At 43.8% G+C, this 237,112-nt stretch overlaps 3 protein-coding genes across 4 annotated transcripts; 1 reads left to right on the forward strand and 2 right to left on the reverse strand.

Moving 5' to 3' along the window:
- Positions 1-76,336: 76,336 nt before the first annotated feature.
- On the reverse strand, positions 76,337-89,469 carry TSEN15 (tRNA splicing endonuclease subunit 15). Of its 2 annotated transcripts, none has more exons than XM_049808851.1 (4): positions 89,377-89,469; positions 88,451-88,532; positions 87,072-87,207; positions 76,337-76,831 (listed from the first exon to the last, which is right to left on the reverse strand). In XM_049808851.1, the coding sequence occupies exons 1-4, from the start codon at positions 89,392-89,394 to the stop codon at positions 76,627-76,629; spliced, it is 441 nt and encodes a 146-aa protein (XP_049664808.1). In that variant the 5' UTR covers positions 89,395-89,469; the 3' UTR covers positions 76,337-76,626. The 2 variants fall into 2 exon arrangements, with proteins under 2 accessions (XP_049664808.1, XP_049664809.1); XM_049808852.1 differs by lacking the exon at positions 89,377-89,469 and adding an exon at positions 88,828-89,241.
- A 4,322-nt stretch (positions 89,470-93,791) lies between these two features.
- COLGALT2 (collagen beta(1-O)galactosyltransferase 2) lies at positions 93,792-151,086 on the forward strand. The gene is made up of 12 exons (XM_049808924.1): positions 93,792-94,169; positions 130,844-130,954; positions 132,450-132,567; positions 133,317-133,451; positions 137,922-138,126; positions 143,021-143,140; positions 143,619-143,695; positions 145,640-145,746; positions 146,571-146,703; positions 148,052-148,179; positions 148,697-148,903; positions 149,360-151,086. The coding sequence occupies exons 1-12, from the start codon at positions 93,886-93,888 to the stop codon at positions 149,634-149,636; spliced, it is 1,902 nt and encodes a 633-aa protein (XP_049664881.1). The 5' UTR covers positions 93,792-93,885; the 3' UTR covers positions 149,637-151,086.
- Positions 151,087-153,868: 2,782 nt separating this feature from the next.
- Positions 153,869-235,377, reverse strand: RGL1 (ral guanine nucleotide dissociation stimulator like 1). The gene is made up of 18 exons (XM_049808532.1): positions 235,276-235,377; positions 234,175-234,285; positions 209,152-209,360; positions 198,235-198,312; positions 180,580-180,764; positions 177,155-177,279; positions 176,269-176,484; positions 172,273-172,376; positions 171,015-171,099; positions 168,446-168,535; positions 166,503-166,589; positions 165,303-165,335; positions 163,683-163,804; positions 162,724-162,813; positions 160,503-160,689; positions 158,271-158,525; positions 156,872-156,986; positions 153,869-156,217 (listed from the first exon to the last, which is right to left on the reverse strand). The coding sequence occupies exons 1-18, from the start codon at positions 235,300-235,302 to the stop codon at positions 156,030-156,032; spliced, it is 2,307 nt and encodes a 768-aa protein (XP_049664489.1). The 5' UTR covers positions 235,303-235,377; the 3' UTR covers positions 153,869-156,029.
- Positions 235,378-237,112: the final 1,735 nt, after the last annotated feature.

Below are 237,112 nucleotides of genomic sequence, written 5' to 3' on the forward strand. Positions count from 1 at the left end.
GTGTCAGGCTCGCATGGACCAGATAGCTGGTGCTGCTGGATAATGAAGAGAGGACACAGAAAGGCACAAGCTCTGCAAATTCAGTTTCCTCCCATGGATTTTCCATGTCCCGTAAAATTGGAAGATGTCACGTACCAAGAATTTTTACAAGATGGCAAACTTGCTGAAGTGGGTTTGATGCTATAAATCAACAAGCTGCTCTTTGAGCTGTTCTGCTGCTTGACAAGCAATACAGGAACAGACGTGTGAACTTCCCGGCTCCTTTTTAATGGTGCATTAACATCAAAGTCTAGCTTTACATATTAAATTATTACAAATTAGTGGATGTTTGTTTTGCACAGTCTGGCCCTGCTTGTTTCATTCGCTATCGTTATTAAAATGGAAATGGTGTTAATCTGCAATAAAGAAAAAGATGGATCACAAATACTTGGCATATTAGAGAATGCATTTTAACAAATAAATTATTATCTTAGAATAAATAATGCCCTTAGAAACATGAACTGCTCTTATTCACCTCACTGAGCAGTACACCTGTTCAGGGAGCAAAAAGGAGTCTGAAATTTTTAAAAAGTGTCTAAGATTAATCTGCATTACTTAAAGCTGCATAATTCTCCTGAATTTCCTTTTTCACATTTTCATCATCACAGGATAGGGCCCACATTAAAAACCTGGGATAGAAAGCAAGCCCAGCTGTAGGAGAAACCTATAGGTACCCCTGGGGAATTTTCAGACAATCTTTACTGATCCCAGTTCTATATGCAATGTTTGTTTATTTACTCTTCAGATTCAATTATTTTCTTTATACTTGAGCTTGCAATTAGGCAAGATAAGACAAAGTAGGTAGACAAGGCCTCTGATAAGCCATGAACATTTTGGATGCTGTATAAAGAAGAATAAAAGATCCGTGTCAAAGCATCCAATTCTGAGGTCCTAATTCCAGATTAATGACTTAGCAAAGCTGTCTATTAATTTCAGGCAAAGGCAGAGAGAGTAAAGAATAAGCAGGAACTTTAGTTTTTAGTTGTTCAACATTTAGATGCAGCACAGATACTTCTAAAGTTAATACGTTGAGTTTCTTAGCCTAAAATATGTTTTGCACTGGGAATGGAGTTGGAGGCCATGTGCCTGTGCTATAGTAAGATAAACCAACCATGATCGACTTGATTTGCGTGCCTGGAGGCACAGTTTGTCAGAAACCCCCACTGTTTGCTATACTACTTCTCTAACAAGGCAACGTATGATCTGAAAACACAGGAAATTAGTGACAAGCGAGGACTGGGTACTATGGTCCTGTCTGGGTCACCAGCAAAAGATTCCTTTGACTTTCTTGGTGCCGAATTGAATCCAAAGCACATGCTGCATTACACTCCTTACTGTTAGCATCAAAAAGCCAAGAACATTTTCTTCTAGTCTACACTCGTTTCTCAGTACCGGTTAGGCTAGCATGACTTTCTGTTTAAGCCTCTTAAGCTTTAACACAGCTCATTTTGACACTAAATTATATAGAGAGCACTTAAGTACCTCCTCATCTGGAAAGGTGGCCATCTCCTGTTGGGAGCATTGAGGGACACTGGTCACCAGTGATTTCTTCTTCCGGCACAGGTGTTTGCAAAGCACAGATCCACTCCCACTCCTCACCTCCATCAGGTATACACACAGTTTTAAGTTAGAGTTTTAAGTTAGAATAAGGGAGATATTGTCCCACACAGAGACCCCCCTGTACACCGAAACTTTGGGGCCTGCACTACCAGCTCATACAGGCTCCTGATGACTACAGACCACATCCATTTGGACATGCTATTGTGGCAAATGCCTCAAAGGATGCTGCCAAGACCTTGGCTCAAATGGGAAGGGTTATGGGGAAGCCATCCTTCATACAGGGTACTTCATATTGAATTTTGCTGTCTGGATATTTGGGAAAGAGTTGGGTTGGTGTGATGGGAGATAAGAGTTGCTATCTAATGGTTCCTTGGCAGGATGGCCATAATACAATAACAGCAGCTTACTTGCTATGATAAGATCTTAACTGCTGGTGTTGAATATTGAGACAACTACATTAGGAGATAAGCATTGTTAAATTTTAAATAAATCAGTCTTTCAGGGGCCCATAAAAATACTGTTTGCAAGAACATAAAGCAAAAACTGGTGGCTATAACAGTAATGGAGAATTAGGGGATTTTTCATGTATTTTAATGCACCAGAAAAAAAAATATTCAGAGTTCATAACTAGTTGAAGGATTGCTTTGAACAGTAAAACCTGGCATGGGTGAAGTCATCATTTGTGTTCTACCCAAGCCATTTATCAGCATTGCAGCAAGGGACTGTGCACCATGTGCAAAGTTAAACCTGAACACAGCTTTTGTTAGATCAAGGTCTCAGATCTCAACATCGCAGATGGCCAAACAATGATTCAGTAAGTAGCCTAAAGCACAGAGTGGGCCTGAGAGTCAAAGCTAAAAGCCATGGCTAAGAGGTCATGTTTTAACTGCTAGCACAACTTCCTTCTTTTAATGCACTGGAAGTGGGCATTAAAAAGAAAGATATAAATGGATTTGGCTGCATCAGTTTTCATACCAGAAAGGAGAATACACTGACTTGAGAATACTGCTGTCCGTATAGGATTGAAGGTCTATTTCATTGTGCAACATGGTGTATTATTCCCTTTTAATTTCCGAGCTGAGGAAAAAAAGGAAAAATATTATTTGTCATTATGCTGCTATTATGGCAGAAAATTTAATTGCATTCAAATCAAGGCAAAGTTATGATTCCCTTAGAAATTTTAACTTGGTCCAAAACACTGAGCTCTTTTGGAGCAATTGCTGTTACGCACCTTTACAGAAAACATTAAACTGACAGAAAGTGTGCATTATAGTTGATAAGGGAACTATTACATTGAATTTCACAACTTGCATGGATATGTGATTAACCACAAATGCATTTTTATTGTAATTTTTATATATAGGTTATGATACAGAGCTGTACAGTAGGATTTGTCTGCCTTATCCTAGGCATCTCAGAGTTAGATGTCCATGCTACATCTAGTCATCCATGGCTCCTTTTAAAGTCAGTGGAGAGAAATAAGGACCTCCAAAGGCTGATTTATCTTAAGATGAAATGAATGAGCTCCCAGAGGCTTGTGTTTTGCTGGGATAACTAGCAGGGGCACAGGCACCTAAGTTCTGATGTCTAAACCATGTGAGGTGAATCCATCCTCAGGGGGCAATTCAATGGTCTTTAGGAAGGCAATAATTCCATCATCATTTTGGGGAGTTTTCCCTCAATACACATTTTAAAAGTTTTGCCCTTCTTGCTTGCTTACTTTGTTTTTGTCTATTTGTCCATCCTCCTCCAGAACTGTCATTGTTCAACCTGGAGATATGTGGAAATGCTACCACTTCAGCAGTAATTACTCAAAAAAGTCTTTTCAGTTCTTTGTCAAAACAAACTTGCTTGCTCCCTAGGCTACTCAAAAGTTTCTCTCTTGGAGGAAGAAGAAAAATAGTTAGTAAAAAGAAGGATGTTCCTTCCAAAAAGGCAGGGAGGGTATTGCCATCAGTCTTGTCTTAATCATCTCTGTAGCTTAGAGGCTGAGAGAGGAATTGGGATAGCAACAGGAGGAATTAAAAGGCAGGTGTCTGAGACCACACTTTGAAAAAAAAAATCTACAAGAAAGTCGTAATGGATACTCAGGGTGACTAAAAATTGAAAATCGCTTAGGAGTTCACTCTAGGTAAGTTTAGTTTGGTTTGAGGCTAAATCAGAATTAGTGTTTCCATTGTACTGTGTTAAAATATGACACATAGTTTGGGTTTTATTTACATGTGTTTAAGCAGAATGAAAAAATGGGCTTTCCATCATTTTGAGCTGATGCCCAAACAATAGGAACTACTTTGGATCTAGAAATTCAGATTCAATGTCCAGCTCAAAAATTTATACATCTCAGTGAGAGGTCATGGTGGAGCTCATCTTTGGTTAAAAATAGCATGAAAGCATTCTGGCCACTCTCAAACCAGTGAAGGGAAGTACCAAAAAGTAGCTCTGTGTTATTTGTTTCCACAAAATTCAATTATATTCCTTTTTTTGAAGTCCAAAGACCTCTGTGTAGTGGGGTGGTGCTCAGTCTTCTCACCAGCTTCTTCTGTTGCTGATCAAGAAGGGCAGGTGAGTGGAAAGCCAAGTTAGGTCCATGGGATGATGTGGGGAAGATTGAAAGTCTTGCCCAGCCTTCCCTGACGCTGTTTTGGTATAACCTGTCTCTGAAGGACTACGCAGAAGATCTACTGGTGTCCCTCATTCTCTTGCAGGATGCCAAATGGATTGAGTGGGGTGCCCATCTCCTGCCCTCCCCATCACAAAAAAGTCCAAATTTGGACATCTGCAAGGAGGAGAGATGCAAGTCTGCGTGTGGGTGAACTTGTCCTTTTTGTGACAAAAAGACAGTGTATACCCAGAATAATGTCTGTCACCAGTGGCCATGGGGAATGGAAGGGAATCTGACCTTAGGAAAAAAAAAAAAAAAAGAAAAAAAAAAGAGAGAGATGGGCAGTTTTTTCCACAGTCTCAGCCTGTGACAGTAGATGTTATTGTAAATTTGCAAAAATTTTGCAAAACCAGCTGAGGATCACTAACAGCTTCCTTAAATTGCTGCACCACAGCAGAGGCAGGAGTCAGGCACATGACTACGTGAAGTGTGTGGTATTAATACCCACCCAGGTGATCAAGCTAAATATAGAGATAATGGAGCCTTTTGTGGGCCGGGGGGGTAAGAAATGAAAGTCTTACCGACAGCAATACAAGGGAAGAAAGGAAAGCTGCAACCTTTCTGCATCAGCTCCAACAACATCTGCAGCCTGCTGCTGGTGGGATGGGGTGCTCCAGGCTTCAAAAAACATGGAGGCATCTCCCCTAAGGTGAGTACTGCCCTGGGAGTCTGAAGAAACTATAAGCCAAACTAAATATTAACCTACCTCCAAGCATCGCAGCAATGCAATTTTTTACAATGTACTACGCCTGAGATGGTGCAAACATCTGTTACTGGGTTTGTTGTTTGTTTTGTGTCTGTGCTCTTCAGAGAAGGGAGAGGGAAAGAATTGCCAGCCTCTGAAGTTCATCATGACTCAGAGGTCCAGGTGTGATGCTAAAGAAAAGTTTGATTGAGCCAGATTGAAAGAAAACACTTTAAAGATACTTGAACAAGCCTCTGTTAATGTTCAGAGGTGGAGCACTTCATCTGGAGTTTAAAAAAACCTTGCTTTTCATCATCTGTGCAACAGTAAAGGGAGATTTCCCAACTTTGCACAGCTACAATAAAGAAATACAAAGTGTTATTTCCTCCCTCGGTTGCTGTGGGGCTGTGCTCTCTCCCATGATCTGCTGTTGGCAGTTCAAAGGCATGGAGCAAACCCGAAGCTCCAGCTTGCACTATTTGCGACTTCTACTGTTGACAAAAAAGGGGAAGGCAGTTCTCAGTACCTGTTTTCCATCTGGCAAAGCCTTTAAAAAATGAAAGAACATAGTACCATCAATGTTGTTCAAAGCCTTTCTCATGGTCCCTGCACATCTCCAACTCCTTTCCCCAAATATGTTTGAGTGGTCTGGAAAATCTGATTAAATCTGAAATTTAAAGATTGGCTGAAAACAGCATGTCTGAAGGTATCTGTCAGCAGCGGGCCTTGATGATCGCTCAGCCATGGTGTTGTGTGCTCTGGTTGTCTTCTTTATGCTCATCTACTCCACAGCAGGCTTTGAGGTGCCTGGATGAGCAGGAGAAGGTATTTTATTAGCTTATTTAATGTGATGAAGGTGGGGCAAAAAGGCTGACCTATTTGTACTCTTTAGCAGATGCCAACACTTGTGACTTTAGCTGCAGGTGGAGTAGTTAAGTGAACAAAAAACCAGAGTAACTAAGAGACTGAGCAGATCCCAGTTATCAGGAAGCAGAAGATGAGTGTTTTCTGTGTTCTGTTTCAGTGAGGACCAAATCAGGCTCCTAAATGTCCTAACACACATCCCAATATCAGGGGATCGAGACTACTCAACTCATCTCTGCAGCCACCTGTGCTCCTCTACTTCCTTTCAGAAAATAGCTACCTCCATTAATCTTATTCCATTTAACTGGATTGTTATCTAAGTGTTATCTATATTTTCTATACTGTGACCAGAAGGGAGAAAACGCCATACATAAACTCATTATATATTTGTGTGTACAACTAAAGAAGTACTGGAGAAGGCTCATGCTTGCCCAACTCCATGGTGTTGGACAGGGAGAAATTTAGGCCAATAACTTGTGTGACTGCGTGGGAAGATCCCCCTCCCTGCCATGCACCAAAGGTTGTGTTTCTATGTTTCAAAATAAGATTAGGGCTTCTCTGAATGAGGCTAACTATTTGCAAAATACAAGGAGCCTGCTCTTCGCTTGGTGTGGTGGGGACTGCGAGGTGAGGATCAGTTTGGGATCCCACCCGGGCTGCATGCTGGGCTTGTTTGGGCACAGCATCAACTTCAGCCACTCAGTTTCTCAGTCTCCAGTGAAACAGCAATAAATACTTCTTAGTTCCTCACCCAAATGGTGCAAAGTTTTATTTTGCTGAATTTGAACAACACTTTGAAGATACAAATCCCTAGCGTTATGATTTGTTTCAACAAATCCCTAGCGTTACGATTTGTTTCAACATGCATGTCCTGCTAGTAAAGTGCCACGTAAAAGCCCAGCTCTCATCTCAGCCACAATGGTATTAAGAATAATGCTAATGATTCAGAAGTGTGAGTGGTTCAGAGCCCATAAAAGATAGCAGATGTAAGCAAAGCCCACAAAAAAAAGTCTGTGTACTACAAAGCTGTATTACAAAAGACTCTCATAACTATGTATGCAGAATATTATTTGTATTGTAGGAGAAGTGCTCAGTATTCTCTCCGGCAGAAAATTGTATGTAAATCAAAAAATCTTTTCCAAGATGTTCTATAAATACATAAACCTTGTGGGCTAGGAGATGAGTTGGAGACTGTTACCCAATCTGCCCTGGAGCAGGCAAGGAAAGAAGATCTGCTGCTGAAAGAGAAATAATTTTCCAAGATTTATAGACTGTAAATATTTTATTTACCCTCCAAAGAAGGAATCCATACTCGTAGCAAAGAATGTGTACAAAGTGTATGCAGGGTTGGATCCTCTTTGGCTTCTGTGACTGTGAAAATAAATTAAAGCATCCCTGAAAGCCAAGAGAGTTCAGGTGTCTTTCGGTCCCGTCCCATTCATCACAGGGAGGTGTGGTGCTGTTTCTCAGGCACATCTGTCCTGGGAGCACTGCAGTGTTCTCACACACCTGTGACTGCACAGAGAGCTTTTCAGACCTTAACTCTGAGCTGAGAAAATACACATGAACCATGAATGCAGCACATTTTGATACCATTTTCAATTCACAAGCTAGTGTCCAGCATAAACTGCAAGCTGTTTCTGCTTTTAGCTTTCTTATAATTGCGTCTAATCTAGCTGAGATATAGCACATCATTTCCAAATGCTCTGTACGCTCTAAGCAATGCGTAAGGGTAATGAACAGGGGGTTTTTGGTATGTGCATTCTCAAAGTCTCATTAGAGGTAGCACTAATATTTACTTGTTTGCATTTCAAACGAAAGGGAGTCTATTTAATAACACCAGCGATTTGGTCAATATTGGCACAGTCCAAGTGCCAAGTGGAGAGCTAGATGATGTTTTCATTAACCTCAGCACTCTATAACGCTGCAGTTTTTCTCGGGGGGCTGTGCTTTCTGTCACTGTAGTGTAACCAGGGCTGCAGAGAAAGAGCAGTTAGTAGGGCTGTCTGCTAAAATCTCAGGCTGGTTCCTGAATGAGGGGCTAAAAGTGCCTCCAAGATTTACTCTTTTTCATCATTACCTCTGTCCCAGAAACCAGCTTGCCTGTGCTTGGTCCATTAAGCATCTTCTCTTCTTCCTTCTGCTCTACCTGCTCAGGTTGAGTCCCCAAAATCCTCAACTGCATGTGGGAGACCTCAATTTTTGCTCCTTACCTGCCACACCACCCTGTCTGTGGAGCAGCTGATACTTCTTCATCAGCATCTGCTTGATGTGACTATAACTTTCTGTTCTTAGGATGTGATTAGCTGGGAAAAGAAATGCAATACACTTATTTGTTCATTGATATCCTTGTGAAAGCACACTGTGGATTATGTTGCTTACCCAGTTTTCTGTGAGAGTCATCACAGTATTTTGCCGATGGAAGTGGATTTGTTCTTAAAATTGATCCGAGGAAGGGAAGTGTACTGATTCCCATGTTAGAGATGGAAAAGTTGAGGCAGGGAAGGAGGATGACTTGTTCAAGGAGCTGTGGAGGAAGTGTGGGAGGGGAAATCCCATCTGCCAAAGAAGGAATTAATCCAGACTACAGGAAGCATGGGAGATGACTCAGTTGCAGATGATAAGAAGGTTGGAAGGCAAGTGAAAGCTGGCCTGAAATCTGGATGGATGCAAGAGAGAGAGAGGAGCTATATTTTCTGAAATTACTCCCAAGAAAGTACCTGTACATATGCACCAAAAGGAAAACCAGTGCCTGGGTTGGGCTAGGGCTTATCTGTCAGAAAATAAAGAGACTATGAATTACAAGGTCATCTCTGCTTGGCTCGAGTGCACTGCTGGGCAGCACGGTTGGAGTAGAGCTGCCTGCTTACGGGCAGTCTGAGTTCAAGCCTCTGAGCAAAACATCCTCTCTTGGATCAATAGTTCTGTTCACAGCTGAGGTTGCAAGATGGGGTCATGAGAAAGAAGTTGTTATTTTGCTACTGAAAATTCTCAGTTTCTAGCTAGTAACCATTGCTGGTTTCTGCCTGTTGTATGTCACTGCGCTTAAGCTTGTGTTACTTTACATATTTTATTATTTTTTATCTTTAAAAGTGATGGCAAAATAGTCTTCTGGCATGCTCCTAAGAGTTTTTATCATTCAGGTTTTTTGCATAGTGACGTGATGGCAGAGATTTAGGTTCTGAGCACTACGGAAGCAATTAGACTGTTCATATGAATTTAGTAAAGTTAATCTACACTGGGCCAAGTCTGTAATTCATCTAAGATATTTTTTCACTTGTCAGGTAATTTCCAAGTAAATAATTCCTAAGAAGAGGATTTCAACTCTTAACTCCAAATTTTGTATTCAGCCACCAAAACACACTTCTACCTCTGCATCATCTAGTGGTCTCATTCAGTTCTTTAGATAATATGCATATTGGTGTCAGTAATGAAAAAACTATGTCCAAAACCAAGAATAAATTGTGTCTTAGTGAAAGGAAGAAAATTCCCTGTCAGCAATGACTTAACTCAGCAGCTGTTATCTCACTGGTATCGGGTTTTCATGGTGCTCTTAATAAAAAATATTGCACTGTATGAGTAAAAGTCCAGGCTTATATCTTCCAACATCAGAGGAAGTTACCTCTGTCTTCCTTTTAGCTGCTGACAGAGTGAATACATCGGTGCAGAGAAGTACCCCAAAGTACAGTGACTCTACAGGAACGAGTAAAGCCCAGTGAAATGTGAGCCAGTATGTATTCCCTGGGGACACTTCACATAGCTCCTTTTTCTATGTGGGCTACAGATTGCGAGCAGATAGCTTCTCAGTAGCTTTTCTGAATCACAGAGGGCAAAGCAGAAGGCAAGTGTAAATCATCAGGACAAGGGAACTCAGTCATCTGAGCTTGGAAAGCATCTATGGCTCATTTTCAGGTCGAGGTTTGCGAGGAAGGTTGTTTGATAGACTCAAAGAACTTCTTTGTCAACCTTGCAATAGATCTAAACTAGGTTATTTCTGCACCCTAAGGTGGCTGCATGTGTTTCTAGAGCTCATATTTGTACACATCTTGGTGCTGCAATGTGCTGATGTTACTTCATCTTCAGCTAAAAGTGAAAAGGAGGAACATTTGCCTCCCTTGTCTTCATGATGCTGTACCTCTTCTGGGCCAGCCCAGACGTTTCTGGCGTGCTCTCAGTTATTGTCCCCTGTGTGCCCTGGCATCTCTCGTGATCACTGCTCAGAATGTGGATTGAAATGTGCTGTTTAAATAAATGCAGTATTTCTACTTGATGTGAAGCAACTGTCCTTCCTGGTATTCACAGCTTCCTGACAGTCATTTACTGATTTTATTAACAAAAATAACCCTCCCCTTTTGGTGTCAGTTTTAATTTACCTCAGCCCTGCCACAAAATTTCCTTTGGATGCCAGTGGGAGGTGAAAGAAACTTCTAGAAATAAAGACTCAATAAAATATAGGTAATATATAGCTCTAAAGGATATAATATTTGAGATGAAAGACATCCTTCAAAGGAGTCCAGCGTATAGCAAACATGATGCCTTTGAAGCTGGCAAAGTGCCCAAACCAGCTTCAGCATTTAGATAACTGAACATTCCTCTTTGAAACCTGATGGCGGGAGAAATTGATGCCAAGATTAAAAAAAAAAAACTATTTGCAAAGGAAAGATGGACTGGCAGACATACACATTTTAAAGAAAGAATCTCTTCATAGAGTTACATATTGTATTAACTTTATCACTTCAATGTGCAAAATGAGTCTTGAATGATGTTATAAATGTCCTGGTGTGTTTACAGTCCCTCACTAAACTACCTGTTGGGTTAATCGCAAGTCTGTCACCAAAATTAAATGTTCTAATACAGTTTAGTTCCTTTAGTCCTTAGGGCCACAATGCCACTTTCATCCCGACGCATTGTTAGCAGCACCCTGACCTTGGTTTACAAGCAGTTAAAATAAAATTTTGACCTGAGCATGACAAAATCCTGTGCTTTCCGACATCTAGGTGAGCTGTAATTCCCACCTCCTTGCAGTGACCTTCATGCCCAAGAGGAATGGCAAACTTGGGCTGACCGCTGGGCAGGCGATGGACGTTCATTAGAGTGGTGGTGCAGGCAGTAATCTTATTGCCTAATTTAAATGCCTGCATTAGAAAGCTGGTTTGTATTGGTTCTACTTGCAGTCAGTGGAGCCTAATTCACATGTGGTTCAGTCCAGCCAAGCTATGCTCTCTGGTGAAGACTTTTTTTTTTTTGAGCATGTCCTGAGGCACCAAAGCTGGATGCATGAAATCAGGCAGCGTGAATAACCTCCCCGAGGGAGATAGGTGCCTTGCATCAAGAAAAAAGCTTACGACAGGAGCCTCCCATGAAAGGACAAGGGACAGGAGCTCTGCTTTTCAGATGGGTACAGTTTCACAGGAGCAAGGCATGAGAAGATGGAGAAGTCAGTGAAAACAGAGGAGGAGGTTTCAGAACACAACACGTGGCCAGGAAGGGGGAGATAAGAACTAGCTTAATAACTGGGAATTTATTAGTTTTCAAAATAAAAAGTCCTGTGGATTCACTCCTCGGCCCCCACTGAGTGTCCCACTGCTCTTCCACACAGGACGGAGGGTTTCTCTTGTGACAGGCTGGCAGAGCCTGTGTGGTACCGCACAAATGCAGTGAGGTGGGCTCCAAACACACCTGTCAGCTATCGCTTTTTAATCCAATGCTGCAGCAATTCCTTACTGGGAAGAAGAGAAAGTGGGTGAGTGAAAATGCCCTTTTGCTGGTAATTTTACGTTCTGAATCTCAGCTTATGGGTAGAACGATCATCTGGGGGTAGGTAGAAGAGAAAATGCAACTGGTGGTAGTTTGGCCTTTTATTGAATATAGTGGAGACGTGATATGGGATGTGGTATTTTAGAAGAGCAAAACAACACATTAGGCATCAAAGAAAATGGCACTGAAAGTGCCTCTGATGCACCTAGGATGCAACTCTGGGTGAGTTTAATGCACAAATGGGGAAGAAGGGGTCGCAGTCTGCTTGGGGAGAGGCAGCAAATACACAACACGGGCAGCCGGTGTAAGCTGTCATAGATAGCCACAAACTCTAACCGTGGAGAGAGCAGTACCATGACTAAGCTTCCCACCGTTTTGTAGGTGATGGCCCTGCTCTGAGCTCTCCCTGTGCCCGGAGGAAGCAAGGCTGGCTGGCTGAGAAGTCTGCAATGGCAACTGCACCTCCTCTGAAACCCCAGGTGGGATTTTTGCTCTCAGAGAGCAAAACCACACTGGAGTTAAGACCTCATATGAAGTCAAGTGAAAATAGACCCAGTCATCAACAAGAAAATCAGATCTGGGAAGGGAGTGTGGTAAAGGTCAAAGCAGAAGAATGCTAGATAAATTCAAAATACACATAGTCTAAGTAGAAAGGTGTAAAGGAGTAAACTCCTTTGGACCAAATGAGGGGAGATTTATAAATCTCTTGATACACAGAAAAAAAAATGGTGTATTGAGAATATATTTGAAGCAGCTTTATGTTACTTAAGGCTGTGCCAGCTTAATCATATTCATTAACAATTCTTTGTAGCAGGCAAAGTCACATAGATAGAGAACCAGGAAAGAGACCAGATTTTATGCTCAGCCCTGAAAAAAAGCAAAGAATAATAAACACACTGTGGAAAGAGAAGGAATGATTTGCCACTTTGGACATAAGCAGATCCTTGTACCGGGTACACAGGATCTTCATCTTTGGTCTGGTTTGTGTGTATTTCATTGTTTCATTTTCAAACTTCCTATCTGATAACATGTAGGTAGACAACTACCTCATTAGAGCACAGATTTGTTTTGTAAAAAGCCGGATGTTTTCGATGACATGTAAGCATGCCGTAGCTAAAAAGCATTAAAATAGCTACAGCTTGCGGCGCATGCTAAAACAGAGGGAGCCTACATGAGTACACTGTGCAAATAGCTGCACTTCTTTCCAGTGGGCTGGAAATTATTGCTTGGTTTTCTTTGTTAAATGAAAAATGTGGTATCTTAAAGATATGTTTTCACATCTTATACAACTTTATTCTCACCATTGATAAACTGGAGAATAAACTTTTCCATTTTCAATAACATTTTCAGACATTTTCTGAAATCTGAATCCTCCTCATTGCCCTCCCTCCATATCAGTTTGGAAGGTGGCCATTGGGGCTTGGGGCATGGAAGGGATTGCTCAAAGCTCTTCCACAATATCATGAGTAGTTTAAAAAATGCCTTTAAAAAATCTCTTAGAAATAGTAGGTATTTCTGATTTAACTCTCAAATATGAAATAACTGTTCATTTACAAAGTTCTGGGAGTCTCCCACTGTAGAAATGTGGGAGCAGCAGCTCTCTAACATCATGGAGCACCATTTCAGAAGTGTTTAATTTTGTTAAAGGAGGAATCTCTCAAATTATAGCTGCCAAGGATAGTAATTTTCTGATTTATACTGTATAGATAGATATGTATCACTCAAGTATGAGAACAGGGAAGAGCTGAAGAATCCCCTATGTAAGGCAAAGTTACAACTAACTTGCATTATTTTCTGTTCTCTAAGGGTATCAAAGAAGACAATATTGTGGCAAAGAGCAGCTCGTTGAATGTATGTGACAATCAGAAGCTTGCCAAAAGCCTCTTGGAGACATGTTTAGTATTGCTAATTCTTGTGATCACATCAAGTTATTCATCTTTTATCAATTCAGATGGCTCTCCTTCTGGGGACAGCCTGTCTCTCAGCTGACATTTGATGTGTACTGTGTTAGCACTGCCGCATCTCCAACAACGAAGGAAGGGTACAGTACATGAGATGAAGCATCAGAAAGATGTTGCTGCGGTGCCACTTGTCAGCAGCAAGGGCCAGTCTGGTGACCGCAATTGAAAAAAAAAATCAAAGACTTGGGAGAGAACGAGAGCTGCAAGCTGAGAGCATCAGTCTGAGCTGTAACTCCCTTTCATTCTGCAGTACAGTGCTGGCATGTTGCACCAGCAAGACTCCCAGTGCCTTTAAAAAAAAAGGAGATCTGCGTCTCCAGATTAAAGATACATAGATGATGAAATGTGCCACGACGTGAGGAGTGTGCTCTGTCGTTCCTAGCTAACAGGGGCATTAACTGAACTCATTTCCTCCTCCCTTTCACAGGAGATCAGCAAAAGGGAAACAGCAGCGACTTGCTGGGGCGAGGGAGAGGATGCATCCCCAGGAGGGGAGTGCTTTTTGGGGTGTGGTGTCGGGCTGGCATAGGATCCTGCTGGGGATGTTTACATCCCTTGCATCAACTTACCTTACTTTCTTGCTATACACATTGACCCTTGAAAAGACAACCCTGCTGATTGCAACTGCTCTGGCTGCAGTCATTTAACTCTTTCATACTGAAGCCAAAGAAGCTGTCTGGAAGTCTTCTGTAACTGTATAATTTTCTGTAATTGATTTTTTAAATATACTGGACTTCCATACAATGACAGCAGGCCTTTGAGCAAGGCCATCAAGAAATTAAAATGAGACACAGCCTTGGCAGCTTCTAGGACACAAAAGGGGTATACAGACAGTTGAGGAGATTAGAGAGAAATGTCATTTTGTTTGCAGTGGAAAAATGCTAAGGAGGAAGCAGAAATTTTGAGGGCTGAGCAAACCATGCCAGAAATAAGTGTAGCTTCTACATCCAGATAGAGCTGAATTTTTTTCCTTTTGTTGTACGTGTCTTAGATAAAAATTCCAGCTCTATAGAAGAAAAGAATTTTCTACCATGAGGGTAGAGAAATACTGGCATAGGTTGCCCAGAGAGGTTGTAAAACCTCCATTTTGGAGATATCCAAAACTTGACTGGACATGGTCCCAAGCAACCTGCTGTAACCGGACCTGCCTTGATGAGGAGGTTGGAGTAGAGGACCTCCAGAGATCATTTCCAACCTACGTGACTCTATGCCAACAGTAATGTGGTCTTTTTTCGTTTGCACATGAAATATGAGTAGAGGTGGATCTGTACAATGTTTAGTTATATTACCTGTTAATTTAACACTTTAAAAGGTCTCAGCAACATCCCGTTCCATATTATCTTTAATACAGTCTTAGAATAAGAGAAAATATGGCTATTCTGGTTCAGTACCAGCTAGGTGAGTAGATACATAGGCAGGTACATGCCATAGTTGGAAGCCTTGGTCAGGGCAGTTGCATGTACAACCATGGCCCAAGGAGCAGTAACTAGAGCAGTAACAGTGACTCTGATTCCAGCCCCCAGTTAAATTCTGAAACACAGACCTGCCAGGAGATGACATTAATTTGTTTAGGGAGATGTCATTAAATCACATAGAGCAAACACGTGGATGCGCCGTGTCAGAGGGGCCCCATAGGGCATCGTGGATGACATGTACCTATAGCATGTGGATGGCTTCACACTGGAGGAGGGCAAGGTGAGAGCATTTAACCCTGCTCAGCATTGCCATGCAGAACAGGATGTGAAGAAGGGTATGTTCCTCACTCAAAACAATGGGAAGCTTTTTTTTTTATCTAGTCAAAATATAATTATAGAGATTGGAATTTGGCTGCAAAACCTGCACTAGCCTGTCTACAAAGGCAAAGTGAGCCAAGTTATTGAACCTTGGTCCTTGGAAGTATCTTTGGGTTTTTACACCGTGAAGTTCTGAGGTTGCCCAGTCTCTTTTTGAAGGATGCCCTTATGATTAAGCTGAAAAGTTATGTTAATTTTTTAAAACTTAATCTACTTATGCTTACATTCCTGTTAAGCCTTAAGTCAAACTGCTTCTACGGGAGTGACAGCTCAGATGTGAGTGAAGGGCCAAATGAAAATCATGTAGAGATCTCATTTGACAAGGCCACTTCAGACAAAAGAAATGTTAAACAAATAGCCTTACACAATGGGAAATGGTGAACTTCTGCTGAACCTTGCTATGGCTGGGTGCCAAAGGAAAGTTTGAAGCTACCAGCATGTTCTCTTTTGGAAATCTCTCTGGTTTTAATGTCCAGCGGTTGTATACCATTTTAAATGGAAAATGAAGAGTGTTTAATTATCTTTCCAGGGTATGACAGCTGACAGAAATTAAAATGTCTGCCCTGAACTTCTGTGCTTCACAGAGTGAAAATCCTGCATACTGGAAATTGCTCAGACGATATAAGCTGTAAATGATAAATAGGTGAGACCAGATGATTTTGCAACATAACAATAGTATCAAAGAAAATTGAAACATTCAGGTGTATCACCCTGGAGGAGTGTTGCTTTTGGACTGCAATCTGCTGCCACAAGCAGTAAAAGCAGTCATGGTCTGGGTAGCTTTTCAGAATTGTCTATTTGGCGAGGCAATGCGAAACGAAGGCTGTGGGTAGAAACAATGTTTTTTCTTAGAGTAGATGGAGATAGAAGAAGCTTTCCAGCTTTCAGGATCACAAGTCCTTCACATTTTAAAATAAAACTGCAATTTCTCTGCCTAATATAAACCAAATCCTGAGCAGGAATAGGAACTCTGCCTGTCACAAAAAGGCTCTAACATCCAACCATCTTGTCATTACCTTCTGATATTCCATATTTATTTTTTTTGGCCATTACAGAAAAGCTGCAGTCTAATATTTTAAATATTCTGATCATTGCTAGCTGCAGTAACTGCAAAGAACAAATTACTAAACTGATCGATCTCATAAAGTAACATTAACTATTTGAAATGGAAAGCTGCCATCACAATCTGATGACACCAATTAAAGTTGCAGAAAATGCAGCTCACTGAGGCAAAAGAAAGACAGAGCCTGGGCCAAGTTGTTTTAAGGTGTGTGCTGCTCATTATCCTTTTAACTCAAGATGGGTTTGAGCTTTAAATCTGAGATTCAAAGGCAAGTGTCCTGAGAGTCTGGAAGGTGCTTAGGTGCAGGTTTGCATCCCACCCCAGCCACCAATTTTAGTGAGAACATTTCATTCTCCTGGTAGAATAAGGAGGGATACCTCAAAAGGCTCAGAGCTTTGAGTCAAAGATGCTTCTAGACATAGTTGGCTGGAGATGTACACAGATTTTGTGGAATTACAACCTGTTTCTCCCCATCACTCATCTATGATGCCTACAAAATGGTGGGCCATAACTAGAGCTCAGGGCCCTCAAGCCATGGCTTAGTGTTCTAGTGAAGACAGACTAATTCTACCTGCATGCTTCCCAGTCCTCCCAGGCTTTTAGATGATCAGGCCTTCAGAGTGAGTTTTCTGGTTGAGATCCTGAGGACTGCCACAAACCCAGCTACAGGTAAAAATTTCCCTGGTGGACTTGCTGGGTTTGACCTGTTCTGATCAGAGAAGTGTTTCTGTTCTCCTCGCCTGGCACAAGTTCCTGAAGTGAAGAAGGGTGGCTGATGACTTTGTTGCACCAGTGGCTTCAGAGGATGCCAGTACATATGGGACAGGGCTTGCTAGTCAGGGTACACAAGTGCCAGTGCAAATCCTTCTATGTGAAATGCCTTTGAAATCCCCAGGGGATACAATGGAAATCTAATAGAAATACTGATTATACGAAATCAGCCTGACCAGTAGTTTGTCTTCTGAGGAGATGCTGGTTAAAATTTCATCGTCAAATAGCAAGAGGGGCAGGATTGGTCAGTCCTTCTCATTAAATCCTCCTTCACAAGCATGATTTGACCCCAAAGAGTTGTAAAAATAAATCTCAAAGCAGCTCAGCCTTTCACATGGGCCAGACTGCAGCAAGTGGTGGGTATTTTAATACAAGATATACCTGAATCTGCAGACTCATTGCAAGTTAATTGCCCACCTCCCATGTTACAGCTGACACCAGCTGAACAATTTCCAGTGTGATGACATACTCAGGGCTGTTTTCAGGAACAAATTATAAACATTTCTAGCTACAGGCTAAATACAACTTGGTTTGCCAAGTGCAGTCTCCTCCCTTGGTTTGCCAAGTGCAGCTGAATGTGAGATGTATTTATGCTGAAGCAGGAAGACCCATGAACAAGTCACCCAGCTTCCTGTCCCTTTTCTCTGCAAAAACACTAATCCATGGCACAAAAATTACTGCAGGAGCTAAGCTAAACACTATTTTTCTGCGTGAGAGCCTGTTACTTAGGTGCTGTCCTAGTGTGATTAATGAGCATGTGTTCTTCCACTCTCTGGCCTCTCTGCCATTTAAGGTGCTAAGCATGCTCAGCTAAAAGAAAAAAAGCTTTGAGGCTGTTTTCTAGCTGCTAACTTTAAATGTAGTCAAATTAACATACTGCCTCCTGGGCACCCTCTCCTTTATAAAGATTGTGTCTGCCACATCAGTCCTACCTGCCTTTACAAAGATTGTGTCTGCCACAACAGTCCTACCTGCTCCAGCCCATTAGCTTCAGCACTTGAGAAGGTTCAGGGTAGGAGAATATCCAGCCTGAGGTCTCCTGGCTGCCAACTGTTGCTGCTGAGTGTGCTGGGACAAGAAGGGAAAGCCGTGAAAGTCTCTGTTCTCTTCTCTTCAGGCAGAAAACCACTGTAAATTCACATGGATCACACCTGCTAAACGATAAGGTGGCCTTCAGCAGTGAAACCACACGGGGAGCCAGGGCCAGGATGTGGCCCTTCCCCACACTGTGGTCATGGCAAAGTCATAAATGGACCAGATCATTACTGAGCCCAACGCACTGGGACCATCAGTTGCAACTGAGGTTGTAGCAGGGGCACGGGAAGAACAGTACTGGCTCTGAAGTTTTGGTAAAGTCATATTTGCTGTCACTGTCCAAAGGTTTCCACCTGACCTCTGAACAAGCAAGTAAGCAACATCCGCTATGCAGAAGTGTTTGTAACAAAGCTGAGTCCTAACACAACCCTCCTGAGAAAAAAAAGTGCTTCTTGAAGTATAGACTATAGTAGGAAGGTTTTTTGCTTTGGAATATGTTGGATAGGGAAAAAAATGTGTTACCATGCCTGAAATGGATTTTCTACCTGGATTTCTGTAGCTGGTTTTTTATGGCTTTGTACAGTATGGTTTTAGGTGTCAGTGTGAGAACTAGAGCAGTGTGGGGATCCAGTTTGGCTCTCAGTGCCAGTAGGCTTATTCTCTGGCTTCAGAATGATCCAACAGTCTGTGTGAGGTGGGCAAGAAATCTCTGAGCATATTATTTTTCTTCTGTTTAATAATCAGAGAGCCCAACATTATATCAGAATCACTTAAAACACAGATTTAAACCAGCCAATTTTCTAATTCTCTCCCAACAAGGGAGGAAAAACAAACAAAAAAAAACCCTTAAAATTTAAAGAAGGACTAATGAATTCCTACCAAAATAATTGAAAGACCCATGGAGCCTGTTTCCTAAAGCCTGGTTTCCTGCAGGTTGCCTTACATTACTACAACTCTTGCATTGCCATAGCCCATAGTCCAGCAAACCTCTTACAATACACAATTGGGGGGCCTTCAGAGGCTAAGCTCTCTGCAAAGAGCTTCAGCTCTCCTTTCTTCATCTCCTGGACCTTTTCTTTCACTGGTTCCTCTCTCTTGTCATCTGTGGACACCACAGCAACTGCGTCTCTCTTCTTTTCCATTAGTGTCACCCAGCGACGAGACAGCATGAACTGTTCCCTGGAGCTTCGTTCCTGTGGATTAGTTGGTGAGTACATCCATGGCCAGCAGCATCTGCTGAAAGCAATATCTAGGAGGCACGTTGTCCCTGCCTTTCCCTCTGTGGCAGCATCAATAACATCACTTTTCTCTATGTGCTTTTCTATTTTTATGAAATGTAGAGGACTTTAACTTTTTAAATATCTTTCCTGCAGCTTCCTAGCTAGTTTGGGTTAAAGCCGATCACAGTCTGATGGTAACAGCCTCGTTTCCACAGGAAACCCGGTAAAAGGCTTCTCCTTGCCTGCACTTGGAAGCCGCCAGTTTGACAAGCCGCCAGAGCCTGCCTGACAAAAGCAGACCTCTCCACGCTTCCTCCTACAATTACTTTCCCATGGAGCCTAAAGGTGAACTGCCAGGCTGTTGATCTCACTGCAAACAAGGTATTGGCAGCAGTGGCAGGAGATCTCCGTGGGGATGAAGTGTCTGGGAATGACACACACTGGTGGCTTGTTACATCAGTCTGGTACTAACTGGTCCCTAAATGAAGAGGAGTTACCAGAAGTGAGCCACAGGCCATTTGACTTATTTTCATTAGTAGCTCTGAAAAAGTCGCCCATGCAAAATTTAGGCAAGGCATGGCATATCACAACTTTATTTCAGCTTCAGCTCCCTTGCAAGTTCCTCCAGCTTTTGAACAGAACCCTTGCTTTAATCTTTAGAGGAGAACTTAATGCCAAGTCAACACAATAGCCTGCTTCTTCCTTGTTATTCGGTGACTGATCTCATTTCTTTGTTTTCGGCACAGGACTGAAAGGCTGATGGGAGACAGAGCTATTCATTCCTGCACGTGCTGGTGAGTGGCATGGCTCCTGTCTGCTGCCTCGTGCTGCTCCAGCCTTAGCCTTCACCACCCCTGCCAAGCTGGGGACTGGCACTGTGACCATCCTGTGGACAGGGAACTAAAGCCCCTAAAGTTAAAGCCACAGCTCTTTTGGTTTTAAGTATCCATCTGCCTGAGCTCTGGCTCTCTGGAGAGACCCCACACCCCTTGCAGCCACAGCGGCAGAGCTCTCAGTGACTCGGGTTGCAGCTATGAACGATGAGCATTTCTGTAAATCAGACAAACAGGATCTGAAGCCAGTCAGCAGAAATTGGGGAATCATTAGCCAGCAGCTGTCTCTAAGAAACATGTTGTACAAAACCCAAGTAACAGTGGCAGTGGTGGTGGCCGTGGACTTTCCATTGCCTGGCCCATAAGGTCACCCCTTGTCTTCCTGGGGGCTCTGTGTCACTCCGCGGCAAAGGGGGAAGGGTTCCACAGGACAGAGTTTCCATCCTTACAGAGACCTTTTCACCCCCAGGCTAACACAGATCACATCCATCCCATGCCCTGCCTAAAATGCCGCGTGTGGGGGCAAAGCCATTCATTTTTAAACGAGGTAATGTCCATAATTGAGCTGACAGCCTGGCCCCACAAAGAGGTGTCCTGGCACCACTTTGTGACAAAAAACTGTGGCATAGAAGAAGTCCTTGACTAGCTGGTGATAGCAGGATCACCCATTTTTGCAACTGAAGCCAGTGTCATGTCAAACCACACATTAACCACACACTCCTGAGGTCTGTCTGCTCAGGGGAAAAATGTGTGTGAGCCAGTGATCAACAGCTGAGAGAACTGATTGGAAGCTGGATATGAAAATTCAATGCTGGCACTTCTGAAGTGCTTGAATTTGTGAATCTAACAGCACCAGTTTAACACCGAAGTTTGTAAGTGTTCAGGCTTTTTAAAAGGAAGCTGAGCTCCCCACCATACCCTGAAATCCCACCCTGTGCTCATCAGAACCTACCTGGACCATCAACAAGGCTGAAATCCTTCCATGTGCTGCTCAGACCTTGTGTGCTTGCAGAATAGCTGGTCGTGGTGGGTGTCTCTTGGAGGAGACAGATGAGACACTTCAACACTGGCCCTCACAGCTGCTCGCTGGCAGAAAAACGATGAGGAGATGTGGTGAGAGGAACATGCTCATAGAGGCATGGACACAGCACAGGAACCCACAGGAGGAATGGGAGGTCTGCGTGAATTGTAGAGCTACGTCATTGGGATGATGGGGGCAAGATGGGATAGCTCGCTCAGCTGGAGGGTGTTGGGAAAGACAGCTCAGGAGAGGGAGTTTCTCTGTGTGAGAGGGCGGAGGGAATGGATGGAGATATGCCCACGGATGGGTGATGAGCCAGCTGAGACCTTGTGGGTCAGGGTCACTGAACAGACCAGCATGAGTGATTTTGTCATGGGTATCAAAGGATTGTGATCAGTGGCACAAATTCCACCTGGAGGCCAGTCACTGGTGGTGTACCCCAGAGGTCAATACTGGGGCCAATCCTGTTTAACACCTTCCTTTTAATGACCAGCAAGTTAACAGATGACACAAAGCTGGAGAAGTGGCTGATGGACTGGATGGGAGTGCTGCCATGCAGAGGGACCTCAACAGGCTGGAGAAATCAGCCAGCAGCAACCTCATGTAGTTCAGCAAGAAGTGCAAAGCCCTGCCCCTGGGGAGGAACAACCTCAGGCACCAGTACGTGCTGGGGGTCAACCGTCTGGAAAGCAGCTTGGCAGAAATCCTGTGGCTCCCACATCCTGGCTGGGGTGTCCTCATTGTGCCCTGAGAAGGGGAGCAAATGAGTGACCTGCCTGCCCTGTGTCCCCGCCAGAAGCACCGTGGCAGGTCTAACTGCATGGGTATGTGCAGGTAACCGTGTAGATAGCTTAGATGATACAACAGTCATTTCAAGAACTTGGCATGAATTTGTTGCACTGTGGAAGGGACTCGGTCTTTGGCAACTAAAGGCATGACTTCTGTTCAAGGGGTGCAAATGGAAACTAAAAGGAACTTCTGCATGATCTGATTCACAGCCTTCTGCTCTTACCTTGTATCTCCAAGTCATTTGCCTGTTTTAATCCATCAAGACGTGGGATTGGGGCTGGTCACCATTTTTTCCATGACGCCTGTCTCCAGCAGTGAAGTCACACCAATGTTTTTTAACATTAGAAACAGAACAAGTTAAGAACTGTGTTCAGAACCCCAGGGAGATCCATTTCTCAATGTCTACAGAAGTCTGCAAAATGCAGAGGTTTCAACATTTTTGTGCCGAGAGCTGGGACAATGTGTGAGAGCACAATGGAAATGGCTGGAGAACCTGACTATTGTCAAACCCCAGTACAAAATGTGACTGAAGATCTTTCAGTACATGTCAGTATGCTCTGGCAACTCTGTTTGCAGGAAACTTGTACAGAAGAGGTGCTCAAGGGGCAGGATGGAGCAGAAGAGTGTCCCACTATTGATTTGCATCTGCCCAAATGCACAGATTTCTATAATTGTTCTTGTTAACCAAAACCTCACTCAGTAGGAGAGATTTTTAACTGCAGCAACTGATTTATTGAAGCTACGTATTGCGTTAACGAACAGGATTTATTCCTAGCATGATGAAGGATGTATGTGCAGAGCTGACTTCTACCTTCTTCCTTTATCACATGGAAGTGCCTAACCAACATGGAAGACAGAAATCTCATTTTTACCTGAGGGGCTGGTGGTGCTGGGAACTGTCTGCAGCAGTAATTGGCAGAGACTTTCAGCTTAATTATTTAGAGCTGTCAACTAGAAGCCAGTCTGGGGTGAGATGAGACCACAGCATTCATTTCGGTTTAGTTTAGACTGAGGCCAAATTAGTGGTAAGTTAATTTCACTGCCCATACACAAACACAGCTCCTCTGGTATGTTGAGACTTTCAACTTTATCATCTGCTGATACCCTCTTATAAAAAAAAACCCTCAACAATTTAGTTGCCAAAGGTCTCATCATACCATAATACGGATTATTACTAGTCGCCAAAGTCTGCATGCACAAAAACGCTTCGCAATTCACATCCTATTCTTTCCTGCTTCATTAGTTTTTGAGTCTGTTCAGGGAGGACAAATCACATGGTCAGAAATTACACTTGGTGGGTTTCATGGCTTACCCAGAAAAGTCTGCGCTCAAAACATGGCACTTAGTCCATGCGGCTGTCCTGGTGAGCGATAATCATAAAAAAGCTCTGGGGGAAGCAGCTGGCTTGATTTTTATCTTGGTTTTCAAAATTATGTGTCTAAGTTGTGTTTCTAAGTTTACCCTCCACAGAGAAAGGCAGAAGTTTAACTGGCTTTTCCCTCTCTCACTGCTTCAGCCACAAAAGTTTCCACTGGCGGAACAAATTCCTTCCAAATGCCAGTAAGCAGCCTCAAACTCAACAGCCTCGTCTGCAGTCCCACAGGGGAACCTTGCCCCACAGTGGGACCTTCGGCTGCTGCCTTTTAACCCGGTGGTGGGGGAAGGAGTATTTATTTCCCCTGTTCACCTGGGAGCTTCAGAGTCATCACTGCTATTTACAGGCTGATGAAGCTCGGCATGATGAGGGTATGTACTTTGGGGTTTTTTCCACTTGCTCTGGGTGCCTGAGGCACTGCAGTTATGTTGTACATCTGCCCACCACAGCAAGCATTTCTTCATGAGAAAAAAAAAAGGGGAATAAAAGAACCGTCCTCAAGTTTCATACTCCTTGGGACAGATTTGAGTTGCACGACTGTAACTTTAGCAATTAAAGTTATGCCATGGAAGTCAGTCTGGAGATGATCAAAGAATATAGTTGATGTTTCTTGTTCGTTAGATAATACGATCCCTTTTGCTGGATGAAAACTGGAAACAAAGCCCAGCTGTTCCTAGGGATGATGGCCAGTGGTTGGGCTGCAAGAGGTGTTGGTCAGCAGAGGCGCTTGCTGGACTCAGCTGGAGGAGAAAGTGGACGGGGCATCCTTAGTCTTCTCAGCTTCCCCCTTGCAGTGCTGCTGCTGAGCTCAGCCAGGTGAGAAGACCCGAGTGCTGGCTTACCGCGGGGTTTTCCAGGCTGCTCAAGCACAGACGCAGGCAGGAGCAGGATGCCCATGGGCTCCTGTGGGCAGGAGGACAGACTAACCAGGGGTGCTTCTGAAAACCCCACCGTGTGGCTTGCCGGCAAGGAGTGCAAGGCTTGTGTTCAGGGTCTCTGCTACTCCCTGGGTCCTCTCAAGGATGAGATTGTCAAAGTCACTGCTTTCCATTTTTGCCTTCGCTTGCACTTATAACTGGTGTCAGAGACCCCTCAGACCATGTCTCAATACTATCTCTTTCCCTTGACTGTTTTCCCAGTGACTCTCATGATCTGCTGCTTTGGGTTTGCAACTGAGGTCACGTTCAGTCAAGGTTTACAGGTGGAGTGGGATTATAACACCAGAAACAGGTTTACCAAATGTCCTGGCTTCAGCTGAGATGGAGTTAATTTTCTCTCTAGTAGCTGGTATAGTGCTATGTCTTGGATTTAGGATGAAAATAATGTTGGTAACACACTGAAGTTTTCAGTTGTTGCTAAGTAGTGCTTAGACTAAAGTCAAGGGGTTTTCAGCTTCTCATGCCCAGCCAGCGAGAAGGCTGGAGGGGCACAACAAGTTGGCACAGGACACAGCCAGGGCAGCTGACCCCAACTGGCCAAAGGGATATACCATACCACGGGACGTCACATCTAGTATAGGAACTGGGGGGATTTGGCCAGGGGGAGTAGATTGCTGCTCAGGAACTGACTGGACATCAATCAGTGAGCGGTGAGCAAATGCATTGTGCATCACTTGTTTTGTACATTCAAATCCTATTATTATTATTGTCATATAATATTATTATTATTATTACTATTATTAATTTTCTTACTTTCTGTCCTATTAAACTGTTCTTATCTCAACCCACAATTCTTACTTTTTTTCCTGATTCTCTCCCCATCCCACTGGGTGGGGGGGATGCGAGCAAGCAGTTGCGTGGTGCTTAGTTGCTAGCTGGGATTAAACCACAACACTGAAACAGGAGCCACTTTCTAACAATTTCATTGTCAGTTGCTCTAGCGTTCAGGACACTTTAGTGTCCAAACATGTCCAATTAGAGAGACAAAAATAGTCTTTTGTGGAGCGTTGGCTTGGGGTGGCATCTGAGCCACTACTCTTCCAGCTCACAGTAACCTCGGCTCAGCATCTGTTTGTTTCGGTGGGCTTCATGCCAGTTTCGCTACAGAGGTGGTCCAGCCTCAGCCTGGCTAGAGCCAAGCAGGGCCAAAAGGAGAGCAGAGAAGAGCAGGAACACCAAAAGAGCGTGAGGTCTATTTTCCCTTCAGCACAAAGACGGCTCCCATCATGTCTACCATAGCAGTTGTTACTGCAAAGAGAGGTCAAAATCGACCCTGCCACAAGTGAAGGGCTAAAGTGACGGCTCGACCCTTTACCAGCAGCAGCTTCCTGGATCAGCGGAATATCTGGACGTATGACAAGTGCCATTTTCTAGGAGAGCCTCTGAGTCACTCCCAGATCTCACATCTCCGCTCCCCAGGGCTTCTGGAAACAAATAGCGAGTATTTTTCTCCTGATGTTTTTAGCATTCACATGCCAGGAGCTGACATAAAAGACTGAGCACACTATTTTTATTTATTTATTTATTTATTTATTTTACATCTCATGGAGACTTTGTCTACAGCAGGGCGATGACTCAGGTCATGAGAGGAATATAATTTTCCAGCCCACTGGACACAGCGTATCGGAGCCCAGGGCGGTGCCAGCATGTTGATGGTGCTGACTTGAGCTGCGAGGAGCCTCAGACGCGGCCAGAATCCCACTGCCCTGCCAACGCCACTTGTCATCCTGACCTTATGTTCCAGTTTGAGGGCAAAAGGGCCTATTTTTTCCTTTCTGTTAATTTTAAAGAGATAAATATAGTCAGTGAAGTGACCTCCTACTCCTGTGGAAATCTTTAAGTTTCAAGCTGAACATGTGAAATTTAGCAGTAGCTCCTTTTTATTTATAGGCTGCTCGTTGTTTTGCTTAGCATGAGGTTAGGTTGTGTGCCTTCAAACGCAGCTAATTAGCACAAGGTCAGCTAGCTTTGCAAAACAGTGACATGAGTCTTCATTTTGCTAAAAAACTATTTCCTAAGGAAAAAAAATGTTACCAGCAGCAAATAAAGAGTGTCCAATGTTGAAACATGATTGAATGTAGTTTTGAATAAGGTTTCCCAAATACATACTTTTCTTTGAACAGACATCTAGGTAATTCCAGCCCCGTTGAACTCGCTGGGGCTTGGGTCTGGATTCCACCCTGACTCTGATATAACTCCCAGGCCTGCACTTTTATCACCCAGAATATGAGCTGCAGGCAACAACAAGAGATGGTCATCCATAAGGAAGAAATTATGTTTCCCATAACAGTAGCTCTGAAGACCCGAACAAGCAGGGCTGATCAAAAATAGGCTGTGATATAAAATTGGCTTGAAATTGAGACCCTTCCTAAAACTGTCCAAAGCTTTTTATTTTCTCCATGGTGACTGCAGGACTAATAGGACACGTGTTCATTGCTCTGCAGGAGTTTATTGTAATGAATAATAATGGATGTGACAGAAACCCTGAGGTAACTCGGTGGCTCTGAAGCTGCTTGCTGGTTCTCCCATGTTCGGCTTTCATCCTCTCTGATTTCTGCCTTCTGCCACACACAGAAGAATGAAAATAAAAAATGATTGGGACATTACTTTATGAAAAAAAAAAAGAAAATTATACTATAAACGAGACTGCTGTTTAGGAAAGACTTTACTTAAGGGTCAGGGAAAGGACCATGGTTATGGTACCTCTTTGGAGACACAAGCTTTTTCCCAAACCTTGGCCAAAAAGGCTGTGAAAGCATGTCCACGTGCTGTGGAAAGGTGTTGGCAACTCCTCTCAAGAAAGTTACAACAATATTTTCAGATGAAATGACCGGCTAACAGAACAGTTGAGGTTGGAGATCTCTCTGCGTGGCTCTGAAGGTGTTTAATCCAACCCTCCTGCTCGAAGCAGGACCAGCTGGATTACGTCCCAATAGCGCTTGAATTTCTCCAGGGATAGAAACTCCACAACCTCTCCTGGCACCCTGTTGCCTTGTTCATCCACCTTCACAGCTAACAAGTTTTTCTTATGTTTAGGTGGAATTTCATGTATTTCAGTTTTTGCCTGTTGCCTCTTGTCCTGACACCACTGAGAAGAACCTGGCTCCATCTTTACCCTTTTCCATCTACTTTTAGGACAGATGGAGACGGGTGAAGTGTCCTCACTGAAGATGAACCTGAACGTTGGACCTGAGGAGCATTTCTGTGGAGAACCAAAGTTTAGTTTGCTAAAATGGGAATGTAACTGTCCCTCGTTGCACTGAAGCACACGGCTTTTGCTTTTGATAAACAATTGCCGCTAGTTCACATAAGCGAAAAGGCAGCTTTGCTACCGAAGGGCTTCTTGCTGCTTTCCTGGGTCACTCCTGCAAACCACATGGGAAGCTCATCAGGCTGCACCTCGGAGCTGCTGGTGCTGGAGAGCACAGTGATATCCCGAAGCTTTAGATCTCATCTGTGACTCCACAGGAGCCCTGCTCATCACCTTTGATGTCAGAGGGAAGCGCAAAAGCCTGTTTGCCAGATCATCTGAAATAATTGTACCGGTGAGCCGAAATCTGCTCCTGTTTCCCCTGGGAAAAGCAAGAGCAGCTTTACCTGAGTTTGGATTTACCCCAAAGCTGCTGCAGGCAGAGGCAATCCTGGGCTGCGGCTGGAGACAGCAGGTCCCTGCCCCCCCTCCAAGGGCTGGTGCCTCCTCTTTCCCTCTTCAGCCAGAAGAAGGTGATCTGGGAGAGCAGGAGCTCTCAGCACCCCACAGAGCTGTCAGCACAGCCTCTGCATGCCTTGGGCAGGCACAGAGATGTGCGAGGAGAGACAGCAGAAACCAGAGCTATGCAGGGACTCCTGCCAGAGATTGGATGAAAGCAATAGGGGCTGCTGGCTCTTCCCAGGCTGAGCCCACGAAGGGGCTGCACAGCTTAGTAAATGCCTGCAGAGACAGCGCCAAGCGTGGGCATCAACGTGGGAGGGGAACGAGAGTCTTTTTGAGGGTATCAGATAGCGGACTGATGCTATGCTGCAAATACCTGGTCATGCAAAGCTCAAAGAAAATGCCCGCTTGCCTACAGTGTCCTGCTGAGACGTGGCTGTGCAGGATGAAGGGATGTTCCTGGTGAAGGAGGATGGACCAGCTGGGTGCTGCTTGCTTTGCTTTGGTGCTTTCACACAGGGCACCTGGGTGAGAAAGACGAAAGGGACCCAGGGAGCTCAGTTTGTATGAATTTTGCATGGATCCCCATATTCAGGGTAGCAGTCCTATTTATTCTGGACTTTTGTTTCTCTGGGAAGAAAACCATTCGGTTCTGAGATAGCTTTGAGTAGTACTTTATCTCCTGGGTGGTTGTTTTTTCTTTGACATGGGAGGCAGTTCTGTACTCGTAAGTGACATGCATTGTTACACACATAGATTGAAGATCCATATGTTATAGAAAATGTTCCCTCAGCTACGATACACAGAGAGCATTGAGTACAGTTCCTGCTCAACCACTAGTAGAAATGCTCATTTGAGTCGTCACAACATCAAGCTTTGAGCAAAGGCTGGAGGGTTTGGTTCCCAAGCTGAAGCACTGAGACCCTATCTTCCAGCTGGGTGTAACGAGGTACACCTTCCCGGAGCTGATTAGCAGTCTTGTGTCTTGCAGATCCAGCTTCTTAGTAGGCTTATCTTTGAAACAGGCTCCACAATGAACCTTCATTACTAAACAGCCAACGAAAACATGAACGGATGGACGCTTGTGGTGAAACAGGGTGTAAGAGAGTCAATATGATGCAGCCTTTTCAGAAGGGCTCTTTGGTAAGAAGTTCAAAGCCATAATCTCCTTGGAGGTCGTTCTGCCTGTGAAATTAAGGACTAAGCCAAGTGGTTGCAGACTGAAATCCTAGGTAGGATAGATAGGTAAATGTGCTCTGCTTACCCTGATGGAGTAGGCCCTAGATGGATGCCAGCTAAAGCATGACTCAAGATTAGGTACTTGGTTTCAATTGCCCAGCTTTGAATTCTGTTTTTGTGGGATCACTGTGTGCTATAAGTACGAGCAAACTGGTTACAGAGCCTGGGGATTAAACAGAATCACATCATCACTTTGATTTCCAGGAGGGGGAAAGATTTTGGGGCGGCACCCAGTTTTACGTAGTTTTTGAACCTTCAATGAAAAAAAAAAAAATCCAAGCATGGAGTTGGGCTTCTTCAGCTTTTTCATTTGAGTCAAATTCCAGGTCAGTCATACTCTTGAAAAGTCTTTTTCCCCCATCTACATTAAAGGCTGAACGTATAAAAAATTTCTAAAAGTACTTGGTATTTTCAAATAAATTAATTGTTTAATTTTTGCATTAACAGTCAAAAACCGTTGAGCAGCATCATTGTCTGGTACAACCACCCACTCCCTGCAATTTGAATCTGTTGACTCTAGATGGATACCACAGGTCCTTTTAAAATACACAGCATGCTATGATATCCTAAAAGTTCAGATAGGTTTGAAATTGCTGTTCTTGTCCTCTGGAGACAGAAACTAAGCACAAAATGTACCAGCCTGGGATGTACCAAAGTAGATCTGTATCAGAAAAATATGTTACTTGCTTCTATGACAACATTGGAGACATACAAGAAATAAGACACTATGCATCCCACACATTAAAGAGATGAAACTGCCTGCTATCCTGAAGTGACCATAAAGCTTTCTCGTCGGCTCCAGTACTTAAAGGCTTAATGTTCCTTATCTGCATGTTTGCATGACTAAGATGTCTTGGTGCAGAGCACCATCAAGTCTGCCGTAACTTCTGCTGCAGACTGACATCTCCCACCACAACCCTCAACAGGGAGTCTGGAGTTGACTGCAGCTGTGGTGCCTCTGATCTAAATTTTAAGAGCCTTCAAGCATAGGGAGGCTGGGAGGAATGATCTGATGGCTGAGGAAAGCTGTTGGCAGCCCTGTCTTCTGCTGTCCTAGTTATATGTGGAATAAGACAACCTCCCACTCTGCAAACAAGAACATCATCCATCAATGGCCTGATGCTCCAAAGTTTAAATACTATCTCTGCCAAAGGTGGTCCTAAAAGCAAGGTCCAACTGCTTGACTTCACCATCTGGAATACAGGGTCAAGAGTTTTGGGTTTTTTCTTTTTTCCTCATCAGGGTACTTTGAAGATAAACTGGCTTGCTTGAACCTTGCTTGTGTACTGTGAAAACAGCACGAAGGTGAGAAGAACACGACATAGGACTTCTGTGCCCATGGAAAGCTTTGATTTGAGTCTGGCTTTGTGAAAAAACTGTCTGCAGTTTTTCTGATCTCAACAGGTGATCCCAGTATCAGGTCAGAGAGGAAAAAGATGACTTTTGCCTTAACAGCATGGACCCCGGGGCCCCCAGATCCACCAGCCAGCTTGGGGTTTCCCACCGTGAGGGCCTCGTAGAAGACACGACTAGCTGAAACAGCAGGAGACGAGGCTCCCCTGGTGCGAGCCAGGAGCTGAGGGTACCCACACTGACCACCTGTACCCAAGCAAGGGGACAGGGCAGGTTGACCACAGCAACAGATTCCCAACAGCCCCATGATCATGCAAAGCAGCAGGTCCAGGCTGAGGTCAATGCAGGAAGGACAGACAGCAGGGACCAGGCATAACCCATGGCATAGCTCAGCCATGGCCTGGGGGCTCCTGGGCAGACAGTTGCATGGCCCAGGTGAGAGTGGTCAAGGCCCATTTAATATCCTCGGTCCCACCTGCAGAGGAGTGGCAGTGTGACTGCAGGTGTGACTCGAGGTGTGACTGGACCCCCAACCTACACACCCACACACAGAAAGTGTCAGTAGGAATTAAGGATGTAGTCGCACAAGTAAGAAACACAGCGCTTTCCTGACTGGGACCTGTCTCATTAGTTCAAAGGACTAGAAGCTGTCTGCTGCCCTGAAGGTGACTGCAGGTGAGTGGCTTCGTTGTGCCCGCCTCGTTATCCTCTGCTGCAGCCCTCCAGGAGCTCTCGAGATGGGGAGGTTTGAAGGTAATGTGCTTAATCAGTCTTCTGCTTAGTGGGTGTAGTGAAGTGGAGGGTTAGCTTTCTGTCACTGTGTATCTTCTCCTTAGTTGTCTTCTTCCAACAATCCCGCTTGAGCTAGTGGGAGAAGCTTCCTTATTAATGGCAGCTCATAATTGTGAGCTTGGCATCTGGTGGATCAGAGAAGATGAAATCATTTGTGTTCCTGTCTGCACAAGGCTAGAAGCAATGAAGAGGAGGCAGCTTTAATTAAAAGCAGCCACCATAGATCATAAAGCAGCCTTATCAACTTGCAGGCGCAGCACACTGTGCTCCAGAGAGCGCCGGGCTGTAGGAAATGGAGATGGCCCACAGCGTGAATTGTAATAATGAAGCGTAGGCAAGGAGCAGTGGTATCTACTGCAAAGTAAACCTATTGACCCTGCTTCTTGCTTTCCCTCCTAAAAGAGAGACCCCTAAACCCAGCCTACTCCATGATGTGGATGTCAGCACTGTGCTGCACGGATGAGTTCATGCTTCTGGGACCACGCTGTGAGGCTCATCTGTTTGGCCTGTGATCATCGTGCGTGGTTAAGGCTTTGGCTATCAGAAGTCCTGGAGGCTCAGCCACTCAGCCCAGTGGGTACGTAGGTCTGAAACTCCTCTAGACTCCTGTTGCTTTAGTACTGAATAATCTTGGGTATTTGAAGTGGTGCCGCAGTGTTACATACAAAAAATACTATGCTATGATAGTGCTGAAAAATAGTATCCAATAGTGTAAGCCAATATATATAAATCACTCTTTCAAAAAGTGAAGTAACCAATGAAAGCAAAGCTTTTGGCTTTCTATGTGCTTCAGGCTAAGCCAGGCTGAAGGTCTACATTCTGTTCCTGACCGTGGATTTGCATTGCTGGGATCTGACCTGATGCTCAGTGGAGCTCAAACTGGGAATATGCCTTTGCTTTTCATTAGAGATTTGAATTTACTGAAAACAGCTAGATGTATTATTCATGAGTATCTCCTGTAGAAGTCACAGACCAGCTTTTCCTGGACTGCATTCAATGAAACAGATTTCCGTGTAGTACGGCTATGGGGTTGAAAGGCTTGTGTGAAACTTCTGTTAGCTACGTGGAAAGAAAATCATGAAAGTCCCAATCCACGAGAGACTGCAGAATTACAAAGTTTGCCAGCTCCAAGAATTTGAAAATCATGAGTCAGGCCCCAGTCATAACTTTTTTCTTTTTTTTTTTTTTAAATACAAAGAAACCTCAGGGTCTTTATTTGCTTACTGGCTTGTGAACATTGAGTTCTTGTTCTCAAACACTCAGGCCCTCATAGTTCGGGAAATAAATCTATTTCTAAATGAAAAGCCAGTTTCTCTTGCAATAGCAGCCCTAGAAAAGCTGATCTTTAACTGCAAGTTTCATAACTTTTGGGGGGTGAACTGAACGCTCCTACAATCTAATGCTACCACCGAAGGTGGACCTTCTCCATGTGAACTTGCGTGTAGTACAGGTTATCACTACTGATGTTAGGAACTGGTAGCTGGTTTTAAAAACCTCCCAAACTGAGCTTTCCAAACCGAGCAAAGCACATCTGAGGGAAGAGCTGCATGAACGTCTCCAAACAATGGCTGTGAAAAAGGATGTTTCTTGCCTCCTGCTTGTTCAGGAGGAGCCAGACCTGGCACAGTCTGCCAGCAGCAGGGGCAGAGCAGCTGGCAAAGCATAGAGGTGCCCTCTGCTCTTGCCTTGGGATGACACAAAGCGGTTATTTTAATCCTAGGTCTGAACTGCTGCCAGGCTTTATTTAAAAATATATATATATAAAGGAAGGCAAGCATGCAAGTCATGGGAAACTTCCAGGTACATTTTAGCCATGTGAATAATTGCTGCATATGTTTCCATTTACCCTTCACTCCTCCAGTCCCCAAACCTGATACTTTGGACTGATCTCTTCACTCTGCCAGAAGCACAGTGGTAAGCACATCGAGTGCAAGTGCCCGGGGACTGTGCTTTGCTGGGGTGTTGAGGTGCTGGATCAGCTGTAGCAGGGAAAAGCCAGCACACACAGAGGACACAAAACTTCAAATGTAGTGAAGTTTCTTAACAGAAATTAACAGCTACCTGGCTTGTGTCCTTCCCTTCACCCTGGAAGGCAACATAAGCAAAAGACATTTTTCAAAATTCATCTGTTTCTGTGAAATGCTGCCCTTAAATGTCCTTAATTGTGAAAAAATTTGGGTTGCAAAGTGCCTTCTGGAGAAGGTACGTTGCACTTACCTGGACCTGATGTTGGATCAAGTTCATCAACTGCCACAGTTGCATTTAACCATCCAACACTTCACCTGTCTTAATGTGAATCTCACTTGCTATTAAGCATTTTGTTTCAAAGTTGATCTCTTGAAACCAGCCCCATTTGTGAGGAAATGGTGCATCTCCAAACCAACATGACCTGTGCTTCCTCCTGTGCTCACCTGGGTTTGGAGGTCAGTGTCTGAGTCTCAAGTTTCACTGAAAATACCCAGCACAGCTTTGCTGACAACCTTTTCACCTTAACAGTTAATCTCTCCTGCTGGCAACCATTACTGTTTATCCATCCAAATTTCATGTCCCTTCCTGGAGCGTGTCCCTTCTAGGAGAACCTGGTGGGATTGGGACAGTTGACTCTGAAAAACTGAATTAGAGCTAAATTTCTGCACCAAAAGCTCATTGGGTTAAACCACCCAATGCAAGCAGTCATGTTGTCAAAGACCAGGAGCTGCATTTACCTTCTCCCAGAAGGAAAGGACCCCAACATTCAGCTTCAGTGTTCTTCAGTGCTGAAATAGCTTTAGGAAGAGGATCGGGGTGTGATGAGGATCAGGGGTGCCACCTCTTTCAGAGCTGGCCTGGGTGTTGCAACTCAGGGCTTGTAAAAACTCACTGTGGCAGCAGGTTGCCTGCTCTTAAAGGTTCATGCAGCTTTCAGGAAGGATTAAGTGAAGGTGATGCGTGACAACAGCAGCATTGCTTGGCTGTGGGGTTGTGAGCAGCTGGGCCAAGAGGAGCAGAATTAGTTCCTGCGGGAAGCTTTCGTCTGGAAAACCAAGCACTGACTCAAGCAACCGTAACGACTTTGTGCACTGACCTCCTGTTGTTGCTGACTGTAGGCGTTCAGTGTGGCTAGAGACGCTCCCTCAAATGGGAGATGTTCCCATCCTGCTCAGGGTGAGCATGAGGAGAGATGGAGAAAGGACAAGGAGGGGAGGAAAAAGAAGGGATGCTCTGTTAGTCTGTCTGTCCTGGTTTCAGCTGGGATAGAGCTAATTGTCTTCCTAGTAGCTGGTACAGTGCTATGTTATTGAGTTAGGTATGAGAAGAATGTTGATAACACTGATGTTTTCAGTTGTTGCCAAGTAGTGTTTAGTCTAAAGTCAAGGATTTTTCAGCTTCTTCTGCCCAGCCAGCGAGAAAGCTGGAGGGGCACAAGAAGTTGGGAGGGGACACAGCCAGGGCAGCTGACCCAAAGTGGCCAAAGGGATATTCCACACCATGGGACGTCACATCTAGTATATAAACTGGGGGTGGTGGGGGCGGGGGGATCACTGCTCGGGGACTAACTGGGCGTCAGTCAGCGGGTGGTGAGGAATTGCATTGTGCATCACTTATCTATTCTAATCCTTTTATTATTACTGTTGTCATTTTATTAGTGCTATCATTATTAGTTTCTTCTTTTCTGTTCTATTAAACTGTTCTTATCTCAACCCATGAGTTTTACTTTCTTTTTTTTTTTCCGATTCCCTGCCCCATCCCAGTGGGTGGGGGGCAAGTGAGTGAGTGGCTGCATGGTGCTTAGTCGCTGGCTGGGGTTAAACCATGACACTGTCCTAAAGTGCTAAAAAGTTTAAAATAAAATTGTATGAGCTTCTTGAGGACTTGGGAGATTCAGGCAGGGCACATCTGGGCACATCATCTGGGATGAAAGCTTTCCCATCTCTCATTTGGTGCGGTGGAGGTTGGACTGTTGGATATCTGAGCTTTTGAGCTGCTGCCGTCTGACAGCAGGCTGAGTCATTGGCTGTTGAATCTTAAAAGTGCTCTGCCTTTCCTTCATCACCTCTGTTCATGTGCCTGAATGCTTCACAGGCCTCTTCAGGTACTGTCCTTCAAAGTGAGCAGGAATGTTTATATTGCTTGGGTTCTCTCCAGAGTGTAGTTACAATTGATTTCTGATTCAAAGGTAGAGTCTGGGCTTTGTTTTCTGGGTTTTGGAGAGGTTTTGCTTGTTTGTTTGTTTTTCCTCAGCAAAGGAGCCAAACTTCTCATTTCTTTAAGAAAACAAATTCTTCAAGAAGATGATAATCATTAAGGTGGTCTCAGAGGCACTGAGGTTCCTTGCTCACTTTTAATGGCTTATCTGGCCAATGTTTGACCTGTGGTGCTTGAGACTCCGTGATCAAGCATCAACAGGAGTTGCTTTTATGCAACTTATCATAAAGAATAGTTTTGATACTACTCAAGAGGTGGGTGGGTTTTTTCCTCTCATCTTTTGTACACCACCAAATGTTCTGGGGACATCTAAAATGGCATGGATTTGTGTATGCAGTCTTAAAACATGATCACTTTGAGCTTGTTTGGAGAGAAAGAAAATGTGTCTGTTAGTTACCTCTTAGGGTGATGAACACTGAAGTTGTCCTGTGGTTTTACCTCTGGAAAGAAGGTGAAGAACTGGCAGGGAGAATCTGACAGAGGCGTGGCACTGGAGGAGCTGGAGACTGGGAAGTTGTAAGGGCTGGTGTTCATAAAGATGTTTTCCAGTACCTTTTTACCCAATGTAGACAACTGTTGCATGCTTCAGCACTGAAATCATCCATACTTGAGGTTAGGGGTACAAATACATGTATATACAAAATGGCTGCGTGCAGACAAGTCTAAAGAAACCACACAGTAATGGACACAAGGTTAACAGAGCAAATTGGAATCCAAAATTGAGTTGCAGTGATCAATTCTACTTCTCTAAATGAAAAATGTTGATTCCTCAGTGGGAAGGTAGTACTTTTCCATAGATGAGTATGAGTGAGAAAGAAACAAAATCATGTGTTCTCCTGCAACATTACCCTGCTGACATTAAGAAAATTAATCTTATGTTTTTACCATCTGCTCAGGATTTTATTTCAAAGACCACCCCACTTCCAATGCTGAAACACCCTAACTTCTAGCTTAAAATAATAACCATAGTTTATGACAACCCTGTTCACTTGAGCGATGTACCAAAACAACTCCTATCTCATCCCAGCTGGTGAGAAAAATGGCTGGTAGTCTTACCTAACGCAAGGCACGATCCCAGTAAAGCTCTAAAGCTCCTAATGCTCAAGTTGCGAGGCAGATGGTAGCGGTGCTACGCTACCAGAAATCGCAGTTAGAGGAGGGTCTGATGGAGGGAGATTGGAAATCTGTTGGGGTCATGGTCCATGATCCATCAGGCTTGGTCCATCAGCTTGGGATTTGGAGACAGGGGAGTCTGGTGCTACTTCCCTCCGTGGAGTCACAGTTTGTTACTCAGTTTCTGATGGTCAACAAGTGATACTGCTTTCATTCAGGCTTTTTAAATGCCTATGTATCTCTAGGTTTGGTGTGCAGTGTTCTGTGTACATATATTTTTATTTTCTCTTCGCAACCTCTTTGTGGCTTTGACCTTTGAAGGACTGTAAAATGAATCTATGTTTGTAAGAGTGCTGAGCCAATGTGGAGACACCTGGGGTTTGTTACTTTTATTTTAAGGGACCTTCAGCAAGTAGCTTAGTTTCTTTTGACCTTCCTTTCTTCCTTGACTGAAACACTTGGTGAACTTAAAAAAAAAAATATGCTGTAAGACACTCAATAGTTCTGTAGATTGTGAATGAAAAATGGGAATTACTTAGTGATAATAGATTATTAGCATAGCGGGAATGTCTCGTGGAAACTTAATGCAGGATATCAAACATATAATAGATTTAAAATGTACATAAAATTGTTTTTTTATTCTTGCAGAACTTTTAAATAGCTCCTAAGATTAATAAATGCTGGCTGGCTGCCTATGGGGGGCCATGGAGACTTGCTTGGAATTTCTCTAAATTTCCTTGGAAATTGTGCGATGTTCATGAGGCATGAAGTCCTGAATCAAATATTTCTAGTGATAAACAGCACGTTTGTCTCAATGTGTTTGCAGTTTGTGACTGATGCAATCATGCTATTCTTCTGCGAAGATAAATGTAGAGTAGGGCAAAGCAATGATATCATACTCTGATTAAGGACCTGGATAACAAGCTGAGAAGGACAGAGGACAGCCTGTTCTGCCGAGCAGGACAGGACTTGCTGCGCCCCTGCTCTTGGACAGTGCTTGCATAGCCTGGTGACGCAGATTATAAATGTCCGCAACAGGTCTGCCTAGGCTGCTGGGTTTACTAGTTGTAAACAAGTCTCCAAATTCATGTGACGCAAGCTTGGATATCACTTAAGCACTTCTTTCAGATTGGGAAATATAATGTGTCCTATGAACCATGGTGGCTCACCTCTGCTTGCAGGAGGACGCTGAGCCAACCTGGGAACAAGGACCGCCAGTCCTGATGTGGCCTGTCTGAAGCTAGCTTTTAAGAAAAAATAGCAAGGGCTTTCAGATCCAGTCAGAAAAGCAGTTGTTTCCCATGTTTGCTCTGAGCAGAGCTAGGAGGATGCCATCAGATGCTGGGTATTCATTACTGAAGCTTTGCTTTGCAGGCATGGAAGTTTGAGATGCCTGAGAACAATCTCAGATTTATTTCTACCTGCTGGGCACAAATTATTTCAGAAAGAGCTCAGACCCACGTCTGTGTAATGAAACACCACGCTGCCCTCATTTGGTGTGAGAACAATGTTGGATGTCCCAGCTGCATGGCCCAGGCAACAGTGCCATTCTGGAGGGACTGCAAAACACAAGCCACCTCAGCCTCCAAAATTCGGGCTGAAGAGATTGTTGCAAGTACTAAAGATGCCAATTAGGCTTCCAGATAAATTGTCTTATGCAGATGGTGAACAGCCCCACTAATTACTAATACATGGAAAGCTGTATGGGTGTCAATATCGACTTCAAAGAGCCGTATGTGGCAATGTTTTATTCCTGGTGGACTTATTTCCCCTGTAGACACTTGGTGTAAGGACTCGCTTGTTCAGAGGTTCCCAGTGAGGTTTTTAACGTCAATATTGATTATTAGGGACATAGAAAGTGTATTTGATGTATGCATGAAGAGGTGCTCTATTTGTGATATCCTCTGAAGGGTCAAACAATTATTTCCTACCTGTGGTCAAACAAAACATTAGAGCAACACAATACTGAAATCTTAATATGACCCCGGTGCTTAATTACATTTTCTTCAAATGGACACTAAATTACAAAGACATCTACCTTCTCATGGACCAGAAGCCATAACTATTCCATTATTTTATTCTAACTTATCTATACCTGCCTTGTGGTCTGTTACTTCGTGTGCAAAAATGGTCCCATCTGGTGCAAAATTCTCACTTGTAAGCAAATAAATGAAAGGACCGTTAACGGCAAACCATCCTATGGGTATTTAGTTAAAGAATATTTGCAATATTCAACAAAAAAAGCAAATGGGTTGGAAAATCCTCTGAAGACTGGATGACTTTATCTTTACTGGCATCAGTCAGCTCTTGAGTTAATAAATCAAACTCTTGCCAGCTAAAGTATCTCAACAGGAGTGTCAGTAGCTAAGGTACGAGGTTGTTCTTTGTCAGAGGCTTGATGCATGTGCATGGTGGGAATGAACGGATGACTTTGGACTCATTAGGCATCAGAAGTCCCCTTTGGAGAGCCAGATCCATCTGTTTTCCCAGTCTCAGCCTCATTTTTGTATTTGGTTACATGACTTCCCCTTGAGAACATTTCCTCTGAATATTGTTCATAAATATTTCCAAGAAACCAACAAAATGTTGTTTGGCTTCTGTCTTTTTTTTTTTGTCTTTAGTTTTTTCTGGATAGTTTTTTAGCAGGGAACATTACTGCTGTTGCTCTTTTCAGCAGGTTGGGAGGGAGGGAGTTATTCTTTCTGGGTATGGGCAGTTTGTTTGGATGGCTCTTGACTTTGTTGTTGTTGTCTTTCCCCTCCATTTTTGGCAGTCTGGGGAAGTGGGTGGTTCCCTGTTTTGTTTTTTTGACCGTTTGTGAATTATTTATATGTGCAGGCTTTTGTGGGGGTGAGGTTTTCTTTGGGTTTTGGCGTTTGTAGGGTTTGTTATATCTTGAGGCATTTTTTTTGTTTTGTTCAGCTTTTGTTATTCTGAAGTTCAGCTTGCTCTTGGTAGCTTCCAAGTGGCTTCTGTGGCTGGTAGCTTCTGTAGCTGTTTCTTGACAGTCTGATTTACAACCTAAAAGCGCTTTGCCCTTTGGTCCCAGGCTGCCAACTGCTCAGGGAGAACGGGGCTCAGACTTGCTTTGCTCCGTGAGAAAATCATGGAGCAAGTCCACATTTCTGGGCAGTGGAAGAAGAATGTGGTGACTGGTAATAGCCAGCATGCACTTGCAAAGGGTTAATTATGCATGACCAATCTGATTGCCTTCTGAGAAGAGATGGCTGCATCTGTGGGTGAGGGAAAGCAATGGATGTCACTTACCTTGACTTTGGCCAGGCTTTCAATGCAGTCTCCCGCAGCTTTCTTGTATCCAAGCTGGGATGTCATGGTCTGGATAGGTGGGCTACTAGATGTGTGGGAAAACTGGCCAGATCATGTAGTGGTGAGTGGTTTATACTTCACCTGAAGATTGGTTACAAGTGGGGTTACTTGGGAATCCCTCGTGGGACCTGTCCTGCTCCTGCTTTGGGAAGATGGTTGACTAGAGACCTCCCAAGGTCCCTTTTGACCTGAATCATTGTGTTATTCAAACAAGCTGGTGTCAACTAGATGACAATGTCAAAAGCACACAGTGCAGACTGCCTAATAAAATTAGTTTTGTGTAGAGGTCTAGTTGTTTTTGAGCTGAAGGGATGGAGATAGTCTTTGATTCTGTAACCAGCTCTGTCGTCGCAAGGAGGATTGCAATGATGGAAAATGCACTGATGGACCATTTGTGTACTAGCATCCTCGTTCATTCCTAAAATAAATACAGTGCATACAAACTACATGCACACTTCACAGCACTTTTTTACTGAGCTGTAAGAGCAGAGTTTTGCAGCCATGTCTAGAGCCTGAGTAGGAGCAATAACCCTCTCAACAGATTTGCTCCCCTTAGTCACAGTTAAAGACCGAGAAGCTTCTGCTTTGGTATGCACAGGAGGGATGAAGGGAGAGCAGCCTTCAGCTGGTTTCTAAGTGCTCATGGCCCATTGAGAAAAGCTTGGGGAGAGTTTGGATCAGCTCTGAAGTGGAATTGCTGCTTTGAAGCAAGCAGTTTGGAAGGGATAAGTACTGACCCCACAGCCAGGTCATCTAAGACTTGCATTAGCACTATTCCTTGGTTTTTAGGATCTACATAAATTTTTTGCATAGCTCCATGATACCCAAATAGTACCTCTGAGGTTTATTTCCTGAAGTGCCGATCCTATAAGGCATTAAAAAAATCCAAAACAAAACAAGAAAAATCAAACACATTTCTCCGTTTGCTCTACAGCTCTATAGGTACCTGGTGGTCACAGCAGATATTTTGTCCACCTGCCTGAGCCAATTCCCAAAAAAAGCCACCCCCAGAAAGTATTTTATCCCTAAAACATCCCTTCAGGTAGGTTTTTTCCTTTATTCTCCCCCTGCCCTCCCAAATGTAATGGGGGTCTCCAGTGTAATAAGCCAACTTAAAAAGATCGAACAACGTTTACAACTTTGGCTGAAAAAATGGTAGACACTTGAGTTTTCTGGATTTTTAGTTGAACAAAATTTAAATTTGGAAGCTAAAGTATTAGCGTAGGGTTTTTTCCTCATTCTTTTTCATTACTGCCTCATTCACTAAGGATTATGAGATGGAGGGTACTTCCTCCTGCCTTGCTTTCTTCCCCCTTCTCTTCCGAAATCCACCCTGAAGATTTGGAAGGTGAAGACATGGACTAAAAGAGTACAGCTCCTGCAAGTCTGAAAGAAGCAGGACCACCTGTCTTGCTGCACCTTCATCCTTGAACTTCCAAGTACAGGAAAACTGGTCCTAGCCTTCTCAGCAAAAACCCTTACCTGGAAGTACCAGGCTTACTTAAACCTGAGCTGCTCTGAAGCTGGTTTATCAACTCTGTCAAAGGCCACAGTTCCCCATTGAACTATCCTGCTAGGTGGAGCCAGTTTTGAGTTTCCCAACAGCTCCATACGTGTAGACTCCTAAAGTCAATACTACAGCCAGTCACAGGCTCTAACAGGCAACTTCTGGGCAATAAAGGATATTTTTTTCTGCAGCAGTGATACCTTATTGATAAAACCACTTCTATTCATGTTTATCAGTCAAAAAATATGACATGGTGGGGGTCTGCTGGGCTTAGGTAAATCAAGGTTTCAGTCTATCAGTGCTTCACTTTTGATTCTTTACAGCTTTCAGCTCACTTAGTTGAAAGCCTAAACTTAGCCTTAGATGGTTTATCTTCTGACTGCTTAATTTAAGATGTCTGAAGGCTGACAAACCCCGTTTGGGTTCTCTGTGCTGGCAGCAGGGAGAATTTAAACCTTAACATCTGGCTCAGTTCTTCATCTGAATGAAGCCTTCCTCACTCCCAGCCCTTGGGAAGATGGTGAAGCTTTACTTAACTGCAGTCGACTGAAACCTGCCAGTGAAAGATACTGAGCGAAAGAAAGTGCTTGTGCTCAGGGTTTTTTTTTTTACTATTGAAATAGCTTTTTTGGTTATAAAGGTAAAAAAGAAAGAATAATGTTTCATTCATATCCTTCTGGACCAACTGCCAAAGCAAACGGAGAGTCTCCTCCCATCAGAACTGTTCAGCAGTTCTTGCTGAACAGAAGATTAATTACATTTTCATTTGATTGCATTTGTATCTGCACCTCTGATATCATATGGTACAAAGGGATTTCTAACCTAATGCTCTCTTAATGGACCTTCACGAAAGCCAAAAAAGAGGTCGGATTCACTGTTGTCTTAAACATGGAGAGGTGGTCTGTGTCTCCATGGATCGGAAGGGGACATGTGCTTCAAGTAACCCCAAGGGATGAACCTCCATGTACTCACTCCAGGACCACTGACGTTGTAGCATGAAGGATTGCAATGAGCAACTCAATTCTTCTGCCGTGTGGTGCAAGGAAGGACCGAGGTAGCAAACGTTTCTTCCGAGGGTGGCTTTGCCTGCCCTGGCTGGCTGTGGCAGACCTGGAAGCTCAGGGATTTTGTTAATTGAAGAAGCTGCTCAGTAGCACCATGGCACTAAAACTTGCCTAAATTTAAAATTTAGCACTAGCAAGAATCTCTTTATTTCTAAAGGGGGCAGGGAGAAGCTTGGGGTGATGTTGGAGAGTAGAGGAGGCAGCACTGTTACATTAAAGCTGTTTTTTCTTGCATTATATGTATGTTGAAGGCTTTACATTAAACCCATACATTAAACGTAAACACTTTGCAGGTACATGTTCTTGTATATAACTTTAATAAATCCAAGTATGATGCCAGCATGACTTGGAAGAGTCCCCAGAACTTGGACCAAAGCAGAATTTGAAAACAAATCTATCAAGGATTGAAAAGAAGAGACTATGGGCTTGCGTGGGTCAGGACCTTGAACCCTGTTCCTGCCTTGCAAGCTGGGCTCCTTCCCTTACCCAGACTGAGATCTCCCAGCTGGGAAGAGATGCTGACTTTTCATTTCTCTGGTATTTATCAAGTCCTTAGGCTGCCCTGAAATAAATTTTAGAAAAGTGAAAATGAACAGGCAGTTACTTCAACACCTTCATGAAAAGATATAGAAATATTTATAAGCTGAATTCACTCCTGTCTCTTTAAAGGGCAAGAAATAATCTATGGTATAAATATGCAATTAAAAATAGTAGCAATTAGAGAGTCTCAAGGAAGAAAATAGGACTTTGCTGTGAGGTAGTGCTGGTTTCCCTTTTGTCTGTGCTTCTAATTTGAAACTCTTTGACGGTGGGATCTGATCTTAACAGTTGATGCTCAACATCTGGTTTTGTCACGCAAGTTAAATGTCATGGCCCAGACTCCGGTGTAAACTCAAGTCTGCTTAAGACCTTCACTGCGTGTCGATAGTGCAAGGATATCCACATCTGTAAACCCTGGTATGCACGCAGCAGTGAATGCTTTTGCATAAATTGGCTTAATTTGTTCATGAACGAAGGATAAAGATGCCTCTTATGCCTACGGGTGCCTGTGTACATGCAAAGAAGAGACATATAGCTCCCTACAACTACCTGAAGAGGCGTTGTAGTGAGGTGGGTGCTGGTCTCTTCTGTCAGGTGGCTGCAGTAGGACGAGAGGAAATGGCCTCAAGTTGCAGCAGGGGAGATTTAGGTTGGATATTAGGAAAAATTTCTTTACTGAGAGTGTTGTCAGACATTGGAATAGGCTGCCCAGGGAAGTGTTTGAGTCACCATCCCTGGAGGTATTCAAAAAGCGCGTAGACGGGGTACTCCAGAACATGGTTTAGTGGGCATGGTTGATGGTTGGACTCAATGATCCTGAAGGTCTTTTCCAACCTAAGTGATTCTATGATTCTATGATTAGGAAGGTGCTTTCAAGCCCTCCTGTTCCAGTTGCAGGCATTTCAGTATTGCAGGACATAGTGGAGAGTCTGAGCACCCATCTGCCCAGTGTGAACCGGCAGGTTGATGGCGGTGCTGTTGGTGCGGCTCAGGATGGGGGGAAGAAACTGAAGTGATGGAAGATGCCTAGTGCAGCTCTCTGGAGAGCGAATTGTACACAGGGAGGACTGCGTCTTTGACACTAATCTCTGCTCTGCCCATCTCCGGCTCAGCAACGGGCTGTCGGGCTTGTTTGGAGGCATGTAGTAGCCTTTTCCCAGCGCTGTAACCTGGAGTGGCAGAGCTTGGGAAAGTTTATACGAAAGTGTAAAAATGAGTACTGTCTTACATAGCCACAATAGCTCTTTTTGAAAATGGAGCCAATTGCTGGGAAGCAGAGATTTTTCTCATTTTATTGGAAAGATTTTTATTGAGTAGAGCTGGTGCTAGGCTGCATCTTGGCCAAGCCTGACCTACTCAGTTGTGTGCCTGCAGAGACCCGTTCTACAGCCTTTGGGGGGGTCTGCAGTTTCTCTGGCTACACCTGCGCTGCTCAGCAACACAGGTCAGGGCCTGGTGGCCAATCCTGAACACAAGTGGCCTTGTGCAGGCTGCATCCATGGGACTACACTTTCCTTCCCTGCGCCATTTCATGTCTTTCTCGCCAAAAACAGGGGGCTTTGTTCTTGCTGCCTTCTGGGGTTAGCCCAGGGCTCGTGCTCTCCCGGTAACCAGGTGCTGCCTGGAAAAGTGACATTTGGTGAAAGCTGAGACCTCACCATTGCTAAAGATCAAACAACCCCTGTCATGGCCCTGTTTCATTAGAGCTATTTGATCTAGTACAGAACAGGAGCCTCTGGAGCTGCAGCTCCAATTCTTCAGCATCCCTAAGGCTGTTTTGAACTCTAAGGTATTTCAGTGAATGCAGATGCTTTTAAAATTAACTCCCCCATCCAGATGCCCAGCTGCACCCCAGTTGATCAATGTTGGCACTCGTGGCTGACCCAGTGTTTGCCTGCCACTGCCTCTATGCCCTGCTTTTCTAGCTGATGTTTCAGAGCATGCCAATGCAGAGGTCACAACAAAGTATGTATTTCCATTCATTCTTCCCATGCCATGCTTTTGGAGCCAGCTGCTCCTTCTGCACCAGTCTGTGTCCTGAGGTGCAGCTGTTTGGGATGGACAGAAGCAACAGGCAATGGAGGTTTCAAGCCCCCGTGTTCCTCAACTAGGTCGGCAGACATCCAATTCCTTATGCCCACAGATGACTTCAGTCACAAGACTGGAGTGCTTTAAAAACAGTACGTTTTCCCCCTGCTCTCCATTATTTTTGACGTATCCTAGTCATATTTCTAATCTATTGTAGGCATATTGTTAGTAAAACCAGAAGGTTAAGGGCTGCTAGAGAGGCAGGAGCAGCAAGGCTCTGTCCTGAGGAGTGCTTTCTATTCAGGGATCAAAGCTCGGTGCAAAGCATGAAGGTGCCCAGACATTTTAAGCATTCTCTCCCATCTGTACTAAGCAATTATATTGGGCACAAAGCAGGATCTTGTGCCTCCGACAGGCGCTTCCCCTCTGTAGCAGAGTCTTAAGCGTGACTAAAGAATTGCTGTTATCAGACTTATGTCTAGACACTATTGGCTTTTTCATGTTAGTCGTTGTACACTCAGGGCCTTTCTAACAATAATAACATTCAATGTGTGCTCCAGGTACTTGGCTGTATACGTATGACCCTGGGCATGTGTATAACTTTGCACACAAGTGGTTGGATGAATAGGAACAGGACAGCCTGGATCCCTCTTTACCTGGGAAAACTCTGCATGAATGTTACTTACCTCCAAGCAGTGCAAGTTGAGTTTAAAAGGGATTAGGCGTTAGAGAGCATTTGGCTTCTCAAACAGCTATTTCAGTGTACCCATCCCCTATGCTGCAGGTAAATGAATGCTGACTCAACCCTCTGAGGAACCCATGTGTCCGTGCCTGTTATCATCATCATCTTTCCTTAACTTTTGCTGTAACATCTGTGCTTGTCCCCCGATGAGATGGCAATCTCCTCAGGGCAGGGAGCACAATTCACCCAGAAGAGTTTAGTTACCCCAAACACCCTCTTCATTGCTCTCAAAGGGATTTTGGCTTCCACTACTCATGTTGGATGAAGCTGTGGCTCAGGGGAACGGCTCTACCACCAGATATCATGTGTCTGGGTTGAATACCGTACCTGCAGCAGTGCAGAGCTCTGGTGCTGCTCCTCACCGGTGATAGGACTGCAGATACTGTCCTGCACCCTGTTGGAAAGAAGAAAAGGGTCAGAGATGCTGTGGTGAATGGAGAGGATACAGCAGAGCAAGCCAACAGCAAATGGGTCACCGTGGTGCTCCTGGCTGCCAACAGAACCAAGGTAGGCTGCCAATGCTCTCTGGTCTGCAAGTCTTTTTGAGTATTGACAATGCAATGCTGAAGCCCCTTCTGTGCACGCAGAGTAGACACGGGAACAAAGCAACCTTACACGTGCATGCAGAGTAGACATGGGAACAAAGCAACCTTACACGTGCTTGTTTTCTCTGGTTGTCCTTATTTCTACTTGTAGGGTGGCCAGTCTTTACAAACAAATGTAGGAGGCAGGCCCCCCAAGCTGGGTCATGCAGGGTGAGCCCGAGCCCAGATAATGACCCTGTGAAGAGACGGCTGTCCTCAGCTCCTGCCGGGAGCTGGGAACAAGCTCGTTCCCAGCGCTGCAGTCTGGGTGGGGGTGACAGAAGACAGTGCAAACCCTCTGCCCCGAGCAAACCCCAAGGCAGCATGCTGACTAATCTTGCCGGTGCACAGGGACAGACCCAGTTAAACCAGGACATCTGGGCACATCAGTGATTCCTCCAGTCGTGCTATACTGGAGTCCTGCCCCTTCTCCAGCACTGATGGGGACTTTGCTTATAGCCTTGGAGAAATTATGATCCAGGCCTCTTGTTTAAAAGCTTAGAAGAATTATATATATCTCCTGTGGTCTTGCTCTCTAAAGGGTTACGTTTAACTGGCCATGCAGTGGGCTGGAAAGCTTGGGAGGTTTTTCCTACTGTAGGTCAAAAGGCAATTGAGAAGAATGGAATTTTTATTTAAAGCAGTGACCTGCCTTCTGCCTGGCATCAGACCAGCATGTATGAAAAAGCAACACAGTCTGAGGCATGAGAGATATCTAGAAATGGGGGCCCAATCCTTGACGCTACCACCTGTTTGCTTTTTGCTTAGAGGCCTCATGCATCTCCGCTTCGCAGCCTGTAAAGTGCAGAACTGCCTCAAAAACTGCTTCTACTCATACTCACACACTCTCTAACACTACTTGCTCCAAGAACACTTAGAATTTTTTCCCTAACTCTGCAATTCCCATACTCCGTGTACATCTCCTCCAGGCCTTTAGCTGAAAGCACAGCAACATCTCCTGGAACTGGGTGGCTATTGCAAGCTCAGTTGTCAAAGTGCCATCCTTAAATCCCGATCAATTCAGTCAGTTTGAGAGATGCTGGATTCATTCCCATTGCACAGGTACCGGGGATGGCGCAGGGGTAGTGTGTGGAGGAGTGAGGAGGAAGGGACCAGCTTTTGGAAACTGCCTGTTCATTATTCAGATGTCCCTCAGGAAGGTTTATCACACCTACTGAGGCAGACCACCATCTTAGGTGATGCATTTAGAGGGAAACCAGGGAGAGAGAACCAGACTGCTGATACCACACCAAAGGAGATGGAAGGGATTCACCCCACCAACAAGTGCGTGAGCTGGCAAATGTCTGGATTTAATTACCAATGAGCTGGTCTCTTGTAAAGAAAAGCAAGTGGGGATGTGAACCACGGGTGTCCTTGGAATTGGAACAAGAAGCACCAAAAGAGGTTCTCTGCTCAGAAACAAGGCAAACTGCTGTCCTTGCTGACCTCCATTATAAGAGCAGACAGCGCTGGAGAAAGAGGCAAATGCAGAAGGGCAACGATTACCACCACTGACGAAACATAAGAGACAGCAGCAGCGAGGCTGGGTAGGAGTTGTCTCTCGACTGCATCTTCACTATTTCCAGTGGCTGCATGTCATGGTACACCACGTCAGTACACACAAGCTCCTGGGGCAGAGCAGAGCTGGAGAGCAGCCCAAGCCCACCTGCAGGTTCCCTCCCTTCTTCTTCTTACAGAAAAATGTGTAAAATACTGGAAGGGAACCATTGTTTACATGGCTTAGAGGAAACTGGAAGTCCTGGTTGTCATGAGACCCACATATTAAAGTGGAGGACGGTGGGTGAGAAAAGTGGGGCACTGTGAGGTGGACTCTGTCTTAGGAAGAAGGATTTTTCCACTTGTGTAGTGCATCTGTCTTTTTGCAATGTATCCTGTTGTCATGGAAAACATCTTTTTTCCCTGGCATGGCTGGTCAGTGCCTGACACAAGCTAAAGACTTTGTTTGCTTGCTTCATGGTATGGCTTCGTTCATCATACGTTGGTCACTGGTGATTTTATGTGTGCTAAATGGTCCAGCTAACCCACTGACAATCCTCACTTTTTCCCCACCCTGACCTTATCAGAGAAGCTGTGTTGGCCATGACAGCTCTTGTTGAAGATGTATCTATCAAAAAAAAACCAACTCACCAGAAACTGGACTTTTCCACCACTACATTAGACCAGCAGTCCTCCTGCTCTAATATCCTTTCAGCTGCAATGACTAGGACGAGGTATCTCAAAAATAAAGGTGTCCAGCAGCAGCATCTGTGGGCAATGCATACAGAAGTTCCCACCAATTGCCAATTAACTGGGGGATGAGCAAATTCCTGAAGCAGGAGGTGCCAAGTCTTCACACCACCTTTGCCATTTAGGGTTTTGTTGGACAGCCTGGCCAACCCAGGCATGAGAGGGGCAGCAGGTGGCCTTTTGTGAGACCACAGGCCATTCCAATGGGGGGGGGGGGGGGGGGGGCGGTGTGTGAACTGGTGGCAAAGTTGGTATTCAGGTTGTGATGCTCTGATGACCGGATTCACCATGCTGTGAACGAGCAAATCTTTCTTCCTATGTTGCACCTGAAGGGTGGGGAATATCATAATTGCTTTCTACCTTTCTGGAGTCGTCTCCTTTTTTTTTCTCCTTCAAATAGAAAGAAAGGCAACAAAACCAAAATGTTACTAGTGGAAACTTTTATCTTGCTATTCTGCTGAAATTCCAAGAAATACATGTCATCATAAAGGGATCAACCCAGCCCAGGTTGGGCAGCTCAAAGCTCCTTGCCCAAGATTTCACAGCTTGAGTTTCTTGCTGCTTCTGTGCCCATTGTGCTCTGGGCAGAGGAAAGGAAGGGCTATGTCTTATTTAAACATAGCTGTGCTTTTTTTGGAGAGAGTCATCTTTTCCCTTGTTCTAACAATTAACCTACAGGATCACAATGCAGAAAAATCTAAGAACTGGGAAAGGGAGAGTGAGGATGAATGTGAATGTAGATTTCTTATCTGGTACCATACAAAGGTGCTGCTTGTACTACAGCAAGCCCAGCAACATTAGCAGCCAAATTATTTGTTTAATTTTAACTGTTGTCCTCATTGCATGTTGACTTGCTAATTAGTATTTTACGTGCTTGTAAAATAGTTTGGACATATTCCTTCAGCTTTCACGCATGTCTCTATTGCTATTGCTATCGCTCTTCCTTCCTTCTACCCTGTGCCATCACCTAAGTAACATCTTTTCTGCTTCCAGATGGGTTGAATTCTCTAAAGTGGGAAGAAAACACAATCTTCTATGCTTATTCATGCACAGAGTGCTCTTATTTGCATGAGAAGAGATCAGGCTGTGGAGCAGCAATCCCTAAAGGCTGGGGAGAAGGGAACCTATGCTCACAGGCAGGCAATAATGAGGCACAAATGTAGATAAGCTGAATTTTTTTGTTCTGCAGCTACTCTGGGTATTTATACCCCATTTACAGCATTCAGACTGCTCTGCGCGGCTGATACGTGGAAATTGTGGGCTGGGAACACCACTGGCAATCTCAGTTGGATTTCACCAGGCAATTGCCTTGGAGACGTACACTGCAATTGGTACGATGCAGAGGAGGACGTCCTAAATGACTGGATTCAAAAAAATAGGCATGGATTTCTGAATGAACACAGTGACTGGTGTGTTGTCATGTGGCAGGCTGCTAAATCTGGTACAGCAGTAACACTGGAAGGCATGGACAAAGGTACAACGATGGCGGGGGTAGGGAGATGGACCTGTTGGACCTGAACATTAGCCAAGGAATTTGTTGAATTGCTCCGCTCCACCCGCCCACCCCTCCCCAAGCAGATGAACTTTGAATTACACTGACAGCAAACCTTAAACGATGCTTTTTTTGCGAGTAGTATCTGGCCGTTGGACAAAGGACCAACACCACTAACCCCCAACCCTTATTTCACACATCTCCTCTTAGTTTTTTGAATGTACCTTTCCGTAAGTATGCAGATAGTAACTATTAAAAACCATTTTCAGTGGTGGAAGTTTTCAAAGCACACAGTCACCCCAGTTGCTATTTATGAATTACGTTTGGGAGGTTCTGCAAATGGAAGAACAAATACAGTTTTGTATGTGCACAATTCTGGATATTTAGTACACAGAGGCACTTCCCCAACATTCTGTGAGAACAAAAAGCCCTTTCCCTGGCTGTTTACAGATGACTTGCAAAGAATAAGTAAGAGCTTCGAGCATGGCTGAACCAAGCAGCTGCTGAGAATTCAAATAAATGGTCTCAGACCCTGCTTTTTCCACAAGCTCCGCTTTGGAAGATGCAGAAACGAGACATGTTGTAGGCTAATGCTGTCCATCAAAGCAGTGGTGAGAAGGAAACCTTGTCTCATTTCCATTCTCCTAACTTGCTCTTTGGAAGTTGATTCTTTAAGCGTTATCACTGCTGAAAGCTTTTTAGTGTTTAGGTTCCAGCCGTGATCTCATGGGCTTTGATGAGCTTTTTTGTGCTGAAAGGAGCTTGTATGAACAATGAAATGAAGATGATCGCTCGCATCTGTATGGCGTGTGCACTGGGATGTGTCAATCCGTATGATGAATAATGCACGTATCAGCACCTTTGATTTTCCCAAAATTGATTTTCATCTCTTGCGTATACTCAGTGAGGCTAAGTCTGACTTTCCAAATTTTCAGACCTCTCCAAATGTATCTTCTGTAGTGATAAAGTGCTGCGATGAAGAACACAGGATTTCTTCCAAAGCCAGCCTGGCCCCAAAGCCCTGCGTTGCCAATGTCTACATCCAGAAATGCTGAAAACAAAGTCAGTTGATAGGTGTCCTGTACATCCCCCATCATCACAGCTAATAAGATAATGTCCCCATTAGGCCATTCAAGGCCATAAAAAGAGATTTTAAATCACAGAAACATTATGCTTCAATATAAGCAGTGGTTTTTTGTAAGCTTGTTTTACTTTTCCTTCTTTGTTGATGAACTGGGAATCTCTCATGTCCTATTCAGAAGCTGTTTGGGACTTCTTTGCAGGTGGGGTTACTGAGCCTGCAGGAATACTTGGCTCAGACTTTACAGCAGGCAAGGTGAGTACTCAAATACTATTTAAAACAGAACACAATCAAAGTAAAAATGCACCCTGCTTACAGAGGTGTTTCTATACGGCTGGTGTAGTGTATGCGGAAGCCCTCAGTGATGCTACAAATCTTTTACAGGGCTCGTTAAACTTGACCTACCTCTCTGTTGTGTTTTCAACTTGTGGAGAGAAGCTTCTTCAAACTCACACTAACACTGGCATGGTAGAGATGTCTTCCCGCTTCTGAAATACAGCTTTGGCCTGCTCCAGGCTTCAGCTTTGCTATAATGGCAATGGCATCCTGAAGCGGGGGTGAATCAACAGTGTCTGCTTTCTCTAACACATAGTTGTGCATTAGTCTCTAATGTAAAATAAATATCTTCGCTGTCAGATGTAAGACATCATTTAATTTTTTTTACTGTAGCTTGCTTCAGGTTGCCAGAGTTGTCACTGAAATGTCCACTACGGAAAAAAGAGAGGACAAGTGGTGGTTGCACTCTAATGCCATGACATAACAAGGGAGTAGAATAACAAAAATCTTAAATTTGCATCCTTACTGTAAGAGGCATTTTTAAAAACAACTTGATTCACTCTACATCAGCTTCGAGCTTCACCCATTAATTTCTTAGGATACAGAAGTTGACTAAATTTGGCCCAACCTGATGTACGCTTGTGTGGGAATGGGTGCCACATCAATCTGTCCTGCACAGAACAGGGACATCTTAGGACCAGATCCAAAGCAGGAGTTGCTCTGCCTTTTGTGGACAGCTCTGGGGATGTGTCTCTTTTTTTGGTCCCCAGGCACAGTAAATAACCAAGTAGATTGTTATGAAAACCCTCAGAAGCTTGAGACAAGGTAAGCACCTTTCTAGACTGAAAGCTCAAGTGGTGGTGAAATAACCCTGGGGGCAGGCTCGACAGGCCAACTTCAGCTTGCTTGTGGGTAGAATTAACTGGGCTGTGGGTAGACAAAAGCTTTGTCATTGGTTGCATTTAGTTTGTGGGCTTTTCTGTAATTTGGTACCAGCAAAAGGAGGATTTCTGACCTGAAAACCTGCTAGGGCTCCTGTCCATTTTCTTGGAGCAAAACCAGTTTGTCCTATTGCCTCCAGGGAGTCTGTGCTCCCATGCACAACAGTTTGTGACTACTGCCTACACATGGTCATGATGGTAATCAGACTTCTTCAGGAGGGAGTGCACATATTCAGTGTGTAATTTTTGAGCTGACAGAGGATAGCAGGGCCAGACTGAACTAAAACCGGCTCTCGTGGTGTACGCTCATGTCATCCCTTCTTTGGATGAAAAGACTGATGGCAAAAGTGCATAATAATGAATTAATAGAGACATAGGGGGACACAGAAGTCAACTCTTTGACATCAGTGGTCTGCTGTTTCCCTGTCAGGCCTTATTACAGTCACTTCCAAGTCTGAGGGATGACAAAATGGATTAGCATATCCAAGCTAGACAACATTGAAAACAAACAACTTTCATCTGCTAAGTATCCCCTTTTGGAGCCATTCCCATCCTGATGGCTGCAAGGGCCTGTTGGAGGCCACATGCTTTCTGCTGCTTCCTTCTGCTAAAGGACCAACACCCAGTAATGGCACCCCAGAGCTGAGACAGGTACGTGCCAGTTTGAGCTCTTATCCTGGGATTGTCCTCTCAGCTGGGTTTCTGCTCATGACCCTGCAGCCCACAATCTGTACAGCTGGAGATAAGCAGCTTGGAAGTGCTCTAGGGCTCACGTGCTCCCAACCATGAAGACATGAATAACTCATAATGGACTACAGTGCATGCATCAGCAAAGGTTGTAGAGGCTGTTGGAGTCAGAGGGAAGGTGCTCTGTGGGCTTGAAATACAGTCGGATTGCATCCTCGCTCCCTCTGAAGTCAATAGGAGCTGGCTTGTTATACTATTAGATTTTTCTTATATTTGCCTTGGGTGAATGCTAAAAAAATTGGGTTTAGATATCCATGCTGAGAACATCAATTTTAACATGCAAAAACTTAGTCTTAGATAACAGTCAGGTTCAGTGGCAGCGCTGTGGATTTATAATAAGATCTGAGCAGATCCACTGCATGTATCAGTAGCATCTCCCAGACCTGCCGTTTTTATGGGTTTTGGGGTAAAATCTTGCAAGGCTCCACAGGGGCAGCCAGGTTTAAGGAGGAGAATATTGAGGAGTATTGGAAACTATATATTCACTATGAATATCAAGGAATTCCTGTCTTGCACAGCTGTGCAAGCCCACCTGGCTGACCTAGCCTGTTTTACTGTAACCTTATCTCCATGCTGAACCCATCTTTCCTTCTCACCTTTGTGAGGCTTCAAGAGGATGGCATGATCTGCAAGGACTTTCTTGCCATTGCCCCATCCACAACGTTGGCTGCGATGCTGTTGGTGCCCAGCAGCCTCTCTTGCTGGCCAGTACTGTCTTGGTTTTTTAGTCTTTTGCATTTGTGTGTGCTTTTCAGCTGGGATTACCATTTCTTCTGTTCAGACAGGTTGGGCTTAGGACCTTGATTGAGCACCAAAGAGGTATATGTCAATAGAAAGAGTAGCTCTGCAAGCATTCATGTTTACTCCCTGTAAAAAAGCAGTTTGAAGATTCATGTCTGGTCCATAGCATCTCAGCATGCAAACCAAGTAATGGCACATCTGCCAATGAGCTTCACCTTCAGTGAGATGTTGTCTTTCCCAGCCCAGTCCCGGTTTGCAGACCAGTCTTCCCCAAGATTTATATTCCAGGGGTCGCAAACAAAGAGCCAGGACCCTCGTCCTGTTCTCTCTGTGCAGGTGGTGTTTTGAAGTGATCCAGACTTAAACAAGGAAGCCTGCAGGCTGCTGGAGAGCACGTTTGCCCAAAGGGTTGCATCAGCACAACTGAGCTGTGAGTGAGGGAAGGACCAGCACGACCTACATCCGTCAATGGTTCATCAGGTAGAGGTTTCCCCATCCCAAGCTGGTATAATGCCTAAAGTAGTCATGTTGGACCTTGAATTAGTTCATTGCCAATCAAATTCTATTAATAAATACAACTGTAAATGCAGATGAAGACCCAAACCCACCTACAGAGTCCAAAGATGAGCCACCAGTTAGAAGACAAGTTTGTCTAAAATGAGATCGATGGTCAGTTCAGGTGCCATCTCTGTGTTTGCTGGCCATTCCTTGCTGACAAGTGGACTAAATTAGCTCTTTCACAACAGTTTACATCTGCACTAATGCCAGGGGCATGCTTTCCATCCTCCGCTTAGTACTCCGAGCAAATGAAGCTTAGACCCTTGCCCACGATAATTCAGTGTAGGTCAGCAAGAGGTCAGCACCCGCAGATCTATGAATAGAGGTTGGGGGCATGAGGCCATAAGTGCATTCATGTTTGTTAACACAATCTCTACTGACCATCACCATGTCTCATGTTTCTGCTGTGACCTGACATGTATTTGCAGACTCGTGAGTTACGACACAAGTAATTCACTGCAGGGTGCTCGGGACGTTTCCGATACCCAGCTCTGTATGTGTGATGCTGGAGTATCCCTGTGCACTAGCAGCTGTCGGAGTGGAAATGCCATGCTTGTGAAAGGGATGGAATTGACTCTTCTATCAAGGTCTCACGTCCTGCCCCACCACCAGCGCACATATGCTGATACCATGTTGTAAAGACAAAGTCATCCAGACGATGTCTAACACTTGCCTGTGATAATGCTTCTTGATACCGCTATCCACAGTGCCTCAGCTGGGATCAAACATCGTGGAAGATGCATTTCCACCCTCTTGAACAATCAGGCTTGTTCCAGTACCAACAGCAATAGTCATTTTTCTAGAGAGAATTGACATTATAAATGAGTTGTTGGTTGATTTGCTGCTTTCTTAACATCATTGATCCTACAGCTATGTCCTTAAGCAGCAGTGCCTGAATTTAAACTACCCAGCAGTAAAATTATAACTCCATTTGGATGCAGAGCACAGCCCTCTTATCGCCAGACTTTCAATCCTGTAAAGAGTTTCAGGGTTACTCATGCAAAAATAGCTTGTCTGCTTGAGTGAGCGTACGAGGGCTGTTCATCAGCATCATACGCAGAAGTGTAAGTGCTTGCCGTCATGAGCTGGGGAGCAGGTTAGGAAAATCTGTCTTTTCAGAGCCGTACCAACCCATCTCACAGGGATCTCCTCGTGGAGCTCAGATCAATGCAAATGAGCCCAAGCATTAGCCCCATCTCCATCAGCAATGCTGGCTCAGCTTGGTCAGACCCTCACCCTGCTCCAAGGAGACAGAGCCAAAAGGCATCCAGAGTTGCTGCTTTTGATAAAGTCAACCAGCACATTTATGGCTAGTTTAGCATTTTGAGGAGGACATTAAAGTAGCGCAAGTTTTAACGCTCATAGTAGTAGTACCATGCAGGTAAGCCATGAAGATGCTGGTCGTCAGCTCAATGGGTTTCAGCCTCTCTTTAAAAGGCTCTCCTCCAAAATCTGGGCAGCTATATTTGATTATACCTGCTGCCTTGCCCATCCCAGCCTTATGGAAATGCGAGCTGTCCCTGTGCAGGCATTGTAGGGAGCTACTCTTGGCAAAATTTCTGGGTGAAAAATTAAGGAAAGTGGGTAAAAAGTGCAGGAATATCCCTCACAGGGGGAGCAGCCATGCAAAAAACAGGGAGCATGAATAGTAAAACTGAACAGTGAGAAACAAGACAAGAGCCCGTTTCATGAAGCTGCTGAAGCAGATAGCAGAGCTATAACATAGCAATGATTTTTTTCCTTAAAGAGTTTGCCTTGCTCTCCAGTGGAGAGCATAAAGACCTTTTCTCACCTTACTATGACAAGTTACAAATGGAGGTTAAGAAGAAGATTATTAAACTTGGCCATTCATGTCCACTTGAGGAGTAAAAAAACACTTTAAAAACAAATTATTTCATGTAAGTAGGACAGTCCAACTTTTATTCTTTCCCAAGGGCTTGGTTAAATAAATGCTTTTCTCTGGGTGAAAAAATGAACTTTTACAGTAAAATCTGTCAGCCAGAAATGACTTCCAGTGGGCAAGCCAGTGAGTGGCCATAGTGAAACGTCCCCAGATACTCAGGTATACTTTTTTTTTTGCTTCTTAAAAGTCTGCTTTTGATATAAATAACCCCCTCTCTCATCTATACCTGTGTGTTTTTATGCACACCCACACACAGATATATATATATAAATATAGGCCTATTTATTCCTAAAACTTAAAGAAGCTTTTAAACCACGTGATGAGATGTAAATACTCATCTCACAGGCTCATACGCATGGCTGAAATATTAGGTCCTCTCCCACCAGCGTGGCTGTGAATACTGAAATGCACCTGGTTTGGAGCTGGCTCTGGATCTATCAGATGGGAAGTGAGGGATGTATAGATCTTGGTCCTATATGTTTCCAAGTCACTCTAGCTAAGCCATGTTTCCTTGGGAGCTGAGAAGTGGGAGAATAAGATTTCTACTCCAAAGGTACGTGCCCAGAGCACCAGGCCTCTAATTATGCAAAGAACTGGAGCCAGCTTCCTCCTGCCTTTTCAGATAAGTGGTTTCAGCAAGAGATTACAGCGAGCAGAATTTGGCACCTGGCTCCATTGGCACGAAGGGGGTTTTTTTTTTGCCCACGCAGACTCCTGCCATGGAAATTTGTGCTTATCCGAGGATCCACCCAAGTGGATCCAGTTGCCATGTCAGCAGATTAGTGCCTACAAAAGACCAGCAACCCTGGGCAGAAATTTAGCATCTCCCAAAGCCTGTGAGCTGAATCATAAAGATGCTTATTTGTCCTCTTCATGCCACGTGGGAAAGGTTGGCTCAAGCCCCATTTTGCTCCAGTCCCTCCGGCTTCAGGAGCTGGAAAGGCAGCAAGCGAGCCCTCCTCCTCCTGAGCTGGATGTTGGTGGAGGCTGTTTTACTGAAGAACAAACCGGTTGTGTGCGCGCGAGTGATACCTGGGCTATGGCAAATTGCGGAAACCATCAGAAATTCAGCGGGTTCTCTAATACCGACTTGGCAGCCTCAGGATAGCTTTCACTGTCTGATAATTAGACAAAAATACAGGCTTGTTTTCTGCCTTTGCAGTCTTGTAGTGGCTGATTGTAGCAGGGCAGCTGGTAATCAAGGCAAGGGGACCTTACCCAGGGGGAAGCAAGACAGGGCTGCCTCCAGACACAGGCAGATCCTGCTCTTAAACAGTTTTGTATCCAGAGGGCTGAATTTAGCTGAAACCAGATCTATAAAAAGCGTCTTTTAAGTTCCTATGGATACAGTGAATCACTGCACTTGCATGAAATGTGCAGAATATATCTTTGGAGACTTTGGGAGAAGCAAACCATAGTAGTAGAAACTTGGGTGGAGGCTTTGGAAATTGCCTCTGTGTTGGGTTAATGCTGCTAATTGAAGTGAATGCTAAAGCTAATACAGACTTCAAGGGGAGTGGTTACCTCAAGGGTAAATCTTGAAGATAGCTAGGATGCTTTCTCTATATTTCAATGTTTACATGGAGGGAAGACTTCACAGCTGCATATTTACTGTGACTGTACGGGAGGGAGAGTGACATCTGAAGAAAAATGTGCAGGCTTTCTTCCCCAAAAAGAAAATTGGATCAAGACAAAAATGACCTAAATAAACATTGGAAGATCATAGGAAACTATTCCTTGGAGGCAGAGAGGAGGAACATATACACGTAGATAAGGGTTGTGTGTGAAAGTTGAGTATTGTTCTTTGGGGAATTTCAGTGCATCAAAGGAGCCTGATATCAGTCCTGGAATAACATCAGAAGAAACGACTGAGGAGATGAAGTAGAGAGGGTGAAAGAAATTTATCTGGGCAAGGGAAGGTACAATGGACTCTCCAGTGTTAAATACTGAGGTGGTTTCTGGCTTTTCCCTGTTCTGCTTGCTGGGCTTAGGAGAGCACGACTTCTTTCTGCTCAGATGCTTGTGAGTGACGGAGAGAAGGACGAGTAGACTTTGTGGTGGGGCCAGGAAATTTGACAATAATTTATTGGGTCTGTAGGGGCTCAATTTTCTATTACAAGCATAGACTAAGGTAACTACGCTTATATCTATCTGCTCTGTCTCCATATTGGAACAGTCCACTGTCATCAGCCCACTGTGTCAGCTCTCAGGCGCAATGACAGACGCCTTTGCACAAAACACCAGCACTGGGGAGAAATGAGGGTATCGAAGGTGTTTCTCCAGCTGGAATAACCTGCTAATTCTCTGGGAAAGAGGTGCAGGAGTGGGGCAGTGAATGAGTACTCAGTAACTTTAGCTGTGTAAATACACATTGCAGATCGGGATGCATTCCACCTTTATGCACCCAGGAGGGTGTATGGTCTATTTTAAGTTTCTAAATTAATATTTTAGCTGCTTTGCAGCTGAAACGTTGGGCTTTGTGGACATCTTTAACCATTAAGATACCAGGTGGTTTCTGCGGACTCTGTGTCGTTTGCTTGAGATCCCAGATGGGAGAGCAGCCCTGAGCCTGAGCACAGAAATCCCAAAGGGAGCTACACTGCATGGGAGAGTTGGTTGTCTGCCACACGCAAGCTGGTTGTGGGGATACTGGAAAACACTGGACCCACGGGGTGTTCACCCTATGGTCGGTCTATGTGTGTACCCTAGGCCCTGCAAGGAATGGGAGACAACAGATATGTTCCGAAATCCAAAAGAAAATTTAGGAAGGATAAAGCCACTGAAGCAAATAAGTGATGGAATTTAGGAATACTTAAAGAGTATGTACACCGTGCACCACTGATCTCAGAGTGTAACTGAAATGGGTTTCATAACACATCAGTTTGGGGGCAGAATTTAGGGTTTATTGAAAAAAAAAAAAAAAAAAAGAAAGAAAAACCCAAGGTAGAATTTGCTTGCTCCTCCCTGCCTCCATTTTTTACTGCAGGTAAGCCAGATTGCAAGAGGGAACATGCAGCTTCTGAAATTATTGCAAATCATCAATGAACCGTTGGAAGCTGGTGATCCACTTATGGCTGAATTGCAGCAGAAAGAGGATGGCATCCTGAGCCAACTGCTGGTCCTCATGACCATGTTCCCGTGTGAAAACAGTGTAAGAACTAAATACGGCTTCCAGACAGTGCTGGGTTAAATGCGTCATCCTCAGAGGCACCACTGTGCTTTCTATGTGAATGATTTTATGCTGCAGGTTACAAAGAGCGAATTAGCTTTTAAAAATAGACTGGTGCGCCTGAATTCAGCTCGGTTGCTTCTCCCCTTCGGCTTGGCTGGATGCTAATGGCACATCAGGCGGTGGCTTGTTGATGTGTGCGGGCCCCATCAGTCCAAAAGGGCTTGGAGTAATCGCTGAGCTGTATTTTTAGCTTCAGGTTCCTCCGGTTCTCATGCCCGAGCCTGACAGCAGCACCGCTCTGTTCACATACCTTGGGTGAGTCACTTGGTCGTACAAGCTGAATTATCCTGCTGTGGGCCAGCAGTTTGGCTTCCAAAAAAAGGAGGCAGAGAGCAATATTTGCCCCACATGGAATTTTCTTTCTTCATGGCAATTAATCCCCCCCTAAATTCTGTCCCCACATTGATATGCTGTGATAACCTTTTCAGTCACAGTCTGAGGTCAGCTCTTACTGGCATACATCCTCTTCAGGAAGATATTCAGAAAAAACCAAAGTGTTTGGGTGGCCCAAAGTGTTTGGATGGCCTTTTTTTTGTGCAACTGAAGCTTCTGCTTGGCCAACCCAAGTCACTGAGCGTCTCCATCTCTTTCTTCAATTCCATCACTTATGCTGGCATAGCTAATATTTAGTAATATTTAGGAATACCTCTGACTGTGGGGGAAAGCTGTCGCAGCCTGGAAGACCAGGTTCAGCCCTGAGATGCTCTTTCAGGTAGCTGCTGCCTGTTGAACCCTGAGAAAGGGAAAAACAGGCTTACCTTGAGCACAAAGTACTAATGAGAAGCTCTCTAGGATATTCTAATTATCTGGCCAGAGCCTGTTGACCACAAGTTTAAAGAGATACAAGGTAATTCTTGGGCCAAGGAGCTGCTGCGCTAGAAAGAAACCCTGCAAGGATCATGTTGGACCCCAGAAGGTGTTTGTGTTTTGAACACTGCTTTTCTCCTTTTTCCTCTCTTGGCTTTGTTTGCTGCAGCTACTTGTGGAAGTCCCACAGGGTCTGGGTCTGCCGGGCATTTCCCAATACATCTCACAGCAAAGCTTTCAAAAGGCTTTGCACAAAAGACATGGAGAGAAATGGGACATTTAGGTACCTTTTACAGCTTGAAAGACCAGCCAAGCATGTTGCGATGCTCTGCGTTTCAGGGCTGTACTAGGCTGATACATCACAGTGTCATAAAAGGGCTCTTCATGCTAAGGAAAACACAGCATAAGTCTGCTGCTGGAGTTACTACCTGGGGAGAAAGCTGCAAAACTGCCTTTGCTGCAAGGTAGGAAGGTGCCCAGAGGGAGGCAGGTGCCTCTGCACTTCCCTGGGGGAAATTGTCCCCATCCCTCTTCATCTCATGGTGATGGTCCCAGGGCTCTGGTAACCAGTCATCATCTTTCCAGGGGACACTGCTGCCAGTTCATGGTTTTTAAAGTGTCTAAGAAATAACCCTGTGCAGCTTAAAACTCTCAGTGTGCCAAGAAAAAACTCAAACAGCCATCTGAATGATTTTTGTACGGATATTCTCATGCTGGATTTATTTGCTGTTGTCTCCCCATTGCCTTATTGTGCTTTTTATATACTATCTCCATGTTTATGTGCTACCTCCATGCAATCCCACGTGGACAGAAAACGACTGCCACAACAGAGTGCAACCCAACCTCGAGCCCTATAGTGCCCATGCCCACGCAGATGGTGTCAGGCTGGGCAGCTGGAGCAGGGATGGCATCGGGGAGGATGCCAAGGAGGAGGAAAACCTTTCCATAAGTGATTGCAATGGGGAGATGTAGGCAAGGAGGAAGACAACCTCTCCAGGTGCTATAGGGGAAGGAGGAATAGCTGTGGGATGTGCTACAGTAAGGGAAGGGGAATGGCTTGTGCATCAGCAACCCACTGGCAGAGCTGCGGGCACCAGCCAGACCAGCACCGGCACGGGTGCAATCATCCAAGTGCACAGCAAAAATACAGCTCCTTCCTCCTGGTGCTCGCACAGATCGGAGGCGGCTCAGCCTCTTTCCCGGGGAACGGCATTTACAAAAATAGAAAGCTGGAAATGCCACCACAGCAGCTAAATATAGCCCTACCAACGGATGAGCCACAGTGCTCACTCCAAAAGCAAAGGCAGGGAAAGGGGATGCCCGGCTCCCCACCGAGGTGATGTGGGATGGAGGAAGAGATGGCAGAGCTGCTGGCCACGGTGGGAGGCTTTGCTGGGAGGATGCTAGCTGCAAGCATGAGAGGCACAAGCAGGGGAGTTTCTCGGAAATGAAACCGTGGTTCAGTGTGAAAAAATGAACTACAAAATGTCTCATCTTTCCATTAAAATCATGTTTTCTTCCTTAATGCTTATGTGAATGTCGTGGTTTAACCTCAGCCAGCAACTAAGCACCACGCAGCTGCTCTATCACTCCCTTCCTCAGCTGGACAGGGGAGAGAAAATATAACGAAAGGCTTGTGTGTCAAGATAAGGACAGGAGAGATCACTCACCAATTACCGTCATGGGCAAAACAGACTCGACTTGGGGAAAATTAATTTAATTTATTGCCAATCAAACCTGAGTAGGACAATGAGAAATAGAAACAAATCTTAAAACACCTTCCTTCCACCCTCCCTTCTTCCCGGGCGCAACTCCACTCCTGAATTCTCTCCCTCTTCCCCCCCAGCAGCACAGGGAGATGGGGAATGGGGGTTGGGGCCAGTTCATCACACGTTGTCTCTGCTGCTCCTTCCTCCTCAGGGGCAGGACTCATCACACTCTTCCCCTGCTCCAGCGTGGGGTCCCTCCCGCAGGAGACAGTCCTCCATGAACTTCTCCAATGTGGGTCCTTCCCACGGGCTGCAGTTCTTTACAAACTGCTCCAGCGTGGGTCCCCCATGGGGTCACAAGTCCTGCCAGCAAAACTGCTCCAGCGTGGGCTCCTCTCTCCACGGGCCCACAGGTCCTGCCAGGAGCCTGCTCCAGTGTGGCCTTCCCACGGGGTCACAGCCTCCTTTGGGCATCCCCCTGCTCCGGCGTGGGGTCCTCCACGGGCTGCAGGTGGAGATCTGCTCCACCGTGGACCTCCCTGGGCTGCAGGGACACAGCCTGCCTCACCAGGGTCTTCCCCACGGGCCGCAGGGGAACCTCTGCTCCGGCGCCTGGAGCATCTCCTGCCCCTCCTTCTTCCCTGACCTTGGTGTCCGCGGGGTTGTTTCTCTTGCATGTTCTCACTCCTCTCTCCGGCTGCCGTTTCTGTGCCCCAGCAACTTTTTTTCCCCTTAAATCTGTTCTCCCAGAGGCGCTGCCACCGTCACTGGTGGGCTCGGCCTTGGCCAGCGGCAGGTCTGACTTGGAGCCGGCTGGCCTTGGCCCTGTCGGACATGGGGGAAGCTTCTGGCAGCTTCTCACAGAAGCTGCCCCTGTAGCCCCTCCGCTACCAAAACCTTGCTGCACAAACCCAATACAATCATGTGATTAGAAGCACTAGGTTTTTTCCCCAAGACTGACGTCTGTAGTAAAATATGAACCTTTCACTGAGTTAGACTTTTTGGTTTTGCCAGCCCTGATGCGGAGAAGCAACACTGCGTTGCGGAGGAAGGGTTTCTCTGGCTTCATGCAGTAAATGCTGGTTGATGCTAGTGGCTGGGAGCATACCAGGATTTGCCGGGGCCAGGATGCTGCCACAGCCAGGTCTGCTTACCAGGAAAACAGAACATATGCATGGCCATGGTTGGGCTGCTCTTCCATAGGGCTGATAATTTTGCCATCCTTGGAGATGCTTGGCATTTCCTCCTCCCAAAATAACTTTACAGTTGTATGTTTGCCAAATGCTGATTTGGGGTGCTAATTCCCCAAAGGCACAGAAGCACAGGAAGGTGGATGCAGTGTGACCCCCCCCAAAGATCCCAATGGTGGAGCTGGGGCTCATCATGTTTGCTGGCCATCAGCTGTGGTGGCTGTAAGAGCAGTGACATCTCCTTGAGCAAAGTCCACCTCGGGATTGGTATCACAGCGCAAGAGGGAATTTGGGTCTGTTACAGGAACTTTTAGGGTTGCAAAGTCTGGCACTAGGAGATCCCAGAATTCAGGCTGCCTGTGCGTCCTGAACTTGATCTTCTTATCATCCTGGGCTTGATCTTCTTGTGGATAAGTGTTTAAAAAGTCTTTTATTATAGGTTTCAATGCTATTTTTTTCCATTTAGTAAATGGGAAGTCACTCAATAGTCCTTCTTATCCTTCTCATGGGCATGTTACTTTATATGTTATTAATCAAAGAGCATACAGATGCAGCACTGAACACAAAACTCCTGCCTTTGGGGTGTTTCACCAAAATATCAAAATGATGCACAAACATTAGTGAGCTGTAAGCATTGTAATCCTATATAATTAGATGAGGATATTAGACAGGAGTGATGTTGCTCCCTTTTGCAGCTAGAGATCTGAGGAACAGAGATTAAGGCCGTAAGCGTCTATTAATTTCCAGTGCTCAGTTTCAGATAATGAGAGCTTAACTTTTTAATTTAATTTAATGTAATTGCTCATGCCTAGCAATTCAACTGCACTTCACTGGTTCAACCTGCTGTGGAAGCAATAGCTAAACCAAAGACTCTCTACACCTTGAAATAAACCTCATTTTAGGGGGCTGAACTGGGATCTAAAGAGGAGAAGGGACCTGTTCACGACTTGTACATGCTCCCACCACTTTGGGATGCAATGTGGATCTTCTGAAGACTCGAGAGTCCTTAAGTCCACCTTGAAATAAATTCATCACAACAATAAAGCCCTGCACCTCCTTATTATTTTTTTTTTTTTAATCTCAGAGACAAATCATGTTCATTAAACAATGTAAAGATAGCTACAAGTCAAGGTCTCCTGGTCAGGGCTTGGCACAGCTCCCCGATACTTGGTGTTTCTGGGACAGGGAGTTGGGCTCTGGTTGAGCATTGCCACTCTCAGCACTTGGCACCTCAGCCCAGCAAACTGGCAAAAACATCTGTGTTTTTTTTCATGGGATTGTTTTTCTGCCAATATATTCAGATCTTGTTGGGTTTTTCAACACCTTTCCAGCTCTGGTGGTTTTTCTGTTGGATTTTCTATACCCTTCTCAGATGGTGGCTGCTCTGGGATTTGCATGCACAGTTTTGCTTGGGTCTGTTATTGCTTCTGGTCCAAAAGAACACCCATCCATGCCAAATCACCTTATAATGTCCCAGTGGGGTAAATAAATGCTGCTTTTTTCCCCCTTTCTGTCCATCAAACTTGCCCAATGTAATGACTGCGTGAGGGCATGGGACACAGGCAACATGCGAGGCGAGCAGCAAGTAGCTTTTTGCAGTAAGCTGGAGTGGAAGTAAAACCTAATAACTCAAAGCCCAGCCTCCATCCAAATAAACTGTAACTTCAGACATCTCCGATTGGATTTGACTTCTGAGCCTTGGACTCACCTCTGTTGGTGATGTGCATTGCTTTGATATACATCTATACGTGTATATATAAACCCTGTTCTTTAATACCTCCTACAGCAGCAAGCTGTTTCTCTTTTCCCAGTGTCTCCAGATGGTGCTGCAATCTTCAGAGCTTTGGGGGTTTATTTGTTTGTTTATTTTTAGATAACTTCCCACACTGGGGCCCTAATCAGGATGCCTCAGCCTTTCTACTTACCAAACAATCCCCCTTTTAGCTTGTTTTTTGTCTTCGCTGCCGGCCCCCTTCCCAAGCAGGTCTGCAATGAATCGTCATGGTTTATTATTAGTGTTGGTGCTGAAGTTCATTTTCTAAATCTCTGTTGTTCTTCCACTTCTCAAAATAATTTGCAATTTCCTCTCTGTTGCGATCTCAGTTATTTGCTTACCTCCACACTAGATCAAGACTGAGTTTTCTGAGGAGGCTCAGCTATGAAAAAATAAAAGAGAACCACTGATCTCATGTGCTGCTGGAAGAGCACTGCATAAATACATATACTTCTCATTCTTTTTAGGCTCCTTCTTTTTGGTTTGTTCGTTTGTGTATTTTCTAAAAAAAACCCCATAACCGCATATTGTTGATTCTCATTTTGGGTCTCTAGAAATAAGTTGATCCCACCTCTGAGCCTGGGGCAAGCTGGGGTGGGTTTGCATCCCAACCCAGATCCTGGCTGCCTTGCAGCTCCTCCAAATGCAGCTGAGAAACAGTTTTCCTCAAAACTTCCTTTTAGTTCAGATGCCCTTTGGGTTCACAATGGGTCTTCCTTTTTCTTATTGAGTTGTTAAAAAGAAGTAAGAAGTCACAAGCCCTCATCTTTTAGTATGCTGGTTTGCCTTGCTGAAGCTATATTCCCAATTTTTTTCACACACCCCATTAAATATTTTGCCATGCTTTCAGTCACATCACCTCCTTTGAGATATAGCAATAATAATATATAACAATAAATAACTTTGTAGCATGTCATCCCCCAAATTTTCTCAAAGGTTGTTTCTGCAGAGGCAGCCTAATAACCAGTCCCTCCTATTAGCCTTGTTTTTCCTTGTACAATTTTCGTCTTGTGAGCTGACCTTCTGTTTATACCTGCCCTACTTTAATTTTATTCTTACTGGTGCTGCTAATTTGAGGGGAAGCTAGCCACCTACAAACAGTAAGCTGATTTTTACTCACCATTTGCAATGCTCACGGTTCACAGTCCAAACCACCACACCATGCTGATGAGAATCGGATGATGATGGGATGTCTGTCCCTCTGGGAGGTCTCCAGGGATGAAAACCAGCGCTTCAAGGCTGCTCCGGCTGTACCGAACCCTCCTTGGGGCCCTGGCACCCAGAGGACCCTGGCTCTGGGCTCAGTGATGCTGGGTGACTGAGGACAGTCCAGCTGTGTCACAGGCTGCCCAGCGAGGTTGTGCCATCTCCGTCCCTAGAGGTTTTCGAGACCCAACTGGTTCAAGCCCTGAGCAACCTGATCTGAGCCCAGAGCTGACCTGCTTTGAGCAGGAGGTTGGACAGGCACCGCCTGAGGTCACCTCCAGCCTGAATGGTTGTGTTATGCTATAGATCTATTACCTGGCCAATCTGACAGGTGATGGACAGAATTTAAAGCCCTCATATTGAAAGGATTCAGAGGAAGTTTGATTTTTAGAGCTCGTGGGACAGATCCTACAAGAGCTGCAAACTTCCCCACAATCTCCAGCAACATTCTCCTGTGCAAGCTGCAGAGCCCAGCTGTCCTCAGTGCTGGCTTTCTCCCAAGTGGGACAAAAACCCTACAGAGTTAGTGAGGGTTTTTTCCCCAGTTTTTGTTCTTTAATAAGCATTCATGGAGAGAGAATTGGATGGGTGCTGCAGACAAAGAGGGGCAGTAGCAGGAAAGGACTCCGTCCATTGCTCTGCTCTGTTTTTCTGTTGGATTTGCTCAAAGTTTCAGGTCTTCTCCCCAGCACTTTTCCTAGGGTGCCCAAGCTGCCCTACATTAGCATCAGGATTTTCTTCTCATATTCCTAAAAGCTGTGATTTTGTGGAACAAGAGAGAGAACTTTTTGACATGTGCCAACAAAATTCATCTCCCTGAAGGCAGCAATAGAAGCTGCAATGCCTGCATAGCACAATGCAAACACCCTTCCTCCATCCCAGTTCTTCCTTCTATCAACCCACTAGAACAAAGTGATTTAACCAAATAATAAATGTTGAAAAGGCCAGTCCCTGCAGATTCACAACAATGGCAAGAAAAATGCTAAGCTAATTATTATCTTCCTTTCCTTGCACAGGCCTTTCTGAGAGACTCTAGCAATTAAACACAATGCTGGGGAACAAGCTAGATGAGAATTAGTCTGACTTGGGGAAATTACCACCCAGAGGTTTTGGGGTTTTTTGTGCTGTTATGTAAATTCCCTTTGCTCAGCTTAAACTCTTAACCGAATGCATTACTTTGACAACATATTTTAGTAGCTGGTTTTTAAAAAATACACTTTAAAATTGTTTCCTGTTAGCTCTGATTCTAGCCTGTATTTCTCCTTGTGGTCTTGAAACCAAATTCCTGGACACAGAGACTCTCCTGACCCTCTTTCTCAGCTCACCCAGCAAACCTTCCTTGCCAGTCACGTAGAGCTCCAACCGAGACATACAAGCCAAGAGGGTAAATTGCTTGCCTGATTATTCATATACTCCAGTGGTTTCCCTTCCTGTGAAAATAAACCCATAATCCCAACATAACAACCATGCTGTATGAAGCAGCCTGCACGTGGGAACTGTATTCTCTTGCTCCCACCACGGTGGAAAAGGTCTGTGTGCGTGTAGTCCTCCAAGTAACTGTCTCCTCCTCCGGCAGCAGGAAGGGCCAGACGAGCACTGGGTGACCTGATGTTCCTCACTATGGCATTATCTGACACCTGTGCTTCCATTTCCACAAGAACTGGGTTTGATCAGATGGTGAAGAAGCCTTTGAGCACATGCAGCCAGTCATCTAAGGACCCGTTTTGCTCCCTCTGATCCCCATAGCAACTCCTTCACACCTCTCTTCTAGGAGGGATCCACCACTAGCCGGCCTAGTGGCTAATGGAACCTGGATGCCCAAGGTGGCATGGGGTACCCTAGAGATAGGGCAGGCACCTTATTCAGTGCTGGTACCTACTGGATTGCGTCTCTCTACTGCATATCTTTTGCCTGAGAGGTCCTAGAAATTGCATTTGTCTTTTCACAGCCATGTTATTTGGTGGCATTTGACTGAGAGTGGCTGATATGGTCAAATCCTGGTTTCCATCACACCTAACCAGTAAAGGCAAAGTTCACAGTACAAAATTTGTACCTGGATGTGCAATGCTGCAGGATGGACAGAGATATTTCCCCCTGGCTCCCACTGTCATTTGCGCCTTCTCGCATGATATGCTGTTCATATTTTTTGCTGCCTTGACACTTAATTGGCTTTGTGCTTGTGTTCACTCTAGCACCGTGATTTAAAATAGGGAACAGTACTAGACCCAAGATCAACCCTGGAACAAATCCATGAGTAACCTCCTTCCACCCTGATACTTCCCTTAATATGTACAACTCATGATTTCTTTCCTAAACAGTTTCTCATCTATCATACTATCTCGTCTCCAAACCCATTTTGCCAGTAATTACAATCACTCTCTCTTTTGATAATTTTGCTTTAGCAATAGGTTGGTCAGAGTATCAGCCGAGCCCATCCCTTCTTAGGACAGTGGTGGTTGTAAATGCCTAACTAGAAGCATGCTGGTTCTCAGGAAAATAAGCAATACATTTTAAATGCTGGAGTTCAAGTGATTTAATACTCTCCTTCTACTTTCAATTTTTTTTTTCCAGTAAATTAAATTTTCCTGGGAGAATGACTGCTTTTGCTCTTGCTCTACTATTTTCTGCAGAATGTAACATTTTTTTAAGCACAGCAAGTATTTCTTGTCTCTCTCGGCCACTTCTTCTGTATGATACTATATTATTTATGTCATCTTACGTTCTTTTATAGTAAATATGAACTTTTATGGCTAGTCTGAAGCTGGATTTTCCTTCTAGATATTTATTCCAAGCTTTCAAAAAATGCACTTATGAATCTAGAGGGTAGACTGCAAGGTTCTGTGCAGGAGGTGGGCAGCTGGGATTACCATCATGCTGGGGTCAACTCTCTAACACAGTGGATATAATTTTATATCTTAGGAGGGGGAATTAAATGGGAAAGAGTGAGGACTGGGGCAGGTTTTGAGAAACCTGCCATGCTGGCTGTTTAGTAAGAAGCTACCACAGTATCTAATACATGCGGACAGCAGAAGTGAAGCACGCTAGCTGGCTAAAAGGCTCTTTTGTGGTGTTTTGCTGTAACGCTTGGCAAGGCTGCTGTTGCTTCACACCCTGCCTCCCTTACTGAGGCACCGGGGTGGAAAAATCAGCTGCGGAGGATCCAGACAGTAGGGAGGGATTTAAACACGCCAAAGTCTTGTTCTCGTGTTTTCTAATAGATGGAGAAATGGGCAACAGTCGGTGTCCTGAACTCTCTACCGTTCAGTCTAATTAAGTCATGTAATGCTATTAATAAGCAGGGAGGCTTAGCTGAGCCTCTGCAGAATGCCAAAATCATGTTCTCTTTCACTCCTTTATTTAAAAATCTGTCATGATGGAAAAATCTTGCCCACCAACTTAATGGTGGTATCATCAAACAGTCATATCAGACCAGGTTGTAGAAGAGATGCTCACCTGTCACAAAGAAGGGGACACCACAGTAAACATCTCTGGAGCTGTCTGTCTTTCTGAGGCTGGGCTGGGCTGGCTGGGAGCATGCTAGCAAGGGAGGATGGGGAGGGCAGGGGTCCCTCGGGTCCACAGAAGGATTCGGTAACCCCTGCCTGTGGAAATCAGTGGCACGGTCAGACAAACACCTTCAGGTGCATTTAGTGTCCTTGATTTTCAATGCATGTGTCTATGAGAATACAAAATTACTACAGCAAAGTCAGTTGCAGACCTCTAAATTAATGAGAATAACTGAGTTATTGTGGCCTGTATAGCTCAGGGCACAGAATTTCACCTCGCGAGACAGCATCGCACTGGAGAAGGGCCATAAACCCAGTCCCCCACCAAGGACATTATGTGTGTGTGTGTGTACGTGTCCCAGCTTCCAGACAGGAGGGTGAGGGCGGCCCCGGCCTCCACAGCCCTTTGGCCAGTTATTTCGGGAGACCCAGGACTGAACTTGCCAGCATCCGTAAGCCCAAGCCTGGTTTTCAGACTGAACCACCGTTTCTTCAGCCTCAACCCAGGCTAGCATTTTTGTAGTATCATTTCAGCATTTGCAAAGGGAGGATTGCCATCGCAGGGGTTGCTACTTACGGGGTTTTTTTCCCTCCTTTTGATTTTGATTTTTTTTTTTTTTTTTTTTTTTTTTTTTTTTTTTTTTTTGCTGAGAACCAGGCAGCAGAAAGCAGCAAAGCTCTGGCTTTCCCAGGAGAGGAAGGCTCCCGCTCGGCAGTCTGTAAGCGCCCTCTGGTGCAAATGCAGCCGGCTGGCTTCAGCCAGCTCTGCCCTGCAGATTTATCCACCAAACATCCACCACGGGTGTTAATTTGGGTGTTTCAGATGGTGGAAAGGCAGGGTGACAGCCACCCTGCACCACGAAGGCAGCACTTTTCAAGAGGGAGCCTCCTCTGCAGGTTGGGCATCGGCACGGAGCTCGTGAGACCTTGCTTCAGCTTGTACCAAGGTTTTTGGTAGTAAATGGGATTGGTCTGGTGGCATTGAGAACCTGGATTAGGACAGAGAAAGGCATAGATGGCTCTTTGGAGACCATCTAGGCATCCCAGCAGAAGACAGGGTGGTAGCAGGAAGGTTGGAAAGAAAGGGGACCTTCCAGATAGCATGAAAAGATAAATTTGAGGGTAATTAAGGGATGGGGTGCAACGGATGAAACACAGGCCAGGAGGGCAGCAAATGAAAGTAAAAAAAATTGCTGGCAAGATGACTAGAGCAGAGAGAAAGGAAAAAAAACCCCAACAAAACAGAGCATGAAAAGGATAAGCACAGCCATTCGGGTTTGGCAAACTGAGCTTGATGACCAGATGAGAAACATGGGGAGAAGCTTGTAGCTAGGTGGGGATGCAAAGAATGATTAACGAGATGATACACCATCAGGGCAATAAATTATGTCAGTTAGGTGCTGAGAACACAACACACAGCACGTAGCTAATCATGAGTTGGAGCGCTTATTAATTCACCCCAGCAAATGGGCTGTCAGTCAGGTTTGCCGAAGGTAGTGGCTGAGTCCAGGGTTACCTCGGGCTCATGGTGCCACCGAAGTGGGAGCATCTGCGAAACGAGGGAAAGAAAATGGAAAAGCGACTGACTCCCTGGGATACTCTGAAATATGAGGTGCAGCTGCAGCTGTTTTTGAAGTTAGGAAACCTTAGCTGCTCGTAATTATCTTCATTTCTGTATAGGAGTTACTTGCCAGCATGGCAATTTGCTGTTTGTTGAAATAATGTGGGATCCTGTGCAATCCCGGCCAGTGTTGCCTCGCCTGCTGGGTATCTGCTGTAGCCGGGGGTGCCGAGGCAGGATCCACACCAGGGGTGCACCAAATTCCTCTCAGTCCTGCAAAATCAGCGCGTGCCGAGGTGTGACGCAGCAATATGAAAGGCAGTAAGAAAACCATTGAAAAAGCAAAACAGGAGGGAGATGAAGAAAAGCACACATCTCTTAACAGAAGGGATAGAAGGGGCTGAAGGGTTCAACGCTATTGCCTCAGCCTTGCAAAGTGCGATTTATCAACAGGATGATTAAAATGAAAGCAGAATAGGAATAAGGAAGGTAGAGGTGAAAGGCCAGTCAGTTTGAGAAAGTTCAGTTAGTAGGGCCTGAATTTATCTCGGTTTATTTGCTTTGGCTAATGACTTAAGGAAGTTTTAAACTATTGGGTTATAATGGAGGACTGAGACAGCCCTGGAGGACTAGAGGAGATTAACAGTAAGCCCATTTATATAAAGCAGGACTTACAGGGTAGTTGATGGAGTTCAGATTCCTGAAAACTGCTGGGACAATCTATTAAACATCTAATTCCTATGGAGCTGCAGTACTAGTAGGATGATTAATAAATTCATACAGACCATTTATTAGAAAAGAATTGGTTTCAATTAAACAAAAAAGCTTTGTCGGGTTGCGGACCCAGAAAAGAGAAAGATTAAGATCGCTTGGCTTTAGTAACATTATTGACATTTCAATGTTGTGTCCAAGCAAAAGATGCTGTGGAAAAGCTTGCCCAGCTTGAGAACGGGTTACAAGAGGAGACCATGTCTTTCTCCTAGTGATTTCCGAAAAACAGAACTGTTTTGTAGGGATGCTGAGACCCATTTTGTAGGGGACAGGATCCTGCTCAGGGTGTGGCTTGGAAGAAACACATCTTCGTCTGCTCACGGTTTGCTGGGCAGTGCTGCCAGGGACCGCATGGCTGCCACGCAGGCGTGCCCCGGCAAGCAGGGACGGGTCGCGAGCCGACGCTTTCACGTCCTTCACTCGCCCAGCTGGTCCACGCTGAGCTCACACACGGCCACGAAGGCGTGGGTGACTCCGACGGGAGGAGCCTGCTGCCCAAACGTCCACACGTGCTTCTGCTTATTCCGCGTGGCGAAGGGGAAAGTCGCAGTGGTAGCCGCTCGCTTTCGGCAGCTGTCTGCTGCAGCGCGCGTTTCTCGGCCACTTCTTGCAACCACAGCTCCTCTTTATGCATCTGACAAGGCTTCCTGCTTCTTGACCGGTGCTTTTTCGCATAAAATGTTCTGTCTGCATTGCAAACAGTCAGGCTGAATACAGGACAGTTCGGGTGACAGTGCCAGTAATGCCTCGAGGAAACAGAGTTTGCATAAACCAAAGCGGACGCTTACTTATGTAACTGGGCATCGAGTCTCACTGTCAAATCCATGCCAAAACATCACTTTGCTTTTCTGTCATTCTTTACTCGGTGGGGAAGCTTCAATGCAAATATCTCTCCGAAGAGAGAAAAGACTTGAAACAATAATCTACTGTAAAAATGATACTCTTAAGATTTTAAAATTTACCTTTTGTTGGTCAAGGGTGATCAGTAAAACAAATCAAACTGTGCATGGCAAAAAAAAAAAAAAACAACCTGAAAAAAAAATTAAAAGATGGCAAGAGGTAGCCTGTAAAGTCTTCTGGACTGAAATAAGAGATAAATTTGCAAAGCCATCAAGGCCAGATGTCACGGCTCACGCTTCCACAGATGTCTCACGAACACTTAAAGCAGAGTAATGTTTGAGTACTTTAGGCACAGCACCAAGAGACTATGGATTTAGGAATGTTAATGTGCTACTGCTCTGAACTGATACACTTCCAAAGGAAGTCTCTTCCCATCTTTATTCAGTGCCTGGAACACCGGAGGCTCTAGTCTGCGTGCTGTTCACTTGAAACAGAGAAATGCTTCAGTGGAATGTAAAGGAACAGCACAGCTGGCTCTGAACTTTTTTAACATCCCCTTGTTTACATGGTAATACATATGGGACAAACAGTGCAGTGATATTATTTATTCTTCTGTTGATTTTTTTTCTCAGAAATAAAGAACCACCACAACCTAAGGAGGCTGGAAAAGGGCCTGTATAATCATTTCTCAGTGGGACACATGGCAGAAATCAAAGCCCCTGGACAGTTTCTTCAACTCAGCTTCTGAAGACTGGGTAGGCAGTTTTTGGTGTATAGAAAAGGAGGCTTAAGTTATGCTCCTCTTTCTGTTCATAGAAATAATAAAATTAAGGATAAAGCCAAGCATCAGTCATGCACCAAACTGCAAAATGGCAGTATTTCCCAGAAATTGAAGCAAATGCAAAAGAATTTGCTTTTGGGGTTAAGTGCGTGTCACTTAAATATAAATTCTGCAATGTGTAGCATCTGCTGCGTTCTTCTTCGCACAAAACCAGCTCTTTTCCAGCACACGCTCACACTGGGGCTGAAGTATTTAACAGCTTATAACAAGGACAATTTACCTGGTGGTATGTAGCCTACCAAAGTGTAAGATTTACTTTATGGAATAAGCAGTAGAGTACATGAAATATCGATGTTAAGGTCAAACACAGCATGTCAGGAGTCAGCACACAGGTACCCTTTTAAGGCAGTATGGCATCAGACCAAAATAAAATTACATTTTTCCTCCATGAAAGGAGCAAGAGTGAGAAAGAGAGAATTCTTCTTTGCCTTTGTCCATGACTGAAGCCCACAGACCCACTGTCTCCCCTTGCTGTACAGGAAAAAAGCAACCATTTTGTTTCTGACTGCATCAGAACATACACAGCCTCATGTATGGCTTGTCCAATTACTCTTAACAAATCAGGGTACACATCCATACAGTAGTAACCCATCCAAGCTCAGCCTATGCAGCATCAGGTTAATAGCTGAAAACAAAAACTGTCAGAAGGAAACCTTTCTGAGCTGGTATCAGCTGCCAAAGCTCTCACCTTAGTGAACCACAGCACACATGTGAGCATCTTATTTTAAGAAACGGTACTGTCATAATGTACAGCAGAGAGAAATACTACCAATAAAAAGATGAAAAAAATAGCACCATTGCTAGTGACAATATCAGAGAGTTGCTTATGTGCTCTGAGTAGCTTCCTGGATTAGTGAGACTAGGAGGGGCTCAGCAAAGCACCTGGGCACGCACAGCAGCCTATTCCCCACAGATTAACAAATTCACCAAATCAGCTTGGTCGCCCCAGGCGATGCTAAGTGGGGAAGCTGGTGATAAATGCTTTCCCCTTTGCTCGAAGGTGCCATACAGAACCCTGTGCTAACAGTGCACCCTTCTCCAAGTTCCTTGTCAAAGCTGGGAGGGGCGAGTGTGTGCTGCAAGCCCAGGAACACCCCGAGAGGGCTGAAGCCTGAACAAGCCAGAAGAGCAGTTGCCTCCCTTGCCCAGACTAGGCACCTGCAAAACGCCTGCAGGACCAGCACCCAAACACAACGCCTGACGTCACACAGGGCGCAAGGGCCTGACTGCCCTGGGCTCTCCCTGCTAGATCATTCTGCCTCCCAGTGCATTTGGCCAAACTAGGTTCAAACTCTGCAACCATAAAAACATCCACTCTAGTCATAGGGATAGTAAAGTTTAAATGGTCTTTCATTTTCAGCTTGGTTTTTTGGATTCTCTCCCATTCTTATCCCCATGCAAAAAAAGAGCTCTCGTGCTTCAAATTTTGAACCTGTGGTCCTTGGCCACACAAATGTCATATGGACATTTTTGTACTCAAGAAGCTGCTTCTGGGATGCTACTTGATTGCCAAGAAACTCTTGAGCTTAACCTGAAGAAGACTTCTATGTGAAAGACATGGAAAATTCCTGTAGAAGAAACTGAAAGTCATGTTTTTTTACTCTTAACTTACTCCTAGCTGAAGCACCTCTTGGGCAGCCAGTTTAATGAGCAGAAGCCATGTCCAAAAAAAAAAGAAAAAATCCTAGAAATCACAATGGGTTTAGAAACCTGCTTGCTGCACAAAGCAGATAACTAGTGTCCACTCATAGCATAGAAGGTGACATACTTTGGTGACAGATAAAAACATGCCCTGTTGTCATGCTCCAATTCAGCACTAACATCACAGTGAAGCACTAAAAGCATATTGAAGCTACTTCAGACAGGAAGCCCAAGGAGAGGGCAGGTCACCATTTAGACAATTTCATCGCACTGGAATGTGAACACAAGGTACCTTCGATTCTTAGACAGTTGTGCAACACTGTACATGGAACGAGCACCAGGTGTTGTTTCTGGATCGTGACCTTTAGCATTGTGTGTGTTCAGCTACGTGGGTAACACTACCCCAGGTCAACACTTCCAGGTGTTGATCCAGTCATAACCTACCTCCACGTGAAGGGCTGGCCTCTGTTCATAGGTTCTTCAGGCAGACCCAGAGAGCCATCTTTTCTGGTCTACGCTTTTTTCTAGTAGCTTCTGGTATTGCAATAGTCACTTTTCTCTCCACAGAGAAAAATTTAAAATAAGGTATTTCTGTGGAAAAGTCTTTTCTCCAAAAGGAGTAGGAAAAAAGTAAGTGTTCAGAAATGTAACCTGGGAAGTAGCACGAGTGCTTGTGACAGTGTTAAGATAAAGACACTGTAAACTACAAACCCCTTAACTTAGTACTCCTGCCAGAAACCCGTAAGATTTACCTTTAACCAATATTTACAATATGGGTAAAGATGTGTTTATTCTGTTATGTACCTGAACAGAGATATAAAGGAGAGACTAGCTTTGGAAACATCTCACAAGTGTATTTATTAGTCAGGAGCAATCGCTCTCAAAGCGTGACCCATTTCATACTTTAAATGGCGTTTCATTACACTGCAGCTGCACAAGCCTCTGTTCTCCCTGAACAGATGCTTGATATGCAGGAGGCAGCCTTTAGCACACTACTTATTTACATACATAAGTTCCTGGATTTGCTTAGGTTTGAGGGCAGTAGTTCAAGAAAAGTCTGTTTGTCTTAATCATTTGAAAAGCTTCTTTCTTTTCTTTCTCCACTGTTTATCGTCCACATCTTCAGTATCATCAGGAGGATCTGGTATTACAAAGCCATCAGTCATTTTATAGTACACTACTGTGGAATCTGACTCAACTATGGCCAAGGTAACTGACAGCGGGGTGTCGGGATCATCTTGTGGGAGAGATGCTTTCTTCATAATTTCTCTTATCCTAGAAGAGGAAACAAGCGGTTAGAAAGGAGTCCACAACCACCTAACGATGGCACAAAGGTAGAAGTGCACCATTGCTATTTTTATTCACCCTGGTTTTATTCTCCAAATTTGTCCTTACTAAAGAAAGTGCAGTATCTGTTCTAATAAAAATCCAAAGTCGTATAATCAAGCAACAAAATCAAGTAACAAAGAATCTTATAAAAATACACTCAGTTACATACATCTCTGCTGGAAATGGCTCAACACATGCTTCTAAGCTTTGCTTAAGTGTACTACTGTGCACATGCCTCAACCATCCTTCAACGACCACAATCATAACATGGCAATCTCTAATGGCCTTGTTTTCATGAGATTTTAAAAAATATATCCAATTGAATAACACATGGTGTTCAATTAGAAAACAAAATAATTAAGACTTGTTCCATTTGTAGAGATTAGTCTTCCAGTCTCTGTGCTACAGTTCTCTGCCAGACCGTGGAAGATGCAGGAACCCAAGACAGGTTTCTCTACCTCCCCGTCTAGACTAGAAGCCACAATCAAGACTAATGTTCTTCTTCAAGACAGTACAAATGTCTTCCTTAAAAATTCAAGACAAAGTTATGCAATTTTTCCTGTTCAGCTTATTTTAAGAATAACATGCCAGTTACTGTTCAGTTCAGAGCTGAGGACAACACTGATTCCTGGAGTCCTTATATTACTCTTCTGACTGGGGAGCAAGTACTGAAGGAGTGCAGTGCCCAGGGGCAAAACAGTAACACTCCTCACAGCAAGTATTTCCACAGGGAGCCTTCTCCTTCACCTAAAGGTCAGGTGCAAGAGGGCTCATCTGGGATTGCCAGGACAGGTTACACTCTTGGGAGAGGGCAGCTACGCAGTGAGAAAAATTGCCCCTTGCTTCATGTGCCCCCGAGACCTCATTCACCAGAAAACATGCATTTCTGAAGCTGGGCACTGTAGTTGAAAAGAAGGCTCTTTCTAAATGCATCAGCTTTCAAACTTTAATCATCATCTTCCTTCCAAACCTCTTTGATCCCTTAATAAAAGCCAAATGGAAAGTGGCAGAGAATAAGCAGCAGCCTGGAAAGGCTATGCTATTAAGCCCGTGACCCTCTTAAGTATCCATCTGTGTTCTGAACTGTTCATAATCCAACTTGGCTAAATTCAGTAGTGCCTTTTCTTTTGATTTCACTACTGGCCCATATATAATGCAAGGCAAGGCAATATAATATAGTTAGTCATTTCATGCAACAGAGATACTTAGGCTGTGAAAAGCCATATTCTGGTCCTCCTACAATCAGCACACTTCATAACAAGAGAACAAACTAGCAAAGAGATACTGTATTGGCCATTGGTAGAAGAGAGACACCTGCAAAAAAGTCATATTTCAAGCAATGTGACATTAACTTCTCTGCTCCCGCCACCTCACCACTGCTTTGTCTGCACATTTTCTTGGCAGGTGCCTTAGGCTCAGGGCCTTGCTGTGGGAACACTAACCGCACCGTGGGTATTAAGGAGAGCGTAAACACAACCCTGCCTTCCAAAGCTGTAGCCAATTCATGGATGGAGGTGCTCTGCAACAAAAAAGAAATGCATCCCACTATGAGCAATGCCTCAAATACAGCACAGCCTTCCAGTGAAAGCACTACCTACTGAGGGGGGTCACATGCCTGCTGGAGTTGCACCAGTAAGTACCGAGTGAATTGCAGGTGTACAAGCAGGCACCAGGACTGCAGTAAGCAAGGACAAACAAGCTGAATGTCTAAGGCACAGCAGTGAAGCACTGTACCTCTGCGCTGATGCTGTGCACCTTCTGCTCTTGTCACTGTTTCCAGCCCTCGTTTAGGGGTACCTCCACCACCACAATGTCTTGCCATAGCTCTGGCAGATGACAAGGGCCTGGGAAAGGATTCCAGATGTCCTTCCAGACATGCTACACATGCACAGAGCAAGAATCCCCTTGTCACATGCCAGTAGCTCGTGTCTGGAGGAAGCTCTGAATAAGTTGTCAATGGTGAGTCCAGGCTACTGGCAGAGACCCAGTGAGGAAAGAACTACCCATGGCTTTTATGAAGCAGTGGATATTAATCTCTTTCTCTCCTGGGAAAGTGAAATAGAAATAGCAATAAAAAGCCAAATAAAAGGGTACAGCTACCCAGGAGAGCTATTTTGGGACCCAAAGCAACCAAACTTGTGTTGAGTGTGGACAGTCCCATATCTGGATGCAGATTCAGGCAGTGGCCTATAGTCACCTGTCAGCCAGGGAAGAAGCTCCTTCATATTTTCTTCAGTAACTGTCACCATTTCTCTTCCTAGTCTATTAGGGGGATGGATGTAACAGTGAAGCATTAGATCTAGATTTCCCATCACTCATGATTTCTTCTTATACTGTCAAGCACAGACATCTGAACCTTTATTTCCCCTCATTTAGCACTTAGACTTAGAAGATGCACCATGATCCCAAAAATGGTCAGGTCCTGACAACAGATTAATGACATATCTTCATGTCCCTGTCTTACTTTCAGGAGACTGAGTTTCAGGCTTTATGTAAAGAGCACAAAGACATGCCATTGCCTCCGGATTATCTGCTGACACTGCTGTCCTCAGAGCATAATGCCTTCCACTGCATATGGGGAATCAGCCTCTATCACCATAAAAAATTACGACTGCAAATGCAAGATTCTCATCTTCCCAGTGTTCTCAACACAGGCAGCCCCAAAACAAGAGCTCTCATTCATGCATACCATGACTAGCCATAATGCAATGCAGCACATCTGCAGATTAGTGAGAAGGTATCTTTTAAAAGAATAAGCTTCGGAATTCAGGAAGTCTGTATCAGACGCCTGTGTTTCCTCTCATCCCCTGAAGGCATCACTGTTAGCCTCTGCATCCAGCATGTTCACAAAGTTTCTCTGCAGCAGCGGACATTTCAAAGAAGGGAGTCAGATAACATCTGGGTTTGTGCTGATTCCACTGCACTTGCTACGTGCCATGAACAGAAAGATGAAATATTGCAGGAAGTGTATAGGTTTTTTTAATCCTTTTGATGTTTCTAACACTGTCTATGGAAAAAAAAAACAAGCAAGAAGTGTTCTTGGCCTTCTGAAATTCTTAGAAATACGTGTTTGACCTCCTAAACAAGGCAAGAAGCCTTTATTTCAAGAGATACAGCTCTCTAGGTTGCCCATATCACACAACAGCTGCATTCAATGACTAAAACAAAGTCTTAAACAAGAAAACTGTATGTTAACACCTTCCCCCAACAGAGCTAGCTGACTTCATTTACTAAGTTAATGGTTACAGATAAGCTCCTTAATGACCATCTGCTCCACCATACCAGCGATGTCATTTATAAAAGCTGGCTTTTGCTTAAGTAAAAGTGGATTTAATGTTTCTGAAAGTGTCAAACGTTAGAAGCCTCTGGGACAGAGAATTTCAATACATCCAGTACTTTGGCATGCTCCACCAACAGTCTTGATAACCTTTATTCACCAGCATCCTGACCAGCCTTTTCCTCATGAATCACAACTGTGTTAGGACACATCCTGCAAACATTGTTCCCATTGATACCAAAGGGTCCACAATGACTCTGGTTTTGGTTCCACAGCCTTTACACATTATGGTCCAACAGCATGAAGTTCACAGAAGCTGTGGTGTCAAGCATCTGGCATAGACTGGCTCTACCTGGATCCTCCTTTTCAACAGGCGTTCAGGTATGCCCACTCCACTGGCTAGACATGAAGTTTTAAGCAGAATGTAGAGACTTAACATGAGAAAAGGTGCAGCTGAGAAACAGTTAACACTGTTTTCCAGTGTCTGAATAAAAGCTTAGCATGTTTTCACTACAGTCTCAAGTAAAGCCTATGTTGGAAGAATGCACCATTTCACTTTGTCATCTCCTGAAGGACACTATACAACACAACACTCAGTCACCTTAGTAGATGTTCATCCACAGGCTCTGCCTTGTTCGTCGCCTTAGACTTGTTCTTCCACAGGCTCGGCCTGCCTAAGAAGACTGGGGACAATGCACCCTACACATGCAGCCTTCTCAGGATTTATGCCAATGCCTACCTGGTAACAAATAAAAGGCATCTAGAGCCCCAAGAAAGCACAGAGAACAATCAAGTGTGCGTGCTGCTGCATGCACAGTGATAAGTCTATGAGTTAAAACATCCTGCAACCACTCCTTTCCCTTCTCTCCTCCCCCCCATGAAGAAAAGCCATTGAATGTTAGGCAACACTGAAGCTTTAGGTTTTCCCACACAAAAAAAGGTACATATCAAACAAAGGCACTGTGAAAGAAAAATAACATACATAAGCTAGGGGAACACAGATACCACAAGAAACACTAGAAAGTTTTATTTAAATCCCATAAATAGAATATGACCAAATATTTTTTTTAGTAAGAATTCTCCTCTGTTGCAGATCATACAGGCCAAAGTTTTCAGAAGAGCTTGAAAACCCATCTCTAAAAACTGATGGCATCTGAACATTTGCTGCAAGCTAGGAGCTGCTCCCACCAAGACAAATGCAAGCAGGACAAAGCCCTCAGTGTCCACCTAGGAAGGAAGGTCACATTCACCTCACATTGCAGGAGATGAAAAAGATTTCGTCTCAAACACTGAAGAAGACACTCTTATACAAAAGCAAATACCTGCTATTTCTAAAGCCCTTTGCATCAGAAAAAGGGCTTTAGAAAAGGCTTTCTAGATACCTACAAACCACAGTCAGCAGAGGTTGCTTTTTTCTACAAAGAATTAGTCATAAGAGCAGGTCTAACTTACTTAACATCATGCAAGGACCACTGCAGCTAAGGTAACAGCACTATGAGTGTCATCCTACATTTGCCTTTACTGCTGCCTTCAAACTAAATGGCAACAGTGAACTTACCTGGTCTTCTATTGCTGTTGCAATTAATAGCTTAAAAACAAAACAAAAAAATCCATACAAAAGAAAAGAGGGAAATTTTCCATCTTTCCCCCATCTTGATTTTTTATTAACAAAAGACTTTTCATACTAGGTAGGCCTTCAACACACATCAGAAATCTGTACCATCTTTCCTAATGGTCTGCTCCTAACAAAATAACATTGCCCTTTTGGCTTCACAGAAAAAGGCAAATGACTGGTGAACTTCAGGCAACTGTGGCTTGAGGTTTTAACTGACTGTCCAAAAACTAAAAGAGAACAGAATCATAAAGGAAAGATAACATGGACGGACAGTTTTGTGTTGAACAAAAGAGTATTTCAGTGATATAATCCCATGCAAGTACCTCTGAGAAGCAGCGGAAACACTGAGAGCTCAGAGTAGTTTTATGGAGGTTGCATAGTACTCCATTGAGCTGAAATGGAACTACTGCCTTCCCTACCATAAAAGCCAAGGGCTTTCAATCTGCCCTTTATACTTGGATGAATAATTCATTGCAGGCTTGGCCAGCCCAAACAGCTCCCTCGCCTCCATGCAAGGCAGGGCTGGAGAGTCAACACAAGTTGGTCTCTGTACCGCTACACAGAGATCGTTACTCTGTGCATTGGAGTGCACCATTGTACCAGACTTGTTCAGATAGGCCCCATGACAAGAGAACCAAGGCAGAGGAAAACTCCTGTAATGCACAATACCTTGAATTTAGCCAGCACTACAAAAACAGGGCAGCATGGCTCACCATCAGGAATGCTGCTCCAGACATTGCTGCCTGCCCTGCAGCTAGATTAACCTAGTGCCTTGAAATATATGTGAAGAAGCATGTGGTGGTGGTGGGAGAAGGTGTAAATGGACACTGCTATTTCTTGGGATTTGTTTCCAAACTACAGGAACATGGGATGCTAGAAGAAACTCATGGTTTTGTAATGGAAAAAAACCCAACAAACCAAAACCAAAAAACCGAAACAACCAAACCACAAAGAAAGCACCACATGGCTTACTGGTCAGGAAAAGGAATTGAAACCCCAAGGAATATAAAGTCATTTTTTCCATGGAAGTTGAAAAAGGAAACAAGACAAATCACGCAAGAGGAAGGAATCAGAATTCAGCAAAGTTCTACAAGATACACCAACTATAAGACATTCAATCATAGTACTGCATAACCAACTCAGCCGTATGAGCCAGATCAATCACTTTTAAACTACAAATAAAGAGTTTGCGTCTAGAAGCCACTAGTTACATTTTCAATGTGTGATTTACTGTATGACTAAACTGAAATAATGCTTATAGCAGAAGAGCTACTGACAAAACTGTGAAGAGGATGCAAGATAAGGAGCATGTCACACTTCCAGTGCATTTAAAATAGCAGTGCTTCTTATAAGCAAAACCACTTCAGATTAGAGGAAGATCTATTTCACAAACTACAGATTTAGAAGAGGATAAATTGCTTCCAGTCCTCAGATTTGCTTCTAAGGATGCTTATCAGCTTTAAAATGAAACATTTATGTATTCTTTTTCCAAAATTAAGTTACCATTTTAACAAAATAACCCTTCCCCTCTTAGCCTAAACCAAACTTTGCAGTCTCCATAACCTCATGCAACTGACTTCATCCTTCATTTCCAACACTTGCACACAAAAAACAAATAGGGCAGTGACATATCATTAATCTGACAGTCTATTAGTAACATTTTGCTTAGACAATGTTATTTGTCTAGGACAGACAGCATGTAATTCCATTAGATCCAGCATCTAACTCCCTGGTCCTTGGAAGTATCAAGGCTTTCAACGCTATCTAGAAAATCCAGCTGTCAACACTGTGAGCTCTCCTACACTTGCTGAGCTTGGTTTATGCTAGTCATTTCTGCCAGCTCTGAAGCATGATTACCTGTATTTAACTGCTTCACCCTCTCTGGGGAGCCACAATTCTGGAATGTGCTGACAATTAGGTACTTGGTGTGCACAAAGGTGTTGTCTGCAGTAGTGAACGGCAAACATGTCCCAGCCAATGGACCTATGAATTCCTTCTGCAAGCATGAACCACTGCTAAGTTCAAAGGCATACAAACACAAGGTTCTCCAAACCTCAGCCAGCTGTGTGTGGTTGAGAGAGTGGTCCAAGACAGACAGAAGTTGCATCTTAATTCTCCAGGTCTTCACTCTCAGAAGATCCAGCAATCTTCATTTTAAGAGCATGCATGCACAGCATAAAGCCACTTCTCAGGTTGTATGAGACTACCATTTGCATTGGTAGTCGCTTTGCTCCAGACCCTGTAATTTTGCAATTCAGCAAGTTACTGTGCAGCCTTACACTGGCAGGGCAGGATGATCAGCTTCCATCAAGCTGTTTGTAGAAGTGGACAGTAAGCTTAGCAAGCAGAACTGCGTTTGCCTTAAGCAGTTAACTGTCACGCATAAACTAGACATGATGAAATCTTATAATAGGCTAAAAAACATTGAGTGGATTTTTTTTTTGTAGGGCACTCAGATTTATCATTTGCTTAGGTGTCTTTCTGGTAATTTCCACAGCAACTTTACTACAGCCTTTTAAGGACAGTCCTCCCAGTGTCAGCCAAGCAGGAATCTTCATGAGACACCTGGGAAGTCAGAGCTTCGCTGAAGTGGCTTTGAGAGGAAAACCACCCCTGCAGCCCCTACCCAGGCCTTACTGGTTAAGCAAGGAAATGCTGCCCATAAATGCTGCCATTTGCTAGTTGCTTTTGCAGTTAGCACATTTCCAGGCCCATCAACGAGGACAGAACTTTTTCACCTTCCCAACCCCCTCCAATGGCTTACTTTCAACATTGAACTGCATTTACTTGCACTCATACCTCTTCCTCTACCTTTGGAAGGTAACGCAAAAACCCAAAGCATTGCTTTGAACAAAACAGCAAAGTAGCTAAGTACAAAAGCCTTCCTGTCTACCTACAGCTTGGTAAGTCAAGTGAGAAAAACATCATTTAAGAGATCACATACCTAACAAGCCTCTTACTACCAACAATCGCAACAAAATATTCATGACTGTCAGAACAAAGAGGCAGTAGTACTGCAATACATTTTCCAACTCCTTCTGTAGGATGCCTTTTTAATGGCCTCCCTCTGTGCTACGTAACTTTGAGCTACAGTTATTGTCTATACCCCCTGTTTTTTGCCTACTGTTCCAACAAGAAGCCAAGGAGTTGATGCTGTCCTTTACAAAGACTGACCAGGCCCCTCCGATCAGTGCTGACTTGCCAATGAAACACCAAGCATGTATATGCACATACACATTCAATAACAAAATACAAGCATATACAATGTTCCTGCCTGACAACATCTATGGGTATCAAGCGCGTACAGGCTTTAATGGACTCATCCAGCATTACACCCCAGTATTCAGCTCATTTTAGTGACAATACGCTCTATGTAGTTACTCTGTAGCAAAACCCAGTCACAAACTGTACTTTTAATCAATGTGATGCATTCACTCTTTGCTTCTCTAACACACACCCTTCCAGTAATGGATTCCATCCACACTGGTGCCAGAAGCAGAGCAAACAGTATCACCACAGTACAAACAAGTTCAGAGGCTCCAAATGAAAAGCTCCAATGAAACAGTAAAAGATAGGACATACATGCAGTGCAATATCTCACCGTCATTAAAAGCCAATTAGAACATACTTGCTGGCATTGATCCAATGTCAGGAACCAAAGTTTCCCACATAGGTGGAAACCTACTACATTAAACAAGCACAACTCCTCAACACATAGGCATAATTTCTTAAAGATCCCATATCCTAATTTGCTGCCTTCTTTCCCCACCTAAAATCTATTTGAACCTGTGAATAGCAGTGTGTCCCTTTCACACACATACAGCGATCTGCTTCTTGCAGAGAGGCTGGATGACACTCAGCATTTCATCCTGCAAGACCTCTCTGCAGCTTTCCTCTGTTGTGGAGATCACACCCTATTTCTCTGTATGACCAAGCCCACAAGAGTGATTGACCAATATCTGCAAATGGAAGATCTTTTCAGCATGTAGATAATACTCAAATCCATCAATATCTAGTAAGCCATTTTCTTCCCCCTCACAAATATGCTCTTAGGAAAACACATAGCAGAATCAAGATGGAAGTCTGTTTGCAAAAGACTGATCTGTCACTTCTAAAACCTAAACAAAACAAAACAAACAAACAAAAGGCAAAACCCCTAGCATGTCTAAAACATCATTCCTAGATTGCGTGCACACACACACGTCTGCTAAGTGCAATTCATTAGCTACCTGCTACTGTGTCAGGCTGCTGCCCGCAGAGCAAGAGGAAACAGCAAACACCAGCAAGATCTGTAAAGCTAGCCCTAAGCACACACTCCTAGCAAGAGTAGGAACAGAAGAAACTGAAAAAATGTACTACCATATGATGCAGCTGAAATAGTTCAGGTCTTCAGATACATCACAGGAAAGAATGGCAAATACCAGCAAGAGAAGGCAGCCATCATCAGAGAGTAAATAATACTGTGTGTTTGAGGCTGCTCTAAGGGCCAGTTAAAATATACTGTAAAATCACTGAAGTGGAATTTCTCCAGGCTGCAAATATCTGTAGTATCACCAAGTCATAGCTGTGTTGTTCTCCGCTTGAGAATTACTTAGTCTTGCATGCGTAAGGCAAGTAAGTCAAAAAAATCACAGCTCAAGGGACAGTTAGACATTAGACTCCACATAAGCAAGAGGGATTTCTGGTTGAAAGTAGCCAAATTATACTTTCAAAACAAAGAGGAAATGAAACAAAACACACCAGGCTTATCCATAGAGTCGACAATGAAAAAAAAAAAGTTTATTCTTAGACAGGTCTGAGGGGCTTTCTTTCCCCTTAGGTTCTTTAAAGCCCAGTGACACAAATCTACTGCTAGATTTCCCAGACTACAAAAAAGCAGCACAAGAATGTTCAAAACATGAGCTGTGAAGGTCTTGTATTCTAAACTTGTCTCTCAAACATATACTTTGATAACAATTGTTACCTCCTAGAGCATAAGCAACTTCTAAACAATATGAAGAGTTTATCAGCAGGAGGCATCAGTTGTTGTGGGAAGCTGACAAAGGCCTACCACTCTCAGAGAGGCAGAAGCAGAGGCTGATGCAGCTTAGAAAATTAAAGGAATCTCAACTTTGCACGTACGTTTGCAGCACCCAAAATAACTCTGCTCACAGGCTGAGGTATTGCTTTCCTCTGATACTCCTTTGTCTCCTCCCCCTTCCCCTCTTGACCAAGGCATCAGCAGCCTGTTAAATATATCTGTTCTTCATTCTATCTTATTGGTCACACGGGCCAAACACTGACCACATCCTCACCTCTCGTGGCTTAAAGATATGTGCACAGGTACCGGCACCATCACTTGGAGACTGTCCTGTTCTCTTTCACGGGCATGTAAACATACAAGTTGCAGTTCTGCTACTCCGACGTGCTTCACTTCATGCCAGTTTCTCCCTAGAAAGATTCATCATCAATGATAAGGACCAGAACACAAAACAGAAATTTTAATCACTCAGATATCAAATTTGGTATGTAAGTTAACATCTAAGGTTCTGTTTTTTCTCCCTCTCCTCACAGGACATTTCCCATGAGAGACAACTACCCCATTCAACTGTCAAGTTTCCCTTCTGAGAAACAATCCTGTCAAAGGAACCCACAGGAACAGTCCTAGGCTGCTGACTCCAGCGCTACACTGATTGATGGTGAATAGGGATCTGCCTGACAAAGTTTTGTTTCAAAAAGGCAAAAAGGATGACAAAAACCATCTCTGTCACCGCCAACATAAAAGGGTAATCCAAACTTGAACTTTATCAGCACCCTAAACTGTGAAGAAGCAGGTGCTAAAACCTTGATTATTGATAACATACAGTTCTTCCCTTCTGCTTGAAGGGATAAGGCTAAAAGTTTCTGCTGCAGAACTACAGGGGCCTTGTCTTAAAGCCTATCAAGGCATTTTCTTCAGAGGTGTAACAATAACAGACACAGTGCTTTCTGGCCTGTAAAATCCCTCCCTTCCCTGATCTTGAGAACCACCAGCCTCCAAGAGAAACTGAAGTATTTTTATTAGGCTGGCTGCCTGCCTACACACAGTCCCTTTTCAACAAAGCCAACGTGGGAGAACTGCAGGCAGAAGTTTATATATCACATAACTCTGCTCCACTCTTACAAGACAGCGAAAGACTACACTGCATTTGTCATAATTATTGCCACCAGACCTACAAATTATCTTCTTTCCTACAGCAATCCTGCCCTTGACAAAGAACAGCATCCTAATCAGGCCAGCACACATCAGCCATTTGCTAAATGGTAATCAGTAACTTTGACATTAATTTACAAATGAGGACTCTATTACCAGCACAACCAACTGAACTTGTAACTTCACCTTTCTGTGCTCCTCTTCATTCCCCTACTCCTCTTTTGCTTTTTTTCCATGCCAAGTGTCTTTGCCCTGGAACACCTGCACCCGTAACCGCTGGACAAAATGGGCCCTCATCTTCATAAAGGCGCCAGCTAGGCACAGGATAGAAATCTTCAGCACCAAAATGCCATCTGTTTCTTAGGTAACCGTCACTGCATTATGTTTCAAAAAAGAACGCCAAGGACTTTTGTAGGAAATGTCTTGCTAGTGCAAACTTTAATAGCACCTAAAGGCAAATACATTTGCTGGGATGTCTACCCAGTCACTTCATTGAATTACCTTCTAAGAGGTCCAGGTATACCACAAAAGCAGCATAGATTTGAGCACTGTCAGATATATCAAGAGACATCATTTCTGTGAACTGAAACCCAAAAAGTAACGTTGGTGAAGGAAAGCAGAAGTTATATTAAGAATACACAGACCAAACCCAGAATCTGTACCCAGCTATCTAAACCACTGAAGTCTGAAACCAGTTTTAAGGACCAGCTGGCAATTAAAAAGCAGGACTTGTTTTCTGACTGTATCTTAAGACCTCTCTTTTCCACATTCCCCCCATTTCGGCGCTTAAGAAAGCAAGCCAAATAAACAAATAAATGAGGAATCACAACTATTTCTGGAACAGATCTAGCTTTGTGGAGAAGGGCTATGAATTTTACCTATTTTTGCTGCAGTACATCAACATAAGATGACGGCCAAACTAAATACCTCCACGTTTTCAGTACGCTAAAAATTAAGATGGAGTCAAAGTTTAAGACGCTTGCGTTTTCCAGCTGTGATTTCGGCATTTACTACCTCGTCCCCGACTAAAGCCGCCATTCCCCAACAACCCCACCGGCTCTCCTCACGGGACGGCAGGCGAGCCCCCGCAACAGACCCAACATAACGAAACCCGTTGTATTAAAATCTCCTCCTCCAGCCTCCCTTCGGGAGAGGGGGGAACCCGCCTGACCGGCCTCTCGGCCTCGGGGTGCCCCTGGTCACCTACGTGCGCCCCCGACCCGAGATGCTCCTCAAAGCCGCGGCGGGGGGAGAAATCCTGTCAGGGGCCGGGGCACGGGGCACGGGCGGGAAAGCGAGACCCACCCCCCGCCCCGAGCGACCGACGGCTCCCCGCCTCACTCAGCGGGGTGGGCTCTAACAGTCGCCCCCCTCCCCGCCCCTCAGCGCCCGAGCGCCGCGCTCCCCCGCCCCGCGCACAGGCCTACCGTGGGGTGAGTCGCCATCCAGTTGCCGCCAGCCCCCCCCGCCCAGTCCCCCTGGCCCCCCGACTCCCGCCCGCCGGCGGAGGTCCCCCCCGCCGGGCCGCAGCCCCCCTCCGCCGGGCCGGCCGCCGGCTCCATGCGCTCGCCGGTGCAACGCGACTTCGCTCCGGGCGGCGCCACACAGCCGAGCGCTCCCCGGCAACTTGCGGCGCCGGTCCCGTTCCGCCTCCGTCCCGTTCCGCCCCCCCCCCCCCCCCCCCCCCTCCCCGAGCCAAGACTCTGCCTCCACCGCCAGAGGTGCTGCGTTAAACCCTATTTACGGCCAGGGTGGTGTAGATACACCTCATCACAGTGGGTCCCTTGGCCGTCCCTTTTTCTAATTGCAAGGTCTTGTTTGTCGAGGAGGCTTGGGGGTTGCCGATAACTACCTCAAGCAGGTAGCCCAGAAAGCAGGGCCAGAAACCGCCCTGTCCGGTGCGGAGACCCGGCGGGAGAGACGAGGCCGTGAAAGGGACGTGGAGCTTGGGGAAGAGACGTTTTAGGGGAACAAGGCAGGGTTTATAACCCACGCACACATTTAAGCCTGTTTGCGTTTAGAATATGTTCTGTGGGCTGTGGGGAGCATCTCAGAAATACGTCACGTGTAGGTTTCTGTAGAGCCCCTCCGCACTTGACTCTTTTCATCACGACTCACAGGTGCCATTCAGACACCACAGGACTGTCCGGAGTTCCCTGGAGCCGCACCCGGGTCCAGGGGCCTTGCCACCCGTGCTGTCGGCATGGGGCCAGCGGAGCCGCCTGCGAGGCCTGCCTGAGAGAGGTGGGCCTGTGGGGCCTGGGGTGGGTGGGAGGGAAACCTGGGGAGCTGGAGTAAAGGGGCCAGCAAGGGAAAGGAGCCATGTAGGCATCAGTGTAAGAGATGGAAGATTTCCATGTCGAGGGAAAGAGGGGAAAATAATCCTGGGGAGAGTAAACTGTAGGTGAACATAACATAAACCTAATCTGAGCGGAAGTCCACTTGGAAAGAGAGAAATGCCTGGAGAGAAAGTATGAAGGAAGAAGAAGAAGCAAAAGCAAATAATGTGCTATTAATGTATGGTGTCCAAAGCTTTTATAGGCTGGTTAAGAGATTCAGGTTCAAGGTATTGTTATTAAAAGCATCTTGGACTGCTTGACTTAGAAATATCTCCGACTTCCGGCACTATATGGTTTGCCTAATGCAAAGTGTCCCAGGTCTGGCTTACCAGCTCCATCTGTCTTGGCACCTCTTTTGATAAATTTCAAACACTGGGTTAAATGAAGTCAGGCCTGTCTCTTACAGCATTTTGAATAGCTTCAAGCTGGTGTCCATGCACAAAAAAAGCTGCATGCTGTTTTTAGCAGATATACAGAGCATATTGTAACATCAGATGAGAGACTGCAAAGCCCTTGCTTGTGTACTGTGCTTGTTCTTCATCAGGCTACACCAAGAAAAATCTGGCTGACGTTGGAAACTGACAAACAGCTACACGGATTAGAGGAAATACGATGTATGATCTTGAGATGATCAGATTGATGCAGGGCCTAGTGAAAATGAACAATGTTGTCTTTAACCCATCTTGTTTATGGGCTTAATGATTATTATATAATAAAGCATCGATGAAAATTAACCTATATGTATTGAGTACATAAATTGGTGTGTGGTTTGTAGCCACAGGATGTCATATTGGGGCCAATCTTATTCAAGCAATTTTGAGGAGGTTGGCTCAGAAGTGAAGAAGCAAATGAAATGGACTCGTCTGTAGATTCTTGTAGGTCTGAATATATGATACGCTTTACCAGAAGGATGGATCCTCTGTTTTCTACTGTGTGGGAAATGAATCTAAATTAGAAGAAAGCTGCGTCTCAGAGAATTTGTTACCCGCCAATCCAAGGGAGTATGCCACTGCCAGAGACAATTCTTAGAGCTGGACTGTTCTTTGTTTGGTGTGGATGTTTAGAGGAGGCTGAAACAAATGGTCTATATTTTATTTCTGTGGGACTTAGGTCTGCAAAAAGCTGTTTCTTCCCCAAAGCTAGAATATTTACATCAGGGTGGTTAATTGTCCTGGGCAGCAGGATTGGGTCTTAGCTTAAAAAAACCCCAGGATATAATTTTGGCTACTAATAAAGAAGTAAAAAATGTGTACAGATTTCTTTGTATATGCACATAAAGATATATGCATTTATAGATGTAAGAAAGACATGAATTGTAAGGGTACCTGTTGACCTGGACTTTCCAAACTTTCACCTGTGCTGTGTGGCTGGGAGTAAGAAATGAAGCTGAGTTGACTCCTTTCTCTTACACATGAAGAAACATCCCATCATGTTTCAGGCATCTACCCCACTCCGCGGTAAGGACAGACTTCTTCTTTTGTGTACCAACATGAGGCAGCCAGCAAAGTGAGTTGTGTGAGTGAGGGGAAAGTAATTTTGAAGAGAAAATTACTGTTTGTGGGGTGCTTCTGGAGGCAGCATCACATTTGCCCCCAGCAAATCATTACGGTTCTGATGCTGTTCACAAAACAAAAAAACGGGAGTAGTCTGAAAAGAGCTGGAGCCACTTTAGATTTCACTGAAGACACCAAGAGCTGCACGGGCTAAAAAGCACACTCAGCCTTCTGCAAACGTGCTGACTGCAGTATCGTGTAACCGGATCACACCTTTACGCTTTGCTTTACGCTTTGCTTTGCACGTAGGACAAAGCGGTGGCTTTGCAGTCTCTGCCTCCCAGGTCTTCCTTTGTTTCTGGGGGGAAACTGTTGTTGCACCTGCACCCGCGGAGGAAGCATGGCAAAGAGGAGTTACAGGAGGTGCATATTTCTCCTGAAGCTGCCACATAGCCTCCTAAAAATGGGATTGTGACCCAGCTTGAGTATCCAGTGGATGGAAAAAGCCAGCTGCCAGCCCTCCACGTCAAGCATAGTTCAGTAGCGTTAGTCCCCATCCTCCAAGTGTGAGTGGTCCCATGGGCGATAGCTGCATTATGCGCATATGCGTTCAGCTGGCTCCTGCAAAACCCTAATCACTTCATACAGACTACAAAGCTGTTCCTTCTATTTGGTTAATGAATCCAAGCATAAAAGCAACATGTGCCAAACTAACCATGAAGAAAAGCCTCATTAATGTATCATTCTAGAAGGACAATTATAAAGGTGTCCTGAAGGGCGAACCGGAGGAATATATTTTCATTAATTGTTCAGGAATATGCTTACAAATTGCAGCAGGTTCTCAAATTTTAGTGCGGATGACTCAATCTCTGGAGATTCTTTATGGAAGTTTACTGTTTTCCTAGGATGTTCCTTTTTGTGCTAGTTTTTGGGGGAGTCATCTGATCAGGAAACTGAGACAATATAATTTGGCGTGGGTGATAAATTACGTTCTATAAACAAAGAACACTGCAGACAGGAACTCTCTATATATGCACTACCTGGGCTGGAAACAATTTACAATGAGAAATTGTAATGAGATAATTAATAAACAAATCTTCGGTTGCAAAATGTTTTCTCCTATCAGAGTCTTGCAAGAGCATGGAGAACAGCGCTGCCTGCTTAAAGTGGATCTGTTCATGTTGGGAGGAACTACTTACCCACAGTAAAAAACAGATACGCCGTGATGGGGCCCTTAGAGTTAATCAGAGATTTCATCTTGAAAAGGGTTTAACATGCCCAAATCCTATTAACTTCTAAGAGAGCTGTGATTACTATGCCCCTTTTAAGATCAAGACCCAATAATTTTAATTGCTGTAACAAGTTTTCTTTATTTGGTTGTTAAATTGCTGTCGGTCCATTCATGGGAACGTTTCCGTGGCGGGCGAGTCAATGAAATACAGGGAATATCTTCATCTTCCACCTGTGGCAACTACTACACCCTGCGCGTCCCTCCTGCAGCGTGGGGTGGGTGCTGTGTGCGAGGCTGCTTCGGACCGCCATCCCGGGGATGTCCGCAAAACGCTTTTTGACGTACACGCGCGAAGTAACCTTAATTCCCTAACGGGTGGGAAGGACGAGGGCGAGACCTTCACGTAAGCAGCGAACTAAGAGATAGATCTCTTTGCGTTAGCACCGGCACTCGGAGGGTTCGCTGTGAGGGGAACTGCCGAACGGCTCTTTCAAACCTAACACTCGGTCGATAAATGTAGGTTCGGCAACTTTTACCGGGACCAGACTCGGGCAGGTGCTTACAGGCTGTGCTAACCGCGCCGTTGCGGGGGTCGAGAGGATCCCACCGGGCTCGCCCCACCCAGCGCCCCGGGGGCGGCGGCGGGCAGCACGGCGGGGGCGCTGAGGGGGCCGGCCGGGCCGGGCCGGGCCGTGGCGGAGGGGGGGCGGCGAGCCGCGCTGCCCACAAAGGCCGGGTTTGGGGGCGCTGGGCCAGCCGGGCAGGCGGCGGCGCTGCTCCTCCTCCTCCTCCCGCCTCCCCGCGGCGCCGGGCGCGCTGCAGCGGCCGCCCCGCACTGCCGGCGCGGCTCCCCGCGGCCGCCCCGCGCCCATCATGGCTGCGTGCGCCGGGCCCCGCGCCCCTCGTCCCCCCTTCCTCCTCCTCCTCCTGCTGCTGCTGCTGCTACTGCTGGGCGGCTGCGAGGCCAGCCTGCCCCCGGAGCCGCCGCCGCCGCCGCCACCACCGCCGAGCCCCGAGCCCCAGCCCCTGCCCGAGTCGGCTCTGCAGAAGCCCACCGTGCTCCTGGCCATCATCGCCCGCAACGCCGCGCACACGCTGCCCCACTTCCTCGGCTGCATCGAGAGGCTGCACTACCCCAAGAGCAGGATCGCCCTCTGGTAAGGGGAGGGAGGCGGGGAGGGGGGGGGGGACCCCGGCGCAGGGGCCGTGGCCTGGCCGGCGGGGTCGTGCGGCCCCTCCGCCCGCAGGGTGCGAGCAGAGCCCCGGCTGCCCCAGCTCTCGGTTTCCAGCCTGCTTGTGCCTGGCGGGGGCGGGAGGGGGGGGCACTCCCGCTGCCGGCGGGGAGAGGGGGGCTTTGGGGGGGAGCTGACAGCGTGGCCGTGCCCGGGAAGGGGGATGTCTCCGCTCCTCCGGCCGCCCCTTCCCGCTCCCCGGCGGGAGCGGGGGCCGCCCTGCCTCCCCCTGCAGCACAGGTAGCCGGGGCTCGGGCACCTCTGCCCGGCCGCGCCGGGGGAGAGGCGCGGGGGGGAAAGCAGCTCCCGCCGTTGGAGCCGAAGGGCCGGCGTTTGGTTTTGGCACGCTGGGGAAGAGCTCGCCCACCCGGCCGCGGGGCGAGGGACGCGGGGTCCCCACGACCCGCGTGTTCGGGGAGCGCGGTCCCACGGCCCCCGGAGGAGCGAGGGGGCTTTGCGGTAGCGGTAGGCGGCGGGGTGGGGAGACGAGGTTTTCGAGCGAAGCTGGCCTGAAGCCTGGGCAATATTCACCGCCTTAGCATTTGTCCCAATCCACAGACACGAAGGACTCGTGGCGCGGTATGGAGAGCCGGGGTGGGAGTCTGGTGTTTCGCTCCCTGGCTGGTAAATACCGGGTTTGGGGGGCGGGGGAGATGGTCAGGGTTTGGCAGGGCTGGAGGGCCGGCATGCTGTGTAGGTGCCGATGGGCATTGAAAAGGAGCATTGTTGCATGGCTGTAGTCTGAAAGATGGATTCAAAGATGTATTCAGAAATCGCAGCATGGGGGCAGCTGTGGCAATCAAATGTGTGTCGGGGTGGAGGAATTCGACCAATTTGGGAACGGGTCAATTTGCCTTTATTTTAAGGGGGAAGAAAAATATCTTTCTCTCTCAACCTGACATAAATGTTGGGAGGAACAGGAATTGCATGGAAGGATCCAAAAGAGATTTTAAGTGTGGTAATCGTGTGGAATAAGAAATGGTGCCATAGGGCCTGATCCAAAGTTCATTGAAGTCAGCGGGGACACTCCTGTTCACTTAAAAGTCAACACAGTAAAGCTTTACTTTGTATAAAGGGATGTGGGGAGGACCCCTCCCCCCCCCCCCCCCCCCGTCACATCGCTGGTACTAAAGTGTCATTAAGCAGACAGCATTAGATGTTTCTGTGTGTCCTTCGGGAACATGGCTGTTACTTGTCTTCGAGTACTCTACAGGTCTTTGCAGAAATTCAATGGCTGGTGTAGTCAGTGCATGGCTCTTTTTGGCTTTTTTTTTTTCCCCTTCCCTTTTGAATTTAGGGCGCACAAAGTGGATTGTGATATCAGCCAGAATGTGGCATGCCACACAAGTCTGTCTGTGGAATTACAAGCTGGTATATGGTAGTGGGTGAATGCTAGACTCATCTGTGTGTAGGTGCATGACTATGCTTTCATTTGTATCAGTAGGAATTTTGCTGGTTTGGATTTCATCTTAGCAGATGCGTGTATGAGTAGATATTATCAGACCCTACATATGGACTGTGATTCAGCTAATCTTGGTGTTTAGAAAACGAAGTTGTAGGTGCAGACCTGATCACCAAAGCAGGGTGGATCCTGAAATGCCTCTTGCTGTAGAAGTGTAGAGTAAGTTTGGTTTTTTTGTGAAGTCCTGCAGAGCATTGGTTGGCTTTGCAACTTTTTTAGTATATTGCTTGCATTATCCTTACTTTGATTAAGGTCTCTGCAGTATTGTGTGAAAGTATTTGTGGGGATTGTTCATGAAATTAGAAGTGTAAGATAACTTTAAATATGCTAAGAATCTTGTAAGAATATCACTCCATTTTTAAGAGGGTTGTGCATAGATGCAAGGCATGGTTAAACTGGAAAATCTGCTGTTGAAAATGGCAAGCTTTGTAAAATGTGGGAACTGAAAATGAAGTTCTGTAGATGCTCTGAGTTGCCACGGAGAGAGAGCAGCACTCATAGGGTGGCAGTGATTCCTTGAAGATGTTTAGTCCTGTTCACTTCAGCTCCCCAATAAGACTTGAGCTTTTTCAGAGCCAGAGATGTTCAGGACACAAAGTACACACCAAGAGGAGGCTCACAGACAGTATCTATCAAGTCTCTTGAGAGCAAATGAAACAATCAATTTCTGGTAGCACCTCGCATTTCAGACTTTGTGCCTGACAGAGTCCTTTCACTAGGTAGATTCCAGGTGATAGATTCCACCCATGTCCCTCTGCCGTTGCATTACTGGGGTAGATTGGTGTGAAGGGCAGTGAAGTGGTGCTTGTTAGACTTGCATTCCTTCATTGCCACTTATATTCTACTTCAAAATTTTCTTGAGTAAGTCAGCATTTTAAAATGCCCAAATGAAGGTCTTGAGAATGAAGATGAAAAACATACCTCATCCCTTAAACTTCCATATGCTCTCTGTATTGCTTGAGGGCTTAAATTCAACAGTGGATTCCTCAGACAGATTTCTAGGGTGGAAGTTGTATGAGTGACAGTAGAGATGGGTTAAGAGACAATAAACGAATTTGAAGCAGACACTGAATTTTCTTTCTGTAGCCTACAACAATTAATCTCAGTCTTTGTTAGCCTGATACTGAGCAAAAGATGTACACTGGACAGTCTTGTACTCCCTTCTTCCCTTTGGTCTTAATTCTGACTTCTTCATTTGCTGTGGTTGTGAGCAAACTTGGAAGGACATGCTGGCTACTAATGACTCAAGCAGGCCATTTGGCAGGAGGCCAGCTGGCACGTTGTGACCCGTGTCCTTCAGTTAAACGCTTCCTTCCTTTCTTCTTTCCCCTCTCCGAGAATCAGGAAGCTGCATCCAGACTACTTCTGGGAATGGTCCCTGGCCTGCATTAACCCCAGCCATCCTTGTCTCGGAGGGTACTGGTGGGCACAGACCAGGTCATCCCAGGGTTGTACCAATGACTTAATGGTGGGAATTTCTGTGGAACAGTGCTCAGGTCTTTGTCCTGGCCCTGCTTAGTTTGCTGCGATAGACTTGGCTGTAGGCAGCCTGTCTGTGAGCCTTTGGTGCTGGCCACCGAGTGAGAACAGCAAAGACCCCCCACTTGAGCAGTAGAACCCAGCTGCCCTCTCTGCTCTTCAAGGTGGTGCTCGTGTAGCTGTGGAAGAGTGATGCTGGAGGTGACAGTTGCCCCTTCTTGCAAAGAAGGAGGGGGTCACAGCCCTCCCCTCAGGTGCTTGTGGAAAGCCTAGGCAGCGTTTGGCTCAAAAACTGGTAACGCTGTGAGAAACGGGCTAGTGCTCAGCAACAGTAGAGAGCCTTAAGAAAACATGGCTGTTGGACCTAAGTCAATCTATTTTTGAGCTAGGGAGTGTTATTCTAATCCGCTCCTTGTGTGGCTGCGGTTGGTGTGTTCACTGGGGTGGGCTGAGCTTATCTCAGGGCCGTGTCAGTGACGCTATGCTGCGAACCCAGCCTAGCCGAGTTAGGAAACTTGGGCACGTTGGGAAATCTTACTGCATTGTTTGTGTTGGTGTTGGAGAACTGCAAAGGGAGGGAAAAGTGTTCTTCTTTATCTTGGACAAAAATGACCCAGAAGTTACATAGTCAGCAGGCCCCAACCCACTTTTGGGTGCTTTGGGGTTGGTGTGTTTGGTTTTTTTTTTTTTTTGAACTTCGGCAGCGCTGACTATTTATTTGAGATCCATTCAATTATAGGTGAGGAGTGTTTGTTTGTCAGACAGGTTCATCCTGGCTGTAGTGGGGGAAGTGAAAGTGTGTTGTGTTCAGCAGTTTATCACACTGGCTTACACTTCCCTTAGCCTCAGATTCAGCGATGGTATAGCAAAGAAAGTTGTCTGTAATTTCATCTTTAAATACCTGCTAGTTCATAGTTGTGGGCCATCTGCTCTCTCATCCTTTACTAACCCGGGGATTAAGTGCCTGCATAAATGAGTTGGTGCTTGGAAGCAATAATTAGGTTCTTTTGTGCTTGAAAATCTGTGCCTGCTTTGCAGATCAGAGTATGCTTATATTTCAGAAACGATAACATGAGTGATAGGTGAAATTGGTGGAAAGCTGGAATAAATCCCAGATGAGAGATCAGTGGATGTACTGGAACACTGGCTCCAGTGAGTGAATGGTTTCAACTTAAAAGAACTAGTTGTCGCTGAAAATAGAAGCTGATGAGATCAGTGTAATAATTAACTTTCATAATTATATATTATTAGTTTAGAATTAGCTGATGATGCTTTATCTGAGCATTTTCTTATTCTTCAACAGTTTACTTTTCAAGTGCAAAAAATTCTACATGAGGACAATTTCCAGTAAAGTGCAGGGATAATTTGAAACTTTAATGGGTGTTATTACTCACTGGGAAGTGTTGGCTTTCAAATGCGCTGTTTTCTGTCCTTGTTCCCATTTGTGCAACAAGGTCACTTTAATCTTCATGGTCAGTATTAATCACTTAGGAATGCTGAAGTTCCAGTCTGCTGTCTCTGTTGCTTCTGTCTGTGGGTGTTTTGCATCTATGTAAAATTTGCTCACCTGTGCTATAACTTCCATGTGACAATATTAAAGTTTAGGTTTTGGAAATTAAATTGACTTTTCACTTGGCTTGTCATTTAAACTTGTGGGATTTAGTTTCCCATTCATATTTGTAGATTTTTAAAATTTATTGATTATATAGCATTAATAACAGAGTCATAGACCAAGTGGTGCTAAGAGCAAGATGGGTCTTACACAGCCTTGGAGTTACGATTAAGGTGATGATCCTCTTGTGCAAGATGTTGCATAGTCTTTCTTCCAGAGAACTTGTGTTTGAACTTACATCAAAAGAAAGAATGGGAGTAAAATAGGTCCATTTTCTGGCTGGGGAAATTGGGGAAGAAACATTAAGTAACCTACACAAGATTCTTAAATTTATTAAGACCAGAGATAGTATTCATAACTGACATTTCTTGATTCCTTTTTCTTACCGAGGTCGCTTTTACACTGAAGTGTGGTAAATTTACATAAGAAATGGAAAACCAGGGAAGGCTAAAGAAATGACAGCATCCCAATACTCACAACAACTTTTTTTTTTTGTCCTTTGGGTCTGTCTCCCTCATCTAAGTCTTGGCAAACTTAGGCAAATGACATAATGAAATTGTTCAGTAGAAACATTTGAAGGGAAGCTGAAAATTACTGCTGTGCCTTGCTGAGGTCTGCATGGCAAGACTTAAACTGTTGTCCAGCTAAAAGCTGCAGTTCTGCAGAGAAACATTAAGCATCAGCTGTGCGATGGCAAACATTTACTGGGTAGCAGTAGTTTCTTTATTTTTCCTACTGTACTCACAAATTGCCAGATTCTGCTGCCTTTTTGATGTCATTAAAGAGCATCTTGCCCCACACTTTATATTAGGGTCTACTAGACATGAATGTGAATGACATCTTGAAATGTGTAGGAATTCTGTAAGACTAGTGAACATAATGCATTGTGTGTGTTTGATTTTTTTGGTCTGAATCCTGCATGCTATGTATCTTTGAAAATGCAGCCATTTTTTTGACTGCTCTTTTTTGGCAACCACGTTTTGAGGCAGGTCTACTCTGTTATCCGTTTGTCTGTCACTTGTGGAATTGTCTACCTGGTAGCAGGTACCTTGTAATGTAAGTGTTGTGTTTAGAGGGTAGATGCCAATAAAATAATACGTTGGCACAAAGAAACGGTGGGACAGAGCTCCATTTCAGAGTTTTATGTTTATTATAAGCCTTTGGATGCTTTCAAAGGTCAGGGAGAACTAGTTTTCAAGATTTTTTTAATATGTACAAAGTAGGAGTGAAAAGCCCTCAAGAGGTTCATTGCTGCCCAGGGCAGGATCCCGCTTCATCCCTGACTTGCCTGTCACCCAGGGTTGGGATTCCTCATCTAGTCAAGTCTGCAGACTGTGTATGGTCGTGTCTTCTGAAGCCTGTTGAAGTGTGGGGGAAGTGGGAGGCAGCTGTGGGAATGTGTCAAAGGACCAGCTGCCACCAATGTTGGCTGTAAAGTGCTGGAGTTCATTTGCCCCTTAAAAACATGGCACCTTCACTTGTACATTCCTGGCATACAAGCTATTTCAGCTCCCTAACTTCTGGTGAGTCTGGAAGCAGGGATCAGTTAAGTCTGATCCAGGGGAAGCCTGCCCAATTCCTGCTGTCATCCTCTTATTACAGGGACAAAAGCCTCTTCCCTTCTGTAGTTCTTCTCCAACCGCACTGTCCCAGGACTAATGTATGGATATCCTAGAACGGTTAAGGTCGGAAGGCACCTCTGAAGATTTTTCTAGTTCCAACCCCTGCTCAAAGCAGGCTCAGGTGAAGGCTGCCCAGTACCATTTCAGTTCAAGTTTTTAATATCTCCGGGGATGGAGACTCCATAATCTCTGGGCAACCTGTTCCAGTGAGATAGTCACTGGCAAGGAGCATCTTGGAAATTCGTATCAGCAGAGGGTGAGTGTAGCAGGGTGGCAGACCTTTGGGATAAAGACAAAACTTACATGAAGATTTGTTCCAATAGCTTTTTTCCTTTCTCTTTTGCATGTTCTTTCTGCTAAATTGAGCATGGTTTCTTTTCAGAAAGCTGCCTGATCACTGCTAGTCAGACTCCTGAAGAAGAGACCCCAGGTGCCTGAGACAGCTGGAGAATGGTTGGTTCCTGGGAGGTATGGCATGGGCCTGCCTTAGGAGAGGAAAACAAGGCGGTTTTGCTTAAGGGACCAGAGAGGGGATAGCAGAGGGGATAGCCGTGGTGTCTGTCAGGATGTAGGCTGAACCATAGACTGAAGGACATTTTTGATCTTTTATGTAAAGTATCACAACACCTGCAATTATTTAGCCGAGTCTCCTGTCACTGAAAGTCTTCACGTACTGGGTCAGGATTCTCTAAAAACAGATCCGTGATACATATGGTGTGCAGAGCTTTGGGAGCTGCCCATTGCCAGCTCTTGCTGTCATTCTTTGGTCCTGGGGGATTCCCTGAAAGACCATATGAGCTACAGGGTAGAGAGAGGACCAAGATGGTGCAGTGTGCTGTCTGTCCGAACCTGGAATTTCCTTCCTGTGGGATGATGTCTCAGACTTAATATTATTTCAATATATTTATGTGCATCTCATTTCCTTTATTTTAGTGAAGCATAGTGTATGTTGATGATGCTCATCGCCAAGGGTGGATTACAGCTAAATGGGGCCCACATGCATCAAAATTTCAGGCTAAAGAAAGATAGGAATAAAAAAATTTGTTAGTGTTCTCTACAAGGTGGATTTTCAGCCAAAATGCCCAGCTCCTTCAGACAAGCATGTGGCATTGCTAATAGGCTCCTCAGTAAAGAGAAAAGGACTTTTTTTTTTTTTTTTTTTTTTAATGGAACTGAGCAATTTGCTTCATTCAGTGCCTGAATCCAGTTTTTAAACATAGAAATGATTGGTTTCGGTTATGCGTGTGTGCGCATGCACATGCATATCTGTCTATCTGTATCTGGTGTCCTTGGACCAGAGTACATTTGTTACTGTAGAATGACTCCAGTTTTCTTCCTGAAAAGTTAACAGGGGACCTAATAAGCATGTGGTGATTTTAAACTTTTGCCAGCTGACTCTGGAACAGGTATATGCTTTCAAATAGTGTTTAGTCACCCAAGTTTTTTGAGAACCGCTTTGGTTGTGTTAATGTTTTGTAATGTAACATGTTGATCCTCTTTTTTGACAGATGAGGCACTGCTAAATAAATGGCTTAATTTTGTACCACAGTGAATAAAGAGTTTCACTGCAGAAGACTGGAATTATGTTTGTGCAGTATTATGTTTCTTTGGGAGAGGTGATCGCCTGTTCAAGATAGCTGTAAGACTGCTGGGAAATAAGACCTCTTTATTCAGGAGCAAAGGCTGGTATATCTTCTGCTTTCATTCTGAGCAATTATTTAGTCAATATGTCTTTCCCACTTACTGAGATATAACTATACCATCAGGTAAAACAGCATGAAAGCTTATAATGTTTTGGGATGGGAATATGTTTTTGCCAAAGTCTGGCCTTGCTCCTTTTCCATGGACTCTTGAAACACTGGCACTGCTGGAAGTGTCAGCTTCAGTGTTATCCCTGATGCCCATGAGGTTGTAATACATGGAAATGAACAGGTTTCTAGCTGTTTCCCTTTTAATTCTGTCTGTATGCATTGATAGGAATAACGCACCTCTTCTAAACATAAGCAGATGTTGATCTGGACAGGTAAATGCATTAAGTTTGAGGCTGTCCCCCCTGAGCTCTGGGGCTCATGAGGATCTAAATTCATGCAAAGCAGAAAATAGCATAAGTCTATGTAAACTGCAGTGATGTGGTAGGCCTCATATAACCTCTTTCACATCTTGGAAGGCTTCAGCTCCAATAGGGATTGGGTTTGATTTTTTTTAAATTATTATTATTTTTAAAATTTCTTTCCTGTACGGAGGAAAAAATATGACTTTCATTTACGCTTCCCCCTGCCCTGCTCCTGACAGGGTACAGGCTTCCCTTGATTCTGAAAGGATTGTTTGCTTATTTTTGCTCTTTGATCCCATTGCAGAGGAAAGGTTATGCGCGGCTGCAGTCTGGTTTGAATTTTGCCCAGTGGCAAAAACTAGGTTGCGTTAACTGTGAAGTGTTAGTTTATAACCTGAAGCTGATAGCAGGTGGTTATCTCTCAGTTAGCAGCTCAGAATCTTGTTTTTGCTACTTGCTCGACAGCTGCTCTTAAAATGGATACTGCATTGTACCTTTGGGGGTAGAATAGGAATTGAAGGCTGTAGTTTATTTCCTCAGTATTTTCAATCATTCTTGTCCTTACAAGGTACTTAGGAGAATTGGAGGAAAAAGGCTGTTTTCCAGCATTCGTACTTTTGAACTGCTAATCGTGATGTGGAAGTTTAACATTTAACTTTGACAAATGCAAATGCTTTGATTTTTTTTTTTTTTTTCCCCTTTTGTTTATTGGTTTGAATCCATGAATTATTCCCCACCAGTCTTCAGCTGAGTGAACTTAAGCTAAGTTCCCGTAGTCGGACTACTGTGTACACTGTCATTAGATAGTCAAAAGCCACCTTGTGGCAAGTCCTAGAAAGTGGTTAAGTAGGAAGCATGAACTTTAGACAACCAGGAAAAGCTATTAGAAACCTTTTCTGTTCCTATAGTTTGTGTAGGAAGCAAAGAGGAACATGGCCTATAAAGCTTTGCAGCAAGACTCTTCTTTCTCCTCCAATCATCAGCACTTACCAGTTTATGTGAGGATGCAGGGATGTTATGTTATCTTTGCATCAAAAAAAAATAAACCAATGTGTTTAAGTGAGATTAAAAACTCATTGGAGAGAAGCCAGTGTGGTTTAATGTTTGCTGCAGAGAGAACAGGTGCAGAGTATTGACCTTGGCTGCACTGCCTCAGCCTGTTGCAGCTAGTTAGCCCTTTTCCCTGATGCGTGCTGGAGTGTGGTCCTTTCTGCTTCATCTTGCTGCCTGCCAGTAGGGAAGTGACTTTTTGGGGTAGTTACGTCTCCCAGCTGCAGCTCTGTGTGAGAAGATAAATAAATGCTGCAACAGTGACACAGCCTGTGGAGAGGAGTGGTGGAGGGTGGGCTGGTGTACTGATCTTCTTATGTCCCAGCGTGCCTATTTTCAGTGCTGTTTTAGGTGTGAAATCCCAGGATCCTGAGATTTAGCTGCAGATTTGCTACTCCTCAGTGGAGTTTTAATGCTGGGGTGCATATTAATGCTATTAACTCCCCTTGAGGTTTATTAAGGGGTGTGGTTTTGCTCTTGAAAATTCTTCTTAAATGAATAGCATCCATTCTTGTAGTCTAACCAGAATTTGTAATTGACACCATAACTCATAAAGGCAGTGACAAAAAGATTTAAAGCTAAGTGAAAAGCACAGCAGCTACATGTACAAGTCACTACCCTAGAATAGCAGGAATCCTAACAATAAAAGACATATTGAAAGATGAGAAGTCATAGTGGGAACTGTATAACTAGAGCAAAGGCTTTTTTAAAATTAATCTTGGAAAACAATGGAAGTCATGCTATTTCTCATTTCTGCAAACTGAGGGGTTAAAAAGAGTTCTGGTGGCTTCAGGAACCGATGGCCTGCATTTTATTTTTCCTTAAATCTTTTCTAGAACTACTGGTAAGGATTGGGAAAAGGGGGATTGAAGTGCCTGGTTTGGTTTCACCAACACTTTGTTTAGTATTGCTGTATCAATAATATAGTATTAGTTGGTGTTGGCCTTGCCAAGAGCTGTGCTCTTCTTCAGGTGCTGGGTAGCTGAGTGAAAGAATGGTGGGAAGAGGTGAGCCAGCTATGTGCCACTGGGGAGGATGAATGGGAGAAAAAAAGGGTCTTCACAGAGACCTTCCAGAACAAAGATCCTGAATCCCATGTTACAAGGAAGAAGGAACGGCTAGAGACTCCCTCAAAGGAGTTGTGGTTGAAGACTCACAAGAAGAGAGAGGCTAGAAACATGGCACTCTGGCAGTGCTACAAAGGCTGCTTGTTTGTGGTTCTGAAATTGCAGAATGGGTACAGGACTTGGAGAAATGGTGAGAAGGAAGATGTCCCATCAGAGACTGCTGAAGCTCAATCAAGTGTCTGCATGAAGTAAAAGAGGGCAATAGTTATCAGAAGCTGTCTCCTGTGGAGAATGGGGGCACCTACCTGCCAACCTGACTTGATGTCCTGGGATGTTGCAGCGAGATTCCTGAAGCTTGTCCAGCTTTCTGGCTATGCTACTTATCCCTGTGGTCACCAGTTGTTGTGGTTCAAGCCCAGCTGGCAACAAAGCACCATGTAGCTGCTCACTCACTCCCCCCTTCCCCAGTGAGACAAGGAGCAGAAAATATAAAGAAAAACTCATGGGTTTAGACAAGGACAGGGAGGGATCGCTCACCAATTATGGTCATGGGCAAAAAACCAGACTCAACTTGGGGAAAAACCCCTAAATTCAATATAATTTGCTACCAATAAAATAAAAATGAGGATAATGAGAAATAAGTCCAAATGTTAAAACACCTTCCCCCACCCCTCCCTTCTGCCTGGGCACAGCTTCACTCCCCATTTTCTCTACCTCCTCCCCACCAGCAGTGCAGGCATACAGGGAATGGGGGTTGGGGTCAGTTCATCACATGTTGTCTCTGCTGGTCCCTCCTCATCAGGGAGAGGACTCCTCACTCTTCCCCTGCTCCAGTGTGGGGTCCCTCCCATGGCAGACAGTCCTTCACGAACTTCTCCAGCATGAGTCCTTCCCATGGGCTGCAGTTTTTCGGTCACAGACTGCTCCAGTGCAGGCTTTCCCATGGAGTCACGGCCATCTTTGGGGCATCCCCCTGCTCTGGCGTGGGCTCCTCCCTGGGCTGCAGGTGGGCATCTGCTCCCCCACTCACCTCTGTGGGCTGGGGGGACACAGCCTGCCGACTCACCACGGGCTGCAGGGGCATCAACCTCCTTGGTGCACCTCTTCCCCTCCTTCCTCACTGACCTTGATATCTGCACAGGGGTTTCTCTCACATTCCACTTCCCAAACGCCGCTGCAGGTTCCCCTTCTCAAATTTGTTCTCCCAGAGGAGCTACCACTGTCACTGATGGGGTCGGCCTGGGCCAGCGGCGGGTCCAACTTGGAGCCGCGGAAGCTTCCAGCAGCTTCTCACAGGAGCCGCCCCTGTGGCCCCTCCCCTGCTACCAAAACCCCACCACACAAACCCAAGACACCAGCGCACTGCCAAGATGACCCTGAGTCCCCTGAATCCTGAATATGACAGAAATACTGCAGTTGGGTAGCAAAGTGACGTTTTCCTCAGTCCTTTCTATGAGGAGAGGTGTTTTTATACATATATTCCCCCTTCACACACACATAACCTTGTTTCAACTTGCGTGATTCTGTGACATTGACTAGAATCAAGGTTACAGTTACTGGTAAAGGCTAAATTTGGGGGTTTTAAGTTCACTCGGTTTTCAGATTCTGTAGGGCCTGCAGGATTAGGAAAGAGTGTTGCATGTTCTGGTTTAGTGTTGGGTTTGTCCCCTTGTTAAGACTACAGTCTGGGGAAGGATGACTTGAAGGGCCATGCTTGTCACACTGGTCTAGATCAACCACAGCGATCAGAAGGGATCAGGGTTGAGATTGCAGTATGTGTTTGGGAGAAGAAACTTGTGGAGGCAATTTTAGGTGGCTTCTGCGTAGATGAGAGAGGCTGTTGCTCAAAACACAAGACAAATACATTGGTTTTTAATGTAGTTTTGGTTCCCTGGGCATGGTTATGGTTAGAGTTATGATCTGAGTTACGGTCTGAGGAGAGAAAAAAAAGTGTAAAGTGTTGACATTATTGTTGTGTTCTGTCCTAGCTGTGAGAATTAAGAAATGCATTGGTGTCCACTGGGGCTGGTGCCTTATCTTCAGTTTTCTGTACATGCTTATCCCCTGGCTATGACTAAGTTCAGTCTCTGAAGCTGGGGTGAGTTTAAAGCTTAGGAAAAAAGGTTTGGAAGTCTGTTTGTCTTGAGGGCCTAATAGTTTAGGAATTAATCCCTGACATCAATAATTGTAAGGTTAATGTTTGGGGAAAATGTTGCTTTGGATCAGTGTATTCTGTTTGCTTTTATTGTGCAAATTCCTCCTGCAGGAGTAACTGAAATTAGGGTTGGCGATAGGATTTAGAAAAAGAAAACTTGAAAAGGCACTAAAAACAGAGGAGAAGTTCAGATTTTCTCTAGAAATCTCTGTTGACTGGGGCAGGGGAGTGAGGAGGTTGTGTGCTCTATTACAGTGAGAGGTGCTCCTGTGGCTGGTGCTTGAGGCGGTACTGGAGTTTGGAAATCCAACGCTTCACAAGCAGTGTTTATTGCCGAATTGTGCAGGGGCCACAGGTTTAGGGAGGAGGCTGTTGCCATTTGGGGACGATGCCTTATGCTCTGTTTTAGTTCAGAGGTTGCTCTGCTGTGTACAAGTAGGATTATGAGTAGGTCAGGGGGTTAGAGGTATGATTGGAGAATGTATAGTTTCAAGGTTGTTGAAGTCAATGAGGTCTGCAGGCTTGTAAAGGAGTCTGTGCTCAGCAGGAGGGCAACACCTTATATTTTTCTTTATGGTACAGCTTATATGTTATTTCCAATTATGGCTAGGAAATTTAACAGTTCAGGCACTCAGGTCACTGCTGGTTCTGCTACTCCTGCAGAGTTAAGAGGTTTGTTGTCCAGGGGAGGCAAGGCCTTATGCACTTCTTTCACTGTTTGGAGAGGGTTTCTGTGTCTGGAATACTTTTACTATGAACTCTAAACAAATCCTAGTTTAAGAGTCCAATCGGCGTGCTGGATTCTATAAGCAATAGCCTTTCTACTTATTTTAGTTCTGCATTTGTCAAAGCAGTGTGTTCTTTTTTGAATGGGTCTACAACTTAAAATTGAGGCTAGCATTTGAGACAATTATGGGTGCTGCAAAAATCAGCAATAAGAGATGGGAAGAGTGTCGGTGTCAGTGGGTAGCAGTGTATTCTGTTCTGATGTATACAAGGGACCTCTGTGTACCACAGCTGGAATAGCTTGGAGGTTAGCTTTCAGGTTTTGAAAGCTAAATAGTCAAGGACCTCTTTTACTGATGGGTTGTACAGGCTTAAAAAGTCAGGAGGAGTAGTGTCAGTAGGAGCCAATGTCCTGATAATCTCTTTTATTATGGAAATGTTTCCTTACCTAGGTGAGGGTTAGAACTGAAGTTACGTCTTGGGAGTGGAAGACATTGCGAATCCCATTACTTCTGACCTGTGCAGATCCTGCAGATGTAGAAAAGGGTCTTATATTGGTGGAGCATGTGTATTATGATCTTCTGTTATAGATTGATCCCCCTGGATTGAACTGGGGTTTTGGGGGGCACTGTGGTTAAGGGTAAGATTTGGAAATCTGAATTTGCTGCTGGATTCTGTGTGGCCGGCAGAGTTGGGAAGAAGGTTGGTGTTGACTTGGGTGCATTGCATTTTATTCTGTTAGTGTATGTATGGGGTTTCTGGTAATAATTTTACTAGAGTTAATGCCTGGAACTCTATAGCTTCTATAGTTTGGCTTGGTTCTGTCATATTCAGTGCCTTCAGGTGGAGGTGGGGTGTTGGTAGAAGTGAATTCCTTCTGTTCTTTTTTGCTGTATGGAATGGCTTGTGTCAGGGTTAGGTTTTGGGAGTTTCAAGCTGCTGCAAACTGAGATACAAGCAAATTGATTGGGTCCCAGAGGTTTGGAAAGAGGCCTGTTTCTGATAGGAGGCCAAGTGCTGCATGCTCTTTTGTCCTGTTGGTGCGTATGTCCCCTGTTTTGTATTTAGTTTAGGGACAAGGATGGAGAGTGCAAAGGTTCCAGGCCCCAAAGTGTTCTGTAGAGCTGACAAAAATGAGGAAGAGGCCAGGGGTTGGTATGGGCTTAGGCCTGATGTTCTCGTGACAAAGTAAAAGACTTGAAATTTCCTTAGGCCTGAAATGAAACAGGCAGTCCTGGTAACTGGGAAAAAGGCACCGACTTAACCAGTTCTTGTAACCAAGCAAGGAACAACAGAGTAGTAGGCCAGTACTATGCTCATTTTTCCCAGTCATATGCCATTAAATTTACTTGACTCACTCGCGTAAATCAGTTTCTGGATGCTGCCGGTGTTTGCTCCAAATGATACATGCTTCTTTGGTACGAAGTTCTGGTTGGAGTTTCCATTTAGCTGTCTCTGAGATGACTGGCTCCGGGGTTCTGGAGGAGCCTACCCAGACTCTTCTAAATAGGTTAGCAGAGAATAATAATTGCTTTTGGGTCTTTTGCCTCTTCAAATGTTTTATTCCTCCAGCTCTGGCTGTCAGAGACTTTGGTTACACTCATTTTTCAAACACTAATCTGAAATAAATTCAGTGTGTGTGACTGGAATATGAAAATGTCACTGCTGCTAAATACCTTCTCTTAATTTATGATTTTTAAAAATTTTTTTTTTTTTTTACTTAAAGCGGGATTTAAATGCAGATTGTCATTGTTAAGTCATGGGGTGGGTTTGTGATACACATTTTATCAATTCTAGCACACATTCACTTCCTGCCCCCCACCCCCCTGCTTTTATGTCTCACACAAACAAGTTAGTTGTTGCTTCCACAGAAAGTCTTGTCAATGAGTTGTTATTTCAGACTAGTGAGCTCATAGCTGTCTGCTGGCAGAGGTCTGCTCTGACTTCATACAAACTAAGGCTGTTGCCAGGATTTTTTGCCTAGTACCTGAGCCTTGAAGGACACTCTGTTTTACAGAACAAGAATGAAACTGCTATCAGTGGTGTTTCCAGCAGCTTTGACTACAAACATCCCATCTGTCTTTTTGGACCAGCCTGCCTTTATATATGTGATGCAAATTTGGGGGTTGGGGGGGTGGGGAGGAGGAATATGTGTCCAGAGCTAGACTGGGGCTGGGGAAAGCAGTAATTTCTACGCTCAACAAGTTGCAAAGCCAGTGCAATGGTGTTGGTTGATCCTACTATCTGTGTCGAACTTCAGACACCTTCAGGTTTGCTATATTGTCTGCTGCAAGCTGCATCATTTGTTGCTGCACTCCTGTTACAAACTGCATCCTTATTTGAATGCAGACTGCCCAACCACTGCGGAGCAGGTGGATCTAAATCACAAATGATAGCAAGCATAAATTCAGCGTACCACAGAGGAGACTTGCTGAGGAGAAACATGGTTCAAATCACTCTCATTTATTTTCCCCTCTCCGATAGAGTGAGATCTCTGAGGAAAAGCAATTGCGTATTACAGCTAGTAGCAGTAATCACCAGCTCCTGTTGCTGCTGCAGGATGTGTGGCCAAGTTGGTTACTACACATATGCTTTTGGGACAGCCCACAGATAAAGAAAAACATCTGGTTATAACAGTTTGGGCACATAGCTGGACCAAAACTCCAGCCCTTTCTGCTCTGGAGGATGTATTTCTTCCAGATCTACTGAACTGACAAAGGCATATTTCTTCCAAGTCTCTTGAACCAACAACGCAGATGGAGCTCTAAAGCTGTGCTAACTCTGGCATAGAAGTTAAGAATATACTGGGAAGAAACAAAATAAGGAGCCAAAGAAACTGAGATTTCAGCTTGTTAGATCTTGTATCGGGTTACATAATCTGAATACGTTAATGAAACACTTTAAAACAAAAGTCCTACCCAACTGTTACAGGCAGAAATAGTTTATACTGAAGTGGTTTGTAAGGTCTCTGCTGCCTGTCCCAGGTGGTTAGGTTTGGAGCCTGAGAAACGGGCTGCTAACTGAAAACATCCTCAGCAGCCGTGCTAGCTCAGAAACCCTCTGTTATCTGCTCTGTCTGTTCTCCCAGGCAGCGACTGAGAAGCTGGTAGATGTTTAAGAGAGAGCAGAATGATTTCTCAAATGAGGCAGAACTAGTCTCAGTTTTTCCGTGAGGAAATTAACCGATTGCCTTTTTTTAATTTATTTGAGAAATCCCTCTAGTGGCCAGTTACTTATAAGACACGTTGGCTGTTGGGTTGCAGCTGATGTTGCACATCAGTTGCTGCTGTTGTATGGATTTCAAATGAAACTCCTAATAGATTATTTGAAAGGCTTCAGAAAAAGGGCCTGAGATGGTTTCAGATGAAAGCCAGGGAAAAAAATAAAGTTTGGTTTTTGGTGGGGTTTTTTTTTGAGTGGCAAGCAGGTGATGCTAAAATCTTTGAAATACTTATGGGGACATTAAGTGATGCTTTGTCTGTGGTACGTAGTAGGTCAGATTAAATGATCTGTTGGACTTCTAAGAAACATAATAGCTTCAGTAAATAAATAAAAATAAGCAATTAGGTTTCAGTTTGTGTCCTTATACATCACACCTCTATGTAAAACCTGAAGTCTTGAAAGACAGTCTATGTTATTTTATATGAAGTGTATACATACTTTGTAATATATAAAACAGTTGTTGCATGTAATTTACTATTCCCTGTTGTAGTACTGGGATCGTGGTTAGCATGGTGTTTGCTGCTGACAGAGGGAGAGCCTGGCATCAGTTTCCTGCATGCTCAGCTGAGGGCCTGTGCATTCATTGAAGCTGGACTGTCACTTTCTTCTCTGCTCTTTCATCCCTACCACAGAAATGCCTTGTGATGGGTTTATCAGGTTTTCCAAAAGTCCAGTTTTCCAGCCTTTGAAATTGCCTCAAAGCCTTTGAAATGGCCTCAAAGCCCCGGGGAGCTCAAATGTCCAGCCATGGGAATGCTGCTGGACAAGTGTTGGGATGTGTACAAGGTCTGTTTGGGTTAGAGCATGTCCCTGCTGGCACAGTCAAGTCTAATGCCTGCAAGTGTGTGTGTGAGTCTCTCCACTGAGGTTAGAAAGCACTTTATCTTGTGTGCTTCATCCACTGCAATGGATATATCTAAGCTGTGAATCTTTCCCATTGGAAATGGCATAGTTAGGAACGACAGGAATTACGCTCTGCAAAATAAAGGCATACGTGTATTTTATGCGGCTTCCAATTACCCAGTCCATTTACTAGCAAGTGCCCATTTCCTCTCTTTATTTACATCCAGGCAATGAAGGGGAATATATTAGCTATCCTCAAACTGTGCGTTTGTGGTCAGGATTAAACCTTAAGTAGTTAAATTGTGCATTTGCATTCTTCTCCATGTGCATTTACCACACTTGCTGATGCAGCCTTCAGTGCTCGGCTCTCCCTGAAATTTGCATCTCTCCAGTGATGCTTCCTGAAACTTGCACGAAGAGGACAGACTAGCAGAAATGAGAATCGTGATGTTGTGTACTGTAATGGAAGCAATCCCATACTCTGTTTAAATGTCACTTTATTTCCATGATCCCTTTTCCTCAGGTGAGGATGAGAAATACGTAGCATTACTTATAGAAGGCTGCAGAGCTATTGGCTTACAAGATTAGAGAAATGTTGAGAACTCACTGTTTTTGTTTTTCTTCTCTTTAGAGTTAAGTCAGCCATCAGCATAGCACCAGTTTTCCATCAGTTTGAGTCCGGAGTTGGTCTTTTCCAAGAGAAAATGTGTTCTGACTCTGGCATCCATAGTACGTCACTTGTATTCACCAAACAGTAGCCATGCATCCCACGTGTGTGTGTCCATGCCTTCCTCCATAGGAGAAGCTGTATGGATTCCTGTATCTGTGAGTGAAACAAATGAAAGAGATTCAGACTCAGAAATTTTAGCTAGCCCACAGTACTTGGAATTTAAAAGTAGAAATGCTTTGCTTGCACATAGCTCTGTTAAATGATGAGGTTGTTGATGGTGTAGTGTTAGTTCAGAGAACCATGTTATTCTGTGCTGTTGTCTATATGAGATGACAAAACCCCAGGGTTTTTTGCCACCTATGTGCTGAGTTAGACAGGAAAAACAGAGGTTTAGCTGCCTGGTTTGACAGCTTGCTTAGAAGCACGCCCTTCAAAGTACAAAAAGATGAAAGGCAATTAATAAACCAACTCAGAATCACAGCTCTCTGTTATCTCCACCCCCTTCTGCCTGTGAGGCCGGACCTGGGGAGAGATCACCAGGTCAGCAAAGGAAGCAGTCTGTTGAGCAAGGAACTCAACAGATTTGGGCCTAATTTTCAGACACCACAACAGTATAAAGTCATGTTTACCACTGTGCAGGCTGGAGTTGCCCAGACTCAGCTCCTGGGTAGAATTCATCCACTTGTTTCTTACAAGTGTGTGCAAAGTATTTCTATTCCTGGAGATGTTTTGGGTTTGGGGTTTTTTTTGTTTGTTTGTTTGTTTGTTTTCTCTGAGTGCTTCACTGATTTAAAAAATAAATCTAGAACCCCATCTCCAAACACTCAGGGCTTTTTTTCAGTGATGAAGACAAAATACCTGCATAGGAAGAGAGACTTTGCCTTTGAGCTTGTGAGAGTTTCTTAAAAGCAACACAGAGGAAAAGTTGTTCTTGAGATTGCTACGGCCAGAAATTTACCACTAGTCTGACAAATACTCTGTGAAAGTGTTAAGTAAACTGCTCTACAAAAGCTGAATATATGTAGTTTATTTCAGTGTATATTTTGGAAGGCTTGTAGGCTTGCTTTATCATTCCCAGCCCTGACACCCACTCCTTTTTTGTGGCTTGTGAAAATCCATTAATCTCTTTGCTTTTGTTTCCATCTCTGTAAAATGAAGCTATAATGCTGCCTCAATGCAGTGCCTGGGGAGGTTGAGACCTTTGCCGTGGATTTCAGGGGCCTCTGGGCATGCCCTCTAACCTGTCTGATTCATATTGCCTAATTCCCAGAGGTATGTTGAAGATGAGTACACTTAGCCATTCAAAGCAGGAACGCTGTAAAATCTGTCTCTGTTAGAAATTCAGAAAATTTTAATTGATAAGTTGGCTATTTCATGCTAGCAAAGTGTTGTTTGGTTTTTTCCCCCATATTCAGAACCCTCTCAGCATATGAGGTGTTGTCATCTTTTCAGCTGTTTCTTCATCTGAAATACCATGGACAAAATTACAGCCGACATCTAGGAAAACTCTCTACTTCATATGTTAAAGTTGAATATTTTTTTTTCCTGCTTGGCTGCAGTGGTTGTTTTTCTAATCTCTTACTTAATTATGTATAAAACATTTTCAGCCATTTGCCAGAAAATATGACATAATCCATTTATTTTGAAGCACCGTACCATTTCATGCAATTCAGAGAACCTCCATTTTCCAGTGTGACTGGCTACTTGAGAAAGGCTGGGCCAAAATTATGAAGTCTCAAGTTCCATGCTGGCTTCAGCAAAGTCTAACTCTAAAATAACTTCCTGACGACTGTAAGGTTTAGTGTAACGTTTGTGAAAGCAGAATTTGGCATGAACTCCTTTATGCCAAGTGAAACCTGTGCCAGTGAGAGGATAATTAAACCCACTATGTTTGTTTGCTGTGAATTTGCAGTAGATCAAGAGAAATGTACAGTCTGATGTCATTAGATGCTGTGCATGATTAACTTCAGCTTGTAGGTTCACAGGGGTTATGCATTAGTTGGGCTAGTAAACTGTTTGGGGAGGTTGCTTATTCTGGGTGGGAAAGGCTGGTTGTATCTCCAGCATTAACACTTTGCTTTTGCTTTTTTATTGCTCATTCCTGATCCCAGAATACAGAAATTTAAATGACTTGGGTGTTTCTGGCCATGTTCCTTTTCAAGGGCACTCTGTGAAGCTCTGATAATCCCTGAAAAGGCAAAAATCTTTTATTTCTGACCTTGTGACTAACTAGGGTGCTTTAGCCTTTAGCTATGCCACGTCGTGGAGTGTCAGTGGAAGAAACTGCATCCAGATCTCGGTCATAGCCCTGGCTGGCCCCTGGTATAACTTATCCATGGTTGGGTGCTGGTGGAAACTGAATAGTGAGTACAATATAATGTAAGACGTAGGCTTATCCACATGTGGGTACTGAACAATAGCTAAAGAGACAACCTGACTCCCAAACATTTCCTTCCTGTGGTCACTTTGCTGATTGGGAAAACCTCTTCTCTACTGCAGAGATGAAAGCTCTGTAGCCATTTGCCATTTTATCATTTGGAGACAGTAGCTAACCAGTTGGAGCCATGTTGAATGTTTGATTTATTTACTTTTAATTTTCCTGCACTACCTTTTCTGTATGGTTCTTTATAATGTTAATGCAAACTGCAAAGCCAGTGCACGTGCCATACCTTGAAGACAGATTGTCCTGGCCTGCACCTATCAGGTCCTTTCATTTCCTTACCATATGGCAAGCAGCAACATCTTGGGATATACGTTTTGTGATCATTTTTTAGCTGTGTGTTCAGCTTCCATCATGTGGCTCCCATCAGCAGCAGCTGTTGTAAACACCTTGGATATCTTTGGAAGAACCTGGAGGTAGTGCTGGGTGGATTTCATGCCTCAGTCTTTCCAGGAGTATCTGGTACACAGCTTATTTTTGCTATTGTGTTTTGAAGTTTCTTTGCTTCTTTTTGAAACTGTGGGTCAGATTCAGAAGTGTTTTAAAAAGCAGAAACTCTTTTGCTTTGTGGAGAGAGGTGTTAGCTCTGTGACTTCTTGGAGGGCTGTGACATTTCCCACCAGCCATGCACCTGAGTGGCTAAGAACACACCTCAGCACATGGCAGTGTTGGGAAAAATAATGCAAATCCTGTATCAGCTGCGATGCGGCTTGCCTGTGAGATGGCATCCGAAGCTCCTGTCCTAGCTGCAGAGCTGTGCTGTCTCCGGTATTCATCTGGAGCTATGAGCTCTTAGGCCAGATTTTCTCCTGGTTTCTACCAGTGTCTTCTTGTTTGTGCTCTTGGTGTACAGGCTGGCCTGGGGGTGCCCAGCAGTGCTGGGATGTGTTGTGAGGAGGCAGGCTGGACATCTCCTAAGCACAGCCTGGTGATGAAGAGATCAGTCCTTTTGCTTGCCTCACCTCATGCTGTGCTCTAGACAAAGCCTTTAACTGACATGTCTTCTGGCTGTAGAAGTGAGGATGACATTTCCCTGGCCTGCAGACTTGAGACTGATACTTTTTACAGGTTGTGCTTCCAGAAACACTGGAGTTGGTTGCCCCTTAGGACCCCTCTAAGGCTTGGTGCTTTGTGATCTGTGGAAGAGGAGGTGCTCTGGCAGCAGGAGGAAGGCCAGTTTGCCTTCCCATTTGCTTGTGATCTAGGTCAATGCCTGGATCTCTTGTGAAGTACAAGACAAAAAACATGGCAACTCTTCTCCTTGTGAGAAATTTATTACAGCTCCCTGGTTGACTTTTACTTGCTGTACTTCCTGGCATATTTTAAAAGCACATTCTGTGTTAACGCTTTCCATCCCAAAGGATGCTGACTTGCTAGTATAGAGGCTGTAGAAGAAGCAGCCAAGAAATTTACTTGTGTTTCTACTCCTTTGTGGCTGTACTCAATGTTATAAGCACCTGGGGTTTTATCATCCTTACACTTGCCCAGTTTTCTTGTAGGCACCCGTTAATTCACAGCCCTCCCAGGAAAGCAGGAGTATTTATTATGTGCCTGTGCCAGCCTTGATCCTGTTATCTTGCACTGTAAGAATAAACTCAAGTTACCGTTAGTGTCAAAAGTTATATGAGTTTTGAAGTGCACAGATGGCTTTTTGTGCTGCCTGCTGAGATTGTGCTGGGGATCACACAGTGAAGTTTTATATGGGGGCATTGTTTCTGATGAGGGCATTGGTACTGATCCTTCTAGCACAAGTGAAAGGGGAATGGTATTCTGTCAGCTGATCATAAACCCAACACGTTTTTCTTGTGGGAGTGCAGATGCCTGCATAGCAAACTTTGGCTTATGTATGATAGGGGTTTTTTAAAGTTACCTTTCACAAACAAACTGAAAATAATCCACAGATGTCTGCTGATCACAGTTTGAAAACAGCTGTTCTTGAGCCATCCTGAAATTGAATTCCTTTGAAAAAGTCTTGCTAACTTTGTCTGATACCTGGTACAACACACTCACGTACCTGAGATTGATCTGCTCTAGGAGTAGGGAAGGAATTACCCTTCCTGACTGGGTTTAGATTTGTCTTTGTATTCTGTATCATCCACTCCTGGTGGTTGTATTACAGATCATCAGGGTGGAAAAAGATTCACATGCATAAGCAATGAGGAAAAACTTAATTAAATTGTTGTAACTGCTTTTGCCTGTGCAAGGCAAGCCTGGAGCTCTATCTTGGGGTCTAAACCTTTAAACTTGGCAAAACTCTCTGTGAGAGAGCATGGCAAAGAGAGAGTTGTGCGTTTGACAACAATACTTTGCACTTTGACAGCAGTGCTGGGATTTCTCCATGCGTCTCTAATGATCTATTCATCTGGTACATGCTCCTACCACAGCCCTCTCCGTGCCCAGACAGTGAGTCCTTTCATGAAGGCGAAGTGCAGAGTCATATTTCTGAGTGCAAATTGGCCAGGAGATTTATTTGTAGTGTAGGCTTGGCCAAGCTCATTTCTCTCAACAGCTACACTGCGAGTAAGCCACACAGAGCTGGAACAAGGAAGGTGTAAGTGAATACCAGTGTGTACATTGCCAGCAGACAGAGGAGCTGAGGGCTGGCCCTTGTCTGTTGGAGGGCAGGTTATGCAGAGGGCCAAGAGTACTTCAGCCAAATGCTGAGTGTCCTCCACTCTGTGTCAGTGTCTTTCATGATTAGATACTTCCATAGGATGGTGCAACAGAAATATAATACTTTGCACCAGGCCAGCATACTCCAGGAGTGCTAAGATAAAAAATCCCAGCCCTCTGGAAGTTGACAGGATACTTCTCATAGTTGCTGCTGTTGCCACTGGGATACTCTTTGGTGAGGCTGTTGCACTTGGGCAGTCCTGAACTTGGGATGGTGGCTGAGCCCAGACTTTCTTCCTGCCTGTAACTCCCCTTTTCTAAGCCTTTGTGGGCAAAGACAGATTGTTGCTTCTGGTGGAATGGAGGTGTACCCATGGGGCACACATATGACTCAGCTTTTTCTAACTCTCTGCAGGTGTTGATTGAGGGAGCCTTCTTAGGAGGTGGGCACTAGGATTGCAGAAAAGCACAAGGTTCTCCAGTAAGCTGTGCAGGTTTAGTACAGAGCACTGTAATACAACCACTGTCCAAAAGCCTACAGAGGTGGAATTTTGCAAGCTGTTGCTCAGCGAGTGTGTACCTAAATCCTCAAAATCTTCCAGACCTGCTGAACTGGAAGACACCTCCTAGCATTTGCACCACATTTTTTCAGAAATTGCTGTACATACATGAAATATTTTGCTGTTGAGGTTGTCTTTGTGATGTCTCTGTGCACCTGAGTATGTAGGCAGGTAGCAACTTGTCGGAGACTAGGTCTAAAAGGCTTGGTGCTGTTGTCCTGTTGACAGTCCTATTCAGCCTGCAGAAACAGCAAAGGAATTCCTGGTCCACTGGAGAGGTGCAGGGTCTGGGTGGAAATCAGCCAGCCCTGAATGCAGAGTTGACTTCAAATAGATGCATTGGGGCAGCAGTCCTATTGCCTGGTCTGCACAGGGGTCTTGTTGACAGATTGCTAACAAAAAGTAATGACTTTGCTGTAGAGCAGCCCTGGTTTGTTTAAACCAGGCTAGAGGGTGACCAAGTGACGGGAGGTATGTACTTGTAGTTCAGGGGTATCGGGGACTCTCATCATCGTGTTTGCCTGATGGCTCTTTCATTCTTGCTGGGGTGTGTTCCTTGCCCCCTAGCTGATTATCAGTTCAAAGCCTGTATGTCACTCGCAGAAAGTCTGCAGGACGCTGAGAGCGCTTAGCACAGCACAGCTTGTCTTTGTCCAGTCTGGCAGTCCTGTTTCATGTGCTAGTGGGAGTCCCAGCAGTTTGGTTACATTGAGTTTATACCTGTGCTTTCAATAGGAGAAAGTCTGATTTGAAAATGAGCGCAGTCTAGGGACTTACTGATATGTGACAGTGACATGTCTTTATTACTTATGCTCCACCTCCACAGCTGCTTGAAGGGAAAGCTTACACTTTTGGAAAGATAAATGAAAATTGTAAACTACTGAATAGAGTGAATGACTTTCCTCAAACATGAGAAGGCTGGTGAGCTGTAATCTGAAGGTCATTGCAGGTGAAAGAAATCTCTGTATTTCAGTGATGTTTGCATCAGGCTGGAAGGTCCAGGGAGTCTGATGTGAAAATAGGAAATACTGTTGATTTTCAGTGACTACTTAACTTTGAGCATCTCCTGCCTTTCTAAACATATCTATTTTTCTCTTTCCAGAGGCAAAAGCTTTCTGGATAGCCAAGCATCCTTTGCCACTTTGCTTGTAGGAAGAACAGTTTATGGCCTGTTCTTGTATTTCTCTTGTGGTTCTTCCGTACTTTGAAGCAGACCTCTTCTCTAAATGCTAAATTTGGGGTTCATCTCAGAGAGCACTGTTACTAGCAGTCATTGAGTTCTTCCTCTGTCTTGTTCTGGTTTGAGATGCAAATCATTGTGTTCCTATTTTATATTTCCTATGGCCTCAGAGAAAAGCTGGCTGAAAACCTTTGGGAAGAATGTCTTTATTGTTGCAAATCAGCAAAGTTTTCACATGCAAGGGTCAGTTATTGTATAAAACTCACTCTAGTGTCACACAAAACGTCCTGCCAGTTTCCAGATCACAGAGCAGATTCACAACTGGTAAAAAACCTGAATTTTCCTGTGCTCCAGAATTAGCTTGGTGTGTTTCTTATCACTGCTTGAACTCCTCCTAATTAACAACATGGTTTAAAATATTCTGTTTCCATTTCCTATTTTCTTACATAGTTTCTGTCAGCCTGCACCGGGCAAGTGATGAAAACTCACTTTTATTTGTAGCCATTCAATTGTACAGTATTTGGATTACAATAAAAAGTGTTTCTATGTGTGCTAAAATTACTTTAAGTCTTGTAGGACATGATTAAAATGAAAATCCATTCATAATGGAAAGGAAGTCATATTTCATATTTTAGGTCAAGAGTACCTAAAAATGTCTTGTCTAGAAAGGTACATTCTTAAACACTTTGGAAGAATGGAGTGTACCTGTCTCAACCACATAACTTGGTTATGTTCAGCTAATCCTGTTCTTTCCAGGTTGGTGTAATCCTGAAATAAGTATTCCATTATTCTTTGCCTGCTTCAAAGGAAAAGAAGTCTGTCGATCCATACCAGTACTACAGTATGTCAGCAAAAGGGAGATCTGGGTTTGCAGTAATAAAGGCAAGCTTATGACCTTTGATGTAAGCTTGGAAAGGAGGTGAGGTTCAGGGAAAGGTAAAGGAAGATGTAGAGAGATATTAGCTTTTCTTTCCTGGCATGTCACAAAACCTACTTTTACATTCTGAAAATCTCAATATTGTATATGTAGAGCTGTAAATAGTGTGAGATATTCCTCCAGGTGAAAGCTCTCGTTGGGTGGCATGGGGGCTGGAGGGCAGACACTGTGTGCTTACTGATGCTTGTAGGGCATGGTTATAACTTTTGGGGAAAAGAAAAAAAACAACAAAAAACAACAAACCAGACCTAAATTAAAAAAGTAAGCCACTGAGTGGAATGACTTGGGTCTGCCTTTCTCTCCAATACTGGACGTCTAGTGGTCCCTGATACAAGTCTTCTTACTGGAGGCAAAGCAGACTGTGGGAGCCTTGCACTCATTCTTCTGCAAGCTTGGTACAGAGACTGAGAGCTTTTCAGATCTTTCTAATTTGGGGAACCCTTGGTAATGTGGTATGGGCCTGTATTCAGTGTGCCCATTGAAAAATCAGTGGTACTGAGCACCTAAACGCGAGCAGGTTCTGCCCTTTAAAACCTATCCATTTTTTGTTACCAGAGCCAAGAATATTTCTAAATACCAGTGTTCCTTCCCAGTGGCTTACACACTTTCATTAATCTTGAACAGCTGCATTAGCTGGTGTCTCAATTAGTATTTGTGGGAACAAGCTATCCCTTCAGAAATTACAGAACTGTTGCAATTAATTCCTCATTTGAGCAAACTGATTTCAGAGGCTAGTCACAGCCCTGATCCTGTGCGTGTGATATTTCCTGGGCTTTCCTTAGGGGAGTTGTTCCCTAGAAGCCAAGTCTGCTTGGAAATATTCACAAGGCCAGATGCAGATGGTTTTTTGTTTCTTTTAAAGCTTTGTCTGCAGTGGGGCGACCACAGGGAGAACTAAAGCAAGACGAAGACAGGGCTTGGGATTGAAGTGGCAGGAACCTCCTTTGCACTGCAAGAGAATTCCCTTTGCACAGACGCCAGAGAAGCTGTTAAACATGGATTTTTGACTGTTGGCATGAGGCAGCCATAAGAAGCCCTAGCCTGATGGCTTTTCTGGGGAGATGTTGATTCCCCCATTGTGTCTGTGCCCACTGGGCTTAAGCACATACCTGTCACGGCACTGTACTATCAGAGACAACCTGAGGATCTTGGGGAGTGAGACAAGAAAGAGAGAGATTTCTTGAGGTGGTGTGGAATTAGTGAAGATCCTGGTGCATATGAATGTATGTACATACTTACATACATCTGTGAATCATTCTCTCACTTGGGCTTGGAAGATCATTGAAGGTTTTAAAATCACGGCTGCTGCCAGCAATATACGTTATCCACAAGCTGCTGAAGGGCCCCGGGAAAGAGTCAGAGAAGAGACGCATTTGTTGCATTCTTGTACTGTGAGGTCCTGTTCTTGTACAGCTGCCCAGCCTGGAGAGTGTCACTGCTCTTGTTACTGGCTCCACGCTCCCACACAACTCCTTGCCACCGATCTGGGCTCAGACTGCCTCTCTTGCTGGGAGCTGACATCTTGAGGACCAAGTTAAAATAATTAAAAAAACAAAAGAAGGTACTTCCAAAAGTCTGTCCTTAATTAAGGAAAACCCTACAACAAATGCCAAGCCCCTATGAAGCCAAAAAGTCTTACGCATACATTAAGATTTTAGTAACTTGTTTAAATGCTTGAACAGTTCTTTGAACTTGGGCCTGAATGTTCAGGCCTTATTAATGAAGTGTGTGAGCATAATTGTGCTAAAATAAGTGGTGCCAAGGAAGGTTTAAATCTGTTCACAGCCTCTGAACTGCGTTGTTGTGAGCTAGCTTGGTGGTGTCTCATGATGTGTTATCCTCTGATCCCATTGATTTCTGTGAGATTTGAGGTGTCAAATCTCACATTAATAGATGCAAGGTAGGGCTGGCAGTCCAGTGAGCAGCACAAATATCTACAAAGCAACAGAGTGTTTCTAATTAAAAGAAAATTGTTTATTAAATGAGTCTCCTCAGTGCTGGGTGAACAAGAGCCATACCTGCCTGTTGGTGGGGGAGTGCTTGAAAAGGTATAGTGAGCCCTGCTTGGTTTGCTGCATTTTTGGGAAGATCCTGAGCAGGAGAACATAGAAGTCGTCAATAGTAACAACTCCACTTGCTTCTCTGTGGTAAAGAGGGACATTTTCACAGCTGAAATAAAACACTGGAGTTTGGGAAGTGGGGGTAAACTGTCCAACTGTGTGCTGAACAGCTCCTTACTTGTGCATCAAGCCATGCTCGAGGAAGTAAAAGCCAGCTGCTTTGGGGTGGGTAGTGTGCTGTGGTCCTCAGGGGGAAGGGGATAGAGCCATAGCTACAAAAGCATTGTCTCAGGCCATTGCAATGGTGCAGCTGCTTTCTGGTAGTTCTTCACTGCCTTGGCAGACTTCCTGTCACTGGGTTCAGAAGTGTTTTGCATTCGTCTTGTTTTGAATTTTTTCTCCTCCCCTTAAGCATCCATACCTTCTCTTCCAGTCTCTCCCAGCTGCACTTTTTCCTAGTCAAGGTAATTCATCACTGCTTCACAGTGGAAACTGCCAGTTTGTTGGTGTTTATGTTTTGGATTGGTTTTCTAAGTCTGGCAGCATTCAAACAAAAAGACAGGGAGAAATGACTCGTCTGTTACTTTATTTACCACTTGTTTTGGGAAATCTAAATCCAAATTTGTATTTGACTCATATTAAGACTCCATTGCTGGATTTTATTTTTTGTTACTTTTGGCAGGGCTGAATTCACACCCAGAATAAGCACAGTCATCAGTCAGGATAGCCTGTGTGACACTGAGCTCAGTTCTCCACTCAGATCAGGGAGCTCTTTGAGCTGCCCAAAGTGACTGAAAGCTGAAGGTTTTTGCTGCAGGATCCAAACAATTCGGAGGCCTGTAGTGAGCCTTACAAAGCTAGAAGAACCTTGCTGCCTTCCCTAGTTTTGCTTTCTCTTTAGTTCAACTTAAGCTGTTAAAATTCACATACTGTGCTCCGTTCATCACGTGTCATTAGTGCTGTGGTAAAAAACCTTGGACTGTTGTAGCAACTTGTTAGTAATGGCTAGCACCGGATGAAGTAGTATGGCTTTTCTAATGCTCTAGGGTTTGAAATCCCTGTTGTTTCCCCAGAGCATCGGGGAAACTCCCTGTGTGGTGCCCTGTTGCTGCTAGCTTGGGGCAGAAGGTTGTTACAAACATGCTGAGTCCTGCTTTGAGGGCTGAGCTTTTCCCTCTCAAAGCATCTGGTGGGGCCAGCTTTGGCTGTAACCCTCATAGCAAGAGTGGGGGACACAGGTCTGATGACTCAAAGACCAAGCCATTTGGTGACAGCACTTTTTTGTATCCAAGGCTCCTCCAGAGACCCGAGACTAGCCAGATTCCTGATGAGGGTTTATGCTTGTGGGAGGTAACTTTCTTAGGAATAACTATAGAATTCAGCATTTCTTGATAAGCTGGAAGGTGGCAGGTTAAGTAGCCTTGCCAAACTTTTAACAAACAGTAAGAGCTGGACCTGAACTGCTGTATTCCCCATGAGTCTGTGTTATCTCTAATAAAACAGGAAAGATGGGGCTCCGTGGGTGAACTCCTCCCCATTCTGTCTCACTGCCTCAAATGTGTGAGGGCATGGAGGGGTTCAGGGTCCAACGTGAGTATTTGGGCACCTCTGTTAGTACAGTTATGGAACACAGCATACAGAAATATGCTTCCTCCATCACTGTTTTGAGATGCAACCTCTCTCTGAACGCTTTATTGCTGCTTTGTTCTGTGGAAGATGGCCAAGGTGAGCTACTGGTGCTTTTGTCACCAGTTTGTATGCTACAGTTGTTAGGAGTGATCTACTAACAGGCTTTCCATAGACTTTGGGCTTCACTTTGGACGAGACCCTGTGGGTTTAGGGCATGTGGCCAACCTATGGCTCTTGTTTCAGTGGAACTCAGTATTGGACTACTTCCCGTAGCAAGCCTCGTGGGTAAATTGAACCCCTGGCTGCAGGCAGAGAGGAACCAAGGGAGACAGCTAATATGGATATCTCTGGGGTTTTCTGGGACTTGCTTACACACCCAACAGAGTCCTGCAGCATACAGAAGCAGCAGGAGCCCTGGAAAGCCATGGACGTCCTCTTCGTGTGAGCCATTCTCGATGCAACCCCAACCATCAGCAGCATCCTGACCATTGTCATCCATGGTAGGTGCTTGGCAAAGCGATGAGAAGGGCCTGCTTGAGCCTGGGTGTCTGCGTTTGACTCTCATAGAAGTAAAGGGAGAACCCAACACCCTCCTCAACCCCTACAGTGTTCAAAACACTGACAGAAAGGGAAAGGATCCTCCTTATAGCTTTTGTTTTTGAACGCTAGCTGCCTCCAGTTGTGACTCTGCTTTGCAGTATACGCTTCTTGAATGTGAAGTACTCACCCCTGTTCAAAGCCCTCCCTCCCTACCTGTTTGCCAAAGGGAAGAGTTGGTAAATGTTAAACTCAGTAGGAAAATTACTGCAGGGCCCTGGCTGTAGAGTTTCCCACAACTTGTGTTACAATGTGACCCATATTCTGACAAGCCAGAGGCACACAGTGTTGGTTTTGTCCTGTAGTACTTTTCCTATACAGATGGTGAAGGGGAAAATTTTCTAATTTTCTCCTCTGACCCAGTGCCTGAGGTAAATAAACTGTGAATAGCTTGGGAGAGCAGACTGGGATGTGAAGAAGTAAAAAAGGGTGATTTTTTTTTTTTTTTTTTTTTCCTTTTTTGGGGAGAAAAAGAGGAGGATAACCATTACAGCCTAAATTAACTCCCTCTTGCAAATACAGTTTGAGGAGACATTATCAGGCTAAAAATATGAGCAGTTTGTGAAAGGAGCAGTTTTCCTCGTATGCTGCTACTCACATGTTACTTAATTAAAACAGTAGGCTCTTAATGTTGCGCTTACTTTTTCACTATTCATGGTACTTGAGTTTTTTTGGGAAGGGGGTACTTTGCTGAGAATGGACAATGAGGGCTTGTGTCCATGGTAAGACTACTGGTTAAAGCCAAAGTAAATATTGAAGTGGTTATAGTTATGCCGGCATAAGCCCCTATATGAACGTTCTCACTCAAACTTTTCTAAAATTTACCTTCTATTTATTGGAAATGGGTTTAAATCTGAGTGGAAAAAGCTGCCATGTTACTGGAATAGGAGTGTCCATCTGGAGGTCTGTTCCAGTTTAATTTATTAAACTTTCTTTTCTGAAAAGAGTGGTAGGAATGTAATATTTTTCCTTGTCACTCCACCAGTCTTTCCTGATTGTGTTGCACAGGCTTTAGGTTGTAAATCTTGCAGAAGACCTTTTTTCTGTAATTAAATTCTAGACATTGTTAATCAGCTCTTGAACCTGAAGTTGCCTCCTTTTTAGTGCAAATGTCATTAACGTAACCTGTCTCTTTTGAGAGAAACCCACTGTTTAAGTCTTCTCCCCCAATTACTAGTTGCAGACAGAGTGTGTTGGCTTTGAGCTCTGAGTTGCCTGCAGGGAATCTCTTGAACTTCATCAGGTCCTGCACCTGGGAAGGAAGAACCCTTTGCAGTGATGCAGGCTGGGGAGCAGCTCTGCTGAAAAGGCCTCAGGGGACCTATGGACCCATAGTGGACAGCAACCTGAATGTGAGCCAGTGGTGTGCCCTGGTAGCAAAGATCAGCTGCGTCCTGGGTAGCGTGAACAGAAGTAAGCCAGAAGATCAAGGGGAGGGGTTATTCCCCTTTTGCTAGGCACTTGTTTGATCTCATCTGCAATACTGCCTCTGGTTTTGAGCCACCTTGGTGAAGAAAGATGTTAAGAAGCGTGAGTAAGTCCAGCAGAGAGCCATGAAGATGATGAGACCATGAGGGTGATGAGATGTTGGAGAATGATGCGTAAGAATTGTACTCCTTTGCAGCCAGCTCACCTCTCCTCTTCCTGTGGCCTTGCACTTGGCACATCTTCTTGTAGCTTCTGCTTGGTCTTGATGGCACAAATGTTTCAAACTGATCCACTCAAAAAACTTGATTTAAACCTGATGCCAGGCCAAGAATAATGCTGATAGACTCAAACTCAAATAATAGTACTGTGCTCACTGACTTGCTTTCAAAAAATACACAAAAAAAATCTAGGCACTGCCTTAGTCTAAGGGCCTCGTGAACTGCTAAGCTGTGTTCTTGTGAGCTAAGTGGAGCTGGGTTAAGGTGATCCAGTCTCCTTACCCTATCAAGTGCATGCCGTGGACCGGTAAGGATCCGAGGATGTAGTAAAAACACTTTTCCAGGACAAGCAAGTGAGGAGAGGTGATAACACCTCTTCTGTGGTGGGCCCTCACCATCAAACTTATTTGTGCGACATGCAGAGAAGACATGTTCACCTGTGCTGCCCCTCTTCACTAGCACTGTTGTTGGAGGAGTTTGGGCAGACTGAAATTGGTTTTCTGCAGGTATTGGAGGTACTGCTTTACCTCACCTACTGTAGGTCTTTTCCAAGAAGAGCCAGCACAGGACACTGCCAGCAAAGTGTCCTCCTTGTGATGCCACCTTACCCTCAGTTTATCACATGGAACAGTCTATTCCCATGGCCTTGTCTCATTGTACCAGACATGGCACAAATGTTGACTGCTCTGTCTGCGTGTCTCGTCCTTTCCTGACTGTCATCACCCAGGGAAAGGACAGTCAGTTTTCCAGAACCGGGGAGATGTGCACCATGGGCAAGCAGACTACCAGTGGTGGTGGTGAGATCTGCAGCAGAGATGGCCTTAGCATCTTGAAAATGGAGCAAGAATGAACAGAGTCTAACTGGTCCATCCATCTGAGTTAGAGCACTGAAATTTTAACTGTGTGCTCAGCTTCTTGAAGTCCTACAAACTGTGTATTAAAGAAGAAGTGCTTATAATGGGGAACATCCTGATCTCCCTCTTATGGTTTGAGGACCTTTTGCTGCCAGTGGGAAGTCCTGCTCACATTTTTATTTCCTGTTTTTCTTGTGCAGGGGTTGTCATTTAAAAAAAAGGGGGGGAGGGGGAAGTATGTGCCTGTTTTTCCATACAGCGGTATTGCAAACACCATAGCTGCTATTTTTGGGGGGAGGATAGGTGGACTGGTTCAGATATTACAGTAGGAGTAAGTGTTGATTTTGTTTGATCTTAAATGTGAATTGTTCTGAAATTAATAGTGAAAATTGCTTTTGGGAATGGCTTGGGTTGTTTGGGGTTTTTTTTTGGTTGGGGTTTTTTTTTGAGGCTCAAAGCTGGAAAAACAAAGGTTTGCCAAATTGCTAGTCATAGGGCATGTTTCATCCAGGGCGTGACAAACTTTATTGCCTTTGAGAACTTTTGGGCTTAGAAATGCTGCTGGGTGGATAGTCCTGGAGGCAGCAGTCCTTTCTTTGTGCCAGAGCTTTGTCTCATCAATGTCTTCATAAAGGTCTACTGGGATGTGAATTTACCTTCTACATAACACCATTACAGCCTGAGCAGTAAAATACCATCTTTCTTCTAGCAGTTCCCTCGTGGGTAGATGTAGAGATTCCTCTAGGCTCCCATCCCTGTGTCTCACTTCTGTCTGGAGGATGTTAGCTGTTGGGGTCTTCCAGAGTGGATTTTGTCGAGGGCGTACTGCCCTACCAGGAGGAGGATGGAGAACCCCAGGCATGGAGGGTCTGATTGACTCTTGGGAAACTCTTTCCCTAGGCAGCCCTTTGCGGAGGGCAAGATCAGGCAGTAGTAGTCTTCGGTGTGCTGTGCCCTTCTCTCAGGGTGGTGGTGTGTCCATGCAGTAAAACTTGTGTGGTCTGACCTTACAGGAACTGGAGACAAAGACATGACAGGAAGAGCATCCTTCGGCCCCTTTGGCTTGCCTGGGGAAGCAAAGAAGGGCTACCTATTGAGGGCAGCTAGCTTTTGAGGGCAGAGCTGCAGTAACTCTGTCAACCACTGTCTTTCTCAACTTTAAGGTTTCTTCTAGTCAAAGTTTTGGGCTTAATGAAGCAACGCTGAGCAATTGAGGAAACAGCCGTCTATCATGTTAATAGTTTTCTCTGAGGTTGAATGACTCTACATTTTAACTTCTTTTTTGTCAGGGAAATTGTGTTTCATTTGTGAACTTTGGGTCTCCATTGCACATCCCTGCAAACAGCTCCCTCACTAATACATTTTGGGCTTGTGTGTGCGCAGACCTGAATGGAGAAGAATCTCCTGGCTGAGACAAGGGAGCAGCCAGCATAACACTGAGACTAATTTGACGTGTACAGAGCTGAAGCTTCCCCTTTCCCTCCCCAGACCGTAGCAAACCCCTCCGCACATCCTCATTGATTTATGTGAGGTTAGAAGGACTGCAGTGAGGCTTGCTGAGGGAAACGGGCACATGGAACTGACCCTGTGGGAGTTATGTGCTTACTTTAAGGGTTTGCAGGATCCTTAAAACTAGCCTGGACCTGGCAAAGAGTATGGTGTAAGATGGACTCTGATGTTCTTCAGGGTGGCCACCATCATCTTTGCTTGTTTTGTGTGATGCTTAACTGCAGTGTGGTCCCACTGTATAGCAGGAGCTTCTTGGTGCCACTGCAACTCCAGTGATGACCATGAACATAAAGCCGTTTTCACAGTTCTCTGGTATTTTAGGAATTTTGGAGCTGTTGTTCACTGTCTGTGCAGCTGGAGTGTGGGAGGAAAGCAGAACAAGGCTAGCGAATTGCGCCGTGGCTGTGGAGGCCCAAGCATGTGTGCTGAAATAGGGGCTTGAGTGGATGAGCTGCAGTCCATAAAATACATTGAGCAAGTTTGACTTAGTCTGTTCTACCAAGTCAGCACTATGACTGTTTTAGTCCAGTTAAACATTTTTGCAAACTAGATCTACAGTGCAGTTTGACCCTGGGTCTTGGTCTGAAGCAAACCCTGAAGTTATGACTAAACCCAGCCTTGTGCTGTGATAGGAGAGCAGTTAATAACAAAGAAACCAGCCTCTATTCACTTGCTGAACTTTTATTATTTATTGTTTTAATAGACAGGAATAAATATTCAACAAATAAGCTTCCTGTCCTTAAGTGATTGTGTTCTTCTGATTATAAATAAACTTAAAACCTGAATTCTTGATTCTTTTTTTAATTTAAAGCAGGCTAATCCCCATGAGAATGAAATCTTCCAGTTGCATGAACTAGAAAGGGTTCATACCCTGATTCTCATCTGGAGGATCATATGATGACTTGGGGCAGAGGTATTTTCCTGAAATAGCTTGAAGTGGCTCTAGGGTTTGGGACATGCCCCCTTTCTCTGTTCCGTGTGCCCTCCCCTAACTAGAGGTATCTCTGGCTTCAACTAGGGTAGAGGATGCTGTGGGAAGTGCCTTTGGGTCTCTGGAGCTGAAGGACAAAACAGGCAATTTATAGCAGTTGATGGGGGCTTAGCATGGCCTTCCAGTGCCCTGCCCTTAAGGATGTGTTTCACTCTGTCGTTGCTTATCCATGGGACCTTTTGGGAGTATTTATACTCCGAGAGGAATATAAAGGGACTGTAAATTCTCAGCAGAGCTTGCTGAGCTGTGGCTGCACAAGCTGTTCCCTACCACGGGGCTGTGCTTTCCTGCCTTCCGGCCAGGAAAAATGAGCAGCCCTTTCACTTAAGGGAATTTGCTGTGGGATCTGCCATGACCATGTGAGTGGCCAGGTGTTGGATGTGCAAAGTCCTGGTCCTAGGGAAATGCTTGCTGGAAAGGAGCGGCTGGGATGCAACTTGGCTTGCTTGCCCTGTAACCCAAAGGCTTGAGGATCCCAGGAGGAGACGGGCTTGTGGCTCCTTTGGGAGCCTTTCCACATGATTACTGTCAGAGACGTGGATTTGTGCATCCTGTTCCACTTTGTGCAGCTATACTACTCAACCCTGAGGAAAAACAACATTCTTCAGATGCTGCTTTCAAGGAGGATGGCAGAGGCCATAGGGGGAGCAGACAGGTTTCTCCCACTCCATTGTTTGGGACTGAGTGCTACTGCAGTGCTTTAAGAAAACACAGCATCTGCACAAAGCTCCTCTCTGTGTTTTCACAAACTTGTAACCTCTGTGTCAAGAAACAGTAAGAAAGCAAGCTGTCTCTCTCAGAGCCTCAGCCTCGCTTGCTGGCTATAGCAGGGTGGGGGGAAGGAGGTCTGATGCTGGTCCTGGTGTATGTGGAGCATCCCTGCCTTCCCCTGCCACCTCCGTGCTCAGCTTGGCCGTGCACAGGGAAGTTGTGACAGGCTGTGCTAATTGCAGGTTGCAAATCGGAGGCAAGTGGCTTTCTAGGCCTTGGTTATAGTTATCCATGTTGTAGAGCAGCGAGTGACGTGTTCCTTTGCTCTGCTAGAGGTGTGTTAGCGGGGGGCTCCTCTCAGTCTCTTAGCAGAGCCTCCGATCCTGGCACAAGTGATTCCTGGGCCATAGGGTGAGGCAGCAGTGTTTGCGTGCCCACAGCAGGGCTGTGCATCTTAAAAGGCGGGCTTGCAGGGTGATAAAGCAAGCAGAGCAAAAAATCCTGGTACTTCTAGAGACAGGACCTTTGCGGTTCCTTACTTTGGGCCATTCGTCTTGAGATGGCCTACCTTGTCTTTGCCAGTGGATGAACTGAACAGAGAGTTCAGTCCTGTATCCGCTTGATGATAAAGCTGCTGTAATTCCTGTGAGGCAGGAGGAGATCAGTGAGAGGGGAGGGGTGCGCAAGCACGCCTGCATTAAGGGGGTGTTCTGCCTCGGTGGGGAAGTGGGGCTCTGCTGTGTGCCTTAGCAAGGGCTTGCACATCTGTGGAGCTGTGCTGAGTTCTGCCAGGAGCTGGATGTGCCAGTAAGAAATAGTTCTGCCTCTGTTTGACTCATTTACCAGCTGGGAAAAGGCAAAGAACCTAAATCTTGGGTTAACAGGCTTCCTTTGTGCTCTCGTTTTCCCAGGGTGGCCACTGACCACAATGTTGATAACACCACAGCAATCCTTAGGGAGTGGCTGAAGAATGTGCAGAACCTCTACCATGATGTGGAGTGGAGGCCGATGGAAGACCCCCAGTGAGTACTGCAGTGAGGGGCTGACCGAAGCTGTTTGGTGTATATGTCAAATTTCCTAGATTTTCTGTTTTCAAATCAGGAGATGTACTAAATGTCCAAGCATTAAAATGTAAGGGGGGGTGGGTGGTGGTGGTGGGTTTTGGGGTCTGTCCCATTAAAATTGTGTTCTTATGGAACCCATAAAAAGGTCTCTGACTTCAGTGAAGCAACTCATGCAGAACTTCAGAGAATTTTCCATTCAGTTATTTAGCATCTACAGCTGCTCTCTTTGCATGGTAAACAAATCACATCAAAAGCTACAGGGAATAAAAACTGTCATTCTTTATTTGCAAGGAAGCAGAGAAACCATAACCCATTCCCATAGTGTCTCTGAAAGTTCTGTCCAAGACATCAAATATTCAGTAAGTTCTGAGCCAGAGAACTAGATTTAATTCAGTATATTATGCCTTTGCATGACTTGTAGGATCATTGCTTTGAAATATTATGTTAGGTGTGTTGGGTTTTTATTGCTTTATTCTATTTATTTATTTATTTTAAGATCAGCTGTTTTGTTCTGTTTTCTATTTCTTCCATCAGGGAAAAGTATATCTGTTTCCCCTTTCTTTAGCCTTGCTTTTATTTTCAAGGTCCTCAGTGCAGTGGTGGGGCATTTGTGGTACAAACCCACAGGGAATGCTTGTTTTATTGACTTTTCTAATCCTTAATTGGAATGAGTTTTCTTAATCCTGTCAAACGTGGCTTTAAATTCTGTTAAAAGTTTTTGAAGTTCTTAACTCCTTCACTGGCTTATGCTGGCACTGTTTCAAAGTCCTGAATTTTTATTCCACACAGGGGTCTGTCCCTAAGTTTCCTCCCATCTTTGTTATAAAGCATTTGCTTTTGGACCTGATCCTGAAAACAGAGACGTGCACATAACTTTGCTCGTGTGAGTGGGCTCATGGGGTTGGGTGTTTGTAGATTAAAGAGCTGTTATTGGGATGTGTTAACAGTTACTAATAATGCCCAGACCCCAAGGGAACCCAAATTGCCTTCATCTTCACATCCTCAGCTTTGTTGATTCTACTGGGCTTAAGGAAGCTGCATTTACAGTCTTAAACTTAAAGGCTAGCAGAGGACAGATGAATTTCTACCAGAGGGTCAGATGAGGTAAATCAGCTTCAGTTCACTTCGGTGGGGTAACCTCTGCTTACATCAGGTGAGAGCCTGCTGCTGTGGAAGAAACTCCTGGTTTTGATAGTGCTGTTTTGCTTGTGGCCGCTTGGTCGGCAGGAAATGGTGCAGCCCTGCTTGTTCTCCAGTGCCCTGTCTACACATGCCAGCACGAAACTTGGAATCATTCTCCCTCAAAACCTCTCCTGGGTTGCCTGAGGTGACTCTAACACTGTTTTTCTTTTGGAAAGAAGGCAGCAAGGGAACTTTTTTTTTTTTTTTTTTTTTTGGACTAGTGTAATAGGGCCCAGACGTGGGTTGTAGTCACTTTTTTTTTCTTTGCTAGGTCTTACCCAGAAGAAATTGGGCCAAAACATTGGCCAAGCTCCCGATTCACTCATGTGATGAAACTCCGACAGGCTGCCCTGCGTGCTGCACGAGAGAAGTGGTCAGACTACATCCTGGTAAATGCAAGGTTTGATTTATTAACTGTCCTCAGGCAAAAGCTTTTCAGGTAGTCACTCTGATACTTGGGTCTGCCAGAAAGTTTCTTCTCCATCTAAAGGCAAAGCTCTTTGCGGTGAGATGCTGTGTGTCATTTCTTGGTCTGATGAGCAAGAGGCTTTGCAGCTAGAAAGATAAGTCCCTGGGTAAACCCAAGGCTTTTTCCACAGGGGTCAGGATTGAATATAGTCCTGGTGGTGGTTAGGTACCTGCGAGGGTCCTCGAGATTGAAACCCCACTTGTTATCGATGAAATGTAAGGGAAATAGTTTTGCACAACAGTTGTGGAAAGATGTGTGCCTTTGGTGACTACAGCAGCAGCTAATGACGGTGTTCCCAGCCTCTGAACAAGGCAAGGGTGTGAGGCCAGTTTTTAAGAGTCTTCTTGATCCTTTTCAAAAAATAAACCTGCCCTGAATTTTCAGCAGTGTTATTTTCCCTCACAGCTCCCTTGCCCCTGTGCTGGAGTAACGTTCTGTGGAGTCAGAGGGAAGCTCCATATCTTTTCCCATCCCACAGCTGTGGTGCAGGGGCAACCCCCGTGGGGTTCACCCATAACAGCCATATGTCCTGTGGTATTAAAACCACCAGCTCTGTGGTTTTTGCCAATACCTCGTGCCTCTGGCTGCCTTGTTCCCAAGAAAGTGTCAGGGGAAGCATATCATTTTATCTAATAACAAATTTCTTTTTTCTCTTACCCTCTTCTCTAGTTTATTGATGCAGATAATTTACTGACCAACCCACAAACCCTGAACCTGATGATAGCAGAAAACAAGACATTGGTGGCACCAATGCTTGAGTCTCGCTCTCTCTACTCAAACTTCTGGTGTGGCATCACCCCCCAGGCAAGTGACCACGTGAACAGTGTTGGGTGACTGGGCAAGCTATGTTTTCAAAGGCCTCCTGCCTTGTGTCAGTGAAGCAGTGGGCATTGTTTCTGTTCTATGGGCTTTCCCACCTGCTTCTGTAGTGTCCTTCTTCTGAAAAGACGCTGCTGTAGCTGAGGCATGCAGAGGTGGTGTTAGCATGTACTGAGGATAGTGGTGTCATGCGGTCATCTCAGCTTGCGCCTCTCTCAGTGACAGCATCCCAAATCTTGGGTGGGTATCTTTGGGAGAGGTCCATATGTTTATAGGGAATCTGGGAATAAGGGTAGAGAGGACATTGCAGTCTATAAATGTTTTTCAGGCTTTGTTTTCTAACTGAGCTGTAGGTATGAGCAAAGCAATACATGTTCCGCATTGGGTGTGCAGGCACATAGCTGAAACTTGCTTCCTTATCTGAGATTCCTCGCTTAAAAAAAAGCTGAGTATGGAGGAAGCTGATCTTGCCTAGCCAAAAGTCCTGGGAAGTGATACAATCCCACTAACTACATAAAAAATACTGATATACACACCAAAATTTATTTGAGGTTGTTCCATAAGTTTGTGTAATGGCCTTAAAACTCTTGGTACATAATTTTAGACTAGCTTTCCTGTATAGCGACGCTAATCTGAGAGGAATTTGCTTTTCTTTCTACAGCTCTCCATTGTGTATAGGTTATTTTTCTCACATATGAACAAATTTATGTAGTCGGACAACACCCTTTGCCTTGCAGGGAGTGTGTATGCTGAGGTGTGTATGTAAAGGGTACTGGTGTAAAGGAACAAAAGTGCTGAGCCTAGAAATTAATTTCCTGTTACTTTCTCAAATCACATATACTGCAGAAAGTATCAGATATAAAGATGTTGTCTAGTAGAAACAGCATTATTTTTAGAGCCAGAACGGGGTGGAGCTGTCACTTTACAAGCTGCCCCACATCACTGTGGTGTGTTGACCCTGGCTGGTAGGTAAGACCCCACCCAGTCGCTTTCTCACTCCTGCCCAGCGGGATGGGGGAGCAAATTGGAGTGGCAAAAGCAGGAAAAAAACCCACCAAACCCCAACCCCAACCAAACCCAAAAGCAACCCTCATGGGTTGAGATAAAGGCAGTTTAATAAGTGAAGGGGGGAAAAAATAACCCAAACAAACAAGTGATGCAAAATCAGTCACTCATCACCAGGAGACCATTGCCCAACCATTCCCTGAGCGCTGGCTGCTTTGGAAAAGCTCCCCCAGCAGCGTTATTGCTGAGCATGATGTTACACGGTATGGAAAATCACTTTGGTCAGTTTGGGTGAGCTGTCCCAGCTGTGTCCCTTCCCAGCCTCTTGCCCACACCCAGCATACTTGCTTGTGGGGGGCAGAATGAGAAACAGAGAAGGCGTTGATACTGTGCAAGGACTGTTCAGCAGCAGCTAAAACATCCATGTGTTATCAACACTGTTTTGGTCACCTGTCTAAACCACAGCTCCATATGGGCTGCTATGAAGAAAATTAACTGCCTCCCAGCCAAACCGAGTACAATCACCTTGTCCATAAAAGGATTTTAGTAAGAGAATCAAATATATAGAAGGACAGATATATTCTCACAGTCATTTTTTGCCTTTTTTTACTCTTTTCCTTTGAAATGTTCTTGATTAAGCTCTAAATAGGCTTTCTAAGACATTCAGGCTGCAATGGGGACTGTAGTTAATGTTTTTTTCTCCCAGGTAAGCCTCAATAATGAGATCAGCTTTTTGACCTGTTCTCTGGTCTGCTGCTGGCATGTGTTTTGTCCTACTTTGAGGAGGCAGGATACCAAGCTGCACGTCTCCTAGAATAGGAAGAGGGTTTTTGTTCTCTTGAGAAGTTTCCCTTTTTGCCCACGATGGCCCTGGAAAGCTTCAGGATTTCCTTTTTACTTCCATGCCTGAGTCTTGTGTTTCCTTCTTCATAAAGACAAGCTTGCCTTACTGCACAGACAACTGTGTTTAAGCTTGAGCTGCACATACATCTTTGAGCTTCCCCAGGGCATGTGAATAGGAGTACTTTAGAGATGCTCTATTGTCCTGCCCTTCCCTGCCATCTTGATTTATTCTGTAGAGCTAACCGGATACTAACTGTTGTCATTATTGCTGGAGTGAAACGAAGAGCAAACTCCATTCCCCCTTTCTTCTATTTACCTGGTGTAAAAAAATCATTCTTCCTTCCCAGTGTTATCAAGGACACAAGTAGGGACCACAGGCAGGGTGAAAATTTAACAACTGTACTGGGTCGAACCAAAGGTCCATCTCGTAGCAGCAGTTACTAGCAGATGCCTAGGCAGTAGAACACGGCAAACAAGTAAGTGAATGATACCTCCCCAAAATATTTTTTCTCCTCTGACAATCTCCTTCTCTTTGATTTCTTGAGGAAGGTCTTTGTCTTTAAAGCTCTCAGTGATTTTTTTCTTTGGTTGTTTTTTTGGTTTTCTTTACAGAAATCACTGTCTGAATCTTTTTTTTTTAATTATTTTTTGGGCCATCCACACCATCTTATGGCAAGGAGTTCCACAGTTCAGACTAACTAATTGATTAAAAATAGCAGGAAAAGGCCTTGAACTTCCCAAATTCTTGGGAAGCAAATATATAGATAAGGAAAGGCGGGGGTAGTGGTGTTTACATGTTTCAGGTTTTGTTTTAAAATGGAGATATAAACATCATGGCGAAGGCATTGTCCCTTAAGTTTTTAAGGTTAGGTCCTGAGACAGCCAGGTTTTCCACTGATATAAATCAGCATTGCTCCACAAGCTGAAGTGGATCTCTGCCTGTGTGCACCAGCCTTGGCCCTGGCCCTAGCGTTACCTCTCCAGTAGTAAATTTCCATCACTACCAGTGTTAGCTGAGAAAAGGAGAGGGGAAAAAACTAGCAGCAAATGCATCTTGCAGAATTTGGTGAAAAAAACTGGTCAAATGAAAAGGAAAGTTCCCACTTTTTTTTTTTTTTTTCCCTTCTTCTTTTCTCTTAGTTGCTGCTTCTTGTTTCTGTGCTCACAGTCCCACAGCTTTGTGCTCTCAGCCTTGCTCTCCCTGGGGACTTGGGGATGGAGTAACAGCTGGAGCACATCCTGAAACACTCAGCACTGAGCAACAGCAAGCCAAACCCAGCTCCAGACAGCTTAACATTTAGTTGTCATAAAGCTAACCTTCATAGGAGAGCATGGCAATAGTGCTGACAAGTTGGAGTCTTTCTTGACTACACATGGTTTATGAGCAGTGAAGAGCCCCAAAACCCCATAGTGAGTGACTGGAGGAGGAAAGATTAGTTTCCAGCATCTTTCACCTGTGGGCATTCTCGGATGTCTGTCAAAGGCTGAATATCTTAACCCTTACTTTGGTGGGAATGCTAGTAAGGTCTCTGCCCACTTGCTCCTTTTCATGAAAATCAGACCGGCTCTGTCCTTCAGATACCTAGTCCTCATAGTATGCTTAGAAGGTATCTAAAGGACAGAGAGGATGTTCAACAGATACACAAATAGACAAATGCACCACGCCATGCTTCTACACAAAAACAGGGTAAAGTGGTTCTGCAGTGATTTGCTCCGCTGTTGCTAGGATGCTCATGGAAAATATAACGCAGAAGTAACTTTAATGTATTTTAGTGACTCATCATTTCTGTAAAGACCAGAATCTGCTCTGGATTCAACCATCAGCTGCGCCTGGGTGTCTAATTGCTGTGTTAGGATCTTCTTTCTGGAGGAATTCAGTGTATTTATTTCCAAATCTGATAGCTTTAGACATATTGCACCTGCAAAACCAGATGTGAGCTGTACAACACGGATGTTGCACCCACAGTGCTGGAAGCCTAGCAAATTTGTGGTTACAGAGAAATGAGCTGACTGAAGTGCCTCCCCCAGACAGACTCTGTGGGGAGAGCTCAGGAGTCAGTATTAAACCTGCTTGCCCTGGGATGGAGGAAGCAGGGATTCTTACACAGCTGATGGAGACTGAGATGTTGCCTTTTCTGCAGTGAAGCAAATGATTTTTTTTTTTTAAGTTATGGTCAGAAATAATTTGCAGGTCCTATTCTATGAGACACTGAATGTCCTTTGTGCCTGTTGCACATAGAGGATGTCTTGGATGCTCAGCAGCTTCCAGGATCAGACCTGAGAGTCTATGTGCAAAAATTGTTTTCAAAGAGCCGGGAGAAAACAGTCTGAGGTTTGACGCTCTATTGCAAGGGAATTTTGCAATGGAAAGGCTTGGGTTTCCAATAGCTGCTAAAAAGGAAAGAGAATGTCAAGCTTTAACTTTTGTGATGGAGATTGTTTCTAAATACTCAACTGAGCCCTTTCCAAATGGGAGACACTTAAAAATCTGAGAATTGAGCACTGATCCATCTCTGCTACGGAGGGCTAAGGGTGACAGCTTTTGCTAAGGAGCATCTATGAAACAGAAATCTCTTGTAACCAGCAGCCCCCTCATTGTGATTGCAGGGCTATTACAAAAGGACCTTGGATTATCCCCTGATTCGGGAATGGAAGAGGACAGGCTGTTTTGCTGTCCCGATGATTCATTCCACGTTCCTCATTGACTTGAGGAAAGAGGCCTCCACCAAGCTGGTGTTCTACCCCCCACACCAGGACTACACCTGGAGCTTTGATGATATCATGGTCTTTGCCTTCTCCAGTCGCCAAGCAGGTATGTCTGGAGCCTTTGCTGGGGAGAATTCACTAGCAGAGACATGCAGACCTCTACTTTGAGTTCACAGGCCCAAAAGTCCTATGTTGGCTTCTGTGGTGAGTCAAGACCCTGTTCCCTTTCCTCATTTGGGTCTGGTCAGGGATAACAAGCAGCAAGTGACTGGCAATGGAGTTTTGCAGCTAGCTTCAAAGGACACAGGAGCTGTTCTTGGGATGGGGACAGTGTTTCAGAGACAAAATGTGTGCCATCCACCCTTGATTTGTGTCACAGCAAGACAGTAGTGAACACAGGTGAATGCTGTGAGAGGGGAAGGTATTCTGAAGGCTGTAGGTAAGGTATCTGAAGTCACCACTTCTAGGAGATCCATGAAGAAGGGGGTGAGGGCAAGAGACTCTTTCTTAAATGTAGCAGCCCTTGTGGAAAACAAAAACCAAGTTGCTTACCCAAAGTGCTGATGAGGCTTCACTTCATGGCAGCTCAGCAGGAATTGTCTGAGAGGTAGGGGGGTTTTGTTTTGGGTTTTGGGGGGTTTTTTTTGGAAAGCAAAATCAGTGCAACTTTCAGGGGAATGATGTGAGTCTGTGGGCTGTGCTGAGAGGAAATCTGTTGCAGGCAAGAGGAGGTTAGAGCTGGTGTGTGAGCAGTAAAATCTCTGTATACTTGACATTGTATCATTGGTGCTTTGGGAGAACCAGTCGAGCACTGAGCTGCCTTGAGATCCTTGAGGCACAGCAGAGAGAAAATGTGTACCACTCCAGCTGATACTGGGATCAGTTTCTACCGGTCAGTGGGAGGATTTCAGTTAAACCTGAAATACAGGGGTCCTTTCAGGCCAAATCGCAACCTCAGTGTCCTCTTCCTTTGTCTGGAATGCCTGTTGATGTTTACAGAGAGCTCCCAGTGTCTCAGAGAAATCACTGTCTCTTAAGGGCATGATAGTGCTGATACTGCTGCATGTACTTGTGGTGAGGATGTTTAGTCCCATTTATTTTTGGAGAGTGGATCTGGTGGGTATTCTGTCTCTACCAAAGTCCTGGGTGGCAGACCTGTGTGTAGTGGTGTCAGAGCTGAAAGGGGCTTCTGGGAAGAATATGGTTGTAATGGCCATCTCTATTGTTCTTTGCCCTGCTGTGCTGAATAGGGGAAAGTTTGGGGCCTTATAAGGAAAAAAGAGACTGATGAAACCTCAGCAGCACCAATGAAATGCACTTCTGTTCAGAACTTCATGACTGGTTTGCTGGCTTACTGAGGTGAATTAGGGAAAAGTTGTTTGTGGGTTCTCTGAGTGATGTGCAGTTGGTGTTGCCTGTCTTCTGTTTGTAAAAGAGGCAAAGTTAGGCTGAGAAGGAAGGGCTGTTCTTGGGCGACAGACAAGCAGAGAGAAAGTGAAGTGGTGTTGTTGGCAGCTGTTTCTGTAGAAGAGACAGGCTGAGAAGACTGCCTTTCCCACCATTTCCAGACCAGCACAGCAGCCACCAGCTGTTTGTAGGTTTCCTTTTAGTGATGTTTCTGGTTTGAAGTTCTTGACATCATTGAAAAAGATGGCATTGTCTTGGCAGACTAAGTAGGGCTTTTTAAAACTCAGCTAAGAGAGGATGAGGGGCATCAAATGCGACAGATGAATGGTAGAGGAGAGGCAGAAAGAGCTGAAATTAGAGCCTTTGGAAGGCAGAGGCAAGATGTGAACTTGCAGGACACCTTTGGGGCCCTGACTTTCCGAGTCAGGATGTCAGTATATTGGCTCCAGAGAATTGAGGTTTAAGTCTGGATAGCAAAGCAGACTCCTTCAAATCTGCCTGCCCAGCTTGTTGCCTCTGACAGCTCTCCCAGAAATGAGAGCATCCAATGAGTGTGGTAACTGCATTGCAGTAGCTCCAGCTGCTTAAGAGATATTTCAGGGATTCAAACCCATCATTTTTTTCCTTCCATCCTAGAATACTTTAGCTTTTTCCAGGACTGACCCATGACATGAAAGGCTTTGCTTCAGCAGTCTGGCCTATTGATCTGCTCAGATTGTTGGCTTGTGTCCTGGCTGAGTTTTGTCACCCAGGATAAAAGGATGATATCCAGGTTCAGAAATGTGAAAAATGTATGGACTTTGAGGTAAACTTCTCTTCGGAGTAATTTCACTTACTTCCCTGAAGTCATAAATGATATTGGCTTTTGTCCAGGCCAAATACTGCTCTTAATGCCTCAGATCAAACCATCAATTTTCAACAGTGAATCTACTGCTTGACTTCTGCTGAGAGGACGTGGCCTGTGATGGGAGTACTGACTCGGAACAAAACTCAGTGTGGATGTTTTATTGGCAAAGGTGGACTCTGTAGAGCGCCTTGCGCTCACAAGGTAGCGTTTAGCCAGCCAGATCTCCTGAGCTTCCTTTCAGCCTGAGGCTCTGAGGACCTAGAGTCAGCCAGCAGGCAAGTCTGGTCACAGCGATGTGGAGGAAATTTAGGTTGCCTAAATATGGCTGTGAGTTTAGGGCATGGCTGTGAATCCTGGTCACTGCCTTACAAAGGCTAATAATAATACAAGTATCTATGGCTTTTCTGTCCCTTGTAGCAATTGTTTATTTTATTATAAAAACAGAGCTGGAGAGTGAGTCCCCCTCACCATTTTAAGGTAGATTTACCATTTTAAAGTAGCTTTTATCCCAGAAGGAACAAAAATACTGGCGTGAATGTATGCAGATTAACTGTGTTTAAGCCAGCGGAAGATAAGAACGGAGATTAGTGAGCCAGATAAGATTAGTTGATTAGATCAGTGCCAAATCCATTAATGTCAGCAGGTAGTATTTTTTATTCTGCCATTTAGCTAAATTGCAGCTGACAGCTGAATGTGTTTTGGCAAGTAGGGTAGCCAGCAATTTACTTGCAAAACTTAAAATGGTAGAAACACTGGGGTCATTAATGCAGACAATTCTGCTTTGCTAAAAATACCAGGGATTAGGAGGACTAATACATGAAAGCATCAACACACCAGGTAGTGTCTGCTTTTCGTTTATTTCCTAGAGGGAATGGGGTGGTTGTGCTTGTTTCATTTAAAAAAAAAAGGAGGGGGAGGAGAGCTTATAGGTTTGCATTTTTCTTTAAATCTGCTTTGTATGGGTTCTAGCAGCTTTCAGATTGTGGTTAGTTAATACAGGCCCTTAGCAGAGCTCAGTGAAAAACAGTGGAGTTACTTTCCCTTGGCTCCTCCGGATGTAGCTTTTGAGTGTGGTGCCTGATGTGACATCAGGTCGAGTGCTGCTGCAGTTACAGCTGATAGTGAGCAAACACTTCGTCAGTCCAGAGGGAACAGTGCTTTGCTGATCGTAAGTTGCTGGGACATTCCCAGTGAACAAGCTCAGCAGTGGGTGGGTCTCTTCTCTTGCAAAGGCTCCGAGGAGAGGCTTTGCATCTTCCCTTTGTTTCACACCATCAGATTCAGCTCCTTGAACAAGCAGTTGCAAAAGCTTTTGAATAGAAGGATGTTACATTACCGCTTCTGTTTGAAAACATCTTTTCTCCTTGCTGGTGTCTCTCTCTAGGATTTTCCTCTAATCTTCAAACCACTGTAAAAACTAGTCCTGGAGAGGAAAAGACCATGTTTGGTGGTAGACTAGGCACTTCCAAGATGATTATCCTGTATATTCCTCAAGTCCTTTGCCAACACAGGTGAAAATGTCTTTGTTTTCTGGCCAAAGCAAACAGAAGCAGGAAGATGCTTGACTGCAAAACCCAGAGTGAATCCCTTGCTAGGCTAGTAACAGACCCTGCAGCTACACTGATGCCTTGGGCCTTGCAGCTTCATCCCGTGTGATCCCAGGGGAGCTGAACTGCCTGGGCCCACATTTGGCCAACTGTGTGCTGTTGAAGCTGGGGATCAGGTTGGCTCCTCCACCCTGGAAGAGTCACTCCATAGTTACTGTGGTCTGACAGAGAAGCCTTGCAAAGCTCAGACAAAAGCTTCCATCACCCCTAGCCACACTGGGTTTGTTTGAATTTTTCCTTCTCTAAGGCTGCCTGCTCCGATAGACCTGCACCCTTCTTTGCCCAGCATGCAGGACAGGGCATCCTCTGCCCACAGAGGAGGGGGGTATCCCGTAGGACTGCTTCCCTTGCGCCTGAACCGCTTCACCCCTCACAGGTTTGTGACAAGCACAGCCTTCCTGTGTTGCCCTGAGCTTTGAAACCGGTGTGTTTTCCCCCACCTTGGAGCCCCATTTCCCCCCCTCCCCGGTTTGGAGGCAGTTGCTGAGCCCTGGGTGTGTGCAGGGAGAGAGGCTCCATGTCCCAGGATCGCTGCTGCTTCTCCTTCGGCACAGCTGCAGGTGGAAGCCCATTTGGCTCCTTTGTCAGCCATTGCATTGCTTGAGGCTGGCGTACTCAGAGGGTGAAAACCTGTTCCTGCTTTTGGCTCTGGGTCTGTAAAGGGATTTTCAGGTGAGGTGCCAGGTCTGAGCAGTGCAGGTGGGGTTTTGGGGCTGGGGGTTTCTGCGGTACTCCCCAGTTATCGGCAGTAGTCCTGCTGTGTGTATCAGACACTGCTTTTGCTAAAGGCTAGTTCTGCCCTCTGCTGTAGGATTCTTTTCATAGCGTGAAGGCAAAGGCCAGGTCTTTCTCTGGTCTAAGAGGGGTGTTCCATCTCTCCTAGGATAAAACTGATTGAAGTTAGAAACCCCTTCGGTTAGGGAGCAAGTAGAAATCGGTTTCATAGGACAGGCCACTTTGCTGCCAGCTAAATAAAACAGAAAATGGCATGGTAATGTTTTTGAATTGTTTGCTTATGAAGCAGAACTTCTTGGGACTGAGGTCCTGGCTTAAGTTTTATTGTGGCTATGTAGCAACAGAGCAGCAAAATCCACTCTTAAAAGACCAGACTCTAATTTCTGTTTTTCTGTAATCCCCAGGGATACAGATGTTCATCTGCAACCATGAACACTATGGTTTCCTTCCCATGCCCCTGAAATCGCACCAGACGCTGCAGGAAGAAACTGAGAACTTTGTGCACACGCTAATTGAGGCTATGAGTAAGTCGCTGTGCCCTGCCATGATGGAGCCCCATAAGTTAATGTTTGTAGAGATCTCCTGCCAGCAGCCCAACTCTCTTCCCCTTGGGAGTCTGCCTCCTGATCTGACTGCTCTGATACTGTTTTGTTATGCAGTTTTCCATTTCCACCGTTTTTCTATCTAGGGATGTAATAATTTCACAGTCAGGTCAACCCCCTTCACAAAACCCCTTAACTTCCTCATTTTAACATGCAAAAATGCATCTTCAATGTGGAAAGGATGCTGCAGAACCTCGTTTTTGTCATCAGGTCTATCTGGCACATGGCTGCTGGCTTCTGCTTTGCAACGTGGATGCTTTCTGCTACACCCACTCCTGCACTGATTTCATGTCCCAGCTCCCTGGGGCTTTTTAGGCCCAGTGATAAAAACACGGGCAGATATGTTATATCAATGCAGCTTGTACATGAGGTGATGCTTGGGATCTCTCCTCTCTTTCAGTTGATCGACCTCCCATTGAACCCTCTCAATATGTCTCTGTTCCTCTGAAGAACCCTGACAAGATGGGATTTGATGAAGTAAGGAACCTATTCTGCTGCCATTGTCTTGTCTTTTCTTGCTACTTATCGCTTAGAGGACCCTGTTCTCCCTGTAGCTTAACTTCCAGCTGTTTCCCTTGGAAAATATTATCTTCACCTAGTCAGCTCTTTGCCAATCACTCATCTTTTGGACTTAAACTTTTGGCAAGGAGAAAATAGCCATCCTTATTAGGGGAGAACTTCTGCCAAGCTCAGGGAAGCAGAAAGGAACGGGCTCAGGGAGCGTTCTTTCCCTCTGGCGCTTGCTGTGGAGAAACGAGGCCAGTCAGGTCTGCAGGCACTTAGTACCTGCTGCAAGACCACTGATTAGAAGTGCAGGTTTGTGTGCAAGGGCAGCGCCCAGCAAATCTTTGGGCTTCCTGTCTTGATAGTATGGATGTTTTAATCCAGCCAGGAGGAGATAGCAGAAGCGAGGCTGAAAAACACGTTATTTAACTCCGCAGTTCTTGTGCTGTTTCCTGTACATCTGACTCTGCAGAGCAGCTTGGCAGTCCTTCCATTCTGTGACAAAATCTGGTCTTTTGGGAAACCTCTCCTGCTTTCCAGTGACAGAAGGGAACGATTTCTCTCACCTGAGAGACACTGGAGAGTCTGGAGCAGCTGGGGGAGCCAGGCTCACAGCTGGGTTCGAGCCCAAGCTGGGTATGTCCAGGAGTGATGAAAATCACGCATGCTGTCTCCTTACTGTGGCGGCTCTCCCTCTGCCCTGCTTGGTCACCACATTTTTCTGCTATGGCTTTAAGTTAAAGTGAACTAGAAAGATGGTTGCTGACACTGGTAGTGCCCCAAGACCCTGCAGAAATTCCTTTACCGATTCTGCCTCACATTGTAGAGAGAGCAGGCATTGAGGGGAGAAGGCTGGAGAGGGACCTGATGTGCTTTGATTAACCAGTGTCCATGTTATTCACAGAGCCAGCGACCCCTGGGTATGCAGCTGCCAGGGTGGCAGTGGCACCATGACCGAGGGAGCTGTGGTGATCAGGGGAGCCTTTGTTTTCTTGATGTATTCTGCTACATCTGTTTATATGACTCATGAAGTCTGAACCTGATTTGGTAACGTGTGTTGGAGTGTCTGTGTTTAGGACACAGCTGGTGTAGGTTTTTTCCATGTTGTCCTTTGTGGCTGCACTATATTTATCCAATTTATTATTTTTTGCATTCGTACTGAGCTGGAATTTGATCCGCTTCTTACTGGGGTGAGGTTTTGCTCTAGAGGCTACAAGGCTGCACTTGTACTTGTCTGCCTGGGACTGAAAAATATCCCTGACCCTCTGCAGTTTACCTGCATATGAGGTCTTCAGTCCTCTGCTCCCTACCAGAGAGTCTGTGTCCTCAAGGCTTGGACAGAGCTCTGCCCAGAAATCTTTGTTCCCGGTCTTGGCTCTCTACTAGGCTTTCTGCTCTGGCAGGGGTAGCACTGGATTTTCAGTGCCTGAAGTAATTACAAAAATCCTCTCTTTGCTGTGTCCTTGTACTTGGATGGTGGCCCCACTGATAATCCTAAATACAGGCAGTGGCAATATTGTGAGGAAGCGTGTGGGTCAATGTTCCTCTGGGACTGGAGCTGGAGATGACCATTTTACTCTGCTTTTAATATAAATCAAAACATTCTATATCTTTGAAAATTATAGACTTGGCTGTAACTGGTCTCCTCTCACCTTTATTCATCTTCTAAGAGCAACTTTCCCTGTGACATAAAATACCTATAAAAAGTAGTTGTTAGACAATGAATAACCCTCTAACCTATCAACTCAAAACCAACCCCAATTTTTTGACAAATTCTAAGCAACCCGGAATAAAACCACACCTGGTATTTTAATAAGATCTGCTTTTCCAGTAGGGCTGCTGGAGAAGAGTGGATCAGGTCTCCCTTTTCTTCCTCACTCCCAAGCCAGGAGGCTGATGTCTTTCTCTTCTACTCAGATTTTCATGATCAATCTGAAGCGTCGGAAAGACAGGCGTGATCGGATGCTGCGGACTCTCTATGAGCAGGAGATTGCAGTCAAGATAGTGGAGGCTGTGGATGGAAAGTGAGTTTCAGCTGGGGTCGCTGGTGTTTGGAAAGAGTGGGTTGTGCATAACTGCTTAACACTATCTCGTGGATGCTCTGACCTCCCTTCTGGTGGGGAAGGGTGCGCTGAGGGGAGAGGTGAATACCACTTTTATTTACCTAACAGTCTGTTTGGGGGAAATTTTGCTCTGTTTCTTCCTTCTTTTCCAATTAGTCAGTCTCCATGAGAGAACCAGTGCAGTGTGGTTCGGACTAAGATGAAAATCAGGTTAAAGTCATACTGATTTCTGTGAACTGTAACACTTGCACACAGTTAAAAGGAGTCAGCCCTGAAAGTGTTTGAGAGCAATTATCTCCTGGGAAGATAGTCCATCCTAGTGCTACAAAGCTGTTGCGCTACACTGTTAACACCGACACAGCCCTTTCCAAGCTTACTCTAAGGTGTGTCAAGACCTTTTTATAATGAGAAATCAAGGCAGAAATTTTTGGTCTGGGAGCTGCAGAAAGGCCTCAGGGAGATAGGAATCCACATGCCATCTAGTGGTCTTTGAGGCTTGGGGGTACCCATCAAGACCTCTTAGAAAAATAAATCTAAACCAAGCACTTGACAAGTTGATGGTCCCACAAGAAGTCATTGACAGAGTTAAGAATATGATTTGTCAGCTTGATTTAGAAATGTAAATCAAGAAATTAATTTTTCTCTGTGGTTTTGAACAAAACAAGTGCAGGAATGTCTCAAGACACAGCTTTTCTCTGAAAATCAGTAGCATTTCCCGTGTTGCATCTGTGTCTGACTCGAATTTACTTTTTTGAAAACAGTGATAGATATTCTGTCTTTCTCAGAGCACTGAACACAAGTCAGCTCAAAGCTCTCAGCATCGATATGCTCCCAGGTTACCGGGACCCATATTCCTCCAGGCCATTAACCAGGGGTGAGATCGGCTGCTTCCTTAGTCACTATTACATCTGGAAGGAGGTAAGGAGTTTGTGGGTGCCTCTGAGTTCCTGCAGGAAGGTGCTGTGGGCAGGCACCATAGGAGGGTGCAGGGCCAGTCGTAGGGCAGAGCATTAAATACAATGTAGGTTTCTGGAAAGCATAGGATGGAACTGTTTTCCTTGGTTTGTAGGGGATTGTGGACAGGGTTTTTCTTGAATGCAGTGTTCAGCTTTCTCATCTCTGCTTTCCATTTGCCAGCAGCTCTGAGTGATTTTTATCAGAATGTTTTCATGACTCTTTCTGCAAAGCATCCGATAGCTTGCTTGGAGCAAGCTTGCTTAGGAGAAAGGCAAGAAGGTTTTGAAGAACAAACGGTGTTAAAAAAAACTTCTGGCTTTTTCCCCTGGTTCTGCATCTGTGCTGAAGCACGTTCAAGTGACTCTGCTGATTGGCTTTTTTCAGCTGGCATATCATAAATATTCTTAACAGTAGGGGGACCTCTGTTGCCTGAGCTAAGAGATCTTGTTTGGGTGGTAAAAGCTGTAGCTTCCATCTGTCCCTGGTCACCTGGGGAGTGACACTTGAGAAGATCTGGGCTGTGCTGGTCACAGATGCTGGAGTTACACAGCCTGACATCAACAGGTGGGATTGTTTCAAGTGAGGTGAGATGTGGAGGCAAGGAGAAAGATGGTGCTAGAAGAAGGCTGGGCAACGGCAGCGGTTGCCCAAATATAAGAGTGAGGGTTGTACCTCCTGTTGCAGGGTCCTCTACAGACGTATAAGGAGACAGCCCTCTGCCCTCAGAGGTGTTAGTTGCAGCACCTCTCAACAGGGCAGGGCAGTGATCCAAACAGCCTAGAGCCGGCAGGAGTGACTTCAGTACTGAGAAGGCAGTCTGTGCTTTTGGGCTTGAGGCTTCTAAATCACCAAAGATCAGATAACACGGGAACTTATATGCAGGATGCCTTTGCATGTGTGTTCTCTAAGTTATCAGGGCCAGGCTTTGGATATGCTAGATTGTCCTCCTTCCCAGACTCCAGGAACACTTTCTTCCAACAAAGAGGTTTTTCTGAACAATGGCTTTGGCATCAAAAGCTGCTGCGCATTCCTCTGAGGAGGTGGTTGCTGTGGTCATGCTAGATGGTAGCTCATGGGTGCTAGGTGGGGCAACATCAGATGAAGGGTTTTTCTAGGTTGCAGGTGCTCAGCCACAGGGTAATTTCAGGCCTGTTCTCACTGGCTTTTGCAGTCTCTCCCAGATGAGCTGTGAATCTGGGAGTGGTTCTCCTGCCTCCCTACCTAAAGGGTCTACAGGGCAGTGCCAGGTCAGGATGGCCCCCAGCAGTTTCAGGGCCGCTGTGATCACTTCTGAACCCTCTTGTTTCAGGTGGTGAACAGAGAACTGGAGAAGACTCTTGTTATTGAGGACGATGTGCGCTTTGAACACCAGTTTAAGAGGAAGCTCATGAAGCTGATGGATGACATTGAACAAGCCCAGCTAGACTGGGAGCTTATGTAAGTAACCAGCCCTCAGCCATCTGCAAACCCCTGGGCACACTGGGAGGTCGGCAGTACCTGCTGTGTCATGTCGGAGATGCAGGTTAATGCCGGAGTGCAGGGGAAGGTGGCAGAGACTTCTCGGTGGCTCTTCCCATGAGGACAGATCTGCCTCCTGGGACAGGCTGATGATAGAATGCCCACGGGGTGCCATTACTGCCCTTTGTGGGCAGTGCTGGTTGGTCTCAACAGCGTCTCGAGATGCTGCTGTGATAGAGGAACTGACACAGCTCAGTCCTGAGGCTTGGACCATGGCATCTTAGCGCCCTTAATGAAGTCTTTCACAGCTGTACCATCCACTGGGTGAAGACATGGATGTCGGGGAGCGGTGCAGGATAGAAATCTGTGAGCCTGCACAGGGATTACTCCTTGGATTGACCCTTTGCCCTTCCCTGGTTGACCTGAACAGTCGTGTGATCCTAATTGCTGCAGATTCACTTTGGTTCCAATTTCCTTGGTCTTTTCACCCTTTAAGCTACATTGGCCGGAAGAGGATGCAGGTGCAGGAGCCCGAGAAAGCAGTTCCCAATGTCATGAACCTGGTGGAAGCTGATTACTCGTACTGGACCCTGGGGTACGCAATCTCTTTCCAAGGGGCTCAGAAACTCATCGGAGCTGAGCCTTTCGGCAAGATGCTGCCTGTAGATGAATTTCTACCAGTCATGTACAACAAGCACCCTGTGTAAGTAGGATGCCTTTGTTGCTTGGGTTGACGTGAGCTGGGTCACGTGAATGACTTTAAACCAGATCATGCTGGTGTGTCTCACTTCTGTAGCCTGCCTGGCAGGGGACAGGGCTACTCCTTGTGCTTTTTGGTTGTCTGCAGCATGGCTCCTGACACAGGTCAAAGGAGGTGACAGACCTGCAGCAGAGGGGTTATCGTCCCTACCTGATGCAGGGCTTGTGGGCTGGTTCCGAGACACTTGGCTATCTCTGGTAATGGAGGCTTTGGTTGTATAGGTTGTGTGTGATTGTGAGACACCTGGTTGTGGCTGTATAGTCAGATTTCACCCCAGCAACTACCTCCACTCCCTGGGACCTGCTTGCTCAGTGGATTGTCTTGTATCTTACAGTTACAAGCAGTGGCACTGATGAACATTCACTCTGTTACTGATGCTTATTTTTCTCTCCTCTTTAGAGCGAAGTACATGGAGTACTATGAGTCCAGAGACTTGAAAGCCTTTTCAGCAGAACCCCTGCTTGTTTACCCCACCCACTACACAGGGCAGCCAGGCTACCTCAGCGACACAGAGACCTCTACAATCTGGGACAACGAGACCGTATCAACGGACTGGGACAGAACACACTCCTGGAAATCCCGGCAGCAGGGCAAGATCCATAACGATGCCCAGAACAAGGATGCCCTGCCTTCCCAGTCATCTCTGAACGTGCCGTCCTCCAGGGATGAGCTATGACTGCCTGCTTCCCCTGGGACTCTGTTGACAGCTGAACCTGCCTCACACTTTAGCTTTTCACCCTTGAAAGTTGTAGAGCAGCTCTTCATGTGGTCTCCTTCCCACTGCTTCGAATGGCAAAGCACAGCAGTTGGACCTGACAACTAACCAAGGCACTTAGGACTGGGTGGGAGATGAAGGAGGAAAAAGAACAAGTGTTCCAGACTGGCAGAAAAAAGGCAGAGATCTGAACAAAAGCCCTCGCAAGCTTTTGTAAAAAAACAACCTTGAATGACGTCTTTCTACAGTTTCTCCTGTAGAACACTGTATTTATAAAGATTAATATATAGAGGTGTACAAGTGTTAATACCTTTCTGGATAGCTGTAACTGGGCTGCTGTGTAACTTACTCCTTGTAGGTTTGTAGGCTTTTATAACCCTCTTCACTGAGACAAACTGCAGGCAAGCGTTTGGGTTATTTGGTTTTGTTTTCCAAAGGGATCCCTGTCAGAATCAAGATGGTTTCCAAAAATGTTCAGTGCACTGGAGCAGCGCTCCTCTGTAGTTTCTTCTCCCTCATCACACTTCTATAGAAAACTATTGCTGGCTTCCCCTCTGCAAATTTCAAAACTTGCTAGATCCCATCTAAACAGGCCTCCCAATCCAGAACTGATGTCTTGGCGTGTCTAAAATCTTGGAAGCTAGTAGAGAAAGTCGAGGTTGCTGGTTTTATTTGTCTCTGCACTGCCTGAAGGGAACACAGGTGGAGTTAGTCCTTGTCATGTCCTGCTTCAACCCCTGCCTCAACTTATTCCTTCAGGAAAACAAAACCTGACAACCTATTTGCAGGCCTGTTTAATTAGGCCATAAAACCAAGTGTAGGACTTCTAGGAACTTTAAATTTTAAAAGTTTGGTTATGAACTGCTTGACGCTATCTTTATAAAAACAAAACAATCTACAGAAATGTTAGTTTTGTCAAATGTACTATTCTCAACAGCCTTGATAGAACTGTGTGTTACAGGACGACGGCAAGGCAACTTGTCTTGATATTTTTTCATGTGAAAAGCAAACTTGTCTTTCTGGTTTGGGTTTTTTTTTTTATGACTTCTGATGTACTTGCTGTTGGCTAACACATCAGCAGAGTATGGTGGGTGTTTTTTTTTTTTTGTTCGGTTGGTTGGTTGGTTTTTTTTAATGTTTCTCAGAAGCCAGGTGATCATGGACCACACCTCTTAGGTTAGCTGGCACAGACCTCAAGCTACAGGCTGTTGTTGCAGTGGGAGGATGCCCTCCTGGACTTGCAATCTAGAGACTCACCTGCTGGCTGATCTGTACAGTTGAGTATGTGTGGCTGGTTCTTTAATTTTTATTTGTTTTTAATAATAACTGATCAGTGTGTGCTTTCTGCTAAAGGAGACATGTTATTACCTGTCAGCCGGTCTGATAATACATAGAACCTGGTGCAAGATGAGCAGCTGTGTGTATTCTTCATTGGGTGGGAGTAGCCCTGGCCAGGGCAGGCCAGCTCAAGAGGTTTTCAGCAGTGTCACTCTACCGTGGAGTCGCTGGCTATATAAATGTGTCTGTTCTACATCTACTGCCTGGAAGCTGTGTTCCTTCTGCTCTCCAGGCTGGAGCAGGTGCCTGTGCAACATGGTGAGTATGGAGAGCAGGTCTGCTGTGGGCCACCAGGCACAGCCTGGGTCATTCCTCTCTGACAAGCCCTCTCGCTTCCTCCTTAGGTCTTGCTTTACGAGTCTGACCTGTTTGAAGCATGATGGCAATCCCAGAGATGTTGGTAAGCAGCTTGGTGTGGCCTTCAGAAGTAGGACTTCTGTGAACTGGTGAGCATCCAGAATATTGTCAGGTGTCGCTGTGGATACGGGTACCGCGTTACTAAGTTGTTCTGTCACGTTGTGCTTCCCTTGGGATCAGGGCTGATTTTGCAGCATAGCTGTTTCTCCAGGCCTTCAGTAATGCTGTTTGAGGGCTGGTCAGCTGCTGGAGCTGTGGTGGGAAGGGTGCGCCGGAGGAGCAGGTCCCCAGCTTGGCATAGCACCCACGTGGGCTTCCAGTCCTGCTAGTGCGGGTCTGCATCTGAGTCTGGTGGAACAGCAGGGATGGGCCAGCCCTGGGGGGGGCGAGTCCCTCTGGCTAGTGTCGTTTCTCTGATCTAATACTGTGGCTGCCTCTCCATGTAAAGGCTCGTTGTGGTTACACTGTGTTCATATACATCACCACTGCGTATCTCTTCCTCCCTCAGTGTGCTTTTTGTTCTCTAAGAGACCCGTCTTTGTGTCCAAGAGAGGGGCTTCTCCCCCAATCATGGGAGTGATTTACCTGCATCAGCAAGAGCTCTGGTTTTTCCAACCCTTTTCTCCTCTTACCTTTCATGATGTCTCTTCCCTGGGGAGCATCCCTGTATTGACCTTGCAGGAAACATATAATGGATTTAAAAAAAAAATGGGATTTGACTCCCCCTGCTTTTTTAACCCTAATGTGCCTCGTTGAAAACGATAAAAAAAAAAGCTCTCTGCATCAGCTGCACAGCAGTTGTATTGCAGCAACTGGGCTACCCCGGCCTTGCAGCAAGTCTGGCAGATGTGGTGAGGGCAAGGGCGCAAGGCTGGATGTGGCCGGCGCTGACCGACAGGTAAAGCTGCAGTATGGACGTGCCAGCCCGGTTGCCTTGTGTGGGACGGAGCTGGCTTGCATGGCCCTCTCAGGCAATGCTGCTGTCGCTGGAGTTGGTTTGGATGCTCAGGGAGGCTGAGTTTTATTTAACTTTGATTTCCTTAAGTAGAGCAGTAGCAGTTTATTAAAAGCATCTTGGCAACAGGGCTGGGTTTTCTTTTTTTTTTGTATGTATGTGTTTGTTTTTTTCTTTTAGTTCACTCTGGAAGTGAGTGGTATAAGGGGCTTGATGGTGGTTTGGGGGTGGGTGGGTGGGGAGACAAATTAAGAATAATAATATAATGAGTAAAATGAATGTGTCCATTTCAGAGCAGACGTGGCCTCAACCTAGCTCATTGTTCTTTTACCTATATGTGTGTGTGTGTATACGTACACCATTTTCTATTTATTTACATATGCAAGACCTGGTGGATGGCCAGTGGTTCTACCTGCTATGACAAGTGCTGTTTTTTCCCTGTCTGTATTTTCAGTTCCTTGGCAGGTGTTGCCCAGGCTTTGCCCTACTCAGAATTAACTGTGTTTTGGAAAAGTAGGAGCCAGTTGAAACACTTCTGTGTTTTTCTGCTATTTTTCCACTTTCCATGTACTTAACTTTTTTTGACTCATCTAATGGGCTTCAAGTAGGAGCACCAGCTTAAACCTGGCTCTTGCCGAGAGGGCCGTTTTTGCTGGGCACAGGGCAGGGACTGTGCTGTCCCAGGCTATGGTGCAGCTTGGGCACAGAAGGGGCGTCCCCTCTGAGCCTGCAGCAGGTTTAGCATCCACAGCCCAAAGATGGAGGTGCCTTGCGCTGGCATCCTGCGTTCGGTCATACATCTTGGAAATGAGTTTCTGTCAGCAGAACTCTTAGCAAGTGATAAGTAAGAATTTGCCAGGCTGCTTCAGGAACCATGGAGGGCACTTCCCCCCCCCCCCTTTTTTTTTTTCCTTCTCCTCCCAGTCCCCCCGTCCCCCCCCCCCCCCCAGCTTTTTGTAGAGGGTTTTTGTTGTGCTGTGGAGCATCTGAGCTAAGCCCCAAGAACCCCCAGCTGATGGAAGAAACACCCAGCAGTGCCTACCCCAGTAAGTATGGTGACAGACCTGTGGAAGCTAGGAACAGGTTTTACAAAGTATAAGTAGCAAGACAGCTGAAAAAGCAGCTTTTTCGCAACAAAGGTTGCAGTGGTGGGCTCTAAAAATAAGACTGCTTGTAACCTAACAAACAACTCTGTCTCTGCTTTTGTATAAGAAAGGAAAAGTGCTGTTGTACTCTCAATATGGCAATATGAAATTCCTAGTTCACAAATAGATTGTATTTATCCTGAAGGAAATCGAGTAAGGGTCTGTCGTTGTGTTTTGTCTCCCTAGGTAGTTTAAGTAGAAAAAAAGCAAGCTTAAATTCAGGGTACTCTTTCTTTTGCCTTTGCTACTGTAACATGAGAAGCCCTTTAGTGACAAAGGCAACTGCCACACTTCAGGGACTCACAGTGTGACTTTTGGCAGTTTTAGGAGTCTCCCCTAGTGCTGAAGTGTTTTCTGAAATGTAATGCTGACAGTGTTACAAGCAGTACAAAACTGTTACTGGATGTGATGTTGAAGAGTAAAACAGTGGTCGAGGAAGGGTGTAGCTGAAGGGTTACACCTAAAATGGGATGTTTCAAGTTCTCTGGGTGGCAGAGAAGATGAGTTGTGGGAGCTGGCAGAAGTTGATAACAGTTAAAACAGTAAAAGTGATGAGGCTGAAGAGAATGACAATGAAGTAAGTGAAGAGGTGGCAGGTGTAAAAAAACCCACAACTGACATGTAGTAATAAAGGCCAAGAGAAGAAAACAGATTAACTCCAGGCAAATATTAGTGGAAAAAAAGTTTATGTACTTGTATAAAGATTACAGGTAAGCAATTAAAAAAAATCTTTTTCATATATAACCTTTTGGAGGGTGTAATTTTAAAATCAAGAACATTCACCTTTCAGCTTAATACAGACATACAACCTCTGAGTGAGCAATACTATACTTCACAAACAATACCCTCCAGACATCAATGCATGCTTACACTGAAATGCAAAGAAAACTGAACTAACTTCTGTTGTAATCTTGCCCTAACTCTGGGCAAAGGTTAAGGCTCAGTTACAAACTCACTGTCTTCACCTTCAACAGAAATACAATTGGAATTCTTAAACTATTCAGACTAGGACCTGCATGGTGCTACTTGTAAACAGAAGTGATAACTCTTCACATAGTGTAAAACATAGTACAACCCAACATTGTTTGCAGCGTGAGTTTATCACCCATCATTAATGTACTCTGAGCCCAGTTTTGAAAAGTAGTGCTACAGAACTGGTGGGGAAAAAAGGCCCAGGCATGTATAAAATTCAGTATTTATTTTAACTAATACTAACGTATCTCAGAGACAGCCTGTTCAATTAGGGCTGCTTACAATCCAATGTCTCATTTATGGCTTTTTAAAATAAAACATCTAACTATCCTTTCAATGAAACCTGTGTTCTGGGAAGAGACTCAAGAAGTATGTTATTTAAAGTTTCATAGACAACAGCTGATTAAATTCTTTAGTCCAGCTGAATTCTTTAGTCCAGCTGAAAGGGTGTACCATGTCAGGAAATTCATTTAATAGATGTGTATAAAGAGCAGGGGAGGTGGCTGTAGGTAATGCATAATAATGCTACAGGTATATAAAAACTCTGGTTGTTTGGGGTAATGCTTAAAACCTGGCTATCTCCTCTCAATGCCCACTTTTAAAATAAAAGGTCATGTAGTTGCCCCTCATCAATGAAAATGTGAGTTAAAAGTTTTGCTCTTGAAGAGTGATTGCACATATTACAAAGAGGTACATCAGTCATTTCAGAGTACATGCAAAAGGCATCGATTTCTGTTCAACGGGTTAGCAAAGTAAAAGGAAAACCACCCTGTAGTGGCACTAAGACAAGACCTAAATCCAGACAAGTAGTGTTTGTTTGCCTTGTTCATGAACAAACCATGACATTCATCCAAAAGCAAGTGCAGTCCATTCTTTTAAAGTTCTTTGGAAAAAAAAGTCCAAAAATAGGTAATTTTCTGACATGGAAGAAGTGCAAAAAAGAAGTTTGCCAGCTGTGTGAAAGCAATACACACACTTGCAGTTTCTGCTGTCTCCAGCGATGAGTGTTTTGGGGACGTACCCACCCTGCTTTTTCGTGAATGCAAATGCCTCCTGGAGGCAGCGATTGCTAGTGGCACTCGGCTCACCCACAACTTCTGCAAACCAGTGTTCCTGTCAGTCAGCTGGAGGCTGGCTGGGATCTCCTCCTTGGTTCAGGCAGAATTGTATTGAGACTTTTCTTCTCCAGTTTTATAAAAATAAATTTAGACCTTCTTCTGTATAACACTGGCACAAAGGAAAATGTTTTCTCACAAAAAGTGTTGGCTTGTGTGGTGTTCTTAAGACAAATGTTGCAGTCCCATTTTCCCCTCTAACTGGGGCTCTCGCCTTCCTAGGCTAATGTGCAAAACAAAAAAAAATTCCAGTCTGTACTGTCCCGTAAATCCGTGTCTGTCTGTCCATATACAGGTGCAAGGGCAAGGAGAAACATCACTGGCTGTAGGTCAGTCAAATGTTCACTTTGCATTTCAGCCTCAAATCTTTTCCAAGTTGAATACTGAAACATTCATCTACTGGCATTCTGTAATACTGGATGGTAGCAAAGGTACCAGTTCTCAGCCAGTTGTCCCTGACCTGTTGTCTCCCTCACACTGTAATTTTGCTGGGCCTGTTGCTCCGGCACCCCCGTTTGGCAGTTCTAGGGAGTGTCAGACTGCAACGGCCCCTCATTTTCACCTGCCCATTGACCGAAGCTTTTTTCCGGAGGATGAAATCGAAGTTCACATGGCTGTTCATGGCGTAGAACACGTTGGCGTTACCTGGAATCACCAGCTCTGCAAAAGAGGGACCAGAGCAAGCATTAATAGGCAGTATCACACGTAGCAGGAGGAAAGCCAGGAGAGAAGAGGGACTGGGTGAACAGACTGCACGAACGCAGCTGGGCAGCGCTGGGCCCCTTTCCTTGTTCCGCTGTGCTGCTTCAGTCAAAGCTGCTTCGGGTGGTGCCCACAGCAGCTGTCCCACAAAACAGGGGGGCAGGGTCGCAGACGAGAGGAGATGGAGGCCAAACCCAGACCACGTCCAGCCCGGCAGAGGCCCTGGCAGCCTCTCCCAGAGGAGGCTGTGCCGAAAGCTCTGTTTGCACAGCCCAGTGACAGTGGTAGCATCCAGGCCTGCCCGGATCCGTGGGGAAGTCGTACCCTGCCCGGCCCCTGTGGCAGACTGTGCTCAGGGAGGGAGAGCAGCTGCTCTTCGGTCGATAGCTCTGCAGTCACAGTGCACGTACGAAGGCGTACCCGGCAACCTGCGAGTAAACTCTGCCTGTGTAAAGCGATGTGCTGACAGGCCATGAGAAATCATCCCTGCACACCAGTGATGGAGGGGGGTTAGTCTCACTGGCAGCTGTGACGTGTCCGTGGCATTTCTAACGTTGCTTCACATTTTACTCTTTCCTTCAAAATCCAGCAGAACTTTTCAAGCTTCCCTACCTTTGTCCTCAGAGATGACCTGTACAAGCTCATAATCCTCAGCTGGGTCAGATTCCAGGTTGTGCTTCAGCATAGCTCTCTGGATGACAGCAGGAGTTTTGTCTTGGCTAGTTAGCTGGAAAGATAGAGTTGCAATGAGAGATTCTGTTTATGCGCTCTGTATGATTTAATAATTAGTAAAGGCCTGCCTTTCTGCAGACCACTTGGTCTTGGAAAAGATTTCAGAAAACTGAAAAAAATAGGATAGGTCAGTAACAAAGTAGTAGGTGCTGCTAGATACTAAAGCATGGTATTTGTGACATTTGGTCATGGTGGTTTTTTTAGTTCAAGACGACCGATACTGTACTAGCAGAGAGAGCAGTAAATCAGTCTGCTCTCCTGAGCAAACACTTTGAGAGGCGAAGTGTTGTTCTCACTAGCCATAAAAGTCCACATAAATAGCTGCCCCATCTGTTGTTTGCAGACCTCAATTAATCTGCAGTCTCCTGTGCTAAATACTTTGACATCCTGCGAAGATTTTTGGCCTTGTAACTGGGTTTACTGTCTGCTGTGGAAGTGCTGCACATCCGGAGCAGACACAGGGCTCCCTCTAGAGCCTTACGCAGTCAAAAGGAAGGGGGAACGGCTCTTTGCGATTTGGGGAGGGTCAGACCATTAAAATCATAAGGTAGCTAAACATGCTAAGACCTACCCCCCCGTGTGTTTGTTCCCCCCAGGCCCTGAAGGACCTGAAGCGTTTGCTCAGCAGCTGAGTCTCTGTCAGGTATCTGTAGAGATTGCGTGCAGGCGATTCACATCACCCATGGTCCAGCACAGGCCATGCGCTCCCTCGGCGGTGGGCCTGGCACTGCCAGAATCCCTCCCCTGGAACCAGCGTCGGGGGAAACGCCTGAACGCTGGCTGCTGCTGGTCAGGCAACCTTCGCCGCACAGAGAAGCTGCATAATGAAAGGGCTTGTCAGGTTCCTCGCATACAGCTCCCTGTTTCTAGAAACCAGCTCGTGGGGGAAGCTTCTGCAGGAAAAACCTGGCACATGGCATCTTGTGTCAAAACTCACGCACAAATTCCAAGCTAGAGAAAAACCAGCTAGCACTAGCAGAAGGGCAGGAGCAGCAAAGCCTGCATTTGATCAGAATGCTTCACTTTGACTTTTTGATAAAACACAAGCTTTAATTTCAAGACCCAAAACTCCCACAAAGATGCTATTTTCAAACCTCTGATTCATACCATGTTCCATATATTTTGAATTGTAACATTTGTCATTTTCCCTTTCAAGCCAGGCTTGATTAGTCCATCCAGCGAGTAGGTGTTTTCAAAACTAAAAGCACCATTTGTTTAAGTCACTCAGGTTGAAAACACAACCAATGATAACAGCATTTTGCTGTTCCACACCACTCACCAGGATGCTCTTGTACATGTTGCCATTGCTGTCTTCTATGCTGATCCGGATGATGCACATATCTTTGTTCTGCTGGTTGTAAACAGGAGGCAGTACTTTTGAGGTAATGGGTGTCATGGAGACAGAGCACTTGTCATTGGAGGACGGCAAGGGAGTGGATGAGATTAAAGATGACACCCCCGAAGAAGATGTGTCCGTGGAATGGGTGGGGGAGGAGGAGGAAGAGGAGGAAGAGAAGGAGGACGATTCAGCGACCTACACAACAGAAAGAAAGAAAACGACTGTCATAAACAGGACATTTTGTGTGTCTGTGCATGTGATTCTGGAGGAAGAACTTGAGAAAGCAGAAGGCATATATAAAACCTCAGTCATCTGCACTCTGTCCAGCAGGCTGGCGTGGTATTCCTTGCCTCCAGAAGAAAGTGAACTTCAGTTGAAACTTATTTCCAATTCGATGAGCGTTGCTTGCTCTTGCCTCTCAGTTAGAGCAAGCCAGGAGGTGGCAGCAGATACAACGAACAGAAAGAATCCGGTTGTGGGCAACTGGCCAGGGACTGGGACCGGCTGGGAAAGAGCAGAGGGCATGGTGGGCACCCCTGCTACTGCTCCACGTCGGAGCCTTGACATGAGTGAGAATACACACACACTTCCCAGTCTGCCACTTCTCCTTGAGTAGTCTTTCCTCGTTGGAAACTGCCCCCTTCCTCCTTCTGCTGCTCAGGGTTTTGCCTTTCACTTCATCTGCCTTGCTCAAAAACTGCCGAGACGATCTTCCTTCTCCAACTTGCTTATCAAAACCACCATAACAACTGCTCCAGCTAAATCGTTTAAATGATTTATGGATGCCCGTGTCTGGGACCTCATGCTTCATTTGGTTTAAGAACATTTAGTACAATTTAATTTGAAATACCCACAAGCTAAACCCCAATATGACACTCTTCAGCAAAACATCTGTGAGAAGGGCTTCAACAGTACAGTTAACGCAATTTAGTTCAAAATGGAAGAGTCTGTAGGAAAGACATCCCTGTGGATCCCCTTATCAGATCCCTTCTGCTGGTTTCCTGCCCATATAGCTTGTCTCTCTATGGGAGAGACATCTATTACCTCTATAGGTAATGACATATGCCTGGCTCATCTGCTCTCAGCATGAACACTCTCAACTTCAGCCTTACATTTTGCCATTGGGTGTCCCAGCTGCCTGCATGTGGGGTGTAGGACTTTGCCTTCTCTGCAAACGAGGGATTTCCTGGCACGTCAGTTCAGTGCCTTTGTGTGAGACACTGGCTGCGTGTGCTAAGAGCGAGCTGGTGGGGGGAGGGGGGGGCAGCACTGCACCGCACACTGACTTCCCACTGGAATTCGACTGAGCCAAGGCAAGGTGTTCATGCTAGCAGCAGGGAGCTCATGGGAGCTCAAACCCACAGGGCTGGCGAGCTCTGAACTTCCCTGCCTATCACTTGGTCAACTGCAGCTGCTCTGCCTTCCCCAGGATTAGGCTGTTAGTAATGCACACATACTTTCCCACCCAGAAAACACCTTTCGCTGGAGTGGAGGCACAGCTTTGCTGCAGCTGGGCTTTCCTTGGTGAGCACACAGCTAAAGTCAAACTTCCTTTTCCAGCTACAGCTGATTGAGCATGATGGACACAACAGCAGAATAACTCATCAAACCTGACACATTCAAGGAGGAAACGACTAGCTATTGATCTTGCTCCTCTTTAGCTGATCTTGTCTTCTGTTCCATTTGTTTTTGTTTGTGGGGGCTTATAAATCCTCTTGTCCGTGTCACCACTAACATTGTGCTGCCATGTGCCATGAGCGAGCGTGCTGTTTAGGCTCCTCACCCCGTTTCTCACAGGCTCGAAGGTAGAAATGCTGCTAGCCTGCCCCATCCCTCTGAAAAAGCACTATGAGGGACTGAAAAAAAAAAATTAACCTTGTGTTTCTCCAGGACCTCACCTAAACCAAAAACACTGCCAGGCACTGCAAGAAAATGTGGTTTCAGGGAAGGAGAACTTCAGTCTGACTTGTATCTCAGCAACATAGAAAGGACTGTGCAAAAATCCTCGCTGGATTGTTTCCGTTTTTACACATTTATTTCTAGAGTCTCTCCATTCTTCTAAAAGCAGTGCTCTAGGAAGACCAACAGGCTTGGGCAAGCGTCTAGGGCCTGCCTGTAGTGTCAACAGTTTCTCACAAGCTATGTATTCTGGCAACAAGGCCCAGACCATACCTTTTTCTGAGGCTCATCAGGAGTGCCTGTGGGAGTGTTACAGGCATCTTCAGATTCAGAGTGATTAAACTCGCATGATGAAACGCTGGCTGAGTCCGTGCTTTCACCAGAGCTCCCACCTGGAGTAGATTTGGGTTGCTCTTTGATGGGTGTGCTATGGGCGATCACCTCAGAGCCTAGAAACAGGCTAGTATAGAAAAGAAACCATAAAAGCCAGTAAGTGAAAGCAGACCTGAGCTGGGCAAAGCTGTCACTTTGTTCAAAAATCTTACGTATTGTTTTGTTTTCCTATCTTGAGTGGCCTATTGTTTTCATTTCCTCGATGTCATTCATATGGTTTGTCAAGAGTTTGTTATACACTAACACAATACCTTCTTGACCTAGCATACCCACCAGCTGCAAGGCCAAAATCGGAACTAAAGCTGAAGTATCACAAACAAGAATCCTCCTCAGTCTTTAAATTTTCAGACTCACTTGCTAGGAAATGATTGATTGTAAACCTCATGCATTTACAAACCAAGGGACGAAGGGCAAGTTAGAGGCATGGCAGCTGGCTCCACCTTACATGCTCCTGCATGCTGCTGTTACTCCCTGGTCCCTCTGACACAAGGCAGCTCAAGACGTACTTAGCTGCCATGAGTAAGTGAAACAGTGCATGAAAGGTAACACATGCACCAGGCAAAGGTCATCAAAAGGCAAATTCATCCCCTCTGCAAATTCTTTCACTCAATAAAGGTGCCCTCACTAAGAGTCTGAATGGAGATGTACACAATGAGGAGATGACAAGAAAGTGTAAATTACAGGCTCTCCCTCTCCGAGACTCATTTCTAAATCCAGGTCAAGTAAATTGAAAGGAGTGTCAAAGGAAACAAACTTATATAATACGTAAAGTAGAGAAGCAAAGTGAATTATATGCTATGTCAGCATGCAGTTAATGATTTAAAACAATTTAGAGAGGTGTCACTCACTGTTGCCGGAATGAATTATGCCAGTCTTTTCAACAGTATTAATTTGCAAAACACATTAAGAATGCAGATGAAACAATTGTTTAGACAAAGACTGCACAGTGGAAACAAACTCAGTACAGTAAATTACAATACTGCGCCACTGAAACACAGTCAGAAACAAGAGAATAAAGCCTGTGCTCCGCCACGACGATTCTTACGCACAGCTTAGGCACACGCCAAGGGAGACACAAATGAGAGGCCACCGACAGTTCAGGCACTGTCATCTTCAAAGCTCACATTCTCATAACATATCACCACCAACTCAGATGGACTAATTGAAACACTTTCCAAACAGCTGCCCGGATTTTTTTTATGTATCAGGACTCAAAACTCTAGATGGAAAATACCTATTCTTCTTTCAGACCCTGACCTGCAATAGTGCTGACATGAAGTGAATGGCTACTGGCTGTTCTGAGGAAACTAGGTACAAGAGCCAAGCAGGAAAGGAGAGTCAAGAGCTGATAGTGCTGTTAAATTCATCATTTCCCGCCTCATCTTGATCATGCCACTGGTATGCGGGAGTCCCTTCATATCTCCTCTTACATCAGGTTCAAATTTCTCACCTTTCAGTTATTTTTACTTCAGTCCTTGATCTCTGCTTTCATTCCCTGCAGGTTTCCCTGAATTCCTGCTAGTCTGTTGTTTCCCGTGTCTGCTTAGCTGCACGCCCCTCTTCTCCACCCACCTGCTGTTTGAATCTTTGCAGTATTACACTAAATTGGACCACGTCCCCATGATTTTTTTCATTCTCTAACTTGAAGGGAGTTAGGCAGATTGTTTCTATTACCAAATGCCTTTTTGCTAACCTTAATTTTCATATTAAAATCCTGCAAGGAATTTTTGCATGTGTATAGCAAGTTAGACTAATAATAGGCCAGACTTTAACCTCATTTACTTTGTTTTCTACTGCATTCAGGGAAGGTATTACACAATAGATTCTGAATGTATAATCCAGCACTAAAATTGTTCCTTTTCCTGACACCTTAGGAAGGCTTGTTTGTTTCTAACCTCTTTCATCATTAATAATCCTCATGACTACTTATAACAGCTTCAGATGGAAGTATGCATTTCTAGCTGATAGTGTCTACTTAAAGTAAAGCAGTGGTCTGGATCCCCAGCCAGGTTTTTCAGCTGGTGAAACGAGTACTGCTTGTTTGATTTTTTTTTCAGGTCCATATTAACACACCAAATGCCCTTTTCCCCATCATACTTACAGGCTGAACCTCTTCACCATGCTTTTCCGAGATTTTGGCGATGTGGTACTAGTGTCAGCAGCTGCTTCGACCTCACGTGAAAGGCTGTAACTGCAGAAGAGAGGCCACTGGGTTAATTTTTACAGACAATACTATTATTTATGTATCTCAAAGTAGCAATATTCAAGAAATTCAAGAAACCTTCAGTTATTCCCACTTCACAGAAGGCTGCAACCCCACAAAGAGGAACATAGCTCTGTCTACATTTTACCATGGTGAAGAGGATATTTCACTTCTTCATAATAGTTTTAAAAACTAGTGCTTTTTTGGATGACATTCATCATTTTATTTAAAAAAATAAGAAAATACTTAACATATTAGTTTTGGATAAACTGACTTTTTTTTTTTTTTACTGCGACTCAGTACAACGCAGTATCTATCTGTGCTTACACTCTTCATGCAGCAGAGTGATATTCAGCTACCTAGTGGAGATATTAAAATGCTGTAAGTAAATTGTCTTGGGTTGGTCTAGCAGCATGTGCAGTAGCACAGAACTCAGCAGGGCTGCAAAACCCACCCCAGACGCCCAGGAGACATTCATCTGGTGAGTGCTCAGTGAGCTCGGCGTTGCCTTGGCTACCTGCTGCCCGCATCCACCAGCTGAATGCTCAGTGACTGCATCTTGACATCCCTTAGGACTGACTTCAGAGTGTGTGTCTGGGCATACAGACAGCCCAGACACAATAGACTATCATATTTCAAAGTCAGAAGCCTGATCTCCAGTCTCAAAACTAAACCCTGCTCAGTGTTCAACAGGTTTTCTACAGCTGTTTAGCAGAAGGCAGATGTATTTCCACGCTCCTCGAGCAGCAGTATATGTAAGCTCCTGTAAGAGGATAGCTGAAGGCTGGCATAACCTACCTGCAGGTGGGTGTGGGGGGTAAGAAAAGCCTGCTTTGCCAGCTGGACCGAGAACCTACCTCTCCTCATCAGTTAAATGCTGCTGTCTCCTGAACCACTGGATGAATTTTTGGTCTGGTGTCATGCAATAGCTGTTACATGCAGATTGCAAGAGCTTAATTTGGGCAATTACTTCAAATTCCTAAGAAAATTAAAAATCAAATAGGAACTTTAATTAGAAAACAAGATAAAGACAAACTCATTTGCATACTAAACACATGCAACAACAGATCCAAGACAAACTTAGTTTGACTTGAAGTTCAGTTTCAGTTGAGTTACTATTTCAAGAACCAGTTCTTCAAACAATGAAGTCTTTTTTTTTTCTTTTCCCCCAGCATCTGTAATGTGCATTGAAATGTCAACATTTTATCAGACATGCACAAATTATAAGACAAACACAAGGAATCATACTTCACCACAGACCTTTTCTCAAGTACTAACTGAAGTGTAATGCCCGTGCAAACCCCACCGAACGGCAGCCCTGCTGCAGCAAAGCATCCTAAATTCTTCAGATTATCCTACCTGCTCACCCCTGCACTGGCCAGACCAGCTCCAAGAGAGGAATCATGCTTTGTACTTTAGGTGGCTCTCAGGCAGCAAGCAAGGATAATAATTAGGGGTGCCTGTGATGAAAGCAAAGTCTGAAAGCTTTGCACATTGTGCACTCACACTTGCACCAGAGGAGCACAAAACGCTACCCTTAATACATGTGACTAAAATGTGCTGCTCTTCTGTAACTCCACTTCCATAAACATTTTGCCAAAATAATTCTTAAAAAGCCCTTGTGTTAGAGCAGGTTATAGAATCAGGATGTACGAATGGAGCTGAGTACTCAGCGTGGTTCAGAGGACAGCTTTGCCACTGGTTTGTATGAAGCTGGACTGATGGCTTCGGAGAAGCTCATTTGTCACATTATTAGTATCCTGAGCTGTGTAGTTAGACATACAAGGCAAGTCCAAGAAGTGGTTTGTAGAGCTGGGAGCATTTAGGGGAAGGGAATGGCTCCATCACAGCCAAATCCAAGTCTGCTTTCAGACCCCAGAATGGAGATTTGGCACAACCTCATTCAGACAGATGTAACCCTAGTACCTTTACTCCTACATAGCATTACTTATCTCTGACCAACAAGGATCAGGCTGAAAGGAAAGACTGGTAGCATTTATTTCTCAGTCCCGTGTACCTAATTTGCTCTCTGCAGCCTTTTATCTACAAACAGTTTACTACAGCAGAAGGAAGATACTTAAAAACTGTATTTTCTGGAAAGCAAGTCTCATGCCACTAGATCTGATTTAACACACAGGACATACACATGTAATGTATTCCCATGAACACCAAATGCAGGGAGTGTGCATGCCCCAGATGTAAATCCCATGGAAGTAAGTCGCCTGCAGCTCCTCTTCCCCTACTGCACACATCTAAAAAGTAGGTTCTTTTCCTGCACCACCCCTCACAGTTTGGCAGAGGCTCACAGCATTTCAGGGATCTATTTTTCCTCACAAACCTGCATTAAAATCAGCGACTGTTGTATATGCCTAGGCAAAGACAAATAGCCTCACCAAGAGAATGCTCTAGAAGATGGCATTGGTAAACTAAACAAAAAACAAACAAACAAACAAAATATCACAGAACATTCAACTTACCCTTCGCCTCTTCTCAAAATTTATCAGGCCACCCTGTTGGAAGGAAAGAGAAGGGATCAGAGTAGAAGAGCACATGCTCAGTTGAATTTAATCACAAACAGGATGAAGTAGCAAAGGCTAATGTAAAGTACAGACCTGCCCTGAACAAGGACCTTCTAAAAATACCTGATTCCAGATCTGGTATAAACCACAGTACTCATCCGAGTCTCCAAAGGATATCTGTCTTCATGGCCTAAATGGCAATCTGCCCAAGATGAGAAGCCCAGTCCAAAAATGCTCATAAAAGCTGTCTCGAGATCAGATCTGAAGAATGCTAGGAGGATTTTGCATGCAAAAGAAACAAACTTGGCTTTTGCCTGTGCTGTGAGTTTAGCAGTGTTCCCAGTGAGTGTGTTTATCAACTGAACATAAAGCATGGACAGAAGGGAAACTGCCAAAAAGAAAATGCGATATATAGCAACCTTACACATGCCTGCTTTAGTAGTTTTGCAAAACAAACAATCACTAAACAAACCAGCAACTATTACCAGCCCAGGGAGAAGTGTATTTGCCCATTCTTATCATAAATATCAACACCAGCACAACAAAGGCTGAGCACCTGCAACATGGCTCCTCAAGAGTCTCCATTAACAGGGCCAATTTTCAAAGGTGTTTGAAAACCAATTGGCCCCATCCTCAATCTCTGTTAAACAACCAGACTCTCTTACAATCCTTTTTCCCTTCCTATGCTAGATTGGTTCCCCCTGCTTGTTCAGCTAAAGAGAAATGAAAAAAAAGCAATCTTTAATTACTTTAGGGCTCAGATGCGTCCGAGTCAATACTGAAGCACTTCAGTGATCAGTCTGAAGAGCTGAATTTGTGTTTCTGTGTATTTTACCAATTAGTCACAGAAATCTTTACACCTAAAATGTTTTCAGAAAAATAAAAGAGAATAACGGAAAGCCTACTGTCTTCACATTTTCTAACCTAAGGAAACAAGACAAAATACAATGCTAAGCTTGTCCCTTGAAATAACTGCACTCAAATTCACACAAGATTCTTGTTGCTAGTAAAACTGCACATTGCTTCCTTTTTTTTGAAAACACATTCCTCCATTTTTAAGAACTGCATAAGAACCCAGTAGAAGATACAGAAACAGACACACTCAGTGCTGGGAAGGCAGGAAGGCTATTTTGGATTCAAAAAATTGCCCCCAATTACCTCAATATAGTCCTGAAGGGCTGTGTCAAGCATGATGAGATCAGTGAGGAAGGTACCAAGATAGGGTACCGTGCCTTGCATTACTCCCTGCAAATGATCAGAGCAATGTTGGATGAATTGACTGAGAAATGGTAATAATTAGAATGCTAGAATACTCCTGTATAAGAAAATGAAATAAAAGTAGTCTGCCTAACCAAACAGCGGTCTTATAAATTGTTTTCTTTCATTACATCTTCCTCAATATCTAATCTAGAATTTAAATCAAATCCTAATGAGAGCAGGATGCTCTCACAGATACTGCCAAGTTGTTTTATATTACAATATTGCCACCATACACTGATTTCTAACTGTGGGTCACCAGGAAACCCTGCTTATGGAAGAAGCATTGAGCACCAGGGACAGGGTCCCTCGGTTACTTGCTACAAGAGAAAGCTGGGGAATGGTCCTGTGTAAGCAGTTTCTCTCTGCTTCATTCCACTGGATTCTTATTTAATGATGTTCTTATACCACATGACAGTCAAGTCAAATCAAGTTACAGTTTTTTTCCTCCAAGAAGTGACCATCTTCTGCAGCTATTCATTGCATTTTAATAGTAATTATTCAAATTTTAAACTTCTGAGACTGCTAGCAGTTGTAGAGTTCAGGCTGCTTCCACACTTGTGAAGGAAATGCTTGTTTCTACCATCCAAAAGGATCCCTATTTTTTCCAGTCAAACAAATAGACAAACAAAAAATCATATTCACCACTTTTGCCTCCCTATCCCAGATTTCTCTCCCCCTGTCCTTTTAAATCTTTGCCAACTTTGAGACAAAAGCCATTTTCACCAGCAGGCTAGAAACCAGACGCATTTTACAAAGCAATCTCTGTAGAAGTCTGTGCAATTTTTTAAGCTGGTATATCAGAAGCTTCATGAGCTTGTTTAAAAGTAAATGAGATTTTTGCTCTGGCCAGAGCTAATTTTCTTTATCACGAGAATTCCAGTACTTATATTATCTATTTTACTACATGAAAATTGTGTGTCTTTCCCCATATTTCTCTCTAAAGGGTAACAAGAGTAGTCAATGAAATTCTTTCCTGTAGGACAGAAACAAGGCAGTTGAAAATGATGAACACATGTTTATATTCATCAATCATTTTTTACCCTTTTATATGACAGGTTAAGTAAATTTCTGGAAGACTTGAAACTAAGACCAAACCTTTGGCTCAGCGTCCATCCCGAACAGCTGGTTGGGATGGGAAGCAAATGGAGTGGGGACAGGAGCAGCAAAACTATACACCCAGTTATCCCCTTGCAGGGGACAGGGGAAGATTGGCGCTAGGGAACATAACGCGGCCCCTGCGTACATCCACTGAATCCTGAAATCTTTGAGTGTTGCCAGCATCAGATCACTGAAAGCGCTGGCTATGCTGATGCTTTGCATATCCATTTCCTCCAGCATTTCAGTACACAGGCGGGTGTTACTGGAGTAAAAGGACAGCTGGGTTGCACTAAAAACCATAGCTGTTACAGCTTGGTAGCTCAGTGTAGGCCATACAGCTTGAGCTGGGGGCAGCACAAATCCCACTTTGTAATAGTTTATATATACAGATGTATGCTTGTGTGGGATTGTCTATATATGCACATTATACTTACACACACAGAGTATTACCCGCTTACTATGATCCACAGCATAAGGGAAATACAGTTTTGGACACATATTTACAGGGACAAAAATTCTGACTGCATATTCAGTCTAAATCTTTCGGTTCACTTGCTTTGTATCAGCTAATCAATAGCATTGATGTGATGGTTTTTCTTGACAGAAGGCACATTCAAAAGCATTACCTACTGCACACCTGCTTTCTTAAATACCTTTCTAGATTTTGCTTCTTATATAATTCACCAGTTAGGGTTAATCATGTTACCAGTTCAAAAAGGGGAGGAAAGTGACACCAAACACACCATATCCTTTTGAAGTTGCAGTCTCCTCTGTGTCCTTTTCTGATTTTCTTTCACACTGCTGTCCAGATTTGCAAATTTGGATGTTCCTTCCTGTGAGTTAAAAGGGAATTAAAGGCAATCAATGGAGGAGCTAAGTAGTAAGCTGGCAACTATATCTGTGTAAAATAATTTCAAATATATTTAACCAGGCAAGCTAGGCCAGTAAACGTATTTGCTGTGCAGGTACATGCATGTATACGTACATGTGCTATTTTCTGGGGACTCATACACTGATTGGGAATTTTGGACAAAATCCCACAGGATGACTATAAGGGAATTTTTCTGCAAAATGGCTCTACTCTGGCCAAAGCTAAGTGCTGCTGAAAATCTCCTGAGAGTTTAAATCAGAGAAGCTTAGGACATACTTCAGGTGGCCAGATGCTTCTCTGAACTCTATCCTGACACTCTTGACCTCAGGATTTCTGTTTAATTTCCTAATCAGGACAACTACAAGTAAACATTTCTATCTTATGTAATGCTTTGTTGTTTTTCTTATGCCACAACATAGAGATCCAGCAACTACCCACTGTGGCTTATTGACTAATCCAAAAACACGCAGGAAATGAAAGTAATAGGTTTTCATCTCCACAATTCAAGCTTTCCTATGAATGGATGAGCTATTTCACAATAGATCTGTAGCCTTTATTTCCCTGGTTCCATACGGGATGCTGGGAGTTACTGTTATTTTTTCCAGTGGTCGGACAGATGGGGCATGAATCATTATCAATGTCTTTTTAAGAGGCACAAAACAACAGCCTGCACTTGTAAAGATCCTCTCATTACAATGTTTACTTCTCTCAGTCACAGTTAATGAACAGATCACTCAAACTGTATTTCCTTCCTCAGCTGAAAAACAGGAGCAAATGAAAAAAGAGTGTTGTCTCAATGTCTTCAAGATACTGAAAGGTAAACTCAAGATTCTCTAACAGCAGCCACAGGCACGCACAGAAGCTAAAACTTCAGCTCGCAGCAGAGCTGTTGTTTGGGGAGGAGAGAACAGAGCGCTCCCTCTCCGTGCTGTCCAACCTGTTTCATATGGCATTTTGTCTGCTCTACACTTAAATTTGCAGGATGGATAGGCAAGGTCAAACACAGCTTCCCTAGAGAGACTATTTATAGTGAAAGAAAACAAAGACTTTAAGGATTCAGTGGACATTAATCCTCCAATCATTACAAAACGGTCCAAGACAAGAAGTAGGAGAGAGGTTCTAGCTATTCTGTGGAATTTTTCTCCTCTCACTGCTTTCAAAATGTTTTGCAAATCTACTTACAGCAGCTGGAATGAGTGATTTGCTGGGATCCAGACGGTCTGGGCTCAGATTGAGTTGTTGTTTTGTCTTTTTAATATTTAGTTAAATAAGCTGTTCTGTTTTCCCTCTATGCTTATTATTGTCCCACCTGCTTTAAAATTTAGCTACAGATGTTGATAAATTGATGATAAACAAAACAGACCGACAGGTTTGAATGTGTTCATCCATCATTCCTGAGCAAAATACAGTGTTTTAGATACCAAGGCAAGGGGGTAAGGTACAAATGCCAGATTGACTTGGATAGAAGTGCCAAAAAGTAAACTGGTTAGCCAGTTTATAGAAACTTTTTTATGTAAACAGAAAAAACTGCCACAGGCATTCCTTAGTTTCTACAGAATATAACCTTTCCCTGCTATTCTTCCTCACTCCTTTCAAGCTCCTGAGCTTGTTGGGGTTCGCCCAGGAGAGCGTACAAGTCAAACTGTTTCAGACAGAGCCTGCTTTGTTGTCCATCTGGCCACACACAGAGCAGGAAGCCTGTTCCTTCAAAATTCCCAGCCCTGTTTTCAAGTTCCAAGAAAGGTACGGGATAGTCGGATAAACATCTTGGTTTAATTCCTCAGCTGAAGCTGAGTGGCATTGTTCCAGTGAAGTCAAAGCACTACAGTGGTGCAATCCAGTCGAGAATCTTGTTTGGAGTTGCTCTGCACTCATCGATGCAAACCTGAGCCTTTTCCAGGTTTGCTCAGAGGGTGCAGAAGCTAGCAGTTCATCTCTCTATACAGAGCAGGATAAAGCCAAAATGCTAATTTGTAACTCATCTCAGTAAAATTACACTGTGCAGCACCTCTTCACTCTGGCTGTGGCTCCAGCACTATCACTGGCATGATACAGTGCACACAGCTATTCTTGAGCCAGACATCACCATGCCCAAGGGAGCGTTACCTGTTACCTAACTACAGCAGGGTGGCATTCAACTTGAGGGGCTCCAAGGGGTCCTGAACTGCTGTCTTGTGAACAAGTCCACACAGCATCTGTGCTGCTGCAGCCTGCTGTGTGTGGGTATCGGAGCTCAACAGGCTAATGCTAGGGTCAGTTCTTTCAGGAACAATGAAATCACCTCTCAGCCCAGCAGAAAAGCACAGATTTCACAGACCTATCTTCCCTGAAGCACCGCATACAGTAGTTCAGGGAGAGATGAGCTTTGGCAGCTTGTTAGAAAAAGGGCTAACCTCAGCTTTAACTGAGGTCACAAGCCTTGCAACTCAAGTAATTCTCACCTTCATTAGCAGCTCCCTGCTTGTCAAATAATTGTCATGGTCTGAGAAGATATCAGACAGCTCTTCGAACATCAGCATTATGTCCCTGTACAGGAAAAGATTAAATCATTTAGGTTATTAGTAAGCACTCTAAATCAGATCAGATTACTATTTTTTCTCATGAATCATTAACAGTTGGGCACATAAAAGATAACACCAACAAAATGCATCTAATGGGATGCTGCACAACTACTAGGAACCTTCCTGGGATCTTCTGGTGCTCTCAGTAAAGTTTCACCTTATTTGGCAGCTTCACAAAGAAATGCCATAGGTATGCAGACCCCGAGCACGGTTTTCAATTACACTGCAGGGTATGAGACTGTTGTAAGAAAGTGGGTAAATGGATACAAAGGAACAGAAAAATAGCTGAGAGAGGTATCCTAAGTACTCCAGTTTTGCCCTGTTCCATGCACTCTGGGAAGCTAGAAGCATTTAAGTGTATGAGTCCCTTTCTATTGCCCAACACTATAAACACAAGACGGCAATATTTTGATCAGGAACAGGAACACAGGGCAGCGGAAGGAAAGACCCACCTCTCTCTAGGGGAAATGCAGAAGTATACTGCGTGGCAGAGTGACATTTTTCTTTGTTTATCAAAGGCAAAGGAAAGAAATCTATTCTTCCCAAACTGAATGAGCAGAACACCCTCTTTCCCACACAGAGATTTCTGGTGTCTGTTTGGCATGCAGTAAACATGCCAGTTGCATAAATAGGTATTTCCCTGTGAGAAAAATTGTCTTCAATACAGGTTTGGATTTTGTAGTTTGGGGATATATTTTAAGGAAATGTCAGGACCAGGAGAGGATTAGTGAGGGTTTGTGGCAACCTGGACCTCCTCCAACTTCACAGGAGAGAAGACAACAGGCAAGTACCATGGTGCCCTTTTGCTGACCTTCCGAGAGTGGTGTGCATGAGCTGGGAGAGCAGCTAGTCCTGTAGTTTTTCAAAATAGGTTGTGGAAGATCCAATATGCTATAAAGGACAGAAGAGACCCAGTATCCCCAAGGGCAGGTTGTGCCCTCAATATAAAAGAGGAGCTCACAGCAGTCAGACCCAAAAAAGGGGTCTCAGTCTCACAGGAATGAGAGGTTCTTCAAAGAGAACAGGTGTCCGTGAAGGAGCAGAATAGGAAGGCGGAGAAGAACAAGATGAAAAGAAAGAGTACTGAGCTTTTTGCCTTTGTTTGGGGCTAGCCACAGGACTGGAGGGGGAGGCTTACTTTGGAACACACGCCCAGGTCTTCTTTAGCCTATAGATGGAGTTGGACTGCAGTGCTGAAACGATGGCCCTCAAGGAGGAAAAATTCTTCAGGATCCTACATTCCTGTGAAAGGAGCGGTTAGAAATACAGGAGCATTAAACGTCAGCATTACGGATACGTTAGTACTCTTCTGCTTGACCGGTGTCATGCTTGCTACACATTCTCACTACTAAGCAGGCAGCTGTACAAATATTGAGCATCAAAAATATCACTCCCCCCTCCAGCCACCAAACAATTTATGGGCTTTGGCACTTATATCTTGTTTTCCTCACTTTCATGTCTTTGTGGTGATGCTGCAGTATTACAGCTTCCAGTTCTCCTAGTAAAAATAAAAGTAGAACTGACTCCATGAAGCCAGGTTAAAAAGCACAAATCTTACACTTCTTAAAAAGTTCCTTAGAGTTACCAAACCCTTTTACCCTTTAGGGGAAAAACCAGGCTTTGCCTCTTTGTATGCAGTATTTAAAATGTAAACCCTCAATCATCTAAGTGTCAATTAAAAATAAAGACATGCAAAGGAATAACCTGTTATTCAAGTATGTGCACACTGTTAAAGAGAAAAACCTTCCCAGCTCTTCCAGAGTTGGGATCAAATTCTAACAGAGAGACTGGTTTATAAACATTTCTTATACAGCTTCTCTGTGGCAAAAGCTTTGATGGAAGAATACTGAAAAACTTAATTCTCAAAAAAATAGCACAGATTCCTGGTAAAGCAGATGGAAGCAAGGAGGAGGAGGAAAGTCTGGCCTGTGACTCTTCAAGGAACTCCCGTAAATCTATTGGCAGCTCATGAACTAGAGCATGGGCACCACGAACTTAAGAAACTCTTGCAAATACAAGCTCTTACAAACAGGTGCCTGTACATGCAAATTAAGCAGACAAAACACATGTCAATTTGACTGTTGCATGTAGATGAGAATGTATTCAAACTACGATTCCGCTTCTGCAAATTTTTATGGGGCTGATTATTACACTAATAATGCTGATTATGTAAAGGATCCTTAGAGTGAAAATAGACATAATTTATTTCCTTTGTAGGACTGAACAAATGTAAAGCGACCTTAGCATAAACAAAAGTCAGACCTTAATATATCAGCAACTCCATTCATGAGTTGCATTAAAATTGACTGAACAACTAAGGCAAGTACATTTACTTCCATTTATTTACCTTAAAAAAAAAAAATATATCTTTGTGCAACTTAGAAGGCTACGTTTAAGAAAGTGTGGCTTAAGAAGGCTGGCTGGACAGACAGCAGTTGAAGCAGGTTGGCAGTTAGACTAGATAAAGATCAAGTTCAAGATCATGTGGTAGGACGCACAAGACCTGAAAGTTATTCTTGCATGGTTTGGGGCCAAAGAAAACACATAACAGCTCTTCTTCAGTGATTGACACATGTAAGAATGAGACCCTTCTTTCTTTATGTTCAACTTGAAATTCAGGCTGGGGAGAACATGGATTTAGAGACACAAATTCTCAGCATTTCTTTTTTTCAAATACAACAGAAGTTTGGACTAGAAGATCCAGTTTGGAACCATCTTGACTTGATTGCACGTTGCATAATTTAAAGCACATTAAGAAATCAATATTGGATTTTGTGTTCTCAGTGATTTAACTGAGTGCAGACTAAACTTTAGCAAGCTTTCATTTGTATATAAGAAGAATTTTTAAGACTGCTTTGAGTAACTTTGTTTCATGCTGTGTCCTTCACAAGGGGAAAACCAGAAAGAATCCTGTGCAGAAGCAACTTTGATTTAAAAGAATTAAGCATAACAGGATATTAATGATTTCATTTTTACTTTTTATTTTTAAAGAAAATATTGTGTGAGTGAAATTGGCTGCTCCTGCTCAGGAACCTTAGATCTAGGTGGAGCAGAGAGGGCTGGCAGTTTGAAAAAGTATTCAGTTTATCTTGTAAACAAAGAAACTGGATCCAAAAGTCATGAACAGCTAACAACTGTGAAACTCCATGCTTCTAAGTTACAGAGTTAGCTGTCAGTGAGTAACTGCACTTTAATGAGTGGATTATTTTCTAATTCAGGCATCTGACTATTCAAAACACTCATTTGCAAGCCCAAAGCAAGTAACTTTCTTCAGAAGTGGGCAGCTAAGTATATATGCAACTAGCTGTTCTACATGTGCAATTATTTTGTAGAGCGTGCACATGCATTTTTCATGTGCTTAGCTAAGACTGGAGTATTTAATTATGCGTGTGAATTAAATAAAGGGAAAAGTACTGAATCAACAGAGGTGGAGAACAAAGCTCTCCCTCCACAGAACAAGTATGATGAGAGTGATGCCTGTCCTAGCTTCCCTGGGCCTCCCTGCTGACCCATGATGAGCAGGAAGCTGCTCCATACTTGCTCGCCCAGGCTGCCCCATAAAGGCCCCGTTAGCCAGTACCCTCTGCAACTTAAAGACCTGTACACAGAAAATAGGAATTAACTTCCTAATCAATTCACACGGGCTATAAAGCAGCCATCAGATGATAACAAAAATGAGTCAACTTAAGTGCCAAAAGAGAGGTGAAAGACTACTTCCTCATACCAGTTTCCTGAACCATGCAGTTGCCAGATCTTAGGTGCCAGGGCTAACAACACTGCCTCTGGAAGCAGAGAAGTGCATTGTCAAGGTTGGAAAGCCTCTGTTTGGCTTGAGCTTTTTATGACTGCTTATTTCGTATAGCTTAGAAAGAATCCATGTGATTCTTAAAACAAAAGTCAACACACATCCTTATGAAAGTGCTTGAAATGTTCTCTTCAAAAGAGAGATCTAGCTTACTGCCAGCTGCCCAGTGTTCTGAGGGGAGTTCAAAAGGTTACAGTAAAATATTAAAGATAAAAATCTAAGAAATTAGCAAACTAGTGTTATGTAAAGATGGCATGCAAAACCCTTTCATGCAAAGATTAAGAAACACACAATCTGCTACAAGACAAAGGAATTGAAGCAAAGAGTAAAAATGTGTTAGAGAAGCGTGTGAGACAATGATAAAGCAGAAATGTAAGAACATGAGGAGACTGGTACCATATTGTAACTCCACTTTTTTTTTTTCTGGTCACTGCTTGCACCTCTTATTCCCTCCTAACCCAGCTGGTTTGTATACCTGATGTAAACCATGAATAACTCAGTAGGCAAACGACCTTTCAGCCTCAAGAATTTTTCAAAACAAAAGACTACAAACAATAATTACACTTTTTTCCATGTTAAAGAGGCTACTACTTCCTAGAAGTAAGTTAGCTTTGTCTGCACTTACTTAAAACCTTGTATTTACTTTATTTTCATATGTACACACACATACATATATATATATATATAAAAAAATGTATGAAAACCCAAGCAGTTGTGCTGTCTTCCACCATATCTGATTTCAACTCCCATGGTGTTCATAGATGCAGGAGAGGGATCATGATGCTCATTGACTGAACACGAATGACCAAAGGCAGGTAAGCACAAAGCTTATTCTGACTGTGCCCGCTGCCTGCACCACTGCCAGTCCTACTCCATTCTTGCTAAACTTTCCTCTGAGAACAAGTCTAACCTCTGGATGATACCAGCAATCACTTCACTGCTTTCACTATTGTGAGCAGTATTTTATTTTCTTCCTAGAGAAGTGAACTGGTTGAATTTATACCTATCTTACCATAAATGTTACATTATCAAGTATACAGCACTTCCCATCTACAAGACACAGTGTCTGCCTCACCCATTAATTAGCACTCCCAACCCTGTGAAGAGACAAGCATCAACACCATTTCCATGGTAGGCAAGGAACTAAGGAGAGGAAGGGCAATACTTCATCTGCTATTATGAAGAAATTCAGTCAAAAATAGGAAGAATTAGAGCCAAGATATTCACTGGCCTGGTACCAATGCATACAACCCCCTTCTCCCCTCCCAACTCCCTCAGTCCAAGACACCTGCACAAGAAACATTAAACAGTCTAGAATAAACGCTTTACATGTGCAATATGAATCCACTTCTCAATGATCTTGGCTCTTTGCTGTGTTTTGAGTTCCTTACTCTTCAGGATAGTGCTGACAACACATTTGGTAACTGCATTGAACTGAGAGATGGTGGCTCTGATGGTAGGTGCCAGGTGCTTGTTTTCTTTCTTATCCCTTCGAGACCAGATGCATCCCAAACAGTGGTAGGGCACAACTTTCTTGAAGAGTTTCTAGAGTGAAATAGAGGTCTCTAAGTCAGCAGGATTCTCCTAGATCTCTATTGTCCACAGGAAGAAAGGCATGTTTACAGTACAAATTGGATCTAAATCTAATATGGTGTTAAAAGGTAAATATTTGTTTTCTCTTCATTTAAAATATACACTTTGGCATAGTCTTTATAGGTTTGATGCCCGAAAAGAACTGTCAGCTAAATAGTCCTTCAAAAATAAGAGACACCTTTTTATCAGTTGTATAACCAAGGGGGAAATTTTTTACATAATGATATTTTGAAGGATATCGATACAGACAAACCAAATCAGAGCACAGCAGTTAAGAGTGCCTATACATCTTTAGGCCAGGCAGCAATATAGTCAAAATGTGCTATTTCTCAGGTGTCAAATATTAAACTTTGCAAAAAGGCTACACAATATACGTTTACACTTTTCTTTAAAAAGAAACAAACCTTCAGAATGACTGAAGGAAAAAGCCCAATGAATGAAGCAAGTTTGGATAACCAAGCAGAGCAGTGTCCTGTGTCCCAACAACAGACCTGTTCTGGAACACTATACTTATATTGACATAATTAAAATAATACTAATAATAATAATAATAATAATAATAATATTAGAAGCCCAGCACTATTTTCCCTAGCATTTCAAGAAGTGCATATACTCTACATACCGCATCCATGTATGTCAACTGTTCTGCCACAAGGTCTTCTTGGAAAAAAGAGAATTCTTCTGGACTACTGATGTCCAGTTCCACTTCATCAAATAGGTTACAGGGGAAAGTGTTATGGAGCCCATCTGTCCAGGATGGAAAACATGATTTAGTAAATTTATACAGCAAACAGTGAATCAAAGCAGATGTTTGTTTATTTTAAAACATCACTGTATATATTATAGCAGAATGCTCAAAGGGTCCTGCCTGATGTAATGGCTCCACTGTGCTGCATATTTTAGTGAGAAAGATGATGACCAGAAGATTAAATTGGCAAAGAAAAAGTGGAAGAGAAATAAATAGTTAGAGAGAATTGAGCTGTTCAGGGTCTCTTTGCAGAGAAGTGGCTCTAACCCATTCTCTAACCATTCTTCTGAAAGAAAAAAAACAACCCCCTCCCAACTAAAATTCCTTATTAATGCTGCAGGATTTTGTTAATCTACTTCTCAGTATTTATGCATTTTATAGTCTGAAAAGAAAAGAAAAAATCAAACTGCAAAGGGACAAGACTGCAGTTACATCCCCAAATATTGCATTAGGAATGCTCTTACATCCAGATTTCATCTCCCATGCATGGAAATAAAAGGAAATATCAGATTTCTTGGCACCATTTGTGGCTACATGGACTATATTGAAGAGAGTTTATTCCAGCATCCCTCACCTTCCCTCTCTGGGAATTTTTCCCAGGAAAGGGAATACAGTGAGCACCTACAGCATTCAGCTGAATGCTTCTTCTAAATTTGCACTGGGCAGCAATGAAAAGGTGAGAGAGGAGAGCTGTCCTCATCAAGGGACCTGATGCAGTGCAGAAGGGAAGGGATTTCACAGATGTTCCCATGTCACCTTTTGTCTTCCACAGGTTGGGAACAAAGCCACATTGAAACACAAAGAAATATGCCCTTGTTTCCCATGGTAGAGGAGGAAGTCAAATGGAAAATGCCTGAAAATAAATCCTCTTCCTAATCCCTTTTACTGTAAGGCAACAGTAACTCCATAAGAAGGCAGGAAAAAAAAAATGAACTTGTTAAAGACTAACAGCGAAAGTACTGAGTTTCCTACTAGGGAGATTTCATTTTACAAAGACAAGCAGCACATTTCAGAGTATGTTAGGCAATACTTCATATCCAATTAAAGGAGAACAGACATTAAAGCAACAAAAGCAGATAAAGTGATACTTCCTCATTGTTTTTTTAAGTACTTAGTTTTTCCTTTCTTCATTAATTAGCAAAACTTAATCATCAGTGTAAACTGTTACAATTTTGATGTAACAAATTATTACTACAGGCTGTATCCAAATTTCCATCTGTAGATTTCAATTGCACAATTTATTGACAGAGCTAAACGCGATAAATTGAGACCTCTGTTTCAGCATTATTTTTCTGTGGCTGTTTTGTAACAGTATGCATAATTAAATGGACTTCTATAGACGTGTTAAGAATCACACTTTTTTCTTTCTCTTTTTGGCTATGTAACTCCTGATTTTCTTTTCAGCTCTTGAAAGACAACTGAAAATCCTCATCGCTGAAAGAGTTGCAACCTTACTCAAATCCCCACAGCACCCATAAAATCAAGTCCTGGGGTGCAACACAAGATTTTCCTTTTCTTTTTTAATGCCTCTTTTTCTCCTTTCTCTCTCACCTTCATAAATGTGTAACCAGTCTTTTCCCTACTCTCCAAGAAGCTGGAATCCTCTTGTACTCAAATATCTCATCATCTTCAAACCACTGGGATCCATTTAGCCCTCACAAAGCCCAGGTGCCCTCTTGACTTCACTGAGAGCAACCATGTGCCCCTTCTGAATTTGCAGTCTCTGACTCACCTCACTTTGTATTGCTCAAGCTGCAAGTATTGAGGCCAGGAACAGTTTTTATCTGTGTATCTGGTACTGGAATCTAATCTACTGGCATGGCTGATGGCAGCACTGAATGGAGGTCTGATTACACAAACCAAACTGTAGGATTTAAGACCCAAATTTGTAAATTCAAAGCACAATATGAATGCTTTAGAACAATAATTATCAGCAAGTCTTGATTGCAGACAACACATTAAGAGTTTTGAAAGAAATCTCTGAAATGAACACAGATGGAGCTCTGATAAAGTGACAATTCTAAAACTCGTCTCTGCAGACCCCACAGTTTAATTGCATTCTCCTCATCTTATTCTAATTAACAGCCTCTATTCTGCCACAATTTGGAAAATGTTATCATTCAAACTGACCACTCCATAACTCAGAAAAGGACCTTTTCAACTGTTACTTGAGGAAATAAATGCAGAAACAGGGCTGCTGGGAACTTCTGTTCACTTTGAACCCAAATATAGCTCTCGTGAGCTTTCTTTGTTTGACCTGTGGGAACCAAACCAAGAAAAGGACAGCAATAGGCACATATTAGCAATCCTGTTCACTTACCTGTGTTTAATAAGGAAAATGCCTGGGCTCTCTGCAGTACTCCTTTTTATGTACATGTTAATGACTGAGTTAATTTGGCATTTCACAGTATTATGCATTGACATGGTATTTCTGGAACATCCGGCAGGCATGATTTTTATGGGATGAAATGCTTCTCTTCTGTCATTTCCTTTATCCTTTATTACATGACTTATTCCCTCTGCCCCTCTGTGAAAACTGGAAGTTGATTCTAGCTCTCATTCACACACTATGTGAGCTCCTACGGCTTTTCAGCTTATGCCACAGGAAGCTTTCTGACCAGGATAAGGGTATGTGTCAGGCTTGACACTATGCACAGCATATTTGTGTTACTACAGTCCACTATTGTTTCGGTGGATTGTGACCCCCAATAACGTAAGTTTTTCCTCTGTCCTTGGATACCAGCAGCCAGCCACTCAAATAGGAAAAAACAGCCACAGACGCTTCCTTTGACATGATGGTAACTAGGAAGAAAATCTTCATGACGACAAGGCTTGTGACTCAAGCTGTATTTTGTCACAGCTCTGTATTTTGCTTTTTGTTGTTTTGGGGTTTTCTTGGGGGGTGGGGGGGTGGAGATAGGCAGGTATTGAAATGAGAAGACCAGCTAAAGATCGGCTGTGTGTTTTAATTCAATGACATGGGAAGTACGCTGACAATTAACCATTTAGTTGCTGCAGCAATCTCAAAGTTTTGGCTAAAAATTACAGAAGTGCTGGATTTCCCAATCCACCGCAGAATGAGCAGGCATGGACACCTACACTGTGCGACTATTTCATCCCACACAGAACCTGTAGCCTCACACAGAGATTTATTTTTTTTAAAATAAACTAGAAATAAGTCACTGGTGAACTTCACAATATTGTCAGTTAGCATGAGTTAATGAAGTTTACTCCACATAAATCCCTTCAGTACCATAGGGTCTGGGAGAACAGAAAGACAGAAGGGAAAGGCAACTTACCATCGTTTTCTACTTCTTGGCTCTGGAACTGCTCCAAGAGGTTCTGTGCCCTCCTCTCCGGGTCAGAGCCAGGTATATTCCTCTTCAGGTAATCCAGCAACTTCAGCAAACACGGGTAGTTGGGTGGCTCTCTGAAATCCTCAGAGCACTGATCAAGCCAGGCTCGTAAGATTGATGCTATTGCACTAAGAGAAAAGACACAGAGCACACTGGTTGTATACAGCATGTATTGATGTAATTGTATGTATCTGTATCTAATACAGCAATAAAAATATGAGACATTCCTGCCCCACATGAAGGCAGTATGAAGACATTTTTAAGCAAGGAACTTAATTTGTTCTTTTTATGCATAGAATCTTATTAAGCTATCACTCAGATTTTGCCAGGGACTTCAGTGAAGTTGCTCCTGATTTGCACTCCTACAAGTGGATCCAATTATGGCCCCCAAATGCAAACTTAACAAAGAATCAAATCTGTTTAAGCTATATTGGGACCCTTCGAATAAATTCATGAGAGATATAGCAATTAAGAGAATAGAATAGAAGAGAACAGAACTATTTCAGTTGGAAGGGACCTACAATGATCATCTAGTCCGACTGCCTGACCAATTCAGGGCTGACCAAAAGTTAAAGCATGTTGTTAAGGTCATGGGCCAAATGCCTCTTAAACACTGACAGGCTTGGGGCATCACCACCTCTCCAGGAAGCCTGTTACAGGGTTTGACCACCCTCTCAGCAAAGAAATGCTTCCTCATGTCCAGTCTAAACCTCCCCTGGTGCAACGTTGAACCATTCCTATGCGTCCTGTCCCTGGATCCCAGGGAGAAGAGCTCAGCACCTCCCTCTCCGCTTCCCCTCCTCAAGAAGCTGTAGAGAGCAAGGAGGTCGCCCCTCAGCCTCCTTTTCTCCAAGCTACACAAACCCAGAGTCCTCAGCCGCTCCTCACAGCACATGCCTTCCAGCCCTGTCACCAGCTTGGCTGCCTTCCTCTGGACACATTCGAGTACCTCCACATCCTTCTTAAACGGTGGGGCCCAGAACTGCACACACAGTACTCCAGGTGAGGCTGCACCAATACTGAATACAGCAGGATAATCCCCTCTCTTGACCAACTGGTTACGCTGTGTTTGATGCGGTTTGCCCTCCTGGCTGCCCCGGCACACTGCTGGCTCCTGTTGAGCCTGCTGCTCACCACCACCTCCAGATCCCTTTCTGCAGGGCTGCTCTCCAGCCACTGCTCTCCCAGTTTATACTTGTGCCCAGCAGTACTCCATCCCAGGTGCAGAATCCGGCATTTGGACTTGTTAAACTTCATCCCATCAACCATAGCCCGATGCTCCAATCTATCTAGACCCCTCTGCAAGGCCTCCTGTCCCTCAAGAAAGTCAACAGCACCTCCCAGTTTGCTATCATCAGCAAACACCCTATGCATTCAACTCCTGCATCCAGATCACTGATAATCATATTGAACAGCACTGGCCCTAGCACTGAGCCCTGAGGAACACCGCTGGTGACCAGTCGCCAGCCAGATGGAGCCCCATTCGCTACAACCCTTTGAGCTCTGTCCTTCAGCCAGTTCTTCACCCAGCGCACCGTGAACCCGCTCATCCCACAGTTGGACAACTTGTCCAGAAAGATGCTGTGAGGGCCTTACTAAAATCCAGAAAAACTACATCTACCGCCCTCCCTTCATCCACTGGGTGGGTGACCTTATCATAGAAGGATATCAAATTAATTAAACAGGACTTTCCATTTGGGAACCCATGTCGACTGTGCCCAATGATTGCATTATTCTTTACATGCCTTTCAATAGTACCCAGTATAATCTTCTCCATAATTTTCCCAGGAAATGAGGTAACTGAGGTTAGACTAACAGGTCTGTAGTTCCCTGGGTCTTCCCTCATGCCCTTTTTGTAGGCTGGAGTAACACTGGCTAGCTTCCAGTCAGCAGGGACCTCCCCAGGCTCCCGAGACCTTTGGACAATGATCGAGAGGGGTCCTGCCATAACACCCGCTAGCTCCTTCAGTACTCTGGGGTGAATCCCATCAGGCCCCACGGACTTGTGAACATTCAGCCGATACAGCTGGCCTCTTACAACTTCAGTGTCCACAAGTGGAAAGTCACTGTTCCCACACTTGTGGTCCTTCAAGTCAGAGGACCAGGCAGCCCAAGGTCTATCAGCATTATTAAAGACTGAGGCAAAAAACGCATTCAATGCCTCTGCTTTTTCCTCATGCCTATTACTCAGGTGAACATCTTCAACCAGTATTGGTCCAATGTTTTCTTTAGACCTCCTCTTGCTATTAACATACTATAAGCCTTTCTTGTTATCTGAAAAAACACTGGCCAGTTTCAACTCTAATTGAGCTTTGGCCTTTCCTGTCTTCTCCCTGCATAAATGAACCACAGCTCCATACTCTTCCTGAGAAGCCTGACCTTGCTTCCAGAGATCATACAGTTTCTTTTTCCCCTTGAACTCCAGGAAGAGTTCCCTTCTCAGCCAAGCTGGTCTTCTGCCCTGCTTGCTTGACTTACAACACAGTGGAATTGCCTGCTTGTGTGCTTCTAAAAGGTGGTTCTTAAAGACTGACCAGCACTTGTGGACTCCTAAGCCCTCAAAAGCAGATTCCCAGGGGACTCTGCTAAATGGCTCCCTGAATAGTTTAAAGTTTGCTCTCCTGAAGTCCAGGGTAGCAACTGTGCTGTCCTTTTTTCTCATTACACTGAAAATTTTAAACACAACCATTTCATCATCACTGTGGCCGAGACAGCCACCTACCATCACATCCCCCACGAGTTCTTCTCTATTCACAAACAGCAAGTCTAGGAAGCCATCTTTCCTAGTTGGCTCACTGAGTACCTGTGACAAGAAGTTATCTCCTACAAAATTCAAGAATTTCCAAGACCTGCTTGTCACAGCAGTATGATATGCCTAGTTGATGCCTGAGAAGCTGAAATCTCCCATAAGGACAAGGGCTACTGATCCAGAAATTTCTGCTAATTGCCTATAGAATAACTCAGCAGTGCTTACATCCTGGCTGGGCAACTGGTAGTAGATACGCACTAAAACATCTCCTTTGTTTTCCATCCCCCTAATCCTTACCCAAAGGCTCTCAACCACATCATCACTAACTGTAAGGGCTCTGCAGTCAAACTCTCCCTTACATACAGTGCGACACCTCCACCTCACCTGCCCTGCCTATTCCTCCTGAACAGCCTGCAGCCCTCCATCCAATCACTCCAGTCGTGGGACTTATTCCCCCAGGTCTCACTAATACCAATTACATCGTAGCCCTGGGAGTCGACCAACGCTTCCAGTTCGTCCTGTTTGTTTCTCATACCACGTACATTAGTGTACAAGCATTTCAGATATGCTCCTGAGCCCTCCATGCTCCCAGAAGCAGTGTAAATGTTCCCATGAGGATTGCCACCCTCTGGCGATGCCATGCCAGCCCCTGGTTTACCTACTGCAATCCTATTGGTATCCCCTTTGCCCATTGATTCTAGTTTAAATCCCTCTCGATCAGCCTTGCCAGCTTACACCCAAAGACCCATTTTCCCCATCAGGGGGACAGATGGATCCCATCAAGCCCCAAAATACCTTGTCTCTCAAAGGCTCTCCCGTGCTTTAAAACCCCAAAGTTTTGGCAGAGGCATCAGTCCTGGAGACAGGTATTGATATTCTGGTCTTACCTGTTTCCCATTATTGGGAGGATTGAGGAAAACACTACCTATGCTCCCAAATTTTTTAGCATTCTTCCCAGGGCTCTGAAGTCTATTTTGATTGACCTCAGACTTTTTGTTGCAACATCATTTGTACCCACATGAAAGAGCAGAAATGGATAGTAGTCTGAAGGTTGAACTAAGCTCTTCAGTCTTGTGGTGACATCCCTAATTCGGGCCCCAGGGAGGCAGCAAACTTCTCTGAAAGAGGGTCCAGTCTGCAAACCGGTGCTTCTGTTCTGCACAGAAGGGAATCACCAATGACAATAAATGACCATTGTTTCTTCTCGGCGCTGGTCTTAATGCAGGTCTTGTTGTGAGTGATTGGTCTCTCTGATCTCGGCAAGACTACTTGCGCAGGTTCCTCCTTTTTCTTTTCTCATTATGCGCTTCATCTGCTGTACCCAGGGCCTCATACCTGTTCTGTAAGGGTATTTTAGAGGGTAAAGGTGTTTCTCTTACTGGTCCATGCTGTAATCTTCTTCCACCCCTCCTTATCCCTTGTGATACTGCCTTCTTCCTGGCACAAAGCAGACCCAGGACCTGCCTCAGTAGTGGCCACACTGAGTTGGCTTCTATGCATCACAGACTGCAGAGTATGGCTCCATTAATCAATCTCCTTCTCAGACTCTTGAATGCTCCTCAGTCTGCCCCCCTCCTCCTGCAGCTCAGCCACCAAGCAGAGCAGTTCATCAATCTGGTCACACCTCCCGCAGTCTTGCTTATGATCACTGTCCACATCTAGTAGGAATATCCCTTCACACATCCCACAGCTGGAAACCTGGGTGGTTGCATGCTTGAACAGGAGCTCTGTCTGTGTGGTTGCGTTGGTTCTACCAGGTGTTAGAAGCTCAGGAGAAGCAGGGGACGCTGCTTTTTGCCAGGTGGCAACCATGCTGCCATGCACCTGCCCACTTGGAAATATATATACTCTGGTGACTGTTGCAATCAGATGGGCTGATTGATTTTGCCTGCTTAAATCTCCTGCATTGCTGGGTGCAGGCTCCATGCCTTGCTGTCTCATCCAGTCAGTGGGTCTGGGGTCAGTGCCTCGGGGAATGCCCCTGATCAGACAAGTCTCTACTTGTCCATGTGTCTCCTCGCGTGTTCTGCTGCTGCTTGCTTGCCACTGCTGCTGGTGCTCCTCGCACTGCTCCAGCATCCATTGCAATCAATAATACTAGAAATAGCCCTCTCCCAAGTATATAAAGCCAGCACCTCGGATAAAACCAAGTAATTTTCTATTACTGGCATTCATTATTGATTATGATCCTGCTTCCCTGTATTGCACTGTTTGTCAAGCTAGCAAAGCAAGATGTGCAAAGTACCTTGGAGTTACGCTTTGCTTAATCAGTTGAAGTATCTTTGCTTAGCTGTACCATGTCCATGTTTGAATAACTACCAGACATTATGCATACAATCAAAAGCAGAACATAATTTCTTAATTCCCTCTTGTGCCAGTGGGAAAAGCTGTGGCCCAGCGAGGCTGCAATGTTTGCTTCATTACCGCTCCCTGGGATGTTGTGGGAAAACAGCACGGAGGAAACAAGATATTCATGGCTCCTTCAGGGTAGCAGCTTCCCAGTGGAAGCGCTAAATCAAACACTTCCTTTGGTGCCCTTCCTCTCATCAATTGCCGCTGCCAAGTCTGAGGACCAAACTGAAGCTGCATATTCCTCCACACCGTGTTACTCATCTGCTGCCTCAGTAGAAAGACTGCCCATTCATGAAACCTTGGGTTCTGCATAAAAAGCAGTCTAAGCCTGAACTTAATCCCCAGGAGCACACACTGTTAGTGAGATTGCATTATCTGTGAAGATAAAATCCTAATTGTGACATGTGGAGCACGGGCAGCACTATGCTGCCAGTGCCCAGTATCGAGCTTGCAGATAGCTGAACACAGAAGACAGACTGGTCTTGCTAATCTTACGATGAAATACGTAACAAAAATATATCAGCAGAACCCGGATTTTACCCTTAGCCCAAAGACAAGGTGGGGCTGTCAAATTATACCATGCAGAAAGGTATCTCGATCATGCTGGCAGTACAGGGAAAGAATGCTTAAGGAGTTATAGGAGTGTTGGATCTCATTCAGGAAAGTTATCCCAGACCTTCTTAGACACATGCAGCTAAAAAGACACCAGTTGCAGAGAACTGCCCATGCCCATGGATAATGCACAACTGTACGCTTATAGGAATTGCCTTAAATCCTGTCTTTGCAGGGAGTTTTTCATCATTTCAACTTGATTTTGCAAGAAAACAAGATTTACAATTTATGATACAGTTTTCCAGAAATAACTTACAATGCTATTAACAAAGTTCAACTAAGTGTGAAAAAACTGCAAGAGTCTGAAAAATAACCAGATTTCTTCAAGTTTTAAGAAAATTCAAGCCTGGATAAAAAAAAATAATGATCAACTTATTTTTTCTGCTGCAGGAAAGACTGTGAGATCTTTGATTCTTCATAGCAATATGCCAGTAAATCAGCGTGTATATTTCGGTGCACCAATTAGCCCTGGCCACAGCACATGTTGCAGGCTGGGAAGACACAAATGGCCTATCAAAACACTTTTTAATGACAATTTTGTTCACCTGAGTTGACAGAGGGATTAGGGAAAAGGACTTTTGGGTGCAACCACTTAACATGACACACTGGCCATGGCCACCTACTGTGGTGTTCAGAGTAGGACATAATGTGAGAGGGGAAAAGGCCCTTGTTCCAGAATAAAAGGCATAATAAACATCTAAACTTCCTGAGAAAAGGAAGTCCCAAAGATTTCCTCTGCGACATTGACACTATCTCTGTATTTCAAATCTCTTCCACCCAGTAGTCATAAATGCTGTGGCAGGCATGAGAGGTGACTTACAGGTATTGCTGTCATGGAAAGCACAGGAACATGTTTAGGAGAGAAGAAACACAGTTTTGTAGGGGAGCAGATCTCATGAGCTCCACTGCCATCAGAAAAACAGCTGAGATGACCAAGTGAGAACAGCCCGGTTTTGCAGCAGGTCCTATTGGGTTCTGCAAATGCTAAGGGCAAATGCGTAGTTAGCTGTGAGAGCTTAGCCCTCCAATGACTGTATTTTTCACATTTACAGAAACCTTCCCTCATACCTATTCCAATAACCCTGGCTTCACAAGACCCTCATACAATAACAGTATCCCATATTCCCAATGATATTCCAAGAAGAGGAGAAGGGCCGTGCTCTTGGTAAAAACCTCTGACCATGAGCATCCAGTTAAAGACACTGATGTGTCAGCTCAAAGACCATCTGTGCTCTGTACTTATGAGAATCAGGCACTTGGCTTTTAAAGTTCAGATCCTTGAAAATTAATGTACTGGCTCCCGGTCTATTGTGTTAATAACTGCAAAATGGAGAGGGACAAGCCTGCCAGGACCACCTCTCACTCCTCAATTTATGAGATGATGAGAAGAGTTCAAATGTGAACACAGATTTCACATGTAGACAATGACGAACCCAAAAGCCAACTCAGAAAGCGCTCATATCAGAGCTGTGTACAAATAATGGCACATTTGTTCTGCAAGTAGGGAAACCACAGCAATATCTAGTTAACTCGGCTGCTCAGTGGCACTCAAAATAAACCAATAGTTAATAAAGAGTAATGATAGCTTCTCCCACTCTCCTTGTCTCATTTTAACTGTATTGGTTTTTTCTTCAAAACTCAATTACCTTTTAATCCCACACAGATGTGATTTTACAAGTCCTATCCACTTTAGTCTGTTGTTTCTTGTTTCCTTCTCTGATATTGTAGCAACTTCAAACTTTTAATTAGTGAGAGTATTTGGAAAGCTGTCAGTAATACTGTTTGGCTAGGCTTGCTGACAGGAGAAACTCCGGAATTGCAATTTTAGAGCTACAAAAAGCATTTACAACCAAAAATTAACATGCAAACACATCCTGAATTTCAGGCTTCATTGCAAACATGAAACACAAATTGTGCAGCTTGGAAGAATCTCTTTATATTTGAAAACTGTTTTGGACTGCATTTTCACAACTTGGCTCAGACAAGCTTCCACCATACATGCAACAAGTAAGCCCTTCATGGTTTAGGCCAGTGATGGCCAAACTTTCCATCTGGAGCTTCAGGACTACATTCCACATTTCTCTGTCAGGACAAGTGTCACATAATCACCAGTGCTCCACCACTGCTGCAGTGAAGCCATCAGCCTCAGCCCAACTGCACATCCCAAGGCCAAGAAAGGCCACAACAGACTGATGCCCACTGTGATGCTCCCAAGCCCTCACTCCACCCTCCTGTCTCCTCAGATTTTTAATCATCTGCTGTAGCCCCGCACACACCCAGAACACTGCAGCACAGCAGCACTTGCAGTCACAAATGCCACTGTCCTACGTCTACTATATTTTCATTTCTTTTCCACCACAGGCAGGGGAACACTGTACCTCACTCTATACCCTAATAGTGTATTTTATCATGCTCAGTACCCACTTTCCCAACCCACATCACAAACTCACTATCATCCCTACTGGCTCCACCACCAAAAACTAGGTTGGGTATTCTTTTCTTATGAGCATTACCAGTTCAGCAATGATTTGGAAGAAGGAGCCTCTCCACAGGATAAGTTCCTGTACTAATATTGTTCACACACTCCTTATACTAAGTTCAGTTTCCAAAGCCTTGTTTGATGGCCACTTTCATAAGTTGAGGAGTAAACAGATTTTAAGACAGACCCAGCCCCCCAGAGCAGGGTGAAGAGTTCACAGCAGTTACAGACACTGATTTTTGCCAGCAAAATCATTTCAGTCAAGAGGCAAAATAGGAAAGAGAAAAAAGGTACACTGTGCCCTACTGACCTCCTATCACCTGACTGTTTAATTGGTGTGTCAGGGAGGGAAGCTTTCTGAAAACAGGTTGGAGACTTGCCCGTATCTTGCAGTATCTTTACGTTTGCTGCCCTTGAGAAGAAACTCCCTGTACTCAATAGACCCAGAGACAGATAGGAAAAGGAGCCTTCCAAGATCTCAGACAGGAAAGAAACGTCACAGACTACATTTTTCATGGGTTGATTATAAGCTATAAATTTTTCCTTTCCTGCTTATAAGAAAAAGCTTTTTAATGTTTAACTCCTGTCCTGCCAATCACAGACTCTGGGCTCTGTTCAGCATTGTTTCCAAGTTTCACACCTATCAGAAAGTCTTCTGATTTCCATATCAGCTTTGCCTGAAGCCCATCTCTGAAGGTTTCAGTCTCCAAAATCTACCGTTAGGTGGAAGAAGCATATCTGATTCCATCATTTACAAACTGGGAACACAGAACTATTCATCCACTCACATTTACACATGAGCTATCACAAAACGTGATGAGACTGCAGCAGCTCCAAGTCTAACCTCTCTGTTAAGCTGAGCTAGCAGGGCACATAGTAGGTGGAAAATGAGGCCTTCATATCACATAGGCACAAGTGATTCAATAGGTTACATGGAAATTCTGCATAGTCTTTTCTCAGATGGGGAGACAGCTATAACACTGGTCCTGAAGAGATCTGCATAGGAATTAAAGAGATCATTTCTTGCTAAAAAAGGCAAAAGCAGTATTTTCTTTCCCACCACAATTATTTGTAAAGAATGAATAGAAGGGAATCTCAACAATTAAGAATAAGGAGAACCTCAGTTGCAAAAAGAGATTAAATGACTGTTTTCTTATGAAATTAAATAGGAACATGCACAAAACTATCTGTAATTTGACAAATGCATACTTAAGACCATAATGGAATAATCTTTGCAGAGGGTTATTTCCTCTCCTCCACTGTCCATGCAATAGCTTTCAGGCTTGCTTACACAGACTAAATTAAGCCAGCTGTATTTTCTCAGTTCTGCTTGTTAAATATCATCAGCAGTTAAATCTCAGCTTTGAATCAGGGATAAAATGTATGTAAATTGCAAGTAAAGGTTGATGTAAGGGTGCCTTCTCACACCCAGTCTGTTTATAAATAATGTGCTGATGACTTCCAGCAAATGATCTCTTTTTTTGATTTGGGAAGAACTAGTTGAATAGCATATGGGGGGGGCTTTTGCTAGGATGCATGTAAAGTCACTAAGGGAATAGCTCTGCGAGTTGTTCTTTGTTTTAATTGAGATGCCAATCACTATCTTTCTTTGCTTTTCTAATTATTCTTTTTTTGATTGGTTCTGGTTGTTTTCATAACTCTCCTGCTCTTCCATTGCTTATACTGCCCTGTGTTTGACTCTGCTTCTCATGTAACCACATTGGTTTCTGCTGTTGTTTTAGCTTAATTGGCTTTACTGGAATGAATGCTGATTGTTGCTCTCCCAAATGCATCTTAACTGCTTCCCACCATGGATTTCCCAGGCATCAGAAACTTCCAGCCAATTTTCTTCCATTTGTCTCACATTCCTTTGGTGTCTGTTCTCCTGGAGTACAGTGTTTCAGGACCAGTTTTATTTCTGCAGTGCTGTAACTGTGCACATTGTTTTCCAGCAGGACTGTTAACTTCAGTAGGAAACAAGACAAATTTTCTGCCAGGAAGGTCTAAATTCACAAGAAGCCATGGGACAATGTTTGTTTATCACTATGAGAAACTCCAAATGCTGCAGTAGTCCACTGAAGGTTTTGGTATTTGCTATTTTAATGCAGAAGAGGGGTAAACATGCAAGACATGCCACGTGGTAACTAAACAGTTCCTTAATTTTCTTTATTTGAACTGTTTTACCCAATTGCTGTGGAATGAAACAAGATTTCAGTTTAGCTTTGAATTGCTTTGTCCGCGGTTTTCAGTCGCAACACGTTCCAAGTTTTAATAACAAATAAATTCCTCATTTTGATAATGGCGTGGTTTAAACCCAGACAGCAACAAAGCACCACAAGGCCACTCACTCACTCAGTCATCCTCCCCAGTGGGGTGGGGAGGACAAAATATAACAAAAAGCTCGTGAGACAAGCACAGGAAGGGGTCGGTCACTCACCAATTATGGTCACAGGTGAAAACCAGACTCGACTTGGGGAAAAAACCTAAAATCAGTTTCATTGGTTAGCAGTCAAATCAGATTAGGGTAATGAGAAATAAAACCAAATCTTAAAACACACTTCCCCCACGGCTCCCTTCTTCCGGGCTCAACTCCACTCCCCATTTTCTCCACCTCCTCCCCACCAGCGGTGCAGGGGTACAGGGAACGGGGGTTGGGGTCAGTTCATCACATGTTGTCTCTGCTGCTCCTTCCTTGTCAGCGGGAGGACTCCTCACTCTTCCCCTGCTCCAGTGTGGGGTCCCTCCCACAGCAGAGAGTCCTCCACGAACTTCTCCAACATGAGTCCTTCCCACCGGCTGCAGTCCTTCACCAACTGCTCCAGTGTGGGTCCTTTCCACGGGCCACAGTCCTTCAGGCACAGACTGCTCCAGCGCAGGCTTTCCCATGGTGTCATGGCCACCTTTATGGGCATCCCCCTGCTCTGGCGTGGGCTCCTCCCCAGGCTGCAGGTGGGCATCTGCTCCCCCACTCACCTCCGTGGGCTGGGGGGACACAGCCTGCCGACTCGCCACGGGCTGCAGTGGCATCAACCTCCTTGGTGCACCTCTTCCCCTCCTTCCTCACTGACCTTGATATCTGCACAGGGGTTTCTCTCACATTCCACTTCCCAAACGCCGCTGCAGGTTCCCCTTCTCAAATTTGTTCTCCCAGAGGAGCTACCACTGTCACTGATGGGGTCGGCCTGGGCCAGCGGCGGGTCCAACTTGGAGCCGCGGAAGCTTCCAGCAGCTTCTCACAGGAGCCGCCCCTGTGGCCCCTCCCCTGCTACCAAAACCCCACCACAAAAAAAACCAATACAGATAAAGCAGATGCAATTAGGAGCTGACATTCAAGACAACAAAAGAAGTCCCAAATATTTTGATTCATTTCTGTGGCCTGTCATTCATCTGAGGGGGAGCACCACCACTCTACTCCAAATCAGCAAACTGAAGCCAGCAGCAGAAGGAAACCAAACTTATTCTCCAAGAGGAGGCTTCAAAGGGCTTTTACTGTTACTCAAGCTCATTTAGGATTTAAAAGCCTCAGGACTCAGCCATAGCAGTGCTTGGGACTGCAGAAGAGGAGAGTTTGAGGGCTTAAAGCTATTTTACTTTTTGTACTACATAAACTGTTTCTGCCTCTCATTCAGTGTTTCCAACTCCAGTAAGAAACCTCCCTTTTACAGCACTGGGGATGTGAGTATACAGTGTAGCCAGGAAAAAAAATTTAATTAAAATCCCCATTTGAAACCTCATACTGCAACCAGGAGACCAGTTTTCCAGTTCTACTGCTTTCTCTTTAATATCCGTGAGAAATATAACCTAAACTTGGATTTATAAAAATTCTTAAACTTTCTTTGGTTTCATCAGAAGGAGAGATGTACATGAATGGATCAGAACATGGCTCCCTGTTTACAGCACAGCATTTCCTTTTCATCACCTTTGCCCCGGCTGTGGCGTCTCTTACTAGCTACAAATGCAAGAGTTATTTCTACATACAGGGGGAGATGGCATGCTTTTTCCTCTCCCTGTTATATTTATGAACATGCCCAAAGGGTACCTTTAAAGAAAATATACCAATGTTAGACCTCTGGAAAGCAAACAAACAAAAAATAATGGTCCAAGTCCATGGACCAATATGGCAACATCATCTGCCTCTTGAAAAACCTCTCCAGCAGGTAATTTCAGGTTCATACTGCTATAATTTTGAGCAAGGTCTTCAAGTGACTAGATTCAGTTAACATTAAACTAGTCTTCCCTGAATGCAAACATTGCAGGCAAGCCTGGACTGCCAGGCTGGACATTTTTCTGTGTGTGCTGAACAGCAATAAATCAGTTCTAGGAACTTCACTGACAGAAATCTTCAAAACTCATGGCAACAAGCTCAGCACCTTTTATCCATGAAGTGGGATGTGCTGCATCAGCTCTCCAGGTCTCTCAAGCCTAGCAAATCACCTCAGTGACATGGCCTCAGCACTGTTTCAGACCCTCACATTACTCAGAAGCATCTCAGTATCTAGTGAAGCTATTGACTTCCAAAAGGTAGAAGCAGCGACAATATTTTATGGTTCTGTCTCCATCCTCAACCAGCTCCAGCAAGGTCTTTAATGCCTATACTTCTGGGAAAACAAGTGTTCTGCTCCTTTAATACATCACCTCTTTAAATTCATGGAATCTGTGATCTGGGTATAGCTGTCTGTCAGCAGTGAATTGCCCAGAGATCAAAATTCACACAGTCAAAATTCATTCAGTAGGGGGAAGGAAATAGGGCACAAGGTATTTCACAGATCATTCTGCATAGAATACTCAACCTTTTAACAGTGAGTTAAAAGTTAACTGAGGAACTATCCTGCTCTGAATAGAGACCACAGTGGATCAGGTCATATCACCAAAAGCATTGTTTCTAACTATCTCATACACACAATCACTTCAGGAGGACTGAAGTCCCCAGACAACATTAGTTGCTTGACTTGCTGATCCCCTTCCCAGAATATGTAAAGGTTCTTGAGATCTCTTGGATGTGACTGTCTCATTTAAGTTTCCCATGACTCTTGACTGATAAGGTGTACAGAGTCTTCACATCAGACAGGAGCAGGGGGAAAGTACTTTATTTCTTTTTGCTCTACTTTCTTTCCTCATTTGCCTTTTGTCAGGTGATGTGTACCAAACCACACACTTGAACTATACAACCTCACTTAAAACCAAAAATATAATTGAATTATAATACAATTTCTCTACAGTTCCTGTAATGTGTACTATTGTATGGACCTCTCTAATTCTTAATGCTATTCATCATGCTGATAATTTTTGTGTTTAATGTATGTATGGTTTTATTCTGAATGGTCACATGTCTTGGTGTGTTATATCTACTCTTTTCTTTCTGGAAGTCAACAGAAATCCTAAGCTAGAAAACATGTAGTGAATACACAGAACTCCAGAGACAATGATGACCCAACTGAGATGAGGAGGCAACTCTGTCACACCTCGACACAAAAACGTGCAGAACTGCAAAACAGCACCAGGCAATCTTGTTTATGTGATGCAAGAAAGAGCAAAAAGAATTGCTTATAGGAGGAGATAGAGGGCCAAGTAAGTTACTCCTTACAACTTTCTTATCAGACAATTACAAGAGGCATGGCATCATATTTCTGGAAACACAGGCTAAAGTCCCTCTAACTCAGACATTTGACCGGAATATCTGACCTTTTCTGGACTTTATTCTTCTGTTAAATTATGATCATGAACTTTCCAACTGACTGAAAGTAGCGAGAACTGTGGAAAGCAAACTACTGAACATGAAAAGCACGGCAGGTTTTTTTTTAACAAGCTCACAAAACTTTTGACGGTGTTCAGAGCTTACTCATAACTCTAAGGTCCAAACTGTCTGTGTTTTTTCAAAGTTACAAAACTACAGTACCTTTGTTTAAATTGTGTATTACTGAATGTAGTTTTAAAGAAAAGGGCAGTAATAATAAAAAGCCTGAAAGACATTTTTTATTAGATGTAATTAAGTCAGATCCCTGCTGAAAAAATACAATTTTTTTGACCACTCCTGTGGCCCAAAAATTATAGCAATGATGCTTAAGTGAACAGGAGAAAATCCCCTTGGCAGAACGGATCCTTAGAAGGCATGTTTCCGAACATAGCTGAAGTGATCTTGGGTCAGTAACAACTATATGTCACTGCAACAAGTGTGAGAAGTAACTGCTGGCTCAGACCCATAATTTGGAAACACAAGGGTAGGTTTATAGCTCCCACAAGTCTCTCAAACAAGGCTGTGCCATGAGTGCACTTAAGCCCTAGCATAGGACTTGCAGGTTCAACATGAACACTGGGTGCAATGCTAAAATAATAAAAAAAATTACGTACATCAGGCATTTTGCTTCTCAAATTATATCACAACTCTGTACTATAAGTACAAAAAGCACAGAGAATTTCAACATAGAAAGTAGTAACCTGTGGGCTTACAGTACACAATATATGACATATTTTTCCTCCTATATGTACCTACGATTTTGCAAAAACCCCTCTCCCCTCTAAAGCTCCACAAGATATTTAAAGAGTCATAAATTCTTCTCCTGCAGTTGTTTTTAATTTCTGTAGTGTTTTCTTGTGTCAAACTAGTGGAAATGCTTTAAATTGCCTCCCCATTTCTAATGCCTCAAATGGATTTTTAAAGCATCTGAACTGCCAGAGCCAGAGTCTGACAAATGCAGATCTCTGGGCTGCAGACCATGGGCTTCCCAAGAGATATTTTTCCTCTGAGAAATACAGAGTTAATGATAAGAAATAACATGGCTCTACTGTTTCTTCCTCTTATTTCTCCAAGTCATACAAAAACAAGAGCACAATTATATCATGTTTCTGTTCTATGAGAAAAGAGGGCAAATGCAATTGTATTGGAATTATGCCAGACAAGAGAAAACCTGAACTACTAGAACTACGTGTTTCACAACAGGACTACAAAGCCACCCTCTTTTCCAGATACCATTAATCATATCTAAGAGACAAGTAGCCAGAGCAACTGAGATCAATGGAAATTTTTAAGGCAGGACAGTGAATTCACATTTATACAGGGTCTGTTAAAACACATACACCTGGCAAATTACTTTGTTGACAACTTCATTGTTGAGCTTTCTATAAATAAGTAGGTGGGTAACAGGTATCAAATTCAGACATAAAAGGTATCTTACGACACCAAAGGATCAAAATCAGCTGTGCTGACTATATTAATGAAAATCATGTCAGATAAACTCATGAGAAGCTGTGCAACCACAGGAATAGGATGACAGACTACTCCAATTTGTCAGTCCCTGGCTGCACAAGGGCGTTACATGACAATTACATGCCAAGAGGGAGATGGCACTGATGCAGCAGGAAGGAATTAGGCAGGGGGTATATGATAAAGTATGTGTATGTCAGTAGGAAAACAATTCCATTAAAAAAAATAAAACAAACATGCTCCTACTAAATGCTATTTCACTTGCATGCTCACCTCCAGGCATAAAAAATTGATGCATTTTGCCCAAAGCCTGAGTGACACTAACATCAATATTACTTTCACCCTTTTCCTCTCTATCAAGCTCCTTTAGGTCCATGGAAAGGCAGTTGGGGGATTAATCCCAACATGATTTATAGTGGTGAAATTATCTTCCTCATCCCCAATATAAAGCCTTAATCTATTTTGCAGGAAGGGTACTGCTTTAGCTCATATTTTATGGCTGGACTGAGATAGGGGGAGGTCTAATGGTTTGCCCAAAGCTGGAAGTGACCCTAGAGCTCATTTTGGATGGGAGTGTGGGAACCTGCTGACTGCCTATTACTCCCACTACCTTCTTGGTGCTTGTGACAAAGTTTTAACTACCAGCTGCTCTTTGATGAGTTCTCATGGCAAAATGGGAGGAAAATATTGATAGCTCTCTGTAACACCATCCAGGAAAGAACTGGAGAATTGAGCTCCCATGTCAATTCTCATGGGGCAAGAGGAACAGCCCAAATCATCAGAGCTTGTAGCTTTCTGTCCTTGCTAAGTACTAAAAAAAAATAAAAGAAACAAAATGTTATCGCTTGTTAATAACTAAAGCCTTTGAGACTCCTGTATCATTTACAGACATTAATTAAGCTCTACATTTTTTCTGCAGTCAAGCAAGCATAATTCATTCTGTTTTCAGAGACAGCTACTGAAATGCTCACAGCCAAGGAGCTTTTACCAATTTATCTCTGGTGGTTAAACAAAAACGTTTCCGCGTGGATGACAGAAGGCAAAGCAACCCCACTGTCTAACCACTCCATTCAGACAATGGAGGACAGGAAGGTGTTTAGTATGTTAATGGCACATTTCTGGACTGAGGGTATTTGAACCATTTTAAGCCAGACTCAAAACCCCCCTATCCCAACACACAAGCCATCAGAAAAGCACAGAAGTAAGCAGTGGGAAGACCAGGCCCAATATTGTAGAATAGAATGTGATTTGAATCGACAGTCTGCCTGAATCTCAGGAATGAAAATACTGCAGTCTATTTCTCAGTCTTGATTAGACAGTGTATCTCATGATAGAAAAACTCAACATTTTTCTTCCTTCTCAAAACAAAAGGAAACTAAAGGATTCTTCTTCAATTACACCTTGAGAAATCAGTGCACTGATAAAAAAATTTAATGTTTTCTTAACTGGTGGAAGCTGAGATAAATTCATAGAAAAGCAATCTTCAGTAATGCTGACAAGAATCAAGCATCTTCATACTGTAACCAAATATAACAACACAGCTACTTTTTATTGCCATAATGCATGCAAACCACAGACCATACAGATGTCAAAAGTACAAATACTGATGACCTAAGGCACATTTTACACCCACTGTCTAAAGATAAAATGCAGTTTCATGTGATGCTAGAAGGATAACCAAACCACTTTTTTTCCCATTTAAACTGCATTTCAAAACAGCTTTTCTATTTTTCTTGCAAATTAGGATGACTTCAGAATTTAAATTTTACTCCAAAAGCAACACTGTAAATCATAGGGGCACTAATGGAAAAGATACATGTGTACACATGTTGCCCAAAACAACCTCAGCTTTGGTCTGCAGACACTGTTGTAATGCACAATAAAATCAGTCATAAGCAATAACCATTTACTGCTATAGGTAAGGCAGGGGAAACGAACACTCCTTGTTTGTTTAGTCAACAAAATGTTGGCCTAGATATGTTCATCACATGTTTAATTCTGAGACAATTTCCCTGATGGAAAGATCTCTGGGTTATATTATTGGATATGTTACAAGACAATTTATATTTGGCCTTTACACAGACTTTTTTAAGCAAGCTAACAGTGCTGTGAAATTTCAATGGAAACAACAGCTATGCTGCCCACATTCTCCCCCAATACTGAATCCTGACTGGGGCTCGCTGTACAGTACAAAACCACACTTACGTCCTGAGTACTGTTTTGGATTCAGAGGAATTCTCACTTCCAACTTCTTCACAGCTTGAGGTCTCCAGGTTTCCATACCTGAAAAATGAGATGGGTGTTTAGAGGAACCTCTACTGAATGAAAGCAAAATCCCAAAGAGCATAATTCATATACAATTACCATAAACAACCAAAAAGTGTTTCTAGCTCAAACTACAAATATGGAATCTAACAGTTGGGCAAAATTAAGGAGATGGAAGATTATTTCATTTAGGAGGAAAAAAATCCTAAAGAGACAGCCAGTATCTTCCAACATAATTCTTTAATTTATATGAAGCAGCCTGCACACAGGAGGAATCAGCCAAAACAGTTTCTTTGCTTACACTTCCAAGACCCTTTCTGCCCATTTTCACTCCATCCTTTCCTAGAGAAGTATTCCAGTGTGCAGTAAGACTGTTAAGAGAACCACTTTCTCCAATACAGCTTCTGTTTCTCTAGTATTTGTCATTCCTTCTAACTCCAAGTGTGATTTCACACAAAGTTTTCTAAGTGGCAAGTGCCCATTTGTGCCAAAACTACTGACACAGTTGTCACGAGTGGGAATGGCCCATGGCGCTTGTGAAAATGCCACTGGGAAAGAGGAAACCATGGGCATAGCTCCAACAGCGCAAAGCAAAATCTCTTACCTACACAGGCAGCGCATGTGCCTTGAAGGCAGGATTATGCACTTCATTTTCAATGGGAGTGCCCATTGTTTCAGATGTACAGCTCCATAAAGAATTTCATGGTTCCTTACAGGCAGCTTTAATGAAGACACACAATTACTCACAGTCCAGAATAAGGCAAGCTGATTTTACACATTCTGTGCTCAACTAATTGTGTCAGGCACCTGCAATTAATCTGGCTAGTTAGGAGAACAAGTGCATCTTTAAGTGTTTGTGCTACAACATCCTAGTAATGTCGGATAAAGTAAATACAGTGGGCTATCCATTTGCATATGAACCAGAAGGTTCATGTCAGAAATGTAACAAATTCATCCAAAATGTTTCAAAGGATCAAAATAAGAGGTGGTAGTTTTATGCTCCTCTAAAGTATCAGTCTAAGGCTTCATATGTAAGAATCCCAGATCTGTACAGACATTCAAGTAGCGTAACTGAATTCAAGCTCACTCTCACCAGCAGATCTGCTAGATTGTAAAGAACGTGTTTTAGCACCACCATCCACCACCCTCATATTGATAGTCCACCCTACTATGGCTCACAATCTCAGAACACCACAATACTTTAAAATAGGAACTTAAGTTTCAAGAATCTTATGACAAGGGCTTAACGTTGGACAATTCCACTATGGATGGGGAAAGCTGAGGCAGAGAGAGATCAAGGGTTTGCATACATTCCAGTACACTGCAAAGTAAACCCGAACTAATAAAGGCAAACAAGTAGTCCCACTGATAGAAGCAGTGTAGCCACAGTCATAAAGCGGTCAGCTTGGGCTTTACTTAGCCTTGAGAGTGCTGCAGTAAGACCACTTGCGTTATCCGAAACAGCTCATTTAAAAACAGATCTTGGCATCTCTGACTACATTGCAGGTAAACGTAACAAAAAAAAGTTATTTGCTCCATTTGTTACCACATATCTGTGGCAAAGCTGAGAACAAAATCATGACTGCTTGACCCCAGTAGCTTAGTCTGACCAACACACTGTGTCTCATTCAACCTAAGTTCCCACATCAGTGGTGAAGTATTTGGAAATCTCAGCATTTTATCTCTCCAGAAAAAAAAGGCATAACACATGCATAAAAACTTGTAAACATATGTTTTAAAGGGCTCAAATTCTTCTCAATTATCCTGAAACAGTCGTGCTGGTCCTGTAAGACAGCAGAAGTATGATAGTAGGTTTTAAGGACTTCTTAAACCAGAAAGGGTCCTTAGAGGTACATACAGGATAACCCATTTTGCCATTGTGATTTTACAGAGCTAATCCAAATATCTAAAGAAAAATATGCTTAGCTAAACTGACAATGGGGTAAGAATCCACTTCTAAACATGCTGAATAACACCTCCATCCCACAGTGGTCGCAGTGTATCACAACAGGAGTATTCACAGAGGAACCACTGCTTGGTACAAGAATGGCTGTCAATCTTGTTCTGAAATTTTTTGGTGCTTCAATAGCCTCTGTGCTTTCTCTCATATTCTCCCAAGCAATTTCACACCCTGCCTATGCTTTTTTTTATTGGGATCAGCACTACTGAAGCTGTAAAACTGAATAGATACCTCTTTCTGACTCTCCACTATGCCCGAATTCACCACTTAATCCTACCTGGCCTCTCTCAGCTCTCAGTCATACCCTAAACACTCATTACTAGCGTTTGCAATTCAAAGTGAATGCAATTAACTGTTTGAGATACTTCCCACTGCTTTACTGCAAGGATGGAATACATAAGAGAAACCTTAAGAACAATACTTCCAACAGTTTGCTAAGCTGAAGTGTAAAGTTTAACCTATTTTTATTAGATTTAACTCTATTGGTTTCAATATTTGCTCTTGCAGACCTGTAGGTTGTCCTGCATTTCTGAATATTATAAGACTAGGTAACATATCATCTTACCAAGAAGATACAAAAAGAGCATAAGGGGGACATTTAGAGAACTATGCTGATGCTTTCTCAGTGCAGATTGCCCAGGACAGAATCAAGACATGCTGCTGATATAATGTACATTTCACACTATGATGGCTGCCCCTGTCCTGTTGCTAAAGGGAGAGGGTTTCAATCTCCACTGCCATCTGCTAGATAAGATGACTAAAATACATCTTAGCCAATAGACAAAAGACATTTTTCCCCCTGCTGGGAGAAATATGCAAAGAAAGCTTCAGGTTTTGAATTACAATTAAATTTTTATATTCATTTTTCAAAACTTGCCATTAAGTCTTAGAGCAAAATTTATTGAGATGACTCGCAGTGTCATTCTCCTACTATTGTATGAAATATAAAATATAAAATATGTATTTGCAGAACTTTAGGCATTTGCATTTAAATCCCACTAGAGACATACATGCTGATTTTTTATAATATGAATCCATAATACAGTAATAAAGAGCAGGCAATTTTCTGTACAAAACTGCATAATTATATAATGCTTAATTATATTGCCAAATGTAAACCTCTGCCTATTTCTCAATGCAAGAGCTCTGCATGAACAACAGGTCATTAAATACGGGTTAGGAGGAGTTAATGATACATCTGATATAAAGAACAGTGTTTCTGCAGACTTCCACTGCTCTGTTCTCACCAGCTCCTGGACAAAGAGCCATTCACTACACAGCCTTGTATGAATGCTTTGCATACAAAAAGAGACATAAGAAACAAAAGGATCCTGTAGCCCACAGAACTTTTCAGCCTTGCTTGGCGTTTGGACAGTTATAGACTCCACTCAAAGGGACTGACTAAGCAAATGAGACCAGAATGTAATGGGTAGTAGTGAATATTTAAATACTGAAAAACAGAGTAGAGAATGCACCCCTGCATCTCTGTTAAGAAGGGAAGGGTAGAAGAGGGAGGAAAATACTCTTTGAATAACTCAGAAATAATAAGGAAAGGTGGTTCTCTGCAAAAGCCCCCCAAAAAGCCCTAAATAAGGCTTGTAAGCATCAAAACAAGCAACTTGGAAGCACAGATACTCAGCAAGAATCATAAGGTGTTTTGAATTATACACGCATAGATTCATGGAAAAGAAGTCGCTGCTTTAGCTGAGTAGACAAACCACCCGGTATACAGCAAAACAACAGACGAAAGAATAGATGCTACAGCAATAACAGTGAACCAAATGCCATATAAAGCCACTGTCCTAAAGTGCAGGGCTGTGCTACCAAAGGACCCATTCCATCAATGTCTGCTCTCTACCTCCATTTTCCTCTCCATTTACCCCATATTAAGCCATCCTCCAGTACAAGAAATTAACTGAAAATGTAAAACTAACTTGTTATTTGCTGTCATTATCCAGCTCTGGCTCTCCCATCAAACGGTATCCATTCCCTTCTCTGTAAACTCCTTGAGATAGCGACCAGTTGCTACTTTATATGTGACTGTGCCAAGCACAGCATGGCCCCACTTTTAAGCGCTGCTGCAAGGCACATGATTACCAGGAGAAAATAAAATATGTAAGAGAGGAACTTGGCTCAGTTCTGCTTTCATCTGGACAGCTAAACATCTTTGGCTTCCATCACACTTGTGAGCGGTTAATTCCACAGCGCACCCAGTGACACTGGGGATACCAAAGGATCTCTGTGGAGGAATCATGCTGTACTCCCACACCACGGGGGCAGGAGGAGCTGGTCTCCTTTTCCTCTCTCCAGGAACTTCCATCAAGTGTTTTCTTATCAAAATACCAACAAGATTTTTATATTTTTTTTTTCTCAAATCTCCGTACCCACTTCAAACAAAGAGAAAATATCAGAACGTATAGTGTTAAAGACTTGGCAGGTTTTCAAAGCTGTCTGCTGCATTTAGGTGCCAAACTTCCATGAATACTAAAGGGGTGCGGATGTCCAATTACTCCTAAATAGCTTTGAAAATACAAGTCATCCCCCTCACTTTTCAACATACCAGCTTATGCCCAAGATTTTGTTTAGTTTGACTTCTACTCTACGTTAAAAGAAAACTTTTATAGGCTGAATCTAGCCAAAAGAATGAATAGGGCTCCAGTCTCAAATTAATAAAAAGTAAGAGCTGAATTTGAAGTCCTAGAGGGGAAGAAAGGAAACAAACAAACAAACAAACCCCCTACATCGTCCCCCCCCCCCCCCCGCCCCGATTTACTCGCAATCTCCAAGAAGTGTTAGAAGTTTCTCAGAGAGCAAATAGCACATCTCTGATCTTACTAAAGACAGAATTTATCAAAGGGCCCAATTTAAAGTCCATTACAATAAGTAGCATAGCACTAAAAATCCAATAAGTATCTTCTGACTGAAACACTGGGAACTGCATCAGTCTTTAAATATTCCGAATTGTACATTAACAATTTAAACCTTTTCATATGCCTTGTTTTATATTTTCTGTCACTCCACTCACTCCACTGAATGTATCGTAGGGCAGAAACTGCTTTAGAAATGTTCCCCTCTGCCCCCTTGGTTTGTGCATTTCTGTGATGACAATACCAGCACGGGCTGTCGGAGTCAAAAGCACCACGAGGACTATCACCATGCAACTGTGCGATTCCTGCTGTGACATAGCCGAAGCCGTGTGTGTTTGGCTTTGGGAGGACTTCCTCCTGCTTTCTGACGTCAGGTGAAGAGGAGTAAAGGCAGTGTAAGCAACACGCATGTCCCTTTAGTCCATCCTACTGCACTGGGAGACAGAAAACTGCTAACTCCTCCGCAGCCATGCAGGAAATTAAGATTACAGCGTGCAGCCCAGAAAGGCCTCATCAGAGCTACCGATGGCTGCAGAGCCTCACAGGCTCGCAGGGCAGATCACAGCTTATTTTAACAGAGTAAGGCCCAAACCAGGAAAAAGATTTTGCCCAGAAGATTTCACAAAACCTCACTGCAACATGGACCGATTTAACAAAAGCACACATTATCCAGAATTATTCAAACCTTTTAAAAGTTCATTTTTTCTCTGCCCTAACGCTTCAGTTACTCTTAAGTACAGCATCTGCTTTTTTATTTGCCTTTGTCACTCAGGAAAAGCATCTCAGCTTTTTTGGACAGAATAAGTTTTTCATGTCCCAAATTCAGTTAATGCTTGCACTGCTTGGACAGGGTACTCTGCAGACCACATCAAATGACCAACAGGTATCCCCCCTCACTTAGGGTACAATACATCCAGATTTCCAAGGACACTTCTCCAAGAGTCCCACGACTCTCTTTGTCTCATCTGAATTTGTGTATGTCTAATGCATACATCAGAAAATTCTGCAGCACTCACAGCAAGGTGTGTATTCACAGTAAATCCAACACAAACTGAATGCACTGGACTTGAGGGAACCCAGCCTCTACACATATAAATTTTGGAGGAAGTTTGTCAATGTGTACTTTCCTACAAAAAAAAATAACGTATCCTACAACTGGGAGATGCAGATGCTGTTCCCTCCTACTCCATGTCAAGGAGCTGCTCACCTGTAAAAAAATGGAAGGGCCTTTTTTGATCTGGCCACATCACCGTTCTCCCTTGGACTGAACAAGAGCTCAGCATTGCTATTCACGATTGTTCATTGCTCCACAATCGTGCTCTATCACCAAAAATAAGAAACGGGGCTCAAGCTCTTCATATGAAACTAAAATTGACAACTAATGCCAAAATCTTACTTGTTTTTTTAAGACATTGCCCTTTTCATTACTTTTTTTACTTCACTGGAAAACAAAATACAAATACTTACAGAACACAGACTATGCACTGACACCTACTTTAGCTTCTGTACCGTTATTATTAAGAAGTAAGTTGCAAAAATGCAGACTCTTTGCTACTTATTCTACACTAATGTAGAGATGAAAACTAAGCTGGGTAAATTTAATTACTATCCATTTCTTTTTCTTTTATTTTTCGTTATAACGTCTGCTTTTCTTCACAAGCCCATATTCCACAGCTGCATGTAAATCATTCTAACTATTATAGCTTAAATTTAATCTGTATTTTGTCCCAAGCCATAAAATTCTAGATTAGCCATGATATTCAAAAAGCCAAGAGAAGCATCCATGGATTCTTAAACACTACACTCCTAAGATTTGTGAGAGCGGAAGGAAGTGGTTACCTCCTAAGATTTCCTGTGGATTCTATCATTTATTATAAAAGGCTGGGAAAAATGTTGTCAAGGTCAGGCAGCCTACATGCCCTTCCCTCTGAATGAGACATTATAACTTGCTCTGAGATGTACACAAGCTAGTAAGATCAGAATTGGGCTCAGAAGAGAAAGTTCTGTTCTATGGAGACTTTTTCCCTGTGCTTTCTTATCCTCTTCTGACATTTTCACCTCTTTAAAGCAGCATCAGAGGAGGGCAGCAGAGCAGACTTCCTTAGTGCCATGCATGCTCCTGACTTGCTGCTGTTCTAATCAACCAGACTACCCAAACTTACCTGAGATGTTGCTATAAATATCATTTAGGCTACTGGTTTGAAGAAAAACTGCAGTATCTGAATTTCCCTTATTTTCCCTTCCTACCCTCAAAGCCAATATCAGGAGGATGTCCCTCCTTAAAGCAGGGCTTCTACCATGCCAGCATGTTACCAAAAACCAACGGGACAGGAACTCAATCTCTTCAAGACCACAAGGACAGAGTAGTGCACAAGTTTAGCCCAAGATCCTTCCCCTCAATCAGCAGCCACCAATGCAGTGAGTAACAAGCACATCATCTTTAGAAGAGGACACCCTATTTTCCTGTTCATTCCTGCTTGAATGCTCTAATGAAGCCCCTTATAAGCTGGCTATGCACACATTTCAAAGCTGAGTTAGTCCTGTCTGCTCAATTTCTTTTCCAGTCAAGACTGGTTTTCTCTCCTCTAATACCCTCCTGAGAAAACGTAAGAAAGACTCGTAAGTCAGACTTGCCACTTCTTTTGTGCTGCAATCCAATTGTAATATTACAGATGTAATTCCCAGATATGAAAATACTAAGAACTTAATTGCAGAGTTAACTGAGCTAAATTGCACCAGCTATACAATTTATAGAAACCTTTACTGCACGGAACTGGCATTTTCACAGGAGCTCAAAGAGTTTAGGTGTCTCATGACTGATGATTCTCAGAGAATGAGTAATTACTTTCTTCAGGCTGTTTTTAAAATCCTGTCATTAATACCTACATTAAAGAAAACAAAACAGAAATAGAAACTAAAGCCCATGGTGATGAGCTTCATAAAGATCTTAATTTCTCCCCCCCTCTCAAATTCCTGATCTTTGACTACCTGATAACTTCAATATTTCACTAATTTTGTACGTTTCTATTTTTAGGTTGCTATGATCCTTTTCAGTAGGGGAAAATATGGGAAAAAACCAGAACCATTTATCTAGAGGACTCTACAAACTTCAGTGCAAAGCAAGATTCCTAAAAGATTTTTTCATCATCCTTAAAACAGTGCAGCCTAACAGAGTTTGAACATTTTAATGGCTAGTGATGAAACACCACAAAACAATCAAAACCACGACAAGGCTAACTGACTGTAGGATGGACTGCTGTTTCAATGGATTATCCCTTTGGCCCCAACCCCAAGTTTAAAATGCTTCAATCCCCAATTATAGAGAGATTTAATAATTTCAGTAGTCATTGAAGGGCTGAATTGACAATTCTGGAGAGGGATATCCTATATTAAGGACAAAGGCGGAAAAGCACAAGCAGGGGCACTGCAGCTGAATGTGCCTTCCCATGCCCCAGTTCATCCAGACCTCCAGCAGCACCCACAGAGTGGCTTCTTGGGCATAACCACCTGGAGCACCCATTGAATCCAGCCAGGTGAGGTGACAAAGAAGAAAAGATCCAGACACTTGCACACGAAATAATTACCTGTCCCATACACAAGTTATACACACAAAGTCCTCTGCACAGAAGCACACAGGTGGACAAAACAGCCCAACAGCTACAAGATCCCTTTCCTAGTCCTGCCCAGGGGCTTTGCACTGACCAAAGAGCCAGCCCACCACCAAGGACCCAAGACAGCCTCCCAGCGCCAAGAATTTTTCTCCAAAAACATCACTTTGGTGATCACCCAGATTTGATAGTAGATTCTAAACTTGCTTGTCAGATACACAGGATCTTTTATAATTATACAAATTTAAAAAGTGCAATATATGAATTGCTCTTTGCATAACACTCTTCTGCCTCCTGAGAACAGCAAAAAACAATGAGATACAGGTGTGTAAAAATATGGATGTGTGAAAACCCAGGTCGAATTCCAAAACTGTCACTGTGAGTTAAACCCTTACTCTCTCTTTGCCTCAGTATGCTCCTCCTAATTATCTGCATCATAGTCAATTTCTCTCACTGTTTATCATCTCTTGACTGTAGAGGGTCTTCAGGGTAGGGGCTGTTGCAAACAATTCTAGGCATGTTTGTACAGTGATTTGTAAAATGAGGTCACAGTCTCAGGTGGGACGTTTATTTGCATTACTGAAGTAGCCTTAGTAAGAAAGAAATAAGAATGGAAACTACTAAAAATCAAAACTATGTTGAACACGGTGGGGAACGCACATAAAGATGCTTTCTGGGCATTTAAACGGGATACATGAATGTACTTTAAGATGACTTAAGAGCCTTTAACTGAAAAGCAAGGTGTGCATCATCAGATTTAGAGCCACCTTTGACTGACTGATTCACATTATTTGAGCTACTCGCAAGTTCTCGTTGATTACAGCAAGTTTCCCCAGATACACGTCAATTAATACATAAGAACCCTGAAAGAGCAGTCGGGCAATCCACCAACACAGAGACATAAAAACTGCACTGTTTGGGGAATGATATTTAAAACAGCCATTTTAGGCAAAGTATTCTTGCAAAGGTTACTATTTTATTTATTCCAACTTTTTCTGTTAAAAATGTGTCTTTATAAAAGTAAGTAAAATAAATCATACATGAAGCATTATTGGCCGAAGTGACAATGTATATGCATACAACTGTTGGTTTCTCCTATAAATTTGTGGCTTTTTGGCAATTCACTTGCTTAGGAAGCAAGAGATTCTCATGACACACTGTCACTTGGCAAGCCAGCTCCTCTTTAAAGTTAGTAGAATCCACACAAACTTGGTGTCCTTTCATATTTTATTCTTCAAAGATATGTATGTCCAAAACATAGAATCCAAACCTGAGGATATAGAAAGAATTATCCATTCAAAAGAAGGGATTCCTCAACATTTTTATGTTCTTGTATACATGCACTGTCAATTTTTATTGCTCCTCATGTTCTATGTCAGAATTGGTGTGGACTGAGAGGTAAAGCTCACAGTAGTAAACCTAACTGTACAGTCTGCTCCCAGGATGGCTGCTCTTTCTTTATCTGACTTCTTACCTTGCTGTGGAGTTACTGCACTTGAGCAACCACAGCTATTATTACAATCAGAGCAGGACTGGCAGCTGGGCATTTCAACATCACTACTAATTGAGCCACATGAGATTCCTACAAAGCAAGTGGTATTATATTCCTTTTCAGATACAAAAGAAAAACACAGATAACTTATCCATGCCTTGTTCCTTATCTACCTAGTGAAAGAGACAAAATTAAAACCTAGGAGTTCTTATGCTACTCCTCTGTTCTCATTACTATATGCCAAAATAACTGTTTCTGTACATCACTTGAGTTTGAAAATGCAATAAATATGATACTCCCAAAATAAGATCATCTCTGACCCAGTCATGTCTCAGAATTTAGGGCGAGGAAACTAATGATGTGGGTTCTAAGCATTTATACAGATACAGCAGTTTCACCATAAAACCTATTCTTATAACATTAAGCAGTTCTTGTGCTGTCTGCAAAAATTTATGACTGCATGTTCATGTGAAGTAATAAAAAAGTGGCTAGTGAATTCTTTCTTATGTTTGCACAATCCCTGTTTCAAATCAGCAGCCCCCAAACAGGAGAGTTATGTCTGAAGATATCAGTATCCAGCAAAACATAAGAATCTATTCTAGGTATGACTTTGCAGCCCACGCATTCTGGTTTTGGCAGGGGGGGGAAGCTACATTAATTTTCTTGTGTCAGTCCCAGTTTGGTTCCTTAGCAGTCAAACATGGCACACTTTACCCACTTGGTAACTATGCTTTAATGAGAGTTGGGATGTGGGCAGCGTGCATTTACGGATTTTATGTTTATGCTGAAATTCTGAATTTTGCAGTATTCTTGAAATCTGTCCATCGGGTTATTAAGTTCATGTCCACTAAAAGTAATGAAAGAAATTCCTGACAACATCCCCCTGTCATGTAAACGATGGCTCAGTTTCCACTATATACTGGCTCTTACCTGTCGAGGAGAAGTTCCAGTACTTCCTTAGTAGAAGCAAACGCCCTGTATGTTGACAGAAAGATACTGATGTAGGTAAAATCATTATCCCCAAAAGCTGTCAGAAGGTTCTCCACAAGTTTCTCCAAAGTTCCAGCTTTTATTGTCCTGATCTTGCATGTTTCGTACTGGCTGACAGTATGTTCTGGAGGTAACTGGTCCCCTTCAACCTACAAAGTTGAAAAAAAACCAAAGCACAAAAATCAGACAGAAGCCAGTTCCCCAACACAGATTAAATTCCATCTTTTCACAGAAATAGTCCATCTTTAGTTACTAAATGATTTTGTCAGTTTTGGCTCTCCAAACATAGAATGCTGTATCAAATAATGGAGGTTTTTAGCAAGTTTATCTTTAAGATATTTCTCTGATATGCTCCACAAAATATTTTATAGTCTAACTGCTATCAAGTTATCTTATGAACCCATCATATATTATTTTCTAAAAGAAAAATCCATTATCCCACAACGAATAATAGTACTGGAGGGAACAACAGTGGTGATTCAGTCTCTCGCTTAACTTCTGAATAAACATGAAAACTGACCACAACTTTAGCATCAGCACTTGTGATTCCCTTGCTGAAAATGCCAGCTTTGGGTTGCCACACAGAACCTAGGGTCATGAACACATGCGAAACATTTCATGGTATTTTTGCAAGGAGGGTGTCAAAGTCATCTTGCAAACACGTCATCATAACATTTCAATTTTCTCTTACAGTTTCCATTTGGCACGCTATTGTCAACAAATCCAGGGTTTGGTGTTGGGGGTGTGTGTGTTTTTTAAACAGCATTTGTTTTTAATGCTTACGGCCTGCTTTAAGTATGAAATAACTAGAAACATTCCCTTAAATTCTGCCACTATTTAGAGGACAGTTCAGAAAATTTTTTTTTTGTGACTATTTTAAATACTTATTTGTTAATTGCGTGTGATAAAAAGCTTTAAAAATGGGATTATAAATAAAAAACAGCAACGAGAGCAATCTAACAGAAAATTTCTCTCTACCTTTTCAGTTGGATGTCTCTGGGAAGAAAAGTTCAGACCACTAACGTAAAAAAGGCTGAACTCTACAGAAGCAGCATGGGGAAACATACAATTCCCCTTCCATTGCTGCTGTTTAATGGGGACCAAACTGACTGACGTATTGTATCCTCAGCTTGAGGAGAATGTGCTGTGAACGCATCTGCCCTTTTACCTTGACTGCAATTACATGACACGCATAATCACTATTTAATCACTGTACTCACATATAACCAGCACTAATAAAACTCCAGTAACAAAAAAGTCATTTTCCTTCAGAGAAAGAAATGGCTTGGTTCCGTCTGAGTGTCTGCAACCATGAGTAACTTGCAAAATTTTTTTTCACGGATCTTATAGCTGTTTTAAACATGTATAATTTGTTATATACCTGACTTAAAGGTGTATCTGGAATTATATATAACACCACCACTACAGAAACACTAAAAGGATATGTTGTTACCACTGCTATGTATCTCCTCCATTCAAATTTTCCCTAAGTAAAACTTTGCTCCCCCCCCAAAATATTAATTTTCTTGCTGACTTTTCCTCTTACAATTAAAATATACTTTTGAAAATAACTAGTTACACAATACAACTGCTTTCAAACAGGGAAGAAAGTCTGCACCACTGTATTTAACTATTCATTTTCTATCCAGCAGATTGCCCTGCTCACCATGTACTGAGTTGCAGCCATGTTCTGCTCAGTGTGTGTAAAAACCTCTCATTCACTGATGTGATTGTGTACCAAACAAGGGCAGAATCTACTTCCAAGATTGATACATGCACAAAATTTTCCATTAATTGCAACACTGCAACTTCCCCAAGACATCAAGTTGGAAGACTGTTAAAAAAAAAAAAAAAAAAAAAAAAAAAACACAAAAAAACCAACCAACCAAAAAAAACCAAAACAAGCAAACAAAAAAACCCCACCCCCCCCAAAAAAAACAAACACCAACCCCAAACTCTGAAAATCTAAACCTGAGTTTGTCAGCAAAACCTTAAACTGCTAGAAATCATTTTAAGAGACTTTTAGGGATTGTTTGTATTTGTATTATTTTAGCAATTCTGCCTGTAAGTTTAAAAGGAAAAAGGACTTGGCAGACGAGCTCAATAACAGACTTTCAGAATAAGACATTGTGGGCTGAGTTAGCATGCTAACAGGAAACTGCTCAGTCTGGATTTAATCAAGAGGCCATCTCTTCACTGACATAACCAGGCTACCCAAAGGCAAAAGAGTTTTCATGTTTGTTTTTGTGTTGTCTGCTCAGAGGAATACTGTATCTACTGCTATTAAAAGATATTCCTAAAGCTCTTTGCAAGTTTTGACAGGGGCACACAGTGATCACTGTTATGTGATGCCAATTAAAGCCACCAGAAGTTTTGCAGTGTTTTGTGCATCAAAACAACAAAAAAAAGGCTCTCCGGCTCCTTCTGTTCCTCTCCTATCAACTAATCCAGCAGCCTAACAAAGGTGCTGGACCCCAACATCTCAGGGCTTCAGTAAGATTTTCTTGGTCCTCTACAAGGCTGAAAATAAACAAATGTGGCATTTTATAGTCTGATTTATTTTAGGTTTTTTTTAAACAGTCTGACTTTGATTTTTCAGGCAGTGGATTATAGCCTTGATAATCTGCAAGTACAACTGATGAGCCAAGAATTTCCTACCAGATAGACAGCATCTTTCAAAAGCAAATGTAGAAAGATTGAACGGAGGTATATTCTTGCAAGTCCTTATTTTTTGAGGTTGCACGGGTACTGATCTGGTGTAATTCTAACATCTTTACTAATCCTCTGCAATGTTGTACCTTCAGAGGGGCCCACTCTCTTTTAAGGCGATCATCTTACAGCTACACAGCCCAAAACATTACCCATGTATACAGTTCTTGTTGAAACAGGAGAGCTCCACGCAGACTAAAAAACATTCAGGCTAAAAACTTCCTTCAAACACAAACTGACTCCAAAACCAGCTGCAGATGCCCAGTACTGAAGGAGCTATAATTCGGTTCCAAGCTGGTTACAATTAAGGTCCTGACCTTGCCCCGTACAGGCTGGCTCCTGAACCCACACACAATCTTCCTGACTCACCAAGGCAATGTGAAAGTGCAAGATAGCCACGCACACAATTGCAGGATGAGGAAAAGATACGAGTATGAGCATAATATCCAACAGACGTCTTCTCTCTGCTACAGCCACCAATACAGGGCTTGAGTAAGCAGGTCCTAAGTTAAAAGCAGCTTGTTACCAGCATAGCTGGTTACTAGGTGTGTAAAAGCAACACTCCTTTATGAATCTCGTGAGACATGATGTGCAACATTTGATACCACAATCTCCATTTCCCATCAGTCCTTCTCTGCAAGAACTGGCCAAGATACACTGACCCCTTGCCATTTTACCTACTGATGACAGGAAAATAAAGAAAAACCTCCACATGCCACAAAGTTGCCAGGTATTTCACTCAGTTTGACAGCCAAAATACAGATCTAGAACCCACAGCCTTGTGGGCCAAAAGTACAAACACTACCTGTTAACCTTCAATGGGATTAGAAATTAATTATAAATGCTACCATCTCCTAAATTAATGGTACATCCTAGCAGGAGGGAGTAGAGACTCAGGGGGAAAAAAAAAAAAAAAAAAAAAAAAGCTCAAATTTTGTATATTACAAAAATAGGCTGCTACCCAAATAACGACATACAGAATTGTAGTCATTATTTCACAGATATCACTGGAAACAATAGCTTTTACCCCCAAAAACACTGGTCTGCAGGTTTTTTTCCAATGCAAATATTATCTGTTGGGATTTTGAAAGTGAGAATCATGGAATGAAATCAATGTAATTGTTTTTCAGTAGGCAGACTGAAAAAAAAAATATCAGAAGAAAACAACTGAGATGAACCATAAGTAAATGAAATATCAAATATTCTTCAGGCTTAGTCATTTAAAAACATTACCACTTTACTAAAGAAGTAGTATAGAAGTTCTGCAAAATTCTTTTCAAGAGTACCTAACTAACCAGTGTGTCTTAAACTCAATTTTTACTGATTTTGACAGATTTTTAAATGCTTTTGACTTTCCTTGAAACTTACAGCTTTTCCAGATGGGAAGTTTTCCACTCTACCCATTTTTATTAATTTACTGGACAGAGACCCTATGCCAGAATAAAACAGCCTAAAGTGCAGTCACTTACAAGTTAATTAACAATAAGGCACTCTAATCAAGAATGACTCTTTCATTTCACTGTTTGCCTAAATGTGAAAGCCTTTAATATCTACACTGGGGGGGGGGGGGGGGGGGGGAGGGAACAGAATAAATAAATCATGGCATGATTAAGCTTCAAAAGCTCCAGAAATACAAGCATCCACAACACCAGTCTGAGAGAAGAAAAACCTAGGGTATCCTTCATTTAACATGTAGTCACACATCACTTTAGTCAAATATTTTTGTAAAGAACAAATGCAAAGATATTAACAACTCATTTGACATAGCGGTCCCTTTCAACAAAGATCTTAATGAACTCTGTAATTGAGCCTGCTCCCCTTAAAAGGAAGAAAGCAAGATTGTCCCGTAGGTATATTGACAGATAAAACTCACGGCAGCTGACAATCATGCTGAACTGACTCAAACTTGCACACATTGTGCTGACCTCCCCCGCCCCCCATCCACACCACATGACAATTAAAAAAAAAAAAAAAAAAAAAAAAAAAAAAAAAAAAAAAAAACCAACCAAACAACAACGGAAAAAAACCAAACCAAAAACAAAAGCAAAACCAACCCTCTGTGAAAAGCGGTAATTTTGCGCTAACGATACCACATAACAGTTCACATTAAAAAGAGCAGCGATGGGACAAAGCTTATCAAATTAAGTCTCAAGTATTTCAAGTGTCGTAGGGTAGGCCCCCGGGTGTACACATCCACACTGGCTGTTGCAATCAGCTCTGCAACGCCGGCAGTATTTAAGAGCCTTGTATCCCACCACTCTCCTCTCTGTCCTTGTCCTCCACTCTGCAGAACTGTCAGCCTGGAAAACAGCTTGCATGAGATAAGACTCTGATTTTGAAGCAGAATTTCCACTCTAGGAAACTGTGGCTTGAAATGCAGGATTTGGGTGGCCAGAGGTAGGATCTCTTGCAGCCTGCAGACTCCAGGCAGCTTGCCTTTGCAAGAGCGGCTGCTTTTATTGTACAGTGCACTTGGAAGTAAAATGACTATGGAGCTCTCCACAGAGCTCTCTCCGCTTTGCTAACTCCCATTTCCTCATTTTGGATGCTGCTGGAAATCAGAATTCTGCATGTTGACTGCACCAAACTCGGAAGCCAAAATAACTTTATGAGCTCTTTCCTATGATCTGACAGCTAGGGGTATTCCTGGATTTCCAAAGCTCCACCCTTTTCCGTTCCTTTCTTACCACATAAATAACCTTTCTTGGCAGCAACCCAGAGTTTCCAGGACCAATTAATTCCATGATCATTATATAAAAGGCATTCTCATTTTCTCGTATCCTTAGAGCTCACAGCCTGGCTGGTATCTGTCTGAAGAGCTGGCAAACAGTAACAAAAGCTGTGGGTCAGATTTAGAGGTAAAAAAGAAAAGAAAAAAGCTCCTCTTACACAAATGCTGTTGCTCAGTTAGAACCCTTTCACTCAGGCACCTTGCAGCTACTTAAAGCCACTCTGGGGAAAATAAGAAACAACTTGCATACCATGGTACTGAGCTGTGCATTCTCACACCTTCTGAAGTTATGCAAATTTAGACTCATTTGGATATCAGTGAACTATGTGGGACTAGCTCTAAAGGAATCAAAGCAAAAGTAAAGCAGCCTAATTTACACGTCCCTCTCACTGCATGCATCCAAAGGAGTTTAAGCAAGTGCATTAAGAAATTGAATCTTCAAAGAGGTCTACATTAAAGTGGCATTGTCCAGCTCTTACAAATGGTGAAACTTATTCAGCCATGGGAACACAAATTCCTTCTCTGAATTTGGCCCACTTCTTAGAAGCATCTCTGCAGCAAAGGAATGTAGCCATATTATTCAGTGAGAATCAAGTCCTCTGAGAGGTTCACTAAGCAGCGTACAAGCTTTTTAAAGAGGCCAAAAATTGCCCCAACAGCTTAGCCCCAAATCTCCATCTCTAGCTATCTTGTATGATTTAGGCACTTACCTTCTCATTGCTTCCTACCTACAAAAAGTTCCTTCTCATCCTGACTCTCACCCCTCTTGCTTAGAAGGACTTTTAACACAATCAAGACAAGCCCTCCCACTCTCTTCTCTTGCCTGACTTACTGTCTTCATCGTATCAGCTGAACCTGAAACATCAGATCACTTAAACTCTTTTCATTTTTGTTTGTCATCTTTCACAGTTCTACAGTTCACCACAATCTTGTTCTCTCTTAAGTATGCCAGGGATGTATTATTTTCATAATACGTCAGTATGTACAAATATTCCTTGTGGTAGTTTTGATCAGGCATTGAAGCTTAGCAAGTTCCGAATTTAAAATAGAAAAGCAAGAAAAAGAAACCAATAAGTCAGGTAAGACTCTGAGACATGTTCATCTTGCATTGTTTGAGGAATAGCTGTCATCAAATGACATTTACTAGAAACACTCTTCTAATCCACCAAACAAATGTGTCCCATATTAAGTACCTTTCCAAAGCCCTTCTGTATTAGAAGAGAATTACCTCTGTAAAACTCAGCATCCTCCTCTCTTCGGTGCATAGGAACACCAAAATGTCCGATCACCAAATTGAGCAGTAAATAAATACTCAAAATAATAAACAGCTAAGTGAGTAGAGCACAAGAATGAGGGCAAGGAAATAGGTTTTATTGCCCATTTTGGCAATAAAATCAGCCCATTTTGTAAAATATTTTGACTTGGAGATGAAGGATGTGTTCCATAGTGTCTCCATGAGGGAAGAGCTCTACATGGAGTCTTTGGATTTGAATAAAACAGTCAGTGATTAACTGTCAAGCCTAACAAAAGCTTTTACAGGTATGGATTATAGAGGTAAATACGCCTAAAAGAGGGAAATAGGCAGCTGGGGCAGTTCCCCTGTGCCCTAGAAACAGTAAATTGTACTTATTGTTTCTGCTATCAATCCTTATCTTAACTTGCCTTCCCCACTCCCCAAACCCTCATTGCTTCCAGTCTGTCCTGGAAATTTGTAGGTGCCAAAGCCTGCTTACAGTTCCCAGGCTGAGTTACTTACTAGGAACCATAAAGGAGAAAGGAAGGGGTATTGACTGGGGAAAAGTAGTACAAAAATGTGGTCAAATATTTCACTTGACTCTGAAAGAGCTTTCAGTAATCCTGACTACAGATTATGATAATAGGTATACTGCACCTTCCACCTGAGGAATACTTAGAAGTTCAAGCTCACAGCACAGCAAATATTGTATTTACACACACAATGCAAGCCTCAATTACGATTATCTGAAAACACAGCATAATTAAGCAGAATGTTTCTACTGTTCACCACCCCAGAAGTTAATATCATCCATGTCTATAAAATGTTAGACAAATCAGATTGCACACTGGCCACCACTAAGTTTAGTCAGAACTACTGGCTGACCTTTGCATCTATTTTCTCTGCTCACAGATTTTAACTAATTTCAAAATTTCAAAAATTTTAGTTGCACAAAGCAGAACATCTGTTGACTGCAGATGGTAGGGAGTTTGGCTTTTCAGATGACAGTCTTGCAGAAAGAAGAGTCCCTCCTGGGAAGTCCTCAAAGGTGTTTCAAGAGAGCCTTAGCACTCTGGAAATTCAAGCCATCATAATACTAGCCCTGGGTAGAGCCATATGCAAGACCCCTGGGTGCCTCAGTTTTTCCAGCTACGGAAGGGCAGATTAACACTAACATCCTCTACCATTTTATGAAAATTATAGATCAACATGAAAAAATTGTATTTTGACCATTCAGAAATGTAAAGACCATTTTTCACCAGTACCTATGTTGTTGGTAGCCAAACATTGTGATACTTTTCCTATGAAAAGTCACACTATTTTTTCCCCTTCCAGGAATGTAGTTTAATTTAATTGTGGAGCTCATCATCACTTTCTGCTCAGTCAGTAGAAACAAAGAATGTCCTGTATGAGACAGCAGGCAACACTGCTGAACTCAAAATGGATTTAAGGATGCCACAAGTAATAATTCTGTTGCATAATAGTAGCATGAATACACATTACATAACCCCAAATGGTTTTATTCATCCTGATTGTATTGTTGGCTTTCCTTTCACACTGTAAAGCTTGCTCAAACAGTACACAGAAATTAAAATTACACTGACTCAGGAAATCAGTGTAAACCGCTACTGCACTCAGTGTAAACAAGGCAAGAGTGATCAGTTTTAATAGTATGAATAGCTAGAAAATAAAACTGTAGGTGCGGGGAGATTAAATGCATTCTGACAAAGGAGAAAATATGTAGTAGAAGACCGATTCAGATTTTAAAATAAACTGAACTTGATACATAAGGTATTTTTGTGGAAGAAAAAACATCCAGGAAATGTTATTACATGTTTCATAATAATTACTGTGAGCAATCTCTATTGCCAAGCTTTTTTAATCTTTTATAAAAGAACTAGGTTAACAGTAAGTAACCATTTTTATGACCACAGCATGAATACATACCTAAACTGCATTATAAACTTCATTTCAATAGCTGTGCTTTTTACTACCCTTTGTTTTGAAACTAAGAGACCTCTCCAGGGTGGGGTCCGAGTAGAAAAAGCAGTAATAGTAAGCTAATGTTACCTAATATTAAGAGTTACCAGCTTGAACACTTATTTAAGTGCTGAAAGAGTCCAAAAACATTAGTTCAATCATTACTTCAGGCCAAACTGCATTTTTACTATATTATCTAGACAACACAAGGGATCCAGTCATGGAATCGCTTAGGAATCTTCTCTTGTACACATACACACACATATAAAAGGAGTGTCTATGTATGACTACACGCATGTCTGTATGGACCACACCTGCAATGGCAACAGCCTTGTGCCAATTCTATAGGTATCTTCTCTATGACAAATTCTGCATTTTGTATGACAGACTGCATAAGCATATGGCAACTAAACATACTGCATACCTACACAAATTACTGCATTCTTGTAACTACAGCACCTGGCCATTAACCCATCTCTTTTGACACAGCAGAAAGCAGCATGGGTTGCGTGAGCTGGCACTGAACCCACTGCAGACATTTGTATTTCAGTTTAAGAACGCTATGTTGCAGTTGAACTTAAATCCTTAGGCAATGGACACAAATCAAAACACACACGTAATTATGTGGAAGTATTGAGTCAGAATGCAAAATAAGTATAGCTTACAAGTAAGGGGAAAGAAAGAGTGAAAAATGGCAGGCTGAAAGATAAAACAGAAATTGTCCATGTTTACTGTCCAATTTGGGTTTGTTTGGTTTTTTTGTTTGTTTGGGGTTTTTTTGGGGGGGTGGCTGTTGTTTAATTACCTACCAGGAGTTAATAGCATATCTCTGTTCTTCTCTTTTCTGTTCTAACTTTATGGCCACCTGATGTTTTCTGAACAAAATGACTGTTTTTGCATGAAGAATTCAAGCCTCATGGTTTAAGTAAGCGTGCAAGAGTTCATTCACATTTTGTGTGCTGCAGGGAGCCAGCAGATTGAAAGCACAGCCAGAATCAATCTGAAGCACTCAATGGGAGGAATGCAAAAGCGTAAGTTCTAACCTCCAAATGAAGTATGTTATTGTTACTTATGAAACATTTCCAACAGCACCACAATGGCTGCCATGTCAAAACGTAAGACACCATCCCTGCCCTAAAGGGTTTCTACTCTAAAAATACAAAACACACTGCAGGTAGAGCCAGAGATTACTACAAACCAAGCAAATAGACAAAAGGATGCGTAGGCATATCCTCCTAATAATTTTCTTGTTGTATTTGCATGTAATATTTAAACTGGCTTTCAAATGCACCTGAGGAACATTTAGTTAACTAATCTCTTTTGCACTGAAGACAACAGTTAATCCTGAAGGGTGTACTGACTTGCATTTGCATCCCAACACCAACAAAGCTTTGAAACTTTACCAACCTCATCTAGTAAGTTCTATCCACATGAATACTATAAACAACTGAAGGACATTCTGCACTTGATTCAAGTCAAAACAGAAAACTCAATATGATTCAATGCATGCAAGCTTTTATGCAAGTTTATGTGGGGCATACTATTTCTGCTTTAGGATATATAGATACTCAGAAGTTTAGATCATTGATTTTTAAGTCAGAAGGAGCTGCTGAGATCAGGAAGTCTAAGCTACTACATGAGATATATCGCAAGTCTCCAGTTTGAAGCCCAATAGCTATGATAATTTGAACGTATCTCAAAGCATTCAGCCATTCTATATTGCTCAATCATTTTGAGACCTTTCAATAGAAAATGCCACTTTATAATAAAACCATGTTGTTTTACTTGCACAAAAAGCCTGTGGGCTCCCTAGAAAGGAAGAAACAGCTATTGACTGGGAGAAAGGTTGAGCCTTCATAAGGAGAAAGGCAACTTTACAAAGCAGCTGAGGGGGTGGGAGGGGAAAAGAAAATACTCCTTTAAACTGCATTCAGAACAAAAAGGTGGGAAGAAAACAAGACGAAAATATATTAAAGAAAAGAATATAATGACAGGATCACTCTGCAAAAGCATTTTAAATGTCTACACCTTATTAGTGCCATTGTGGCCCAGTGGCAGCATCGCCAGCTGTAGACCACAGGCCATGTGCTGGAGACCCATGCAGTACTCGAAGTCACTGCAACCCACTCCAATACAGCAACCCGCTCCATAAGAGAGGCACTCCTCTGTGTGCTGCATGGCACAGCTGGGGTCCTGCTGGGAGGTTTTAGGAAGGAGGACATAAACTCAGGTGTCTCATCCAACATGCTTTCTCTTCACAGAAAGGATTAAAGAGCCAAGCCTCTGCATCTGTAAGCAGCAGACTATATTGCTCCCCAAAATTTCAATGGTAAAGATTGTACAACAAAGTCACAGGGCAGATCAGGAAGATCTTGCTCTGCTATGGAACTTTTCTTGCTTGTCCGGCACAGTAGAAGAGTTTTCTTTCTCATAGATTTGAATCTATACAGTCGTATTAAAGCACAAGAGTTTGCCTCTGCAATCCTCAGATCACTAAATCTCAAAATGAATATTAAGTATATTACAGATGAGAAAATTAAACCCCCAGAAGATAAGTTGGTCAGTTCAAGCCACAGGGTGAGTCATTAGCAAATGAATACTGAGCACACGACTCCTGACTTGCAGCATCTTTCTACATCCAGTATCACAATTGTCCTCAAATTGGTATGACAGGGCCATTATACATAATAATTCATGTGCTCAATACCATATGCAGCAAACAGCTTATTCTCAGTGAAGATTTCTCATTATTTTTGAGTCACAAGAGACAAGTGGAGCATCAGCAGCTAAGGGACCACCACCACAGGTTTCAGTGGTGTTTGCAGTATGCAATAACTTCTACACTGATGTAGGGCTGAGCTACACAGAGATGACTGCAAACATTTGGACATAAATTGGTGGCAAAGAGGAACATGTAAAAACTCCATCAGACTGTAACCCAGTAACCTGAGAGCAAAAGGTTAATGAGTGCTACCATGCAAAACGGCAGAAAGCTTCACACCTAAGTTGGAGGCTGCCAAAGTTTCATTTTGATTGCCAAAGCTGTTAAAGAGTAGCTACATTCTGATGGGCAACAGATGGCTTATGCAACTAAATGTAGAGAAATGTAAGAGGCCAGCAAAAAAGTCTGTTGAAAGTACTACCATCAAAGGTCACACTGTGGCACACAGATCAGAGAAAAGATCTGAAGGGTTAGAGTAGGCACAACATTAAATCTTTCAGCACAACGCAACAGCAGCAGCAACAAAAAGCAAACAATTCTGCAAAGTATAAATAAAGGGTACCAAAGCAAGACAAAGGACATTATTCTTCCACTGCATAAAAGGTCTGATGAGACCACATGTAGAGTACCATACTCTGTTCTAGCTGCCTTATTTTTAAAGTGGCTATTATGAAGTTGAATGGGGTAAAGCAGAGGGCTACCCACACAATTCCTACATTCGCAGAGTCTAAAACAGCAAGGACACAAACTTTTGTTTTACACAAAAAAATAAAAGCAGGATCTGAGCACCCAGAGTTCTCATCGACCAGGAGGAGGTTGCAGGACTTCTGGAAAACAGGCCCACAACAAACTCCCATACTATGTTGCAATATGGCCTTGACATCTTCTGGACATTAAAGTTCTCATGATTCTTTTTATGAGTGCCTGTGTTCAATTTTATTCTGCCTCGTTAAATATTTGCTGCAAACAAATTGAAACCAGAACTTTATAAACAGCAACACATAATAATTGTCATTTTAAACTAAACTAGAGGTTTTTCCCTCTGACAACGGCCAGATGCTATAGAGGAAGGTGAAGAAATAACACCCATAACATACAGAATAACCACTCTAAAGGGAAAGACTCTTCTCAAGTGCAGGAGCTGGTTTTATGCCTAAATCACAAAACGTTACATGTCTTGTGTTTTAAATCTCATGTAGTATTCATGCATTTGTGCTCATTATTTATATAAATGTCTAATCCTTTCTGAATCCTTCTAGACTCAGTTGGACTCAATTACTTATTCCAGCAGCAAGTCCTTCAGGTTAATTACATGCAATGTAAAATTACACATTTCTCCGCCCCACCCCTTGCTTTCAAAACCACCAAACACTCCCTGAAGTGTTCCTTCTCCACTCACTGTTTTAAATGCCTTTGCTATATCCTCCTATTCATTGCCAGTATCGAGCCTCAATCCTGTGAAGACTTACCAAATACACTTATTGTTAAACCTGCATGTCAACTCTAGTTGCACCAAGATGCAGCTTTAACAGTCTTCACCTTTTCAGTGTCTCCAAATGCCAACAACCCTTTCCCATCTGTGGATCCCTTTTCTAGTTCCCTTACTTTTGAGATGAAGGAACAAGCATCAGGAATGAATGAGGTGCTACTGTAATCTCCTTAATAGTATTTTCTAAGCTTCACTTCATTCCCCACTTCAGCTTAATATTTGAGCCTGCCTTCACAACTGCTCTTGCATGGTGGGCAAATGCTTCCACAGAACTGTGGACTCTCAGATGTCCAGGTCTTCTCCCAAAATGGTTTTAATTAATTCACTTCTGGACCTAAATTGTTTCAATGTGCTGCTCTGCATTGTGAAGCAGCTGCTCCTTGCGGCATATATGTCATATGTGGAGAAGATATCCATGTGATAACACTATGAAACCACTAAATAAATATTACCATGCAACTTTGACAGTTAATCCATCTCCCCCCAAACTTTTTCTAATGCTTCAACCTCCTTGGCAACCTCAAGAAACGGCCTTTTTAAGAAACACTTTTTTCTCCTGTCTTTCCCACCTCCCCCAGATAAAGGGGAACTCTACCAAATCACAGGCAACAGCATTGCTGTTGAGTTTTAAACCCCACCCAAATCATACTTCTGTACTATGTTACATTACACCATATTTCACATAGTCTGTCTGGTGAAAATTTGTGGCCATGCTTTGAAAGTTTTTTGGATGAAAGATGCTGTAAGAATGCAAGATTATTATCATTTCACTCGGATACATTTTTACTTTCCTTCCGGTCCCTAAATTATTGGTGGCATGGTGCTGAACTGAACTACAGACCAGCTGTGTTCAGGTGCTAGCATGAGTTCATTTTGGTCCAAGGTAGAGTGATTTCCACAAACAGTAAATGGATTTCTGTCCAAAACATAAAATTCCTCACTATAGCTTTAAAACTCTATTAAAAACCAAACCAAACCAAACCAAAAAATCCACATCCTCATACATCTCAATAAAGTTCTTATTCCAGAAGGCGTAAAAACATAACACAGACTTTATAGTTTGGCCCTAAATGTAAACCTACATGCTAGTGTACCACCCATGAACAACAAGTCACTTCTCAAGAGCTTGTATGGCCACTGAACATGAAAAGAGAGCATTTTGGGGCTGAATCAAGGGCAAAAGAAGTTGGGAAAGACTGCAGGTGCAAACCATTACAACTCCCTGGAGATAACTGCTCATCAGCTGCTCAGTTATTCCATCAGCTTCCTTTAGGAATGAGGTCTAGATGTATCTCTGCTACCTATGAGGAGGTACAGAAAAGTATGCAAATAAAACGTATCGAAGTATCGTCCCAGGGTTCAAAGAATGGTCTATCAAACTGGACCACATCCACTGGACAAAAGCAGCTGTGCTGCTGTCTGAGCAATCTGCTAAGTATAAAACATTTCAAATACAAGGGGGACGCTCTTTTTTAGGTGTTTAAAAAAAAAAAAAGGTCTTATGCATAAAGATAATGTTTTACAATCTCTGATACTATCTTACTAGGGTGATAAACAACACTAAGACATCACACACATTTGGCTCTGGTTTACAAGATACTACACACTGGCTACACAAAGACAAGCAAGAACAGGATTCACACCAAGTTAGCATTCATTTACCCCTTTCACACAAGGTAACCCCATTTTCTTCAGGGGGTTAGGCCATGATCTGATCATTTTGTGCTCATTTCTTCACACAGCTGTACCCGCTTACAGTGCTGGCTATAGGAAGCTATATATTTAGAAAACAGATTCCTACAGCAGTAGTAAAAGATGCAAGTTCAAAGCATGCATTTACACACTGTCACCAAACATATTTTTAATTAGCTTCACCAAGGCTAAATTTAAATCCAAGCATGACTAACATGTTCACAATGCTTCAGCATGTTTCTTAAATGAAAACATCAAAACCAAAACTGTAAAACTAATGGTTTCTCCAGGGCTATTCTCCTTACAGCATCTCAGTCCAGTTCGTATGCTGCTTCTCCCAGGCTTTCCGATGACACATAGCCACATTCCTTGCCAACACTTCTTTAACCCAACAAGTGACCTAGATCTTCCAGCATTCAGAAAGAAAATGCCAGTTTCTTTGCAGAGCAAGCTGATTTTTTTTTTGTTATTCCTTTCACTTACTTCTTCTTGAAAAAGCAAGGATGATAACACTCAGTGATGTTAGCAGCGAGGCAGTTAAGATGCTAGAATTCAGGGAGAACCTCTACCATCCAAGAAGAATAGTTTAAACAGACAAACATCCTGGCTATCAGAAGAATTCCCAGTGGAGATCAATTATAGCACAGGATATCATTATATTCCTATGTGTCACAGGTAAACCAAAAGTATCTCAAAGGCAAATTTTCATACGTAAGCAAGCTGGCAGTGAGATTTCCAAAATGCAGTTGCATGCAACTAGTGCAAAAACAGAACAGTGCAGTCTCCAGCAACTTTTGCTCAAGAGGCCTCCCGTAGCTCTTTCTATTCCACTTAATATAACAATCATTAGCAAGAGATGCCTCTGCACAGCCCTATAGGAAGGGAGGCTGCCTGGGTCTCTCTCCCTAGTGCCATGTGGCCTCGCAGGAGTATCCTACAGCCTTAATTCAGTGTTAATAACACCACAAGATTAAAGCCCTGCCACCCTGTCACCCTTTGACAGCTTGGAATGGAAGGTTTTAAACTCAACTGAGAGCATGACACTGTGCTACAAAGCCAGTTACCCTTCTAATTATGCTGTTTGTATTTGGAACTGGGAAAGTAAAAGACAGTAATCTTTCAGGCTTCCATTTTAAAACTCATAATAAGCTCAGTTTTCAAGTGTCTGTTCCACACACAGTCTCTATTACCCAGCTGATGACTGCATCAGAGAGTGCTACTTGGGATATGCCTGGAACAGAGATCTGTGCCTAAACAGGGAAGTAAGAAGAAAAATATTCCATATGAAGTCATTAACAAGGGCTACGATGCTATGGTACTATTACGCTCACAACTGAAGGAAGAGACAGGAAGAAAGAGCCTACTCAAAACCAAAAGGCAAGCTGAATGAGATGCCAAAGCTTTCTTTTTGATAACTGTGTACCTGTCTATAGGCAAAATAATTCAATTCCCTCCAAAATCTCCTATATATCTATTTTGTGGGTCTCCAGCAGTGGACAGGCATCTTCCACCATGCAAAATCAATGTGAGCACAGCCCATCTTTCTTCCTTCTCCAAGACAGTTCCTCAGAGAAGACAGCATTCGGACCGGGCAATAGCACAACCTGGTTTCTGTAGGGAGCCTGTCAGCTCCTTGGGAACTGCTTTTCTGCTTCTGCCAAACATACGGTCAGAACTACACCCTGGCCTTGGTCTGGGCAGTCAGGACAGGCAGCAGGAACCTGATTCCAAAGAGTCTGATTTAGCCAAGAGGAACCAACATATGCTATAAATCAAGATACAAAACAGCAAGCTGCAGCAAGAACAACAATCAGCCAAGTCCTTGCCTGCTGGCTGCACAGGAAACTACACTCGACCAGAACATCTGGGATCTAAGAGTAAGATAAAAACAGAAATCACAGAGCTGGCTTAGAAGGGCACATGGGAGGGCAGGAGCAGGCTTAGAGAAAATTTGAGGTTTTGCATGTTCCTAAAATGTTGATGGTTCCAGGCACCATTTAAATCTCAACCCATACTTAGGATGTCAGTGTTGGAAAAAAAATATCCAAACTAAAATTTCTTTTCTGACATATTGTTTAAGTCAAAGAGAAGGTTATGTCCAAGGTCCTAACTAGGATACAGATTAGTTAGACAGGAGTTTTTGTAATGTTTTTCTGACTGAACTTTCCATCACAAGCTTCCTGCTAACGTATGTGACTGTAGAGGTGTTTAGAAGCCAAACCTGTGGTCATATGCAGTGTGCAGTGAGACAATCATTCAAAATTCATTTTTAAAACACCACAAAATTCTCAGAAAAGGTAGTTATCAAACAATATCAGTGTTAAGAAAACACAAAAGTATTTAATGATATATTTGGTACTTTTCAGCTCTTCCCCTTTAAGAATTTTGAAGATATTTAAAAGTATCCTTCTACAGCAGTTCATTTATAGTTTTGGAAGAACATGTTCTGCTATACACCCAATGCTATAGCATTAAAGACACCTTGAGACAAGTAATATTTTGAATCAATCTCTGCCTGAACAAACCCCAGAGCCAGAAGTTCAGCCAGGGCCAAATAAAGAAAGCAGAAAGAAAAAAACATGTATCTAAAATCCACTCTAGACATGTAACCAATGGCTAACTAAACCAGGCAGCACTGGCCATGAGGGAGCATAGTATTTCTCTGTTATCTGGATATTTAAGACTCAAAGGAAGAGCAGTCTGTGTCATCATCAGTAGAGCAAGAAACTTGATGCTTGAGGACTGGCTCTAAAAGCTCAGCAATCATTTAAGATGTGGAGATCCAGTCTCTACAGGCCTCCTTGGGTGCACAGGGGCCTGGGGAAACTCCCGTTCCTGGCTGCATTTCCTGTGACTTGCCCCAGTAAAAACTCCAGAGGCAGAGTGCAGGCCCTTTCCTCACTCCCTCCCGGATAAAGGACTCTGATAGGAAAAACATTTACAAGCATTAGGGAGCCCGTCCTGTCTCAACAACTCATTCCTCACTGCTTCCCTCAGATTCCTTGAGGGCTGGACACCAGTCACCCACCCCTCCCTAACCCCTGGAAGGGTGAGATAAAGCACTGGTTAACAGGGAGGTCTCCAAAAGTCACTTCATAGCATTTTAAAAACTCTTGTTTGCTTTTCATTTTTGTAATCTTCTGGTCCATCTGCCCATGCCACACCCACACCTTTCACGGCTCATTTTCTGCGGCACTTCATCCACTCTGTTCTTCTTATACCACTGTTCCCCCTCCTCCAATTCCACATAACATTTTCTAACACCTCTCTGCTACTTTTCTGCATCCACTTCTCCATATTCCGGTTCCCGGTGCATATTCAGACATCCGTACAGAAAAGGCACTCTCTTCACCCATCTTCCCTCCCTCCCCACTGTACTCCTCACTCCCACCTGCCCTTCTCTCACTGCCTCTAGAACAGTGACTTCAAATCTAAAATTTCACCACGACCTGGTCTTCGCACACTGGTCTCTCCAGCAGCAGGAGAGACCAGCACCACTGCCTACCTTGAATTAACCAAAGCTTTACAGCCACACCTTTTCTTCATCAGCCTCCATAAGACTATGGGGGACTTCTACCACAAAGTAGCTGCTCCAAAATGTTCCCCTCTGCAGTCTCTCTTCTCTGGACTCTCCTCTCGTCTTCATCTCTTACATACAACCAGCTCCTCACAATCAACCTCCCTCTCTGATTATACATCTGTATCTCTCTTTTTCTCTTGTCACAAAGTCCCACATTTTTCCCTCAAAAATGCGACTTCCATATCAATGATCTACCCCAATCCTCCCCTTTGCTGCACACTTTCTTGCTCTCATATTTCCTCTTGGCTTAGAAACATACAATGGGAGGATGCTGTGTTCTGCTCCCAAAGGAAATTACCTTATAATCCTCTTCACCAACTGATCCAACTCCAGTGTTGATGCTGTTGGATTCTTTGCTTCCTTCACTCTTGCTGGAGTGCCGCTCCACTACCTCATTGCTCTGATGATTTGAAACTTTATTCTAATTTCTAACAATTTCTACACCAGTCTATAGCTGCTGTGAATGGTTCTTTTTCCTCCCTTGTGCTTACTTCATGATTTTTTATAGGTATTAATCATATACTCCCTAAATCTTCATTTTGTTAACCTAACTAAGCTATACTCTTCAGATTATAATCAGACATATTCATCATTTTCTTGATGATCCCAGAAGTCCTCTCCTGTTTCCTTTCCAGTTTCAATCAGCTTTCTCAAAAATGACCAGAATTACAGACTGTGAGCGAGGACGCTCTACAAGGGGGTTCACACTTCCCATCACTCCTGGCAATAATCTAAAACAACATCACATTTGACTTTTCTGTTTTGCATCGTGCTGGTGGCTCACATATCCTGTGACTGATTAATACAGCCAAAGTTGGAAGGGACAAGGACAAAAAATATCATCCTTTAGCAGAAATTATTTTAATACATTCACAAACATGCCTTTGCTTTCTGTGCTACTTAGTTTCAACCCACTTCTGTTACAGTAATCCTGAACCTCAGCCTGTAGGATATTTCCATCCTCCAGGCATTTTCTTCCTCTGCCAGACAATCAGATTTTGTCAGCATGCTCCTGCTTTTGTGTCACTGACCCTAATGAACACACAACAGCAGATCAGTCGCAGGACTGACCCATGTAGAACTGCCACAGGCACCTGTTTCCAGACCAACAGTCCCTCTCTCAGCTTAAGCTGCAGCAGCAGCTCTTCTTCAACACGTCCTTCAAAATAATTTATAATTCCTCAGTCTCTCCAGAGACTAATTTTTTCAAGTGTTTTCAAGAGCAGATTTTCAAACAAACAGATTAAAGCCACAGCCTTTTTAAATCCAGAAGATCAGTTTATCTTCATGAGACAAATATCTCCTACCTACCTAGGCCATACCTCCCCCACCCCAAACACAGGCACCACTGCTGTTCTCCAGTCATACAATGGCATTTCTGATGTGAGTGATGAATTAAAACTCCTTGCTGCTCAACTATCATTTCTTACACCAGTTCCTTTGTAGTTCTGAGGTGGACACTACCAGCTGCCCAGAGCGGGCTCATTAAGCTCTTAAGCAGAGACAAAACTTGAAGACGTGTGAAAGCCCCATGTGCCATGATTACCATCAACCTCCAGCTTGACCTTTGTCATCCTCATAAAAAACAGGCAAAAAATAATTTAGTTTTTTGGGTTATATATATATTAACTTTAATTCCTTTCTCAATTCTCTCTGTAAAGCAGACTTATTTTTTGGCTGTTCTTATACAGCTGACAGTTTGTTTTCATTTGCTTTGTAAGGCTTGACTTTTGGCAGCTCTTATTTTAACTCAGATACAGCTTTCTCTGCTGACAAGAGCTTTTCTGTATTTGTCAAAACCTAATTCCTAAAAAAAACCCAAAAACACACACAAAAAAAACCCCCAAAAAACACCAAAAAAAACCCAACATATTTTTTAGATTATTATGCCTGCACCCTTCTCTGAAAGGTGGTTTTTTTTTTTTCCCTTATTCAAACTAGAAGTCAAGATAGCATTTGCAGTTTTGACTCTCAAACTTCCAAGCTCACACATTCAACTGTCTGAACTTCCTACTCCTCTTGACTTCACCAAATACTTCCCACAGTTTACAAGTGTGCCACTGTAAAGCTAAGCATCTCACAGACCTACTCTACTTATCTTTCTACAGAGTTTAAGACAAACCCCACTGACACAGCATCATCTCTTATTGGATCAGTCATATTTGATGAAGGAATCAGCTAGCAATAATATCTACTGCCTTGGTTCAATTCTTGCCAGTGGCTAAGAACATTCACCCAACCAGGTAGCCTTAAACAACCTCCTCACTTGTCTCTTTGCTATTTATATGATCATTCATTTTCTTCCTGCCTTATTGTCTTACACTATTCATTCTTTTCTCTTTCCATCACTGTAAGGCCCATTCTGCTCTCGTCCTGGTGCATCTTTAGTGTATGCATCCATTGGCATATGGCACAAACACAACAACCAGGCCAATTACCTTCACTAGAAAGGCGTTTTTTCTTTCCCCTCTTCCTTCGATTTTGTCCACTCCATAGTCAAGCAATTTCAGTATTTCAATTTAATCTCATTCCACATCTGCAGTCCCAGCCCTTCAAATTTTTCAGCCCTTGTTCCTCTTTGCAAAGGAACCCTTGAACAATTCTCATTTCTACCATTTGACAAGTGCAGAAGTTTCTTTCCTGTGGTTCTCCTCTGATCCTTTCATTTGTCCAATGGATCCAATCCCACCTCATACCACTTTCTCTTGTACCTGCTGCCTCCCATAGTCCTATCACTCTCCTAGTTAAAATCTCTTTCAGCCTCTCACCTCTTACACATTCCCCCCATCTCTCCACTTCTCTGCCTGTTACTTTTTTTCCTTTCTCTTTCAACTGTTTACTCTTCAGTTTACTATTTACAATAAATCACTGACTGGAGTTCACCTTTTCCAATGCCATTCATACTCCCTCAGCATACTGCTCCTGGCAACAGAAATTCAGGTGTTTAGCAGCTGATCTACTGTTACAGCCACTGCTTTACTGTTCTTACCTGCTTCTGGCTATGGTATGATTCAGCTTGTCTCTGTTTCATTTTACAGGTACCTGGCTGTCAGTTCAAGATCAAAAAAACCCACAGAACTCTAAACTTTTCACCTGTCTTTTCTGCTCTGTTGCCTTTTCTTCACGGACAATAGCACCATCCTGTCTGACACAGAGGGTGCCATTCTCCCTACAGGCTGTCTTTACATCCTCAGAGGTAAGCTGGATCTCATTTTCCAGGTTCTTTCTGTGTCACAGTTTTAAAATACAACCTTCTCTTTCTAGCAACATCATTAAAATTCCTTGCTGCACTCTCAAACCTTCTATTCCAGTTCCTGATAAGCCTATTTCTCTACCCTGATGTAATGGCTTTCAAAATGATGCTGAATGTCCACTCAAAAGCCTGCTGCAGAAAGCATTCTCCTCATCTCTTCTTTTGAGCATACCATCCATCTATATAGATCTCTGTCTCCATCCTTCTCTCTCACAAAGAAGTTAGGCCATGTATCTCAGTCTCCACGGGCCTTCATGGCTTGTTTCCAATCTCCACATCATCTCTCTCAAGAACCTGGAGACCTCTCAAGGTCTAATCCTGGAGACACCAAAACCCATCTCATTTTCAAAAAATGCCTTCATGCTTTCTCTTGTCAAACCTATTGCGTTTGGGAGGTATTCTCCCTCAACATCTCCAGAGGTTACATTTGACTTCTGAAGTTTTGTTAAGACTCTGCATTGCCTTGATGTCTACAAATAACTTGAGAAAAATCAGACTGTTGCAAAATTGATATCACTGCCTTGGATACCAATCAGCAGCTGAGACAACATATGTGTACATATCAAATGAGGCTTGTCTGTAATCTGTAAATTCTTTTTAGTCAGAACAGTTCTTTTGTGCAACATCTAGCACAATACTGAGCTACTACTAGGGCTTTTAATATTTCATAATACTGTAGTGCCTAAAGTCTTAAGCTTCACTAAATATTTAGTGACTAAGTATTTAGTGACAAAAACAGTAGCTATTATTGGCATCCTTTGACGTCTAATATTAAATTTAAAGCTAAGAAATTTGGTGTTTATACAAAACCTTCACACTTTTGAAAGTTATGGAATTGCTGATGACTGTGTAAGTCACAGCCTGTTTGTCTTTTTCTTTTATTAATTGTAGAATTTTGAAACACAAGACAGACATTTCTGTATTTAAACAGGCAAGTGTTTATGGTGCTTAAGCTGTAATCATATGATTGGCTTTTAAACAGACCACTGTGTCGTAATAAGGCCAACCATTCAAGAACCCTGGATGGATTCTTAGGATAGACAATTTTAGGAAAGGTTATTAGATGTCCTGAAACATGAAAGATCTAGGTTCATTCACTTACTGGTACCTGTACAAGAATGTATTTAAGTAAGATTTCAAGCTTCCCAGTAATTAAAGGAAATGGTAATAAATCCCAACACACTCAGAATAAATAAGACCTTTTATATTCCTTTCAACACAGGTTCTATGAAACTTTCAGTTATATCTGCATTTCTCTTAGACACATCAAATAATTTACCATCTAACGTTTTTCAGCTGAAAAGCCTCCAAATCACTTTACAAATGCAGCATCACTAAGAACTAAACACTCTGGAACCACTGAATCAAACCTCCTGCTCTGATACAACACAATATTTAACAGCCACATGCAACGTCGAGGTTTTAAGACTTGGGCTTTTCAAGTCACAGGAACTTGACCTGCACCAATAAACCACAAGAAGCTCAGGGCCTCAGTGAAGGTCAAGCTGCTAAGCAGACCTCTACAGGACACAAACTGACATTGACAAAGTAACTTTTTAAAAAGTAAACCCACACACGCATATAATCAGTAACGGAGTTACTATATTTGTTACAATGAAGGCTCAATACTTGCTGATGTACAAATAGGTTGTTCCCATACTCTCCAGTTGACCTTGAGTCTCCAACCTAAGCCTGACTTAGAGCACCATCAAAAAAAAATTAAGACCGGCATTGATAAATCCATCAGCTTATTAATTTAGTGCTATGAATTTCAAAGCATAGAAAAAAAAAAAGTTAACATCATAAAGCCCTATAAGCTCCAGATTAAAAAAAAAAAAAAGGTCACCTGATGACAATTATAAAAGAGACGATTATGCTTTTCAAGGCAAAACTGCTGGGGGCAGGGATGGCTATTCATAAATAATGTTCTGGGTTAGAGGCTATTTATTGACTTTAGGACCACAGTAAAGCCATTAATAAAACAAGATCACAAAAAGAGCTTAAAATAATTTATGTTCCGAAAAGCTTAAGGGAAACAAACAGCCCATACATTTAAAAATATTTTTAAGTAATGTGCATAAGATTTTTTGTTCATGAAAGACACCAGCCTGTAAGCTGAAGTCACCAATTTATGCCCAGAACAGGTGCGGACTTCTGACACACTGCCTCCTTCCTCACAAACAGGGCTCAATTCTGACCTGAATAAACTAACACTAACCACAGAAAGCTAAAAGTCACTTCCATGAGCTTGCAGTCCCTTGTCCTCCTATTAAGATTGGCACCATCAGCTGTGGTGATGATCTCAGGAACACATATGCACTCTTCCTTTGAGAATATGACCAAGACCTGGCAAACTCCTTCTACATACAAGGAACAACATAGCTGAAATAGAAAATTCTACTTTTCTGAAGTATGTTTACGGGACACAGACAAATTCAAAATGATCTCCACCTCTTACACAGCTGGGAAATTTACAAGAGCTCAAAAATACTTTCTAATATTTTTTCCTGGTGAAAACAGGATGCAAAGATGGGAAATCTGCCACTCAGAGGAAGCAGATTTGAAATTATCTGTTCTGATTAGAACTCTATGTACTTCTTGGAAACATGGGAAGGGAAGATTCTAAGCACTATCTGTATGCAGACAGAACTTGCTTATTTTTCTTGACCGCAGTTTCAGCACTGCTGTATTGCTTTATGTCACGGAACTTCACAAGCAAATGATTTTATATAAATCTCAGGGCAGTTTTCAGAGCCTTTAAAATACCAACGTTGATACTACATCAAACCAAGTTCTTATATTATTGCCTTTGATCCCAAAGAAAATACATAAACGTAACAAAATAATAGGAAAGTTACAGCTACCTCCTGAAGATCTGGCTCAAACTGCCACAGCTGCACTGATTCCAACGAAGTGAGGACATTTTATATCAGCTGGGGACTTGGCCTGACAGAGGTGAAGGCACTCAGCAGCATGCCAAATTGAGTGCGTATGCATTTAAGCCCATTTTACTTACTGCTAAAGCCTTCATGCTTTGAAATACACCTTTGAAAAACAATACAGAGCTGTAATTCCTGCAGAAATGCAATTAGTTTCTCATCCGGATGAGAAAGCAAGACGAAAATAAGACCCAAACCTGTATTCCCTTAAGTTTCGAGGAAGTTTCTGCTAACTTTTCAGAGACCTTCGTTAGTCAAAATACCATGACTTTTTATTTGGGAGATCTGAGATAGGTTCCTAACAGCAGAAATAAGCCATAGCCCAGTCCAAAATAACTGTTAAATGTTCGACTTCTCAGGCCATAAGCTAAGATTCTCGTTTCTGCACTAAGTATCATCTGACACATGGCCACAACAGGCCAAAGCTTTTTTACATGTCAAGAAAAGAGAAGGAGTCAACACAAGGAGAGAGCATTTCAGATGACCCAGGCAGACAACTCGAGTGTTTGGGGGTTTTTAAATAGTGAGAGCAGTCAGTGCTAAAAGTTAATATCGTAACAATTTGTGTGGAATTCAGCAGGCTCCAAAGTCCATGAGCAGCCTTCCAAAATGCCACCACGCCAGCTTTACTTACCCCTAGCCATCTTGCTCCTTTGTTGGCAGCCTGCTGAATCTGCACTCTTTTCAGGGTGACATGGTAAACAGCTCCCTCTTCTACCTCCTCACCCCAGTCCTGAATTGTGCTCTGCCAGGAAAAGGGAAAAGAAAAAAAGTAAGAGAGAAAGGAACATTTTCCCTGTTCTGCTAACCACAATCTATACCAGGTGCTCTGCTGCTTCAGGCAGAGCTGAGGGCAGAAGACGGGGCTGCACAAAGTAAATACAACAATCAAAGCAATACAGGATACTTTGGGATTGAAGGAACACTGGAGATATTCTTGGCAAGCTGTCCTTTCCTGTGGTATCAAGATACCCTGACTTTCCATTTAACTATTTTTCCTAGACTAGCACATATTTTAAATAGTTGTATAAAGTCTTTTCTAAGGAAATAGTTTGGTTTTGATTAGCAGTCTTCTCTTCCCTCCCCCTCCCCCCTTTTCTAAAGCAATTAATCTCTTTGGCCTTTCATTTATGGAAGGAATTGCACTTTTTAAAACTGTCGAATTACTTAGGCAGACAGCCTTTAAACTTTGAAGCTAACAAGCATTTAAAATACAGCAACCCTTTATTTCTTTTGACAGGAGGGATCTAAAGCGCTTGTGGTTTGCTTTTCCAAAACCTATTATTTCAAGCTACAAAAAACTTTACAGAGTCGAGGCTTTAAAACTCACAAACAACAGAAAGCGGATTAAAAAAAAAAAAAAAAAAAAAGCGCATGCAACGTCTTCCAAACTTTAACCGAACATGTGCTGCAACGACTTCTCATTTCCTAGATTATTAACCGTACAAAAGAGCGCAAGCCGCTGCGACGCAGACAGAAAACATGCACCCGAATTTCTCCAAGGGGTAACTAACTTCCCTCTCTTCACCCTCTCCGTGTCAGGCACACGCACGCAGCCACTCCTGAAGATAAGCATCACTCGGAAGCCCGGCAGATCGCAGAGGCGATAACGCACGGCATTCCCAGCGAGACTCCGGGAAGCAGCGGGCGGCTCGCCCGGCCACGCCGCCGACACCGGCACCCCGCGGGCAGGGCCGAGGGCGGGGGGGGGGGGGGGGGCGGGACACCCGGTTACCATTTTAGCTTTCCACAGCAATTTCATTCTCGATGCCTTCCCGGGCGCCTCGACGGGGCACGCCGCCGCTGTCCGCCGCCGCTCCGCCCTGTCAGCGGCCGCCGCCGCGGGCCGGGCCGGGCCGAGCCGTGCGGCCCCTCGGCTCCGCGGCGCGGGAGGCGGGAGGGCGGGCGGGCGGCCGCGCCAGGCCCCGCCTCGGCCCGGGCCCGGCCCCGGCCCCGGCCGCGGCCCCGCCGAGGGGCTTCCTGTTTACCGCCGGCAGCCCCGGCCGAAAAGTTACGGCGCATTCGGCAGTCCCTGCCCGGCGCCGCGCCGGGACCGGCGGCGGGGCTGCGGCCCGCCGCGGACGGCCACCTGAAGCGGGGCGTTCCCCCCGCCCCGGCGTCCCTGGGAGAGCGACAAGGTGCGGCGCGCCCTGCCCGGCTGCTAGCGGGGACGGGGCACGAAGGAAGCGTCTCCTTCCAGGCCCCCGGCCGCCGCCGCCGCCCGCCTGTCTATAGCCGCGCACCGGCGCCCTGGCCCGGCGGAGGGGAGCAGCGGCGGCGGCGGCGGCGGCTGCCGGTGCCGGCGGGCAGGTGCGGGGAGCGGGAGGGCCGCCTTTGGGGCTCCCTACCCGCTGCTGACGGTCTTTGAACCGTTCTAGCATTAAAAAAACCACACCAAAACCCCAACCAAAAACCAACAACAACAAAACCCCACCAAAACCCAAATACACAAAACTTTAAGCCAAGCTTAGTTTTTTAAAAAACCCTATTCCTGCAAGTTTGAAAGTAAGGAAGTGAAAGGTTATAGTAAAGCCCGACACCGCTGCTGGCAGCGGTACTCTGCGTTGTCGCAGTCGTGCTCTGCAGAGCCGTGAGGAGCCTGCCCAGCACTTGCCCACCGGGCAACTCAGGTGGCTCGGACAGGAGCGGAGAGAGGACCTTCCTCCTCCTCCTCCTCCTCCTCCCAGCCAGGCTGTGGCAGGGCAGGCAGCCCCCACCGCGCTAGGCGGGGGGGCAGCCCCCTGCAACTCCATCCTGTGACCATCCTCCTGAAAAAAAATACCTTCCCCTGACAGGGAGATGCAAAGAGTGGGGACAGGGGATGTGCAGATGTGTAGCGGCAGATAAGAAACCGGTGATAAACAGTGAAGCCATGAGGAGCAAAGGAGCAGAGACCTGGGCTGTGCAGTCAGAGATGTGGAGGGGAACAGGGCCGAGTTCCTGGTTTGGGGAGATAAGGTTTAGAGTGACGGGAAACTGGAGGCATGGGGAAAGCATTCCTACCCATTTAACCTGTACAACTGGCATTAGGAAACAAATCCTGACTATTCTCACCTCTCTCACCTTACGAGAATGACTATTCAAGAAGAAAAGTTTCTGATACTGATTCTGTAATCAATAAATTATAGTCTACCATATTTCCCACCTACTTCTTTAGATAGACTAAAACCACAACATCCTTAGTTTTCTTCTGTGGGAGTCTTTTGCTCACAGACCAGCAACCTGTATGAACCACGGCCATCTCTGTACAAGCACTAGCTGCAGACATGCTAAAAGACATCTGTTAGCATGCTAACAGGAGGATCTCAAACCACCTTAAAACCACTAAACTTAAGTTGCCTATTGAGCTCCCTTTAGTTACCTGTCTTTATGGACTTATAAATGGAAGCAGAGAGGAGATGAGTGCACAGATTACGGTACAAGTCAATGAAAGCAGTAAGAATTGAACCAGAGCGTTCAAATCTCCTGAACCTCAGTGCTAACAGCCAGTATATTAGTATATTTACACACAAGTGTTACTATCAGTTATCTTGGGAACAGTGCTGGTTCAGAGAGACTATTATCACTTGCAG

The sequence above is a fragment of the Accipiter gentilis genome, chromosome 8, assembly GCF_929443795.1.
Source record: "Accipiter gentilis chromosome 8, bAccGen1.1, whole genome shotgun sequence".
NCBI classification, from domain to species: domain Eukaryota; kingdom Metazoa; phylum Chordata; class Aves; order Accipitriformes; family Accipitridae; genus Astur; species Astur gentilis.

Excerpts from the sequence above, each read along its gene's own strand:
- TSEN15 (XM_049808851.1), bottom strand. Across the intron at positions 87,208-88,450 it reads ATACCTGGACCTCTTAGAAG|GGAGAAACTGGCATGAAGTG; the intron begins GTAATTCAATGA and ends GAATCTTTCTAG. Across the intron at positions 76,832-87,071 it reads ATATCTTTAAGCCACGAGAG|GATAAGAGAAATTATGAAGA; the intron begins GTGAGGATGTGG and ends TTCCTCTTCTAG.
- COLGALT2 (XM_049808924.1), top strand. The coding sequence starts at position 93,886 with ATGGCTGCGTGCGCCGGGCCCCGCGCCCCTCGTCCCCCCTTCCTCCTC. Across the intron at positions 143,141-143,618 it reads CACGCTAATTGAGGCTATGA|TTGATCGACCTCCCATTGAA; the intron begins GTAAGTCGCTGT and ends CCTCTCTTTCAG. Across the intron at positions 148,904-149,359 it reads ATGTACAACAAGCACCCTGT|AGCGAAGTACATGGAGTACT; the intron begins GTAAGTAGGATG and ends TCTCCTCTTTAG.
- RGL1 (XM_049808532.1), bottom strand. The coding sequence starts at position 235,302 with ATGAAATTGCTGTGGAAAGCTAAAATG. Across the intron at positions 177,280-180,579 it reads CCAAGAAGTAGAAAACGATG|ATGGGCTCCATAACACTTTC; the intron begins GTAAGTTGCCTT and ends CATCCTGGACAG. Across the intron at positions 168,536-171,014 it reads GCAGGGAGCTGCTAATGAAG|GAAGGAACATCCAAATTTGC; the intron begins GTGAGAATTACT and ends TTTAACTCACAG.